The following is a 279,144-nucleotide window of genomic DNA, read 5'->3' on the forward strand; positions in this document are numbered from 1 at the left end:
GGATTTTTTGTGCCTCAGTTTACTTTATTTTAACTGTTGTATATCCAAATCTTGTAAAAATATGGAATGGAGCATGACCAAAGACTGTCCACAGCCAACCACTAAGAAGCCTCCCCCCACGTTGACATGAATCCTTTAATCAATGCTATAATGCTATATAGGTATAGTCATACACCAGTTCTGAATCTGAGAAACTTTGCCAAATAATCTTCTTGAAATCTAGATGTGTGATGTCTTGGCAGACAAGAAAGAAAGGAAGGAAGGAAGGAAGGAAGGAAGGAAGGAAGGAAGGAAGAAAGAAAGAAAGAAAGAAGGAAAGAAAGAAAGAAAGAAAGAAAGAAAGAAAGAAAGAAAGAAAGAAAGAAAAAGAAAGAAGCTATAGGCATGACCTGTCTTTGAGAAATCCATAGTGAATGAATGATGCTAATTTTCCCAAGTGTCTTCAAAGCATAAACAATTATTGGATTTGCCAGTAATTGAAATGAAGCTCACTAATCTGTATATTACAGAATCAACTTTACCTTCCTCCCTTCATTCTTGATTAAAGTTAGAACATTTATATGCCTCTGATGCTATCACGCTTTTCCATTTCCCATACTTTCTCAAATGTCACAAACAAAAAAGCTCAGTAATTATGTCCACAGGGAGCTAGGTGTTAATGTGGATAGATCTTCCTGAGTTCAAATTTGGCCTCAGACACTTACTAGCTGTGTGACTCTGGGCAAATCACTTAACCCTATTTACTTCAATTTCTTCATCTATAAAATGAACTAGAGAAGAAAATGACAAACCATTCCAATATCTTTGCCAAGAAAACTTCAGATGGGGTCATGCAAAGTCAGACATGATGAATGAATAACTAAACAGCTACAATCATGTCCACAAATACTTTCTGGAACTTAGAACATAGTCCATATGGATCAAGTGGTTCAAGTGTATAAAGGCTTATTTTTCTATCTATTCATTTATCTATCACATTACTATATTATTAATTTTATAACTATATAATATTTATTTATATACATAAGTTATACTTAGTTTTGATTTATATTCTCTGATAACTATTTCTGTTCTCTGGGGTTTTTTTAGGTGTTTTTTTTTGCAAGGCAAATGGGGTTAAGTGGCTTGCCCAAGGCCACACAGCTAGGTAATTATTAAGTGTCTGAGACCAGATTTGAACCCAGGTACTCCTGACTCCAAGCCCGGTGCTTTATCCATGCCACCTAGCTGCCCCTGTTCTCTGTTTTTTGCAGTCTGAAAAGCATTCTCTTTGGCAGGGAAAATAGAAGCAAAGTTGTTCAATAAGTCAAACTTCTCTCTAGTATCCATTTTCATCAGTTTGTCCATCCCACATAGGAGACCAACACTCTTCTTGTCTTGGACATAGATATGGAACAAAGTTTTTTTTAATTATCCTTAGATCTAAAACTATAGAATTTCTGATGGCAAGGCTTAAATGACAACAAAAACAAAACTAAACTAAATCTAAACCATTTTAGAGCAATTATAAATGCCTTATCCCTTACCTTTTGTATGCAATCAGTTTACATGTCTTTATGAGTCAGCTTCTGTATTATCGCTCCCATTCTTATGTTCCCCCAACATGGGAGAGGCCCTCATTAACACAACTGGGCTATTTATTACTATCATTTCCTTACATTTGTCTTTGCCTTCACTCTCTCCTTTCCAAATTGTCTTTCATGCCACTATCACACTAATTTTTCATTTGCATACACTTGGTCATATTTCTTTTCTAATAAAAAACTTTCAATGATTTCCTACAGCTTATTTTTCATCTTATACTTTTTTATTTTAAACTTAAACACCACAAAAGTGTTTTGATTCATTGAGCTCACACACAAGAAACCAAACATCTCTATTTCACAATGCTTGCTTTTAATATATTCTATGTTACTTTCAGAGCTATCATGTTTGTCTGTGCTTCCTTGTGTTCTCTTGTGTGCATTTAAAAAATATTTCCAGTAGCTCTCTTTATTTAGACATCATTATGTCTCACCACTCTCCTCCTTTGCCTCATTTTCTTTTCCCCTTTATTAACTGAAAGAAAAGAAACTTTGGGGGGAGGGAAACTCTTACAACAAATAAACATAGTCCAACAAAATGCATCCCAAAATGCATGTCTGCACCTTGTGCTCATCATCTCTTAGTCAAGAGGTGAGTAAAAAGCTCTTGTAGACATGGTTGTTAAATGATCAATTCTTTAGTCTTTCAAAATTGTTTTTCTTTTTTTTTAAGTTGTTGCACTTATAGAAACTGTTCTGGTTTTGTTCAATTCATTCTGTATCAGTCCCCAGGGCCTATAATTAATTCTCTGAAATTGTCTCTCATTTTTCAGATCTTGGTCACCAAAGAGATGGAATTTTTGAGCTAAAAAAAGTAACAGGTAGTTTCTGTTGCAGAGAGGGAAGCTGTTGGAGGTTGTGCTCTAGCTGTAATCCAGAAACTTTTAAAGGGGGCAAACATAGAGCTAAGCTCTCTCTCCCCATCCATTTCATTGTTACATCTACTTCATATTAGGAAGAGATGCAAAGAAAGTGACTTCCGTGCAGGTGCATCTAAGGGCAGTCTGTTGAGATACCAAACAACGAGTTGGCATCAATCCCCCCCCAACAGCAAAGGTTGGAACATGATATGCTGTATGCTTCTTTTCTTTTTAGTGAATGCTAATCAATGAGCTTCTTCACAGTTCAATTGTTCAATTATTCAGTTTTTTACATTCCTCTTTGTCCTGAATCCTCAAAAGATTTTTTAATGGGATTACCATAGCAGCCTACCAGATGAGAATTTATTCTTTAGATTATATTATTCTTTATTTATAAGGAATATATTCTTTAGATTATTTAGAGTAATATTAGCTCTAAACTATTATTAGACCTTTAAATTCTATCAGTCTGTTGAAAAGCTTTATTATATGGCTCTTGTGTTTCACTGCTGGTTGTTCTATATCTTTGTTTATAATCTTGTTCCAAAGGTATTTTTGAACATTTTAGATTTAAAAAAGCATTGACTAGGATTTATAATCATTTAAATGGAAGTATCAATCAGACCTGTGATTTCACTAATATAAAGAACTCAGAGAGGAGACTCCCTTTACCAATGTAGGTCAACATTTTCTCTGAAATTTTTATCCTTAAAGATTTACCTAGAACTGGATTTGTAAAAATTAATAGTGGGATTTTTTTCCTTTTGAGGATTATTTTGGGTTTAAATAGCCCCAGAAAAGTAAGGGACGTGTAGGTAATTCTTAGAATGCACCTATATCTTGAAAGTAGAAAGGCATACATCGTGAGATGGAGAATATTCTTCTTATTGCTTTTAAAAAAGAAACAACCCAGGGAGTCTTTGGGTTTTCCGGGTTTTAAATTTTCAAGATTAGTGAAAATTTCTGACTGCAGAGGGATAAAGGATCCTGATTTTAAAACCGAAGGGCCAAAAGGGGCAAGGTGGGACTTTTTAGTGATAGTCATTTGAGGAGTTCATTCTTGCTTTAGCACAGAATGGCACATAAATCCTACTTACTGACTTTGATTATTGGGACTAGAATTTTGACATACAACTTTAAAACTAAATGAGGACTTTGAGTCATAACTTTATTCTGTAGTAAGCATATTGTCACACATGTTAAGACCTGCTATAAAATCATCCCTTCTTAGCCTACCTCTCCCACAGGACTTTTTGATTAAATGCCATGCATTATAATTTTCCCTTTCTCAGCAGAAATTTTAAAACAGCAAAGGTACTTGTAAAACATTTGAACTCTTAAAATAACTCTTAGAACTCATGGCCAAGGAACCCTTATCAAGTTTTCACTTGCTTTCAGAAGAATGACAAGATTAAATAGAATTCCTCATGCATTTAAAGTTAGCATTTTGAAAAGGCATCATAAACATAGTCCTTTCATTTGGAGTTATTTATTTTGTATCCCCAAAATGATGATTTGCTTTCAAGGTTTAACAATAGGAAGGACTTCATACAAAATTATGTGTTAAAGTTTGATAATATCTCCATTTATAGCAGCCAAATTAGACCCAAAGAAGTCACTGTTGGACTTTCCTACTTATGTGGGATAATTAAATACCTTTAAAGTACTTGAATGTTAGATACAACTTGAATTGAAAAAAAATGAGATGGGAATCTATTGATAGTTACATATACTTTTCTATATGTTTAAAGCATATATTAATTCTCACCACTCTAAGTTGTGAAAGTTAGGACTGTTGGAATTATTCATTTAGATAAAAGATTTTGGCAAGCAAATTAATAGCACATACCTATTTCTACCAGTGGGTTAACCAATTTAGGAAAATATACTGCTTTCAAGGATTTATTACTTCTTTGCATGAAGTTTTTAATAGTTAATTACAAAAGGCCCTCATCTCTTCATTAGTATGAATATAAGGTATAGAAAGATTTTTCTTTTTACCATTACTATCGATATTTAAAAGAAAGAAAAAAATCCATTTATTTAGTATGGTTTATCCAGTCTAACCTCAAATCTATGCTTATTATAGAATTAAATGTATTTGTATATGCTTAATTAAAAGTCATTAAATCTTTTTTAGTAGTGGAAAAGAGAATTTGAAATAATAATTCAAAATATTTTTTGTTCTTTGGAAAAAGTATTCTCTTTTATAATAGAGACAAACTAAAAGAGGAACTTTTAAAAAAAGTTAAAAAAGAAAATATTGACTTCCAGGACTTATTCCTTTCAATGGTTTTTACTAACTAGTGAAAAATTAGGAATGTTCTTCCATCAAAATGTATTTAGATAAGACTTTATTCCCCAAAACTTCCCTTCGAAGCCCAAATAGAATCTTTTCTTCCTGAATGAGTTTCTTAGGACACCTCTTTTTTGAAGTTCTTCATATGTTGACTGTCTAGTCCATTTAGCATTACTATTGTTTTTGTTCAGTTACTTTTGAGCTAATGAATTATTTAAATAGTTAAGAATTCCTTTGGCTTTGCTGAGACCTGATTCTAAGAATTGGGCTTCATTTTACTTGGAAGTAACACCTATATCCCATACTATGGGAATAAATTTTGTACAACTTCATTAACCTTTTTTACTAAGGATGGGCCAAAATGCCAGATTGTATGATCCCTAACAAGAAATATTTGAGAAATATCTCTGGGGTTAACATGTCTACAGTGATAAAAGAAAGCAATATCTGGGGAAATATGAAATCTAGGGCCAAAGCCTCTCAATACCCTATGGACAGAAATTTGTATAACATTGAAGGGAGAGACCATCATTTTCTTTGGCTTATGCTTCCAAGGTTGGTAGGCTTCTCTGTACACATGCTCCAAGATATTCACTCCGGGGTGAATCCTCCATGATGAAATGTTATATTTGGAATTGGAAGCAAAAATGGAAGTTGGAAAAACAAAATTCTCAAACAGGAAGGTCCCAGTAGTTTGGCTTCTTGTTTTTATTTTTCCCATCAAAGTGGTCCAGTTGAGAAAGTCACTGGGTAGCAAGATTTCATCAATGTCATTCAGCAATACAAATTTACTCCTAGGCATGATTTGGTAAAGGCAGTCATTGAGGGCTGTCACCTGTCCATGGTAACCAATGTCTCCATTTTTTTTTAGAGAAATGTGAAGCAGGTGAAACATTGAGGTAGGATGTTATAGGCCAAGGAATTGTTTGTACTGTCCCTTCATCAATGTAATATGCTAGGACTTTTTCCAGAAGTTGACTACAGTTGGTTTTGTAGTTTATGACTGTCTGAACCCCAAGAATTTTATACATCTCAATGCTTTGTATAAATTGTAAAACATTATTATAATTTCCAAACAGAGGGGAAATACATACAGTGAATTCAGAAGATGGATTCCAGGTTTCTCGGTTTCTTATTTCAAACCATGGCATCTGATTGATGTTTCCTTGCTTAGCCCAGTGAATTGACACATACTGAGCATTACAGTTCTGGGGCACCTCACAGAGCAGATTAGCAGCACTATAAGGAAATCCAAACCTATCATCAAGAACATCTATCTCTGCTCTGATAATAGAAATGATGCCAGAAGATTGGCAGCAGAACCAACAATAAAGCTATTTTACATCTTTGTGGTGAATGATGCTGATTACTTGGGTGAGGTTTATAAACCTTCTATCAAAATAAGGTGCAATGATGAAGTTTTTGTATTTTCTAATGGGGTAATTGTACCTCTGGCAACCTGCCCTGTGCACATAGCCAAGGATACCTTTTTATTTCTTGGTTGATTCACCATTGGCTTTAACCAATAGGGTGATAGCAACCACAAGATCAAAGTGAAAACTGTAACCACAAAAAAAAGTGTGTAGAAAATAGATGTTTGGCATTCTGACTTCAAAGACTGGTAAATTTCATTGTATTTGATACCTGAGGGAAACAAAATATAGATGGAAGTATGTTTTTATTAAACAGTATGAATCTTTGATTTAGATGTCACCCCCTTTCTTTCTCTTTCCCATTTGACTTTGTTCATGATAACTTTCTTCTCCACTGACAATATTCCTGAAACTACATGTAAGTAACAGCAAGAGCAACTGGGCCCTTCTACATTGCTAATCAATGATTAAAATAGAGGCTACAAATAGTAACCCTCTCAGTCATTAAAAAAAACTGTCTTCAAGTTTCCTGGATAGGAATCTGGCAAAGTTATCCTGTTCATCTTCTCAAGTGACACATGTTGCTGCTCTGTTTCTTTCCCCATATAATATTTTTTTTTGATAAATCACAAAATTGCAGAATCCCCAAACTGGAAGGCATTGCAAAGATCATTTCATCCAATCTAAATTTAACCCACATGAAGCAGGAATTCCTCCTACCATATCCTTGATATCATCTTTTCTCTTAACCTATGTCCCATTCTTCATCTTGGGTCACATAATATCCCTGTGTATCTGCTGGTGTTGTTTCTTTCAGTCTTGGGTCCCATGGTCCCATAGTCCATGTTTCTGTCTTCCTTCTGGTATTTTTTTACACATTGCATCTCTGAGCAGCCCATGTTACCCCCTTCTATTCTGTGTTTCTACCTATAGCTCATATTTATATCTATGACCTGTGATTCGTGTCCCTAATTAATTCCACACCTGATCTTGTATTCTTTGTTTCCAACTTTATGCCATGTCCCTGACTATCCTAAAAAAAGAAAACTGATTTGTTTTGAGCTCCAGACTGAGAATGGGTCTGGGTCTTTGATCTAGAGTTTAGGATTAGAACTATGACCCTATGTCCAAGGTCTCTACCTGTATTCTTTGTATCTTCTTATATTCCCCTTCCCAGTTTAGTCAGTCTGCTGTGATTCTGTTTCTATATTTGTGTCTATTTCTCTGCTATCCAAATCAAACTCTGTCCTATGTTTCTGCCTGTGTTCTGTGTCTCTGAATATGAGAAGAATTTCTAATTGTGTTCATGTCTCTCTGAGTTTCTTATCTCTCCCACCAGCCCCTCCATCTCCTGCCATAATGGTCCTTTAGTTGTTCAATGTCCTCTCCCTTCCTGCTCTGGGGCCCATCTGTCCAAGCTCATGAGATTAGGTGCCCCTCACCTTTCCATCTTGAAGGTCACAACTTTTCCAGATTTCTCCCTAGATCCAATTCTGGCTATTGCCAGGCAACTACAGGACAGAGGCTCTCTAGGAGCAAGCTGCTTTCAATGCCCTTCAAAGAGGTTCTCTCTAGGACCTAACTGCTTTCAGTATCCTGTGTATGATCTCTATGTTCTGGGACTGGTCTTCTTCAAGAATGAAGGACAAATATCATTATTATTATTATTATTATTATTATTATTATTATTATTATTATTATTATGCCCAGCAATTAGTTCAGTCTGGCACATAGTTGCTAAATAAGTGTTTACTGACTAACTAGTATATAAACAAAATAGCCAACAGAAAACAGAAGCACTACAGTATAGAATATACCAAAAAATAAATAAAAAATATCAAATTTTTTAGATAGGAGCAAGATAAGAACTCAGACCAAACCAAAAGATAATGTCTTTAGAGTTGAATTTAGTAGTTAGGGATTAGAGAACAAAGTTCCAGGTTGGAGTGAGTTTCACTCTAACATATGGAGGTTATGCTGGGATATTTTTTGAAAAAGAGGTAGAGAAAGGAAGCTAGAAAAGTATGAATTATAGGAAATTTTGAAAAAAATTCAGTGCATTATCATCCTTACATCATAAGGAGGTGACTAAATAAGTAGCCAGCTAGCCAAGTGATATAGTGGATAGAGTGTCCAAAGTCAGAAAGACCCTAGTTCAATTCTGGTCTCATATATTTACTAACTGGGTGACTTTGGGCAAGTCATTTCACCCTGTTTATTTCAGTTTCTTCATTTGTAAAATGAGCTAAAATGGTAAATGGTAAACCACTCTAGTATCTTTGCCAAGAAAACTCCAAATGGGGTCAGGAAGAGTCAGGTACAATTGAAACAACTAGGCAAATATATAGACATAGTTTATGGGAGGCATGGAAAGATATGATCTGAGGTTTGGATCACCTGTCATAGAATCAGAAGAGGGCTGTATGTATTTAAGCAGCAACATTACTGTGGTTCTAGGCTTTTCCAAATTCTAGAGGTTTATCTCTGGGAATATGACTTTTAGGTATTCAAAAGAAAAGATTCTTCCCAGATCATTTTTATGGGGAAGGACTTCTCTTAATTTGTAGTCAGTTTTTTTTTTCTCAAAAAATGACTATCCCAAATGAAGAATAGGGAAAAAAACCTATTTATAACCTGACTTTGGACATTTTACTTGGCTTTACTCCTGAAATGCTCTCCCTTCTCATCCCTCTCTCTTGGTTCCTTCAAGTCTTCAGGTACAATTCTACCTTTTACAGGAAGTCTTTCCCTTAACCTCATTAATTCCAGTGTTCTCCCTCTATTCATTATTTCCAATTTATCCTGTAGATTACTATACAAAGTTGTTTGCATGTTATCTCTATTTTCATGTTTTTTCCCATTAAACTCTAAATTCTTGAGAACAGGGATTGTCTTACATTTCTTTGTATCCCCAGCAATTAGATGGCACAATAGATAAAACACTAGCCTTGGAATCAGGAGGAGTTTGAATTCAGCCTCAGACATTTACTAGCTGTGTGACCTTGGGCAAATCACTTAACCCTGACTGCTTTGCATCCAGGGACATCTCCAGTCATGACATCACTCCCTGATATGATGGTCTTCTTCAAGAATGAAGGACAAATATAATTATCCCCAATAATTAGTTCAGTCTGGCACATAGTTGTTAAATAACTGTTTACTGACTGACCAACTAACTTATATAAGCAAAATAGCCAACAGAAAATAGAAGCACTACAGTGTGGAATATACCAAAAAATAAATAAAAGAATATCAAACTCTCTAGATAGAAGCAAGATAAGAACTCACATCAAACCAAAAATCAAAAGAACACTTACCCAGGAGAGGTTTACTCTTAGGGGTCCTTAGAATTATGAACTCCAGAACTCAAGGAACAAGATGGGGCTAATTGCCATATATGCTCATATTTCCAAGGGCTTTAGCCTGCTATTTAAAAGACTACCTGCCTGGAATTCCTCTCTTCATCTTTATCTTCAAAGTCTCTACAACAAATTGAATCAATCAACTTGTGTAGATGGGCAGCATTCTCTCAAACAGAAAACACATTTCCTTCTATAAATGAAGCACCACAAAAAAGCCATCCCTCCATAAAACTGCCCCAGGATTTGGATAGAAACCTTTATATTAATTTCAATAAAGTATAGAATACCACTTGACCTGCTAGTAAAATATTTCCAAGGAGACAGATCTTTGATAATTAAGATCATGGTATTTAGAACTGAGAGGGATGCTATAAATTAGATAGTTCAATAGTCTCTAAATTATTTTTGATTGTTTATTCAATCAAAAAAACTATTGAGCATGTGCCCCTTTTGTGTGGATATTTACATATCATATCATATCATATCATATTATATTATATTATACTGGACTAATATTTACATAAATTATAAATTTAACACAAAACTGGAAAATAAAATAATATTTGCATCTTGAGTCAATGGGGAGCTATTAAAATTTATTGAGTAAAAGAGTAATGGTTAGACTTGATTTAGAAAAATCACCCATTCTGGCATGAAGGAGTCATCAAATTGGCAGGCTCTTTTTAATGATTACAGCTCTTTATTGAGTACAGCTCAGTGGAGAATTGGAGGAAGGAAAACTAAAATGGATGATGGTTGATCAGGGAGTTAACTGAATTAATTTAGATTAAGTACCAAAGGTCCCTCAAAAGAACCTTTATGGTAGGCATGTGGGTGGGGTGAAAGCTTGAACTAAAGGAAACGTTCTAGCTTTGCAGGTGGGAACTTTCTATCTAGTCATGACTCAAGCAGACTTGGAGCAGTTATTTTTTTCATTTAGTTGCTTCTAAGAGAAGCGCCAAATAAATGCTATGAGACTGAGTATATTGTATGTGTATGTGTGTGTGTGTGTGGGTCTCCTGGACCACTCTTTATATATTTCTTAATTCTATGACTTAGGAAAGAATGCTAATTCAATAGCACAGGAGGAAGGCAAAGAGGAATTGCACTAGGATACTGGCTTTTGAGTAGAGAAGCTTATAAGACTTGAGAGATATTAAGGAGGTAGGATGGACAAGATTTTACAATTGATTGAATATATAAAGTAAGAGAGAAAATGCAGAATGGTGCAGGTCTCTAACATAAAAAACAAAAATAAAAACAAAAAACTAGATGAGTGGAAGGATGGGGATGCCCTTGACATTAATAAGGACATTTGGTGGAGGGTTTGGGGAAAAATAAGACCTATGATATATATCCCAACCCATCCACACTTGCTCATCCAGAGTTCAATATTTTCCAAGTCAAGTTAAGGCATTTATTTTGAGGATCATGCTCCCAAAATATTCTCTCAAAGGGAGACAGCAACTCAACTGAGAGATGAGCTTTAAAGGGCAGAGATGAGGAAATCAGGAATACATAAAATGAGATAACCATAGAGCTCAATTCTTTCCAAAACCACAGAAATAGGGGGTTTGTTTTTGGGGGGCAGACAGGAGGCAGGGGGAATTTTGCCTGTATAGCAGCTACGGGTACCTGGGTTTAGGTTTTTTTTTTAATTTCTTTTAGGTTAAGTTTTAATCAAAGCCTATGGGGGCTGGTATTCAGATGTAACCAAGAGAAGCCAGCATAAGATTTAGAGGGTAGGAGTTTTAGGGTGTTGAGCAATAATAGTTAAAGGGGATAGATTGGAATTAGATGAATTAGAACAAAGTTCATGATTGGCTATCACAATAAGGGTGGAATGTGGTCTATCTTTCTATCCTCAGACTGGGATCACATACCCCTTGGGGGTCATGCCAGGAATGCACATAGACCTAGCCAAAAATTTTCATTTTACAGATGAGGAAACTGAGGTTCAGAGAGAGAAAATGATTTCCCCAATATACACATGGAGTAATAAAGGCCTTTCCACTACAGACTCTGTATTCTTTCCTCCTTGAATCAATCACTCAGTCATTAAATATTTTCTAAGCTAGCCTTGGAGTCAGGAGGAAGGGAGTTCCAATCCAGCCTCAGATACTTGACACTTAATAGCTGTGTCACCTTGGCCAAGTCACTTAACCCTGAACACCTCGAATCCAGGGCCATTTCCAGTCATCCTGGTTCATATCTGATCACTGGACTCAGATGACCGGAGGAGAAAGTAAGGCTGGTGTCATATAGCACAGCATTCCCTCACTCAAATCCAAATCATGTATTTGTCTTGGCATCACCTCCCCTGATGTCATGATCCTCTTCAAGGATGAAGGACAAACACCATAATTACCTTTTAATTGGCTGCTCCCTGCCAAGAACTTTTCCCCTCTTTATGTTCTGGTTTCTTGGTTTCCTTCAAATCTCAGCTGAAGTCCTAGTTTCTGCAAAAAGTCTCTCATCTTCCCCAGTTCTATTCCCTTTTTTAGGACAATTGGAGTTAAGGGACATGCTCTGTCACATAACTAGTATGTGGCTGGATTTGAACTCAGGCTCTCCTGACTCCATGGTCTAAACACTATGCCACTTAACTGCCCCACCATTCCTTTTTCTTTTTTTTTATGTTTTTGCAAGGCAAATGGGGTTAAGTGGCTTGCCCAAGGCCACACAGCTAGGTAATTATTAAATGTCTGAGACCAGATTTGAACCCAGGTACTCCTGACTCCAAGGCCGGTGCTTTATCCACTGTGCCACCTAGCCGCCCCACCATTCCTTTTTAATCTAAATGCCTTCACTCAGGGGCAATGAGGGGCAGCAGCTGAGGCAGAACTGAGTCACGCCTCTAATTATGAAGGGTTGAGTATAAACAACTGGTAATTGGAGGTGAGACTCAGCTCTGTCTCATATGCCACAGGCTTCCCTGCCATCCCCTTACTGCACTTCCCCCCATCTAATTTATTCTGTTGTTAGCTTGCCTGTATGGTAGTTGTTTGCATGTGGTCTTCTCTAATAGACTTTGAGTTCCTTGGAAGCAATGATTTTTTTCCTGTTCTGTTCTGTTCTGAATTTAGCTAGAATTGATGCTAAATAAAAACTATTGGTTAAATTGTTGATCCAGTCACAAGCCATGAGCTCATAGCCTCCTAGGCAGTGTTAACCATAATTTCCCTTTGGCTAAAATGAAACAACAAAGTTAGTTTTATAAATCAAGTTTAATTCTCTCTAGGATCTTACCAAAAACCCATGGATGGGTGGAATCCTTACAAAATGTCAACAACAACAGAAAATTTTGGGGACAATTTATACAGAATGAAAACAGAATCATAAAACTTTTGGTGGATAACCAATCAGGTTATACATTTGTTTGTCATTAATTACTTTGATATTTATCTGACAAGATTCTATTTTCTCCAGGATTATAGTCTCTTCTTATCAAGGTATCAACCAGAGCAGTTTTCCTGTCTTCCCAGGATGACTCTCCATCTAATATATAACTTGAAAGCCATTCTTTGAGATGCACATTTGAAAAGGTCTACACAGACAAAACCTTTTCCCTTTAATCTATCAAAAGGACAGACCATGGTGGGGGGCAGAGATTAATATTCTGAACCCTACAGTCCTCAATTAGAGCTAAGAGAAAAATTATTATTTTCTTTAATCAGAACTATAGAGAGATCAAGAAATGTTAATAAACTTTTTTTCTTAGTTTTTGCAAGGCAATGGGGTTAAGTGGCTTGCCCAAGGCCACACAGCTAGGTAATTATTAAGTGTCTGAGGTCGGATTTGAACTCAGGTACTCCTGACTCCAGGGCCAGTGCTCTATTCACTGTGCCACCTAGCTGCCCCCTAGAAATGTTAATAAACTCTTAAAGGACATTAGATTAGACTGCAGACAATGTCTGAAAAAGGGCTACCACCTGTTTGTGTCTTCTTTCCTAGCATCTTCTCAGACCCCAAAGCAACAGGTATCTGGTACAGTTGTGACTCCTGGTACAGGTGTTGGAACAATAGCAGCAAAATCTGGCAGATTTAACAGAAAGACTAGCTTGCAGATAGCAAAGACCCCCAGAAAGAAAAAGTTCACCTGATATTGATCAGACTGTGTAGCAGAAAAGTTTAAAATGCTAATGATAATTAACCTTCACAAAGAAATTCTTTGCAAATGTCTCAAAGATTAAAGTGTTAACCTTGTACTAGGAGTGATTAAGTTACTGAGTTCTGTTCTAATCATTCTATGTTGCTTGATCTTTCCTTTCTGTGTGGGAATGAAATAACCTGCTCCATGCCCAATTCATATAGAATTATCAACAAAAAAAAAATCAAAAACAAAAGGGCACCTGGGTGGCACAGTGGATAAAGCACTGATCCTGGAGTCAGAAGGACCTGAGTTCAAATTTGACCTCAGAAACTTTACCTAGCTGTGTGACCTTGGGTAAATCACATAACCCCATTGCCTTACAAAAAACAAACCAACCCTCCACCCAAAAAAAGACCCCAATAAATAGAATTGTCCCTGGAGTATTTGGGGTAGGGGCCTGAGCCAATAAATATCAGAATGAGGACCCTACTTCACTTTGAAAGGGTCTGACTTCCCAAGTTGAATCTGGCAATCTTCTAGATAAAGGATCCAGGTAGGAACAGATTACCAACCAGTCAGTGTGCTAAAGCCATTTACTTCCCCAGTCACATTGACTTGCTACTAAGAGGCCAAAAATGTATCATGTTTCTTTTTAGCTTTGTATTCCTTCTGTCTATCAGATGTTTTTGCACATTGTATCCACTTAAAAAAGTATTTGATGTTGAATATGGAAACAGAGTTAATGTGTCTCTTGAACTCCTTGACCTTCCAACAAACCAGGCAGGAGACAGCCTGTCCTGGCTCTATCATTTTTTGCTGCCTCTATAATCTTTTACAAGTCTTTAAACATCTCTGGGAGAGCTCAGGATTCCATAACTTCTGTGGTCCTCTTTTATCTCAGCCTAAAATCCTGTGAATCCTAGCTCCAGATTACACTAGGCCTAGCCTCTACTGCCACCTCGTGGAGTTTGGGATACAAGCACTTTGGAAGCAGTTGCTTGGCTGAAGAGGAAGAGGGGGCAAAAGCAATGCCACCCTGGGATCCCCAATACTTCCATGAACCATGATCTCATCAGTGTGGACCAACTCTTCCATACCCACAATCTATTACTTCTGGAGGGAACCCTTAGACAAAAGACAAAAATTAGAATTGTCCCTGGAGTAGTTGGATAGGAGCTTTAGCTCTCCCTACACATGAGAATGAAGACCTTGCTGTAACTAGCAAGATATCAGGCTTCCCAAGTTGAACCTGGGCAGATTTCAAGGATAGATAAAGAACTATATGTCCCGGTGCCATTCTTTTTCTTTTTTCTTATTTATTTATTTATTTTCCGATCATGTGCAAAAATAGTTTTCAACATTCATCCTTTTGCAAGCTTTTAAGTTCCATATTTTTTGATCATTCTCCCTTCCCAACCCACTCTCCATGACAGCAATCTGATAAAGTTATACATGTAAAATCATTTAAAATATATTTCTATATTAGTCAAACTGTGAAAGAAGAACCAGAACTAAGGGGGGAAACATGAGAAAGAAAGAAAAACATAAAAGTAGTTTTTAAAGGTGAACATAGTATGCTTTGCTCTGTGTTTTTAGCATCCATAACTTTTTTCCTCTGGTTGTGGATAGGATTTTCCAAAATATGTCTCTCAGGATTGTCCTTGATCACTAAACTGGAAGAAGAGTTGCTCATCTCACAATGGGATGAGCAGTTGCTGTTGGTATATGCAATGTTCTTCTGGTTCTGCTCACTTCACTTAGTATCAGTTTTTGTATTTCCATGTTTTTTTTTGAAGTCAGGCCACTCATGATTTCTTATAGAACAATAATATTCTATCACATTCATATATCAAAGCTTGTTTAGCCATTGTTCAATTGATGGCCATTCTCTCAATTTCCAATTCTTTCTCACTACAAAAAAAAAGAGCTATAAATATGTTTTTGTATATGTGGTCCTTTCCCCTTTTTAATTTTATTTATTTTTATTTATTTTTAGGTTTTTGCAAGGCAAATGGGGTTAAGTGGCTTGCCCAAGGCCACACAGCTAGGTAATTATTAAGTGTCTGAGACAGGATTTGAGCCCAGGTACTCCTGACTCCAAGGCCGGTGCTTTATCCACTGTGCCACCTAGCCGCCTCCTTTCCCCTTTTTTAAATGATCTTTTTGGGATATACATAGTAGTATATTGCTGTATCAAAGGGTATGCATAGTTTTATTGCCCTTTGGGTATAGTTTCAAATTGTTCTCCAGAATGGTTGGATTACCAACAGTTACGCCATTCCTTTTCATGTCCTTCTATAAATCCCTCACCATGCATCTCTCTGAGGCAGAGCAGATACACAGTATGCAACCAACTAAATACATTCACAAATGAGATCCAAACCAAATTATAATGCAATTGGGAAATATCTAACAAAATAAAAAACTATACAATAAAACATAGATAATGTTAATATGTGGTTCTCTAAGTCAATATGCTGTCCAGTGATACTTATGATTTAGTTGCCCCTGTTTTTATTTGAGTTCTCACTAACACTCTAAAGATCCTCCATTAGTTCTTTTAATATTTGTGTCAGTACTACTTTTAGACCAGTCCTCTCTTATCCCTCATCTTTGTAGACATACCCTGATCTCAACCTCTGGCATCTTCATTAAAATAATTGATGCTTTTTATTGTGTTGTTGTTCAGTAGTTCTTCAGTCAGAATTCTTTGTGATCCCATTTAGTGTTTTCTTGAAAAAGATACTGGAATAGTTTATCTTTTCCTTCTCTAACTCATTTTATAGATGAGGAAACTGAGGCAAAAAAGGTCAAATGACTGGCCCAGAGTCACACAGCTAGTGTCTGAGAACAGATTTGAATTCAGGAAGATGAGTCTTCCTGACTCTAGGCCTGGCACTCTATTTAGGATACCACCTAGCTTAGAAAAAACTGGCTAGAAAGCTACTGTATTAGGTGACTGGGTAGCTGATGAGGCCCTGCACTAGGGAAGTTTCAGGGGAAATACTGAAGAGGGGTTACTTGTCTGAGATGTGACTATGGTAACAAGAATGGCACTTAGTTACTGATGAAATTAATAAGGATGGTGTATTAATTGAGATGATTTTGAGTTTTCCTAATAGGATAACAGACAGACTAGTAGCACCACTCCCAGAAAGCATGACAACAGGAGCAAAGAAAGAATAAATCAGCCTAGTGTGATGAAAAGACCAATGAAGATCAGATAGGGATGAAGTTTTTTTAGGAAGAATTTCCTAGCAATTAGAGCTGGCCAACAATGGAGCAGCTACTTCCTGAAGTGGGGAACTTTTTCCAGCAAGAGGCTAGGTGATTACTGATCAGAGCTATTGGGGAGATGATTCTGACTTTAAAGGTATTAGGACTAGATGACATTTTATGTCCATTCTAACTTTACAATTTTGTGATCAGCAAGTTTGTTCAATGCTCTCCTATTTTCTCTTGTATAGCCTAGTTACTAAGGGTCTGGGATCCTTAGAACCCAACAGAAACTTGTTTTCACAAACATGAAGCTCAGCAAATTAAGCCCTGGGACAAAGGGTGTGTACACAAGTTTCAGGTTGCTTAGGAAGGGCAGACAAATGAACATTTTACAGACACCACCACCCACTTCTGATTCTCTTAAGAAACCAGGGAGCAAACAATGAGCTGTGACAGAGTACTCTAACTGCACAAACAGGATGACAACAGCATTGTATTCATTTTTCCACCTAATGATTCTGCTGCCTAGTTAGTAGCCAATGAAAATATATCTCTGAAAACAAGTTGACACAGAGTTACTTTGGCTGGAGTTAAAGCTTTCAAATTAGGAAATCTATCTGGGAGTCTTTGGCAAGACATCTCCAGAACCAATCCCATCCCTGGGGTTGTAGACACTTGGGAAACTGATGCAGCATCCTACAGTTTATAGGCAACTTGGAGTTCATCCTTTCATTTTACAAGTGAGGAAACAGACACACAGAGGGAAAGTGACTTGTCCAGTATCACACCATGGCTAAATAAAGGGTAATCCACATTTCTATAGTAACTAAAATTTCCAAAGCACCTCCCTCATAACCCTGTGAGATTAGTTGTTCAAGATTATTATCACCATTTCATAGATGAGGAAATCAAATGTTAAGTGGCACTTCAGTGGTTACACAGAAATATAAGAAGCTATAATTCAATGTCAAGTATCCCTATACAATGCATAGAATTATGGGACAAGAGACAGAATAGTATAGTGAAAAGAAATTTGGTTCTGGAGTATGTCAAAGGATTTGATCATGAAAGGACTTCAGATCTCACCTTGTCAGACTCATTCATTTTGTAGGATCACAAAACTGAAGTCTAGAGAAACTGATTTATCCAAGATTACAGTATTAGTAATGTGAAGACCTACTTCTGGGGTGGAGCCAAGATGGTAGCATGAAGCTAATAAGCTCCCAGAGCCTTTCCCTACAAAAGATACATGAAGCCTCTACTCTGACATTCACACTACAGATCCCACCAAGAAAAAGAGAAGATTCAAAGAAGTTTTCAACTGCAGACATGAGGAGGATCTGCATTGAAGGTCTGTCTCTTTGGGGGGAAAGGGGAAGAAAAGTCCAGGAGGTGGGGGAGCAGGGAAAGCCAGCAGGAGGCTTTTAGCCACAGTGCAATCCAGGTCCAGCAGGGAGAATCCCAACCCCAAACAAAGTCTGAACACTGAAAACACTGGTAAAAGACAGGGCTGGGAACAATCCTCTGTAAAGTGAGAATTTGGATATAAAGGAGGGGGGGAAACCATGCAAAGGCAAGGCCTGGACTACATAGGCAACATCTTGGCCAACAACAAGCTAGGGATCAGACCCCAGTCCCAGCAAAATAAAAAGCTTGGATCTATACTCCATATACCCCAGGAGCAGAACTACAACAACAAAGATGAGCAAAAAAGCTAAAAGAGAACTCACTATAGAAAAATACTTCACAGATAAAGATGACAGCAATGCCATGTCTGAAGAAAAAAGCTGTGAAATATCATTCACAGGAGAAATATCAAAACAGTCTATAAATTGTACTCAAATACACAAGCTCATCTTAGAGCTTTAAAAAGAATTTAAAAACCAAAGAAGAGAAAAAGAAGAAAAAATGGAAAAAAGAAATGAAAATCATGCCCGAAAATTATGAAAAGTTCACCAGAGAATTCAACACCTTTAAGAAGGAAACACAAAAGGTAACTGAAGAAAATAAAATCCAAAAAAATCCAAAAATCCAAAAAATTGAACAGTTAGAAACCAACAAATCTACAAGACAACAAAATTCTATCAAATAAAATAAAAGGCTGAAAAAAAATTGAAGAATATGTAAAGTACCTTCTGGGAAAATGAACGACCTGGAAAATAGATCCAGAAGAGACAATCTATGAATCATTGGAAAGCCTGTGCTAGAAAGCCTGGACCAATAGAAGAACCTGGAAAACATCATGCAGGAAATTATAAGGGAAAAGTGCCTCAATCTGCTAGAATAAGAAAACAATACAACAATTGAAAGAATCCATAGAATTCCTCCAGAAAGAGACTCCAGCATAAAAACTCCAAATTCCAGAACCCTCAAATAAAAGAGAGAATATTGCAAACAGAAAAAAGAAAACAATTCAGATACAAAGGGAAAACAATCAGACTAACACAGAATTTATCAGCCTCAACACTGAAGGATCAGAAGAACTGCAATAACATTTTGGAGAGCTAAGGAATCAGTATTACAACCTAGAACATACTACTCTGCAAAATCCAGCATATATTAAAGATGGATGTTTAGTGAAATACAAGATTTTCAGAATTTCCTGACACAAAGAACTGAATAGAGAATTCAATTGCCAAATACACAACTAAAGATTTAAATAAAAAAGATAAATGAAAAAGGGGACTGAAAAAACAAAACTGTTTTTAAACAAATGTTGCTCCCTAAAAGGGAAGATAAAACAATTTAAACTCCTTAGAACTTTACTTCTCTAATGATAATTAGAAGGTAGAATATAATTGAAGAGAATGAACCTAAAGAATATAAGTTTGAGTCATGTCTCTCAATTGAAGAGGTACAAGATCACATCACTCTGTTTGAGATAAAAAGCCCTGAAAAAAAATTAGGAGTGTTAACTTTAACTTCAGTATCTCATTACCCTCTGACTGGCTTTAATCACAAGGTGCTAAGCATCTTGTCTAATGAGGGCATCATAAGCTGCAAGGACCTGAGACAGTGAGACCTCCAGAACCTCCAAGCACTTAGAGATCTTTAATATACTTTCAGTTAATTAGATCAGGATGCTTCACTTAACAAGGGGTTAAGTATCCTGGGTGGGGTAAAGTGGAAAAGACAAAGGGCCTTGGTTCACTTAACAAGGTTTTAAGTACTTTGAGTGAAAGGTGGAGAGGTAAAGTGAGAAAGAAAATAGGCCAGGGGGTGAGGCACAAATAGTTCAAGAAATGACATGGCTTTGGAGGGTACTTTGGCTTGTGAAGAGGATTATGTGTACTTTAAAGATACTTGAAAAGGGGGCGGCTAGGTGGCGCAGTGGATAGAGCACTGGCCTTGGAGTCAGGAGTACCTGAGTTCTAAATCCGGCCTCAGACACTTAATAATTACCTAGCCATGTGGCCTTGGGCAAGCCACTTTAACCCCATTGCCTTGCAAAAACTAAAAAAAAAAAAAAAAAAAAAAAAAAAGATACTTGAAAAGAAAGTAAGGTAAAATTGATTATAATTATAATATGATACAATTTGAGTCAATGCTGCTTATCAAACAATCAAGTAAACAATCTGTGATATCTTGATAACAATAGTTTACCAAGCAATCAAGAACTGTAACGGATGATACCTGACTAATAATATTAGAGCAGAGGCACAAAGATTCATAATTTTAGAAGGAAAGAAGGGAGAATGTGAATGCTATGTAAATTCTATTCAATAGATGTAACCCAGTGAGGGAATAAGATACATTTCCACTTGGGTTTAAAAATCTAACTTAATCTACAAGGAAGTGGGGGACTGGGAAAGGGGAAGATAAGGGAAGAATGGACTGATAAAAGGGAAAGGAAGGTATAAGCGAAAATAAACTGAAATTTAAATTTTAAAAGATAAGTCAAAGGGGAAAAGTAGTGAAATTTTGGTGAGGAGTAATAACAGGAAAGGAAAGCGATAAATATAAATGGAGAAAGATAGTATAGAGGGAAATACAGAATTAGTAATCTTAACTGTAAATGTGAATGGGATGAACTGTCCCATAAAACAGAAATGGATAGCAGAATGGATTAAAAATCAGGATCCTACAATATGAAGCAGAAAAATATACATAGGGTAAAGGTAAAAGGTTGGAGTAAAATATATCATGCCTCAGCTGAAGTTAAAAAATCCTGGGGTAGCAATTCTAATCTGAGACAAAGTAAAAGCAAAAATCAATCTCATTAAAAAGGATAAGGAAGGAAACTATATCTTCTTAAAAGGCACCATTGGAAATGAAACTATATCATTACTAAACATATATGCACCTAGTGGAATAGCTTCCAAATTCCTAGAGGAAAAACTGAGTGAATTACAAGGAGAAATAGACAGCAAAACTTTAATAATGGGAGACCTCAACCTCCCTCTCTCTCAGAACTAGATAAATCCTTAAAATCAAATGCAGAAAGGCAGATCATGATGCAATAAAAATTACATGTAATAACAGGTCAGGGAAAGATAAACCAAGAACTAATTGGAAATTAAATAACCTCATCTTAAATAATGGGTGGAAAACAGCTAACAATAGAAATAATCAATAATTATATCCAAGAAAATGATACTAAGACATCATACCAAAATTTATGAGATGCCATCTTTTGAGGGGAAACTACATCTCTAACTGCCTATATGAATAAAATAGAGAAAGAGGAGATCAACGAATTGGGTATGCAACTAAAAAAAAGCTAGAAAAAAGAACAAATTAAAGATCCACAATTAAATGCCAAACTAGAAATTCTAAAAATCAAGGGAGAGATTAATGAAATAGAAAACAAAAAAAATTGATCTCATAAATAAATCTAAGAGCTTGTTTTATGAAAAAGTCAATAAAATAAACAAACTTCTGGTTAATCTGATTTAAAAAAGAGAGATGATAACCAAATAACTAGTATCAAAAATGAAAAGAGTGAACTAACCACCAATGAGGAGGAAATTAAAGAGATAATTTGGAGCTGCTTTGCCAAACTGAATGCCAATAAAATGGACAACTTGAGTGATATGGATGAATATTTTCAAAAATACAAACTGCCCAGATTAACAGAAGAGGAAATAAATTACTTAAATAACCCATTTCAGAAAAAGAAATTGAAGAAACCATCAATAAACTCCCTAAGAAAAAGTCTCCAGGTCCAGATGGATTTTCAAGTGAATTCTACCAAACATTTAAGAAACAATTAATTCCTATCCTAAAAATAAGTATTTTTAAAAATAGGAGAGAAAGGAGTTCTATCAAACTCCTTTATGACACCAACATGGTGCTAATACCTAAACCAGGAAGAACCAAAACAGACAAATTATAGACCAATCTCCCTAATGAATATTGATGCAGAAATCTTAAATAAAATTTTAGCAGTGAGACTACAGCAAGTTATTACTAGGTTAATACATCATGATCAGGTTGGATTTATACCAGGTAGGCAGGGACAGTTCAACATTAGGAAAACACTCAACATAATTAAACATATCAACAGTAAAAACAACAGAAACCACATGATTATCTCAATAGATACTGCAAAAGTCTTTGATAAAATACAACATACATTCCTATTAAAAACATTAGTAAGTATGTAATAAATTGAGTTTTCCTTAAAAATAAAAAATAGTATCTATCTAAAACCATCAACAAATATTATATTTAATGGTAATAAACTCAGAGAATTTCCAACAAATTCAGGGGTGAAACAGGGATGTCCACTATCACCATTACTATTCAATATAGCATTAGAAATGCTAGCTGTAGCAATAAGGGAAGAAAAAGAAATTGAAGGACTTAGAATTGGCAATGAGGAAGCAAAACTTTCACTCTATGCAGATGATATGATGTTATACCTAGAGAACCCGAGAAAATCATCTAAAAAATTCCTTGAAACAATTAACAAATTCAGCAAAGTAGCAGGATATAAAATAAACCCATATAAATCATTAGTATTTCTGTATATGAACATCAAAGCTCAAGAACAAGAGATAGAAAGAGAAATTCCAGTCAAAATAACTGTAGATAACATTAAATACTTGGGAATCCACCTCCCAAGACAAACCCAGAAATTGTATGCACACAATTATAAAGCTCTCCTCACCCAAATGATGTGAGTTCTAAATAACTGGAAAAATGTCAAATGCTCATGGTGAGATCAAGCTAATATAATAAAAATGACAATTCTACCCAAACTAAATTACTTGTTCAGTACCATATCAGTCAAACTACCAAATAAACACTTTACCAAGCTAGAAAAAGTGGTAACAAAATTCATCTGAAGCATCAAAAGGGCAAGAATAGCAAGGGAATTGATGAAAAAAAATGTAAAGGAAGGTGGCCTAGCTCTACCAGATCTAAAACTATTATAAAGTAGCAGTCATCAAAACTTCCTGGTATTGGTGAAGAAGTAGAGTAATGGATCAGCAAATTAGGATAGGTTCAAAAGAAAATGCAGTAAATAACTAAAGCAATCTACTATTTGACAAACCCAAACACATCAGCCTCTGGGATAAGAACTCACTATTTGACAAAAATTATTGGGAAAACTGGAAAAAAACTAGGCATAGATACACATCTCACACTCTATACCAAAATAAGGTCAAAATTGGTACAGGATTTAAACATAAAGAGTGATACCATAGATAAATTAATAGACCAAAAAATATTCTATCTGAAAAGGGATAAATTTATGACCAAACAAGAATTAAAGCATATCATAAACTGCAAAATGAATGATTTTGACTATATTAATACTAATATGACTATATCAATATTAATAAAATCAATGCTGCCAAAATTAGAAGAAAAGTGGAAAGCTGGGAAACAATCTTCACAACCAGAAGTTCTGCAAAAGGTCTCATTTCTAAAATATATAGAGAATTGCAGCAAATTTATAAGATCACAAGTCATTCCCCAATTTACAAATGATCAAAGGCATATGAACAGACAGTTTTCAAATGAAAAAATTAAAGCTGTATATAGGCACATGAAAAAATGCTCCAAATCACTATAGATTAGAGAAATGCAAATTAAAACAGCAATGTAGTATCATCTCACACCTATTAGATTAGCCCAGATGAGAAAAAGGGAAGATGATCAATGTTGGACAGATTATGGGAAAATTGGGACATTGATGCATTGCTGGTGGAGTTGAGAACGGATCCAGCCATTCTGGAGAGCAATATGGAACTATGCCCAAAGAGCAATAAAACTGTTCATACCCTTTGACCCAGCAATTCCAATTCTAGGACTATAGCCAGAAGAAATTATAAAAAAATGGGAAAAATCCTACATATTCCAAAATATTCGTAGCAGCTCTTTTTGTAGAGGCCAAGAATTGGAAATTGAATGGATGCCCATCAATTGGGGAATGGTTAAACAAGTTATGGTACATGAATACTATGGAATATTATTGTTCTATAAGAAACAATAAATGGTCGGACTCTAGAGAAGCATGGAATAACTTATGGGCTCTGATGCTGAGCAAAGGAAGTACAGCCAACAATTTACACATCAACATTATGAGATGAACAACCTTGATGGAACCATATTTGACTTACAGATAATGGATTATATTATCCCCAAACAGAGGAAGAAAAACAAAACAAAACACACAGAAAAAAAACTCCTATTGAATCTGATGAACACTTTATAAAAATTATCTCTTATGTACCTCGTTCCTTTAATTCTAATTCCTCATGCCAAACAATATTAATTTGCAAATATATTTAACAAAATATATATGTAAAATACTAAGCTGATTGTTCCCAACTGAGGGGAGGGGAATGGGAAGGAAGGGTGGAAGGAAACTTTGTAACTTGGAAATATGCATGTACAAATGAATGAAATAAATAAAAAAAATTTTTTAAAGTAATGTGAAGACTTGAACCCAGGTCCTCTGACACCAAATGCAGAACTTTCCACAAGGTACATTCAAACTCCTTACAAAATGAGATATAATATGATATTGTATATACAAAACTTACCCTGGAGTCAAAAAGACATGGATTCAAGTCCTTTTTCTGTAATATAATGGCTAAGTAACCATGGACAAATGACTTATATTTAGAAAATATAAATTTATTATAATATTGCTGCAAATTAAAGCAATTCTGAGATTCTACCTCATATCCATCAGAGTCAAAAAGGATAAAGAAAAATGATAAATGTTGGAAGCACTATGTAAAAACAGGTAAATCAATGCTTTGTTGGTAATAAACATGTGAATGTATACAACCATTTGGGAAAACAACTTGGAATTACACATGAAAAGTTATGCCACTGTGCTAGGTCTACAACCACAAGAAGTCAATGAAAAAGAAAGAGGTCCTTTATGTATTAAAAAAAATTGATTGAAGCTTTTTTTGTGTGGTGGCCACTCCCCCCCCCCCATCCAAGGGAAAAAAACCCCAAACAACAGCCAAAAACTCCAAAAATGAAGAGTTAAGAATTTGATGTTAGAGGGTCTCAAATTAAATCCCATCTCTGACCTTGGACTGGTCATTTCTCTGATTTGTTTCCTCATCTGTAAAATGCAAATGTTTGTCTAAATAATCTTGGCAGCTGGGTAGTGAGATGAATTGAGTACTGGACTTTGAGGCAGGAAGATCTAGTCTGCTAGGCATATGACCCTACATAAGTCATTTAATGTTTGTTTGCTTCCATTTACTCAACTTTAAAATATGATAATAATATCAACTATCTCACAGGGTTGTTGTGAGGATCAAATAAGATAATATTTTTAAAGTATTTGTATATAGTAGTTTCTATATAAATGTTTATTTCCAATTGCTCTAAATCATTACTGATTAGAAAAATACAAATTAAAGCATCTCTGAGGTACCACCTCACATCTCTCAGATTGGTCAATATGACCAGAAAGGACAATAAACAATGTTGGAAGGGATGTGGGAAATCTGGGACACTAATACATTGTTGGTGGAGCTGTGAACTAATCCAATCTTTCTGGAGAGCAATTTGGAATTATGCCCGAAGAGCAATAAAAATGTGCATACCCTTTGATCCAGCAATACCACTACTAGATCTATAGCCTGAAGAGATCATGAAAAAAGGTAAAAACACCACTTGTACAAAATTATTCATAGCGGCTCTGTGGTGGCAAAAAATTGGAAATTGAGTGAATGTTCATCAATTGGGGAATGGTTGGAAAAGTTGTGGTATATGTATGTTATGGAACACTATTGTTCTATTAGAAACCAGGAGGAATGGGAATTCAAAGAAGCCTGGAAGGATTTGCATGAATTGATGCTGAGTGACATGAGCAAAACCACAAGAACATTGTACATCCTAATAGCAACATAGGGTTGATGATCAATCTTAATGGTCTTGCTCATTCCATCAGTGCAACAATCAGGGACAATTTTAGGATATCTGTGATGAGAGAAAGAATTTGAACAAAGACCAAAGACTATTACCTTTAATTTTTTTATTTTTTTTTATTGTTTTTTGAATTTTACAATTTTCCCCCCAATCTCACTTCCCTCTCCCCACTCCCCACAGAAGGCAGTCTGATAGTCTTTACATTGTTTCCATGCTGTACATTGATCAAAGTTGAATGCGTTGAGAGAGAGAAGAGAATATGATCAATCAGGGCTTGTCCACAAAATGTAAGCCATGAAAGAAACTCACACATGGGCAAAGGGATCCAGCATAGCAGAGGCAGAATAGTTATTAGTTTATGATTCTGGCCAAAACTTGTAAGTATAAGGATTGATAGTGGGTGAGTAAATAAAGGGAAATCCCATGGGATGCTTTAGGAAGTAGTCAGGTGAGGGAACCTGGAGGCAGGAAGTGAGGAAAAAAGAGCAGATTTATTCAACACATTCATATGACCAGAAACAGTTGAGACAGGGAAAGGGATACCACACCAGATGCCTGGAGTTAGTCGTTATCTGTTGGAGAGTGGTGTCAGGGATTTGGCCATCTAGTTGGACTTACTTAGGAAGTAAAATAGTATCAGAGGGGTTTCCTCTTGCTCGATCCTTCATCAGAGAGCTAGGCTTGGCTAGAGCCTGATATCAAATCAGCAACACTATGGCATTTATTGGTTGATGATAAAGGTGTGCTAATTCAGAAGTCCTAAATTATTGGGTCACAAAGAGAGTTGGACATGACTGAACAACATGTAGTGGGTTTGAATCTTAATAGTGAAAGGATAGGGCACTCCATATAAAGGGCAAATGTCTCTACAATCTCTAAGGATAAAGAGTTTATTTTTGTTCTTATATCTTCAATGCCTTGCACAGTACTTTTCAGATATTAGACACTTCATGCTTGCTGAACTGATTTAAATTGATTTGGAAGACCTGACACATTGAAGTTCCAATCAGCCATTACAGTGTAATGGGAAAAGTTAATAGCTATCTGTGTGACCTTGAGTAAGATATCACCTCTTTAGGGCTCAGTATTACAGTATGTAAAATGAAGTTTGGGGATTAGTTGGACTAAGGTTATGAGCCAATGGAAAATGCTGAATTTGGAGTAAGAAGATCTATTTTTAGATTCTGGCTCTCCTACTCACTAGCTGTAGGACTTAAGGAAATGATTTCATCAATTCTCAGTCAAAGATCCTGCATCTGTCAAATGAGTTTTTTTTAAATTAATCTACTGTTCCAACTATATGCAAAAGTGGTTTTTAACATTCATTTTTTCCCTAAGATTTTGAGTTCCACATTTGTCTCTCTCCCTACTTTCCCTCTCCCCTCTCCTTGACAGCAAATAATCTGATATAGGTTTTAAATGTATAACTATGTTAAACACATTTCCATATTAGTTATATTATGAAAGACAATTAGAACAAAAGGGAAGAAAAAACCATGAGAGGGTTAAAAAACATAGCATATAAAACAATTATTTATATCACCATTCTAAAGATAACCATACCATCATAGATTTAAAGCTAAAAGGGATCAGCTAATCCAACTCCCTCATTTGATGAAGAAACTTGGGGAGTAGAATATTGAGTGATTTCCCCAACATGATATGTGTAATGAGGAAGCATTAGAAGTAGAATTTGAATCCAGGACCTGGGACTAAGTTTCTGCTTATTCTGTAATGCAGCAGGAAATGAGATACTATATGTAAAATAATTTATAAACCTTAAGATCCTGTGTATATATAATTCTGAGTTCTATAGTCTAACATTCTATGGCCCAAGATTCTTCCTATATTGTTAAGTCCTTTCTAAATCTGGCATTTAATATTGAATTTTCTTCAGCTCTGACATTTTACATTCTAAGGTCTTTTCCAGCTCTAAAAGCCTTTGTTCTATCATCAGACACTGGAAGGACCTTAAAAAGTTGGGAGTTTTCACAAATGAAAATTTTACTCAGGCACCAAGTAAAATTATTCACCAGCTGCAACGATTTAAACTTGAGGGCAGGTAGAGGCCCTGAAAGGTAATCTCAGAGAAAAGGAGGCTAAAGGCAGTGAATAGACCACTCCCCAATCTCAACTGACAGCTAGCTGGCTGAGATCCCAAGGGAGAGAGGCAGAAAGAGGCCCTGCTTTGAATCAGTCGAAGCAGCTGCAGCATTTACAATCTTGAGCCTGGGTGTGAAGAAATGACCCTAGATGACCCCCTTGCCTGTAACAGGCAGATGCTTAATAGGGAGGCTGCCAATCTGAAAGGCCCTCTGAGATGTAAATTGAATCTGCCAGGGGTTCATTTATATTTTAGTCCCTCTCTTTAAGGAGATAGGCACAAAAAGAAATAAGGAAAGAATTTGGGGATTCTGTTCCCTAAAGTGGGAGAATGACAAGAGCACCCAATTTGGAGCCACTCCAAGGACAATAATGACAAGTCCTATTTCTATAGCATTTTAAGGTTACACAGTGGTGTTTTCTCCCAACAGTACCAGGATCTACTCCTTATTAGTAAGGTAACTTTAGGGAAAATGTACAACCTCTTTGAGTCTCATTTTTCACACATGTAAAATGAGGCAGGGGTGAACCAGGTGACTTCTGAGGTTCCACCTTCATTTAAAAATCTATGATCTTGTAAGGTTGTCTATACAAGTATTACATTTCCCATTTCACAGATAAGGAAAATACATCTTGAAGTGGTGAAGGGACTTTCTCAGTGCCACACAGCTAATAAATGTCAGAGGTGAGATTTAAACAGCAGTCCTCCTGACTGGGAGGAAAATTTACCTTCCTCTTCAGCAGCAGTTCTCAAAGTATGGTCTACAGACTTTTAGAGGTCCCTGAGACCATTTGGGGGATCTATGAGGGCAAAATTATTTTCACAATAATGCTAAGATATTATTAGACTATCCAAATATTCCCTTATCCAATAACATAACTGTGAGGTCAGATTTCCTTCTTATACATCTACCAAACAATATATCACAACAGATTGAATGCAGAAGTGTATATGAGAATCCATCTTGTCCTATTAAACCATATATTAAAACAATTTTCACAATATGGAAAAGAATGCCACCTTTCTCATTGTTTTTGTTTTGGAAAATAATATTCTTCGTTAAAATGTTATGATCATTTAATATTTTACATTTTGATTCTAATAATTTATTTTAGTTTTGATTGATTTAGCAATTTAATATTCATTGGAAGTTAACATTTAATACTTGCTCATTTCAAGTGAATTAATAAATATTTTTAAATATTTAGGTTTTAATTTCTAGTATGTAGATATCAATAGAAGTAACCCTCTTAAAGATAAGTCATTAGTGGGAGGGGTCCTCAATAATTTTTAAGAATTTAAAGGGGTCAAAGATGTTGAAGTAAAGGCAAGGATTCACTTGAGGTCTTCCCCCAAATACCTCCAAATACCTTTAAATAATAACTAAAAAAATTCTAGAATAACAGATCTAATAAAACAATGAAGTGAAACAATTTTCCAGCCCAAGACAACTTAGAAGCAAAAAAGGTCTGTTGCTTAAGGGAGAGGAACACAGTTCAGTGCAGGTCACACCAGTGCAGACTAGGTTCTATAAAAGTAGGAGCATAACTCGAGATGAGTGAATCACTAGCAGTAGTGGCAGTTTCCAGACCTCTCAACCCACAGATAGTAAGGGGATTGTAAAAGGATCAGAAGGAGATTTGCACAGGCCCCTTTGATGCGACCAGGGACAGTACTCTTGCATTGCTTATACTTGGAATTGAGCTCTGCCATAGCACAGCAGAGCTTATGACTATGGGGGAGCCAAGATTCTGATCACAGTTCCAGATTTAAAAGAATGCTTGTGGTTGATTACAAATCAATGCACAGTACAGGAGATAGTCAACACACCTCTCCCTAGATCATATCACCTTGGAAGAGGCAAAAATTTACAGGTGCCTAGAATTATCTTGAAAATGGTTACATCAAAAACCTGAAGCTTGGGACATCATACCCTCCCCGGGAAGGATAGCCCCACTTTAGAATAGAGGTAAAAATCAAGAAATAGACTGGAAAATAATCAACAATAGAAAAAATCTCACTATAGAAAGTTACTTTGGTGATAAGGACCATCAAAACACACACTCAGAAGAAGACAACAAAATCAAAATTACTGCTTCCAAAACTTCAAATAACAAAAACAAAAAAAAGTAGATATTCAAAACCTCAAATAAAAATAAGAATTGATGGAAGATCCCTAAAAAAGGATTTTAAAAGTCAACTAAGAAAGGTAGAGGAAAAATTGGGAAGGGAAATGAGAGTGGTCCAAGAAAATCATGAAAAAAAAGTTGATAATTTGGTAAAGAGGACACATCAAAAAAAAACTGAAGAAAATATCACCTTAAAAAACAGAATAGGTCAAATGGTAAAAAGAGACACACAAATCCATTGAAAAGAAGAATGCCTTGAAAAGCAGAATTGACTAAATGAAAAAATATATACAAAAATTCACCAAAGAGAAAAACTCCTTGAAAAGTAGAACTGGTAAATGCAAAAGGAGGTACAAAAGCTCACTGAAGAAAAAAAATCCTTAAAGGTTATAATTGGGCAAGGGGAAGCTAATGACTTTATGAAACATCAAGAAACAATCAAATTAGGGGACAGCTAGGTGGCGCAGTGGATAGAGCACCGGCCCTGGAATCAGGAGTACCTGAGTTCAAATCCGGCCTCAGACATTTAATAATTACCTAGCTGTGTGGCCTTGGGCAAGCCCCTTAACCCCATTGCCTTGCAAAAACCTTTCCTTGGAAAACAACTGACCTACAAAATTTGATTCAGGAGAGGTAATTTAAGAAATATCAGACTCTGAAAATTATGATAAAAAATTCTAGACATCATCTTTTTAAAAAAAAGAATTTTGGTATTTGCAAGGCAATGGGGTTAAGTGACTTACTCAAGTTGCTAGGCAATTATTAAGTTTCTGCTCTCAAATTTGAACTCAGATCCTCCTGCCTCCAGGTCAGTGTACTATCCATTGTACCACCTAGCTACCCCAACATTATCTTTCAAGAAATTATCAAGGAAAACTGTCCTGATATTCTAATACCAGAAGGTAAAACAGAAATGGTAAGAATAACCTCCTAAAAGAGATCCTAAACTGAAAATTCCCAGAAATATATCCAAATTTAAGGCCTCCCAGATCAAGGAGAAAAATACTATAAGCAGCCAAAAAGAAACAATCAAATACTATGGAGCCACAGTCAGAATAACACAAAAATTTAGTAGTTCCTACAGTAAAGGATCAAAGAATTTAGAATATGATATTCTGGAGGGCAAAAGACTTAAGGTCATGGGGCACCTAGATGGCGCAGTGGATAGAGCACCAGCCCTGGAGTCAGGAGTACCTGAGTTCAAATCCGGCCTCAGACACTTAAATGGTTACCTGGCCATGTGACCTTGGGCAAGCCACTTGGCCCCATTTGCCTTGCAGAAACCTTAATAAAAAGATTTAGGGTCACAACTAAGATTCACCTGCCCAGTAAAACTGAGTATAATACTTCAGGAGGAAAAATGGACATTCAGTGAAATAAAGAATTTTCAATGGGGCAGCTAGGTGTTGCAGTGGATAGAGCACTGGCCTTGGAGTCAAATCTTGCCTCAGACACTTAATAATTACCTAGCCGTGTGGCCTTGGGCAAGCCACTTAACCCCGTTGCCTTGCAAAAACTAAAAGAGAGAGAGAGAGAGAGAGAGAGAGAGAGAGAGAGAGAGAGAGAGAGAGATTTTTTAACCATTTCTGATGAAAAAAATCGGAGCTGATTAGAACATTTGAGTATTAAGTATAAGATGCCAAAAAAAACCCCTCATAAAAATATAAACAGTTGTCACAATTTTAGAAGACAACTTGTTTTCCAGAACCAAGACCCAGTAAACAAGCTGTGCCCTGAGTTTGGCATAGCAAAAATTCTTTATGACCACCTTCAGGATGATCTCATCCACAGCAAAATCCCAGAATTGTTTCAAATACTTAGTTTTGCTTTGATTAGTACTAGGTATTCTCTGAGCTTGGATAAGCACCTATTGCATTCATATTTTGGCCATGAAGCTCTGCTATGAATCAAACCTATCACACTGTCATTGTCAGGGCTACAGCTCACCGTGCAGCCATTGGTATAAGTGTTAAGATTTGGCGGGGGGTGGGGGGGAATGGAGCCAAGATGGTGGAGTAAAGGTGAAAATTCCCACAATCTCTCCCTCAGACCTCTCCAAATACTTTAAAATAATGACTCTAACCAAATTCTTAGACTGGCAGAACCCACAAAAAGGCTGAGTGAAACAATTTTCAGCCCAAGACAACTTGGAAGATCCATGGGAAGGGTCTGTTAAATCAGGCTTAGAAAGAGCCCACAGTGCATCCCAGGCCCATGCCAGAGCAAACTGGCTCCAGCCATCTAGGAAAAGACCATGGAACACCTGAGTCCCTGAGTGTACCTCGGCTCTTGGCAGCAGTGGCAGTTTCCAGACCTTTTAGCCCAGGGATTTCCAAGGACAATTGGGAAGTGCAGCAGGAAACTGCTGTACCAGAGTGAGAGTGGAGCCCAACCCAGTGCAGGCCTCAATTCAGACCTGGCCCCAAGAGATCAGGAGCAGACCTGGAAACCCTTGGCAGGGAGCCACCTGGTAACTGCTTCCAAAGTGCTCAGCCCATAGATGTTAAGGAAATTGGGGTAGATTGCAGAGGTCTCTTTGCTTTCTATCCCTGAGGAAGGACTCTGCTGCTTTACCCACACTCAGATTAAGATCACAGTTTGAGGTCCAGTCTCAGGAAAAGGAGTTTTACTGCTGTAGCAGAGCAGGTACTCTCCTCATAGTTCAGAACTGAGGAGAGTGCTTGTGGTCATCCACAGAAAAGATTACAGGCCAGGAGAGCAGTTAAAACTTCTCATAAGACCTTGAAAGAATTGAGGTCTCTGGAGGGTGGGTCTAAAAACAGCTGCAAAAACCTTCAAAAGTTTTGGACAGTATGGCTTCCACCCTGGAAGCAGAGTCCCACCTTAGCAAAGAGTTAAAATCAAGTCATAGGCTGGGGAAATGAACAAAAAAAAAAAAAGAAGAAAAAAATCCAACCAAAGATAATTATTTTTTTCCTATGGAGGATCAAATTACACACTCAGAAGATAACAAGGTCTTCTGTATCCAAAGCCTCCATGAAAAATATGAATTGGTCTCAGGTTATGGAAGAGCTTAAAAAAGATATTTTGAAAATCAAGTAAGAGAAGTAGAGGAAAAAGTGAGGAGAGAAATGAGAGAGATGCAGGAAAAATCATGAAAACCAAATCAGCAGCTTGGTGAAGGAATTACAAAAAAATACTGGGGAAAATAGTATCTTAAAAACCAGTTTGGATCAAATGGAAAAAGCAGTCCACAAGGTCAATGAGGAGGAGAATGCCTTAAAAAGTAGAATTGGAAAGATTGAAAAGGAGATACAAAAACTCTCTGAAATAAATAATTCCTTTAAATGTAGAATGGAGCTAAGGGAAACTGATCATTGTGAGAGAACAAAAACAATAAAATAAAAGAATGAAAAGTTAGAAGAAAATATGAAATATCTCACTGGAAAAACAACCAACCTAGAAAACAGATCCAGTACAGATAATTTAAAAATTATTGGATTATCTGAAAGTCATGAACAAAAAAAAAGACCCTAGATTTCATTTTTCAAGAAATTTTCCAGGAAAATTGCCCTGGTATCCTAGAAGCAGAGATCCCTCCTACAAGAGATACCAAAATGAAAAGTGCCAGGAATATTATAGCCAAATTTCAGAACTCCCAAGTCAAAGAGAAAATACTACAAGCTGTCAGAAAGAAACAATTCAGGGGCAGCTAGGTGGCATAGTGGATAAAGCACCAGCCTTGGAGTCAGGAGTACCTGGGTTCAAATCTGGTCTCAGACACTTAATAATTGCCTAGCTGTGTGGCCTTGGGCAAGCCACTTAACCCCATTTGCCTTGCAAAAAAAAAACCTAAAAAAAAAAGGAAACAATTCAAATATTGTGGAGCTACAGACAGGGTAACATAAGATTTAGCAGCTTCTACATTAAGGGCCCTTAGGGCTTTGAATACAATATTTTGGAAGGCAAAAGAGAAAGGATTACAACCAGGAATCAACTACCCAGAGAAACTAGACATACTCTTTCAGGGTAAAAGATGGACTCAACTAGCCAGAAAAACTAGACATACTCCTTCAGGGGAAAAGATGGACATTTCAATGAAACACGGGACTCTCAAACTTTCCTGATGAAATGACCAGAGCTGAACAGAAAGTCTGATCTTCAAGCACAGGACTCAGGTGAAGCTTAAAGATATTAGACAGGAAGGGTAAATTATGAGGGATTTAATGATGTTGAACTGCTTGTTTTCCTGCATGGGAAGATCATACCAATAACTCAAATGAACTATCCTATTTATTACTGAAGTTAAAAGGAGTATATATAGACAAGGCAGAGGAAGGACTTGAATTTGAAGGTATAATACATTAAAAAGATGGAGTTAATAGGCATGAAAGAAATGTACTGGGAGATAAGAAAAGGAGAGGTAGAATGTGATAAGTTATTTCACATAAAAGAGGCAAGGAAAAGTTTTTGCAATGGAGTGGAAGAGAGGGAAGATGAGGGGCAGTGAGTGAACCTCTACTCTCATTGGGAGTGACTCAGAGATGAAATAACATACACATTCAATTGGGTATAGAGATCTATCTTACCTGGAAGAAAATAGGAGAGGAAAGGAATGGGAGAAAAGAGATAGAGGGAGAGAAGAGGGGAGTAGGAGATAGAAGAGAGGTAAGATGGTGGGAGAGTGTAGTCAGATACAATACAATTTGGGGGAGAGATAAGGTGAATGAAGAAAGAGAATAGAGTAAATAGAGGTGAGGGGGAATAGGATGGAGGAAAATACAGCTAGCAACAGCAACTGTGGGAAAAAATATTGAAGTAATTTCATGGTTGGACTTATGATAAAGAATGCTATCTATCCCAAAGAAAAAGTTGTTGGTATCTGAATACAGACTGAAATACACTTTTCTCCTCACTTTATTTTTCTTGAGGTTTCTCTTTCTTGGGAGGGGGGTTGTGTTTATTGTTACAACAGGACTATTATAGTAATGTGTTTCATGGCTGCACATTTTTAACCTACATCAAGTAACTTCCTTTCTCAATGAGGAGGGTTGGGTGGAAGGAAGAGAAAGAATTTGAAACTCAAGGGTTTGGAAGTAAATGTTGAAACTTGCTTTTGCATGTAGCTGGGGTAAAAAAATTTGAATGAAAAAAAATAAAAAATAAGATAAACTGAGGGGACAAAAGATTTGGCCACACTAAAGTGGGCTCCCAATAATGTCCTAACATATGTCATGTCTAGATGCCCTCCTTGCTTCTAAACTCTCTCACTTTCAAATTAAATTTCTATTTCATTCCTGACTCTCCTGTCTCTAGCCTCTTCTGTTACATTTCAACCATTCACAGGTTAGAGGCTTATTTGGTCTGGTTGACAATTACTTGTTATCAGAAGTGGTATTGAGCATGAAACCAGTCCTTTGGACTCTGGTACCATTGGAAATGGATTCAGTATCACTGAAGATTTATTTCTCTGGAGTTCAAATCCCTCTCATCCTCACCCCCCATCTGGTGAGTCCTCTGCTCCTATTCCTGCTCCAATGCTCTGGGTTCCCACCTTGGCTAAATTCACTAGTGTTTGTAAGGAAAACTCCAGACCAATCTGGCCCCAGTGACCTGTTCATCTCAGGTAAATCTGGTAAGGATATTCTTTCTTAAATAGCATACTTCTGTTATCTGACCTACATGCCCCTGCATAACTGTATACCTCTTGTTCCTCTGAGTGCCCCCATTGTTTTTTAAGCTGCACACCTCTGTAAAGTTGAAACTGCACACCTCAATAATCATGTGCCTCTGTATGGACTGTAGCTTCATGCTTTGTTAAAACATCAGTGTTTGTTTCTATCTGATTTGTAATTTTGTCTGTGTTGTCTTTATAAATTGTAAAATATCTATGCCATGCTTGTGTTGTGAGCTAGATTCTGTTACCTTGAAAAATTTAGAATATAGTCAGTCAGAAAAACTTCTAAGGGCTATATTCAGAAAGTTTAGAACACTGGGAACCATTAATGTACATTTATACTTGAAGCAATTGTCCTAGTAAGTAGGACAAACTTCCACTTTAGGCTTTCTGTGGGAGATTAGGTTATAAGAAAAGAAAAAAAGAAAAAAATCTGCAAGACACTTTTTCTGCATTTTAACTTTGGCTATATTGGAATAATAGAAATAAAGTCAGATAACCCAAGTTTGTGGAACTACTAAAAACATCTTAATAGATTAAGGAGTTCTGAGAGTAATCATTTTTAGATTGCCTTGGGGTAATTCCTGGAACTTTCTTCTGAAATATATTAGTAAGTTTTGAGGTACCACTGTAGAATTTGTTTTAAGGGAAAATAAGAATTAAATTTTATGAAAATTAAAAGTAAATGGCAAAATTAATAGCTTCCTTGCTCTAGGGCAATGAAGGAAAGCAGCTAGTTTAGAAGTAACCCTAAAGTGAAAAAAAGAAAAAAAATTGGCAAATCGTTTGCATTTTAATAGCAGTCTTTTGTTAACCCTTCCTTGAATGATTGTTTTTAAACCAAAGATAATGTGTGATTCCTCTCTGTGTTAACACCTCTCATCTCCGTTCAGATTCCTAAGCACAAATATTAAAAAATGTTGGAATAATGTAGGGAAGTTTAAATTATGTTCCACTTGAGAAATTTTTTAACTGTATAATCTTAAGCAAGCTATATTATCTCTTGAGTACAAGCAGAATCCCCCAGAGACCTTAAGGTCTGTCTTGTAGAGACACAGACACCCAGATGAGACAGTTATCCCAAGATTCCAGATGAGGGCTGAGAATACTCATACCTTTTGTTATGTGCTCCGATTCAAGTGTGTGTAGGCTTTTTCTTCTACTACATTCTTATTTCCCTCTTTATTCTTACTCACAAATAATGGCTAGCAATAATACCTTGGGATGCACTTCCTGATAGGTCCCCTTAAGAAACTAACTCCTTGGACAACATCTCATCCTGGCCTATATTGGGTCTTTTTATTGACCAGAATGTTAGGAGTTCTTTCAGAACCTTTTCCTTTGGCCTAAAGGGGGAAATGTCAAAATATTAGGAGATACCCTGTTTAACAGAGCTAAGGTCCAGCAAGCAATCTGTGTCCTGAACTTAGCATAACAACAATCCTTTGCACTCACTCTCTGGATGATCTCAGACACAACAACATTTCAGAATTGTTTGTATTGTTTATTGTATTGTTTTGATCAGAGTCAGGTATTCTCTGAACTCAGACAAGAGCCTACTATAACCATGTTCTAATCATGAAGCCCTGCTGTGGTTCAAATTTGTCACACCGTTACCTCTTATTATCAGGTCACATGCAGTCATTGATATAAGTACTAAAGGGGTGAGGTCCCACTACAGGTGTCTAGACCACTTCCTTGCTTGCAAGTCATTTCCCTCACCTTGAAATTAAACCTATTTTATTCCTTACTCTCCTGTCTCTAGCCTGATCTGTTCTGCTCTAGCCATTAACAATTTAGAGGTCAGTTTAATCCAGTTGACACAGGAAAGAGAAATCATAAGAGATTTGATAAGGTTAGACTGGGGAAATGGTATTTTTAACTCCTAAAACCTTTTCCAGATTTAGAGCAATTAGAAGTATACATAAACAGAAAGCAGAGGTGTGAATTGAATGTAATTGGATGATTATCTAAGAAAAAAAGAAAAATTAAGAGATGAGATAGAAGAATGCACTAGGAGAAGGGGAAGGGATGGAATGGGGTGAATTATCTGACATAAAAGAGGCCTGAAATAGAATTTACTATGATGGGGAAAATGGAAAAGGGATCACATTAAACTTACTCTTATTGGAATTAATTCAAAGAGGGATGATAGATACATACACACTCAGGTAGAAATCTATCTTACCATTCAGGAAAGTGGGAAGAAAAGGTGGGGGGGGGGTGGAGCTGATAAAAGGGAGGGCAGTTTGGAGGAGGTAAAAGTTAGGAGCAAAATATTTTTGAGAATAGACTGGGTAAAAGGAGAAAGAATGTAGGATAAACAAAAAGAAAATAGGATAGAGAGAAATAAATAGTTCATAATCATTACTGTGAAAAAATTTTTTACAGTGACTATCTCATAAATTTCATTTCTTAAATATATAAAATCAAATTTATAGAAATAAGAGCCATTATTTAATTAATAAATGATCAAAGTATGAACAGGCAGTTTTTAGACAAAGTAATCAAAACTATAGTCATATTTTAAAAATGCTCTAAATCACTATTAATGTGAGAAATGCAAACTAAAATGACTCTGAGGTTCCACGTAATATCTGTCAGATTAACTAATATGATAGAAAAGATAATGACAAATGTTAGGGTGGATGTGGGAAAATTAAAACACTAATATATAACTGTATACTGATTTAGTAATTCTGGAGGGCAATTTGTAACTATGCCCAAAGGTCTATAAAACCATATATACCCTTTGATCAAGCAATACCAGGTCTACTTGGTCTGTATGCCAAAGAGATAAAACAAAAAAGGAAAAAAAGAGTTGTGTACAAAAATTTTCATTGCAGCTCTTTTAGGGTGACAAAGAATTGGAAATTGAGAGAATGTCTATCATTTGGGGAATGACTGAACAAGTTGTGATATATGATTGTGATGGAATATTATTGTGCTTTAAGAAATGATGAAGGGGGAGCTAGGTGGTATAGTGGATAGAGCTCGGACTGTTGAGTCAGGAGGACCTGAGTTCAAATCCAGCCTCAGACACTTAATTATCTAGCCATATGTCCTTGGGCAAGTTACTCAACCCCATTGCCTTGCAAAAAGAATAAAGGAAATGATGAGCAGGAGCTTTAGAAAAACATGGAAAAACAAATTGAGTCAAAGTGAAATGAGCAGAACCAAGAGAATATTGTACACAGTAAAAGCAAAATTATATATATACTATGAATAACTTGGCCATTCTCAGCAATACAATGATTCAAGACAATTCCGTAGAGTTTAAGAGGAAAGGTGCTATCTACAGAGAAAGAACTATTAGAGTCTAAATGCAGATCAAAGATACTTTTTAAAAATTTTTCTCATGTTTTTTTCTGTCTATTTTTTTTTTACAGAATGACTTGCATGGAAATGTTTTGCATGACAACACATGTATAACCTATGTCAAATTGCTTGCCTTATCAATGGGGGGCAATGAGAGAGGGAGAGAATTTGGAAGTCAAAACTTGAAAAAAATTGTTAAAATTGTTTTTACATGTAATTGGGAAAAATAAAATATTAAATAAAATTTTAAAAAGCTAAAAAAATAAAATATTTAAAAAAGTAGGAAAAAAGTATAAAAACGGATCCTAAGACCAAAATGTTTGAGAACTTCTTCCTTATATCACTATGGTGATATAATTTAGAATTTAAAATTAAAGATTTGAATCCCATCTCTTTACAATTTGGGTAAGTCCCTTCCCTGGTCTTAGTCTATTTCCTCCTGTAGAAAATGAAATGGTTGAATTAGAAGGTCCATTCTAGGTTTAAAACCTTATGAAACACAATACTTTAAAAAAAAGTGGGGAGGAATGAACTAAGAATAGTTCTCATTCTATTTGCACATAGGACTAGTACTGTATTAGGTCTCTGTATATCTGTAAAATTTCCCTTTAGTTGTTATTTTAACCCTGTATGTTTCCCTTGTGTGGCTTAGTAGTAAAACTCTTTTTAAAAAAAAATTAAAGAGAAGTGCATTCTGTTGCTAGGAAGAAAAGAAAAAGTCCTGTAAGTTAAGAGTTAAAAGTCAATAAATTTGATTTATAGAACTTTTTATGCTGGTAACTCATTGTGTGATGGTGGGAAACTCACACTCCTTCCCTGAATCTCAATTTCCTTACTTTTAAAAGGTGAAAGTTGGACTAGAGGGTCCTTAGTATAATATGGTACAGTCTAAGAGTCAATCAATCCATTAACAAGCATATACTAGAAGCCTCCGTGTCAGGCACTGTGCTAAACATTGGGGCTACAGATAGGAAAATGAAATAATAATAATATATATATATATATATATATGGAATAGATTTAAAATGGACAAAACATAGCTTAGGGAGGGATTGGATGGAGTTTGGTGTGAGGGATAAGGAATGACTTGATAGAGAAGATGACACTTGAACTGATTTTTGAAACAAACCAGATTCCAAGAGGCAGCATTTCAGTTATGGGGAAACAGTCAGTACAAAGGTAGGGAGGTGGGAGAAAAGAGAGAATGAAAATATGCCATGATGTGGCTATGAATTGTGTGAATGGAAGGAATGTAGAAGACTGAACACTGAAAAAGGAACCAAGTTGCAAATAATGACCAGAAAAATAATTTGTACTTCTATAGTGATTTAAGGTTTGCAATATGCTTTGATTATATTATCTCATTTGATTAGAGCTTTAAATGTGAGCAAAAATAATTTATAATTAATTTTTAGAATTAATAGGGAGTCAGTTACTGTTGTTTGAGTAAAGAGTAACTAATTTTAGAGTCAGAAGAACTGATATTTGGAAAATGAGCTTGAACCTGACAATTACTAATAGCAAATAACTTAATTTCCCTGTGCCTCATTTCCTCATCTTTATTTTTTTTTTAGATTTTTCAAGGCAATGGGGTTAAGTGGCTTGCCCAAGGCCACACAGCTAGATAATTATTAAGTGTCTGAGGTCACATTTGAACTCAGGTGCTCCTGACTCCAAGGCCAGTGCTTTATCCACTGTGCCACCTAGCTGACCCTCATTTCCTCATCTTTAAAAAAAAAAAAAGGTATAATAGTACTTTTGTTACTGAGTGTTATACTAGGCAAAGTATTTTGGAAATCTTAAAATGCTTCATCAGTGTAAGTTAATGTAAGGTATTGTGTATCTTTTCCCTCAAACCTAGAAACCAAAACCTCAAAGAAATTTAGAACAGGAAGAAAATTGTAGAGCTCTCCTCAATTCTGTTCTCACCAGTTCCAGCCCATCCCTCAAACAAGCACAGGGCATTGATCTACACCAATAAAGAGAGTATGCTGGGTTTAAGAACTAGGTTATTTTCCTATTATTATATTGGATACCGAATGATGAATTCTGCCATCCCCCCCCCCCCTTCCAGCAGGTCTTAAGGATTGTCTATCGGGTAACAGAGTCGTTTACAAATTGCCTTAGAGGAGGAAATATTTATAACACTGAAATCACAGCTTACCAAACTATTATGATTAAGATTGTATGCCTCTCTAGCAAACCAAGCTAAGTAACAAGAGTCTAGCTCAGAGAGCAAAGTTCAGCTGTTTTCCAGTGAAAAAGAGGGCTGCAGTAGACCCAAAGCACCACAAGGAGGAAGAACTAACTTCGGTCCATTTTTTCCCCTTTAAAAAAAACAAAAGAGATTTTTTTCTATTTTACTTGTAGATATAAAAAGTGAATTTATCATGGTCCCTGCTTTCCTCCTGTCTCTCTGCAACCCCCTTCTATGTGTTACTGCATCTTTTTTTGCCATTGGGAATATGAATAAGAACAACCCATATGGGGGTAAAGAGATTTAGGAGTCAGAAAGACCTGGATTTAAATCCCACTGTGGTCACATATTGGTTTTCTGGTTTTGTAGAAATCACTCACCTTCTCAGCATCCTTAACAACTCTCTAAGACTACAAGTTGGAGAACAGATACAGAACTGCATTGGTAGAAAGTTTCCTCACCAACTGTTCCCTATGCTGATGAAATAACAGATCTTGGGTGTGTTTCAAATTTCAAATTTCTTGCAACTCAATATGAGGTAATAGTGACATTTAGTTTTGAGATAATGCAATTATCTTGGGTTGTATTAATGCAGTCTTCTAGGCCTTGTTGTGTCTAGAATGAAAGAGGGGCTATTTCTACTCTTTTGCCTTTGTCAAAGTCATCTAGAACATTATCTCCAGTTCTTGGGATATGTAGATCAATTGGAGCATAAGCAGAGGAAGGTGATCAGGGCAGTGATGAAGATTCAGAATGAAATCATGTGATAATCAGTTAAAGTAACTGAGAATGTTTAGTCTGGAGGACTTTGGTAGGTCTTGAGAACTGTCTTTAAATATTTGATTGATAATTACCTAGCTGTGTGGCCTTGGGCAAGCAAGCCACTTAACCCCGTTTGCCTTGCAAAAACCTAAAAAAAATATTTGATTGATTGCCATGTGGAAGAGGAATTTAATTTATTCTGCTGAATAACAGAGGCAACACAGGGATTAATTGGCATAAGGTCCAGAGAGGCAGATTTCAGCTCAATATAAGGAAGACTACCTAACAATCAGTTTCCCAAAAGAAGATCTGGAATCATAATTCTAGAATGGGAAAGGATATCAGAGATATCTAGTTTAATCCTCTCATTTTACCAAGGAGTAAATGGAGAACAAAAGAGATTAAGAATTTTGCCCCAAGTCATACAGATAGTAAATATCAGAAGTAAGATTTGAACCCAGATACAATGAGTTTTCTGCTATAGACTGGATGACCACTTTGGGGGGTTTAGAGGAATAGTGTTTTTTAGTACCTCTATCTCCTCTTTTGTGAATGAAAAATTTGTAGGAAATGATCACATAGTTCCCCTCTCTGACCATTAAGAAGTAAGGACGACTTGAGAATTTGACCATTGATACATAGATGAGCTTACTGGTAGTAACTTTAATGTTATCATTTCTTAAAATTTTACTTCTCACAAAGATGAGGCTGCTTTGTTTTTTCCTATTTGGGTCAGAGTTGTCCCTCCTTGATTTAAGTAGGCATCGTCAAAGGGAAATAGCCAATGAAGAACTAAGATTTTTAGTAGGGTGGAAAGACCACCTCAAAGTTCACTAACCATATTCTCTTAATGCCAGGATAATGGGCTGAATATCTAGGGGTGGGGTGGCTAGGTGGCCTAGTGGATAAAGCACCGGCCTTGGGAGTCAGGAGTTCAAATTCGGTTCAAATCCTGGGTTCAGGCCTTAGACAAGCCACTTAACCCCATTTGCCTTGCAAAAGCCTAAAACAAAAACAAACAAAAAAAAAATCCCAATTCTCAAAAACATAGAGAACTGAATATCTAGGAGTGAGGGCCAGCTCCAGGCCAATTGTAAAGTAGGGGACAGTTTGAATTTGGAATCTTTAGCCTTTCTCATTCTATTTTTTCCCTCATCCCATTGATTCCTCATAGAATTGAAATTTTATTGATATTTTTGATATTTTGATATTATTGATATTTTATTGATATTTTTTCCTCACAATTCCATCCCAATATACCTTTCCTTTTTCTGCCCCCAGGGAATCATCCCTTATAACAAAGATTAACAGAAAAAGAATTGGGGAAAATTCAGTTCAACAAAACTAAACTAAACGTCATCTAAATTCATTATCATATATAGAGTTCCAAGGTAGTCTCTACCTCTGTTAATGTGAAGGAAGGTTGCCTAGCTATACAAGATCTTAAACTGTATTGCAAAGTAGTAACCATAAAAATAATCTGATACTGGCTAGGAAATAGATGGTGTAATAGATTAGGTACATACTTCACAATAGTAAATGAACATAGAAGCATAGTGTTTAACAAATCCAAAGAATTCACTATTTGACAAAACTTACTAGGAAAGGTATTGGCAGAAACTAGGCATAGACTAAACAAAAAAATTAAATTAATAAGTTTTTGTACAAACAAAACCAATGCAACTAAGATTAGAAAAAAATCTGAAAACTGGGGGAAAATTTACAGCTTCTCTGTAAAGGCTTCATCTCTCAAATAAATGAGTCAAATTTAAAATGATGATGATGATGTTTTTCCTTCATTCTTAAAGACCATGACATCAGGGGAAGGTTGCTAAGACAAGCACATGAATTGAATTTGAGTGAGGGGATGTTATTCTAAGTCACTAGCCTCACTTTCTCCTCCAGAGTCATCTGGGTTCAATAGTCAAATATGAATCAGGACAGAGATGGCCTATGATGCAAGTTTATCAGGGGTAAGTGAATTGCCCAAGTATGTGAGGCTGAATTTGAACTTCTTTCCTCTTGACACCAAGACCAGTGTGCTCTGTCCACTGCAGTCAAGGGATATGAATAGGCAGTTTTCAGATGAAGAAACCAATATTGATTAGAGAAACACAAATTAAAACAACTCACACCTCTCAGGCTGACTAATATTGCAGTAAAGGAAAATGACAAATATTGAAGGAGATGTGGGAAAATTGGGACACTAAACACTGGAGAAAAAGCAAGACAATACCTATTCTCAAAAATTTCACATTATAATAGGGGAAGACAACACATATAAGGTAGTGGTGGCTCACGAGGGATGAACTTGGAAGCCACAGGGTTTGTGAATGGCATCATAGGACAATTGATTGCTATTTCTTGGAATGGGAGCAGTTTTGCTTATTACTCCCATAGCAATGGAGTACAGGACCTCAGGGTAACTGCTAGAGGACTGGATCAGAAGTGTAGGGAGAAGCACAACACCATTGACCTAAATATGACCATAAGACAATGAATTTATATATCAAAGAAGCACACAGTACTAGAGTAAGAAAGGAACTTAGAACATAAAAGTTGATTTTGAAAGAATAACCTTATAACTTGTGGTTAGTTGCTGTTTGCATTGAGTCTCTGACAGGAAGCTTCTGATTGCCATTGAAACTCAGTTGGGTAACTCACATCCTCTGGGAGGAGAAAAGTGTTGTAAATGAATACAGGTTTGATCAGGATTTCCCATCCATGTAAATAGGTGTCAACAACAGTTAGTCAAGAATGGAAGCCACAAATAAGACCAAGAGAGCACAGGATCTCCTTTCCAGCAAGTATGTAGGTCAAAAACATTTTGCAATAATCAAAGAGATTGGGTGATGTTTGTCTTTCTGCTATGGCTGAACAGATGCCATCCATGCTTAGAGTACAGTAGTATCCTTTGAGAAGAGAGAGATAAGGGTTCAAGGATCTGTTCTTTGATCAGCTAATTGGGGAGAAGTTTGCCTTGAAGAAAAAGAAAGTAGAAGTCAAATTATGAACAAGCCAGGGTCATAAAAAACTAAGAGTCTTAGTACTAGATAGAACACAGATGTTTTGACTTTGGGCTAGTTATAAAGAGTGTGATGAACTCTCCTGTCCCTATCACCTAGGGAAGAGACTTTGGACTTTGGAGAGAAGCTGTATACTAAGCTGGTTAGGCACTGAAGTGACATAGGAATGAGGTGGTATGAATGAGGCTAGTTCCAATTGGGTGGAGTAATGGATGTCTCTACCCTCCACAGAAAATCCCCACTCTGTTTACTTGTTTGTTCAACTACTTCCTTTTTATTTTTTATTCTTTGGGAGAAAAGGAGGGGGTAAGTTTGTCCCCTTGAAAAGGCTCAGACTTAGAATTTTGAGGTCATGGTTCTTAAATTCATAGTTGAAAGTGACAGCAGGAGATTCATCTAAAGGGTTAGAATAGCGTTTCTCCTTCCTAATATAACCTAAAAGGGGGGGGGGGAATGGTTTTACATGCCCTTTAAGACCTTTTTCCAGTGAAAATGGATAGGAATTAGGAGTAAAACATTGAGAGGGACAAAAATAATTCTCAGGGGAAATATTCCTGCTAAATAGTTCGTAGCCATAGTGGTGGGTTAAGTCGGTGAAGTAGTAGTTATCTTTTAATGTTGGATTTGAAAATAAAGTCTTTGCCAATACAAAGGAAGAAGAGAATAGAAAGGAATAGAAAGTCATGCTTTTATGTAGTGTGTTCATAGCAATATTGCCATGGGATTATACTACAGACAGCCAGTACAAAAGGATGAAGTTGATTTGGCATTTAGCAATGTTGTCTTCATGTGAAGATGGGCCCCTCAGATTAAGAAGTTGAATAATAGTTCTGTCTGATTTTTTGCAGTAGCCTTCTAGTTGGTCTCCATGCCTTAAGTTTCTCCTTATTCCCATTCATTCTCCACTCATCTGCCAAAGTGATGTTCCTAAAGCACAAGTCTGACCATATCACTGTTCCACTTTCACTCAATTAACCCTAGTGACTCCCTTCAGGGTCAAATATAAATTTGGATTTTAAAGCACTTCACAACCTGGTGCATTTTTATATTTACAGCCTTTTTTAAATATACTTCATACTTTAATCTGCTCAATATTCTCTGCAATCCAGGGATCTACTTGTTTTTCCTCAAATGTCCTCTCTCTACTCTATGTCTACTAGCCATACCTTCTGTCTGGAATGCTTCTCTCCTCCTCTCTGCCTCCTGGCTTCCTTCAAAATTCATCTTCCACAGAAGGTTCCCCCTTCTCCCCAGTGCTAATGCCTCCCCTATAGGATTGCCTTCTGTACATCTTCAAAATTTCCCTGTGCTCCATCATCCTTTTAGTCACTCTGATTTGAAACCTAAACATCATCCTAGATTGTAGTTTCTACCTCTCTAATACTTTCACATTTGTCCCTTTTAGTCCTTCAAGCACAACCCTACTTCAAGCTCTCATTACCTCTCACTGGAATTTTTATGTTGGCTTCCAAATTAGTCTATTTCTTTTCTAATCCAGTTCCTCCACATCTGCCAAAATGCCAAATCAACCTAAATCTCAGTCATTTTCTTCCTCAAGAAATGCACAGTGGAGTTCAGACTGCTCAAGTTGACTTTATGAAACTATATAATCTAGTTTCAACCTAATTTTTTAAGCTTATTTCATATTGATGAAATTTGATAATGAAGTATAAAAATATTTTGAGGAGTAGTCTAGTTTCTGGTTCAAATGCATGATGATTTCACAAAATGACCAGCTCTCACCTAAAAGTATTTAGAAACAAAAAAGAAATTTATTTACTTATTTCTATGGTTAGCAGCAGCTATACTAAAGGGGATTAGCAGCAACAGCAGCAATAGTAGTTCCCAAGAGGGGATAAGCATTAAGGAAAGATAAGAGAGTTTATTTGGGGGGATCATGATTACCAAGAGCAGGCTGGCTTCTCAAAGGAAAACTTCACAATTAGGGGATAAGCAGTAAAGAAGTGTATATGAGCATGAGAGGTTTTTCTGGGAGATCTCACACCCCAAGAGTAGACTGGTCTCTAAAAGGAAGACTGAGTTCTCAACCAAGTAGAGAGTGAACCTTTAAAGAGGCAGGAAGATGGGGTAATTTGGTTTATGTTGATGAGGACAGTAATCCAGAGAGCAGAAATGTGGTCATTAGGATTTGTAGATGAAGGGTGTAGCTTAAAAGTATCTCAGAGATGAGATATTTAAGGGCATGTAGATGAGACAGGCAGCTCAAAGACTTAAAAAAAATCCTTTCAGACTAGGGCAGAGATCCATTGTTTTGTTGATAGGGGGTCTGTCTGTGCTTGAGAATAGGGATTTACTAAGTCCTTGAGAGGGAGGGGGCAAGTTAACTTTACTAAAAAGTTCATTGACCTCACCTTGGTAGCTTGGACAATGGTATGAGGGTTAGTTAGATTTAATGTAAAGTCAGCTCAGAGGTTAACTATTTGAAATGGTCAGTGCAGAGGGAACAGATTAAAACATATTTCTCTGTCTAATATTTCCTTTACAACATATAATAATGACTTCTTAACACTTTCTACACTGTAATCGAACTGATCTTATTTGTTGTTTCCAAGTTCAACATTCCATCTCTTTCCTCTTATATAAGTTGTCCCTGGTTCCCAAAATATGTTTCATCCTATCTCTTCTTTTCAAAATCTTTATCTTCCTACAAGGTTAAATGTCAGCTACCTAAAGCCTTACCTAATCTTCTCCATCCAGTTATAAATGTTGTATCCATCCTCAAATTACCTTGAATTTATGTGTTTGTTTATATGTTATAGTTCACCATTTCCATGTCCCTCTTCCCCACAGAGAGCTGATCTTGAAGTTGGAATGTTGAGTTCAATATTGTCTCTGTAAAAATGTAAATTGATTGTAATTCTAATAAGACTTAAATTGACATAGGTTTAATACTCTCTCCACACCTTGTGTGTCTAAATTCCTTACTATTGTAACTTCACTCTTTATCTATGTTCTAGAGAAACATGCCTAAAGTCAAGTTATTGTCTTTTAACTACCATCACCCAATATTCAGGTAGAGCAACAAGGTGGTGCAAAGGATAAAGTTCAAGATCTGTAGTCAAGAAGACTCATCTACCTGAGTTCAAATTCAAATCCAGCCTCAGACACTTTCTAAGATGTGTGACCCTCTGTAAATTACTTAATTCTGATTGCCTCAGTTACTCATCTATAAATGAGCTAGAAAAGGAAATGGCAAAACACTCCAGGATCTTTGCTAAGAAAATCCCAAATTGGGTTAAGACAAGACTGAACAACAAATTACTAGATAGGTTATAGAGGTTTGAATATTAATCCTATAATTTTAATTTGATCTACACACTTCGGTGCTGTCCATCTTTGTAAATAACTACACCTTTCACCCAAATAATTCAAAGTTCCTTTGTAACCTCATCTACTACCCACTTAAATCAAACTTCTAGAATGGAACCAAGATGGCAGTGTGAAGCTAACATGCTCCCAGAGCTTTTCCCTACCAAAGATAAATGAAGCCTCTATTTAGACATTCAAGCTACAGATTCTACCAAGAAAAAGAAAAGATTCAAAGAAGTTTTCAATGGTAGACATCATAGAGGATCTTCAGTGAAGGTCTGTTCTCTTTGGGGGAAAAGGGGAAGTAAAGTCTAGAAGGTGGGAGAGTGGGAAAGCCAGCAGGAGTTTTTTTTAACCACAATACCATCCAGGTCAGGACAGCTTGACAACAGCAGAAGTCCTGGCAGCTAGACAGCAAGCCAACAGGGAGAATCCCAACCCCAAACAAAATCTGGACCCTGGGAACACTGGGGCAAAAGACAGGATTGGGTCAGGAACAACCACTGCTAAATTGAAACCTGGGCATAAATGAGGAAACAAACCTATGCAAAGGCAAAACCTGGACTGCATAGGTAACATCTTGGCCAAGGACAAGCCAGGGATAGTAAAAAAAGCTAAAAAAGCACTCACTATAGAAAACTAGATGATAACAATGCCATATCTGAAGAAGAAACTAGTGAAAAATCACTCACAGGGGATATGAGAGGAAGAAGAAAAATGGAAAAAAAGAAATGAGAGTCATGCAGGAAAATTATGAAAAATTGACCAAAGAATTCAACACTTTTAAAAAGAAAACATAAAAGGTAATTGAAGAAAATAAAACCCTAAAAAATAGAATTGAACAAATAGAAACCAATGAATCTATGAGATTATAAGATTCCATCAAACAAGACAAAAATGCCAAAAAAAAATAGAAGAAAATGTTAAGTATAATTTAGGGAAACAAGTGATCTGGAAAAAAAAATCCAGGAGAGACAATCTGCAAATAATCAGACTACTAGAAAGCCTAGATCAAAAAAAGAATCTGGAAAACATCATGCAGGAAATTATAAGGGAAAACTTTCCAAATATGCTAGAACAAGGAAACAATATAACCATTGAAAGAGTCTACAGAGGGGCAGCTAGGTGGGGCAGTGGATAGAACATGAGCCCTGGAGTCAGGAGGACCTGAGTTCAAATCCAGCCTTAGATACTTAACAATTACCCAGCCGTGTGACCTTGGTCAAGTCACTTAACCCCATTTTCTTACAAAACCCTAAAAAAACCACTACAGAACACCTCCAGAAAAAGACTACAGGATAAAAACTCCAAGGGCTTTTATAACCAAATCCCAGAACTCTCAAATAAAGGAGAGGATATTGCAAGCAGCAAAAAGAAAACAATTCAAATACAAAGGAAACACAATCAGACTCACACAGAACTTATCAGCCTCAAAACTGAAGGACTGGAAGACCTGGAATTCTATATATTGGAGAGCAAAGGACCTGGGATTATAACCCAGAATGTACCATCTCTGCAAAATTCAGCATGTATTGTCAGGGGAAATAAAAAGAGAGAGAACTTCCAGTATTTCCTGACTCAAGGATCAGAACTGAACAGAGAATTAAATCACCAAATACATGACTCAAGAGTTACATAAAAAAGTAAATGAAAGGGAGAAGGAAAAAACAAAATAAAACAAATGTTGGTTAAGACCATCAAATTGTATACAACCCTAAAAGGGAAGATATAGCATTTCTAATTCTTTAGAACTTTACTTCTCTTAGTATAATTAAAAGGTCAAATATTATTGAAAAGAGTGGACTTAAAGGATACAGGTATAATTGGGAAGTCCAAGATGACATCACTATGTTTGAGACAAAAAGCCCTGATGAAAAGATGACAAAAGCTTAGTACTTTGTCTAATGAGGGCATCATAAGCTGAGTGGTCCTGAGTCAGTGTCTCTGTAATTTACAATCATTTATAAAGTTCTCAGGTGAGACCTCCAGAGTCTCAAAATATTTAAAGATCTTTAAGCTTTATAAACTGGGAGGTCCTGAATCAGTGTCTCTATGTAAGGTTCTTGGGTGAGATCTTCAGAGCCTCCCAGTATTTAGAGCCCTTTAAGATACTGTAAATTACTTATATCAGGGTTTGACTTAATCCATGCTTCACTTAACAAGGGGTTAAGTATACCTGGGGTGGGGAGGAGAGGGGTAAAGTGTAAGAGAAAATAGGCCTGGGGGGAGGGGCACAAATTGTTCAAGAATTGCTATTTGGATACTTTGTGTGTATTTGGAGATGCTTGAAAAGGGGGTAAGATAAAAAATGATTATAATTATAATTTGATGTAGTTTGAGACATTGCTGCCAATCAAGCAAGCAAGTAAACAATCTGTGATGATACCTTGATAACAATATGAGTTTATCAAGAAATGAAATAATCAAACTATGATTGATGATACCTGATCAAGAAAAAGGCAAAAAGATTTATAATTTTAGAGGGAGAAAAGGGAGAATGTGAATTCTGAGTAAATTCTATTCAATAGATTTAGCCCAGAGAGGGGAATAAGATATATTCTCACTTGGGTTTAAAAAATCTTTCCTAATCTACAGGGAAGGGGGGATGGGGAAAGGGAAAAGGAAAGGGAAGGGAAGAAGGGGCTGAAAAAAGGGAAAGTGAAGGTATAAGTCAAAATAAACTGAAAGTTAAATTTTTAAAAGAAAAGTCAAAGGGAGAAGATAGTAAAATTTTGGTGAGGAGGAATAAAAAAGGAAAGAGAAAAATATAAATGGAGAAAGATAGCATGGAGGGAACTACAGAATTAATAATCTTAACTGCAAATGTGAATGGGATGAACTATTCCATAAAACAGAAGCAGATAGCAGAAAGGAATAAAAAACAGAATCCTACAATACGTTGTTTACAAGAAACATTTGAAACAGAGAGATACACACAGAGTAAAGATAAAAGGTTGGAGCAAAATATATCATGCCTCAGCTGAAGTAAAAAAAATAGTGATAGTGATCTTGATCTCAGATAAAGTAAAAGCAAAAATCAATCTCATTAAAAGAGATAAGGAATAAACTATATCTTCTTTTTTTTTTTAGATTTTTTTTTTCAAGGCAATGGGGTTAAGTGGCTTGCCCAAGGCCACACGGCTAGGTAATTATTAAGTGTCTGAGGTTGGATTTGAACCCAGGTCCACCTAGCTGCCCCATAAACTATATCTTCTTAAAAGGCACCATTGATAATGGAGCTATATCATTACTAAACAGATATGCACCTAGTGGTATAGCATTGAAACTCCTAGAGGAAAAACTGAGTGAATTACAAGAAGACATAGACAGAAAAACTTTAATAGTGGTAGACCTCAATTTCGCTCTCTCAGAACTAGATAAATTTAACCACAAAATAAACAAGAAGGAAGTTAAAATCTTAGAAAACTTAGATATGATAGCTCTCTGGAGAAAACTTAATAGGGATAAAAAAAATATACCTTTTTCTCAATAGTACATGGCACCTATACCAAAATTGACCATGTACTAGGGCACAAAAAACCTTATAATCAAATGCAAAAAGGAAGAAATGATAAATACACACTTCTCAGACCATGATGCAATAAAAATTACATGTAATTAAAAGATCAGAGAAAGATAAACCAAAAACTAATTGAAATTAAATAACTTAAATAATGGGTGGATCAAATAACAAATAATAGAAATAATCAATAATTATATCCAAGAAAATGATATTAATGAGACATCATACCAAAATTTATGGGATGCAGCCAAGGCAGTTTTGAGGGGAAATTTTATATCTCTAAATGACTATATGAATAAAATATAGAAAGAGGAGATCAATGAATTGAGTATGCAACTAAAAAAAACTAGAAAAAGAATAAATTAAAGATCCCCAATTAAATACAAATTAGAAAATCTGAATATCAAGGGAGAGATTAATAAAACTGAAAACAAGAAAACCATTGCTCTTATAAATAAAAACTAAGAGTTGGTTTTATGAAAAAGCCAATAAAATAGACAAACCTTTGGTTAATCTGATTTTAAAAAGATTACTAAATTACCAGTATCAAAAATGAAAAGGGTGAACCAACTAGACAAACTAGGCAAAGAAAATTATAGATCAATCTCCCTAATGAATATTGATGCAAAAATCTTAAATAGAATTTTAGCAATGAGACTACAGCAAGTTATTACTAGGATAATGCACCATGATCAGGTTGGATTTATACCAAGTAGGCAGGGATGATCCATTATTAGGGAAACTCTCAACATAATTCAGCATATCACTAGCAAAACCAACAGAAATCAAATAATTATCTCAATAGATGCTGAAAAAGCCTTTGATGAAATACGATATCCATTCCTATTAAAAACACTATAAAGTTTAGGAATAAATGGAATTTTTCTTTAAAATAATAGAATCTATCTAAAATCAGCAACAAATATGATATGTAATGGGAACAAACTCAGCATTTCCAATAAAATTCGGGGTGAAACAAGGAGGCCCATCATCATCATTACTATTCAGTATAGTAATTAGAAATTCTAGCTGTAGCAGTAAGAGAAGAAAAAAGAAATTGAAGCACTCAGAATTGGCAATGAGGAAGCAAAGTTTTCACTTTTTGTAGATGATATGATGGTATACTTAGAGAACCCCCCAAAAAATCTAAAAACTCCTTTAAACAATCAACAAATTCAGCAAAATAGCAGGATATAAAACAAACCCACATAAATCATTAGCATGTCTGCATATGAATAACAAAACCCAAGAGATAGAAAGAGAAATTCCTGTCAAAATAACTGTAGATAACATTAAATACTTGGGAATCTACCTCCCAAGTCAAACCCAGAAATTATATGAATGCAATTATAAAGCTCTCCTCACCCAAATAAAGTCGGTTCTAAATAATTGGAAAAATGTCAATTGCTCATGGTTATGTCAAGCTAATATAATAAAAATGACAATTCTATCCAAATTAAGTTACTTATTCAGTGCCATACCAAACAAACTAGCAAATAACTACTTTATCAAACTAGAAAAAAAATGGTAACAAAATTCATCTGGCATTATCAATAGCAAGGGAACTGATGAAAAAAAAAATGTAAAGGAAGGTGGTCTAGCTCTACCAGATTAAAACTGTACTATAAAGTGGCAGTCATCAAAACTGCCTGATACTGGTTAGGAAATAGAGTAGTGGATCAGTGGATTAGGATAGGTTCAAAAGAAAATGCAGTAAATGACTATAGCAATCTACTATTTGACATGCCCAAAGACATCAGTCTCTGGGATAAGCTCACTATTTGACAAAAATTGTTGGGAAAACTGGAAAATAGTATTGCAAAAACTTGGCATAGATCTACATCTCACACCCTATACCAAAATAATGTCAAAATTAGTACAGGATTTAGACATAAAGGGTGACACCATAGAAAAATTAATAGACTAAGAAATACTCATCAGATATATGGAAAGGGGATAAATTTATGACCAAGCAAGAATTAGAGTACATTGTAAATGAATGCAAAATGAATGATTTTGAAGGTTTTGCACTAAATCAATGCTGCCAAAATTAGAAGGAAAGCAGAAAGCTGGGAAATAATCTTCACAACTAGGAGTTCTGGTAAAGGTCTCATTTCTAAAATATATAGAGAACTGCATCAAATTTATAAGGTTACAAGTCATTCCCCAATTGATAAATGGTCAAAGGATATGAATAGACAGTATTCAAATGAAAAAATTAAAGTTAGATATAATCATATGAAAAACTGCTCCAAATCATTATTGATTAGAGAAATGCAAATTAAAATAACAATGAGGTATCACCTCACAGCTATCAGAGATTGGCCAAGATGAGAAAAAGGGGAAATGATCAGTGTTGGAGAGATTGTGGGAAGACTGGGACATTGATGCATTGCTGGTGGAGTTGTGTACGGATCCAACCATTCTGGAGAGCAATATGGAACTATTCCCAAAGAGAAATAAAACTGTTTATACCCTTTAGTGTCTTAAGGAAGAATAGATTGGGGTGGGGAGAGACATGAGGCAGGCAGACCCACTAGCAGGCTATTGCAACAGTCCAGGCATGAAGTGATGAGAGCCTGCACCAAAGTGGTGGTAAAGACAGAGGAGAGAAAAAAGTCATGTTCAAGTGATGTTGAAAATGTGAAATGAAGAGTCCCTGGCAACATATTGAATATAGAGGTGACACAGTGAGGAGAAGAGGAGAAATAGAGAAACAGACACCTAGGTGGATTTATATATAAACAATCACATATTTATATATGGATTTACATATATGTATGCACATACATATATACATACACATGCATGTATTTATACATACATATATGTGAATGATAGAGTTTTTAATCCTGGGATGATTGGTAAAATATAACCAAGAACATGAAACTGCAAAGAGAAGGGAAGAAAATAAACTATGTATTTTTATCAAGCTAAATACCATAGACTAAGTATAGCATAAGAATATTAGAAAACTACCTGGTAATTTATGGTAGGCAAAAATCTAAGAATAAGAAATGTCTAGGCACAAATGTAACAAGTAATGATGGGTAAGAAGAAGTCAGATGCTTGTTACCTGATTCAGAACCTTCACTATCCTGGTGACCTTCTCTGGATTTAAATTATGGATTTGAATATGTGTTCTCTGGCAGTTTTCTAGCTTACCAGTGAACCTCCAAAATTGTGAAATCCATATTTGAACACAGTATTTCCATATGTACACTGACCAGAGCAAAGTAGGACTATCACATCTTTTGTTCTATGCAGCTCATAATTTCCAACTGTCATATCATATTGTTGATTGATATCAATTGAGCTTATGGTCCACTATCTCTCCACTCCAAGAAGTTAAGATCATGTCATCTAAGGACTGATTGTTGGAAATGGGAATGATTAGCATAGAAAAAAGAAGACTTGGGGGAGGGGACATGATAACTGTCTTCAAGTATTTGAAGAGGTATAAGGGGATTTGAAAGTGAGAGAGATTAAGTTTATTTTGCTTGATGCTACAATTTTAGGAAAAATCTGTAGGGACAGATTTTGGCTGAGTGAAGGGAAAATTTCCTAACATTTAAACAATGCATAAATTGAGCAGGCTGCCTTAGAAGATGATATTTTCCATTAATGATTAGAGAAATGCAAATTAATACAGCTCTGAGGTATCACCTCACACCTATTAGATTGGCTAAGATGATAAAAAGGGAAAATGATCAATGTTGCAGAGGATGTGGGAGGATTGGGACATTGTGAACTGATCCAAACATTCTGGAGAGCAATAGGGAACTATGCCCAAAGAGAAATAAAACTGATCATACCCTTTGACCCAACAATTCCAATTCTAAGCCTTAGAAGAAATAAAAAAAATGGGAAAAGTCCCATATGTTCCAAAATATTCATAGCAGCTCTTTCTGCAGTGGCAAAGAATTGGAAATTGAGGGGATGCCCATTAATTGGGGAATGACTGAATAAGTTATGGTATATGAATGTTATGGAATACTGTTGTTCTATAAGAAATCAAAAATGGTCGGATTCTAAAGAATCATGGAATGAATTATAGGATCTGATCCTGAGTGAAGGGAGCAGAACCAAGAGAACATTGTACACATTAACAACAACATTGTAAGTTGGTTAGCCTTGATGAATGCAGCTCCTCTCAAGCAGTTCAGAGACCTAAGACAGGTTATGGATAATGCTATTCCCATCCAGAGGAAGAAAAACAAAACAAAACAAAACAAAAAATAATAAAACCCTTCAGAATATACATACATTTTAAAAATAAATTTTCTTTTATGTATTTCTTTCCTATCTCATGGTTTTCTTACTTGACTCTTAATCCCAATTCCTCATATTGAAAATGACTAATCTAGGGGCGGCTAGGTGGCGCAGTGGATAGAGCATTGGCCTTGGTGTCAGAAGTACCTGAGTTCAAATCTGGCCTCAGACTCTTAAGAAATTACCTAGCTGTGTGGCCTTGGGCAAGCCACTTAACCCCACTGCCTTGAAAAAAAAAGGAAAAAAAAAAGAAAATGACTAATCTGTAAACATGAGGAACTGAGGCAAACAAGGTTAAGTGACTTACTTAGGGTCACACAGCTAGTATCTGAGGACATATTTGTACTCAGGTTCTCCTAATACACTCTATCTACTTTGTCTCCTGGCTGCCTTAGAAAATATCTTAATTTAATTTAGCCCTTTCATTTCACATAAAATGAAGAGCCTGAAAGTAACTGTCCAAGGTCAGACAGTCAAGGGTTAGCAGAGTGGAGTCTAGAATTCCTCTCTCCTCACTTGGCCACAGAGACAAATGAGCACATGAAACTGATGGTCATAAACCACTTGTTGAATGAATGAATGAATGAATGAGCATTTATTATTTACTGGAGATAAAGAGGCAAAAGTAAAGACAGTTCCTTACCTCAAGGATCTTACATTCTAATAGGGAGGAAGGGAGGAAGAGACAACATATATATGGTGAAGCACCAGCCATGGAGGAGCTTGGTTTGGATAGTTCTTCTACACAGTAGATCTTAACTACAATTGTTAATATTCTCATGAGGGCTGCTTGTCAGATTGTGGTCTTAGGGCAATTTAAATGCTGGAATATAGTATAAAATGCAAACTCAGTGACTCTACTGGGATCACATTGTTAATACTTTACATTCTGTCAGCTGCTAGGTTCTCCTGGGAGAAATATTTGCAAATCCTATTAAAATATTAATAACATGTCAGGGTTAAAGCTCCCTGACCATCTCTATTCCCTTTATGTTGGAAATAGACTTTTACTCACCATATTCCATTTGTATACTATTTGCTGAGATTTATGAACACTATATTCACAGCATGTTTGTTCACTCAAAACACTCTTTAAATATAAGATTTCATTCAGGAGGGGTACTGGTAAATATTTAACAACCAGCTCTCCAAAAAAACAACTATTTTAAAGTTTGATCTTCATTATTATGAACCACTACACTTTCTTAAATATAGACAATCATTACTTTGATAAATTAAGCCCTGATTTGTAACATTTGGTGATTTCCAAGATGTAAATGGTCACGTTGAAAATTTAATTATCAGCTCCTTGGCCCCTTGAAGGCCTCTGATTTTTCATTTTATCTTTCCAAAGCTTAGGAGGCAGATAAAACAGGGAATGAGAAAGGCAGGGTAGTGAGAAAAGTGTGTTAGAGAGAGGCTCAGGATACCTAGGGATAAGATCTAGCTCTAGCTATATAACCTTAGGCAAATCATTTACAGTCTCCTCTTCTGTAGAATGGTATCTTCCTCATAGTATTATGTGAAAAAAGTACATCTAAAACAGTGCTTTCTATATGTGAACTATCTCTTTTATCCTGTAACTAAATTGGCCTTATAGTTAGTTCCTCACACTGTGTGCATTACAATATTTATGTATTTATAATAACTTATGACTTGCTCCTCTTCTTTATCTTTTAGAATCTCTAACTCTTCAGGACTCAACTCAAATATCACCTTCTGAAATGAATCTTTCCTCATCTCTATACCCTCCCCCTATAGTTGCTTTAAGTGCTTTCCTCTCCTTCCCCACCCCAATAATCTTATTTCAATTTCATATGCATTTTTAATGTCTAGCTAGGTGTATACAAGTTGTTTCTCCTTACCAGATGATGAGTAGGTTAGGGGATGAATTTGGAGAGGAAAAATTAACAAAAATTTAGGAGAAATTGAGGAAAATTTGAAGGATAATACTTTCCCAATTTAAATTTGATTTTGAGGCAAAAGAAGAGCAGGATTAAGGACAATTAAGGAGAATGTAGAAGAAATGAGAAGGATTACAGGGAAGTAATTTGAAGAGGAAAGTAGGACATCAAGAAGGAAAAGGAGAAGACAATTGACAGTTCAAGGCACAATAAAGAAAAAAGTATATGGAACAATTAGTAGGTTAAGGCAAATTGGGAGAGTGAGTTTTTTAATGGGACAGCATTGGTGAAAGATATAGGAGCTTGATATAAAGACAAAAGAAGACTGGGTGGAGTTGAGGAACTGTTGAGATTTAGTTGAATGAAACTGTCAAGTTATTAAGAAGTGTTTAGATATGAGACATAAAAAAACAAGGCTGAAAATATCAATCAAAATGTGAAGTAGGGTAATCATGCAGTGACTTACAATGAATGTGAAATATTTGCCTGTCACAGTTGAATGAGTATATCTGTGTCCCTCCTATAGAAGAAGGTGTAAGGATTAGAAGATTGTATGTCCATATTCCAGATAGGAAAAGATAAAATGTTCCTAAAGTAAATAGAAATGACATTTCAGTGATGGAAAAAGACTGGTAGAGAGCAGAAGGGATGCAGAAAATTACCCAGAGGAGAAAAAGAAGGAAAAATATTCTAGATGATTAAAATTTTAAAAAGAGGTTTAAGTTCTTCCTGAAGAAGAGGAAGCTAGATGCTCTGAGGATGCTGCTTTTCCTCCAAAGAATGACATAGGGAATTCATAGAAATTAACAACTGAGAGATTATACAGAGTGACAAAGGAAGAAAAGAATAATATTAATTGGTGATTCCCTGCTCGGGGTTCAGCAGTTATTTCTCAAATTAATGATAGTAGGGGCTTATCTTCCTGAAGCATGAATCCAATTCATAAAAGAGAAATTTCCAAGACTTGTGAAATAGAATTAATATCTACCAAGGTTTTCCCTCCCTTATAGAATAAGCTAGTTTTTCTCTAAAAGATGAAAAAAAAAATCCCAGGATTTCATTGGCTTAGAGTAGGACAAAAGGCAAGCTTTCTCTCTATGGTGAAGAATTAAGTTGATCGTGCCTTTTTATAGTTGATTATATTCTGTAATTGTTCCTTTTCTGTAATTGCTACCCCATTTCATATGAATATTCAAGCCACATTTGTGTTTTTTGCCTAAGAGATGTTTAAAAGTTCAGTTCTCCTGGTAATCACTAATCTGTTCTGATCTCAAGGAAATTTGTTGTTTTTAAGGGTTGCAGGTGGAGAACTGTCTGGTCTAGGTTCTTTGTATTACCAAACTCTCCTTCAAGGATGTCTGATTTGTTATCCAGAGAAATTTAGTCCATTACCTCTAATCTTTTTTTTTTTAATTTTTAAAATTTATTTTTTAAGGCAATGGGGCTAAGTAATTTGCCCAAGGTGACACAGCTAGGCAATTATTAAGTGTATGAGGTCAGATTTGAACTCAGGTACTACTGACTACAGGGTCAGTGCTCTATCCCCTGCACCACCTAGATGTCCATATTATCTCTAACCTTGCAAGTGGACTCAAACAATAAACATCTCTTAGTTACAGGGAAGAAGGAGGAGGTTGTTGCTATCCCCTTTCCAAATTTCTGACCAATCATGTCATCCTAGGCCCCATGATGCTGTCAGTCTTGTAACCAATTGCATTATTTTCCTCACCTATCTGGTTCTGATTTTTGTTCCATGCTTCTTTAAAGGAGCTGTGCCTCCTACTGGAATCATTGGTCTAACTGAGGTAGCCATGAGATTCATTTAATTAATGGGTTTATATACAGATATTAAATAGAAAAAGCTCAGAATTCTGTACCTTGATTAACTTTTATTCAATTCTATCAAGACACTAGATGCAACTTCCTGGTTACCTTTGGCTATTTTGGCATGATTTTCTGATTAATTAAATGCATAAAAGGCCCACCCCAGTGAGGCTTCAGACTTGGTGTATATTCCAAGATCACTTGAATTACATCATTCTCTTCTTGCTGAGTAGACACATTTCCATAGGGAGGTTAGAGGCACTGCAGGGAGTATATATCCAACTACATTAAGTGCCTTCTTGTTGAAGATTATTTCTTTGTTAGGATTAACATGCTTTTTAAACCATTCAGTGACCTATGAGACTTACCTCATTTCATCCCAGTATCAAACCTGAACTTAAAGGTTATGGACCTGAATCAGTCCTGCTGCTAAAAATTAATCAAAATGGATGACAGCTATCCCCTAGAACATAGAAATGGGGGTCCATAAGTCATACACTAGCATCCCTGCAGGTTGCATGTTGACTTCCAAAACCACAAATTTTTTTTATTAGGGTTTTTTGTTTTTTGTTTTTGCAAGGCAATGGGGTTAAGTGACTTGTCCAATGTTACACAGCTAGGCAATTATTAAGTGTCTGAGGTCCAATTTGAACTCAGGTCCTCCTGATTCCAGGGCCAGTGCTCTATCCACTGCGTCACCTAACCCCTCCCCCAAAACCACAAATTTTTGAAAATTAATATATCAACTCATTAAAATGAGTTGGATCTACATTTTAATATGATTTGGGCCATACGCAGAAACATGGGCCATATGTGGCCTGTAGATTAAGTATCTGACTTCTCTACTCCAGACCACTGATCCTGCTTCTAGGTTACCTTCTACAGCCATGATCCAGAAAAGCAGATCCTGAGGAAAAGGGTTCCCCATTCTTTCAACCACTTATTATTAATGGGACAGGCAAATCAGCCTAACTGAAATAGTAAGGCATTGTAATTTTGATAGTATATACCAAGTGGGTCAAACAACTGCTATCACCTTGTCTAGCACCTTTTCTTAGAATCCCATGGAGAAAGCCCAGGACCCAGAATACAAGAACCTTGGAAATAGAAGTCCTTCCTAAATCACTAGTCTTACTACCAGCATGGCCCTAGCAGCTATTAGAGAATATAACAACTTTTGTTGAGTTGCAGCCTGGAAATTGCCTCTCAAATGCTTCAGCCTCTATCTCCTTAGCAACCCCAACTACTGAAGACCCAGAAAAGACAGTTTTTCTACTTCGAAGATCTTGGCTTTATTAAACAGTTTATCAGTGAAAATGACAATAAAGCATATGTATCACCAATCATTTTGCCATGAACCCTAAAGTCCACTGAGTCTTTAAATTTGTCTTGTGGTGGAAATCTCCTCTGCATAATTTCTCCATTTTAGAATGTAAGAGTCTTGAAAGCAGGACTGTTTTGCTTTTCCACTTCCATCCTTTGTTCTTAGAACAGTTTTTTTTGCATATAATAAGTGTGTAATAAATGCTTTTTCAGTTCATTCATTCTGATTTTTCAAGTCAATGCAGATGGCATTGCCAGAAGAAACCTAAAATGTGTTGCCACTTTACAGTCTTGGATTAGAAACCGAAGAGCATAGCGGGCACAGCTTGTATTTTCTTCATTGATACCCATAGAAGGCAAGGCAAGCAGAAGAGGAAAATTAATTTGAGAAGTGAGAAGCTCACTAAGAAGATAGTGTCTGATAATGAGATTAGATTAGATTAGATTCTAGACAATGGATTAAAATTTAGGAATGACAGATTCCTGGTCAGCGATGAAGTATATCCAACAAATACCTGTGAATTTATTTGCTGGGTATCTTATAAATATAAGTAAGTGAGATTTAAACCAAAAAGATGGAAGTGGGAGAAACCAGCCTATGGATATTCCTCAGATTAGATACCATAGAGTGTGTGTTTATAAAAAAGAGAGAATATCAGTTTAGGCATCAAGAAATTCAATAGCTTATAAAATCTAAGACCTTAGATACCTATACACAGATACCAAAATTGCAGATAAAAAAATCAGAAGAACTAGAATTTCTAATTCAAGGAGACAAATTTGACCATAATTATCACTGAAATTGGTAAGAAGAAACAGGACTAGGCCATAACTCTTGGTGGGTATATCTTATTCATCAAAGGAAGGCTGGAGAAGCATTTATATTAATAAACCATACTCAAATAAGCAAATTGAGGAAACAATGAGAGGGGAAAAAACACAAAAAGGAGTGTTTGGGTGAAGACCAGAGAATCAGAAATTATCTTGTCACTGGAGTTTTTTAACTACAGATCACCTGATCACAAGCCTCACACTGCAACAATCTCTCTCTCTCTCTCTCTCTCTCTCTCTCTCTCTCTCTCTCTCTCTCTGTCTGTCTCTCCTCTGCCCCTTCTCTCCCTCTCTCTTTTCCTTCTCAACTTTCTCCCTCCCCCTCCTCCAACTAACAACATCCACATTTGACTTAGTGATAATTTCATTTTTTAAAAGGTGGAGAAACCAAGATTGAGGAAATTCAATTCTAGATCTGATTCACACCAACAGGGAAGAATTGGTTGCTAAGACAGAAATGATGGAAAGTGTAAGGAGAAGTAATCTCTATCTACTAGAGTTTGTGATGTAGAAGAAAAAATCCAGCTATTGTTTTACGAGTATCTGAGACTTTGGGAAATCAGATATCTAAGGTTTCAGGAAAAAGCTAGATAGAATACCATTCACTAAAGTACTACAGGAGAAGTCAGGCCTGGGAGAATGAAAGATACAAAAGAATGAAATTCTGAAGACATAGAGGGAAACAGCTCCAATGAGGGGGGAAATGGAATTTGTCTGAAGCACCTAATATGAAAAATAGAAGTAGAAGTAAGGATGTGAATAACAGAAGCTGAATACAAGTATAGTCTGGTCCTGTAAAAATTGTGTCAGTAGTGATAAAAGTTCAGAAAGAACTGACGCTGGTGATGGATGCTAAGGACAGCAAAAGGAGTGGGTTTTTTAAAGCTAAATTGGGAGAAAAGGGGAGGATCAAAAAAGAGATAGAATAGTAGATTGGACAATTATATCTGTGAGAAAGCCGAATAGCTCAATTCTGATTTTGCTTTTGTTTTCTCTGCTAGGGGAACTGACCTTTATGTTGGAAATCACTACAAGGGAGTTAATACCCTAGATAAGTAAAGAGAGAATAGGAAAGTGCATAATTGCCCTTGAAGCATGTAACTCACCTGGCTCATTGGTTATATTCTCAGATACTGAAAGAACTAGTTTGTGTGATTAATAAACCACTATGAGTGACTTATGAAATCATGGAAAATAGGACAGGTATCCCTGCCAAGATGGCTGCTGGAATGGACGGTCTGCTAGCTCTCACATATTTACTCCAGCAAAATTTTGATATTTAGACCAGTCCAAATAATGATCAAGAAATTTAATGAGAAGCTATAATGACCTATTCTACCTCAGAATTGCATGGAAAGTCAGCCAGGAATCCCAAAATCAATTGGAAAGGGAGCATTTCTAACAAAGGGCACACTAGTTGGACTGGAAACATGACATTCTTCAAGGTTCTGTGCCTAGAGGAAGCAAGAATTGGAGGGCTCCAGTTATAAATTTCATCACAGAAGACTGAAGATGAATCATGTCACCCACCTCCTGGAACAGACATGCATTTTTGGACATGACCAATGTGGATTTATCTTGCTGGATTATGCTCATTTGTTGTGAGACTAAAAAAAATTTGTTCAATGTTGGGAGATGGGAATTGAGAGAGGAGAGGGATAATTTTTTAATAGTGGTGGACTCACCTGAGAACGTGCCAGTGTGGTTAAAATACCTCCACATGAGGACCTTGGAAGAGTTCGGTAGCAGGAGCAACCAATTCAGTGACAAGCATCAAAGAGTCATGGCGTTTAAATGAGGACAATTTGATTCAGAGGTTCTGAGGTCCCTAAAATTCTCTCCTGAAGTGTGAGAAGCAACCCTGAAGATCTAGTGCTCTGAATCTCAAAGACTGAGGTGAGATGAAAGTTGAAGGAGAGATAATAAATCAATGGAAAAACACTAATCAATATTTTAAAATTATCCAATATCTTAAGAAAACAGATTCAAAATTAATTTTTTTTGCTCAAGGAATAACAACATTTTATATAGTGTCTATTACATAACATTATATAATAGTTTACAAATATTTCATCTTATCCTCACAAGTCTGGGAAATAGATACTATTATCATTCTTATTTTATAACTGAGGAAACTGAAGTAAACAAAGGTTAAATGATTTGCCCAGGGTTGTATAGCCAGTATCTGAGGCTGAATTTGAATGCAGGTCTTTCTGATTCTATGGCCTACTGTTCTATCACCCAGATTCTGGAATATATTAATACCTAGAAGAAATAAAGCAAAGCATACAATATAAAATAAAAACTCTTGAAGAAAGAAGTAATTAGATTGCCTTAGATTGGTGAATGGCTGAACAAGCTGTATTGCATGAATGCAATGGAGTATTATTAATGTGGCAGAAAATGATGAAAGAGAGAATTCCAGTTTATCTTGGGCAGAATGAATGGATAAAATGTGATGTACAGAAGCAGGAGAACAATTCGTATAAGGGCAACAACATCATAAAGAAAACATAGCTTTAAAGGACTTAAGAATTCTAATCAAAGCAATGACCAATATGCAGAACTAAAATGAAACATTAACCATCTCCTAACAGAGAGGTGATGGATACAAGGTATGTATATTTTTGGACCTGGCCAGTGTATGGGTTTGTTTTGCTTAACTAAAGCTTATTTATTACAAAGTTATTCCCCCATTTCTTTCTCCAGATATATGGGAAAGAAGATGTTTGAGGGAGAGCAGGTTAGCAATAGTGATGGCAAAAAAGAGCTATTATAACAGGGCGTAGCAGGAACAAATAGGATGGTTTTGAAAGTATCTTGTAGGGCTTATATGTACTTCTCTTTAAAAAGGAAGTGGTATAAAAAGAGAGGTAGTGGTTTCTTATGGAATCCCCTGTGTTCCACTTTGTGAATGGAAATGATTTTTCTTCATTTTTAAGTTGAGAAATTTTTAAAAAGAAACTTGAAAGGAATTGGAGAAAATCAAATGATATCTAGATTAACAAAAAGAGAAGAAAACAAAAAATGACCATCCATGTGACCAGGGAAATTGACCTGGATTCATGGAAAATTTCTAGAATAAATCTTTAAAGAGATGGTTGGTGAATATCTAGAAAAGGAAGTGGCTTTCTCAAGAATAGGTCATACCAGACTAACCTTACTTCCTTTTTTTGGCAGGTTTACTAAACTAGGAGATGAAGTAAATGCTGTGTTTATATTTTACATAGACTTTGGAGAAAGTTTTGACAAAGTACCTCATACTGTTCTTGCAGAGAAGATAAAGAGATAGGGGTTAAAAGATGATACAACTTGATGGTTTCAGAACCAGTTGGATGGCTGTACTCAAAGAGTAGTTGTAAATGACTAGATGTCTCCATGGATCTGGCTTAAACACTATGTTATATAAGATTTTTATCAATGACTTGAATAAAAGCATAGATTTAACATAGTCTCCAAATTTTCTGATGATATAAATATGAGAAAGATAGCTAACACACTGGATAATAGTCAGAATCTAGAAGCCTCTTGACAAGAAAGTACATTGAACTGAATCTAATAAAATGAAATTCAATTGGAATAATTATACATTTTTACACTTTAGGTACAAAAAAAATCAATTTTATCAAAGTAAAATGGAAGCAGTATTAGATAGTACTTGTTCTAAAAAAGACCTGGGGTTTTAATGGACTAAAAGCTCAATATGAGTCAGCAGTGTGTTATGGCTGCCAAAAAAGCTAATGCAATCTTGGACTGAATTAAAAGAAGTACAGCTTTCTGGAATAAGAAGGTAATTGTCCCACTGTACTGAACCTTAATCAGACTTCATCTGGAGTATTGTGTTCAGTTCTGGCCATCACAGTTTAAATAGAATATTTTTTTTTGCAAGGCAATGGGGCTAAGTGGCTTGCCCAAGGCCACACAGCTAGGTAATTATTAAGTGTCTGAGGCTGGATTTGAACTCAGGTACTACTGACTCCAGGGCTGGTGCTCTATCCACTGTGCTACCTAGCTGCTCCATAAATAGAATATTGATGGACTGAAGTGTGTCTAGAGAAGAAGCTCTTTTAAAGGAAGTCAGCATGGGTGTCCTGGAAAAAAAAGCCTTAGAAGGGACATGTTCATTGCATCCATGCATTTTAAGGGATCTCACATGGAGGAGAGATTAAACTTGTTTGATCTAATCCCAAAGGATAGAAGCTGGAGCAATAGAAGGGAATGTCCAAGAAGCAGATTGAGGCTCAATGTCCAGGAAAAACTAAACTATGAGAACTATCCAAAAGTAGAATAGGATCTCTTGGAAATTAATGAATTTACCCCTGTTTGGAGGGCTCTAGGCAGAGGATGGACAAATATTTGTCATGTATGTTGTAGAGGTATTTTCTATGTGTGGGTTGGGCTATGGCCACCATGGGCCCTTCTAATTGTCCTATTAGATATGTGAGGAAATTAAAATCCAGACTATAAATGGACTTTACACTGTGGCTCTACAACTTATTAACTGTGTGAATTTGGGAACATCCTCCTGGTCATCAATTTTCTCATCTGTAAAATCAGGACTAATGAAAGAGCCAAGATCAAAACCAAGGTCTCAAGTGAAATCTTCTGATTCTAAGTTCAGTGGTCTTTCTACTGCAGCACAATGATTCCAACACACTTGAGAAGATCTATGTGTAAAATTAAGTCAGCAACAGATTGGATCAATTATTTTTATTAAGTGACAGACCAAAAAATATGAAGAAAGATCCTTAGTTACATTCTCAGGAAGTTTTATGTTTTTGTTTATTAACAACAAATTACATTAGTACATAATTCATCAGCACAAAGAAACTGGAATATCCGTTAAAGAATCAACTTATTGATTATAATTCCTTAAAAGAGATATTGAATTTAGAGTCCCCAAATATTCATGAAGGCTATGATTGCATGTACAATATATGCTGCAGCTATAATAATAATGTTTAGAACAAATTGTCCTAGGGTAGCTAGGTGGTACAATGAATGAAGTTCTAAGCCTGGAACCAAGAGAAACTGAGTTCAAAATCAGCCTCAAACACTTTCTAGTCATGTGATCCTAGACAAGTCACTTAGCCACCATTTGCCTCAGTTTCCTCAACTGTAAGATAGAACTAATAATACAATTACCTTAGCAGGGTTGTCATGAGATAATATTTATAAAAGTGATTAGTATAGTACTGGCTACACAGAAGGTGTTATATTGTTATTGTTCAGTTGTGTCTGACTCTTCATGACCTCATTTAAGTTAAAGATACTGGAATGGTTTGCCATTTCCTTTTTCAGCTAATTTTACAGGTAAGGAACTAAGGCAAAAAAGGATTAAGTGACTTGCCCAGGGTCATATAGCCAGTATGGGTCTGAGATTAGATTTGAACTCAGAAAGGTGAGTCTTCCTATCTTCAGGCCTGGTATTCTATTCACTATACTACCTACCTTCCCTAGTAGTTGCTATATAGATGCTCATCCCCTTTACTCCTACCTCCACTTCCAATTAATGTCTAAAAATTAGGTTCTAGTCCAAACTCCACCTCTTACTAGATATGGAACCCTTGGCAAAAATCTCCTATGCTCTCTTCATTTTGGTTTCCTAATCTGTAAAATGGGAATAACAGTATTGTACCATATATCCCCAGATTATTGTGGGGATCATGCGAGACTAATCAGTCCATCAATAAGCATTTATTAAATGCCACTTAATCAAGCATTGTGCTGGATGCTAGGAATACAAAAACAAACATGAACCACTCCTAGACTGCAAAAAGTTTACATTCTATCATTTAAAGGATAGAGTAATGGAAGTAAAGTAACCTGTTACCTACAGTGATAGCTAATGTGAGTTCTTATTATTTTTGGATAACCTACTTTTCTACCCTTCAGAAAAGAGCTCTCTGGTTTCCTCCCAGAAAATATTTCTGATATATAACAACACAATCTATTTCTATAGCATTTTATAGTTTACAATATGCTTTCCTCATAGAGTTCTGGTGATATAAATTGATAAATTTACATTTATTCATCACATTATGTGCTAGGAATATTATCTTGACTTTTCTTGTTTGTAGATGAAGAAATGAGCTCAAAGCAGATTCAGAATTGTAGGTTCATGGGACTACAAATTTAGAGCTGGGGGATCTTAGTGACCATTTCATCTAGTCCCCTTCTTTTTATAAAGTCATGAAGTTAATAAGTGCCATAGCTAAGATTTAAGGATAGACAGACTCTGGATCCCAGAATCCAAAAATGTTGGTGCTAGCTAGAGACACTAGGGAATTTCTAGTTCAAGTTCTTCCTTTTCTCCATTTAAGACAGAGGTCCCAGGGGAATAAGGTTGCCCAAGATCTCAAGGTGAATTTTAGTAGCAGAATCAAGATTAGAACTCAGATCTCATTCTACCTGGTTCAGTATTTTCTTCTATAATGAAAATATATATCAGAAGAACCAGACACATGGCCCACAACAGTCTGGTGTGTGACCTGAACATGATTATAATGTATTTAAGAAAATATTTAATAAAATAAAAATATAATAAAGCATAGATACTATTAATTTGTGGATTTCTAAATCAATGTGACTCACAAAGATGCTTATGTAAGATCTGGTGGCCCCTGCTTCTATTAGAGTTTGACAGCAAATGCACACATTTGTGAAGTGGCAAAGATATTCCAGGCATTTTGCTAGGTACTGAGGTACAAAGACAAAAATGAAGAGGTCCCTTCCTTCAATGAGCTTACATTCCACATAGGGTATGCACAGATAAGTAAATACATGATTATTTGAGGGGAAGGGAACAAAGTATTCATAGCAATGGGGATAGGAGGGGAGGATCAGGGCAGCTGTCCTAAGAGATAACTAAAGGGAAAGAGAAGGACTACACTTTGAATATCATTAATATTTTCAGGGAATGCACAGAGGCAGGAAGGAGCATGCTGAATATGGGGAACAATTTATAATCTAGTTTGACGAGAGAACATCGAATGTATGCAAGGCAGCAATGTGAAAGAAGGCTGTAAAAGTAGGTTGGAACCAGAATTCCAAGGGCCTAAAATGTCAGGTGGAGATGTTTAGATTTTATCTTCTGTGTAATAAGGGAACACAGAAGTTTTTGAGCAAGAGAGTGGTATAATCAGACCTTTGCCTTAGGAATATTATTTTGGCAGCTGGGTGGAGTGACTGGAGAAGGAGACTGGAGGACTTTTTTATAATCATCCTGAGAAGTGATGAGGGCTTGAACTAGGTTAGTGTGAATGTGAATAGACAGTAAGGAGACAAATATGAAAGATATTAGGAGACAGATTTGACTCTTGAGCAAACGTGGTTGATAAGAGGATGTATCAAAGATGACTCCAGAGTTACAATCTTGGATGACTGGGGATGTTAATGCTCTAGACAAAAACAAAGTAAGTTTGTAGAAATGGCAGGTTTAGGAAGAATGATGATGAATTCCATTTTGGATATTTTGAGATTGAGATACTGATGGGACATTCAGGTGGAGACGTTTATCAGGTCGTTGGCAGTGCTTCTCCAGGGGACTTCAGAGGAGGGCTTCTATCCTGTTTACTCAAATTTGGGAGCTATCTTCATAGACATGATAATTGAACCTCAAAGGTTATATAAAGAAAGAATAGAGAGAGGGAGGGAACAGGAGAAGATGGGGAGAGATATCAGATGATCCCTTGAGAGTATGCCAGCATCAACAAAAGCTTTTTAAGCATTGAGAAAATCTGAATATGTTCACAGGCAGTAAGAAGCCTGCAGAGCGATTGCAATTAAGAGAGAGGGAGGAAATGGTTTCTTTGATAAGCTCCCAGAGAAAAGAGTGGGAAATAGGATCAAGGGCACCAGAAAAGGACTTGAGAGAATAACTATCCTCAGAAACTAGAGTAGAGAAGAGTGGGGGGATGACAGAGGTCACAGTAGATCATTTCAGTTTTCATAGAAATGGGTGAGTCTTCTGCCTAGAGTGAGTAGATGGGGCACTGCAGACTAGAAACAAAAGGTTTGCAGAAGTGACTTTAGAGAGAGAGAGATAGAGAAGAAATCATTCATATAAAAAATGATAATACTTTCTACTCCCTTTCTACTCTCTTGTCAGTCCAGTGTATTTTCATGGGTTGACTTCCATATTTAAAGACCTGAATGACTTTACCATACACCCAAGGGGTCATCTTGTACCTCTTCCTCTTTCTTCTTTTTATTGTCAAGCTTCTAAAAAGGTGTCCATTTCCTCAACACCTACTCAGTCAATCAACTGTATTCTAAGCACTGTACTAGGTGTTCATAATCAACTGGATATCTGGAAAGGAGAGGAAAGAAGAAGGAGAAGTAGCATTAGCTCTAGTAAGGAGTTTAGGCTTGGTTTGTATAAGTACTAAACCTGCCTCTCAGTGCCTGGGCCCTTTCCAAGGAGCAATAAATGGACATTCAGCAGCTGAATGTAGCCCTCCCAGTTGCTTCTGCCTCTGGAAGCCATTTTTCTTTGTGTAACTCCCTTGGGAAATGGAGCTGGGAGAGGATGCTGAGGGCAATGAATTTCAAACCATAGATTTTCAATGCAGTGTGTATTTACCTTAAGAGTCCTAGGTCTCTCCCTTTCACTGTGGCTCATTCTTCCTTGATGAGTAGGCACATGACTGCAAAATGAACTGGACCTGCCAAAGGCTGTCATTCTAATATAGCAAATATTTCAATTCACAGAATGTTAGAGCAGGAAAAAGATTAATTAGGTCAGCTGTTCTTTCAGAAAGTTTGAGAACTTGAATGGATTTTTTAAAAAAATTTTATCTTTTGGGGGCAGCTGGGTGGCACAGTGGATAGAGAGTCGGCTCTAGAGTCAGGAGGACCTGAGTTCAAATCCGACCTCAGGCACTTAATAATTACTTAGCTGTGGGGCCTTGAGCAAGCCACTTAACCCCATTGCCTTGCAAAAAAAAAAACAAAACCAAACAAACCTAAGAAAAATGTTATCTTTGGGGGGAGATAGGGTGGGGTATCTAAATGACACAGTGGATATAGCACCAGCCCAAGAGTCAAGAACACCTGAGTTCAAATTCTCTCTCTGACACTTGATACTTACCAGCTGTGTGACTTGGGTAAATCATTTAACTTCATTGCCCCACAAAAACAAGCAAAAAAAAAATACATCTTTGTTTTCATTAACTTCTAACTGAAATTTTTGCATCTCCTTAAGTTATCTAAAAACCATTATTCTAAAGAGGAATCCATAGTTTTCACCAGATTGCCAAAGAGGTCCGTGGCACACACACAAAAGATTAAAAACCCCATCATTTTAAAATAAGGATATTGAGGCCTGATCATAAATTTTCTAATAGCAAAAATAAAGGGTATTGGCCCACTGTGAAGAATGAGTTTTGGTGCAGATTCAGGGAAGAACTGTAGGGAGGTGGTTTGCTTTCAAGATGGAGGAAGCAGGAGGGTAGAGACTTTGTATATGCTTATGTAGGTACATATGCCACATATGATATTTCTCTTTAGAATGGAAGCTCCTTGAGGGTAAGGCCTGTGTTATCCCAAGTCATTGTTTCCAACCTTTGTTTTGATTTTTAAAATTGGAAAGAATCATGGAGTTACTATCTCATGTGACCTTACTCTTCAGGGTGAATCAGTTGCTAACTGCAAAGTCAATTAACTTCTATGGCTGGTCCAGAAGGAAGTAAAAAAAACCACCTGATGGTAACCTTTCTAGGCCCTTAAGACACCAATTTAAATTGTGATAAGAGGAAGTAGAAAATAATCATTTCTAGAGCATATACTATGTGGCAGGCCCTGTGTTAAATAGTTAACTAACATTATCTCATTTGATCCTTACTATAACCCTCTAATGTAAGCACTGTTATTATCCTTATTTAAATGTTATGGAAATTGAGACAAACAGAGGTTAAGTGGGTTGCCTAGGGTCACACATCTAGTGTTTGAGGTTAGATTTGAACTAATGTCTTCCTGATTCCAGGCCCAAAACTCTATCCTTTGCACCACCTCAATACCTCTAATAATATTCACCTAGCTTTCTAGTTTTCAGGGGCAACTATACTGGTACAATGGATAAAGTGCTGGGTTTGGAGTTGGAAAGGAGACTATGTTCCTGACTTCAAAACTGGCCTTAGACTCTTAACTGTATAAGTCGCTTACCCTATTTGCCTCAGTTTCCCCATTATTAAAATGATCTGGAGGACATGGCAAATCACTCCAATATCTCTGCCCAAATGGGATCACAGAGAGGTGGACATAATTGAAAAGTGACTTAAAAATAATACATAGTTTGCACAGCAATTTTACCTATATTATGTCATTTGATCATCACAATAGCCCAATGAGGTAGTAAGTAGGGCAGAAATAATTGCACTCATTTTTACAGAAGAGATTGGTACAAAGAGATGAGGAGACTGGTCCAAGGTCATTTACTAGAGTGGCAGAGGGAAGCTTCCCCCACAGGACTTATGCCAAATCCAGAGCCCTTTCTAATACATGACTCATCCACAAAAAAGTTGCTTGTTAGGCTGATCCATATAGTGGTAAGTATCTTTCTGGTTGTGGAGTTTTTTGGAATCTGAAATACCTCTGCTATCTTAGTCTTGAGAAAAGATGAAAGCAATTACGCAAAGTCATTGAAAAGTCATCACCCATGCGATCTTTTGGAAGTTCTGTGAGGTAGCAGTCATTTTTCCTTTGCTAGCAGCATTCTAGGATTTGATTTCTGCTGAAAGCACCTGGACCATCGATGTTCATCTCAGATTCACTATTATCCTACATGAAGAGGGAGGAGGAGGAAGAGGAAAGTGAGGAGGGAACTAATAGGACCACAGTAATGCCATGGGGAGGAGTAGGCAAGGAGAAGGAAATGGATGCTTCTGCTAACACAGGTTAAGGAGGGGGAAGGATTAAGGGACTTGGAAATTCAACTCTGGATCATAGGATTTAGGGTTAGAATTTGATATCCATGTTGTCCAGCCCCCTCATTTTACAGATGAGGAAATTGAAATTCAAAGGGGTTAAGTAAAAAAAGAAAAAAGTAACACAGATTAGATTTGAACTCAGATCCTCTGACTTCAAATCCAGTACCTTTCTACCATATCACACTTTTTACGTTGTTTGACTTCTTTGGCAAATTCTTGTTCATATTTTTGACTATAAATATGATAATAACATCTAAAATGATATAGTACTCTGTACACTGTGCTAAGTTAATTAGAAAAATTTCATTTATGGGGTGGCTAGGTGGTATAGTAGATAAAGCACTGGCCTTGGAGTCAGGAGTACCTCAGTTCAAATCCGGTTTCAGACACTTAATAGTTGCCTAGCTGTGTGGCCTTGGGCAAGCCACTTAACCCCATTTGCCTTGCAAAAAAAAAAAAACCTTAAAAAAAAAGAAATATTTCATTTGATCCTCACCAAGGTAGGTACTGTTGTTATTATCATCATTTTACAGAAAAGGAAATTGAGGCAAATAGATTGACTTACCCAAGTTCATACAACTAACTAGTAAGTAGGTGAGGCCTAATTTGAAACTAGATTTTTTTGACTCCGGGTCCAACACACTATACTTTGTGCCATTTAGCTGCCAATGAAGCATGCTACTCATTTCCCCACAAAGTAGTATGGCCTTAAAAAAACCCCATCAAATTGCTGAAACACAAATATCTTCCCCATCCCTTTTCCCAGGAAATGCGCAGAGGAAAGTTAAGGAACTATGCCCTGACTTGGAGTGCTGATTATGGGGTAGTACAAAAAGCAAAGCTTAGACTGGAGACCTGGGTTAGATAACTAGTATAACTACTAACTTTCTCTGTGGCCTAGAATGAATCACTTCCCTATTGTCAACGTCCAAACCTCAATTTTATAAAAGGTACTGATTAGCATAGGATGTTAGTAGTCATCTGGCATTAAGGGAACTTGATAGAGGTAGAGAGCAAGATTCTCTCTTACTCAGAGCATCATACAGGGACTGGGCAGACCAGTTAGGTAACACTTATTAGTGATTCAGAGGGAAGCAGAATGGATACATCTCTAGTTTTTCTTCTAATTACCTCCAACTCCTTCTCCAAAGGAAATTTTAATTTCTGCTAGAAGGGAAAGCAGATGGGGTGAAATGTTGACCCCACTGCTCTTCTCAGAGATAGGCTGTATTACGTTAGAATCATATCTATTCCCTTAGATATTGTTAATGTAAGGGAACACAGTGGGACAGCTAGGTGGTGCCATGGTTAGAGGGCTGGATCTGGAGTCAGGAAGACCACCTCTTCATGAATTCAAATCTGACCTCATTCACTACCACTGTGACCTTGGTTAAATTACTTAACCCTGTTTGTCTCAGAGCTGAAGGAAATGGTAAACCATTCCAGTATCTTTGCCAAGAAATCCCCCCTAAAGGGTCAATAGGAATCAGACATGACTGTAAATGATTAAATAATGGATAATTTGAAGAAATTCAGCCTAGTAATAAAGGGTATGAGAAGAGTTGGAAGAACTTTGGACAATTAGGTGGCACAGAGGATAAAATGCCAGGCTTGGATCAGGAAAATCTTCATGAGTTTAAATCTGACTTCAAACATTTACTGTCTATGTAACCCTGGACAAGTCACTTAACCTAGGTTGTCTCAGTTTCCAGTAAAATGAGTTAGAGAAGGAAATGGCAAACTACTCAAGTATCTTTGCCAAGAAAACCCCAAATGGGGTCATGAAGAATTGGACATGACTGGGCAACAAAGGGGTTTTCAGGTTCAAAATAAACTTCTGAAAGCTATTCATTAATGGGGACAAGAAGAACCCAAGCTCTATATCCAAGACTATCAGACACATAATGGATACACACACACAGCAAATAACAAAGAAATCTATTCAAATATATAGCAAAACAAAAGTTAGAAAAAGTATATATGAAAATAATATAGCAGACAATGAAGAATGAAAGAGCTCTCCCGCTAGGATTAAAATAATTCATTCAAAAGGGAGAGCCCCAGATTTTACCCAAGGGAAATAAATTCCCTAAAGTTTTTAGAGTAGCAAACTGTGGAGAGGGACATAATAGAGAAAGCCAGTTTATCTCATGTCAGCTTCTTCCCAGAGTCCTTTTCTTCCTTTAGCAACTCAAAGGTAAAAATGACACTGTTCATCTTTTCTTTCAAAATTGGAAAGAAGTAAAATGGAAGAGACAGTAGAAATTAAATCTCTCTTTTCTCTTATCAACAACCCTAATCTGTCCTTCACACAGGTGCTGATATTCATCTCCACAAGGAGGAGAGAGACCCATACCAATGGGCTTTGGAGTTGGATCTATTTCACCTCAAGTCTATCAAACTGGCTTATGATAAAAGATAGGAATAATTCATGTTGGAGGCCTTGTGGGAAAATTAGCATTTAATGCATGATTGGTAGAATTTTGAATTTATTCAACCATTCTGAAAAGAAATCTGAAACTATTTGAGGACAGTGAGGACAATGAAAATGCCCTTTGAACAAGAAATTCCATTACAAAGGAAATCTGTAACAAAAAGAAAGTTATATTATAAACAGTAAAATGTTTCTAGCAGCACCATTTATAGTAGCAAAGAACTGGAAAAAAGTCAGTACACATTGTGATACACAAATGTAATAATTTTGTTCTGTAAGAAATACAGTGAATATATAGAAGTATGGGAAGACTTGGATGAACTGATGTGATATGAAGAAAACAGAATTAGGAAAACATTAGTATAATAATGTAAAAATATATATAATAAAATATAAACTGAACAGTGAGAAATTATAATGACTAAAACTGATCTCAAAGAAGACATATGAGAAGGAACTTAAACCCCAATTTTTTGCAGAGGTGGGCGACTATGGATGTGACATACTACATGTAACATTAATCTCTTGATATATTGGTTTATTTTGCTGAATTTCTTCCCTTTCTTATTATAAAAGGTGGTTCTCTGGGACAAAGTCATTACAGTGGAAAGTATGTGATATAAAAGCAAAGAATAGCAATAATACTGTTAGGGACTGTTTTGTATGGGAATACTGTAAATCTTTATCACCTGGTGCCCTTGAGCACAAGAATGTTGTTTTACTAAGTGCCACGGGAGTGGGAGTGGTTTAGGGACTGGGAAGGATATTTAAGCACTTGTATTTTGATAAATAAATGGAGACCTTGGTGTACAAAAGGAGAACAGGTCTTCCTTGTCTCCCACCCCTCCAATGCTCATCTGAGGAAAGGATAAGGGAGTCTGGAAGGGAGGCAGCATAATACTTTGTTATTTTTTTAAGTTTTAAAATATAAGGTAATATAGAAGCAAGTCACATTGGATTCAGGGAACATGATTTTAAGCTTCAACTAGTTATATGACATATAAATGTTTTTACCTTGTTTTCTTATATGCAAAATGAGAGTAAAATATTTGTGCTTCTTTCCTTAGAATTGCCATGGAAAGATAAGGTGTTTCTAGGCTTTAAAGCTATATTTCTTTATTAAATACAAGCTATTGCATTTCTTAGTTGCAGTCCTTAGTTTTCTGTCAGGAAGGCAGGCTGTCTTGTTTGTTCTGCATACAGTTGTATACATGTTATCTCCCTAATTAGATTGTGAATTTGTCAAAAGATTGTCTTTTGCACTCTTATCTTTAGTATTTAGCAGAGTATTGGCTCACAGTATATGATTCACAAAAATTGAATGATTGAGAGGTGACAAGTGGAAGGACATGGAAAGGAGAGCTAGAGAAGGTGAAAGAGCCCTGAATTCAAGGAATATGCAATTTTCTACTGTTCATGGTTTCCCCTATCACAATGAAGATTTTCTGCTCCTAATACTGCTCCTTTTCTGACATGCTCCCTTTTCAGATTTGCCAGAAACAGCAACTGCTTAAAAGAAACATCAATCTAGGACATTTAACAAAAGCTCAAATGTTGCCTTTTTGAAAGTAGCCTGCTGAGCAGAGCCATTCATGAAGGGGTCAGCAGACATGTGGATACAAGGACAAATCAGGTTGATTTTCTCCCAGATGCCCTTATACTGTAGAAGAGAACTTACTAGATCATATTGGTTTTTTAAAATTTATTTATTCTCATTTTGTACAAATAATGTTTTTATGCATTAATAAAATATTGTTGTTTGAGTAAACAAAATACCCCCTCCCCCCAAAAATATAGGCTCGCTTGAGCGATAAAGTAAAGGGGAGAGAAAAAAATTAAAATTAAAAAAATAATTTACTAGATCATCTTGCCTCCTTTCTACTAGTTTTTTCCTTCCTCTCTTAGCTTTAGAGACACTACATTTCCATGGTTTTCTTCTGCCTTTATAATTTGCTCCTCTATTTTCTTCATTGACTTCTGGTTTTTTTTTTGTTTTTTTTTTTAGGTTTTTTGTAAGGCAAATGGGGTTAAGTGGCTTGCCCAAGGCCACACGGCTAGGTAATTATTAAGTGTCTGAGGTCGGATTTGAACCCAGGTACTCCTGACTCCAATGCCAGTGCTTTATCCAATACACCACCTAGCCACCCCTTCTGGTTTTGTTTTGTTTTGCAAGGCAGTGGGGTTAAATGACTTGCCCAGGGTCACACAGGTAATTATTGTATCTGAGTCCAGATTTAAACGAAGGTCCTCCTGACTTCAGGGCCAGTGCTCCATCCACTGTACCAACTAGCTGCCCTTTCATTGGCTTTCTAATATTCTTTCTGACTTGGGGGTATAGATGTTCTCTAGAGTCTGTCCTTGACCTCTTTTTTATCTTTCTGCTCTCTTCCTTGATATTTTCATTCACTCCCAGGCTTGCAAATACTACCACAATGCAAATTTATCCCTCTTTTAAACTTCCATAATTGTTGACTTGTCTAGTTACCTATATTTTTAAATAGTATTTTATTTTCTCAATTATATATTGTGAAAAATTTTGCATTAATTTTTACAAGATATTGAGTTGTTATTATGTATGACATAATTCCATATTAGGCTCACTTGTGAAGCTCAGAAGGAAAAGAAAAAAATCACCCACATTTACAACTCAAGAGTTACCCTCCTCCCTCATTTTCTCATCTTACAAAGCAAATTAGTTGTCATTTCCATCTCCATGACATTTCTCACATTGTCCACCTTCTCACACAGTCACCATTTTCCTCTTCAGTCTCTCGTTACCTGAACTACTGCAACAGCATTTTGGTTGTTCTTCCTGTCTCACATATCTCTCTTCTCCAATACATCCTCCTTTCATTTGCCGAAGTGTTATTTCCAAAGTAGTGTTCTGACCACTCTCCTGTTCAATAACTTCTAGAGGCTCTCCATGACCTCTAGACTAAAATATACCTCTTTGGCATTTAACTTGCTTCATAACCTGACTCTAATCTACCTGTCCAACTTTATTTCCTTTTCAAATACTCTTTGGTCCAACAAAGTTAGCCTTGCTATTCCTCACATATGATGCCTATCCTACATTCATATGCCATGCTTGGAATGACTTCCATCTTTACTTCTGTCTCTTGGAATATCTGTTTTCCTTGAATAATTGACTTAAATATCACATTCATAACTCCTTTCCTGATCTCCCAAGTGGCTAGAGCTTCTCCTAAATGATCTTGTCTTTATATATATATATATATATATATATATATATATATATATATATATATATATATATATACATATATATATAATATGTATATATATATATATATATATATTTACGTGTGTTTATGTTGTATGTTGACTCTATATAAAAATATAAGCTCCTTGAGGGGAAAGATTTCATTTTTCATTTTTGTTTTTGTATTTTGTATGCCTACCACAGTGCCTGGCACATTGCAGGTGCTTAATAAATGTAGATTGATTGATAATTCAAATTAAGTCATAGAATTTAGAGCTGAGAAAAAAGATATATCACTTACCCCAATCCTCATTTTACATATGGAATATCTGAGGTCCAGAGAGGGTCATGGCCTATCTTATATGATTCCCAGGATCAAACAAGATAGCATGCAGTAAGCTCAGGATTGGAGTCAGTTTCTCTTTCACTATATCTATACTGCATCTTTATCTTCAGTCCTTAATTCTTCTCTGATCTCCAGACCCATATAACACAGTGATTGTAAATACATGTCCAAAGATGAGTTTTCTTATCTTAACCTTCTTTCAGTGACTGTTTCTATTCATGGCTTACTCATTCATCCAGTCTTCCATGTTTACAAAAGTAGGACTATCTTTAACTCTTCTTTCCTTCTCACTAAATAACCAATCAGTTACTAAGTCCTGGCATGTCTTCCACTGTGACATATTTCAAATCCTCTTCCTCCTGCCATGGGCTTTCATTATAACTCAGGGATTAGAATTATCTCCTGCAGGGTCTGTTCTTGGTATTCTCCTTTCTAATTTGTCTTAATATTGTTAGCAGGATAAACCTCCTCTTGGAAAGATTTTGGGCATGTCATTCTCTGCTCAAAGATCTTCAAGAACTCCATTCTAGGTGGTGCATGGATAGGTCTAGAATCAGAAAAGCCTGAGTTCAAATCCTGCCTCAATCACCAACTAGTTGTATGGTTCCAGGCAAGTCACTTAACTGCCATTTGTCTATTACCTTGGCTGTAAAATGGGAATGATGATAACACCTACTTTCCAGAGCTGTTGTGAGAATAAAATGAAATATTTGCAAAGAACTTTGCAAAACATAGAGTAACTATATCAATATTATTTATTATGGTATTCTTGAAGTCTATACTTTTTGGCCTTTAATTTATTGCCCAATATAACACCCCCTACCTTTCCAGGGTAATCTTATATAACATTTGTTTTGTTCTTTGGGCCTTCCCTTTTGTGACAAATGGCAGAGCTTTGGATGCTTGCCAAGGGAGTAAGAAAAGGGCTTGAAAGTGAATGTGATAAGACAGTGGAAGTCAAAAAGAGAAGTACCATGGAAAAGGTCAATGACCAAGAGATATAGAGGAAGTCAGCATGGTAAATGGGGACAAAATAATTCATTTTTAAATCTGTCCTGGGTTCTGAGTTCATTCTCCATGCTTCAGAATCTGAAACTTCACCTAGAGATTGACTTCACTGGATAATATGAGTCAAACATTTTCTTCCTACAATTAATCAAACATTTATTAGGCACCTACCTTATACCATGCATTTTGTTAACTATTAGGGATACAGAGAAAGGAAAAAGGTAGCCCCTCTCCCAAGGAGTTTATAATCTAATGGAGGATTATGACATATGTCATAATAAAAGAGATCTGAAAATCAGCAAAGGGGATGACCCATGATGGAGAAGTCCAGGGGAGTACAGCTCAGTAGGAAATGAAGAAATTATCTGGACCTCCCTAAATGGAGATTCTTGAAGGACTGCTCTCCTCTCCATCCTCTAGTTAGAGGAAAGAAGAGAGGGAGCCCCAAGATAGAAGGTACTGAGATTAGGTGCCAGTTTCAACACTGAAGAGATCTTGCCAAATGAAGAGGTTACAGAGTATTCCAGAGAGTACTAAACAAACCAAACTTTATTATCCCTAGAGTTCTGGATTTGGAGCCTATGTACCATCAGGTTTAGCAGTTGCAAGTATATAACCATGCAAGTAGATACTCTTATTATGTATTATTTTATTATAGCTATGCAAAAAGTTTTTTAAAACTATGTACATTTAGATATATTTATGAGTTATGCCAAGATAACACTTAACTAGGGGAACTAGAGAAGAAATTGATTTTTTTCCCCTCAAAACTAATGCTTAATGTCTGGGAAACATGGGGCTTCTAGTTCCTTTTTCTTCCTGTGGAATAGTATCACGACCAATAATACCACTTGGTGGTTAAATTTATATTACTACCCTCAAAATAGTCAAAACTCTGACCCTCAAATAAGCCATTTACCCATTTACCTCTATGCCTTGGTTCAAGCTATACCCTGTGTTTGTGTTAACCTTCCCCTTTCTTCTTTAACTATTGAAATTCTCTTTTTAAATTTTTTTAAAAAATTAATTTTACTTTATTTTCAAATTAGTACCCTCTTTTCCACCTTCTCTCCCCCTCTATAAAGAAAGCAAGAAAAACAAAACAACACAAACATAATCAAACCATTTTTATATTGACCATGGTTTTTTTTTTTTCAAAAAAATGTTTCAATATACACTCTTGAGTCTATCACTTTTCTATCTAGAGGTGGGTAATATATGTCATAAGTTCTTTAGAACTGGTGATTGGTTTAACTATTGAATTTCAACTCATTCTTTAAAGTTCAATTCAAATGACACTGTTCCAAAAAGTCTTTCCTGATCCCCATGATTAGTGATAACTTTTTTCCTAACATCATTCTCTCACAGGACACACTTTATCTCCATTGCATTTCTAAACTGAAAGTATATATTTCAGACATCTCTAAATTTCTGAATCTCTCTTAGCAGGGATTTTCCTAAATTCTAAAATGAGAGTTTAGGGTTAGCTGATCCTTTTGGTGTCTTCCAGCTCTAAAGTCTATGAAACACTTCGTATAAAAGCATTGTCTTGATTTGGGGTAGGAAGTTGTCCTGGTTGTTGAGAGAATATTTTTTTCATTTTTCAGAAATTCTGAGTTATAGTTACATGAAAAACACTTTAAATTACTAATAAAGAAATGCAAATTAAAACAACTTTGAGGCATCACCTAATTAGATTGGCTAATATGATAGAAAAGGCAAATGACAGAGATGAGGAAAAATATAGGTATACTGTTTCACTATTGGTAGAATTAACTGGCCCAGTTATTCTGGAGAATAATTTGGAACTATGCACATATGTTTTTAAAACTCTGCATAACCTTTGATACTCAATATTACCACTACTTGGTTTGTGTCTCAAAGAGATCAAAGAAAAAGGAAAAGAATTTAATTATTTAAAAATATTTTTCAGAGGTCTTTTTGTGGTGGCAAAGTATTGGAAATTAATGAGGATGCTTATCACTTGGGGAACAAATTGTGAAATGATTGTGATGAGATACTATTGTGCTATAAGAAATGAGGAAGACAGATTCAGAAAAATCTGAGAAGACTTATATGAAGTGATACAAAGTAAACAGAACCAGTAGAACATTGTATATATTTTTTTCCAAACTCTGGTTCTTAAAGATAGAAGAGGCTTTGAAAAGTATAAATGTATCCTCTCTACCTAGTAAAATATAAGATTATCAACTTAATGTCTTCTGATTCCTCAAATATACTTACCTTTGTACATTTCTCTTAGCTCCCGTGCTTGCATTTCGAAATTTCTATTCCGATTGCCTTCTTTTTTAAAGCAGGTATTCTTGAAAAATTTTTTTTAAAGATACTTTTATTTATAGGTCCATACTCAACACCATACTTAAGCCTTTGTCTTTTGCCTTTAGACAAGATTGATGTATTCTATTATCACTGTGTCCTTTTGTTCTAATATAGTTGAGTCAGTTATCTTTTTATGATTTTTAAAAAGATATTTAAACTTTTCTTTTTGCTTCATCATGGTTTTCAGGGAATTAAAAGATTAAATTCTTTCCTGAAGAATTTTGTTTGAAATCAGATATTTTGCTTTCAATCTTTGCCTTTGTTCTTATAGTTCTTGTTTTCTCCTAAAGTCATTGAGTTCTGTTTGCTCCATTCTATTTGTCCAAGCATTTGCTACCTGAGTAAAGTTTTCTATCTTCTATTCTGAGCTTATTTTTTCTCCTTCAAATTTTTCTTCTAGTGTACTTATTTTACATTTAATTTCTTGCTTCATTTCTTCTAGTCACTCTCTTACTTCTTCAGCAGTCATTTTTCTTGTTATTTTTTTCTTTTCCTCTGAAGCTCTGCTTGTGGTTATAGAATTGATCTTTTCTTCTGGATTTGTCTCTTAGGTGTCATTTCTTTATTATATTGGATGTTTTCTTCTGTTTAGTCATATTTCCAACCTCAGTTTTTATTTTAAATCTTTGTTACAAGGCCAGGCTCCACTCCTTACCACAATGTTGGATTGGATTTTTAGGTCCTGTTTGGTCCTGCCCCTACTTTTGGTTTCCTCTCAAGGTGTGTCTGGATATAGTATTGCTGGCAGGTTTCAGACCTCCTTTTAGCATTCCAGGTCAGGTCCTGCAAAATTTTAGGCATGCTTTTTAGATCTTTGTTGCAGTATGTGTAGGCGAGTTGTTGGAGCCAGAAAAACAAATTTCATATACATATATATATATATATATATATATATATATCACAGTCCCTACCCTCAAATTTAGTTCAAGGATAAAACTCAAAATTAGAAAGCAATAATATTCAATAAAATAGAGGTGAGCCATGTGAACTCTTAAGGAGGAGGGTTGTTTGACTGAGGGAATCAAGGAATGATGCAAGGAGGAGATAGAAGCATTTGAGTTGGTCTTTTAAGAATGGGAATGGTTTCAACAAGGAAAAGGTTAGAAAATAAGGCCTTCTATTCACTGGAAAAATCAAGTGCAAAGACATGGAGCTGGTCAAGGACAGTGAATCTTTGTGGGGAGGGAGGGTGAAAGGGATATATATATATATATATATATTATATATAATATATATATATAATATATATATATGTATATACATACACACTGGAAAGAAGTTGTCTAATTTGTTTAAATGGTAGAGTCCAGAAGTAAAATCAACTATTAGCTGGAGTTTTGGTAACTTAAGGTATAGAAGCTGGAATGGTTATTGATTAAAAAATACCTTTCTATTCTTCCTGAGATTTTTGACTCAGGGCATAGGGATAAATTCCCTAAAACCTACCCAAGCATCCAGGCTTGTATAATTACAGGTATTGGTAACTTGGTTGGGGGTGGGAGTCTATGCCACATTAGCAATTCTTTTGGAAGGAATAAACACATGAATTTGGCCATTAACAAGGTGTGGTAGCTTTTTCTGGGAAAAGTAGATGTCAGAATCTTTTACCTGAGTATTAAGCAGTCTGTTTGGGGAGTCTCAATACTTTATTTTTTTTGATTCATGTAACTATTGTAGACTGAATTTATAATGTAAGTGCATTTCCTTGTCAGTCACTAGAAATAGAGGACAGAAATTTTAATGGGAAAGGAATCATAAGCCATAACTACTCTATATTTGGAGATTTCTCCTTAAGCAATTGCTGGTTGTGACAAAATACCAGCCAAAGCTGTGATAAAATTCATGAAATATTACATAAAAAATGGCTTACATTAAAAATATTACACTGAGTCTAAAGTCATGTGAGCCAAAATGATCTTAACAGATCAGAGTTTGAGACCTGGAACTGAAGCCACCCCTGAGAGACCATAGCACCCTTCATTTTATACCTGAAAGAACCAAGGCTCCAAGAGTTAAGTCACTTGGTTTACTAATAGTAAGAGATAGGGGTAGGATTTGAACCTTAGTTGTCTGCTCCAAAGCCAGTGTCTTTCCACTATATTAAAAGGCATTAGTATTTTTCCTATGGCATATATCCTAAAATTCCTCTTTCTAGCTAGAGAACTCTTTACTATAGACATTATATTTTACCTATAGACATTGATACAAGGGATCAAAAACCTTAAGAGTTTCTCTTTTATCTGTATTTAAAGTACATTCATTGTACCTCTCATGAATTCATCATATTCCACTTTCTCTGACTTCAAGTCCTAACTAAAACCTCAACTTCTACAGGAACCTTTTCCCAACCTCTCTTAATTCTAGTGCCATCCCTCTCTTAATTATTTTTTTGTTTATCTTTATAACTTGTTTTGTGTATTTGTCTCCTCTATTAGACTGCAGACTCCTTGAGGGCAGGAATTGTCTTTTATCTCCTTTGTATACCCAACACTTAGCATATTGTAGGCACTTAATAAATATCAATTGATTAATGTTTGTGAACATTATCTATCTATCTTCTTTCTTTGACTGTACCCTGTTTAGGACTGGGACTGATTTTTTAAATCTAGTTGACTTAGCTGACCTGGCTTAAGATCTTGTACATAGTAGGCACCAAATAGAAGTTTATTGGATGGAAGTGAACTGCTAAATAATCCCCCATAGAAGCTAGCAAAAGTGTTTTATTTAGCAAAAGTTCAGCAATTGTGAAATTGAACAAACTATCCCCTGACACTCCCTCTTCCCCACAATCATCTTACATGCATCAGTTAGATAAGACTTGAAGTGGTGCAGTATGGATAGAGCATTGGTCTTGGAGTCAGGAGGATAGGAGTTTGAATTCAGCCTCAGACATTTGACATTTACTAACTGTGACCTTGGGCAAGTCACCTAACCCAGATTGCCTCACATCTGGAGCCATCTCCAGTCATCATGATTCATATCTGGCCACTGAACTCAGATGGCTCTGGAGGAATGAGGCTAATGACTTAACAGAGTAGCCCTTCAAGCAAATCCAATTCATGTACTTGTCATGGCATCTCCTCCCTAAGTCATGGTTTTCTTCAAGAATGAAGGACAAACATCAACAGATCAAGGCCTTGTTAAAATTGGGGGCCTAATAAATAATTGTCTATTGAATTAAGCTGAGAGAATTTTAGCTTTAAACCTTAGTCTTGGTCACAGTGAAAAGAATTAAAAAAAAATAAATGTTTTCACCCCAAACTACTGCCTGATGTAAAAGAAGCCTCCATGTTTCTAAATGCTCCACATTTAAGATACAATCTCTTTGGGCTGATCATAAACAAACTTAAGTGGGTGGATGATGGGGTGGGGGGGAATAGCAGAAAAGCACTCCAGAGATCAGATAGCAAAACAAGAGGGGTAATGGTGTTTATTTAGAAATGACAAGTTCCCTTCCCCACCGCTGGCTTTGCTTCAGTTTTTTGTTTATCCCTAAAGTCTGGATGGAGCTACTGTGTGCTCTGCTATTTTTAGCTCTGGCTAGCTGGCAGGCGGAGGTGGTCCTCCTGCTGACTGTGAGGGGGAGATGGGAATTTGCTGAATTAGGCTCCTTGTTCTGCTGGAGGAGGCTGGCAAACTTCTCTTCAACTACAGGCTTTGGAGGCAGAAAGTGCAGACCTGATAGTGATAACTTGCTGATCTCTTTGTTAGACCTATACTTAAACTTGACTACATCCACTAAAAAGGATTGCTTTACTGTGAGTCAGATTTGTATTTTCTGCTCTCCCACAGAGAGAAGAAACATTATGCAAATGACTTAAAGTTGTTTATGAATCATCCATTCATTTAACAATTATTCATTAAATGCCTGGTTTGAACATAATCCTATCCTAGAGGTTTGGGAAGGATAAAACTTAAAAATGGATCTTGACCCTAGTCATCAATGGACATATCTTTTCTAGAATCAGTTGAAATCAAAGTTAATTTGGAAAACAGGCAATATAGCTTAGTAAGAATCACACCAGACTTCTGAGACCTTAGGGGTTGGGGTTTTGGCTTTGTTACTTGTTAGCCATGTGGTCCAAGACAAGTTACTTTACCTGTTGGAGCCTTCACATTCTCAACTGAAAAATAAGTATGGAGATTCTAGTTTCAAGAGGAAGAGTGGAACAGTGGATAGAGAAGTGGTCTCCAAGTTGGGAAATCCTGGGTCAAAGTCCAGCTTTGCTGATTAGCACTGGCTGTATGGCCATGGGCAAGTCACTTCAAGCCCAGACAAATCTAAGAATGTGAATCATAGTCAAGATAGTTGCTTTGATAGAGGAATGATCTGGAGAGTTCTATACTGACAAAATCACAAGTTCAATAATAATAAAAAACAGTTGCACTGTCTACCTCACAGAATTGTTGCAAGAAGAGTGCTTTCTAAACAGTAAAGAATTTTAGAAATGGAGATTATTTATATTCTTATGACTATCTCTGACTTCATCTTTGTTTCCAATTCAGTATCTGTCTTTAGAAGCCAAGAATCCCCTGGAGGGGTTGCTAGGAAGGCCTCGTGTTTGTTAAAGAGAAAGGTTCCAAAGTGTTTCCTGGGATGAATTCTTAGAGCAACTTCCCCTGGTCAGAAAATCTATAATCCAATAGTCAAGATCTGAAGTAGTTTTAAGGGAATTTTAGAACCCTGAATTCTTTTTAAAGCAACCAAACTGCAAGTTAGGAATTTAGAGTATATATTCCTGTTCCAAGGTGTCCCTACATTGCTGTTGGCCTCAAGCTATACTAAATAATAAGAAATATATACTTATTTTTATTCATATATATATATATATATATATTCAAAAATTTCATAGCAAGAGGAAAAGAAATAATGATATAGCCTAATCTTTTAGAGTCCTTAAAGTTTTTTTCCTAAATTGATTTTGGTGAGACTCAGGACATATTGCTGTTTTTCAGTCCCTGGATTTTTAGTCTTAATTTAGGACATACTGCAATTAGATAGGCCCTCAAAACTGTTGCTCATATTCTCTTTTACAAGCATCTGTGAGATAGAAGAATAATAGACTGGGGTCAGGAATTTACAAAATTTGTTTGCATGATAAGTCATTTCACCTCTATGGGTCTGATTATCTCCTCTAAAATGATGGGATTGTACTCTAGTTTTTTACACTGTGTTCTAATATTCAATGTCTCTTCTGGTTCTAATACTTTGTCAGGGGACCCTGGGCAAGTCATTTAACCTTTTTTAGCCTCTGTTTCCTCCTACGTAAAATGGGAATACTAAATAGCATCTAACTCAAAGGTTGTGGGGTATCCAGTGATTTAACATCTCTAAAACCTTTCACAAACCTGAAAGATTTGCTCACAGAAATGTGAACATTTTATTTTTCTATTAAAATGCTCATTTTATACCCCTTTCAAGTTTAATTATATTACTGGGGGGCAATGATGCAGTGGATAGAATGTTGTGTCTAGAGTAAGAACCTTTCCTAAGTTCAAATCTGGTGTGTAACCCTAGGTAAATTACTTAGCCCTATTTGCCTCACTTTCTTCATCTGTAAAATGAGTCTGAGAAGGAAATGGCAAACTACAGTATTTCTGCCAAAAAAAAATCCAACTGGGATCACAAAGAGTAGATTTAAAAAATTATTATTTATATCATTATAATCATTATATATGACTTAATTATTTGTTCCTAGTATTTTAAGACTCTGGGTGTCTAGTGTAGGTTCTAATGGTTGCTATTTTTAAATTCTGAATTATACACTAAAAAGAATTGGGGAAGGTGCTATTTGTAAAATTATTCCTCTGGTCACAGTGTTTTGGGAAGGAAAAGGTCCTGTAGTCCCTTGACATTATTGAGGAAACACACCTGGGGGCTGATTGTCTTCATCATTCTGGCCTCAGGTTCCTGTGAAATCAATACTTCTGCCACAAGTTCAACCAACAAAAGGCAGCAGCATCACCAAAGCCTGAAGCCTCCTCAAGGGGCACCTGGGGCAAAAAAAAAAAATAGGAAGCACAAGACTGGAGACATGGCTACTTCCACTGCATTTTCCACACTGGCTTACCCTATTCTCACCTTCAGGGAGGATGGTTTATGCATAGTATTGGACAGTAGACATTGACAGGTGCAGGCCCACCAATGAAGAAGGTTCTTTATGAGAACTGAAGTCACAGAGACTAGACCTGTAAACATTATACAAGTAAGACTCCCATGGGAAGCTAGGATTTCACTGTCTTTGAGCTCAGAATAGATTATGCCTGCCATTGCTCAGCATGTGGGAAGACAATGTTTATGCTAATAAAATGTGTGTCAGATAACAATAACAATAAAAGAAAAAAGTGAACTATGAGTCTTTGATATAATATCTTACAATACTTTGATTATAACCATGATCTCATTTGATAAAACCAACAAGATATATATAATATATATTAATATAATATAATATATAATATACACATATACATCTTTACACACATATACATACATACATTCTATGCATATGTGTATGAATGCATGTATATATATGTATATATATATATACACACACACACACACACACACACACACATGCACACATATACATAATGAACACATTATTAGCATCTCAACTTTTCAGATAAGGAGCCTGAGACCCAGGATAGGGAAGTCATTTACCCAAAGGTTCTTTCCTTGTAAGTACAAGAACCTTTGAACTTCAGAACCAGTGCTTTTTCTTTATACCAACCTTTGCTTCTTTGTTACACACACACACACACACACACACACACACACACACACACACACACACACTCTTATCTACCTGTGGAGATATGACACAGTGGATTGAATGCAGGTGAGGAATCAATAAGATCTGAGGTAAAATCCAGCCTCAGAATTTAGTAGCTGTGTAACCCTGGGCAAGCCACTTAACCTCTGATAGCCTGTTTCCTTCACTGCAAAATGGAGATAATTGTACCTACCTGACAGGGTCGGGGTCAGATGAGATATATATGAGAAGTACATAGCACAGTACCTAACACATGTATAAGTAGGCACTTAAATGATTATTCTTTTCCCCCAACTCTTTACTCTCTACATAACACCTTATACAATTTTGTTGGTCTAGAAATGTTAGATACTATTCCCACTACTAGCTATATTCCACTTAGGAGAATCTTAACCCTAAAAGAAATAATTCAATCAATTAGGTATTCATTAAGCACATACCTTGTTAAGCACATACCTTGTGTGTGTTACCCCTCTAGGCACTAGAGATATAAACACAATTTATTATGTTTCTTTTAATAGCAGAAACATTTAGAAATATATCTTTAACATTTGACATTGTTATTTATAAATGTCACTTTGCAATAGGCTAAGATTCCCACATTGTATCCTACTTCCTGTCATGTTACAAAGATGCCAGAGAGCAGGTGTGTTGCCTGTAAACACACCCACAGTACCAAACAAATTGGGCAGACATTTTAATAGCAGCTCACTGTACCTCTGAAGTCAAGTACACTGTGGCTGCTAGTGCATATATATATGAAGACAAGGCTTTGAATAGATCTAGAAATTTCTCACTCCGATTGTTTCCATAAACAAGAAAGACAAATACTTAGAATGTTAACACAGGAAATGCTAGCCATGGAAGGACCTTTATAATAGAAAGTTTGAATGTGACTTCTATAAAAATAGAACTAGAAAGAACCCTAGAACTTAAATTTGGGTGCCTTAGAAAATAGAATATTGAAAGATAGGATATTAAATACTAAAGGGACTTCAGAACAAAGAAGAAAGAAGACATTGTCCCTCCTGTCAAGCCAGGTTCATTCCAGTTGAGGATGATAGGTCATATACATTTAAATACAACCAGTAATGTTAGTAAAAGACATGAGTCCTGAAGACAATAAGTACTAAAGGAGGTCTGAAGAGAGAGCATCAAGTATTGTTGGAGGAAGAAAGACTTGAGCTGACCTTTAAGGGTAAGGAGGATTTTGCTAGAGGTGTGTGTGGACCTTTAAGACAGGAAGAACTATGGGAACAAATGTGAGTAGAATTCTGAAGCCAAGGATCTCCTGCCCCAGAGACTAAAGGATGACCCCTTTATCCAGGATACCAATCAGAGATACCTATTTAATTTTTGATATGCTAGAGACCAATGTTTCTATTCTAATCCCTCTTATAGGTCACATCTATTTTTAAAATCAATGAGGTGTTGGAAGCATTGTTCCTAATTATTCAGAAATTATTTGTAGTTTAAAGATCTTGGGAACAATGAAAGAGGTTATATGGTATAGTGGAAAATGTACCTGAAGAGGAATCAGAAAATGAGCTTCAGGTCATGGTCCTGCCCCTTATTCCCTATTACTTTGGGGATATGAAGTTAGAGGAGGTGAGTCTTGGACCCTGGCTGTGCTTTTACTTCTCTAGACCAGAGATATTAAACATATGATTCACAAGTTCAGGCAGAATCAGATTAAAAGGTAATTGAGAAATAGTAAATAAAACAGATAATATTAATATGTGACTTTTTTAAGTTAACATGTGGTCTGAAGAGATCCTTGTGTAAAGTATAATGGTCCCCTATTCTATAAGTTTAACCACATTGAGGTGCCTGTGGCCAACTCAATTGAATTCTCTGAACCCTGGTTTTCTCAGTGAGTCAACATAAGTAATGAACTAGATAATCCTTTGGATACTTTGATCCTAAATAATTTCTCTTCTCTGGACCTAATCTGTAAAACTAAGGGTTCAAATTAAATGGTTGTTAAGGTTCCTCACAACTAACTGTTCAAGGCAGTTAGATGGTTCAATGAATGGATGGACCCCTGGCTTGAGTTCAAATCTGATCTCAGATGTTTACTAGCTATGTGACTCTAGGCAAATCATTTATTCTGTTTGCTTGGAAGTAGCTAGGTGGTTGAGTGGATAAAGTGCTAAGCTTGGAGTCAGGAATACCTGAGTTCATATTTAACCTCAGACACTCATTATCTGTATTACCCTGGGAAAGACATTTAATCTGTTTACCTTAATTCACTGGAGAAGAAAATAGCAAACCTCACTCCAGTATTTCTGCCAAGAAAACCTCATATGGGATCACAAAGAGTTAGACACAACTGAACAACAACTCTATCATTCTGTGATTATACTATCTAAATCCCTTCAAGTTCTCATAGTCTATGTTCTATGATCTAGTAGCTGTCGAAAATATCCACCTTATCTATTTTTAAAGGAATTTCAACATATAAAAGCACATCTATGGACTTTATGGGTTAGTTACTTGGTATTATATGTCAGGGAACCTAGGAACAGAGAATACCTTCTTGGAGGTATGACTCTGACCTCTCTGACTTTCAGCAGGCCATTTAGCACTCTGCTCTATGATTTCAGAATTGAGACCAAGTGCCATCCCAGATTTTTCCCTACAGCCTACTCTTCAGTTATCACTGGGAATAAGGGATACTTACTGTACACCCTGTACCAGAGCTACATCAGCTTTTCTTGCTCAGCAGAGAATCACTGATGAAGCAATGGTCATAGCTGATCCATCATTTTACAAATATCAGGAAGATAAAAAGGTAAATATTAACCAGGGAAGCATGTGGATAGTGAGAATAGCCGAGGACCACATCACTTGATGAAACCTGATAATATAAAAGGATTGTCCTTTGTAGGGCAAAATCAGGAAGGTTCCAGGCTAGGATTGGCTAGAAGATAAATGGCTTTTCATTTGGATAGTTTTATATAAATATAAGGCACAAACCTCATATACATACATGGGTGTGATATCACATGCCTGATCCTTGCTCCTGGGGAAGTGGAGGCTTGTGGATCACTTAAGTTCTGGAGTTCTGAGCTGCATTGGGCTAATAGGGTGATAGGGTATCATCATGAAGCCTGACACCAATGTGATAAGCAACAGAGAACAGGGACTATCAGGTTGCTTAAGGGAGGGGTAAAGAAGTCTAGGTTGGAACCAAAATAGCTCAAAGCTTCCATGTTCTTTAGCTATGGGATTGGGCCTTTAAGTGGCTACTGTACTTTCAGCCTGGGTGGGCTGGGGAGACCCAATCTCAAAAAAAAAAACCCAACCAAAAACTGAATTAGGAAAATCTAGTTCTAGCTCTGAACTCTTAACACTCATTGTGACACTGGTTTCTCTGGCTTCCTTCAAGTCTCAATTAGAATATTTTTGTACAAAAAGACTTCACTAATCCTTTAATTCTAGTACCTTATTTCAGCTGATCACTTCCAATTTTTCCTGTTTTTATAGTTGTTTATACTTAATTGTTTATATATTGTCTTCCTTATTAGACTTTTGAGTTCCTCAAAGGCAGGACTTATAGTTTACTTTTGTTTGTATCCTCAACTCTTAGAGGACAATACCCGGAACAGTTCGTTGATTTCCTGATTTTCCTGTGCCTCGGTTTCCACACCTATAAGATGAGAAAATTGAATTGGATTATCTCTAAATTCCCTTCCAGGTTTAAAAGTAATTGATAAACTAGTGCCATACAATCTTTTAACAGTGTCCCAAGATTCTCTACAGGGTATATTTCATTCTAGCCAAACTAAATTATTACTATCTACCTCTAGAACATGTCCTACATACTCCCACATTTGCATCTTTGCTTATAGTGTTCTTTTGAACAGAAATATCCTCTCCTCCTTTGCTAATTTTCAACCCACCTATTAAAGCCCATTTCAAATGACCTCTCTTGGAAGTCATAAAATCATAGATTCAGAGCAGAAAGGTACCTTTGAATTCCTTATTTCACAGATGAAGAAACTGAGGCTAAGAGAAAGAAAAATGGAAGAAGCCTTTCTGAAGTGCATACTATGTGCTAGCATTGTGGTAAATGCTTTTACAGATATCTTATTTGATCTTCTCGGAAACCTTTTCTTGTCCCAAATTTACAGTTGAGGAAACTGAGGGTAGACAAAGGTTAAATGACTTTCCCCAGAGTCACACAACTACTTAATCTGAGGCCAAATTTTAACTGTCGTCCTGACTCCTGACCCAGTGTTACATCTACTGTACCACCTAGTTGGCCAAATGACTTCTTTAGGATGACAAAACTATTAAGTCTCTGAAACAGGATTTGAATTTAAGTCTTCCTGAGTTCCAATTTAGCATTCTAGTGGCACTCACTGTGCCACTTAGCTGTATCCAAAAATACTTTTCACAGTGGAAGTTGAATGTAAACTACCTGGATAAAAATCAGAAATCTTACCTTACAGGTCTATATTTGAAATCTTCCATGATTTTTCCTCCTCAACTAGACTAGCTCTTTCCTACTTTCCAGTAACCTTAACATAGAACATTCTATATTATGATCATTTATATTTTTGCATTATCTCCCAACTGGAAGAAAAGTCTCATGAGGACAGGGGCCATGACTTATCAAAATTTGTATCTCAACACCTAGCCTAATATTTTTCTCATATCAGGGTCTTACTACATACATGTCCAATGGAGAAATCAAAGGATCTTAGAATTGGAGACTTAAGACATTATTTATATAACCCATATCTAAATATTAATACCTTCTGTGGTCACTTTCCACTTGAAAACTAATGTTGGGCAACTCACTGATTCCCTTTGTGATTTCAATTTGGGATAGCTTGTCCTAAATTTTGCTAGCTCATAGTAGATACATATAAATCATTTATTGAATTGAATTGGGTTGACATACATTATATTTAGCATCAAAGCTCCCAAGTATTATCAAATTTTCTTTCTCCAGCTTTAAGCTCCTTGCACTACTAGGTGGTTCATTGGATTGAACTCTAGTCCTAGAATCAGAAAGACCTGAGTTCAAATGTGATGTGAGACAAGTATTAGCTGAATGACCACAAGCAAGTCACTTAACCTCTGCCTGCCTCACTTTCCTCAATTGTACAATGGAGATATAACATCTACCTCCCAGAATTGACATGAAAATCAATAAGATAATATTTGTAGAGCACTTAACACAAGACATAGCACATAGTAGGTGCTTAATAAATCCATATTCTCTTTACCTTCCCTTGTGGGTAGGAATTATGTCTCATACTTACATATTTTTTCTAGAAGTACCTACCACTGCACTGGGTCATATCTTTTGAAAAAAAAAGTGAAGTAGAAAATATGACATATATGTAAACTTGATAAGGATGATAATGATGATGACCACCACTGATTCTACTTGAAAACTATTGAAATGAAGAATAAGTCTATTGAATTGTGGCTTTGTACACTTAATTTTATTGATGTTAATAATTTAAAAATAGAACTCAATGTGCCAGAGTTCATTAAAGTCCTTAGCACTCTTTAGTATACCAAATTTATTTTTATTTTCAAAATATAGCAAAGTATAGCAAGACCCCCTTTTTGCTATAATCTGTTGCTGGATGATATGATAAATACCTGCCTTGCTAACCTACTACATAAGAGGCTACTCATCTATAAAATGGAAACGATAACACTTATGCAGCCTGTCTCAAATTGGTTGTTATGAGGAAAACACTTTGCAAACCATGAATCACTGTACAAACAGGAGTAGTATCACAATAGCCAAATATATGGAAGATAGAATTGGGTTATTATTTGGTCCCATTTAACATGAATTATAAATTGACTTCATAATTATTATTGAATTTAACATGGCTTATAATTTCAGTAGGGAATACAGGTTCAGCAGAAACTTTCCTGTGCTGACATGTATCTCTAGAGCCCATGGTCTGTCTCATACTACAATTAGCTTATTTCCATTCCTACTTCCACTCACTTCCCAGGCTAGTTTCTCATTACCTCTTAGCTTGACCACTAAAATAGTCTCTTCTTGATTCAAAGAATCTTATATACCATTATCAGAATAATAGTTCTAATACATGACTTTTCCTGTAACTTCTTTGCTGAAAATCCTTTAATGGTACTCCATTACCTATCAAATGAATGAATCAGTAAAAAGGTATTAAGGACCTATTATGTACGAAGCACTATTCTGAGTGCTAGAATGAAAATGGAAAATGGAAAAAAGTCCACCTTATAATTAGGGGAGAAGTCATATAAAGGAGGTTTCTATTAAAAATAGTTAGAAAGACATTGTGGTCTTTAAGATAAAGTAGCAAAACAGATAACAAGTTGACACCTTCTTAATGTCACTTCCAATAATAAAACCATATCTGTTTCTGATATTGAATAGTTTGATAGTGCCAAAGTCTTTGGTAGTACTTAGTATCTTTGGTTGCTGAGGAGGCAGGAACTGCAGCACTAGAGAGTCAGTTGCTAGGTTGAATCTCCATGAAGATTACTCCCCTGGATAATGAATGCTGGGAGCATCCTAGAGGCAGAGTGAGATGTCTGGGGAATTGAGATGCTGCTATTCCCAGGAATTTGGTTGCACAACAGGAAGACATAGTCAAGTTGGTGTGTGTGTGTGTGTGTGTGTGTGTGTGTGTGTGTGTGTGTGTGTGAGTCTTTTCCATAAGAGGGGTTTGATTGAATAATGGCTTTGGAGGGCCAGGTTAGAAACAGGGCAGATAATCAATCTGGGGGTCACCATTATTCTTAGTGGTTTCATGTATGCATCTTATGCTCTAGACAATGCTATTCACTGTTTCTTAAACAGGAACAGAACAGAGGTCAAACTAGGGAGGATTTAAAACTAGAGAGGCCTTCAGAGGTTAATTTTTTCCTCACCCCTCAATTTACAAATGAGAAATTTGAGCCTCTCCCCACTCTTCATGAAGTTATTAGGCCAAAGTCATAGAATAGTAAATAACAGAAACAGGAATGGAATCTGGGTCTTTTCACTCGAAATACAGTTCTCTTTCTGTTTTACCCTACTGCTTCTCACTCTTTCTCACTTCTATTCAATATGTATTTTTTTATGTTCTTGCTGTGCCTTGCATTTGGAATGTCTTTCTCCTTCATCTCACATGTTTAAGATTATGGAAGCTAGCTTTCAGCCATATGTGAACCAAGAATACCAGAAGTATAGATTGGTTTTCAAAGAGGCAGAGGAACTTGAGACCAAATTGCCAACATTTGATGAATTATGGAGAAAGCAAGGTAGTTCCAGAAAAAAAAAACATTTATTGCTGTTTCATTGACTATACTAAAACCTTTGATTATGTAGAGCACAAAATATGGCAAATCCTCAAAGAGTTGAGTACTAGATAATTTTGTCTCTTGAGGTATCTGTATGTGAGTCAAGAAGTTACAGTTAAAACTGAACATGGAATGTTGAGAAAGGAACATAAGACTATATATTACCACTTTATTTAATTTATATGTAGAATATGTCATGTTAAATGCCAGGCTGGATGAATTAAAAGCCAAAATTAAGGTGGCTAGGAGAAATATAAAAATCTCAGATATGCAAGTATTACCACCTTGATTATAGAAAGTGAAGAAATAAGAAGCCTCCTGATGAGGGTGAAAGAAGAGATTGAAAAAAATTGACTTGAAGCTTAATGTTAAAAAAAACCCCCATAAAACTAGCATCATGGCATTTGGTCCCATCACTTCCTGGGAAATAGAGAAGAAACAGAAACAATATCAGAAATTTTATTCTTGAGTTCAAAGATCACCACATGCTAACAATTGTAGTTATGAAATTATGCTGGTTCTCTGGAAGGAAAACTTTGGCAAATTTGGACAACATGTCAAAAACAAGAGACTATCACCTTGTCAACAAAGTCCTATAGTTAGTCATGTTTTTTCCAGTAGTAATATATGGTTGTGAAGTTGGACCATGAGGAAAGCCTTGCATACAGAATCAATGCTTCTGAATTGTGGTATTGAGAGTACCTTGGACAGCAAGGAGATCAAATCAGTCAACACTTAAAACTAATTCAGGCTATTTTTTTTTTTGCCAGGCAAATGGAGTTAAGTGGCTGGCCCAAGGCCACACAGCTAGGTAATTATTAAGTGTCTGAGTCCGGATTTGAACCCAGGTACTCCTGACTCCAAGGCCAGTGCTTTATCCACTCCGCCACCTAGCCACCCCTTTCAGGCTATTTTTTAGAAGGACAAATAATGAAGCTGAAATACTATGACCACAAAATGAGAAGTTAGTACTCATTAGAAAAAAAAATCTTAATTTTAGGAAAGACTGAAGACAAAAGGAAAAGCAGATGGCAAAGCATAAGATGTATGGTGTCATAGAAACAATGAACATGAACTTATACAGATTTGGGAAATTAGTACATAATAGAAGGACCTGGAATACTGTGGTCCATAAGGTCATAGAGTTCTGGACATGACTAAACAGCTACCTGAATCTCTGGGGGTGAAATCTTACCTTTTTTCTTTAAGGTCTAGTTCAAATGATACCACATTCCAACCTTCTTTCATTGATCCTACCAAAGAGAGGTCGTATCTTCCTTCTCTAAACTCTCACAGAACTTTTACTTTACTACCAATCCCTTACCTGTCTTCCAGCACCAGAAGTTCTCTTCTGCCCTGTGGTTTTCTCAATGGAGTATCTCTCCTCACCAGTGACCACTCATATTTGAGTTCCCCCCAGAAACCCTATTTTGAGAAGGGGCCTAGGTTAGCTAGACTTTAGTTGTCTCCTACTCCATTTCTGATTTTACACACTTTTGAAGCACCATGCCCCACCTGCTTCATTATGTGTTGTCTTTCCCCATTACAATGGGGAAGTAGGACAGGTAAGACCTGTCTTTCTTTTTTTCTTTTTTCTTTTATTCCTTAGGGGTTTTTTTTGCAAGGCAAATGGGGTTAAGTGACTTGCCCAAGGCCACACAGCTAGGCAATTATCAAGTGTCTGAGGTCGGATTTGAACTCAAGTACTCCTGACTCCAGGGCCAGTGCTCTATCTACTATGCCACTTAGCCACCCTGACTTGTCTTTCTTTTAGCCTGTATTTGTACCTTTTGGCTCTTTGAACTGAGTGCTTGATACATGTACTAGTTTAAGAAACGCTTCTTAACTTGACCCCCCTCCATCCTTTTACTTATTATAGTACTTTGTTATTTGAATATGTTAAATTCATTTTACTGAACTTAAAGATTCATGAAAGTAGAAGCCATATCTTTTTCAGGTCTATATATTCCATAATACCTAGTTTGACTGATGATGTACTGCATAGTAAGTAGGCAGCCAATGTCAAATGAATGAAAGTATTATACCTGAAAAATAGAAGTATAAGCAACACATTATGATAAAATTTTAGTTATTTTTTCTTCTGAAGACAAGGTTTAGTTTTGAATGGAAACATGCAAAAATGGTTCTGCCCTTCTTGTAGAAGCTCAGCACCTGCCACAATTATGATCTAATTTATCCATACAATAGCTCTGTAAAGAAGATAAGGGAGATAATGGTTCCATTTTACTAATTGGAAAACATTTCACAAAGAGATGAATTGATGTGCCCAAGGTCACAGAGCTGAGTTGGTAGTAGAACCAGGAAGAGAGCCCAGATCTCGAGTTTTTTCAATTGGCACATACCTTCACTTATATCTTTATATATTATACACATTCAATGCTTAATATTAAGTGAAGCAGTAGAATCTTAAGTGATTTTTAGATGGTTAGGAGCTATAAAAGGTCTTAGAGATCATCTCATTCAACTCAGTTTACAGAGGAGGGAACTGAAGACCAAAGGAGGGAGTGATGTATATCACAGTTCCTGGAAGAGCCAAGATTAGAACTTGGGTCTTCTAATTTATGGTATATTATTCATAGTTTCCACCATATGAAGAAAAATAGACATGGGATCTGTCCTGGACACATATCCTATACTCTCAAAGGAGAGATTTCTTTATTAAAATGAATTTCTTACTGGAATATGGTCAGGTTTTAAAGGGGGGGGAGTAACCCTTTTCGTCCTTTTTTTCCCTTTTGTGTTGTGAGTGGGGAGCAGAGGTTTTTAAGCAATGGAAGCAAGGAAATCACCAGCTCCCAACATAATTAGGAATGGGAGAACGGGTGGGGAGAAGTTTAACTCCTTTGGATAGAGAAGATGCTTTATAGTCTGAATGCCTCTTCCAACCCACAGAACAGTCTACATCCACTTCATAGGGTAATGGGATTTAGACTTGGAAGGCACCTTAGAAATCGTTTAGGTCAGCTTATTTTACAGATGAAGAAACTGAGCCCAATAGAAGTATCTCACAGATACTAAGCAGTAGAGGCTGGAATCCAAGTCCTCTGACTCCAAACACAGCGCTCTTTCTATTGTGAGTTCTTCGGATTTGAGCAGTCCCGCAGAACCCGGCGATTTTGCAAGGTCTTGTAGAATACACAATTTGGGGGTTCAAATCCCGTTGTGATTCTAGCTATGTGACCTTGGACACATTACGCCTCTCTGAGCCTCAGTTTCCTCAGGTCTCACACTTGCACCATCTCCCGGGTGTTGTGAGAACACGGCTGTGGGAGTTTGGGGGGTGAGCGATCGCATTATCGTGGGATGCTAATTCTCTGGGTAATGTAAGTGTGCTTGGGGCTTGGCGCTCCCGTCCACGCAGGACTGGGGCATCCTTTGCCCCCACCCCCCAGAAGCGGCTGCATCTCCGTTCCGTGCCCGGGTAGAGTCTCTGCATCCCGGAGCTCGCGGGAGGGTTCGGGGACGCTGCAGGGACCCGACGCCCGCCCCGTGGCAGGCCCCCGGCAGCGGCGGCTGCTGACCCAGCGCTCCCCGCCCCCCACCCCATTGTTCGGCGTGGAAGGACCCAAGGGGGCGTGCGTGCGAGGAGCCGCAAGCACTTGACAGCCGCTGCCCGGGGCCGCCGGCCGCGCTGCTCGCAAGGCGCAGGGGCCCGCGGCCGGGGTCGGGGGGCGACGCGCTCGGGGCGCCTCCTTTGTTCGCAGCCCGGGCGCCGGCAGGAGGGGAGCGCGCCGGCGCCCCGCGAGCTCCTCCGCGGCTCGGCGAACAATGCAGCCGCGACCAGCGCCGGCCGCGGAGCTGGAGCTCGGGCTCGCGCCTCCCCCCCGCCCCGACGCCCCGCCTCCTGCCGCTCCTCGCTCTCGGCCCGCTCCGATTGGTCGTCGGGGCACAAAGAGGTCGGGAAGCGTCGGCGTCACGTGGGCGGGCCCGGCCCAGGATTGGTGGGCAGGGCCGGTCGGTTCCGGAGAGGGGGCGGAGCCGCCGTGACGTCGCGCTGCTCCCGGGCCCGCCCGCCCGCCGGCCCTGCCGGCCGCCTGTCAGAGGGAGGCGGAGGGCGGGAGGCAGGGATGGTGCGGCCGCGGGCGGCGGCGTCTCCGTCTCCGTCTCCGCTCCGGTCTCTCGGCTCGACGCGCCTCGGCCGGCTCGGGGCCGGACGCCGCGCCCACCTCCAGCGCGGGGGCGCGAGGGGCGGCCTGCCTGAATGAATGACCGGCCGGGGCCGCCGCTGCCGCGCGCGCCATGAGGAGCCCGCCCGGCCTGGGGGGCATCGCCCTGCTCTGCTGCTGCGTGGCCGCCGCCGCCGCCGCCGCCTCGCTGCCCGCCTCGGCCTCCGCCTCCCCCGCGGCCGGCCGGGACCGCGCCCCCTCGCCCCTGCCCCCCGGGGCCGCCGACGCGGGCGCCGCCGAGCAGGTGGAGGAGCCGCGCGGGCACGCCCCCGTCACGGCCGCCGCGGCGCGCGGAACCCCCGGGCTCCGGCCCGAGCCCACGCCCCGCGGGACCGCGGCCCCCCTCCCGGGCCCCAGCGGCGCCCCGACCGCAGCCCCCCGGGGCCTGACCCCGACCCCGACTTTGATGCCGACCACGGCGACCCCGACAGCGACCCTGACCTTGACCCCGCCTCTGCCGTGGAGCAGCCCCTCGGCCGCCCCACCTGCGGACCCGCCCGGCCAGCCGGCCAGCCCCGCGCCCGGAGGTGAGTGCCGCCCCGCCCCGCCCTCTGCTCCCCTCCCCCCGGGAGGAAGCGCCCGGCCTCCTCCCGGGCACCGAAGCCAAGCCCGAGCTGCCCCCCTCCCAACAAGCTCAGGGACAGCGGGGGGAAGAGGAGGCGCCCCGACTCCCCCATGTGTCTCCGACCCCCGAAAGAAAGAGGCCGCCGGGGAAGGACCCCCAGAAGTAGCATCTTCTGCACCTTTCTCGTCTCTCTCGGCTCTCGGCGCTGGTCTTGATTTATTTTCTCGCCAAGGGTTATTTGTTATCTCTCGTCCCAAAGCACGCAAGGTGGTTATGGTTAGAAAACCCAAGGGCGCTAAGGTTTTCCCCAGCCTGGACAATAGTTTCACCTCTTCTGGGCCACTTAGCAAGCGAAGCTGTAGGACGTTTATTTCCATCAAGAGTTCATAAGGCTTTTTGTCTCAGACGCTGAATCCGGGCAAACTTTTGGGTCTTGGATTTTGGCTTAAATGCTGGTTTTGTCTCTTTTCCGCAAAGGGGAAAAAGATGACAAATGACCTCCTTGCTCCACTGGTGAAAAATTGTGAATCTAGGACCTCCAAGACCCTCAATTATTTTATTCGATTTTTGTTTATCTAAACTTTGTATCTGCATATGACAGGTGGAGACAACACTGAGAGAATCTTATTTAGAAACAGTGGTAGAGACTACTCAGAATAAAAAACCTTCAGGTTGTCCAATGACATGGGAGGATTTTGTAGGACATGTGTGCTGATTATAGGGAAATTACAGTACAGTTATCTAGGTTGAACACACACTTTAAAAATAGGTTAAAAATCTTTTATGTTCTTACACCCCCCTCTAACCCCTTCCTTCTTGCCTCTCCAACCACAAGTTTAATGAATTTGCTCTTTGGATGATTAGAAATTTTAGCAAGAAAACAATTTTTCTGAAAAATTGTTTAGATTTTACTGTTCATGATAGTAGCTTATATTTTATATGTTTATATTTTTAGTTTTTCATTTGTAAAGCACTTTACATATATCATAAATGACATTTTCTCCAATTTTTTTATAGTCAAAAAAGATATTCTAGAAAGCTGTCATTTAAAATATATTTTAAGAAAATACATCAGAAATCATTTGCTACAGCACCCTCCTGTTATAGTCAGAAAACTGAGGCACAGGAAGGTTAAGTGACTTGACCCCAAATCCTGCAAATAATGAACTTCAGAAGTTTGATATGGATCCAGAAATTGAACTTCTCTTAGTACCTTAGTGGAAATAAGTGGGACTAAAATTGAACTAGTGAGCTATAACTTAAAAGTTATAGTCCAAGACTACTTTAAACAAGACCTTTTTTTATTTTTTTAGGTTTTTGCAAGGCAAACAGGGTTAAGTGGCTTGCCCAAGGCCACACAGCTAGGTAATTATTAAGTGTCTGAGACCGGATTTGAACCCAGGTACTCCTGACTCCAGGGCCGGTGCTTTATCCACTGCGCCACCTAGCTGCCCCTTGTTACTACTTTTTAGATGTTTATGTCTTGTGAAATTGAAAATTCCAACCTCAATTACATACTTAATACTAAATACTTTCCAACTGAAGAGCACTATGTATATGTCTGTGTATGTGAATGTATACATAAATATAAAATAAACATAAACTATTACTGAATAAATGAAGAGCCAAGAGTTGAAAATCTAAAAACGAATCCAGTTTAATTTAAAATCATTTAAAAATTTTTTTTCTTTCTTTTGGTAAGTGAAATAGAATCAAGCAAAAATGATTCAACATTATAGCACATCAATGCCCAATGGACCCATGCTATGATTTCCACAGATTGTGAAGTAACCCAAATCACATATAATAAATTTCTAATAGTCCTCCCCTGCTGTAGAGTCTATGCATTTCTGTATAATTCATGCTGGAATATGTACATATGATTAACTCTTAATGCTGAAAACATTTGGGCCAGGTTAATAAACTTAGTTTCAAATAGTAAGTAATATAATCCAGTATTGACTTTTTTTAGGGAGAGAATACCAGAGATTACTCTGTAGTCTGCTTCTAATAGGATGACAGTTGTCTGTCCTTGCTTGAAGAGAAATCTTTGGTTCAAGTCAAGGAAGCTGGTTTGACTTGCAATGTTTGTTTTAGGGAAGATAGATAAGTCTGACATTTATTCCTGTTAGGGCTCAATGCCATTGGTTATTTTCTTACAAAACTGTCCTTAGGTAAGGTCTTAAGGTTGTACTTTGAAGCAATGAGAGTTTCTTTCCTTTAAACTTAAAGCTAAGAGCTCCTCAGTTGGGCCTCCTTTTATTTTCTGGGGCATTGCTTTGCAAACTGAAACTAATTGCTCATCCAGCAGACACCATTCTCTTCCTACCAGAGCAAAATATCAGACTAGTTTGTACATTTGAGAAGGTGCAGTAGAAGGCTTTGATACTAGAAGACAATAATAATTACCAGGTCAGAGCAAAAAGATACTGATGCAATTACGAATGCTTGAATTCTGTGAACATGGAAGATCTTTCTTTAGACAAATCTGAAGGCAAGTCGGGACTGGTTATTTTGTCCTCATAGGGCATCGGGACTGCAGAGATTAAAAACAATATGAATTCAGGTAGTATAGAAATGAAGGTTAGAAAGTGGGAGGTTGTCAGTGTCCCTTAGAGTGCTGTAGTTCTTAGAATTATTTGCAGGCTATTATTTAGGCCAAAGTCATTAAAACTGTTTATCTGTTACTTGAGTTACAAGAAAGGAATCAGTGTCTAAGCAGGGATTAGAGTTCCAGGGTTTGGAAACCTAAATGTCATATGAGCATAGTATGGCAAAAACACTCAGATAATGAAAGAAAAAGTTTAAAAATACAGGTCCTTTTTACCTGTGCTGGAAATGTTAATTCTATCCTAAAATTCCCCACAACTTCACTTTTGAATCTAACTTTGACTGAGCTTTAGAAGAAGTCATTAACTTTTGATAATTGAAAAATATTTTAAGGTCCTAGGAAACGAGATAAAGAGGCATTCTTTATCCTAAACCAGCTTTCATATAAACAAATTGTCATATGTAAAAAAGGAGAAAATTTGTATTGAAAACAATAGAGACTTGGAGTTTAATCTCTGAAATCTGTTGTGTTTTTCAGCTTTCGACTTATATAAAATAATTGACCCTACCAAAAATTTAATTATTTCTGTCTGAGAATGTTTTTAAGACCATAATGCCCCCCACCCCCCAAATGCAGAATATTTTTGGTTATCCTTTTAAGAGGTTCTATTGTGATCTGTGATGAAATGAAAATGTCATTTGTAGTCATCCTACTCTGGATCTGGTTCAGTGTCCTTGCATATCATATCAGTGGCACAGGTGTACACAACACTTAAAATGCTTCAATCTTCTGATCAGTTGTCAGAGTAGTATAACCAGCCTGAGGAAGCTAGTCTTAAATTTGATGTTTTGTGGGTAGCCCACAATCTTCTACAAATATATATATATATATATATATATATATATATATATATATGTATATGTATATGTATATATGTATGTATGTATATGAAGACCATGACTGGGCCTTTAGAGTAAGAGAAATAAACTACTCATTACTTTAATCTCAGAATCTGTCACAGATATTAAGTCATCTCCTGGCACCCTAGGGAAAAAGTAAAGAAAAAATATGTTACAGAACTTACTATTAGTAAATTCTGTACTGATCAGGAGAGAGAGAGAGAGAGAATTAAAAGTACAACATCTTAAATACCTGAAAGACAGGAATATTAATTGAGATGACTTTTTTATTTTAACATATTACAAACTTTTATTTAAGTATATATCATTCTCCTTGGTCTCAGTTTCTTCTTTATCAAATGATAGGATTGGACTAACTTCAGTTTCAATAGTTCATCACACATTAATGTGCACAATTCTATGCTAGGAGCTGAGTATGAAAAGAAAAAAAGCAAAATGTAGTCCCTGCCATCGTGGAACTTTCTGTCTGCTTAGTAAACCTCACTCCTTTAATAGCTCTCTCTCCTTTGTGTGTTCAAGCATTTTTCTATTCTAAGTTATCTTCGGGCTATTTCATTGCCATTGATTTTCTACTTAAATATGAGATTAAAAAAAAATCTTTTGTTGATCCTTAGATATAACTATAGCTTCCTCTACTGTAGTGACTTGATCTTTTCAAACACAGCTTTTTTGGGGTTTTTTTTGGGTGAGGCAATGGGGTTAAGTGATTTACCCAAGGTCACACAGCTAGTGAGTCTCAAGTATCTGAGGCTGAATTTGAACTCAGGTCCTCCTGACACAAGTCTTTTGTTCATTGTACTAACTAGTTGCCCAACAACCACAATTTTTTATTTTATTTTCTTACTTGAGCTAACTACTTCTGTTGTTCTGACCATTTTAGACAAAGGTTTTTAAAACTGGAAAGGATAAAGATCATAAGTTTTAGTATTACTTGCATGTAATCTATTAGAATCAAAATGAAAAAGATTTTCCTATAAATGAACCATTTTTCTTAGCACTATACATATAGTATGGTATTCTATATTGTATATGGTTAATTTGTATCAGCAAAATATCAATATTCCTTTCAATGCCACCAAACTACAAACCAAAATGATTTGAGAAATAAAATCTTTGTATACTCCTTGTGCTTCTGTCTAATATCTCATTTTCTTCCCTTTTCTTTTCTTCCCTTCATTTCTAGTTAAAATCTGTTTGTTCTTTTTTTTTAAATTCTTATCTTTTGTCTAATTCAAAAAAAATTTCCCCATTCTCTCTCTCTTTTTTTCTTTTTCTTTTTCTTTTCTTAAGTTTTTGCAAGACAATGAGGTTAAGTGACTTGCCCAAGAACACACAGCTAGATAATTATTAAGTGTCTGAGGCCGGATTTGAACTCAGGTACTCCAGACTCCAGGGCTGGTGCTCTATCCACTGTGCCACCTAGCCGCCCCTCCCTATTCTCTTTCTGGAAGTGAATTATTCTTTCTACTTGATTTTTCTAGAAAATTGAAAGTTTTTTTTTTGAAGTATCCTAATACAGGCTATGTTCAACAGTATTGAGCATAGTGGAACTATATTGTCATTTGGTCTTGAACATGTTCAGTCTGTGGGTAATCAATATTTTTTATTATATAAATATTACCTACCCTTTATTGGATTATGAGGTCATACATGTCATTGAGAGATAGCTTGATATGGTAGAAAGACAACTTAACTAGGCATCCAGAATACCAAGCTTCTAGTCCTAACTTAGCCACTACCTAGCTGGATGACCTTGGATCCATTCAATATTTCCAAGTTTTGTCTTCCTTTTCTGTTGGTGGTTGAACTGGATGATTTCTGAGTCCTTCTGGTTCTATTAATGCCATGTTATTTTTCTCTCCTAAACCTGTTTCTTCTCATGACTTTATTATTTCTATAATACTACATTTACTCTGTCTTCTATGTTTATAACCTTGGTAATACTTCTTCCCTATCCCTTACTTCTCATATCCAATTAATTATCTAGAATTGTCGAATTTTAGACATCTCTTGACTCCCTTTCCTTTCTCTCTGTTTTTACTCTAGTCACTCTTGCAACTATCCAGTCATTTTCTTTACCTTCTGCTTTAACTTTAAATCTTTAATCCCTGATCTACTCTTCTCTTCCCTAACCGCCCCCTCCACCTCTACTCTGCTATCCTACATACTGTTGCCAGAGTAATTTTTCTTTTTGTAATTTAATTTTGTAATTTAATTTTAATTTATTTTTTCATTATTTAGTAAAAAAATGATGATACATGAAATTGCTAATCTCTTTTGTACAACTTTTTATTCCTTTTTTTCCCCAGAGGTCATCAGCCCTTTTATTTTTTAATTTTATTTTTTAATTAATTAAATTGTATTTTTGCTCTCTCTCAAATATTACAATAATCTTGTTATAAGAGTATAAACATAAACTTCCATCCCTCAAGAAGATGAGAAACCTCAAGAATAGTGAGAGAGAAAAGAATGTACTTTAGTCTGTGTTCAGATTCCAAAGGCTTTGTGTCTGGAGTGAGTTGCCTTCTTTATCATAAGTTCACCAGAGAAGTTGCTTCAATATTTCTCCCACAGTTGTTATTACTAGCTGTATTTCCTTCCACTCTATTCCTCCCCACTCTCATTTATTCTATTCTCTCTCTCTCTCCTTTTATCCTGTCCCTGTCCAAAAGTATGTTGTATCTGAGTACCCTCTCCCACAATCTTCTCTCTCTTCTATCACCTAGTCCTCCCTTCTTTCCCTCCATTCCCCCTTAACCCATCCCTTTCTTCTCATTTTTCTCTAGAGTAAGATAGATTTCTATACCCTATTAAGTGGGTATGTTATTTCCTCTCTGAACCATTTCTGATGAGAATGAAAGCTCACTCATTCCCCCTCACCTTCCCGCATTCCACTCCATTGAAAAAAGCTTTTTGACTCTTAACTTAGCCCTTTCTTCTTCTCCCTTCTCTTCCTCCCAGTACTTTCCTTTGTCACCCATTGACTCCACCTTTTTACTATATTATACCATTATATTCCATTCCTTCCTGTGCCCTGTCTATATATACTCCTTCTAATAGCTCTTATAAATGAGAAGGTTCATATGAATTATCAGTATCTTCTTCACATGCAGGAATACAAACATTTCAACATCATTAAGTTCCTCATAGTTAGTCCTTCTTGTCTATCTCCTCTATGGTTCACCAGAATCCTGTATTTGAAGATCAAACTTTGTTAAGCTCTTGTTGATTCAGTAGGAAAGTTTGAAAGTCCCATTTTCTTGAAAGTCCATTTTTTTTAATTAAAGATTTTATTTATTTTGAGTTTTACCATTTTGAAAGTCCATCCTTTCCCCCTGAAAGAGGATGTTCAATTTTGCTGGATAATTGATTCTTGGTTGTAAACCAAGATCTTTTGCCTCCAGAATATCATATTCTAATCCATATAATCCCTTAATGTAGATACTGCCAGATCCTGTGTAATTCTGACTATGGAGCCTCTGTAGTTGAATTCTTTGTTTCTGGCAGCTTTTAGAATTTTCTCTTTGATTTGTGAGTTTTGGAATTTGGCTATAATATTCCTGGAAGTTTTTCTTTTGGGATCTCTTTCAGGAGGTGATTGGGGAATTCCCTCAATTTCTATTTTACCCTCTACTTCTAGGATCTCAGGGCAATTTTGCTGTGTTATTTCTTGAAAAATGAAGTCTAGGCTCTTTTCCTGGTTGTAACTTTCAGGTAGCCCAGTAATTTTTAAATTATTTCTTCTGGATCTGCTTTTGAGGTTGGATGTTTTTCCAATGAGATATTTCACATTTTCTTCTAATTTTTGGCTTTTTTGGAAGAGTTTTATTTCTTCCTGATTTCTTGCAAAGTCATCAGCTTCCTTTGGTTCCATGCTACATTTCAAGGAGTTATTTTCTTCAGAGAGCTTTTTTATCTCCTTTTCCAGCTGGCCAGTTCTGCTTTTTAAGGCATTCTTCTTCTCATTTGCCTTTTGTTTTTGCTTTTTTCCATTTGGCTTAAAATGGTTTTTAATATATCTTCTTCAACTTTTTTTTGTATTTCTTTCACCAAACTGCTGATTTAGTTTGCCTGATTTTTCTACATTGCTCTCATTTCTCCTCCCAATTTTTCCTCCACCTTCCTTAATTGCTTTTCAAAGTCTTTTTGAAGCTCATCCATAGCCTGAACCTACTTTCTATTTCTCTTAGAAACTTTGGATACAGAAGCTTCAAGTTTGTCATCTTCTGAATCTTCTATGGGACCAGAGTAATTTTCTATGGTCATATTCATCTTTTTCTTTTCTTTGCTCATTTCCTCAGCCTAAGACTAATTTACTGCACTTCCAAGACTTTGGGGGGTTTTGGGGGCACCCCACTGGGATCTTTATCCCTTTAAGGTCTTATGCTGTCTTGCCTGTGCTTTGATAAGTAGATGACCACAGGCCTTCTTTCTGCCCTGGAGCTATGAGAAGGGTTCCTGCTTGGCTACTTAGTATGGAAGCCCAAACAGCAACCTGGATCTGAGTGTGGGCAAACAGCAGAGTCCTGCCCCAGGGAGAGTAGAGAGACCTTACTGTCTGCAGACTGACTTCCTGCTGTAGGTTCTCACCACAGGGCTGGTCTGAGGCTGGTGCTCCTGCCCTCTGGTGCAGCAGAGTTCTCTTACCACCCCTTCAAGCTGGCGATCCCTGGGCAGCACTGTGGCCCAGCTTTTTTCCAACCCCAGGTCCCAGTGAAACACACCTTTCCAACATAACTTCTAAGTTGTCTTAGACTGGGAAATTGTATCACTCAGTCTTTCTGTGGGTTCTGTCCCTCTAAATTTTGTCTAGAGTCATAATTTGGTGACTTTTGGAATTTTTGCGGGAACAAGTTTCAGGAAAATCCTGCCTTCACACCGCCATCTTGACTCTGCCCCCCCCCCCCCCAAGAATAATTTTTCTTAAGCATAGATCTAGTTATGTGACTCTTCAACTCAAAAAATTTCAATAGCTCATAATCACTTCCTAAATAAAGTTCAAACTTCTAACTCTGAGCTTTGCTCTTGCTGTTTTCCTATGCCTAAAATGTCTTCTTTCTTTCCTTTGACTTCTCCATGTAGTCTTCCCTGATTGCTCAGTGATGAGTTTCTCTTTCATGCCTCACATTTTAGACATCTCTAATGTACTTATCATGCCCATTGTCTTGCACATTCATATTATAAACCCTGCTGCTGAGGGAAGGAAGCTGAAGTGAATGGATTGATTGAATTAAGAAATTCTGAGTTCCCAGAAATTTAAAACTGATCTAGTATTTGAAAAGGCTTGTTCTAGTGTTGAACCCTCAGGAAGCAGTGGACCCCAGGCTTGTAAGAGTGGTGCGCTGGTTGTAAAGGCAGTAAATAGTTGGTAAACTTCCAACTTGGGCAAGATAGAGATAAAGTCTCAAATAAATAGTTATTTATTGGGTAATATATTATGGCTATTTGTTTGTGCCTTTCCTCCCTCTTGGAAAATAAGCTCCATGAGAACAAGAATCATGTTTATCTAAACTTTTTTTTTCTCCCTTAGAGCCTAGCACAGAGAACACACCATGCACGCTTTGGGTCTGAAGTCTTATTAAATTTTATTAAATATTTGTAGAATGAATCATAAGATCTTAGAGTTGGAAGGGACCTCAGAAGTCTAACAAATATCTGAGTACAAATCTCCTCAATGGTCACCTAGTTTTTACTTGAAAACTCCAGAGACTGGAAACTCACTATCTCTCTTTTCTTCTCAGCTTCTATTTAGTATGTTTCAGCAGAAATTCTAATAGAAACAAAAAAAAAATCTTAACTGTAAGTAGACTTGTTATTAAAGATAAGCAGAAATTCTCTTAGATACATGACAGAGGATATTCTTAAGTGAATATGAAATTATATATGAAAAATACTTGAGGGAAAAATACTCTTATTTAAATTACAAGATTTCCTTTTTAAAAATAAGCTAAACAATTTGGAAATTAGTTTACCTGGACATCCATGTAATATTGATTGAGCTACATGTATTACTTGATACCATGTGGCATCCTGCTTTTTGTGCTTTCTAAAGACAGAAAGGCCATCACAGTTTGTGGTATTTTTTTAAAATTTTTCTATTAAAATCTTATACTTTACGGGGTGGCTAGGTGGTGCAGTAGATAGAGCACCGACCCTGGAGTCAGGAGTACCTGAGTTCAGATCTAGCCTCAGACACTTAATAATTACCTAGCAGTGTGGACTTGGGCGAGCCACCTAACCCCATTTGCCTTGCAAAATCTTAAAAAAAAAATCTTACACTTTTGAAGCATTATAAGAAATTAAATTTTAACTTTTCCAGGTTTAGTTTTTGAAGAGAATATTAAAGCCCCAGTATCTTACTATATGAAGTTTGTTTTGTTTTTTTTAATGTTGAGGCAGAGATTAGCCCAGAAAAGTTACATGATTTGGCTAAAGTCACACAGATAGCAAAGCTGGGATTTGAACCCTGACTTCCTTAATCTCAATCCCCAGAATACTTCCTACTAATGTTAATACCTACAATATGGATGGTTTCATGCAAAGTCTTATTATTTCTTAGAAGTAAGTAACTTTATTGCTTCCCTAGTTCAGAAATATATTTGTTCTTAACTTAACCATTGTACTTTTATTGCACTGCCTCAGTTTGGTAACAGCATGAAGACTTTTGTCTTTTCCATACCTCAAGTCCCTTTTTTCCTAACAGTCATATTAAACAGTGACCTTTTCACCAGAACTCAGAGATCGATGTAGGTATTTTTTTTTCTTTTTAGGCCTTATTGTTATCTAAAAAAACCCCAAAACTTTTATCACTGGAAACTAAGGGGATGCCCATTATTTGAAGAATAGCTGAACAAGTTGTGGTATATGAGTATAATGGAATAGTATTGTACTACAGGAAATGATGAGCAAGGAGATTTCAGAAAAAATTTGGAAAAACTCACATGAAATGATGCAAAGTGAAGGGAGCAGAATCAGAAAAAAGTTGTACACAGTATTAGCAACTTTATGCTTTGATCAACTATGATTGACTTAGCTCTTCTCACCAATACAGTGATAAAAACCAGTTCCAAAAGACTCAAGTTAGAAAATACTATCCACATCCAAAGAAATAACTGATGGAGTCTGAATGGAAATCAAAGCATACTATTTTTACTTTACTTTTGATAGTTTTTTCTTTTTTTCTCTTCTTTCATAACATGACTAATATGAAAATATGTTTTACATAGTTTTGCACATATATAGCCTATATCAAATTGCTTATTGTCTTATTAAAAGAGGAAGGAGAAAATTTGGAATTCAAAATTTCATTTAAAACTGTTAAAAATTGTCTTTATGTATAATTGGAAAAAATAAAATACTATTTAAAAGAAAAAATAATCAGGAGCAACTCCTACTTTAGCAAAACATAACAGATTAAAACAAGTAAATCATTTGGTAAGAATGTGGACTTCCTCTCCAAAGAAACAAATATTTTAATTAATATATGTTTGCTCTTAAAAATAACAAAAGCCTCTTTTCTTTGCCTGTTGTACCTTGTCTCAATATTCTAATAAAAGAAAAAATAGCTAAGAAAATACACACTATGATTATATCTGACTATATATATATAAACTTTTTTTTTAGGTTTTTCAAGGCAAATGGGGTTAGGTGGCTCGCCCAAGGCCACACAGCTAGGTAATTATTAAGTGTCTGAGACTGGATCTGAACTCAGGTACTCCTGACTCCAGGGCCAGTGCTCTATCTGCTGCGCCACCTAGCTGGCCCTATATAAAAACATTCTGCATTATATCTGATTTTATATATAAAATTGATGTTGAATGTTATATACATATATTTCATATAAATGTTTATATTATATATATATATATATATATATATACATTTATATATTAGATAAAAAAACATTCTATACTTGTGGTTACCTACTTTTCTGTGGAGAAGAGGGAAGTGTGTTCTTTAGGAGCAAGAACTGGATATTGCATTTGAACCGAGTTCAGCTTTCTTTTAGTTCTCATATTTATTTACTTTCTCAGAGTTGTGGATATTGTTTCTTGGTTCTGCTTGAATTCATGTGGGTCTTATCCATGTTTCTCTAGATTCATCTTTGTTCGACCATTTCTTTATCTTTATGCACTTAATTTGTTTACAATTTTTTTTGATTCCACAAAAAGAGCTGCCATGAATATTTTGGTATATATAAAATGTTCATTCATCTTTGACTTCCTTGAGCTATATAGCTAGTAGTAGAATCATTAGGTTAAAGGGAATGAACAAATTCATGACTCTTCCAGTATAATTCCAAATAATTTTCCAGAATGTCTGGATCAATTTACAGTTTTATCAAAGGAAAATTAATGTACTAGCTTTTCTTCAGCCTCTTCACTATTGACTATTTTCATTTTTAATGCCTGTCAATTTAAGAGATATAAGGTGAGGGCTTCAGATTATCTTAATTACATTTTTCTTATTGGTGGTCAGGAATTTTTTTTATAAGTATTGATAATTTGCATTTCTTCTTTTGACCACTTACCTATCCAGAATTGGTTTTTAATCTTATATGTATGTATGTATTTGTGATTTCTGTTCTTAAGTGATTTTGAATTCTTATCTTAATCCATAGAATTTATAAGTGCTTTCATCTAGTTTCCTTTTTTAAAAATTTGACTTTTTTACATTTAGTTTTCTTTCTGTAGATGAATAGACTATATCATACTCCAGCAGATACAATCTATAAGTGAGAGAAACTGCTGTCATTGGCCCTTTGCCCATCTTTGATCAGTCTCACTCAAATGGTACCCTTGATTCTACTGTTAAAGTTTCTGGGTACTTTTTCCTGTCTTAAAAGTAAGATAGATTTTCTACTGAAAAATGTTGGAGACCATTGGTCTATATACCTTTCCAGTTGTCTCTCATCCCTTCCCCCCTTATCTGTTTCTTTCTTACCATCCCTTGTCTAATAATACAGGGTTATCAGTACCTAATTTACTATCTAGTCCTAGAAGAAAATGTGAATTCTACAGAAGTCATCTGATTCTTCCCCGACCCTTCATCCCCCACCAATGTTTAAATTGTAAAATGGAAAGGAAATACTCTATCAAGTACATATTGCAAGCCATCCCCCATCCAGCTTAACTGCTTTAAGATGAGTTGCTGAAAGAAAGAAATCCTAGGAGATATCAGTTTCATTTTGCAATGGATTGTGAGGTGTTTGAGTGAAAGCTTTGGTAAACAGAAATGAGAATTTCAGAAATTAACATCATTATTTTCTGATACAACAACCAATGCTTCCTTTTGGCATACATATATGCATTATTTCATATATATATATATATATATATATATATATATATATATAAAACATTTAACAATTTTGCAAATATAATGTGGGGAGGCAGGGAGTTAGGATGATTAGAGAGTCAGTCTTGGAAGCGGCAATATCTGTGTTCAAGTTCTACTTCTCACACACACTTGTATAGTAATCTTGATCAAGTCACTTAGCTTCCTAGTGCCCCAGGCAACAATGAGACTATAACTTGTTGGGAAGTTGCAGATCTACAGTGGTTGTAACTTCCTCCCTGGAAGTTAGGCACTCAGCCAAACAAGCATTTATTAACAAGCACTCACCAGGTCCTGTACACAAATAAAAGTAAAAGGAAAGTGCTTGCCCTCCCAGAGTTTACTTTCTAATGGAGAAGACAACCCAGAAAAGGCAGACAAAAAAGCAAGAATGGGTGGGGAGGGTCTGTGCTGGAGAAGACCAGAGGAATGCAGTCTGATGGAAAATGAAAAGCTGACTGAGTTGGAGACCCTTCTTTAGTGGTGGTTCTGGGAGGAGGTTTCTAGTCTGAGGGAAGGGCCCCAAAGCCAGGGGTGCTTCCTGAGTTCCAGTACTGGCAGGATCTTTCAGAATGGAGAGGTTTCTTAGTCATGGTGGAGAAGGCCAGAGGAGTGCGTCCTAGTGGGAAATGAAATTCCCTGGATCAGTGAAATCATAGATCTGATTTAAAAATATAATTTGCAGGCTACCTTGCTAGGGAAGATTAGGCAAGTAAGTACTAGTTGAGATTTGTTGCTTTTTTTCTCTCACAGCCTTCTGTGAGTACTTATGAAAACATATTGCTATTGATAAAAAGGAACTACTTGTACAGCTCTTGTATTTGAGCTGTGGCTTGCTGATTACTCTGGGGCGCAGGGACTTAATCTGACAGTGCACTAATTTCCTATTTAAATCTGGAATAATCTAATCCTTGAATTTTCTTTTAGTTTCAGTTCATGGACATGATTGTGTTTACAAGACTTTGAGAGAGTTTGTAGAGCTCCTTGGAATCTGGTGTGTTGTAATGAAAAGACAATTTTGTTTTTGTATAATCTCTCATAATACTAATGTCACTTGTCTCTGTTAAATTAAAAAAAAAACAGCAATCATGGCTATAACCTTTCAAAGAATAAGATATCTGAGTTTTAATAAGAAGAGCCCTGGAGTTTTAAGAATCAGGAAACTGAAATTCTCACTCAGGCTCTATCATTCCCTGGGTGACCTTGGGTAAACCTCTTGACCTCAGTCTTATGAGCTATTGAAAAAGCATCAGATTTGGAATTGGAGAATCTGGGTTCAACTCTTGGAGCTGCCGCTTGATACTGGAATCACTTTGGACAAATCACAACCTTTCTGGTCTCATTTTTCTTTTTTGACATGATTTCCAAGGTCTCTATGATACTATTGTCCTCAAATGGCTTAAGCTTCCTTATCAAATAGAGACTTTATTGTTCCCAGGAGTCTTCAAGCAGAAGCTAGTTGATTATCTGCCCAGGGTACTATAGAAAGGATGCCTAAAAATCTTCTCCTCTTTGTAGGGAAGATAATCTCAAGAACCCCAGCCTGGTCCCACAGCAATTGCTCAGGAGCACAATTCTTGTGAACATATTTCCTGGCAATTGCTTCAACATGTGCTACAACCCCTGCTGTTTCAGCAGACAAAGATAATGGAGATCCAAAAAAGAAAGTTGTCAACTTTGCATTGTCACACGATTCAACATAAGAAACTGATATGGTTTACTAATGAAAATGACATTGAAGAAGATACATTGCCATCTGATGTGTGCAAAAACCTTTATCTTTTGGCTTTCCCTCATTTAGTGTGAGCTCATTGAGAGTAGGTGTCATCTTTTCTCATTATATCCCCAGTGCTCTGCACATGGTGAATGCTTGATAAATTTTCTTTTCATTAATTTATACTCAAACTTCAGAGATTCTGTGGGATCACTCTTTCCCCTTCAAAGTGATTATATAATTTCATGAGTATATTATTCAAGGCTTCTCTAGTTCTAACATTCTATAAAAAGATATTAAATCTTTCTGAGGTTAATTCAATTCACTTGGCCTTCCTTCAGGTTACTGCTTCCTTCTCCTTTACCCTTAAACTTCAACTGTAATTTCTGTCAGTGATTCAGCAACTATTCATTCTCCTCAGAGTTGTTTGCTTGCTCTCTATAAGAGGTACATGTACAAAATATTTTATTTTAATTATCTGAGCCAAAGATGTCATGTCCAAGATTACTACCTTTAAAAAAATTGAGGGGTAACTAGGTGGCACAGTGAATAGAACACCAGCCCTGGAGTCAGGAGGACTTGAGTTCAAATGCAGCCTCAGACACTTAATGATTACCTAGCTCTGTGACTTTGTCACTTAACCCCACTGCCTTACAAAAAACAAACAAAATTTGAGCAAACAGTAAATCTTATCTATGAATTTCTGAAAGTGATTCCAAAGGGGAGTGAATTTTCTATTTCATATAATTTTAATTGAAAAATTCTGTAGAATCTCAGCCTGAAGTGATCTTTAAACAGAGAATGTTAGAACATATAAATGGAAGTGACCTTTGAAATAATCTTGCCCAACTTCTTCATTTTATAGAGGAAGAAACTGATACCCAAAGAGAGTAGGCTTGCCCATAGCGGGTCACCAGAAGAGCTTGGGCATGAATGAAGGTCTCTTGATTCTTGAGTGATTAGATTTGTTGGGAGACCTTTATTAAAATATTCTTTCAAGTTTATCATGCTACCTTTCATATCTTTTAAAAATTAATGAATAGAATAGTTTGGTGAATATTTATTAAGTAAAATGCACTGTTTGGCTCTGAGAATGCAAAGGTAAGCAGTGACTTAGTTATTTTCCATAAGAAATCTTGCTTTCTTCTGTGGAAGAAGATGAAACATGTATACAGATAAATATAAATATTAGGTGGGCAAAGGAAATGTATGAATAAGATATCCTATGAAAATTCTGGAAGAACATTTTTTAAGTTCTATGATAGATGAGGATCAGGAAAATCCTCCAGGAAGGTTAACCTGAGCTTTGAAGGAAGGTGAAGATTTTGAAAGAGAGTAATGAGGTATGAGAGTAGTTTTCTGTGTGGGGAACACACACAATGGGGAACACAGCAGTGTAAAATAAGGTTTCAAAAGTAGGTTGGAGACTGATTTTGGTAGCCTTGTGTGCCAGGCTAAGGAGTTTTCATTTTTGAGTAGGGCAGCAATGTGGTCTGTCCTGTGCCTTAGATTATTCTAGTAGTTATGTCAAAGATAGATTGGAAAGAGAAGTGAATGATTGGAGGCAGCAGAACCAGTTTGGAGGCCTTTACAATCTTGTCCAGGTTAGAGGTTATTAAGAACCTGAACTAGGGTGGTGGCAATTGAATGGAACTTATGAAATGAATGTGAGCTATTTTGTGGGTGTAGCATTAATTTGTATTGTGGATAATGAGAGAGAGAGAGAGAGAGAGAGAATCAAAGATGATTCTAAGACTTCGAACCTGGGTGACTTGTAGGATGGTAGTGCCACAGTTGAAATAGAATCAGATAAATAAAATATAATTTCTAGCTTGGGAAAATGTATTATTTTACTTAAAGTCATTTGAGAAAATTGGAAGTTTGGGCCTCAGACACCATTCGTTTATTTATTGCCAGCTGATAGAGAAACATTCTTCCTTTTGTCCTATCTTTGGTTTCCTTCCACTTATTTGTTTTGCTGTTAGTCCTGCTTCATGAAATGCAGACTTCTTAACATGTCATTTGAAGCCTCAATAGTAGATTCTACCTCTACCTTTACCTTACCTCTGCAATTTTATCTCATTTACTCTACCCATCACTCAAATTGAACTATTTTGCTAGCCTTTATGTATATCATATGTTTTCATTCTTTAACACTGTTTCTTTGATCATGTAATTCCCCACATCAAAATTGTTCTCCTTTCCAGACACTTCTTATTGGAATCCTTTTCATTCTTTAAGGTCCAGCTCAAATGTCACCTTACTTCCCTTAACCCAAGTTTCCTCATCTGTAAAATGTGAACTGGGCCATATGATTCTTAAGAGTCCTTTTAGATCTAAATTTGTGACCTTTCAAAAGACATTCCTTGATTTTTTTTCTCCCTATTCTTTTTCTTGTACTGCTCAATATTTTTATTAGTGTCCTGGATGAAGTCATTCCTGCAGGTCCTGACTAGGAGGATTAACTAACATGTGGACTGATAAAATTAGGATTTAAAAAAAAATTGACAGCCTAGAATTGTAGATAAGTTTGAATAAAGTGAAATTAATAAAGAAAAATGTGAAGTGCTACTCTATGTTTTAATAAAAATCATCTTAAAATTTCAATAAAGGGGAGGCATGCCTAGATAAAAGTTCATGTAACAAAGTCCTGGAAATTTTAAAAGATTTAAGCTTATTACAAGGTAATAGTACATTTTAATCAAGAAAGTTAAGGTAATCTTATGCTACATTAAAAGAGATAAAAGATCCTGAAAAAAAGATGTGATAATTTAGACTACTTCCATGTATCATGTTAAGTTTTAGATCTCACATTTCAGGCAGGATATTCTGGAAAGTGTCCAGGTGAAGGTGAACAAGATTGTGAAAGACCTTGAGATCATTTCTTTCAGAATTAGTTAAAGGAATTGGGGTTGTTTAGTCTGGAGAAGAGAAGACTTGGGATAGGAGAGGGGCAAAGCTGACTTCAGGTATTTGAAAGGTTGTGATGTGGAAAAGTTTGACTTGTTTTGCTTGGCCCCAGAGGGCAGAACTATGTGAACAGTGGGTGGAAGTAGCAAAGAGGCAAGTTTAGGCTCGATTTAAGGATAACCTTTTAATAGAGATATGTGAAAGTAGAATGGTACTGTCTCCAAATGTTTAAGGTTTTTTCCAGTGAAGGCTAGAGGTTTTCAAGGTTCACTGGTCATTTTTAGGGATTGCTACAAAGGAGATTCTTGGTTAGGGATGTGTTAGTAGGTGGCCTCCTTTGGACCCTTCTAATTCTTAGGTTCTATGAACATTTTAAATTGTTATTTGTATTTATTCCATATTCTCAGTATTTTATGATAAAATCCATCAGAGCAGAGACTAACTGATTTATATGTGTTCTTAGCACTACAATAGTATTCTGCACATAGTAGGTACATCACATTTGTTAAATTGAAACAGAGCTCTGTGTGTGTGTGTGTGTGTGTGTGTGTGTGTGTGTGTGATGTGTGTTTAAGATAATATAGCAGTTGTTCCAGTTAAACTGTGAATGAAGAAAGAATTTACACAATTGGGAAATGAAGTGAGCCCTGCCTAGCCACAAGGGAAAGAATGTGAATAGGACTGTTTTCAACCTGGCTGAAGAGTATTAACAAATAACCCCATTTGGAACATTTTAGACCCTTTAGCTAACTGAAGTTGGAAAATGTCAGAATTTTCTTTTGTTTTAGTCATACATGCTTCTTAGAAATCAACAAATCACCAGGGATCTCTTTGGATCTGGTTTCCTTTTATTTTTTCATATCTGGTGCTTTTTTTCTTGATTTTTATGAGGAAAATAATCCTGGAATCTTATACCTAAAAGGGACCCTAGACCATAGAACATTGACTCTTTAGAAATTATCTAACACAATCTTGACCTGAGCATGAAACTATCCTTTATAGCATCTCAGACATAAAAGTATCATAGAAAATCTTCTGACCTCTGCATGTTTTCCTTCTAGTAACAGGAAATGAACTTGAATCAGGTACTTTAATTTTCAGACAGTTCTAATTATTAGGAAACTTTTTACATTGAGCTAGCATGCTAAAATCTGAGCTTTGTAACTTTCACCTTGGAGACTCTGATCAATAAGATGACTAATCATGACGAAGGACAACTGATGACACATGGTAGAGATGTTATGGACTGTAGGCATAGAATGAGATATTTATTTTCAGATGTGAATGATACAATACAAAGTTATTTTTTCTTGATTTATTTGTTAGAAGGAAAGGCTTTTTGGGGGGTGGAGATTTTGTCAAAGAGGGGAGTGATGGTGATGGAAAAAAGAAGGAAAGAGAAAATAAAATCAGTGAAACAGAAGCATATAGAAGAAAACAAAGGACATTCAGAAGAAGACACAGATAAGAACTACCATGTTAAAACTGGTTCCAGTCTATCCATGGTAAATTCAGTTTCACTGGAAATCCTATTTTTCCTATCCTTTTTGGCTTACTTTCTTTCATTTCCATTTGGAAATTACAATGTTTATTGATGAATAAGTTCAAAATCCAAAAAAAAATTGAAAAAACCAACCTTTTAATAAAGGGTGAGGGTTCTATGTACATGAAAATAAGATGACCAACTAGAAAGAAAGCAATTAATTTCACATTCCAGTTATTGCTGTGGATGCTTTGTTAAGATAAGATACTTCTGTACTCTTCTCTGTGATATTTATTGGTATAGATTTTTCCTTCCACTGGTGTAGATTAAAATCCCTGAATGACTTCTTGCTTTGATAGATCTTTAATATATTATTGGGAGGGGAAAGGAATAAGTATTTATTAAAAGACAGGCAGTGTGCTGAAACTTTGCAAATGTTATCTCATTTGATCTTGCAACAACTCTGTGAGATAGACACTATTATAATTTCCATTTTACGATTGAGGTGAGACTGTGATTTCCTCAAGGTCACACAGCTAGTGTCTGAGGTAAAATTTGAACTTAGATCTTTGTGAGGTCCAGCATTCTAGTCACTGAACTATATAGTCACCTATGATTGGTATGATTAGTATATTCCCTGGTATATTCCCTCTTTGATGTTTCCTTCTATATGCTACTTGTCTTTATTCTTTATTATCGTCTATGTATACTACTTGTTCTTTCTGTTTCTTAATACTTATTATTTATATTTTTGCATCCAACTTGCTAAAAACAAGCATTCTTGTTATTTTAACACTTTCTGGTTAAAAGTACAGCACTCAGAATATATTAGTTCTGCCATGCTTTTGCTATATGATTTGCCCACTTTCATTCATCACTCTATATACATAAATATTCAAGGTCAAAATTGAAAAAGGTTCATGTAACAGTGGTTGAACATAGGTTAGTGGGTCCTGAGAGGTCAACACCTTTCCAAAGGGAGGGGCAATGGCCTTTGTTACCTTCAGTTGAAGGCAAGGGAGTCAGGCTCAGATCCCCATATCCAGAGTGGAGATTGACTCCAAGTAAGTTGATTGATCCTGGAGAAGTCTGTAGGAGCCCTGGGGAGAATTCTCTTTTCTCTGTGAAGGACTGCCTTGGGTTTATCCAGAAAGAAAGTGTTGTGGTTCCAGCAGTGTCTGGTGAGTTTGAGCTCTAGAGAGGGTACACACTGAACAGAGCAGGATAGGCTTTGATTGGCAAGCTGACATTGTTCTAATGCTAAAACTGTTGCCAATCATATTATACTGTTATGTAACTTAAGGGTGGAAGGTCTGAAAGGAAGGATCATACTGATGATTAGTTCATCGAAAAACAGATTTAGATTTACTGGGTTGTCACATTCTGTCACAAGAAATTGCATGCTAGTGAGACCCAGACGTTAATGGTGAGCCAATTTGCCTTGCTGATGTAAGAGGAAGAGAAAACAATTCAAAGATCAAGAATCTCCCACAGCATCCAGACCATGACCAGTAGTCCTCTTTCCTACCAATCAGGCTATGGGGTGGAATGGTTCTGGAAAAGGTAAGTTGAAGGATATCTTTGCACAATCACTCCTCACTATAATAAAAATTATCATGCAAGTCAAGTCATCATGTATATGTAGACATGGTTATCTTCAAATGCAAGTATAGACATCACATAAATAATCCTAATCTGTAACATGGAAGTAGGGAGAGTTGAATTAGATTATCACTAAAATCCTTTTCGACTTTCGAATTTTATGCTCCTATGTATTTTGTGTCACTTTTGTATATCATGAGACAGGAATATTTAAGCTCTCAAAGATGATTTCTGTAACCAAAATTTTCAGTTGCATGACATAAATATAGAAAATATAAAATCTTCCTGCCCTTTCTCTCTTCACTTTTTTTTATTTTTGGTAGCTTTTAAAAAAGAATATTAAGCTAGGCAGAATAAAATGAAGTTTTAAAGACTCCTCAGTGTCTCCTATATATGACTTAAAAGTCATGCAAGACTCTAGAATAACTGTGACCACAGAAATAGCTTTTCAGTGATATGAGTATCAATAAAAAGAGGCTAAAATTAGAAGATGTAGACTCATTTGAGGTGTGCCACTAAGTGGAGTTAGAGTAAATGTAATACTAGAGATCTTTTAGCAAAGGCTAGACAGTCATTTGCTGGGATGTTGCAAAGGGGATTTCTCTTCAGAAACAGAAACTAGATGACAATTCTAAAATTCTGCATTTCTGTCTCTTAGAAGGAGATAAGCATTTGAAACTTCTGTTATAGACTTGCTTAGCATTTTATAAGTCACCCAATGCTTTGACTTACTCCCTCTAAAACAGAGTTTAACATATAACTTCACCTTCCTGTTATGTTGGGCAGGTTAATGAATACCTATAAAATGTTCCAAAAACACAAAGCCCACTAACTGTTGGGTGTTATTATACTGAATTGTTGATGTACTAACTACAAAACTATCCTGTTTAACTGGTTTTGGTTTTTAAATTAGGCTGTTGCTTATAGTTTTCCCAAAATATAAGACAATGTGGTTCAGTTAACCAGTGTAATGGAATCAGAAGATCTGAATTATATGTGATTTGGGGTGAGTCTTATAACCTCTCTGTGACTACTAGTTTCCCTCTCTGTAAAATGGAGAGACTATTATTTGCTCCTTAGCTTCTCAGGATGTTAGTTATAAATGAGAAAGGCTGCTATAGAGTAATGTAAAAAAAATTCAAAACAAAACAACATTGCCTAGGAATTAAGAGACCAGGGTTTTGATTCTGGCACTGTCACATTGACCAACTTACTTGATCTCTGATAGATCAATTTAGATGAATTTCTTCTTCTGTAAAGTGATCTCCAAGGTTCCTCTCAGTTTCAAAATTTATACTACCTCTTTTTACCTTCAGTGACTTTTTTTAGGAACTGCTTAATATTTGTTTTACTGAATCCTACCATTCAGTGTTCCATGACCCCTTCCATCTCCAACATTCTATTTCCTATAGTATCTTTTACTTTGATTCCATGAATCAATCAACAATTATTTATCGAGTGCCTACCTTTTGCCAGGCACTGTGCTTGTGGATACAAGGTTAGAGTGAATCAGTCCCCTTTCACAATGTTTTTATATTCTAATACTTAGTATGAAGTATTTAAAATATGTAAGTTTCTTAGTTTTTCCAAACAAGGTTCTAAGAATTTGTTTTTTTCCTTTATTTGTTGCTTGTACATAACAAAACAATATATATATGTAACTAAATAGTTTTGATCTTTAAAAAATGTAAATGAATATGCATAATTTCCTCAGCTGTCTTAAATGTAGCATGTATTTTTTTGTAATAATAACTACTGTGATGATGATGATTATTATTATTATTACAAAACATTTTAACATGCATTATCTAATTTTACCTTCACAGCTCTGTGAGTTAGGAACTACAGGCATTATTTTCTACAATTGGTACTTGGGTCCATTGAATCTCACTCAGATGGGTTTAAGGGACTTGTCTATGGTCACACACAGACAACAAGAATAAGAGAATTTTACATAGAGACATTTCTGACTCCCAGTTCAGGACACTCTCCACTTCACCACCCTGCCTCTCTTGTACCCACTTCACTTTTCTCAGAAGAAAAAACAGTAAAGAAAACTGTTATAATAGTGTGTTGTGAAATACAATTCCCTGAATCATGGGCCCCAAGAGTTTTCTTTTTCTGAGGGAGAGTGCCTGGGGATAATGGGCAAATTAACACTTAAACCTCTTTTACCTATCCAGCAAGGTTTGGGTCTGTTCTGCTCTGGGCTTCTTCCAACTTTTGTCTCAAGACTTAATGTGAAAGGAGGCCATTGTGGGAGCCCCATTCCAGCAAAACCTCCATGAACCTCAAGGTAACTTGACATTTTTTGAGATGTGGACATGGCTCTGACCTGGCTTGGACTTATCCATACAAGGGCTAAAGGGGAGACCAGTTCTCTCCCTAGGCTAGATGAGATGTATCATGTATTCTTTTAATGCTATAGAATAACTAAGATTGTTTCCAGAATTGTAGTGCTACTTTTCATTGGATTTCTCTTTCTTTGGGGGGGGTTGCAAGGCAATGGAGTTAAGTGATGTGCCCAAGGTCACAAAGCTAGGTAATTAATAAGTGTCTGAGGTCACATTTGAACTCAGGTCCTCCTGATTCCAGGACTGGTACTCTGTTCTTTTTTATTTCTTAAGATAATATATGCCTTTCATTCTATCTTTCCTCTTTTTGAAAAAAAAAACCAGCAATATTTCTCTCCTAATGTATATTAATGGACCTATCTCCTGACATTAGTGAATGTTTTTCTGTCTTTAAAATGACTTTCAACTTCAAGTAATAGTTTACCCATTTTACAGATGAGGGAATGAAGGACTTTTAGGACTCTTAGAAAATATGTACTCCAATCCCCCTCATTTTTCAGTGGAAGGAACTGATCACCCAGAGAGGCTGTGGTTTGTCCAAAGTCAAAGAGCTAGTATGTGTAAGATTCAGGGTCCAAGCCCCAAATCCTCTCCAAATCTAGTCTTCTGTTCTACTTCCAATAGGTCAGCACTAATAGGGACCAAAGTTCACTGTGATAAAAATGGACCCTTGAAATATGCTCTGAGATTCCTGAATTATCTAGTATTTGGTACTGCAAAGTAACCTTATAAAATAGAATCATAGAGTTGAAGAGACCTTAGAAATTATCTAGCTGAACCAGTACCTGACTAGGAGTCCCCTTATTATATTACTGACAATTAAGTGCTCATCGAGCAAGCCTCTATTTAGGGAGAAACTGATTACAGACAACTGATATTGCTCTAGATTCCCTTTTCTTTTGTTTTCTTCCCCACCCTCTATAATATGTATGCTGGTTAGTGAACTTGGAATTAGGAGACCTGTATTTTTTGTACAGACAAAATAACTTTCATCTTGAACATCTTTTTTCTTGTTGGACTGACTTCCTGGAAATTTGCTTCCGATTTCAGTCCCACCTTGGTTAAATGAAAAAAATTACCCAATCTGCCCTTCCCTTATAGAAGATAGATATTGTGGTGCAATGAAAATAGCATTATTTTGGAGTTAAGAACTTCATTTCAAATCCCAGTTCTCCTAGTTACTACTCCTCCTCTGACATTTGATAAATTCTTAATTTTTCTGGGCCCAATTTAAGTGAGGGTATTGAACTGGATGATTAATAAGGTCACTCAGTCAAACTCTGTGATTTATAAGACTTTGCTGGTCCTAAAGGGTCTGTTTTGGTTTTTTTAGGTTTTTGCAAGGCAAATGGGGTTAAGTGGCTTCAGGTAATTATTAAGTGACTGAGGCTAGATTTGAACTCAGGTACTCCTGACTCCAGGGCTGGTGCTCTATCCACTGAGCCACCTAGCTGCCCCTAAATGGTCTTTTTTAAAACTAGTTGCTGTGGTTTTTCATTTTAATTGTTCATCAAAATCGGTCTCTAATTTGGATGGGCAGATCACAAGAGGTTTCAAACAGAAGCAAAACTGTAGTACTTGCCTTTAAAATGAGGAAGAACACAATTGTGTTTTTATGATCTTTAAATTTAATTTTTCTTCTTTTTCTTTTTTTAGAAAGATTTTATTTGAGTTTAACAATTTTTCCCTTAATCTTGCTTCCCTCCCCCTACCCCCCCCCCCCACAAAAGGCAGTCTGTTAGTCTGTTAGTCTGTTAGTTTCCATGGTATGCATTGATCTAAATTGAATGTTATGAGAGAGAAATCATATCCTTAAGGAAGAAAAATAAAGTATAAGAGATAGCAAAATTACATAATAAGATAATGGTTTTTTCCCCTAAATTAAAGGTAATAGTCTTTGGTCTTTGTTCAAACTCCACAATTCTTTCTCTGTTTACAGATGGTATTCTCCGTTGCAGATAGCCTCAAATTGTCCCTGATTGTTGCACTGATGGAATGAGCAAGTCCATCAAGGTTGATCTTCACCCCCATTAAACTTAGTTTTTCAGTGAATAAAAATCTGTCTTTTCTCCTTTCTCCTTTCTCCCTCCCTCTTCTGCTCCTACCTCTCCAATTGACAAAAAAAGAGAAAAACCAACCCCTTTAAAAGCAAAACAAAACAAAACAAATATGCATCATCAAGGAAAACATGCTCCTACATTGATCATGGCCAAAAAAGTTTGTCTCAGTTTGTATCATTTCTTCTGAGTTTAAGGTCAACATTCATTCTATTCCACCATAATAATGTTTGATAATTTTTATTCTTTTATTCTTTCCAACTCTGACATTCCCTTATTATGAATTTAATAACATATATGCTCCTAAACATGAGCTTCTGTGGTTGCTTCTTTTTACAGTACTACTTTTTACCATTTTAATAGGGTATTTGTAACCAAGTACTGGTACCCATAAGAAAATCACAAGGGACTATGTGGCTGCCAAATATGGACAATAGCTATTTGAGAAGATTCCCTGGAGCCTTTCTTTAACATTCTGAAAATAAATCTCCTTTTAACCCCAGTCAGGGCAATACCATTATTGTTGTGTTTTACAACTGGATTGAGATAATCCTCATTTGATTTAGGTCATTCAGAAAGGATAGAAGATTTCCAGCATACTAGGTCCACTGAAGAGATTTAGACCAGCTGTTGGAAAGGGTTGTAATTTTAGCATCTCTAACATTATAGAACTCCTCATTTAAACTATTATGGCACCATAGTCTATAGATTATGTCAGAGTCTAGTTGACTTCCACTACCCTTGAAATGACCAATACAGTTCTTTGTTTTACTTTCAAAGCCCATTAGTGACAAATATTTTATAGTCCATTGAAACCTGTAAAAAAGAGCTTTTTTATTTTTTCTCTTTGAAAAACTCACAAGGTGGAGATAGTTGCCTTAATATGATTCATATAACTTGAGATAGAGGTAGAAGCTGTGTTATTAAAATCACTCACATATACATGTTTGTTATATGAGGTTTTTTCAGTGGTGGTTGTTGCATCTTCATCCATGGGTCTCTCTTTGGGCATTGCAAAAAGTAGAGGATCCTTTTCATTTTATATAGGAACCAAATAGACTCATAGACTCATAGAATGTTAAAAGTCAAAAGTGACCTAGAAATTTATTTGGGGAATCTTCCATTTTATAGATGGGGAAACTGAGGCCTAGAGTGAGTTAATTGTTCTAACTTGCATAGCAAGTTAGTGATTAAAGCCAGTACTGGGATCTGGGTCTTCTGAGCACATGTGATGCTCTTTCCATTGTACCTCTCTTTGGTATATTCTGTAGAAGAGTCTATAGGACACAGTTGGCAGTTCTAATAAATATACAGATGGAACAATGACATCTGCCACCACATTATTGTTGCTAACAAATACCTGGATTGTCTCCAGGACTGCCTTGGCCTCCCAGGGGCCATCTGGACTGAGGAAAAAACAAGATTACTCTGAACCTAGTCCAGAAAATGATGATTTTAAAATTTCATTGGTATAGAGTTAAGAGCACTAATCTATAAATCTGCAAAGTCTAATCCTAATTCTGCCTCTGTCATTGCCTTACTTAGTGATTTTTGAAAAATTCACTTTGCCTCAATTTACAAACCTCTAAAATGGGTTGGTTGGATTTAGATGTTTTCTAATGTCCCTTCTTATTCCAATATGATAAAGTTCTACTTTCTGATATCTCTTATTATAAGGTCCTTTTTAGCTCTGACAATGTGTTTTTTTGTCCCTTCCAGCTGTGCTATTATATGTTCTAAATTCTCTTTCTACTCTGATTTGGTTTTCCACCTTCCTGGACAAACAAATGCTTCAGTTGAATAATATTAGTTCATGTTTTTGTTGTATGTAATTTTTATAGCATGATCTTAGAAGTAGAAGTAGTGTTGTTCCCATTTTACAGATGAGAAAACAAAGGCTCTGCAAGATTAAGTTAAATGTCTATAGTCACATAGCTAATAAAGTGATAGTCCTAGGACTTGAACCCAATTCTTCTGACTTTAGGGTCAGCATTCAACCCATTCCATATTGTTTTGACAGTTAATGCTCTTTTATCCTCTCTAAATCTGACATTTCCATATCTATGAATTGATTTGGTTCTACCTGAGAGTATCCATTCCTAAGTTAAGCAATAATAAGACTGACTTTGTGGTCTAATTTTTCCATCTAAAAATATTGCCAATGATTAATAGTCATCTTGACAATATAAACATTCTTCTCACTCTAAATAAACTACAAAAATGACAAGACTGAACATGGTTGGCTTCTTTTTACCCATTTGGCTATAGAAATGTGCTCTTTTCCACACTTTTGTTTTCATAGTAAATTAGTGATCTCTTTTATTGCTGTGAGGAAATGGTGCAAGAGATGTTTTGTTGTAACAGTGATCTCCTCCCCCTCTGTAAAATGTTTAATTAGGTATTTGGCTTTCTTTTTTCAAAGCTAGCTCCATGGAGAGTATCAGGAAAAATAGTTTGGAATCCTGTCTCAGAGCTACCCAGGCCAATATTCTATTGCTCTTTTCCTCTCTCAACCTGGAGAAAGGATTGGAAAGAATATTGCTGTTCTAGGGCTCACAAGTTCTAGCTTCTAGTCTTTATCCTATCTGACTTTCCTCCTGAGAGCTGCTATTCAAAATGAATAATAAAAAGAAAAGGCAGTTGAACAAAACTAACAAATATGTCAAAGTCTGATATTTCATGTTCAGCTTTACTTCTGGTTATTTTGGGGCAAGTCTTTTCTGCACTTTAGTTCACAGATGTGGAAAATAGTGACCTGTAAACTAGATTATCTCTATTTCTAATTTTAATATTGTGTTATTTTGTCAAACTTTTGAAGCCTTTGTCAAGTATATAATGACTTTGTATCTATGCTTGGAATAAAGTAATTATTCAGGCAAATCTTCTTCCATCCCTTCCCCAGGGTGGTAGCACTATTTCCTTTAAACAGATGAAGAAATTGAGGTCCTTTGAACAGATGACAAAATCAAGGTTCAAATTTGTGAAATAACGAGGGGAAAAAAAGAAACACATACACACACACACACATACACACACACATACTCCTACTCAAAAGCACTATCTAAATATGTGTTTGAAACCCTGAAACATTGTATCAACATAGGTTAGGACTTAATCATTGTTATTATATTATCAGATTAATTTTTTTATTCTGAGCTTATCAAATAATTAAATCAACATTTCCATATACAAAATAGAACACAGAAAGAAAGTTGTACTTAAAAACTATAAAATGGTTATTTTATAGTTTGCCTTTTCTTTCTTTTTTTTTTTTTTTGCAAGGCAAATGGGGTTAAGTAGCTTTCCCAAGGCCACATAGCTAGGTAATTATTAAGTGTCTGAGGCTGGATTTGAACCCATGTACTCCTGACTCCATGGCTGGTGCTTTGTCCACTGAGCCACCTAACCGCCCCGTCTTTTCTTTTACATATATAATTGTAATGTGGTTTTTTTGTTTTTGTTTTTTGGATTTTTGCAAGAAATGGAATTAAGTGACTTGCCCAGAGTCCCACAGTTAAATATCAAGTGTCTGAGGTTAGATTTGAATTCAGGTCCTCCTGACTCCAAGACCAATGCTCTATCCACTGTATCACATAACTGCCCCTGTAATGTGTAATTTTTAAAGTTGAACTGTGTATCTATGTTTCTTTTTGGTCTTCTGTTCTTTTCTGTGCATTTGAAGAAGGGTTTCAATGATCATCTTTTCTTTTTCGGCCATCCTTTGAGGAGCTTTCCTTCCCCCATAATTAGGCATAATGAGCACTAGACTTGGATTCAGTAAGATCTGAGGTCAAATTTAGCCTCACTTAACAACTCTGTCTGCCTCAGTTCTCTCAGATATAAAATGGGAATAATATCTCCCAGAATTGTGAATAAAATGAGATATTTGTAAAGTACTTGCATATTGCTTATAATATATTAGGAACTAAATAAATACTTGTTTCCTTCTATCACCCCCCCATTTAAAAAAAAACAAACCTAAAACAGAATCCTTAAGACAGCTATGTATAGTCAAGAAAAAACTATTCTTGTATTGATGCTTGTCTGAAGACATGTGTCATTTTTGTAAATTGAGGCCATCACCTCTATTTCAGGAGTTAGGTGCCATCTTTGGAATCATGACTGGTCATTGCATTGAACAAGTTTTTCAAAGTTGTCTTTAGAAAGTTGTTATTTCCAGGTTTCTCAGAAACAATCTCCTTGTCATTTCTCAATTTCTCATTATGTACTATACTATTCTATAATACTATAATAATCATTATGTACTATACTATACATGTACTATAATATGTTGAATCTTCTCCCAATTAATGAGTATTTTCTTAGTTTATAGTTCTTTGCTATAATAAAAAGAGCTGCTATAAATATTTTTGTACATGTGGGGTTTGGGTAGAAGTAGGCCTTAATAACCCTAGTAATAGTCAAATGGGGTATAAATAAACAATAATGATTTTTTAGTATTGTTCTAAATTACCTTTCAGAATGGTGTAGCTCCACCAAGAATACATTCAGGTACCTGTTTTCCCAAAGTTCCTTGAATAATTGTCATTTTCTCTTTTGCTCATCATTGGAATCTGATGGGTGTCAAGTGAAATCTCACCTGTCTCCTGTTATTTTAATTTTATTTTTTTTCCTCTCTCCACTTGGATTGTTTTTTTAGTAGTTATTCTAGCATGCTATTTGGTGTGTGCATTAAGTATAAATATTGATTCATTCTACAAGATTGAATTTTCAAGCTTTACTTAATTGCATATGGGGGTTTTGGATTCCCCTGAGTTCTAACATGCAAGAGATCAGTCCACAAAGGTGTATTCTTATACAAAGTGATACACTGTTATAGCTCTTCTCTAGCATTAAACTTGCTCATTGTAATTATATAGCATTCAGTTTCCATTTGTTGTGGTTCTATTCTCATTTTTTAAATCATTGTTCATGTTGTTTGCCTGTTTCTGCTTAACTGTATTTCAGTCCTTATAAGACTTCTTATACTTCTTTGAATTCCTTCATATTCACCATTTTCTGTGGCGTGTTAACTTTCCATTATATTTATATACCACAGTTTTTTAAAACCATGATGGACACCAATGCCATTTCCAGGTTTTTTCACTACAAAAAGTGCTGCTCAAATTATTGCGATGTATATAGGAGGTTGTGATTAAACCACTTCAGTGAAGAATATAGATGTTTTAGACACTTTTTTTTAGCATAATCTTAAATCAACATCCAGGTTTGTTGGATCAAAATACAACTTCCATTAATGCTTTATCAATGTACCTGTCTTTCCACAATCCTCCCAATTTTTACTATTTCCATTTTTTATCATCTTTACTACTTTGTTGAGTATGGGGTAAAACCTCAAGTGTTATTTTCATTTTTCTGGTTATTAGTGATTTGGAACCATTTTTACATTAGTCATGCAATTTTATTTGCAGCTTAATCAGTCTATTTGGGAGCAGGTAGTAATTCAGTTCAAAAGATTTAGACCAGGGGTTCCTAATCATTTTTGTGTCATAAAATCCTTTTCCCTTTGGCAATAAAGTGAAGTCTATGGATGATTTCTCAGAATAAAATGTTTAAATGCATAATATAAAGTTTAAAGAATTACAAATGAAATGAATTATATTGACATACAATGATTAAAGTATTTTTAAAAAATTATGGTTCCTAATTAAAAAAAAACCATAATTTTAAAAAAGGCAGCATTCCTTTCTGCATTCCTTCTATTCTTGGCTACATTGGTTTTATTTGCAGTGAATAGAGCACCAACCCTGGAGTCAGGAGGACCTGAGTTCATATGCAATTTCATACACTTAATAATTGTCTAGCTGTGTGATCTTGGGTAAGTCACTAAACCCCATTGCCTTAAATAAATAAAATTTCAAAAAAAAGAACGCAACAAAATTCTGGTCCCCAAGTTAAGGATTAATTCTAGGTAACTGTGACAAAAAAAGTTAGCTTGGTTGTTTTTTTACCTGAATTTGATGTTTCAGAGAAGTATATTCCTTTTGCAAAAAGTAGAGAGGGTTTTTGCCTATTTATATTCAAATTTGGCCAACTATAAAGTCACACTTTGGAAGGACTAATTTTAGAGGAATTGTAGTGGTGGACAGGGAGGGCAGGAAATTTGGGTTGGAATTTTCACTTTGCTATAATGAACTGTAGAACATAAGACAAATCATTTTTCTTTGAGCATCATTTTCTCATCTGTAAATTTGTCTAGCTGATCTCTTAAGATTCCTTCCAATTTTAACATTCTATTATCTAAATCAGTTTTTTCCTTAGGGAAAAGGGTTTTTGTTTTGCCAATATTTTATCCAGGCTACTTACTCTCTCTTTGTATCTTTAGAAATTCAGATGGTAAAGTCAATAAGTGAGTGTACTCCAGCTCTGAATCCTCTAGTGTCCTGGGATATAACTTTTTTTTAAATTTTCTTTTTGCTAAACAAATTTAATATGGTAGTTTCCCAATTTTCTCTTTTTTTTTGTCTTGAAATCACTTGAACTTTTAATTTCTTTGATCTTATAAATTAGTCTCCATCACTGTATTTTAGACCTAATCTAGAATTTTTTTTTTGTTCCTTTGCATATATTCATTAAGATAACATTAAGTATTTGTTTGTGGAAAGCACTGGGCTAGAAGTAGAAATGAAAAGATAAAATGCATGTATATTCAAGGAGTTTTTATCTTTTTTTTTTTTTTTTAGGTTTTTAGGTTTTTGCAAGGCAAATGGGGTTAAGTGGCTTGCCCAAGGCCACACAGCTAGGTAATTATTAAGTGTCTGAGTCCAGATTTGAACTCCTGACTCCAAGGCCAGTGCTTTATCCACTACGCCACCTAGCCTCCCCGAGTTTTTATCTTGTAGATAAAATAAAACATGTAAGTGCATTCAGGAAGTATAAATTATTTAGAGATCATATGAGGGATCAGACTTTGTTCCTTATATCTGAATTCTATTTAGACAAAAATAACTAGAAAACCAGATTCAGAAATACTAACTATACCTTTCACAGTTCAACCTGAAGTACACTTATCATGAAACTAAGAAAAATAATTCAGATAATAGTATCCCCTTTTTGGTAAGTTTTAAAATTAATTTTAAATTTAAGTCCAGAATGAGGAAAAAAATAATCCATGTTCACAGCAGAACTTGAGGACTCAATATGAAACAAATTTTCATGTCAAGAAAACCTATGTAATAAATACTACTCCTTTCTTTCAAAACTGCTTCCTTGTAAGTTTTCTTTCATTCTTTGCTGTGCACTATTACTTTGTTTTTTTCACCCTCCTCCCTACCTCCCTGCCCTAAGGAAGACTATAATTAAATGAGGACTTCCTATATCACAGCAATATTCTAACAGAATCACATACTTTCTGAGAGATTGTCCATGAATTTTTTGCATTCCTTCTATTCTTAGCTACATTGGTTTTATTTGCACAAATAACTTAACATTTAAAATAATTGAAATTATATATGTGATACACATATGAATTTTTATTTGTAGATAAATAATTATTTAAATTATATATATATTATATTTCAACAATTCTATAATATACTTTAAGCTCTGATACTGCTAAATCTCCTTCCTTTACATATTTTTTTTTAATCTGGTTTCTTTGTTCTTCCAAATGGATAATTTTTCTAATTCAATAAGAGAATTTTTTTAGTAATTTAATTGGGATTTCATGGAATAAATAGAGTTAATTAGGTAACATTGTCACTTTTTATTATTTTGACTTTACCTACTCATGCACAAAAAATATAAGGTAATGGTATCTTAAGTAGTTTCTTAAAACCAAGAATAACTTTAGTATGATTGGACAGAGGTAAGTATGAGAGCATTCTACACATAAAATTATGGAGGGAGGAGATGGCATGTTATTTACATGGCCTTCAAATAGATTTTTCTGTTTAACTAGTTTTGGGAGTTAAGGAAAGTGGCAGTTTGAAATCAATTTGGAAAAATAAGTTAGAGCAAATTTGTAAAGAGCATTTTAAAAATTCATCATTTATCTTCTCATTGTTTTTCTTTATGTATATATTTTATATTGCTATATATAAATCTCAAAGAGATCAAAGAAAAGGAAAAGGACTTATATGTGCAAAAATATTTATAGCAGCTCTTTTTAGGGTGTCAAAGAATTGTAAACTTGGGGGTATCCATCATTTGGCGAGTGGCTCAACATATATGTTTTATTTGTGTTTGATGCAATGCTCTTTCATCAAACAATAAGTTTGAAGCAATGAAAGGAATGGTTTTAGATAAACCTTGGAAGCCTTGTATATAAAACAATTCAAAGTAAAGTGAGCAAAACTTATAATTTATATGGTATCAATAATTCATATTGTACCAGTAATTTTGTAGAGACAAACAATTTTGAAATACTTGGGAACTCTGATCAATGTAATGGAACCAGCCTCTGTTCCAGAGGATTCATGATTAAATATGTTTGAGATAGATAGATAGAGAGAGAGAAGAAGAAGGAGGAGGAGAAGGAGGAGGAGGAGGAGGAGGATTGACTCTGAGTATAGATTTTTTTCTTTTGGGATATGGCTAAATCAGAAGTTTACTTACATATTTTTCCCCATTACAAACATATAGTCATAATACATTTTCACATAGTCTGTATGCTAAAAATCTCTGCATTGAGTCTTTCACCTATTGGGACATAAGAATGTTTTTTATCATTAGTCCTCTGGAATCTTAGTTAATATACTGATAGAAGTTCAGCATATGAACATTTCATCACTATTTATATACCACAACTGATTTATTTATCCATCCCCCAATTTATGAGCACTTTTCATATTCTTTCAGATTCCTATCTTTGTCACTTCGAAAAGAACTGTGAACATTTTTATAGTGTTTGAAATTGTTTTGCTTAGCACTAATTCTTCTCTTAGTCTATCCTTCCTCTAATTCTCCCTCCCTCTTCTCCCCTTTCCCTCTTACTTCCCTGTTATATAAAATGTGTATATATTCCTTCTTTTTACCAGTTCGGATGATAGTGATATTCAGGAGTTAGTCACTTTACCAATCTAGCCCATACTCTTCCCTTGTCTGGGTGTCTACTTGTATACTCTGATTACATGAGAAAATTTTCTCTAACCTTCCTTTCCCTCCTTCCCTTGCAGAGTATTTCTCTTCTCTTTCTATTCTTTTCTTCAGATCAAGACATAAAAATACCACTCCCAGGCCTTGTCCTGGATTCCCTCTATAAACTCTGATAATAATGGGAATTAGAGGAGACACAGTATCAACTCCTCTTATTTGAATGTAATTTATCTTTGTTTAGTCCTTTATTATTATTTATCCATATTTGCCTCTTTATGTTTCTCTTTAATCTTGTGTTTGAACTCAGAGTTTCTCTCCAGCTCTGATCTTTTCATCAGGAATTTCATTAAAGGTCCAATAATCCCCCCCTTCCCCCTCAATCATATACTTAGTTTTTACAAGGTAAATTATATTTGGTTATAAATCTATATCCTTTGACTTCTGGAGTACCCAGTTCTGCATATTCTTGATTATCCAGAATATTCCACATTCTCTCCATTATAGTTGTGGATGTTAAAATGTGTATCATCTTGACTATGGTTCCTTAGTATATGAGTTATTTGCATTTTTTTTTTACTTTGACCTGGAAACTCTGGACTTTTGGTTATGATATTCCTGGAAATTCTCATTTGGGGGTTTCTTTAATGAGGTAACTGGTGGATCCTTTCTATTTCCACTTTGTCCTCTATTCCACCTAAGAGATCTGGGTAGTTTGCTTTCAAGATTTCTTGAAATAGGATGTCTAGTCATACAATTCAGGTCCTTTGTATTTGCTGTAAGATATCTTATATTTTTTTTCTATATTTTCACCCTCTTAACTTTGTTTTAATTTTTTGTTGTTGCTTCATGGAATAATTGGTTTCTATTTTTGTTCATCCAGGTTTTCAGGGAGTTTGATACTTGGGCAAGGTTGTGTACCTTTTGTGCCAAGCTATTAATTCCTTTTCCTATCCTTTCTTCCATAGCTTTCATTTCTTTTTCCAATCCCCCCCCCCTTAATCCCATGCATTCCATTTATAAAAACATTTTAAACTTTAAAAAAAAACCCTATTGTTTCTTCTATTTTAGGAATAATAGTTTATTACCAATCTGTATTTTCCTTCTAAGGCATTTGCTTGTAGATATCATGGAATTATTCTCTTTACATTTGTGTCTTGAATGTCCCTTCCATCATAATGATTAATTTTGGTGAGTTTTTGTTGTTTGCCCATTCTTCTAGCATACTTCCTAACTTTGGGTTTGATGTTATAATAGCTTCTGCCAGGATTTTGGATGGAAGTGTAGGCTGGTCCTCTTGCTACTTTTTGGGGGATATTATTGAATGTTTTTATTCCAGGATATCAGAAGCAAGCTGGGGATCAACACATTTTCAGTGTTCCCAAAGTGGTCTGATCCAGGGCAGAGTCTTCTGTTCCCTATTTTAAGTTCTGCAAGTTATTGACATGGGTTTGGGTTATTCTTGAACTAGACTGGGACAACAAAAAACAATAAGACAGGATAGATACTAGAAGTGAGAACCCTGTTTTGTGACTGAGTTCTGAACCACACTATACTGCTACCAACTTCTGAACTTCCTCTTTTCTCCATACAAAGCCCAGGACCTCTTTCTGGGGAGAGGCCATTTCCTTGCTTAAGTCCAGCCTGGATTTGTGACACGAACTGAGTAGTAGTGACAAAACTTCAGTTGAAGGGGTGACTAGGTGCCACAGTGGATAGAGCACTGGCCCTGCCTCAGACACTTAATAATTACCTAGCTGTGTGGCCTTGGGCAAGCCACTTAACCCCATTGCCTTGCAAAAATCTAAAAAAAAAAAAAACCCTTCAGTTGACAGCACCTTGTATGGGGCTGAGGATGCCTGGTCTTGGTCTTGGTCTGGGTATGCCTTTTACCTTGGTACCTTCTCTCTGTGAAGTAGAGTGTTCAGTGAGGTACATATCCATTGCTTGATGACCTTAAGGTTCATTATCTTTCTATCTTTCTTGGTTGAGATGGGCTAGAAAAATAACTAATTGTAACTTTTAATGGATTTTATCATTTGGATTCAGTCTAGTCCATTTTTTGGAGAAGTTTGTGGAGGGAAGTTTGACTTGGACAGACTAACACATATTTGTAATAGGTTTTGTTTTTCTTGTTTTTTTCAATAAGTATGGGAAGTGGAGGTGGGAGGGAGAATCAGAATTGAAAATAAAATAAAATTGAATTAAAAAAACAGGACTATATTAATATACATATGAGTAGCAATATTGTAATAGAAACTAATACTTATTTGACTATAAAGCATATTATATTCATTATATTTTTATTTTTGTTTGATCCTTATAACATCATTATATAGAAGAGAAAAAAAGAAACAGAAGTGAAGTGACTTGTTCAAAGTCACTCAATTAAATAGTAAAGCCAATACTTTTAAATTTAGAGTCCTTTACAAAGTGCCATCTGGAGAAGATTCTGAGAATAGAGTTAGCAGACAGAGAAATAGCACAATATACATGTATAGTCCTACGCTTCTATATATATTATAGTAAAATGTTATAGCACATAATGATGGAACTGGAAAGGACTTTAGAACATGGGATGTAGAAACTGGAAGAGGTCCTTAGAGATGATTTACTGCAACTCTATGTATTTTAACAATCATAAAATATGATCATTTCTAATAAAGATAAAAACCATTTTCTGTCCCTTTAAATTTCTCAACATTGATTTACTTAAAAGTCATGTAGACTTAAGATTATACAACAAAGAAAGGTATGCTTTTTTTCCTCTTCTGTTATTAAATAAACACATGAAACCTGCTTGGTTTGTTGGTGGCACACACAGATTTCTATTGCTAAAATCAGTGACAGGACAAATTCTGTGAACGATGATATATCAAATCACATATAACAACAAACATTTTTATAGCAGATTGTTAAGCATTTGAAAAGATACACCTCTTCTCCATAATCAAGAACAGCATATTAAAATAGTTTTGAGATACCCCCCCTCATATGCTTTAAAATTGGCCCAAAATATTTAAAATCAAACTCATTGTTGGTGGGATCGCAGAGGAGGAGGAGGCAGGCGTTTTCTTTTGCAGGTACACCTGAAAATTAGAAAAGGAACTTTTCCGCAAGCAGCATAAGGTACAAAATCATATCTTTTGACCTAATAATTCTATGTTTTACCCAATTTATTAAAAAGCAAAAGCAGTAATCCAAAGATATTTATAACAACCGTATGATGTCTATTGATAAGTTAAATTTTAACTAAGATTGATAAGTAAGAGAAAGAAATATGGAAACAAAAACAAATAAACCCGAATAGTATATACATTAACCAAGGTATGACATATAAGAAAAAATGAATAGGGATGAATAGACAAAGAAACTTAGTGAAGAGTTAGCATATGTGACTGATAAGTTATGATGTTTTGTGTAATGAGATTCAGCTATTTTAATGAAAATAATGTTTAGAATTACGTTTATAACATTTACTAAAATAAAACAAGGAAGTTAGATTAGATGTACTGTAAGGTAATTTCCATTAGAAATGCATTTAGTATATAATGTTTGCTGATATTATTATTTTTCTTACACTACTGACATTTTTCCATTTTACTATCTGATCATTATGCTTCTACTTTTCTGGAACATAACAATATTTTTCTTATCTTATCAGTGCCACAACAAGTGATACTTCACTTAATTTGAGGGGAATTTTGTTCTCCAGCATATGGAAAATATGTCAATTATTGCTTCATTCAAGGAAATGACCTACTTAATATTGGAGTACCTCAGTACCAAAAAAGAATAGATGGGTGATCAATCACCAAAGAGGTAGTATTGCCAGTCAAAAATGTCATAGTACCTAAGAATGTTTATCCTGAAGGAGGAAGGGGCCAGGGAAAATTCACCTAATTAAATGATTATCAGTATATCTAATGGGTCCTAATTATTTGATAGATCTAATATTAGCCTTTCAATCGATATTCTCAAAAAATATCACCTTCATTAGTACTATTTTATACTATTGACTTAATATATATCACAGTCATAGATTCTATGTCATGAAATCATAGAATCTCATAGTTATAAGAAGTATAGGAATCTCCCTTCATTCTACATCTCAGAGAGACTGCATACATAACTTTCCTAAGGTTACCTAAAAAGTAATTGCTAGAGTCAAGACTATAAAGTTAGGTCTTCTGATATTCTAGGCTAGTATTCTTTCTGGAAAACCAGGCTATTTATACATCTACCCATATTACAGGATAATACTTATTGATGAGTACCAGTTCTTCTCCAGGTTACTTGTGGATGGGGAAATTACTTTGAGTTAGCAGCTCCATTTATACAACAGCAGCAACAAAAAGCCTCAGCAGTTCAACCTACTATCTAAGTACTTATAATGGGAATTAATTGATGTAAGATAAGATTAGAAAAATAGGGTGGTACTTTAGAGAACCTTGAATGCCAATTCCATTATTACTTCAGTGTTTTAAGGCCTTTGCTCTCTTAACTTCTCCAGTGTTTTAACAGCAGCCATTGCAACAAATGCTAGGAATGATGCTGTTGATGATAAAATATGCCTCTCATAATACAGTTGCAAAAAATGAAGCATTTTTTCCCCTTTGGTCTCCCTAACAGGGTGCCTTGGATAGACTCCTACTTTGGAAAACATCTGAGTGGGCAGACTCTTTTGCCATACTGCCCTCATTGTCTGCCATCATTTACTTGGTCATCTCATCTCTTTCACAAAGAAACATACAAGTATCTCAGAGCTCTAACAGTTGTTAAAAAGAATGGGAAAAAATGGTTTAGGGAGTGAGAAAGATGTATATTGTTCTCAGACATTTATTTGGACATCAAATTCAAATGAAGGTCACCCTCTTAAAGAAGACCATAATGATTCCTAGTCAAGCTTAGTCTTATCTTAATATGGTCATAAAATTCAAGTATGATAACATTTTATGAAACTGATTCAGGAGGTCCATTTGATTTTATGTAATTTTTCTATCTTCTAGAGAATAAATATACTGTCATATTTGAAACCTTAGATTCATCTCACCCTCTCTCAGATCTCTCTTATCTAGTCAGCCATCATTTCCTTTGGATTTCACTTCCATAGCATCTCTCATATTTGTCCCTTCTTCTCCATTTCCATTAATATAACCGTAGATTTTTTCAATTTTATTTTATTTTTATATTCATATTCTCTTCTAATCAAGCAAAATTCATTGCAAATATGTGCAAACAAAAAAAAATCCCATATTCTACCCTGTTTTGTAGTGTCCATTCATCAATGACAGAAATGATGTTGATGATGGACACCTTTGAAGTTCTCCTTTGTGTAGATGAAATATTTTTTTCTTTGTCTGAACTGAGTAAATGCTCAACAGACTTCTACCTTTTTACCATCTGTCTGGACTGTATGAATAGCCTTGATAGTTTTTTTCCCTCTCTCTTTTATGCTCTCCCATTCTGATCTCTTTTCCTGTTAGAATAATCTTTCTTCTGCATAAAACTGATCATATCATCGCTTTGCTGAAAAATCTTCAGTGGCCCCCTGTTGTGTACTGAATAAAGTTCAGACTCCTTTGCCTGGCATTTTCAAGGCCTTCCAAACCTGATGACATCCAATCTTTTCAGCTTCATTTTGTGGCTTTCTGTTTTCTCTAAGCTTTGGCTAAATGAATCTCTTTTTCCTTCAAACTTATTCTCTACTTTTCCATCTCTAAGCATCTGCTCCTGCTATTCCTGATGACTGTGGTTTCTTTCTCCCCACTCTTCTTTTTGAATTCCTGACCATCTTTATAAGCCTAATTTTATAAGCAACTCAAAAGACTTTTAACTGAGGCATGAAGGGACTGAGACTGGTATCAGTGGAGTTGTGTACTCATAACAAATAAATTTTGAAGTAAAATTTTGTTATAAACTATAAAGTGCTTTTCTCACAACTCTGTGAGATAAGTATAGAGCAATTATCATCCCTATTTTATGGATGAGGAAGCTGAGTCTCAGATGATGTCACTTCAGAATTATAGAGATAGAGATATAAGTTTAAGTGGTACCATTCACTATCTCTATAATTCTGATTCTGTGGGTTGGAACTCGGCTCATGTAGTATTCTAGTACAAATGTTTACTGTTTAGCTTATTCTAAAATGTTTAAGCATGAGATCCCAACATAAGACCCCAGTTTTCCTTTAGTAACATATTTTAATATCACTGTAACCTTCAGAAATAGGAGGGATTTTTTTCATTATTACTAGTAGTAGGTTCATGCCAGAAGATGACTTCAAAATCCATCTAGGTCTAAACTCTCTCATTTTTCAGATGACTAAATCCAAGTCTGGGTAACTTATATAATTTGCCCAACATCATATAGTTGAATGAGATTCAGAGGGGATTTGATCTCAGGGCTTCTCACTCCAGAGCCTTTTTATGTTCCATACTCCATCCCTTTGCCAGTTTTTTCTCTCCCTAGAAACCCTAGAAATAATGCTCATTAATTATATGTTTGGTGGATTTTTTTTTGTTTTTTTTTGTTTTTTATTCTCATTTTGTACAAATTTTTTTTTTACATTAATAAAATATACTTGTTTACAAGTAAACAAAATACCCCTCCCCCCATGAATATAGATAGACTTGCTTGGGCGAAAAAGTAAAGGGGAGAGAAAAAATTAAAATTATAGTAATAATTGTAGGTATGGCCAGGTGGCGCAATGGACGAAGCACCAGCCCTGGAGCCACAAGTACCCGAGTCCATATCCAGCCTCGTAAACCCAACAATCACCCATATGACATGTAAGCCACCCGATCCCCACTGCCCTGCAAAAACCAAAAAGAAAGATGAAAAAAAAAGACCCAAAATAAAATAAAATAGTAATAATAGTAGGGGTGGCTGGGTGGCAGACAGAGCATTGGCCCTTGAGCCAGGAGCACCTGGGTCTGAATCCGGCCTCAGACACCCAAAGATCATTCTGCTATGTGACTCCAGGCAGGCCACCCAGCCCTACTTGCCCTGCACCCTCCCCCAAATAATAATAACAAAAAATGTGCTTCAGTCTTTGTTCCAACACCATCAACTATGTCGTGAGTGGATCACAATCTTTATGGTAAGTCCATCACAAAAGTTACTTCCATATTTTTCCAGCATTGCCATTACTGATCGCAACTCCCTCCTTTCTTATTTCTCCACTACCGTGTACTATATTTTCTCTCTCCTTTCACTCTGACTCTGCTGTAGGGTCACTGAGTGGCGCAGCAGACAGATCCCTGGTCCTGGGGCCAAGAAGCCCTGAGCCCCCATACCACCCCTTAAGGCCCAGAATCCACCTGGCCCTATGGTCCTGGGCAGGCCATCCAATCCCAGCCCCTTGCAAGAAGTAAAAAAGAAAATGTGTTATATCTGACCACTGTCCCCACCATGGTCCATCCTCTCCTCCTTTATTCACATCCCCACCCCTTCCCCCTGCTTCCCCCTCCTTCTTACTCCAGATGTCTATACCCCATTGAGTATATTTGCTGTTTCCTCTCCTAGCCATCTCTGATGAGAGTAAAGGTTCCCTCATTCCCCCTTGCCTCCCCCCTTCCATATCATTGCAATAGCTCATTGTAATAAAAAAGATCTTATTATGTGAAATATCTTGGACTATTCCCCCTCTCCTTTTTCTTTCTCCCTTTCCATTTCCCTTTTTTTCCTATTGACTCCATTTTTACACCATATTTTATCTTCAAATTCAGCTTTCTCCTGTGCTTCAACTATAAAAGCTCCCTCTACCTGCTCTATTAACTGAGATGGTTCATATGAATATTATCAGTATCATTTTTCTATACATGCAGTTCATCCTCATTAAGTCCCTCATATTTCCCCCCTCTCCTCCAATCTCCATGCTTCACCTGAGTCCTGTATCTGAAGATCAAACCTTCTGTTCAGCTCTGGCCATTCCAAAAGGAACATTTGAAATTCCCCTGGTTCATTGAAAGTCCATCTTTTTCCCTGGAAGAGGACATTAAGCCTTGCTGGGTAGTTCATTCTTGGCTGCATTCTAAGCTATCTTGCCTTCCAGTATATTGTATTACAAGCCCTACGAGCTTCCAATATACTTGCTGCTAAGTCCTGTGTGATCCTGACTACAGCTCCATGATATTTGAACTGTGTCCTTCTGGCTGCTTGTAATATTTTCTCTTTGACTTGGGAGTTCTGGAACTTGGCTATAATATTCCTAGGGGTTGGTTTTTTGGGATCTCTTTCTCCGGGGGATCGGTGGATTCTCTCCATTTCTATTTTGCCCTCTGCTTCTAGAATATCAGGGCAATTTTCCTGTAGTAATTCTTTGAAAATGATGTCAAGGCTCTTTTCCTGATCATGACTTTCAGGTATTCCAATAATTTTCAAATTATCTTTCCTAAGTCTGTTTTCCATATCAGTTGTTTTTTCAATGAGATATTTCACATTTTCTTCTAATTTTTCATTTTTTTGGTTTTGAAGTATTGATTCCTGATTTCTGGTAAATTCATCAATCTCCCTGAATTCTATTCTTTGTCTGAAGGATTTATTCTCCTCAGAGAGTTTTCTTATCTCTTTTTCCATCTGACCAATTTTGCTTTTTAAAGCATTCTTCTCAATAACTTTTTGCACTGTTTTATCCATTTGACCTAAGCTGTTTTTTAGCATGCTATTTTCTTCAGCATTTTTTTTTTGGATTTCCTTGACTAAGCTGCTGACTTCATTTTCATGTTTTTCCTGCATCTCTCTCCTTTCTTTTCCCACTTTTTCTTCCAGCTCCCTCATTTGATTTTCAAAGTCTTTTTTGAGCTCTATCATAGCCTGAGCCCAATTTCTGTTTTTCTTGGAGTCTTTAGATGCAGGAGCTTGTGCTTCCTCATCTTCAGACTGAGTATTTTGATCTTTCTTGGGCTCATTTGCAAAATATTTCTCAATGGTCTTCCTCTTATTTCTTTGCTTGTTCATTTTCCCAGCCTAAGCCTGTTTTTTTTTGGGGTGTTTCCTGAGCTTTTGGGACACTCCCACAAGGGTCTCAGTGTGTGAGGCTCTGTCCTCCTTCCTGGTTTGTGAATGACCATAAGCACCTCCCTCTGCCATGGGGCTGAGGTGGGGGGGGGCCCTGCTGTTCTATGGGGGGGCCTAGACTGAGATCAGGATCTGAATGTGGTCAGAACCCTAGAGTCCTGTTCCAGGGGCAGAGGACAGAGCTCTGCAGTGTCTCTCTCTTCACTCCCCTCCCTCAGCATAATGGGCTCATGCCCTGGGGGCTCCTGCTTACCGGCTCTGCCTGCTTCTGTTTCCAGATCTCGGCTGTGGAAAGACCAAGCTGCTGGCTGTGTGCCCTGAGGGCTGGGCTCCACGTGCTCGCTCTGGCAGAGGTCCCCTGCTGTTCCCCCACTTTGTGCCAGTGCTCCCTGGGGTGCAGCTCAAGAGACTCCCCCACTGCTGTGAGCCTCGCCTCCCAGCACCCTGGGTCTGCCTCCCGGAGGCTGAAGTTCTTTGGCTCTGGTGGGCCACCCCTTGACCCCGGGGGAGCAGAGCCTTTCTGCTCTTTTCCAGGTTACCTTGAGTAGGAGAACTGCCTCACTGGGTCCCTTTGTGGGTTCTGTCTCTCGAAAGTTTAGTTAGAGTCCTTAGTTTATGAGTTTTTATCAGAGAGCTCCTAAGACTCGATCCCTTCATGTCGCCATCCTGTTTGGTGGTTTTTAAAAAGTATTTTTGGGGTGGCTAGGTGGCGTAGTGGATAAAGCACTGGCCCTGGAGTCAGGAGTACCTGGGTTCAAATCTGGTCTCAGACACTTAATAATTACCTAGCTGTGTGGCCTTGGGCAAGCCACTAAACCCCGTTGGCCTTGCAAAAACCTAAAAAAAATATTTCCACCTTTGTGTATCATCAGGACATAACTAACATTACATTATTAAATTGAGTGTGTTTATTGTATTGCTGCTGGAATTGTAAACTGATCCAACCGTTCTGGAGGGCAATTTGGATCTATGCCCAAAGGGCAATAAAACTGTGCATACCCTTTTTTGAATGACAAAAACTATCTTTATATTTAATTGGAAATGCAAATTACCTTTTGATCCAGCAATACCACTATTAGGTCAATATTTCAAATTGATCATAAAAAAGGGGGAAAAGACCCACATGTACAAAAATATTTAAAGCAGTTCTTTTTTATAGTGGCAAAGAATTGACAATCAAGGGAAAGTTCATCAGTGGGGAATAACTGAACAAATAGAATACTAAAGTTCTGTAAGAAATCACATATGGATGTACTTTAGAAAAGCCTGGAAAGAACTGGTGCTGGGTGAAGTAAGCAGAACCAGGAGAACATTGTACTGGTTAACAGCAGCACTGTGTGATGATTGACTATGATGGACTTAGCAGCTCTCAGCAATTCAGTGATTAAGGACAATTCTTAAAAGACTTGTGATGGAAAATGTCATCCACATCCAGAGGGAAAAACTATGAACTTTTAATTCAGACCAAAGTATACTAATTTCGCTTTTTGAAACTTCTTTTGTTGTTTTTCTTTCTCATGGTTTCTCCCCACCCCCTTTAGTTCTGATCCTTCTTTCACAACATGATTAATATGGAAATATCTTAAATATGATTGTTCAAGTATATCCTATATCAGATTACTCACTGTCATAAGGAGAAAGAGGAGGGTGGTAGAAAAATGTGGAATGCAAACGTTTACAAAGAGATGAATGTTTAAAAACTATCATTAAATGTAATTGGAAAAAATGAAATGACATTATTTTAAAAAGAAATCCTAGTAGAAGGTAGCCAGAACAAATCTTGCTTCAAGGAAAATTTTTTATGATTAGATTGTATAATACCTTCCTTCCTTCCTTCCTTCCTTCCTTCCTTCCTTCCTTCCTTCCTTCCTTCCTTCCTTCCTTTCTGAGAAATCAGTTCTTAACTGACATCCTCTGTTTCCTTTTTTGTCTTTGTCTTTTGTCTTTGTTTCCCCCTTCTGTATGATGGACCCTTAATGAGTGACTATTGGACTGAATTAACAGAAAACATCAAAACAAAAAGTATGTAGGCCAGCAGTGTTATAATAAAGTTGGAATGATACAGAAACATGACCCGTTAATATGAATGACATGTAAATTCATGTAATGACATGTAAATTCATTTTGGTAGTAGGGTGATAGAAAAACTAAGGTTCTTATCTGGGCTTGGGAGCACAGTAGGTGTGATACTTTAGATAAATTCCTTGATTACACATGATCTTTCTTGTACCTCATCTATACTAGAGGGAGATAAGCTAAAACTCATATTCTGTTTTATGACGAGTAAGTCACCAAGATTAGTGAAAAACAACATTCAAAAGTCAGAGGTTTGAATCTCACCTCTGCTACTTGACTACATATATGACTGGTCAAGTCATTTAATGTTTTTAGTCCTCAGGTTTTCTCATATGTAAAATTAGGACACCAGACTATGTGGTTGCCAAGACCCTTCTGGTTCTAAATTTAGGAACCTATAAATTGCATAGGAAATCACATATTTGACCATTAATTACATCTAACTTTATCTGTAACAGTGCCTCAAGGGAATATGGGAGAATATAGAAAGTTGAAATTATTTGAAAGACCCTTGAGAGATTCAGTGGACCACTTTTGTCTTGAGAGGTGCTGAGTTCAAGCCCTGGTATCCATATTTTCATCATGGAACCATAAATGATTATAACTAATAGGATTTTAGAAATCATTTAGTCAAATGAAGAGTTAATGACTTGCCTAACAACACACAACTTAGGGTGAGAGGAAGGAACTATAACCCAGATCTTTTGACTTGTCACCCAATATCCTTTCCACTCTTGCATGTGCCCAACCAGGTGTTTGGTTACTGGACAGGTCATTTCCTTTCATTGGACCTTTGTTTTGTCATTTGTAGAATAGTGCTATTTATCTTATAATGATGTTGTAAGAAAAGCACTTTGTAAACTGTAAAGCTTTATAAATGTGAGCTTTTTTTTGCTTTATGTCAAATAATGGTCATATAGAGACTAAATTAGCCCCTTTTTTGAGTATATTATAGAAGAAATTCATCCACCAGATATGTTGTTGTATTCAATCCCTCTCCATTATTCTATGAAATATTTATGTTTTCAGTGCCTGGGGGGGGCAGAGGAAGCAGGGAAGAAACAGATGATGTGAACAATGGAATGATGTGACTTCTGCTGTTACAAAGCTCTTTTTTGGCTATATGAAGGGTTGAAGGTTTATCTAAATGCTTAGTCATGCTGATAAAAACTTTCAGAATGTGTACCAGGAGGAATGTTTACGCTGGGTAAAAGTTGGATGATGGCAAAGTATGACAAGGAAGTCAGGAAATTTGTCAATATTTTGATTATTAACTAGATTAAGATGTTGGACATAATGCAAAAATATCATTTTTTTCTCAAAAAAACTAGTCCTTAGTTCTTTGAAAATTATTGTCCCATTTTCTCTCCTCCCACTTCATGAAAGTAGTGTGAATAATGTATAGACATGCCACATTTCTGAGCATTCAAGCTACTGTAGAATCTGATGAAGTTCATTTATAATCATATAATCACAGAAATGTTAGAACTTGGGATCCAGAATTATACTAATAATACCTTAAATTTCTCATGAAGATAGTGGATGAGTTTCACAATCCTATCTACCTATACCTTGGACAAATCACTTAACTTCTCAGTATCATCACACATTTCCTAAAGAATAAAAATAGTTGGGAGCGGCTAGGTGGTGTAGTGGATAAAGCACCGGCCTTGGAGTCAGGAGTACCTGGGTTCAAATCCGGCCTCAGACACTTAATAATTACCTAGCTGTGTGGCCTTGGGCAAGCCACTAAAAAAGAATAGAAATAGTTGCAGAAGTTCCCTATTTCCACTTTTGAAGAGAGTTTCTTCATTTGGACTCTTCTGTGTGAATGAAATCCCAGATCTGGGGTTTCATCCCCCCCCCAAAATTTGCAAAGTCACAACACTAAGAAGTTGCTTTTGGAGAAATTAAAACTCTAAGAGGTAGCTTGACTAGTAACAACATTTTTACTTTGATAGTAAGTAGCAAATTGGAGCCAAAATTTGAATTTTTCAACTTCAAAGATTTTTTACATTAGTGTACTACAGGTAAAAACCTCATCTAATTTAAACTCTTCATCAGGTAAAAAATGAAACTGAGGCCTAGGGAAGGTGTAGTGACCTGGGCACAAGCTAGTTAGTGTAAGAGATATTGTTAAAGATATAGGAAAGACCCTGAATTGCTTGAATGCATTTCTCCTGAGATTTTAGTCTACTGCTCTCTCTTCATCCTGGAAAATCAGTATTCTTAAATGTTAATTAAATCCATAAACATATCTTAGACTTTATATCCAAACCCTCTTGATCACAGATTCTTAACTTTATTTGTATCATAGATCCCTTTGTCAGTCTGGTGAAATCCATGGATCTCTTCTCAGAATAATAATTTGGGGGCAGCTAGGTGGTGTAGTGGATAAAGCACTGGCCTTGGAGTCAGGAGTACCTGGGTTCAAATCTGGTCTCAGACACTTAAATTACCTAGCTGTGTGGCCTTGGGCAAGCCACTTAACCCCATTTGCCTTGCAAAAACCTAAAATAATAATAATAATAATAATTTGAAATGCATAAAATACACAGGAATATAAAGTAAAACAATTACATTGAAATATAGTTATAAAAATTTTTTTATAAAAAAGTTCACATGTGGGATGATCAGCTTTGATGGACTTGTACACTTCAGCAGTATAATAAAGACAGTTCTAAGACTTGTGATAGAAAATATTATACATATCTAGAGAAGGAACTGTGGAGTTTAAATGTAGACCAAAGTTTACTATTTTCAGTTTTTAAAATTTGTCTTATGTATTTTTTTTTCTGTTTGATTTTGACCCTTTTTTCACAACATGATTAATATGAATCTGTCTTTGGCATGGTTATGCATATATAGCCTATACTGGATTTCTTTCTGACAGTGGGAGGTGGAAGGGAAAGAGGGAGGGACAAAAATGGAAAAACTCAAAACCTTGCAATAAAATGATAGTAGAAAAATTATCATTGCATACAGTTGGAAAAATAAATATATAGTAAAAAATGTAAAAAGCAAAAAATAAGTTTACAGATCCCAAGTTAAAAGCAGAAGTAAGTTTTTATATATACTAAATGTTATTTTATTATTTAGAAGGCACTGTCATCTAAGTGGGTGCTCCTTTCAATTAAACTGATCATGATTAACCTGCTTATCATCTTCTATGACTCTTGCCCATGTTCTCTCAGAAGTTTCCTCTGGGGGTTAAGAGTCAGTTGATTCACTTACCATTCCAGGGGCCTTTCTATAGACAGTCCTGACAATGTATGTGTTTTAGCAGAGCTCTCAGTATGTTTGTCAATTATTCCTCTATTATGCTATCTGACCTACTTTTTATAATCATAAGTTTTGTTTGTCTTTTGTTTTTTGGGGGGGTGGGGGGCACATGAGGTTAAGTGACTTGCTTAAGGTCATACAGTTAGTATCAAGTATCTGAGGCCAGACTTGATCTTAGGTCCTCTGGACTCCAGGGCCAGTGCTCTCTATCCACTGTATACCTCTCTGCCCCAATCATGATTTTCTTTGAAATCTTGTAAGTATACAATTCTTCACTGATACCATACTGTATTCTATTCTCCCCCACTCCATTGACCTTGGGTAGCTTGATACTGTAATTCTTTGGATTCTTGAATGTTGCATACTTTGTAGCTATATAGCATTAACAGAAGTATAGCTATATTTAAAAGATTCTTTACGTTTTAAAGAGAAACTTAAGGAGCAGCTAGATGGTGCAGTGGATCAAGCACTGGCCCTGAAGTTAGGAGGAACTGAATTCAAATTGCCTAGGTGTGTGACCATGGGCAAGTTATTTAGCCCCATAGCCTAAAGTTAAAAAAAAAAGAGAGAGAAGCTTGAACTCATTAAAAGCACTGTGCATTTTCTCAAATGCAAACCAATCTATTTTCTTTCTCTTTTGCAATTCTGGGCCTATTTTACTGTCCACACGTGTTGTTTTATCTAAGTTACATATACTAGTGGAATATGGATCATCCATTTAACTATCATAGTCTGGACAATTGACAGTTTCTATCCACTTAGTTTTTCTTATGTGAATAGTTGGGCCAAATTCTTTGAGTCATAGGTCTTATTCATGAAGTTTTGCATTTTTCTAAGGCTTAATACAATTAGTACAGTGTCCCATGTCTATCATCTTGTCTAGTTTATGGCATGCATACATGCCTGCCTAGAGACATAGAAATGTAGTCAAAATAAAATAAAAAAGAAATATATTCATTGAACTTTAAAAGTCCTGTCCAGGGGGCAGCTAGGTGGCACAGTGAATAGAGCATGGGCCTTGGAGTCAGGAGTACCTGGGTTCAAATCTGACCTGAGACACTTAATAATTACCTAGCCATGTGGCCTTGGGCAAGCCACTTAACCCCATTGCCTTGAAAAATCTAAAAAAAAAAGTCCTGTCTAGTACCACAATTATTTGAATTTGTAAGTAGTACCAAAAATTGCTTCTTTGCAAATGAAAATCCTAAAGAAAAGAGATAAAATATTTTTAGCTGGAGAATTTAGTGTAACAATTAATAGATGACAAATATTAAATCATGTGGGTGTGCCTTTAATTTTATTGTGATTATAAGAAGGATTCACTTGCCAGAATCAAATACAGAGTTCACCAACCTATCTATAATTTTAGAGACCTTTTAGCAACCAGCCACAACTGTTGTTTTGTAATAATTTGACTGTCCATTTTTGCTTGCAAATCAGATGACTATAAGAAAGAAAACTGCATTTAACCAGAATTAGATTGGCTTTTATAATGTTTTGTTTTTAAAATAAAGAATGAAAACCTGCTTTGGAGTTGGAATCACTTTATTAGGCAGTTTGCCTTTTTATATGCTATTGTGGTGGAGGGAAGATAAAATCGATTTTTGAAAGAAAAGATTATTTAAAGATTATTTTAAAGAATAATTATTTATTTAAAGAATTCAGTTAATGAATACTATAATATTGATTCATTAATTATTCAACATGGCTTAAGCACATGCTAGAATCCTAGAACTGGAGGATCCTAAGATATCAGAACTTAGTCTCTAGTATCTAATTTTATGAATGAAGAACTTTTGAGTAAGGGGAAGTATTCTGATACAGTGGACACTAGAACCCAGTACCTGGGTTTCTCTGACTTCTAGTCTAGAACTTATTCAACTGTACCATGTTGCCTCTTTGCCATGTGCTATACAGTGGAAAAGATTTAAAAACAACTAAGATAATGGCTTCTTCCTTAAGTCTGGTAGTGCAAATTCATTCAATCATAACCACTTCAATTATGCTTTCTTACGTTTCTGCACTGGAAATTAAGTAAAGTCTGAGAGACTCACATGCTAATTCTTTGTCCTGAATAGCAGTTATTCCTTGCTTCACTGGAAGGTCATGGATTACTTTAGGTCCTTATCTTAGGATCTTAGGTATAAATATTCCAAATAAAAAATCCTTTATTTGAGATATCTTTTCATTTCAAAGTTAGTTTCCCATGTAAGCCACTGAATCAAGATATATCAGAAAGCTGACATATTAATTATCATTATTCTAAAGTCTATGTTTCAAGATAATTATATAGATCAGATTTCTGTTTAAAGGACAACTTATAATCTATAAATGACTTAAACTTTGTTTTAGATTCTGCTTCTATCCTAACCTGTCTTCTAGCCATTCAGCACTAGGATGTAGGACTGGAAGGGGCTGTAGCATAGTGGAAAGAGCACTGAACTTTGCAACTTAACAATTATATGACCATTAAAAAGCCCCTTAAACCTTTTGACCCTCAGTCTATTTCAGTTGTAAAACGGAACTAACACTACTTGTTCTATTTGTTTCACAGGGTTGAAGTATCACATGTGACAGTAGTATGAAAGCTTTCTGAAACTACAAGTTTTTATATGTATATAGTATATAATGTGATATGAATGTGAACTGTATTTATTGCTACTTCTTTAATCTTCTCCATAAGTTAATATAAGGAAAGGGTCAAAACTATTCCTCTCCATTTTATCTCTGAGACCTTAACTAGATGAGACTAAGGGTCAATTAAAAGATCTTAGACTAAATACAAAAATGCCTGTGAACTAGCATGACATTGTACAAAAATGCTATTCAGATAGGTCAGGAAATTTGATCAAGTTCTGGGTATCATCTATAAAAATAAACTGAGCTAAGAAGGAGTTCCAGAAATTGGAGCTCTATTGAGTCTCTAGAACCACCTGGGAAAAGGATAAGTCCCAGCATTGAACTCAGTTAAGTCTCCTTCCTCCTCTCTCTTTCTTTGGACTCTGCCAGCTTCCAAAGATGTTGGACCTTCTCATCTTTTCATCAGAGTCCTTAATTGCATCTCTGGATCATCTTGTAGCAGTGTTTGCATCATTGAAAGCTAAGGACAGACCAGATCTCTTCAAGGAGGTCAGCAAAGAGACTTCACTATGTTTAAAGGGAACTTCTTAAGAACCCAATAGATAGGAAAATGAATTTCTAGCAATCAGAAATTGAATTACTTTTTGGCCATATGGGCTCTAGTTTGACCTCATTTTCGTGACAGCAATTTTTGGAAGCGTGTTTTCTACCAACTGTTCTTATTGTACTACCTTGGTAATATACTTTTCTAAAAGCTACTTAAGGCTAACTGACTAAATAATTATTCTCAACTGATAATCAACTTGAATGATCTTAGTAGAGGCTTGAACTAATGACAGTTAAAAATGCCCTGACCACTGAGAACCCTTGGAGGAGAGAGAGGTCAAACTTGACTGGGAAACCTGAGTGGAAGTTAGGATGAGGATACCTCAGAGCATTTTTGGCTTCACTAAGCTCACAGGTTGAGACCTCATTTCTTACTTCCCTCTCCCTACAAATAAAAAATTATAAAGAACTATAGATAAAGTATTAAGAGATAGAAGGGACTCTAGAACACAAATTGCAATTGGAAGGATCCTTGAAAAATAGCTCTACTGAATATTTTTTTAATCTATCTTATTTATATTATTGCCTTTTGTTTTGTAAATATTTCATTTCAGAATATATCTTCCCCATTCTCACAAAGCAAAAACTATCCTCTGTAACAATGATTAAGAAAAGAAAGAGTTCCCCCAGTTCAGTAAAATCGGCCAATGCATCAAACCATGCCTGCTAGTATATGCAACATTCTATAGCCTGAACCACTACAATGAAGTAGTGGTAATACATTTTCTCAATTCTTCTCTGTAGAATGATTATTGTTGATAATTCAGCTGAGCATTGATCTTGAAAATCTCATAACTTGCTTTATTCTCTTACCAAATAAGACTCAATTCAATTCAACATACATTAAGAGCATACTGTGTGCTAGACACTGTGTTAAGTACTAGGGATACAAAAAGAGGCCCTCAAGGAGTTTATTGTCTAATGAGGGAGACAACATTCAAACAAGTATATGAAGTAAAAGATAAATGGGAAATTATTTCTTTGAAAATTATTTGGAGAGCACCTTCAAAACCAAAGGAATAGTTTTTATTTGAGGGAAATTAAGAGAAAGCTAATTCAAGCCTTTATCTTCCTTCACATTTGCTAAAATGTAATTTGTTAGAACCATTTTCTTGCATATATGTTTTGATTATTCTGTTTTTTGGAATGGAAAATTAATGTTTTCCTTAGGAAGGAAGAGAATCATGAGATGTTACATTGCACTTCCATATAACCTGATCTTCAAGACTAGATGATTTTTCATCCTATTTTGCTTTTTTAAAAAACACTTTATAAAATAATAAAATTATAGGATTTATAGCTAGAAAGGAATCTTAGAGTCATCTAGTTTAACCCCCTCATTTTACCAGTGGAGAAACTGAGGGTAGAGAGGTCAAGTGACTTATCTGAGGTCAAACAGATATTAAGTAGGACAGAGAGTTAAAACCAGGTCTTCTGATTCCAAATTTAGGTCTCTTTCCACTTTAACATTCTGCTATTATTATAAGAAATCAAATTTAAAGCTACATTGGAAATTTCAGTAAAAATCAGCAAAAGTTCATTTGGAAGGGAACAAAAGGATTAGAATCTCAAGGAAGTAGGAACAAAGGAGACCTTAGATTATGCTAGGGAACAATAATTATAATAACTATTTAGTACTGGTAGATCTAAATTTAATGGAAATGGAAATTAAAATATTAATTTGAAACTATTTTGCTCAATTTAATGCCAACAAATTTTGCAATCTAATTGAAATGAAGGGGGTGGCTAGGTGGCATAGTGGATAAAGCACTGGCCTTGGAGTCAGGAGTACCTGAGTTCAAATCCGACCTCAGACACTTAATAATTACCTAGCTGTGTGGCCTTGGGCAAGCCACTTAACCCCATTTGCCTTGCAAAAAAAAAACAACCTAATTGAAATGAAGCAATATATACAAAAATATAAATTGCCTGACTTAAAAGAAGAAACTAGGGGTGGCTAGGTGGCACAGTGGATAGAGCACCAGTCCTGGAGTCAGGAGTACCTGAGTTCAAATCCGACCTCAGACATTTAATAATTACCTAGCTGTGTGGCCTTGGGCAAGCCACTTGACCCCATTTGCTTTGCAAAAAAAAAAAAAAACTAAACTAAAAAGAAAAGATCTAAATACTTAAATAATGCCATCTCAGAAAAAGAAATTGTACAAAGCCATCAATGAACTCCCTAAGAAAAAAATCTCGTACCAGATGGATTCACAAATGAATTCTACCAAACATTCAAGGAATAATTAGTTCCAATTCTATATCATCAACTTGAAATAGTAGATGAAAAAGGACTTCTGCTGCATTCCTTCTATAACACCATTATGCATATCTGTTGCTGATAAACCTAAACTAGAAAGAGTCAAAACAGAAAAAGAATTATAGACCAATATCCCTAATGAATATGAATAGACAATTTTTAAATAAAATATTAGTCAAGTATAAGTATATCAAGTTATCTCTAGGATAATATACTATGATCAAGCAAGATTTATATCAAGACTTCAGGGTTGGTTCAATATCAGCACAATTGACCATATCAATAACAAAGCTAATAGAAATCATATGATAATTTCAGTAGATACTGAAAAAGCTTTTGACAAAAAAACAGCACTCATTCCTAATAAAAACTAAAAAGCATAGGAATAAATGGACTGTTCCTTAAAATGATAAGCAGTATGTATCTAAAACCATCAGCAAGCATATGCAATGGGGATAAGCTAAAAACATTTCCAGTAACATCAGGAGTGAAGCAAGGATGCCCGTTATCACCATTAACCAATATTGTATCAAAAATGTTAATTTTAGCAATAAGAAAAGAAAAAGAAATTGAAGTAATTAGGATAGGTAATGAAGAACCAAAACTATTACTCTTTGAAGATGATATGATGGGGGGCGACTAGGTGATGCAGTGGATAAAGCACTGGCCCTGGAGTCAGGAGTACCTTGGTTCAAATCTGGTCTCAGACACTTAGTAATTACCTAGTTGTGTGGCCTTGGGCAAGCCACTTAACCCTATTGCCTTGAAAAACCTAAAAAAAAAAAGATGATATGATGGTATACCTAGTAGAGAACCCTAGAAAATCATCTACTTGAAACATTTAGCAACTTTAGCAAAGTTGCAAGATATAAAATAAAATAAATAAATAAATATATAAATATATATATACATAAATATAAATACAATAATATAAAATAAAACAATATAAAATAATCCCACATAAATCACCAGCATTTCTATATATTACTAGCAGGACGACACAGCAGCATGACAAAGAGAAATTCTATTTAAAGTAACTTCAGACAACATAAAATACTTGGGAGTCTATCTGCCAAGGCAGACTTAGAAACTATAGGAAAACAACTATAAAACACATTTCACACCAGATCTAAATAACTGGACAAACATCAGTTGCTCATAGGGAGGTTGAATTGATATAATAAAAATAATAATTCTAACTAAATTAAATTACTTATTCATTGCCATATCAACCTTCCAAAAATTATTTTGCCAACTTAGAAAAAAAAATCTAAATTCATAGGGAGGAACAAAAGGTAAAAAATGTCAAGGGAATTAATGAAAAAGAATTCAAAGGAGGGAGACCTAGGGATAACAGATCTAAAATTATAAAACATCAGTTATCAAACTGGTACTGGCTAAGGGGAATAGATTAGGTACAAAAGAAACATTAGTAAATGACTATAGTAATCTGCTGTTAAACCCAATGATTCTAGCTTCTGGAGAAAAAGAATTCACTCTTTGATAAAACCTTCTGGGAAAACTGAATGATAGTATGGCAGAAATTAGGCACAGACCATCATCTCACATCCTAAAAGATAAGCTCAAAATGAGTGCAGGATTTAGACATAAAAGGCCATATAAATCAATTGTAAGTTAATTAGGAAAACAAGAAATAGTTTATCTCTCAGATCTATGGAAAAAGGAGCAGTTTATGACTAAAGAAGAGATAAAGTACATTATAAAAGACAAAATGATAATTTCTATTACATTAAATTAAAATGTTTTTCCACAAATAAAACCAATTCAGCCAAGATCAAACTAATGCAGTAAACTAGGGAATAATTTTTACAACTAATGTTTGACAAAGGACTCATTTCTAAAATATATAGAGAATTGAGTCAAATTTTAAGATACAAGTCATTCTCCAATTGTTAAATGGTCAAATGATAGGAAAAGGCAATTCTCAGGTGAAGAAATTAAAGGTATCTATAGTCATATGAAAAAATGCTCTAAATCGTTATTTGAGAAATTCAACAACTCTGAGGTACCACCTCACATCTATCTGATAGGCCAATATGACTGAAAAGGAAAATATTCAAAGTTGGAGGGGCTGTGGGAAAACTGATACACTAATGCATTTTGGTGGAGTTGTGAACTGATCCACTCTTTCTGAAGAACAATTTGAAATTATGCCCAAAGGACAATAAAACTGCCTACCTTTTGATCTAACAATACCACTTTCAGACCTTTATCCCAAAGCGATCACAAAAAAAAGGTAAAAAAAAAAAAAGCCCAAATGTACAAAAATATTTATAGCAGCTCTTTTTATAATGGCAAAGAATTGGAAATTGAAGGTATATCCATCAATTGGGAATGACTGAACAAATTGTGATATGTGGATGTGATGGAATAGTGTTGTTCTATAAGAAATCATTAGGGTTGAGACTTCAAAGTAGCATGAAAAGCCTTGAATGAACTTATGCTGAGTGAATTGAACAGAAGCAGAAGAACATTAAACACACTAACAGCATCATGGAGTGATTATCAACTATGATGGACTTGATCATTTTTGTAGGACAATAATCGAAGATAATACTAAAAGACTTGTGATGGAGAATAACATCCATATAATGAACTGTAGATTTTAAATGTAGACCAAGTTTATTATCTTCAGTTTTTTAAAAGTTTTCTTATTAATTATGTCATTTTCTCTTTTTTCCCCATCATAATTAATCATGGATTAATATGGATCTATGTTTATCTTAGTTATAGATGCAGAGTCTATATTGTATTGCTTTCTGTCAGGGGGAGGGAGGGAGAAAAACATAAGAAAATGATTGTGGAAAAACTACCATTGCATGTAGTTGATAAAATAAAGAAATGAGGGAGGAAAAAAAGAAAAAATGTAATTTGGATATATTTAAATAAATAAATAAACAATAAAATAAATAATAAAAATAGATATTTTTTAACAACTTTTTCCAAGGTAATAGAAGATTCACAGCATCTTATATATATGGTTTAGTGAAACCCCTATTCCTTCTCCCCCCTCCAGCTCCATTTCTATTTGAGTTTGACTACTGGTCTTTGATAGTCATTTAAATTTTTACTGGAGTTGAAATATTTTCTTACCTATGGAAATGGGTATATAACTGGCATGTTTAACATTTTTGTCTCCCAGTTACTGGTTAGACAAGTAGATCAGACTAGTGTTAGAGGTCCCATTATCAGATGATCAAATTGACAGGATGAAATACTTAGTAATACTTAGGTAAGATCTAAACAGTGACCCTACAGACACAGGGAAGAGTTAGTGGGAACTTAACCAGGACAACCATTCTTGGCTGGGAATCTCTCCTTATGAAGTTATCTTGCTTGCAAAATTTTCATAGTGGGATAGGTGCCCACATAACTATGGATGAGACACTCTAGGCCTGAGGCAGTTGTGGGAACCTGTAATTCATTAATGGGATCTTGGTCTTTAATTTTTTTCAATGATTTCTCAATAAAAATAAAGTTCATTTTCATTTATTATCATAGTGATCTTTTTCTACCTCTGCCTAAAGATTTATCAGAGGAGAAACCTCCATGTTTCTTGGGCAAGTCATTTCCCACCCTGAGCCTTAAAATATCCTACCTAATACTTATCTGACAGGCTTGACACTTAAGCACTTTGAGTTTTAGTTTCCCATCAGTAAAATAATAATAATAATAATAATAATAATAATAATAATAATAATAATTGTTATAGCTATGCCCCAAATTTATTGTAGGGAAAATGCTTTGTAAATCTAAAAGTCTTTTATAAATGGGAATAGATCATGATGATATTATAACATTCTGTATTGTAAGGTTCCATCCAGCTTTTAGGTGTTATTACTTCATGAAAATGAATGCTTTCCCCCAATTTGTTTTAAATTGATAAATAAGACACAATTCTTTTAATAACTCCTATTTCATAAAGACTAAAGGAAGTTTGTATTATTATTTTGTAAGGAATACAAACCTCTACTACTGTGTCACTTTATTTAGTACAAAAACTTATTTCACATGTGTGTATAAAAACTACTTGAATCTGGCCAAAGTAATTTTGTTTAAAAAAAATTTATGAAGGATGTCAAACAATGTGTAATGTTAGTAGGCACAATTTGAACTTTGCCTTCTGTGGCTTATTGTGGGACTGTGTGTCCCTGAGTGCTACATTTGAATTTGTTGTGAAAGTTTAACAGCAAAGGACAAAGGCAAACTTCTGTATGCTAAGTTGTAGCTGCAGTGGATACTTTTCAAAGCTATATAGTTTTTATTATTACAATTCATTTGTAAGTTGATTGATTGTAAATATGGTATTGTAATGGTTTGTAGGAAGGTAAAAGACTTAGATGAATTTATGTCCTGAAAAAATATGAGTGTGTCTTACCTCTTCAAATCCTACTTAGCATTTAAAGCTCAACTCATGTTCCACTTTTTCCATGATGTCCATGAAGCATTTCATCACTGTAGACCACATTATTACTAAGATTTTCCTAGAACCCTTGACTGTTAGGGTTGGAATGGAACTTATTTATAATCAGTTCTGTCTTTCTATCTTGTATCAGGGTTCCTAATCTTTTGTGTGTCATGAACCCCTTTGAAGTCTCTGGACCTTTTCTCAGAATTTTTTATACTCACAAAGTTAATATGAAAAGAATTACAAAGGAAAGCAATTATATTAAAATAATTCACAGATCGCAGGTTCTTTCTTTGTAGATAAATTTAAACCCTGTTAGATCTCTAAGATCCATTCTAGCTCTTTTCATTTTGAACTTGGTGCCAAACCCAAGGGTCATTTCCTTTGGATAGTCCCCCAAAAGTAGAATTACTGTTTCAAAATGTGATCATGGCCAATACCATCATGACTTCAATAAGAACAGCCACATCAAATTCATTTCATTTTAGGGCATGATTATTAGATTAATAGATCACAGGAATGCTATATTAGAGTATACTTACATTTTGGAAAATAATTTGACAAAAGTCTCTCATGCTATTGTTATGAGTAAGTTGAAGAGATGAGGACTAGAGAGAATAGAAGTTAGGTGGTTTAGGAACTGATTGAATGCCTGGACCCACATAATAGTCCCAAATGGTTTGTTGTGAACCTAGTAGTTGTGAAACAGTGTGCTATACCAGATAGCTGTATATGGTACATACAGCTGTATGTGGTAAAGTATCTGTATTATTTTTTTTTGTGATGGATTGAGATATAAATTGTATACTTACCTAATTTGCAAATGAAACAAAACTGGGCATAGTTAACATATTAGATAACAGCCTTTGGATCAGAAGGGCATTGGCTACCCAAACTGTGGGTGATATCAAATAAGAATGAATTTGTTTGTTTGTTTTTTGTCTAGACCTATGATTTCATTGATAAAAGAAATTCCCAGTGTAAAAACTCCCTTCACCAATGCAGAGAGACACCTTTTTAAGTTATAGAGAGTTTCCTGAGGCACTGAAAGAATGTGACTTGCCTGTGGACAAAGGCAAATATGTATGAAAGACAAGAATTGAATTCAGATATTTTTCGCTTGAAGACAAGTTCTCTATCCTCTATACTCTGTAGCTAAGTGGCACATTGGATAGAATGTTGGAGCACATTGGATAGAATGTTGGAGCTGGAGTCAGGAAGATCTGAGTTCAAATCCAACCTCTAACTGTGTGAACCTGGACAAGTAATTTGACCTCTATTTGACTCATTTTCCTCAACTGCAAATTGAGGGTAATAACAGCATATCTACCTTGTAAAACTAATGTGAGAATCAAATGAATAATTTTTGTAATGCACTTAGCACAATGCCTAACAAAAGCAGTACTGTCTCCACAAATGCTTTTCCCTTTCCCTTCTCTCTCAAAATAAAATACAGTAGGGATAAGTGTAAATTCTTATATCTGGTTTCCAAAAATCAGCTTCCCAAGTACAAGATGGGGCAGTGCGGTAGAATAGAATTACATATGTAAAGGATGCAGGGATTTTAGTGAACTGCAAGGTAAACAGGAGTCAGTGGTATCATATATAACCCCAAAAGGTAATGTAATCTTAGACCACATTGAGAGATTTGTAGTATCTAGAACAACGAAGGTGTGATAGGCACACCGCATTCTGCTTGGTGCAGACTTTCAGTTTCGTTCTAGGTACCACATTTAGGAAGGACATTGATAAGATGGAGAACACTCAGGTTAATTAGATGGTAAAAGGTCTTACAACAGTACTATTTAAGGATTAGTTAAAGGGATTCAAAATGCTTATCTTGAGAAGATTTTAGAGTGGGGGGGGGAGGGACCAGAGACCAAGTTTTTGAAGGGACATCAATTGGAAGAATAATTAGAATATTTCTTTCTAGCTCCAAAAAGACTCCTCTAACAATCAGAACTAGCCATAAGTGAAATATAGTGCCTCAGGAGGCAATGAATTCCTTTTCACTAAAAGTCTTCAGTTGAAGGCTAGATTGATGATATGTCAGGTATTTTAGGGGGACTTCCTATTCAAGTTCATATTAGACTTGTAAATCCTGTTTTTGGAAACTATATAAATATATACGTGTGTATATGTATATATACATATATATATATATATATATATATATATATATATATATGAAATGATCAGGATATGGTCAATTTAAAGTCTAAATAGTGCTTATTAGACTTATTTCATTATAACCTTGCTGATATGAGAAGTTTGGATAAGTATGAGGAGGTCATCAGAAGAAGACTGACAATTGGGTGATGATTATTTTCACCATGAAGAATCACGAAACAGAATTTCAAAGCATTCCATTAATTTTCATTGCATCCTTATTAGACTTTTTGAAAAGAAAGGAAACTGGAAAACTTTAGATGCATTCTTTTCCAGGACAAAAAGAAACCATTAGTTAAATTATTCTAAGACAGTACAGAAGTGTAAATATGGAAGGTAAATGTGAGAGAAATAATAATTTATCTACCAGTTGTTGGGCTTCTTAATTTCATTAAGTAGATGATTTTCCAAAATTGTGGTAAAAGATTCTGTCCTTGATAGAAAGGCCCTAAACTGAGATTCAGAAGACCTGGCTTTATCATTCACTTAGTTATGTTAACTTATTTGTTGTTGCTTCTCTGGACCTGAGTTTTTTGCTTATATTATAAGGAAATTGAACTAGATTCCCTCGAAAGTTTCTTTCAGCTCTAAGATTCTATGTCTTTATACCCTATGTTCTAAAACCTCCTCCAGATCTAATATTTTACTATCTTATTATTCATTGATTCTCTGTTTCTTCTGATTTACTATGACTAAATAACTTGAGTCCTCTTGGTCATTTTTGATATTACTTCATAGAAGATAGGCATAAATTATCTTTTGATTATTTTATGTAAATCCTGGTACCAGTCAACATTTGTTTAAAAACAAGACAATAATCCAAAATTAAATTTGATAGATATCAGAGGAAACTATTTAGTTGCTACAACAATAATAATTATTCTCTTTAAAAAGTCCTTTAATTTTATCCTTAGATGACATGACAATGTGCAAGTCTCTCAGTAATATTTTTATTTCATTTCTATTGAATAGCTAAAGAGATTCTGTGATTGCTCTTTCTTGCTAAGGAGCAGCATTTAGGAACATCCATCTTTATATCTGAGGAAAATATAGATGAAGAGACTTATAGCAATGGGAAACATAGGAAGTTTACTAAAAAGATCAAGGGAAAAACATTGCTCCATAGCAGATGTTACTAAGATATAATTAAAAATATTTTAGTATGCATGGTAACAGAATTCAAAGCTAAAGAGCAGCTATGAACCATGTGGCTAAAGTAATACCCTATTTAGTACTTGACTTTACCTTCAGGATTTTCTTTCTGCAGATTGATTCTCTTTGAAACTGTCAACTCTAGAATAGGCTGCCTGTGTACTACAGTCTTCCATGGAGGTTATTGTCTGAAAAAGAGTTCTGGAGATAGATCAACCACACAGTCTTAGCATGTTAGAATTGAAAGGACTCTTAAAATATATTGGAGCTGGAAGAAGTTTTTAGAATGAGAATAGGAATATAGAATATGGTAGTTTAGAGCTAAATAAGACATGGAATGCAGAATATTGGAGCCAGAAAGGCTCTTCGTAATTATCTTTTCAAAGTCCCATATTTTACTGATGGTGAAATTCAGGCCCAGAGAGTAGAAGTTGTTTCCACAGCCACACTGAAATTTGTGGCAAATTCATAAGTTTCATTTCTGTATCCTAAGTAAAATTTCCTCTAGTTAAGTTCTCCTTTTTGAATAAATATCCTTGAATGAAGATCAACAAATAAGCTCTAATGATATTATGACCTTAGATAATTTTCCCTTTATAGCCTTAGTTTCCTCATTTATAAATTGAGGGACTTAGATTGGGGGATCTCTTCTGACCCTTGTTACTTTCTGATATTTTTTGTTTCAATGAAGCCTATTCCTAGAAAAAGGCAAGAACTGGTAGGCAGGAAAGCTATTTTATCACAGTAAACAGGATTGGCATACATACTCTATTCTTTTAGGTCTAAACTATGCCACTGACGAGCTTTGTGACTTTGGATGTAGAACTCATTTAACGTTGTGCTTTAGTTTCTTCATCTGTAAAATGAGTCTATTAGACTAGTAATACAAGAGTTACCTGACCTAAAATTTTATGACTTTGTTTTTCTCTTTCAGGTTACAGAAGTATGTTGCTTTGGATGTTTCCTCAATGTTACTGTTGACATACTCTATCTTCTTGTTAAGGCTTCTGTAAATGTTGCAGAGAAGGTGTCATTTGAATTATTCATTTACCTGAATTATTCATGTAAATAGCCTAGCCTTTTAAAGGAGGTAGGAGAAGAGTTAGAGGCAGTGTTCTTTGCTGACTGAAGAGTGAGGGAAGGGAGTAGAAAAAAGTGGAAAGAAGACAATCAGGAGAGCTGAATTCTACACTTAACTTCTTGTTCTTTAATTTCCTCACCTGTGAAATAAAAAGATTGGACTATATTTAGTATTTTAGTATAGTACTTAGCTTGTAGTAAGCACTTAAAAAATAAATGCTTGTCTTGGCTTTAAGGCCCCATTCTAGCTTTTGACAACCTGTTCTAGTATAAACAGCAGTGGTTTGAAAGTCTAAAGAGAGCAGCATTCAAATTCTGCATGCACTATTTATTCTTATTATCATCTTAGAAAAGTTATTCTTCCTTTCTAGTCCTTAGTTTTCTATCTTTCTTATCTCTTGGACTAGAGGATATCAATTCAAAATTCTAAAAACTTTTATAAACCTTCTAATATTCTATTATTATTATTATTATTATTATTATATGAGAGTAATAGAAGTAATGAAAATGAGGGACAGTGTTGTTTAATGGATGGAAAGCTGGTCTTAGAATCAGGAAGATCTGGATTCAGATCCTATCTCTTGATTCTTGCTGGCTGTTGAACATGGAAAAGTCAGCTAACCCTCTTCATCCTGGGCAGCTCCAATGAAATCACAGGTCAGACCTCAATAAAAGAGTAGCTCACATTTCTGTAACACTTTAGCATTTATAAAACCCTTTCAACCCAATAACCTTAGGAATTAAGTAGTCCTATATTCTTATTCTCATTTAATAAATGAAAAAACAGACTTAGAAAGAGGAATGACTTACTTAAAGTCATACAATGAGTGTTAAAGTTGGTATACAAGTCTTGTTCTATTGACTTGAAGTCTAGTGTTCTTTCCAATCATTCTCCTGGCACATTCTACAGTTGGCCATCCTCTATTCTAAGGTCCTTTCTGTTTGTTTGTTTTTGTTTGTTTGTTTTTTTTAGGTTTTTGCAAGGCAAACGGGGTTAAGTGGCTTGCCCAAGGCCACACAGCTAGGTAATTATTAAGTGTCTAGGACCAGATTTGACCCCAGGTACTCCTGACTCCAAGGCCAGTGCTTTATCCACTACGCCACCTAGCCGCCCCTCTAAGATCCTTTCTAGCTATAACAGTCTGTGTTCTAATATTTGAACTTTTGGGCAAATGGCCTAGTGCTTCAAATGTGATCAAAACTTTTTACAGAGAAATTTGGACTAGATCCCTTTGTTTTCATGGCAAGGATGTAAAGTGAACAAAAGGCATTTCATGAATGTGCATTTGGAATTTTTTTATGTGGATGAGTTTTTATTTTCACATATCAAGCTTTTCTTTGACAGTTCAATTTGTAAATTTCCACATCCCTAGACAAGCCTGGTTTCCCTCCAGAAATTCATCAACTTTACTCCTAAATTTCCTAACTATGGCAAGATTTGTGAGAGGCAGTCCTGGCATTTAATAAATGTGAAATGTAATTTGAGCTTCACTTTTATGCTAGAGCAAGAGCCTTATAAAAATATAAAATTCTCCATTGATAATTCCTTTTCCCCAAAATCAGGACTTTTTAAAGATCCCTCCATTGTAAATATACAAAGATGAATTATGGGCCTAATAAAATGTATATTTGGAAATAAATGTTCCATACACACAGGAAATCAGGCTAGCAGCCAGGCCTAGTGTCCTGTGGGCTTTTTCATCTTTTGACATATAGGCAGAAATAAGTTGTTAGGTAATGCTTAGGTCTCTTTTCACTCTGCTAATCAGTTTGCCTTTTTCACATCATTTTAAAAGCATATTATTTTTCTAGCTTCTTTATTGGGTTTGTGAAGAAAGCCTGCTTTGTTGGACTCTGGACTATCTAGGTTCAAAGATAGCTGGGGCTTCTATAGGAAAAACAGTGGACTTGGATGAAGTTAGACAATGTAGTTTTGAGTCATTCTTCCTCTACTTACTAACTTGGAGGCAAGTCACTTCACCTGTCAGTTTCCTTAGCTATTGTGCAGTTTGGTATTTTGCTTCTTTTCCTTTTGCATATTGGCAAGTATTTGTATTGTATTTGTAGTAAATGGAAGGATCTGGGTCAGTAGTTTTGACCTCTGTCCCCTCAATCCAGGTACTACCGTGGCTGTGGCCCTACAACCATGATGCCATTGTTCAATTGGTTTAGGGCCCATAGGGCATGGGAGCTAGCTTTCTAAAACTAATTTGGGATTTTGGGAGAGATCCATTGATTCTGAATGTCAAGATTTAATATTAGATGGTGACTGCTCTTGTGGGATAGATGATAGTAGAGTAGTTTAAAACTTTGCATCATGAGATTCATTTGCGAAATCTTTATGAAATGTTACAGTTGGCCTTTCCAGATTTATAATATTCCCTTTCTAAATTTAAATAGAACTGCTCACACATTTATAGTGTCATCAGATTTAAAGTTTGAAGATATATTAAGAGTTTGTCTATTTTAATTCTGCTTATGCCCATCCTCCTAAACCCTCCACTTTTATCACTTTATAGGAAATTGAGACCCAGAAATTGAGACCCTACTTTCTCAGTAGAAAATGGAACTAGAATTGAAACCCAGTTCCCAATAATACCAAATCCTTTGCTCTTTCTACTATAGTCTATTGTAGACTCTACCAAACTTCTTTCCTTCCCTCATGTCATCCTTCCAACATGCCTTTTTTAATGCTGTTGACTATCCCTGAAATAATCTCTTACATCTCTACCTGTTATAATCTTTCTTTTCCTTCAGGGATTAGCTTAAGTGCCAGCCTTTTAATGAGGCCTTACCTGTTTCTTTTCCCTCCTTTAAACCTCCAGCTAAAAGATAAGTAGCTTCTTCCTGGAATATCTCACATCACTCTTTATACCTATCCTATGAACTTATATCTTGACTTTTATGGTCATTATATGAATATTTGTCTTATCCCATTAGATTATACATTTCTTCCAATCAGGGAATTGTTTTATCTCATCTTACCTCTACCAATGTCTAGTAATGTGTGTAAACACACATACATACAGTCAGTCTTCAACTTTTCTGGGAGAGAGTTCCTAAAAAATAGTACAAAAGTCAAAAATACAAATGTTACTGCAGTGAACCTATGGAAAATAGGAATTTAGGTTGTCCAGATTTCCAAAAACTGAAATCTTTTTTGTCGAAAAATATACTTTTTTTTGTTTTTTCTTTTAGGTTTTTGCAAGGCAAATGGGGTTAAGTGGCTTGCCCAAGGCCTCACAGCTAGGTAATTATTAAGTATCTGAGACCAGATTTGAACCCAGGTACTCCTAGCTCCAAGGCCAGTGCTTTATCCACTATGCCACCTAGCCGCCCCAAAAATATACTTTTATGCATAGAATTCTTTATTTAAGAAAAAAACATTAATTCTGATAATGCGCACTTTTCCTAACCTAGTAACCATGAAATAACTCATTAAATGCAGTACACAAAATAAAATTGGTAACATTTTTCTCACTAGTAATTTTTTAAAACTCTATGACTTTTGTACCAACATCTGAATAAGAAAAATTGATTTCAGAAAATATTTACTTTTTATACCACATGAAATCTACAGTACCATAAATACTGTACAGCAAATAAAATTCTTAACACTAAAAATGTTTTTAACCTGAATCTTACTTTCCAGTGTGTCAAATGGCTATGTGAGGGTTTTGTTCCCTTAATGTGCACTTGAGGAATTATTTTAGCACTTTCTGGAGCAGTTTCATGAACACTTTTGTGAACACTTATCTCCTTTTTGCAGAGAGTGCAAATCATTGATTCATTAATACCTAACTCAAGTCTGATAGCAGTTGTAGACATTCTAGCATGGAGTTTATATAGTATCTTTATTTTCTCACCAATCTGCTTTACTAACTTTGCACACTTGGACTTAGAACCCAAAAGACTTGCACTACAATTGGGGAACATCAAAACTTTCATTTTAAGACAGACAATGAACATATGCAACCAAATGCACAGGACCCTTTATAATTAGGATGAATAAAACCAGGCAAGCTTTAATTCTGCTTATGCCCATCAAGCACCTAGTAGGATACCAGCCTACTCCACAAACTTGTGCACATTGTACCTTCTCATTTACTGTGCGTAGCTGTGAATATGTGTGATTGCCAATGTGAAAATGAAAGTGAGGTTACTGATAAGATCACGTGATTGTTTGAAGTTGCAAAAATTAAAAAGTAAAATGTTGAAGATTGACTATATATAAACCCCAACCTGTGATTTCACTTAGATAGGAGAGCTACTAGTAAAGAACTAACTCCCTCTACCAATTTAGACCTGCAACTATTCTTTAATTTAAAGTCTCAGAGAGTGGTTAGAAAAAGGTTAAATGATATAGATAATTAAAGTCACGCATTCAGTGGGCAATATAGGTAGAACTTGAATTCAGTTCTTCAAACCAGTTTAACCAGCTTTCTATGCCATGATGCCCTTCAAATTATATGTAATTGGTGGCTAATAAATCTTGGAATAAATTCATAGTAAGGACCAAGAACTATTATAAAATTCTTTAATTTAAATATTTTATTCATAATAAAATTCATAATGCAAGATAACTCTTTTTCCAAAGAAGAAAACCACCAAAATGTCCTAGAGGGGGAAAAATAGCTTTTGAATTTGCTCCTCAGTGTTTCCTTTTTGCTCTTTTTTTTTACTTTCACATGCATATTTCTCTGTTCAATTACTGACACAATTTAGTAAGAACTTATAATTATCCTTCATCTCCTGGATTCAGACCAGAATCCCACACTACCTTACATAGGTTAAGTGAATAAGTTGCTAGGGATTCTTTTTCTATATATTTGAAGATGATCATCTGTTAGTCTTTGTGTTTACTCTTTGCTTTCTTCATAGCTCTGTATTATTGGACCTTGGAAGGAAAAGTATGTCTTGAGTGATGGAAGAGTATGCTGTTTATTCTTCCAGTCAAACAAATGAGACTTTTAGTGTTTCATTGTAGATACTGATTAGCTTTCAAGTATTCTTTCTTTCCTTTCTTCTTCTTAGTTGTATATTGGTGACTATACTTCCCTGCCAATAAGTTTCTATGATATCATACTGTTTGTATTCCTGCATGGGAAGAAGTTACTGATAACTCATATGAACTTTCTCATTTATAAGAGCAGTTAGAAGGAGCATATATAGACAATACATGAGAAGGAGCTGAATATAATGGTAAAGTATAGTAAAAAAAAATTGAGTCAATGAGTGATAAAGGAAAGTACTGGGAGGAAGAAAAAGGAGAGGAAGAAGGGGCTAAGATATTTCACATAAGAGCCAAGAAAAAGCTTTTTCAATGGAGTGGAATGGGGGGAAGGTGTGGGGGTAATGAGTGAGTCTTCATTCTCATCAGAAATGGCTCAGAAAGGAAATAACATACCCATTTAATAGGATATAGAAATCTATCTTACCTAGAGAAAAATGAGAAGGGATGGGATAAGGGGAAATGGGGGAAGGGAAGGGGAGAATAGGTGATAGAAGAGAGGAAAGATCATGGGAGAGAGGGTACTAAGATACATCACACTTTTGAACAGGGACAGACAGGGTGAAAGGAGAGTGAGAATAGAATAAATGAGAGTGGGAAGGATTAGAGTGAAGGGAAATACAGCTAGTAATAGCAACTGTGGGAAAAATATTGAAGCAACTTCTTTGGTGGACTTAGAATAAAGGCAACTCATCCCAGAGACAAGAGTCATTGGAATCTGAACACAGACTGAAGTACATTTTTTTCTCTCTCAATATTCTTGAGGTTTCTCAGCTTTTTGGGGGGAAAGGGGGGAGTTTATGTTTACTCTCACAACAAGATTATTATAATAAGATAAATAAACCAAAAAAGGAAAAATATGCTATATAAATGATATAAAATAGTTACAGAAATCAAACAAAATAGCATATGTAAAATATATTGTAAATTTTTAAGTGTACTGTAGAATTATTATAGGCATTCCCTTCACAATTTATCTCACTCCTTCCATGTATACTCGTCTTATTCATCTCTTGCCCAGATTTTCTCATATAGAATATATTCAATGCAAAAATGATATCTAAGGAGTTCCAGTAATATTGAGTTCTCTATCTATTGCCTTTCATGCATATTACTTGATTACTTTCTCACAAATGAATGGATAACTGAATTTAAAAGAATTTAATAAGCACTTAATTTGGTATTAGGGGTACAAATACAAATATGAGACTATCTCTTCTTTCAAGGGACTTACAAGTCTTAAAGGGGAAAACAACATCTAATAGGGAGTGTTGACCAGGAAATGTTTTGTTCTGGACAGTCACAATGGTGGGTTAAGCCATAGGGTGTTCTATTAAACATACCCTTTCAAGAAAACATAATTGTAATGATTTTTTTTTTTGCTGTTACTAGTACAAAAGGTGGAGGAAGGCAAACATGAATAGTAAGATGACTGAAGTGAAAAATAATTGAATTTTGGTTCTTCTAGTTATAGTAGACTCTCAACAGTCAAGACAATGTGACTACAAAGAAAGAGTTCCAAAGTAGAATGATTTAACTTCTCCAATGATGATTCTCTGATATTCTGGCTATTTTGCTATTATTATGAGAGTGTAGTGGGCTTAAGAATCAGGAAAACCTGGGTTTAAGTTTTGTCTCTGACATACATTAACTATATCAACCCATTCTAGTCACTTAAACACGTTGTATCCAGGCAAATCTCTGCAGTTACTGATCTGCCTCAATAGAAGGATTTTTCTCATAGGGAATTAGTCATATTGAATGACATCTTAAAGTCAGTATATCCAAAACTGAACTCATCTTTCCTTCTAAACCCTTTCTTCCTTCTTTCCAGTTTCCTATTACTTCCAAGAATGCCACCATTCTTTCTTGTCCCCCAGGCTTGTAACCTAGGTTTCATCCTTAATCCTCACTCTCCACAACTAACCAGTTGCCTAAGTGATGTCAATTTTTTTTTCATAATATATCTTGAATAACCTTCCTTCTCTTCTCTAGCATTATTGCCACTATTGTGCTAGTCCCTCATCCCTTCATGCCCGGGCAATCACAATACATTTCTGTTTGTCTCTTTGACTCATATATCTCCTCATTCAGCCCATTCTTCATCCACTTATCAAAGTGATCTTCCTAAAATGAAGGTCTGACCATATCTTCTCCCTAGTCAACAGATTCCACTAGCTCTCTCTTACCTCTTAGATCAAATATAAAATCCTGGGGGCAGCTAGGTGGCACAGTGGATAAAGCACCGGCCCTGGAGTCAGGAGTACCTGGGTTCAAATCCAGCCTCAGACACTTGATAATTATTTAGCTGTGTGGCCTTGGGCAAGCCACTTAACCCCATTTACCTTGCAAAAATCTAAAAATATATATATATATGTAAAACCTGTTTGTCTTTTAAGATATTTCATAACTTAACCCCTTCCTATCTTCCCAGTCTGCTTACTCCTTTCATTGTTCCAGTGACAAGGAAGCAAGGCTTCCTTGCTAGTTCTGGCACATGTTAAAAGCTTAGTATATATGCTTATTTTCTGACTAACAATCAGAGCAATCATTTTTTCCTTAAATTTTTAATGTTTTTTTAAATTCATGTAAAAACAATTTTAACTTTCATTTTTTTTATAATTTTAAGTTCCAAATTCTCTTCCATTCTCATTAAGAAAGCAAGCCATTTGATAAAAAGTATACATGTGCAGTCATGTAAAACACATGTCCATATTAGTCTTGGTATGAAAGAAAACATACCAAAAAGAAGTAAGAAAAATAAAATTAAAAAAGTATTATGTTTTGATCTGTATCAGATTCTATCACTTCTTTCTCTGGAGGTAGATAGTATTTTTCATCATAGTTCTTTCAGAATTGTCTTGGATCTTTGTTATGCTGAGAATATTTAAGCTCTTCACCGTTGATCATTGTACAATATTGCTGTTACTGAATACTGTGCTTACTCTACTCTGCATTAGTTCGTGTAAATCATTCCAGGTTTTTCCTGAAAGCATTCTGCTCATCATTTTTATAACACAATAGTATTTCACCACAATAATATATCACACCATCTTTAATCCCTTTCCAAATGATGAGTATCATCTCAATTTCCAATATTTTCCCACCACAAAAAGAGCTCTTTTAAATGTTTGTGTATACATGGGTCCTTTTTCTCTTTTTTTTTAAAAATCTTTTTGGGATACAGATCTAGTTAGTTATGTTGCTGAGTATGCACAGTTTTACAGACCTTTGGATATAGTTCAGAATTACTCTCCTGATGGTTGGATCAATTTCACCAACAGTGCATTAGTGTCCCAATTTTCCCACATCCCCTCCAACATCTGTCATTTTTCTATTCTGTTATATTAGCTAATCTGATAAGTGTGAAGTGATACCTCAGAGTTGTTTTCATTTACATTGCTCTAATCATTAGTGTTTTAGAACATTTTTAATGATTATAGATTACTTTGGTTTTTTCCCATCTACAAACTGCTTGTTCACATCATTTGACCATTTTCCAATTGGAGAATGATTCATATTATTATAAATTTGACTCAGTTCTCTGTATATTTGACAGATAAAACCTTTATCAGAAAAGCATGCTATACACTTCATCCCAGTTTTCTGCTTTTCTTCTAATATTGGATATGTTGTTTTATTTATGCAAATTTAAAAATATTTAATATAATCAAAAAATCCTTTTTTTATCCCATAATGTTTTCTGTATCTTCTTTGGTCATAAATTCTTTCCTTATTCATAGATATGACAAGTAAACTATTCCATGATTCCCTAATTTGTTCCTGATATCACCCTTCATATTTGACCTTGGTATATGGTATGAGGAGTTGTTCAATACTTTGTTTCTGCCAAACTACTTTCCAGTTTTCCCAGGACTTTGTGAAATAGAAAATTGTTGTCTAGATCTTTACATTTATCAAAGCCAAGATTACTATGATCATTTACTACTGTGTATTATGTACTTGATTTATTTCACTGATCCACTACTCTATTTCTTAGACAGAACCAGATTGTTTTGATGATTACTGCTTTGTAATAGTTTGAGATCTGATATGGTTAGACCACCTTCCTTCACACTTTTTTTCATTAATTCCCTTGATAGTCTTGACTTTTTGTTCTTCAGATAAATTTTATTATTTTTTCTAGCTCTGAACAATAATTTTTGGTAGTTTGACTGGCATGGTCCAGAATAACCTAGATTAATTTAAGTAGGAGTGTCACTTTTTTATATTGACTCAGCACGCCCATGAGCAATTAATATTTTTTCTAATTGTTTGGATTTTATTTTATTGGCAGGTAGACTCCCAACTATTTTATATTGTCTACAGTTATTTTAAATGGAATTTCCCTTTCTACCTTTTGCTCCTGGGTCCACACAGCTGGGTGATTGTTGGTTGTCTGAGGCCGGATTTGGACCTGGGTGCTTCTGGCTTAAGTGCCAGTGCTCTGTATGCCACCCAGTCGCCTCTACTATTATTATTATTACTATTTTATTTTATTTTGGGTCTTTTTTTTTTTTTGCAGGGCAATGGGGTTGGGGTGACTTGCGCGGTGTCACACAGCTGGGTGATTGTTGGGTGTCTGGGGCCGAATCTGGGCTTGGGTGCTCCTGGCTCCAGGGCCAGTGCTCTGTCCACTGCGCCACCTGGCAATACCTACAATTATTATTTTTTTATTTTAATTTCAATTTTTTCCTCTCCCCTTTATCACTCATGCGGTTCTGTATTTTTTGGGGGGAGGGGGTATTATGTTTACTCTTAAAATGAATATTTTAGTAATATATAAAAACATTATTTGTACAAAATAAGAATAAATAAATAAATAAATGATAAAAATAATCTAACAAAAAAATAAAATTGTTCTCTTTTCATTCTGCTGTCTCTTAATTTGTAGAACAGGTTCTACATGTATGAATATGGAGCTTGGTTTGATAGAAATTCCTTTACTTCTCCCTTAAATTGATGCCTCTTTTGAATTTCTAGGAAATTCAAACTAACAGACTATAAGTACTAATTGTTTGCAAGGACTGTCCAAAACTGTCATAGTAATGGGTAGAATGAACTTATCCCTAAAATTAAATCACTCAGTGTTTGGTACAGTGTTACTGCAATTTCTTAATCCTCTACTGAAATTACCTTTGCATTGGTCTCTCTGAAGTTCGTGACTTTTCATACTAAGCTAGATTTTAGATTTAATTCCATTCTCTTGCCCCCAACATAGCCCAGAACAAGTGAAGTAATTTATCTATCTCATTAACAGTAATTTTTCAGCTATTCTTTTCTCTTGCACACACATCATATTAGAACTTTTCTAGCTGCTGAAAGCTGTTGTAGGAAACTTGGCTTTGAGTAAATACTCGCCTACGAGGAAAACAGGAAAATGATTTATGATGTTATGCTTCTGTTGCAATGATTCTTTGAATATAAAGCACTGTACTTCATCACCTCTTTTTCCTCACAGTCCTCTAAGTGATGATTCTTGTACTGAAAGAAGCACAGAAAAATTTGATATATCAAACTTTTTATTTTTTGCCACTATAACTCTCATTTTTCAAGCTCTGTCAAAGTTATAAGGAAAAGGTCTTGCTTGATGGTCTATCTTGACCTCTATACACTATTAAAAGGCAAAATGTATTGCTTGGTTTTAGTCTTGAATTTTACTATCTTTAAACAGTTGCCAATTATAGTTGAAGAAAAATGCTTATCTGTAAGAAACAAAAACTCTAATCAGTTCAAGTAAATCTTGACATTTGTAAATTATGAATGACTTAAAATAATTAATTACTATCTTTGTCACTGTGAACAAAATGATATAGCATCATATAATGAATGAGCTAAAAAGGACATGAGAACATAGAGGACAGAATTTTAAAATATTAAATATTATTTGAAGAGTATCTGAGAGGATACCTAATTCAATTTCTCAATACTCTCTATAAAGTTATTTACAAAATTGTTGAAATATTTAGAGGGTAATAAAAAGACTGCTCTGACTCCATAGATCATTAAATAACTACAATGTTTGATGGCCACTGAAAGTTTATCTCTTGGTTAACTTTGGATAATTGAATGTTTTGTTATTGTTCTTATCATTATTGGGTAATTGTTGTTTTTGCACCTAGGATCACTTAATTTTATTTTATTTATGGTGGGGTGGGTGGTGGAGAGCAGTCACTAATCTTATCTTTACCCACTAGGGAACAATGATTCAGTTTCCTGGATGGAAGTGCATCATTGATGGAATAATGGAATAAAATACTAAATAAAACACTGATTATAGGATCTGTGGGTCTTGGTCATTTGAGATAGACTTACCCATAGCCAATCCAGTTTGGTTAGTTTACTATGTGGTAAAATTGATCAAAGGAAAGGAACCTGAATGTATGGTGTCCTTCTGCCAAATTTCCAGAAGAACTGAAAAGTCCTCAGAGCTGTTTTCATTCTTTGGAGTGAAAGTTTTACCACAGAACTACCTTTGACAGATTTTCATGCCAGTAAATGTTTTTGTTTGTAAAGTCACATATTCAAAAAGAGTAAAGTGAAAAACCTGAAAAAGGGAGCCCTGTAAAAAAAAAATGTCTCATGTAGATATTATAAACACAACCATAATGATCCTCATTGTGGAAGGAAGTTGGTGGTATAGCTTAGATACAGCCTTGAAATAACCTACATTCTATATCACCTAGAATCTTAAAACTGTAGATAGTATAAATATTATTTTTCAGATGAGGAAAACTAAGGTTCATGGAGGTTAAAAGACCTATTCATAACTACTCAGTAACAGTACATAGACTCAAATCCAAAAATGTTCAACTCCTAACTATTTAATGACTCTTGAACTTCACAGTGTTTCTGTTTGACTGATCCCATCTACCCCTGATTTAACAAAAAGCCTTTAAAAATACTCATGTATGCCTGATGGTACTAATGACCTTTGGGAAGGCTCTTGGAGAAAAGTCCCAAAGTATCCAACTATCAATCTTCCTTGTCCTTCCCTCCTCCTCCATGTTTTTTTACTACAAAAAATTAGTATTTTCAAATTGGAAATGTTTTAAACTCCATGGATGTTTGAGTAAGATGCTTCCAAATTAAAAAGTTTTGTTTTATATGGAAAATAACATAGTTTAGATTAGTATTGATAATTTTAAAATATTATTCAAAAAGAACCTGTACATTTTACTGGATATTTATTACTTGTGATATATATAAGGATCTCTCCTTTTATTTCATTGGAAAATTCATTTGTGTATATAAAAAATGATGTGGCAAAAAAAAAAATCATCCCCTTGTGACCAAACTGGCAATGAACTTGCATTCTACTGCCTAGTCTTTGAGAACTGGTATCCCTTTCATTCTAGGGATGATACAATAGAGAATGTTAGTGAAGAGCCCATGAAACCTTAAATGCTTAATTTTCTTTTGCCTTTCTTGTTGTGTACTGAAAATGATAAACCATTTACTAGAAATTTAATAGCTATGTCTTTTGACTTTAACTGTGGAAATATTTTGTAAGAGTTGATGTGGTATGCCATAAAAATAGCAATGAACTGGGAGTCAGAAGATTTGAGTTGGAGTACTGGATCTATCATTTATCAGCTAGGTGGAAAGTCTTTAGGTCAATTCAGTTCTTCTCTCTGAACATCATTTTCCTAATCTATAAATTAAGATGAGACTGTTTTACTTCCTACAACACAGAGTAGATGTGGGCAAAGTACTCAGTAAACCATAGAACACTATGTAAATATGATCATACTGTTATCTTCTATGTCCTACTATAGTTTACTATAATTATCCATCTGTAGTTGTTAGTTATTGATCAACTTGTGTTCTTCAAGGAACTGTCTTTGAAAGAAAGAAATGGAGCCTCTGTCTATTTCTATCCAAAGAAACAAAAAAAATGCAGATACATACAGAGGGACAAAAGATGAGAGTTAGAAGTTATTTCTTGAAGAGGAAAGAGATATTAAATTAATTTCCTCTCTTCTTATAAGCCTGTTATGAAGCAGTGTATTTTTTAAAAAAAAGCTTGAGACCCTATGAAGAGCTAATTATTAGAAGCTTAGTTGATGAAAACTCTTTCCTTTTTTATTGCAGAACATATGTGTAACTGCAGTACAGTTGGAAGCCTGGATGGGAATCATTGCAACCAAACTACAGGGCAGTGTGAGTGTCTTCCAGGCTACAAAGGACTTCAGTGTGATGCCTGCAAGGAGGGCTTTTATCCAAACAGTACGGATGTCCAAGGACTCTGTGCCTTTTGTGACTGCAACTTCCATGGAGCAATTGGTCCAACTTGTAACAGGTAAGCAAATGAAGGAGAAGGTGATACTGCTTCCCAGAGAAGTGAGGTCACTTGGAATGTGCTTTAGCTGATTTCCCACATGGAATCTTAATGTTCACAGGGAGAAGGAAGTCTGCTTTACATCCAACATGGGACAAAGTTGTGAAGGTCTACCATTTAATCAGCATTTATCTTACTTTGGTCAAAGTTTCCCCTGATATTACAGTTTTCCACTCTGTTCACTATAAATGTAAAATGATGACTGATATTTGACATTACTAAAATGCTATTGCATCTGTTATATTATATGATTCTCACACCACACCTATGACATAGGTAAAGAAAATATTATTATCTCCAGTTTATGGATTAGAGAATTAAAGTTCAGAAATAGTAAATAAGTAACAGACTAGTACAAGAACCTGGCTCCTTTTATTTCCAGTTACAGATAACCCAGAAAATAATTATATTGCAATTCTTAGTTAAAATACAGTATGAATGAATTCAAGATACAGATTTTGGAAGACAAAATGATTTGATAGAAGGAGCACTCTATTTGAAGGCAGAAAAAGACCTGGGTTTAGGTTTTAACTTAACTTATGCTGGCCAAGGCACTTAATCTCTCTGAACAGTTACCTCATCTGTAAAATGGTAATAATAGTACTTAACATTAGTTTATCTATAGTATTATTATGAAGAAAAAAACTTTATTAAAGTGCTATGTAAAGGGCAGCTATATGGTGTAGTGGGTGGAACACTGGCCCTGGAATCAGGAGAACCTGAGTTCAAATCCAGACTCAGATACTTCATAATTTCCTAGCTGTATGACCTTGGGCAAGTCACTTAACCTCATTGCCTTGCAAAAACAAAAAAAAATTGCTATGTGAATGTAGACTTATTGTTAATTTTGGCCTTTATTTCCTCTATTCCCCAGACAGAGACTATACCTCTATCTCTGACCAGCCACTTAACAAAAGATCAGGTGACCTAAGTTCTAATTTCAGTTTTACCAACAACTAGATGTGTAACCTGGGGCAAGGGTCATTTTATTTTTCTGAATCTAGATCTTCTCTGTTAAAATGAAGGAGTTGAAGTCCTGATGGTCCATGAGACTGTTACTTGAAAGAAATATGAAGACAAAATCCTTTCTTGCTAAGACAATAATATAGTCTTTGTATATTGAATTGGTGGTCTGTTCATCATTTTCTGACTCATTTGTCATAAAATGCAAATGTCAGTGACTAGAGTTAAAGCAAGTTGTAAGCCAAAAGATAGTCAAACCCTGTGGACATGAGGCAACCTTGCAATTACTACTTCTTTTACCTGAATTCTAGTTCACAAAATCAGAGTATAGTGGATCAGGAAAGGAAATGCTTCATTAGGCTTGCCACTACTAGGGCTCTCCAAATGTTTAACTTGTAATGCATTGATGATATATGGGACATTGCTTTCAAAGAATTTGCATCCTGTTGGATTGTTCATTTTAACATAGAAATCATGCTATACAACAAACACTGGAAAAGAGGAGATGCAGGGAAAAAAGAAGGGGTAATGATCTTTTTTTCAAGTTATGTGAAGGGCTGACATATGGAAGACAGTATTTTTCTCCTGCTTAGCTCTAGAGAATATAAGTAGGAGCAAAGGGTGGAAGTTTTAAAGAGGCAAGTTTTGGCTAAGTATGAAGAAAAATTTTCCTAATAGGTTTTGAAAAATGAAAAGCAGGAGTCTGGAGGACTCCTTGTTGGGAATATTATAAAAAAGAAACCTGCTTAGATTTGAATATCTTGGATGAAATGAGGCCTCAGAGTCTATTCCATCTTTGATATTTGAAGATGGTCTGTGAGTATCTGTCTATCTACATATATATGTAATAAAGTATATTACAGTTTATAAAGCATTTTATGTGTTCAAATCTCATTTGATCTTTATAATGGCACCTTGAGATAACTATTATAAACCCCTTTTTTATTTTTTTAATTTTTACTTTTTTTTAGGTTTTTGCAAGGCAACTGGGGTTAAGTGGCTTGCCCAAGGCCACACAGCTAGGTAATTATTAAGTGTCTAAGGCCGGATTTGAACTCAGGTACTCAGGGCCGGTGCTCTATCCACTGCACCACCTAGCTGCCCCTAAACCCCCTTTTTTTATAGATCATGAAAATGAAGCTCAGAGAGCTCAAGTTCCCTGTCACACAGCAAGTGGCAAATTGAAGCATGAGTCTTCTCTTTCTTTGTCTGTAGGCTCTTTCTACTACACAATGCAATCATAAACCAAACTGATTGAACATGAAAAGAATAAAACTGGTAACAAGCTACATCCTTTTCTCAGTCTTTTTTTACTGCTGTCCTTCCCCATCATGGTTAAAAAAAGCTGACTACTCTGGATAAGACAACTTAAGCCACTGATTCCTAACTTCAAAAATTGCTTTGTCATATCTGACTTTGTGATGACTTCTATGAAATTCTCTAAAGAATAACTGAAAAGAAATCTGTAGTCTTGAAAGCTAAAGCTTTTTGTAAGACTTTGATTATATGTTGTTAATACACAGTTGGAGTTTCAGAAAACTCATTCTTGGATAGTTTAGTCTTTTCCTAATTTAAATGGTAAACTAGCTTTCCCATAAAGTCTGAAGCTCAATTTATGCTAAGCTATAGTCCTAAAAGGAGCAGCTAGGTGGTACAGTGGAGAGAGAGTCCATGGCCTAGAGTCAGAAAGACTTCTCTTCCTAGGTTCAAATGCAGCCTCAGATACTTACTAGTTGTGTGGTCATGGGCAAGTTGCTTAACCCTGTTTACCTTAGTTTCCTCATCTATAAAATGAGCTAGAGAAGGAGATGGTATGGGGGGGAAATTACAGCACTAATACTTGGTTGGTGAAGTTGTATACTGATTCAGTTGTTCTGGAGAGCAATTTCTCCCTATGCTTCACTTTTCCTAAATCTATTCTTTGCTCTCATCAAGACCTAAAACCCTCTACTACTCAGTAGAGTACTTTTTCAGGTTACTGCCCCCCCAACTTTCCTTCTTCAATATTAACTCTAAAGGTTAGGTATCACCTACAACTCAACTTTTGCTAAACTTTTAATTGTGTGAGTTTATTCCTGACTATATGTAGTTTTGACTCTTAAATAAACTGATGCTCACTAGGAGAAAGAAGTAATAATACCAAATACATGTACCACTTTTATATTGTATCTTGCTGTGAAATCCAGGAATGATTTGCATCTAGGATTCTTAATCACATTTTACTCAACACTATGAATAATAGTAATTTGTTGTAATCTGATTTGATAATCTTTGAAGATTTTATTAAAAATCTAGGAAAGGACTGGATTGAAGAAACTGAGACTTCAAAATATCCAAAAGGCTGTTATATGGAAGTGGCATCAGACATGTTCTTTGTGCCTTCAAAAGGCCAAAATCCTATGGGAAGAAGTTAAAAGGAAACAGATTTCTGTTTAATATAAGGGTAAATTTCATGACAATTAGAGCTATCCAAAAGTGAAGTGCACTGCTTGATCAAATAATGAATATCTTATTACTTGAAGTATTCGAGCTGAGGCTGACTGAATTTTCCAGAAATTATAAAATTGTTTCATGTAGTCAGGAAAAGACTTTGACTAGATCACATCTCAAGTCTAGTTCAATTCCAGCATTCACCAAAAATTACTTGATCACTAAAAACACAATTTCCATTTGAGTAAACTTTCTATAGGATGTTGTTCACCAATCATAACAAATCCCATTCTATCTTTTATTCTAGGAAAATAATGCAATTCTTTTTCTTTTTTTCTTTTTTTGAATTACAAAGATTTTATTTATTTTGAGTTTTACAATTTTTCTCCTAATCTTACTGCCCTCCCCCCCACCCCCCACAAAAGGCAATTTGCCAGTCTTTACATTGTTTCCATGGTATACATTGATCAAAATTGAATGTGATGAGAGAGAAATCATATCCTTAAGGAAGAAACATAAAGTGTAAGAGATAGCAAGATCAGACAATAAGATATCAGTTTTTTTCCTAAATTAAAGGTAATAATCCTTGAACTTTGTTCAAATTCCACAGTTCTTTCTCTAGATACCGATGGTATTCTCCATTGCAGACAGCCCCAAATTGTCCCTGATTGTTGCACTGATGGAATGAGTGAGTCCATCAAGGTTGAACATCACCCCCATGTTGCTGTTAGGGTGTACAGTTTTTTTCTGGGTCTTCTCATCTCACTCAGCATCAGTTCATGCAAATCCCTCCAGGCTTCCCTGAATCCCTGTCCCTCCTGGTTTCTAATAGAACAATAGTGTTCCATGACATACATATACCACAGTTTGCTGAGCCATTCCTCAATTGAAGGACATTTATTTATTTCCAGTTCTTTGCCACCACAAACAGGGCTGCTATGAATATTTTTGTATGAGTGATGTTTTTACCCTTCATCATCTCTTCAGGGTATAGACCCAGTAGTGATATTGCTGGATCAAAGGGTATACATTTTTGTTGTCCCTTGGGTGTAGTTCCAAATTTCTCTCCAGAAAGGTTGGATGAATTCACAGCTCCACCAGCAATGTAATAGTGTCCCAGATTTCCCACAATCCTTCCAACAATGATCATTATCCTTTCTGGTCATATTGGCCAGTCTGAGAGGTGTGAGGTGGTACCTCAGAGAAGCTTTAATTTGCATTTCTCTAATAAGTAATGATTTAGAGCAATTTTTCATATGACTATGAATTGCTTTGATTTTCCTCATCTGTAAATTGCCTTTGCATATCCTTTGACTATTTGTCAGTTGGGGAATGGCTTTTTTTTAAAATTTGACTCAGTATTCTGTATATTTTAGAAATGAGTCCTTTGTCAAAAACATTAGTTGTAGAGATTGTTTCCCAGTTTATTACATTTCTTTTGATCTTAGTTACAGTGGTTTTAATTTAATGTAAACAAAATCATCTAGTTTGCTTTTAGTGATGTTCTCCATCTCTTCCTTAGTCATAAACTGCTTTCCCTTTCATAGGTCTGACAGGTAAACTAGTCCTTGATCTTTTAGTTTGCTTATAATGTTGTTTTTTATGTCTTAATCCTGAAATGATTTTGATCTTATCCTGGTATAGGGTGTTGGTCTAATCTAAGTTTCTTCCATACTAACTTCTAATTTTCCCAGCAGTTTTTATCGAAGAGTGAATTTTTATCCCAATAGCTGGACTCTTTGGGTTTATCAAACAGCAGATTACTGTAATCATTTCCTGCTATTGCACCTAGTCTATTCCACTCTATTTCTTAGCCAATACCAGACAGTTTTGATGATTGATGCTTTATAATATAATTTTAGACCAAGTAGGGCTAAGCCACTTTTTTATTACAACTTTTTCTAACTCATAAATTATTAAAGTAATTTTTTGGAATTTTGATTAGTAGGGCACTAAACAGGTAGCTTAGTTTTGGTAGAATTGTCATTTTTATTATATTAACTTGACCTATCCATGAACAGTTGATGTTTTCCCAGTTATTTAAATCTGATTTAATTTGTGTGAGAAGTGTTTTGTAATTGTTTTCAAAAAGTCTGATTATGCCTTGGCAAATAGACTCCCAGGTATTTTATATTGTCTGAGGTTACTTTGAATGAGATTTCTCTTTCTAGCTCTTCCTGCTGTATCTTGCTAGTCATATAATAGAAAAGTTGAGGATTTATTTTATATCCTTCAACTTTGCTAAAATTGTTAATTGTTTCCAGTAGTTTTTTGGATGATTTCTTGGGATTCTCTAGGAATACCATCATGTCATCATGCAATTCTTTTTATTTATTTTATTTATTTATTTATTTTAGGTTTTTGAAGGCAAATGGGGTTAAGTGGTTTGTTGAAAGCCACACAGCTAGGTAATTATTAAGTGTCTGAGACCAGATTTGAACCCAGGTACTCCTGACTCCAAGGCCAGTGCTTTATCTATTACGCCACCTAGTCGCCCCCCATGTAATTCTTTTTAAAAAGAACTTTTCAGATCTATAATATACCTAATTTTCCTTTTAGATAATAAAATAATGTTTCAATATAACGACTTAATTTTTTAAAATCACTGAAAACTATAGACAAAAATGGTCTCCTTATTCCATTTGAGTTAAAGAAAATATTTCCAACACATAGTGTCAAGAACTATGCCAAACCAAGCATAGTGTATGGAATACTGGACTGTGCTGGGTTAGAGTTCTGATTCTAGCTGCAATTTGGGACAAATAAATTGTTTCACTTCTCTGTCACTTCTGTAAGATTAGTAGTTTGGAGTAGAAGTTCCTTCTAAGTGTTAAAATTCTGTCTTCTAATGTCTCTTCCAACTTGAGATCATACTATGAATTGAAGGCAAAACTAGACTAAATTTGTAACTTAAGACTCCACTTAAAGAAAATAAAGAGCCTAATTGAGTTTTGTTAGAAAAAAGCAGTGGATTTCATGATTAAACTCAAGTGATGCAAGGCTAAGAGTCTAGAAAGCTTGTATATTCTTTTAATATATTCATTCTTAAAGCACCTATTCCTTTATAATTCATGACATTTCTACTCAATCTACTAATTATTAACTAGACATCTGCTATAGTCATCTGAAAAAATTATCTGACATACTATCACTGTGATTGCAATCATCACTCTTATTCTTTTGTGGCATTTTTAGTACATTTTCTATAGTTTTATATTGCAGATTCCTATTCTGTAATTCAGATTATTAAAACTTTTCCTGGTGCAGTAAAGAATGTTTAAAGGCAATTTTTGGAAGTTAAAATTTTATTACTGGAAAATTTTAGCAGATGCCTTGTCTATTCCAAAAGATTGGTTTTTTAGAACCAGAAAGTTTATCTATCATCCTTTCTGTAACCAGCCAAATTAGTAAAAATATAGTATTAACTATCACATTGTTGATTCATCCAACTTCATTGAAATGAATCAAGGAAAATGTCTTTAAGAGTTTTTTGCCAAGGACTCTGCTGGCCACTAGGAATGCAAGTTCAAAGAACAAAGACAGTCTCAAAGAACTTGAGTTCTAGTTGGGGAGATAACACACCAAGGGTCACAGGGAAAGGGCTCTTTGGTCTAGAGAGTTACAAAGATGATGAGGAGAGCTTTGGAGAAGTAGATTGATACACTTCATCTATAATGCCACAGTTAGAGGAGATATAAAGGCAATTGGTGATTGGAGAGTAAGGAGTGAAGTGAAGCATAGTTGAGGTTTTTCCTCAAATAATGATCTAGGTAGACCTAGTTACTACTCAGCAGAATGAGGTCCCAGGACAAAAGTTCCTCCCAGATGGCAAGGCTGGCCAGAATGACTTTGGAGGAGATATTTGGAATGAAGTGCGCTCAACCCATTTCCCCATAAAGGGAAAGTGAATATAGCACTTCTCTTGAGCCTAAAAGTACAGAAAGTTAGTATTTTCCTCTTGATATAAAAGGGCTTCTGTAGAGTAGTCTCCACTGCTCTGTTAAGCCTCTGCTTTATTTTCTGTACAGTGTGTAATTTCTTTTTCTAAAAGGAGAGGTAGTGTGATATAGATTAGTGAAACTGGAAGTTGACCTAAATCTGAGTTTCAGTTCTACTTCCCATTAATTTTATGACCTTGGGAAAATTTCTTTGTGATTTAATATTTTTTGTCTATTACAGATTTATGTCCATGTGCCTTGCCTACTTCAAAAGGATATTGTTAACAAATGATCTTAAATGACAGGGAGAAACAAAGCTCTCTCTATATCTGGGTATTTACTATTACTATATAGCTATGCCATTATTATTGTGTAACCTGAAATCTACATCCAAATTTTTTATAGTTCCTTTGGTTAAAAGTTCTCCTTGACATATTGTTGGATTCAGTTATTTCCATCTAGCTCCATTTAAAATCTTCAAATGTGTGAGTTGGAAGGAACCTTAGAGTAAAATGTTAAAGGTGACAGTGACTTTATAAACTTTCTCATTTTAAATGATGAAGCTGAAGCCCTAAGAACCTAATCTAATTCAGGTAATGAATTAGTGAGAAAAAGTTCAAGTCTCCTGGATCTCTTAACTGCAAGACTTTTCCATTTTATCATGTTTCTTTATATAAAACTTGCCATGAAAGGTGTCTGATTAAAAATTTTTACCAAATCACGTAAGTGTTCATTGAAAGAAAGCTATATGGGGATTCTGAGAAGATAGAGTAAAAGATTTCTTAGGGTAGCTCTTCCTCTTCCACATAGACTAGTTATGAAATTAACTAATTAACAAATTAAGAGCCCCAAAATATATAAATCAGAGCAATTGTAAAGAAGAAAAGTAAAAGAACCTATTTATAATTGTTAAAGAAAGTCACTGAAACCCAGTTTATGAGCCTATCACTTTTTTTTTTAGGTTTTTTGCAAGGCAAATGGGGTTAAGTGGCTTGCCCAAGGCCACACAGCTAGGTAATTATTAAGTGTCTGAGACCGGATTTGAACCCAGGTACTCCTGACTCCAGGGCCACTGCGCCACCTAGCCGCCCCTTTAGCTCATCACTTTTTTACCTTTCCCTGTGCATACACTTCCAAAATCACAAAGCATAAACAAATATAAAAGGATATTATAAATACTTTGTTTATAGATCATAATGCAATGATATTATTAATAAAGAAAAGAAATATGAGCAAAAGGTACAGATGTAAATTAGAGGATGATTAATGATATTCAGAATAATTTAATGAGTTAAGGAATAGATAATTATATTGAAAATATTATCAATGTAAAAACATACCAGAATGTAGAAGACATAGCTTAATCAATCCTCAGATGAAATGTTAATCTCTGAGAATTTCTATTGACCAAATAGAAAAAAAAGGATAAAAATCCACTGAGCCTGCAATTTAAAAGACTAATTCTAGGGGGGAAAAATCACTTAGCCCTAAACAAATACAAAAGAAATCTTTTAAATTAGAGAATTTTATAAACTAAAAAGACCTAGAAAATTGATCAACTAAGAACTGTATTAGTTCAACAATGAACAAAATAAACTTAACAATACTGATTTTTAAATTGATTTTTTTAAAAAGAGTGAAAAATCAAATTGCCAAACTATAAGGGACAAGGGAAATTTACAATGAAGGAAATAGAATTATCAAATAATAAATACAATGTATATAACAAAACTTAAAACTGATAGTGTTTAGAAAATTATAAAACACACATAGTAACAAAAGACAGAAATGTTAACTCAGACTCAAAAAAGAAAGAAAACTACAAATTATTGAAAAAAAAGGATTTACAGTGAGAACTTAAATATAGAAAAAGTAATATCTGTTACAAAATTATTCTCAATAATAGAGAAAACAAGCACTCTACTAAGCTTCTTTTATGAGACAATTTGGGTTCAAAACAGAAAAATGCAGTGTAAACCAGAGAAAGAGAATTATATATTTGCATTGGCATATTGATAAAGAAGTTTAAAATAAAATCCTATCAGCATAACTATAACATATATACAGAAAATACTTCTCTAAAATAGTGATCAAATTAGATTCATTTCCATAGATGTAAGAATGTTTACCATTAGAAAAAGTCACTATAATAAACAAAAGTAAGAAAACCAATTAGTTATTTAAATATATGTAGGAAAATTTTTTGACAAAATGCAGCATATATTTGTGTTTAAAAAATTCTTGAAGTTCAGGTGTGTAAATTCAATATAATGAAAGGCATATGTTTAAAATTAAGAACTTATTATTAGTAGTGGAAAAACACATATGCCTTTCATTATATTAAAAAATGACCTTTGCACACCTGCACTTCCCCTGTACAAATGGATTAAAATAAGGGATGACCCCTCCCACTCCTGATTTGACATAATTCCAGAAAGCTAACTGTAACATTAAAAGAACAAAATTAAAATTATAAACACAGGAAAAGTTGAGATGAAATTCACTATATTCGCAGATGACATGATGGTATACTTGGAAAACTGCAGAGAATAAATGATTTTTTGGTTCTTCATTCTCAAAGAAGATCATGACATCAAGGAAGTGATGCCATGACAAGTACATGGATTTGAGTGAGAGGGCTGCTGTGCTAAGTTACCAGCCTCACTTTCTCCTCCAGAACCATCTGGATCCAGGGTCCTGCTATGTATGGATCAGAACCACTGTAGATGGTCCTGGATGCCATATAATTAGCGTTAAGTGACTTGCCCAAGGTCACACAGCTAATAAGTATCAAGTATCTAACACCAGATTTAAACTCATGTCTTCCTGCCTACAAGGCCAGTGCCCTATTCACTGTGACACCTAGCTGCCCTAGAGAATATTGTCAATTAAAAAAAATAATCTTAAGAAAATAAATAATAAATTAAGATACGTAATAACTCCAATATTATAAAATCCACAAAATCATTAACCTCTCTATATAGTCCTGGTATAAAATCAAGAACACTACAAAATAATCAATTAAAAGTAACTTCATGCAAAGAATTGGAAATTGAGGGATACCCATCAATTAGGGAATGGCTAAACAAGTTGATGGTATATGATTATTATGGAGTACTATTGTTCTCTAAGAAACTGTGAATTGTTGGACTCTAGAGAAACCTGGAAAGAATTTCAGGAATTGATGCTGAGTGAAGGAAGTAGAACCAGAAAAACATTGTACATATTAACAACAGCTAAACAACTAAACAAACCAAAAAAAAAAATAAATTGCAGAATTTGAATGAATACTATGTTCACTTTTTAAAAATTTCTCTTGTTTTTCCTTCCTATCTCATGGTTTTCTTTCTTTTCCCTTAGACTTAATTTCTCAAACAGAAAATGACTAATCTGTAGACATGTTAAACACAAGTGTGTGTGTGTGTGTGTGTGTGTGTGTGTGTGTGTGTGTGTGTACAATGTTCACTATACTGTTTGCTGCAGGGGGAAGGGGGGTGGGAGGGGACAGTGAAAGGAAATTATGTAACATAAATATGCATATACATATGGATGAATGTTGAATACCTTTCATAAAATATAACTGGAAAAAACACTAGAGAGAATAGGAATAAATGGAATGTTCATTAAAAAAAATAATAACTACAAAATGCATAAATCATTTGAGTTAACCTACCCAATCATCAAAGTTTAGATAAACTATACAATAAAATATAGCTATAATAAACTACCAAATCCTTTTATTATATAAATATTTTACTTGTTTTCCAGTTATATACAATAGCCTATCATTATATACAATTACCTACCATTTTTTGGTAACATTTTGAATTTTATACATTTTCTCCCTAACTTCCTTCCCTCCCCTCCCCCCTGCACCATAGAAGGCAGTCTGATAATCTTTACATTGTTTCTATGCTATGCATTGATCAAAATTGAATGTGTTGACAGAAAAATCGTGTCTTTGAGGAAAAAAATAAGATATTAGAAATAACAAAATTATGTAATACATAATGCAACTTTCTTTTTAAATTGAAGATAATAATCTTTGGTCTTTGTTTAAACCCCCACAATTCTTTCTCTGAATACAGATGGTATTCTCTGTCACAGATACCCTTAGATTGTTCCTGATTTTTGCACTTTTGGAATGAGCAAATCCATTCAGTTGATCATCACCCCCAGGTTGCTATTATGGTATACAATGTTCTTCTGATTCTGTTCATCTCACTCAGCATCAGTTCATGCAAGTCTTTCTGGGCTTCTCTGAAATCCCAACCCTCCTGATTTCTAATAGGACAATAGTGTTCCATAAGGTACATATTCCACAATTTGTTCAGCCATTCACCAATTGATGGGCATTTGTTTGATTTCTAATTCTTTGCTACCACAAATAGCTGCTATGAATATTTACCAAATCCTTTTTACAGAAACAAAGGAGACAAGTAATTGGCAAATAATTTGCCTTTCATGATTGATCCACACCAATACAATAATAACATTAGACAAGAGGCAACTTGGTATGGTGGGGAAAGTATCAGATTTGGTGTCAGAGAACTAGGATTTAAATCCCAACTGTGCCACTTTGGGCAAATCACTTAACCTTTCTGGGCCTCCATTTTCCTTATGAGTAAAATCAGGGAGTTTTAGGATTAGATATTCATTCTAGAAGATTCTTTCCAACTCTGAATCTATAATCCTATCATCCTCAAATGTGTCTATACATTTAGAACTGTACTATCAGATTTTAAATACTGCTTAGAAGTAGACAAAATAAAATTCATTTGGAAAAACAAAACATTGAAATGTCTAGAATCTCAATGGAATTAAGGAGGCAAAAAGTATTGGGGCACGGCATTATAAATAGTTAACTATATGGGGCAGCTAGGTGGCACAGTGGATAGGGCACTGGCCTTGGAGTCAGGAGTACCTGAGTTCAAATCCGGCTTCAGACACTTAGTAATTGCCTAGCTGTGAGGCCTTGGGCAAGTCACTTGACCCCACTGCCTTGCAAAAACTAAAAAAATGAAATAAAAATAGTTAGCTATCTATTCCAAAATAAGCTCAAAATGGATATGTTAACTAAAAAATTGATGAAATTAAAATCAGGTAGAGAATTCTTAGCCAAATAAAGAATAAACCAGATCATAAAGGATAAAATAAACATGTTTTACTATGTAAAATTAAAAAACCCCTTTCCATGAATAATATCAATGAAAGCTAAATAAAAACCAAATGGCAGAGTATAGAAAATATTTGTGTTGAATTTCGCCAATAAAAATTTGACTTCTAAAATACTTAGGGAAATGATGCAAATTATAGCAAGCACCTAGAGCCATTTTGCATTATGTAAGTGGTCAGAAGATGTGAACAAACAAATAAATGATAATGTAAAAATGTATTTTAAATCACAATAATAGTAAAACAAACTACAGCAATTAAGTTTACCCATATGTCATTGCCACTTGTCACAGATAGAGACAGTAAATGTTGAAGGAGTTGTAGGAAAAACATACACACCCATGTACTGTTGGTGAGACTGTAAAATAGTCTAACCATTCTAGACTTCAGTTTTTAACCAAGCAAGAATAATAGTTAAATAGTAGTTATCTTTTGACCAGCCATCCAATGACCAGGCATTTTTCCTAAGAAAGTTAAAGAAAAAAAAATAGATCCAATATATATCAAAATATCCATAGCAGGGGCGGCTAGGTGGCACAGTGGATAAAGCACTGGCCTTGGAGTCAGGAGTACCTGGGTTCAAATCCGGTCTCAGACACTTAATAATTACCTAGCTGTGTGGCCTTGGGCAAGCCACTTAACCCCATTTGTCTTGCAAAAAAAAAAAACAACCCAAAAATATCCATAGCAACATTCTTCTTGATAGCAAAGAACTGGAAATAAAGTATGGGTGCCCATTTTATCGAAGCATAGCTGAAAAAATTATAGTATGGGTATAAAATAGAATATTAGTTTACAGAAATAAATGACAAATATTAGGAACTTGGAAAATGTGGAAAGATTTAGCTTAGCAGCAGAGCATAAAATAAACAAGAACCAAGAAAATAGTATACACAATGGCTATAACAATGAATATGAAAAAAGATCTCTAAAAAAGAAAGTGAAGCCTAAACAATAGGGAAAAGCAATGAGCATCTTGAATGAGATACCTCCTCCACCATGGCAGAGAGAGTTAAGAACTTAATTTAGAATATTGTAGTCATTGTCAGATTATGTCTGACATCCATGTCAGATGTTTTTGCTTAAATATTTTTCTCTGTTATAAAGGAAGATTTACTTATGCAGATGTATGAAATAATTGCAGTTTAGCTAAATGGCATTAATAAATAAGTTTTTAAAAGAAAGAAATCAGATGCCTCATTCAGTATGGGGGTTTTAGTTATTATTTGTTAAAACTAATGTCCTCAGTTTTTACTTACTGCTAATTTTGTTGTCATATTCTATGAAAAATCCCATATAACTAGCTGTGGTTTTGCAACAATATCAGCCATTGAGATATTTGCATTTTCTAAGTTAAGACTGCTGAGTATTTTTTTCATGTTGTAAATCCATGTGTTCTTTGTGGATTTTTTTTTACAACTTTTCAAATAGTAGTAATTGATAATCAAACTTAGAGTGAGACCTAAGTTCAAATCCTGCCTTAAAAACTTATTTGCTGGGCAGTTAAGCGGTGTAGTGGATAGAGCACCAGCCCTGGATTTAGGAGGATCTGAGTTCAAATCCAGCCTTAATAATTATCTAGCTATATGACAGTGGGCAAGTCATTTAACCCCATTGTCTTGCAAAAAAACCCAAAACAACTTGCTATGTGATCCTGGACAAATAAAACAAACTGTCATCTCTTCATCTGTAAAATGAATATCAAATTAGTAACCATCTCATAGGATTATTGTAGGAATCAAATGAGTTAATGTATGTAAAATATTTTGCAAATTATAAAGTGCTATAGAAATATTAGTTACTATTAACTTCTTATCATTCACAAACCTAACAGATAACAAATCCATACACTACAAATACGACTTGAGAATTTAACAAATTGAAACAGGACAACATCCCAGACAAAATTGGTGCCCACAATTGTCTGAAAATAGTCAAATAAAACAAATAGATTTACAAGTCAAAAGTTTATGGCTCATATTCTGTACCTTGAGTCCATCATCCTCTCCTTCAGGAGGTGGGTAGCATGTTTCATTTAGTCCTGTTCCATAAAAATTTATGAATAACTTTTTAAAATGGATATACTATAAGCAAATGTTTATTATAGTATCTTCAAGCTATGTTAAATGAAACTTTCAAAATGTAGAAAGCTTGTGAAAAAAAATCAAAACCCTGTGAGAATAGGATAAAGTATAGATCATTCTCACCATTCTATCTGCTAGTTTACTTGAGTTCTACAATAAACCTGAGGCAGAAAGAGAAGATGGTATTTTCCTTGCTTTGCTAACTAGAAACTAGTTTCAGAGAGTTTAAAGGTCTTAATCATAGCTTGTTAAATTGGAAAGAACACGAATGAATAAATGAAGCATTTGTTAATCATATTTTCTGTGCAAAGCACTGTACTAAGTGCTGGAAATACAGAAAAATATGACAATCCTTACTCTCATGTAGCGCACATTCTGATGGAGATTAATACATTTGGAAAGTTTCTGCTGCAACAGATGGAAAAATCCCATGGTTTTTAGGATACAGTGACAAAGCAGATGGTAAAAACCTCTTTAATTGTCATTCACAGTAATAAAGTATTCATATATATTTTATCTATTTGACAGCATCAAAGACTTTAATGGCAAGAATGTTCTTTTCTAGGTCTATAGTAGCTGTGTCTTTAACACCTTCAGGAGCAATTGACAGGTTAGATGACAAAGTTGCTTCCCAAAATAGTGATTCCAAGTATTATGTTGGAAGACTATTTCCAAGGTTTTGGAGTTCAACATCCTGGGCTGCCTCCATCAGTAGAATTTGGTTGAAATGATGGTGATAGTTTGCCTGACCTGACATAGGCTACTTTTTGACTCTCCCTCAAGATACCTTGATGCTTCAAATATCAAATATAGTTTCACACTTCTCTCTCTCTCTCTCTCTCTCTCTCTCTCTCTCTCTCTCTCTCTCTGCAACATGAGTCTTTTTTTAATAATGTCCTAACAGGTGAACTTCTAGCCTTCTTTTGAAGATCTTTTAGTGAGGTGGAGCTTAGGGTCTACTTTGAGGCTATTTATTTAATTTTTGGATGGTTATAATTGTTAAGAAAATTTTCCTTTTATGGGCCCAAATCATCCTCCCTATATTTCTTTTATTTATTTATTTGCTTTTTAATATTGGTCCTAATTCTACCCTAGAAAGCTCAACTAAACAATTTCATCTAAAGTCCTTAAGTCATTTGGAAATAGTTTCATATCCTAATCCCAAAAGTTGTTTTAAACTTTAGGATACTAGATAGCAAAGGTAAGCCCTGAATTCCAAGACTCCTGGCTCAAAATCCAAAATGTTTCACTTGAGAAGCTAATTTATTTTTCAAATATTAAGACATTGTGAAGCATTCTAGAGACCCATTGGTTTTATAAATACAGTATTACATTGGAGAAATTTTTAGTATATCAGAAAAGGAGTTCCTTCCATACTTGGTGGTCATAATGGAATACATAGTAATTTAAACAAATTCTATAAGCTTCATGTTTGAGGCTTATAGGACCAAAGCAGTTATACTTTTATGGGAAACTAGGGGAAAACTCAAGGCCAAATGCTTCAATATTACAATTCAAATGCTGAATTAAGTAGAAGGGCTCAACAGTATTTTGATCTGCTTGACCCTCTAGGTAACATATTTCATGTCCTGAAAAACACAGCTGCCTTGGAAAAAGGAGCACTGATTAGATTTTCTAATGGAAGTAGGAGAACCAGGGCTTTCTTGGTAGAACAAGGGTCCTTCTGTTCTAGCCTGAGCCTACCAATGTCAGCTTTTAGAAGCTTCCTTCATTACTTCAGATAAAAAAGATACCAAAAGCAGGCAAGGAGTTTGCACTTCTTTATTCTGAGCATGAAGAACTTCATTAGAACTATTGCAAGGAAAATAGACTACTTCATTAAGTAGAGAATGTGGGATAGCCTCTCTCCTCATTTGTGCTTCCCAGTTCCTGCAGGAGACCTTTCCAGATGTTTGCTTTCCTTACATCCTAACTTCTCCCTTTGCTTTAAAATTACTTTTCATATATAATACATATTTCATTCATTTATACATATACATATACACATACACACACACACACACACACACACACACACACACATATATATGTGTACACACACACATAGTAATTTCCATCTTAACTCCAATGGAATATGAGCCCCTTGAAAGCAGGGATCACACTCTTGCTTTTCTATGTTTCCCTAGCTCTCAGCATAGTACCAAACATACAGTAAAAATAATGCTTGTTGAATGAAGTAATAAATGAACTTGCCCTTTCTAGAAGCTATAAAGAATATTGATTTGATTACTATTCACAGGTAAGAGATAAATAATTTTGTGTGGGGGGGGTGTTAAATGGATGACTTGGGACAGGAGTTCTAGTGCTGAGTGGATTAATTTACTTCTCCAGGGATTAGTGACACTGATCCTGGATGTCCATTGTAGATGCCAATCTAGGTAGAGAGAAGTTTGCCATCAGTGACAAGGTAGATGGCAAGATGATCGGGATATAGGGCTAGATGAAAGATGATCTGTAAATTCCCTTGCAGCTCTGATATTCTGTGATTCTAAGTGTCACATTTTTAAAATAGCAGTCTCTTAGACCATCAAAACAAGCTTATAGAGGTTTAGATGACTTAGAGTTTAGATGACTTAGGGTTTGAGCTAGAAAGGACTTTAGCTAAAGGACTTTAGTTCTTTATTCTATGAATCAAAAAGAAGTGAAAAACCGAAGGGGAATGGTTAAAGAAAATTAATGATTGTATTTTAGGGAATGATTACAGTACTGTATTTATAAAATATTTTACATTTCTTATCTTGTTCAAGATATTTTGATAGCTTGTCTCAATGGTGAGTTTTTCATATTTCTTCCAACTTTTTAATACCAAATGACCTCATGTCTTACATTTCATATGAATTATATATATAAAGTCCTTTCTTTTGTCACCTCTCCCCCTCTTCTCTCTTTCCTCTGTCCCTTTCTTCTCTATCGCCTCCTTTTTTTCCCTCTAATCATTTTCTTGAATTTTTGCTCCACAGCTTATTCAACAAACTGTATTTTCAGATACTAGAAGAGGACTTGCTTTTGGCAGGTTCTTCTACCATATACTGAAGATGTCCTGAAATTGGCTTCAAAATAATAAATTGGAAAGAAAATCTATAGATGTCTGTCCTTCATTTTTGAATGAATCAGGGGAGGTGATGCCATGACAAGCACATGAATTGGATTTTTGTGAGGGGATGCTGTACTAAGCCACCCAGAGTTATCCGGGTCCAGTGGTCAGATAACAATTAGAATGCCTGGAGATGGCCCTGGATATGGTCAGGGTTAAATGACTTGCTCAAGGTCACACAGATAGTGAAGTGCTAGAGGCTATATTTTTGCCTCCTGACTCCAAGGTCTATGCCTTGGATAGATCCACTGTGCCACTTAGCTGTCTCTTTTTTATTCCTATCCCTAGTACTTTCACAGAATAACTGCTTAATAAATGCCTTTTCATATTCTTAACAGCTTTATAAAACAATTGAGTAAAACTTGTAGTATTTCATCATAATTGAGCTAGTAAACTGCCAGCTATCTCTACAGATATATTTATCTTTTATGGACCAATGTTGACAAGCAAACTGTAGTCTATGAGCAACATTTGAAGAATAAAGTGCTGATATAAGGCATATAATAATGACATTTCTAAGTTCACCTGATTTTATTCTATGATTTGTTTATTTTAATTGTATAATAAGTTTACATCAAAGGTAAATGTTGAGCCTAGGTCTTAATGTGCTGAGTTATATAAGTAATTCAAGACTTTTCCCCCTCCCATTACAATTTCATTATTATTATTATTATTATTATTATTATTATTTCAATAATAAAGTCAGCATAGTTAAATAGAATATTGAATTGGGAGATGAGATTTTTCATTCTAGTCTCAGCTCTATCATTTATTCTGTGAGACCTTATATTAGTCACTTCCTTTCCTCTGAGCTCAGTTTTCCAAATTTGTAAGTAAATTTTACCAGCAAAACATTATCACATTAGTATTCATTTAATGAACTTAGGTATTTCAAAAATAATATTAATTTCTGACCTTCAGTGTATACTAAAAATTCTATTTCTTATTACCAGATGTCTTTTGGAAAGAAAGAATGGGCAGCTAGGTAATACTGTGGATAGATGTGTAAGTAAAGTATTATGTTGGGGAATTTTTAAGTATCATAAAGTTCTAGGCCTCAAGTCAGAAAGACCTAAATTTGGGTTTTCAGACACTTATTAACTGTGTGTCCCTGGGCAAGTCACTTAATCTTTGTCTACCTCACTTTTACCAACTACAAAATGAGGATAATAAGATCTACTTCACAGAGTTCTTGTGAGACTAAAATATTTGTAAAGCATTTAGCATAATGTCTGACATATAGAGAGGACTTAATCAGTACTCCACTCCCCCTTCTAGATTGTTTATTCTAAGGTTGGTAATTCTGCTTTCAATGATGATGTTCTCTATACACCTAGGACAAACCCATGGTTTCTTGCTAAGAATATTTCACTTCTTCACTCACTGAAATTTGGAACTCCTGCCTTTAGGAGCAAAGAGCAGTCTAATGAAGTCCCTTGAGAAGAATTGAAAAGGATAACTAAAATAATCTCATGTTCAGTTGATGCTTCAATAAAACTGCTTCTAGTTATTTCGTAAGTATGGATTATTTGGAAATAGAATCACAGAAGAGAAGCTTATATGATCAAAAATCCAGGAAATGTTCCCAGGTATATCTTTGCCTAAAGATCCATACAACAAGAATATTGTATTCAATAAAGATAATAACCATAATTTAATCACATGTTATTTAATAAAGATAATAAAATAAAGAATATTATATTTAGCTAACTTAACATTTTAGCTTTGCTTAATGGTAGCATAATAAGAAGGAATCAGCTATCTCATGTCCTTAGAAACTAATATAATGAAAATTAGAGTGCTTAGTAGTGCCACCACAGAATGTATTGTCTGGGATGAACCTTAGAACAGAGGATGTTATAGTTGGATGGGACTTTTGAGGGCAGCCAGCCCAGTTTTCTCATTCATAGATGAAGAAAGTAGCTCAAAGATTGACCCAGGATCAGATACTGAGTGATTGACAGAAATGGAACTAGTAACTAGATATATTGAGTGACAATTTCATATTCTTTCCATCTTCCTAAAACTTATCATTTCTGAGGAAGATTTTAGAAAACCCAGTGCCAAGGAGAATAAACTGAAACAAGTTCATTTGTATTGATGTTCAATATAAAAAATAATAGAAACTACTTATCCTAGTTGGTAGTCAGTTCTTAATCATAATACATTCAGAATTCCATTCCTACAGATGGGTATTGGTATTCCCTTTGTAATTCTGCCCTAAGCAATCCATTGACTTATTTGAGTGGGCATCCCTCTCCCTTGAGAGCCTGCCCTTTCCAACAGCTGCCTAGAGAAGGAAAAACACACAGAGACTGATAAACTAGTTGAACAGTCTGGATACCACCCTTCACTTTTTTTCCTGGGTAGATTTAAAATAACAGGAAAAGGACTTTTTTTCTTTTCTTTTTTTAAGGAGCCTGGGCAGTAGAAGGGATGGGGAGGGAGTGGGGACTGTTCGTTGTAAAGCTGCCCTGGTAGTGCTTTCTCAACATGTTACTCATGGCCCAGGGCCAAGTTCTGCATGTGTAAGAATTAAATCACTCAGCAAATAGAAAGCTTTGCCTGTGGTCACTTCTTTTATAGAATAAAGCCTTTACAACACCCCCTTTCATTCTCTGCCTCTATTAGAGACTGTTGAACACTCTTCGAAGCAAAGGTCAGTGATATAAATGCAATGAAGCCACAAAAAAAGTCCTGTTAACAGACCAATTGTGCTCATAAAAATCTACAAGCTTGAAATAAAAGACCTTCAGTTTCATACTTAGAGAGGGAGGATTTAACTGAATCTTGATGAGGAGCCAGAAATTTAGAAAATTGAGAGCAAGAAACAAAAGATTTGAGATAGAATCTGTTCTTTGGATATTGGTCATTGAAGACTCTGGCTGTGAGTTAATGACTAGCTTTTATGACTTTGGCTACTTATTACATGTTTTTAAATTTTAAGAAATCTTTGATCACTACATCATTGAAAAATCAGAGAATGAGTTCAATTTATATAGCCTCAGTTATTTAGGAACTAATTATTCCATTTTAAGATAATTCAGATTCTTTGTCTGACCTTCCATAGTCATAGGGAGTCTTAGATGTTATGGAATATCAGAATTTAAAGAAACTTTACAACATAGATCTTAGAGTAAGAAAGAAACTCAGAGATTATCCACCATAAATATATATCCCAGAAAGCTGTAGCCAGAAAATCTAAATTCAATCCATAGCTTTGTAACTTATTTGTTGTGTAATCCAAGTCCTTAGGTTGCCTTGTTTGTAAAATTATGAAATGAGGTAAAATACATTTTTAAACTTTAACTCTGTTTTTTTGTGATTTCTAAAACCTCTTTGAGTTTTAAAATCTAGAATGCTATGTTTCTGTTGAGTCTCTAAGATGATTTGGGGATCCTTGTTAGTATACTAAGAAGACAAAATATTTTTAATAGCATAATACTTGTACTTTTATTAGAACAATCATTTGAATTGTTTCCATAAGATAGTTTCAGGGTTTTTTTTTATTAAAATGACTATTAAAGAGAGCTTAGCCTTATTTTCATGAAATATCTGGTAGGGATACTATTTGCAGTATTATCAACTTCATACAGTTATTGTAGAAAAAAAGTGCATTGTAAAGTATGAAGTATACTTTGTAAAGCTCTGCCATTACCTAGCTCTATTAATGTGAGCACATCATTTGTTTCTAGGTTTCAGATTTTGAGTAAATAATCTCTTGAGTGTCTTTCTCACTCTTCTATGTTGTAAAGTTTAAGTTCTGATATTCAATAATTTTTAAAACATTGAAACTCTCTATAATTTTAAACTCTATAATTATTCCTTATTTTAAACATAATCAAGTTAACATATTTGTGCATGGGACACAAATTCTAAGCAACTTTGATATTTAGGGAAGTACACAAGATCAAAGATTATTAGCAAGTATTTAATTTCATATCCTTGTCCCTGTGATTTTATACAAAATATTTTTCTTTTTGAGCATTACTCTCCCCTTAAAAGGGAATTTAATTCTATGATTTGACATTTTGGTGTCAGATCTGCTTTTAATATTGCCCTCTCCATTAGCACAACACATACTTTAGAAATCATTATGTAATTGGCAAAGCTTCTTTGGTTGAAAAAAAAGGGTAGCTTTTATCATTGAAAACATTGGGCCTTTGTGCTAAACATTCTTTGCTCTTTTGAGAGTGAGCAGTCTAAAACATATTGAGAGGGAATCCATCTATTGATTGAAATTCTTCATATTCTGAAAGAACATTCCATAATCTCAAAGTTGGCTTCTAATAACTGATCTTGAAGGCAAATATTTTTTAAAAGATTTACTTAAACTCTTAAAAGGTAACTTGGATAAAACTTTTAATGGAAAAAGAAAAAATAATAACATCATATTTCTAGAATTATGAAATAGGCATGCTAAAGGAATTAACCATAGTATAATAGAATATTCAAGTTGAAAAGGACCTCACTACATAGAATGTTGGGAACTTTCTGAAAGGAACCCTACAGATCTTTTAGTCTCATTTACTTAGGAGGAAACTGAGACCAGGAGAAGTGGAGTGAATATGCAGTGCCCAGACTAGCAAAAATAACTCATATTTATATAGAACTGTATTAACATAGGCATGGTGTCCAGAACAAGGAAGGTTATAGTCCCTTTTTTGTCTACCACAACTAACATGATATGGTTTTTGGTATCATATTTTAGAAAGGAAATTGCAACACAACCAGAACCGGGTGAACATGATGCTAAAGTGTACCAGACATTATATCACATTAGGATCAGTTGACAGAGTAGGAGATTTTAGGCAATAGAATATGTGACTTAGTTGTGGCATGATAATTAACTTCAGGTATTTGAAGAGTTGTCTTGTGGTAGAGGGATTAGACTTGTCAGCCTGGCCCCAGAGGCCAAAGTAGGAGCTGTGGTTATTGAAAGGCATTATTATACTCAAAGTAAGTGAAACATCCTATTAGAGCTATTTGAAAGTAAAACTAGCAGTCTTTGAAGATGGTGAACTCTTCTTCATCATTACGGGTCTTGAAAGATTAAATGGCCTCTTTAAAGATGCAGTATAGGTTAGTTCTATCTGGGTTGTGACTAGAGAGAATGACTTAAGGTCCTGAGAAAACTTTGACTCTTTAATAGCTTAATTCCCTCATTTTATAGAGAAGGAAGCCTATCCAGGGAGGAAGCTGTTTTACTTAATTCACTTTCAGGAGAATGACACCCACAGTAGATAAGGGTGGAGACTAGACCTGGGATACATTGATACTGAGATCTTCTGGGTTAGGAAACACCATCTACTAAAGCAGCTTGACACTTTCTTTGTACTTTAGTCTTAGAGTTCCCTAAAGGGCTGAATTTAGGATCACATATAGCTAATGTTTGAGGTGATTCTTAAGCCCAGATCTTCCTAGCTTCAAGCATAGTTTTCTATCCACTATAACACTTCCTCTTGACACCCATAATACATACATCAAAGTTGCACATTTACTGTGTCCTCTGACTGAATATACTATATTGTGTCTGAAGCTATTTTGAGAGAGGGGGCATAAATAGATAAAAGACAAATCCCAGGCATTGATCCCTACAATAGATCTTAATCTGTCATATTCACGTTTTTCTACCAATTGATCAGTGACAAGATGTGAAAGATTTCCTTAGTTGAAAGCACAGTTTCAATGCAGGTTGCTTTCAACTTTTGAAAGTCTGTTCCAACATACTACAGCCAGCATGTATCAGAAACAGAAGTTGAAACCATAGAGTCTGAACCTCAGAGCCAGTTCTTCCAAGCTGCAAGGCTGTCTCTCTATTTTCCCTGTGTTGCTGCCTCACTTTTTAAGATAAGTATTAGTAATTATTTTTGTTTCCATTATTTTTCTCTTTTGAGTCAAAATCCCATATCTCTTTGAACTGTGACCCTGAACTTTAGAATCCTTCTAAAGCCCTTATAAGTCCTGAGCTCTTTGAGCTCCAAACCCAAATATTTAACTTCTCTATATCCTAGGGGAAGCAAAAAAAGTTGTTTTGAGGATTAGGCAGGTCTCCTGACAGTCTAGTGGATTAATTCTCTCCACATTTGTGGTTGAAGTAATACCTGAAATTTTAAAGATGGGAATAGAGACTGGACAGAGAACCAAGCCCATTTTTTTTCAGTAGCAATTGAGGAGGGTTATTGGCTGTAGAGGCAGGGTAGCAATGACCATTTATATCGATGGAGCATTGGGAGTGTCTGTACATAATGGGACAAAGTAAGAGTGAGCAGTTTCAATGCACTCAAAAAACTACTGGGGGCAGCTAGGTGGCACAATGGAAAGAGCACTGGCCCTGGAGTCAGGAGTACCTGAGTTCAAATCCAGTCTCAGACACTTAATAATTATCTAGCTGTGTGGCCTTGGGACAGCCACTTAACCCCACTGCCTTGCAAAAAAAAAGAAAAAGAAAAGAAAGAAAAAAAAACTACTGACATGATCAGTTTACTTCTTTTTAATAGATCTGACACAGCTCCAAGAAAGTAATGTTTTATATTTGTCTTCTGTCAGATTTTTGTCAGTCAAAAAGCATTTCTCCAACAGTCTTTTAATGATCCTCTAGGCTCCTCTGATAAAATGTTTTGGATGTTTGTAAAAAAGAGATGTACCTTCAGCATTTTTTCTGATCTGTATAAAGAGATGATTTTTTTTTTCTGTATTTGAGATCCAGAATTTTCTAGCTGTTCTGACACTAATTGCATGTTTTCCTATTTCAGAAGGCCTCCTTCAAGGGTCTTAATATCTGCTCCACAAAGCAGACTGATATGCATAACTGTTGTGTTGGTAGTTTTGTGGAATACTTTGTGTCTAAAGCTGTCAGGGATTTTTGAACCAACAAAGTTGGATTGCTTTTTATATTCTACTTTCAAATGCTACATCCTTTACGAAGGCCTTCCCTAATATCTTTGTCCTACATCTTGGTAATGACCTTTTCCCTCAGACCTCACAAAGCACTTTAATGCCCCTGTAATGTACTTATCACATTGCTTTACTTATTATAATTATCTGTGCTTAGATCTTATCCCCCAGATATATTACCCGATTACCTGAGGGGAAGACATATATTTTATGTAAACTTTCTATCTCTCCCAAAGTCTAGCACAGTTCTCTGTACATGGTAGGTTTTAAATACATATTTGTTGAATGAATGAATCATGAAACCATTTTGAATACAAATAAAATGTTAAAACATAATCTAATATTTCAGAATAAATATTTTGCTTATCTGTGCAACAATGATAATCAGTACATTTTGAGGAAAAATATTTGTAAACTGTGAAACTCAGTAGATGTGAGTGATTATTCTCATATATCATAATAATAATAATAATAGAAAATTCATATTTATAGTGTTTTCCCTTATAAAATCATACTTATATATAAAATATCATTTATCTTTACCATAACCCTGTAAGATAGGCAAGGCAGTCATTATTTTACAGATGAGGGGTAAAGAGAATTGGTCAAGGTCATACAGTTTCTAACTGAACTAAAATCTATTCCTTCTCAGTCTAAATCCTGTGTTCTTTTCTCAATACCACAATATAATTTTATATTATTTCTAATTCTCATTAAATTATTGATGTGTCATCAGAAACACATCCTTTTCATTAATAAATACAATGGATAATGATGAACTTCTCTATGACTACTGATAGCAGAACAAAATAAGATGAATTTTAGATATAAAGGATTCTATTTTAATAACCTGACAGTGAAGATTATGTTCCACTGGATGAACTGCAAAGGAAATATTAGATTTTTTTCTCAGTAGAATCAGTCTATCTAGGGTGGTTTAAATTGTTCTCCCTGAAGGCAAGATATTGGGCTAAATCCCTTTTAGCCAGCCTTATGATTTATAGAATCACACTGATTGATTATAATAGAATCAAATACTTCATCTTCTTGTGTATATATAAGAGATAGCTCATTCCTTTTGTTCATGCATCTCCAACTTCTGAAGTACTTAAGTTTTACTTTCTATTTAATTTGAAACTTGTTAACTTTTTTTAAAAATGACTTATTTAATTATATTCAATCCAGATTTCAAAATTTTCTAACTCTAGCATTAAATGTTCTAATGATCTTTTACCTCTCCCCCCGCCCCTTATATATGGTGTATTTTTGAGATTTATAACCAGATATTAATAGACATGATATTTTGTCTTTATTCTTTCTTGTCAGATGTAAAATAGAAAAATTAACAAATGATGTATCTTTAATTTCTTTATCATTGATGATAACTTATAAAGAATATAGTGCACAATAAACAAGAATGTTTCCAGAGAGTGCAGACATTGTGTTCCATGAACATTCGTTTTAAGCTATCCCAGAATGCAGAGGATGGAGGTGTCAGAAATGATTGGGATCAATCTCATAATAACTGAATGTGTTTAGTCACAGGTCTTTTACACTCCCAATTCATAAAAATTACTCCAAATGATCTTAAATTTATTTCCAAAAGTGGTGTTATTTGGAATGGTCTGTTTAGCACTAAAAAATATTTGAGATATTCAGTGTTCAATTTCCCTGTTTTTCTTTGCAGTTCTGGGAAATGCCAGTGTAAAATCGGTGTTGGAGGTTCCAAATGTGACCGCTGCCAAGATGGGTATTATGGCTTCACTGAGAAAGGCTGTCTGCCCTGCCAATGCAATAATCAATCTGTCACTTGTGATGCCTTTTCAGGTAAAGCATGTCTTCACTCCCAGGTGTGATCTTAGTAGTTAGCCTTTTGCTTTTTGCTTTATGTACAACTAGATTATAAGTTCCTTGAGGTCAAGAACTGTAGCATTGTTCATATTTATATTCAGAGCACTTATAGGCTTTTGTACTTAATAAGTGCTTAATAACTGAACCAATGAATCCACTTACAATATTTCTTCTCAACTAAATTATTTTGTTTTGTTTTAGGTTTTTGCAAGGCAAATGGGGTTAAGTGGCTTGCCCAAGGCCACACAGCTAGGTAATTATTAAGTGTCTGAGACCGGATTTGAACCCAGGTACTCCTGACTCCAAGGCCGGTGCTTTATCCACTGCACCACCTAGCTGCCCCTTCTCAGCTAGATTGTAATGGAAAGATAGGGTGAGGAGCAAGTGAGAAAGGACTATGTCTTTTTTTAGGTATTTTTAAAATTTTTATTTATTTAAAACAATGGGGTTAAATGACTTGCCCAAGGTCACACAGGTAAGCAATTATTAAGTGTCTGAGTCTGGATTAGAACTCAGGTCCTCCTGACTCTAGGGCCAGTGCTCTATCCGCTGCACCACCTAGCTTACCCCCAGGACTATGTCTTATAATATCTCTACTGGAACTTAAATAAAATTGGCTGTTACTAGCTTTGACCTACATGATTCCTAGACTAACTTTACCCTAAGAGTAGAAGCAGTTATTTGATCTATTATTGTTTCATTGTTATGATTTTTAGTACCCTCTAAATATTGGAGGAGAATGGGGGTATAGATCTGATTTAATTAGTTTAGGTAACTACAAATACAAATCTGCAACTATTCTACAATTTATAATTTTATAGCATTGTCTAGGGACAGCTAAGTGGTGCAGTGGATAGAGTACCTGCCCTAGAGTCAGGAGGACCTGAGTTCAAATTTGCCTTGCAAAAACAAACAAAACAAAACAAAAAAAGAGAGAGTTGTCTAGAAGCACTGAGAGAAGAAGTGACTTGCCCTGAGTCACACTAAAAGGAACTTGCCCTGGGTCACATTGAGAGATTAAGTGACTTGGCCAGGGTCACACAGCCAGTGTGTGTCAAGAAGTGGAACTTGATCCCAGAGCTTCCTTACTCAGAGCTAGCACTCTATCTGCTGTGTACATTAACAAACGCTGGAATTTGATTCTGTTCTCTATTGACTTTTTTCATGTTATCTAGTTAAAATAACAATTGCAATTCATATAGTTACTCTAGAATATTATGAAGATTAATAGTAGTATTTCTAAAAACAATTGAAAATTCCTTAATCAAAACTATCTGTCAAAAATAAAAAAGAATTACAAATTATATAATTAAAACCATATACTTATCTAGTGTCTTCTGGGTGGTTAACATGGGCTATACATACTTTGAGTCAGGGCTGAGTCTGCATTTTTTAGGTTAAAGCAATACTTCTGAGGACCCTTTTCCCTTAACTAAATCCCTACCTACTGCCCTGTATCCCATTATTGTAAGTCAAATTGTGGAATAGGCTTAGTGAATATACATAAAACTATTATGGAAAGAAAATATATAGCTTTTATTTTAAAAGCAGTTTACAAATAGAAGTACATATACATGATCCTTTCCTTTTTCTTGTCAGACTCCACCTTATTAAGATTGATTAAAGGGGGAAAAAAGATTGATTAAAGGGACAGCTAGATGGCACAGGGTGGGGGGGTGGCTAGGTGGCTAGGTGGCGCAGTGGATAGAGCACTGGACCTGGAGTCAGGAGTACTTGAGTTCAAATCCAGCCAGAAACACTTAATAATTACCTAGCTGTGTGGCCTTGGGCAAGCCGCTTAACCCCACTGCCTTGCAAAAACTTAAAAAAAAAAAAGATTGATTAAAATAGTTCATAGTTCTAAAAATGCACTTACCATTTATTTTTCTTACAGAGGATATAGTCTATTAGGAAGTATATTTTTAAAGCAACTATCTGAATCAATTAATGCATAATACTTCTCAGCTAGATTAAAGCTGATTATATATGTGTATATTATATATTTTTATTGTGTATATCATATGTACATTTTATAGGCTAATACTAACATTCCCTGTTCAAAGCTTATTCTCTCTCTCTCTCTCTCTCTCTCTCTCCCTCCCTGTGTGTGTGTGTGTGTGTGTGTGTGTGTGTGTGTGTGTGTGTGTTCTAAATCTCTCCAAGCTCTAACATTCTATGATTTTGTAATCAGGGGTAAAGTAAGGAATGATGTATTATTGAGTTAATTTAATTTTGGAACATTTTAAGTTAAGTTAATTTTAGGAACATTTTTAGGGACTAGAATATAGAAGTTGTTTTTTTTTCTTTTAATAACATTTACAGATTATTAAAAGGTTATATAATTACTTAATATAAAAAAGATAATGAGCAAAAGAGATCATAATGTGAAATTATTTGCAAAATTCCCTCCTTTTTACTGTCAGACATACATACATAGAGAAATAGGAATTTGTTTATCCTACAAATAATCAGGTGAAGACTGTGCATATGGGGTCCTATCAGAGAAATTTTGAGAGGTAAAGATGAAGGAACACTTGTGCTTTTCTCAACTTCGCTAGCTTTGCTTAAAATTAATCTATTTTCCTATCATCTTCAATGTAGTTTTCAAATACTGCTGTACTGTGGCTGCCCCCTTGTGGTCAATAGATAGATTAGTAAATATTGTTTATTTCAGAATTTACCTATACCTTCAATTTTAGACTAAAAAGGAGAGGGGAAAGAAAGTGGCACCCTTGGTCCTACCTTTTTACTGTCTTCCTCTTAAGAACTCATAGCAATTTCATATATTCCATTTTTATCTTACCTATCTTGTTATATTGGAGTCATAATTATAGATTATATATAAAATCCATTTAAAAATTCGCATTTAGAAGAATAAGAAAAGGAGTTATAAAAGCTCTCCAGATTTTGAAAAAAATGGCATATGCAATTAAGAAATTCTTGTGAATCATCTCTGAAATGTTATGGTGTATGTGAGAAGTCTTAAAAAGGAAATAATGTCCCAATTTTTTTTAAGGGGGGAAAATTGACTCTACAACTAGAGGCCAATAAGTTTGATTTTGATCCCTGAAAAAGAATTAAGGCCATATTTTTTAAAGGACTAATTATTTAACTTTTAGAGGGGGGAAAAGAAGTATACACATGCTTATCAAATTCTCATAAGAATCAAACCTAGGAAGGAAAGACAGCACATTGAATGACAGAGTATAAATTAATTAGCTAAAATGTTAGACCAAATCTGATAAAGAATAATTTTTTTAATTATACCTTAAAAAATGGTGTCACAAGACAAGATGGAGAATTTAGGTTAAATAGAATATCTGAGATATTATGATTCTTTGAAACATCATAAATTATTTTGTTATCTGCCAACATATATTTCCCATTTTATCTTTGCAAGTAATAACCTGGAACAGACTCATCATTCTGAACACTTATACTCAGAATTCTAATATTCAACATATTTGATGATAAAATAATAATACTATACTGTACAAGACCAGCATCTTCAGTAAATAAGAATATGAAGAAGATAAAGATGAATACCATATGTTAAGATAGCATCTAATGGTATATAAACACAAAAAAATTGTTGTTTATAGTAATAACAGTAACTCCAATTTATAGAATTATTCAAAGTTTGTCCTTAGTGTTATTCTCTGTTGGAATGAAAAGTATTATTTCATTTTACAGGTAAGGAATCTATAGATTATAGAAAGCTTCTGAGGTCCCCCATAGGTTCAGATCTATGATCTTAAACTTGCAATGGATTATGTTTTATAGCATCCAATGGAAGTCATCCAAATTTTGCTATTAAACCTACTTTCACCTAAAGGCTCTGCTTTTAGACCACTTTAATTATTAGGATATTTCTCTTTGTGTTGAGCTAAAATCTTATGTCCAGTTTTTCTTAATTTATTAGATTCTGTCTCTAGAATCAGTAAAAACTAATTTTATTCAATTCCCATATGAAAATCAACATGTGCTCCCTGAATTTGTTTTTCTCCAGGCCAAATATTTCCAGCTTCTTCATCTGTTGTTCCATGCTTGATATGTTTTCTAGTAAATTATCTTACTCCATCCTGGTTGCCTTCCTCTGGATATGCTTCAATTTGACATAGTCATTCATAAAATGTAGTACCTAAGATCAAATAAGATATTTTTAGTGATATGTAAGTTCACTTTACTTTGTTTGACTGCCATGTTATCCTATTGACTTGCTGAGGTTTACATCCACTAAAAATCCCATATATTTTCCAAAATCTTGTCTAGTTAGGCATTTCTCATCTTGAAATTATATAGTGGGGCAGAGCCAAGATGGCGGGGTGAAGGCAAGCATTCCCCCGAGAACTCCGACCCCCCCAAACCCCCCAAAAACAAAGGATGGCTCTAGCCAAAATTTAGAGGGGCAGAACTCACAAAAACACTGAATGATACATTTTCCCAGTCCAAGATAACTTAGAAGTTCCACAGGGAAAGGTGTGCTTCACCAGGACAGGGGTTTGGGAAAAAAGCCTCAGAGCAGTCCAGCCCTGTGCAGCCCAGAGATCACCTGCAACAGCTTGAAGAGGCGGTGAGAGAACTCTGCTGCACCTGGGTGAGTATGGAGTTGAGGAGCACGGCTGCAGAACCTGCAGCTAGAATCGGGAGAAAGCAGCCTGCACCCTCAGAGATGGTAAGGGAAATCTGCAGAGATTTCTCTGCTCTCCCAGGGGTAGGACTCTGCTGTTTGGCTACACTTAGACCCAGGTTGCAGTTTGGGCTTCCATACTAAGATAGCTGGATCCCACCTTATAGCCCTAGGGCAGAGGGCTGTGCTGTAGTCATCTACATATCAAAGCACAGGCTAGAGAGCATAAGACCTTGGAGGAAAAAAGGCCCCCGAGGGGTGTCCCAGAAAACAAAAACAAAACCCCAAAGCCTTTGAAAAGCAATTAAGGGAGGTGGAGGAAAAATTGGGCAGAGAAATGAAAGTGAAAAATCATGAAAACCAAATTAAAAGCTTGACGAAAGATACACAAAAAAATACTGAAGAAAATAATATGTTAAAACCAGTTTAGGCCTAATGGAAAAAAGCAAAACAAAAAGGCAAATGAGGAGAAGAATGCCTTAAAAAGCAGAATTAGCCAGCTGGAAAAGAGATAAAAAAAACTCTCTGAAGAAAATAACTCCTTCAAATGCAAATTGGAACTAAAGGAAGCTGATGACTTTGCAAGAAAGCAGGAAGAAATAAAACTCTTCCATAAAGCCAAAAATTAGAAGAAAATGTAAAATATCTCATTGGAAAAACAACTGACCTTGAAAACAGATCCAGAAGAAATAATTTGAAAATTATTGAACTACCTGAAAGTCACTACCAAGAGAACAGCCTAGACTTCATTTTTCAAGAAATAATACAGCAAAATTGCCCTGAGATCCTAGAAACTGAGGGTAAAAATAGAAAGCAAAAGAATTCACCAGTCACCCCCTGAAAGGGATCCCAAAAGAAAAACTTCCAGGAATATTATAGCCAAATTTCAAAACTCCCAAATCAAAGAGAAAATTCTAAAAGCTACCAGAAACAGACAATTCAACTACCAACAGTTCAACATAGTAAGGATTTCACAGGATCTGGCAGCATCTACATTAAGGGCTCATAGGGATTGGAATAAGATATTCTGGAAGGCAAAAGATCTTGGTTTACAACTGAGAATCAACTTCCCAGCAAAACTGAGCATCCTCTTTCAGAGGAAAAGATGGATTTTCAATGAAACAGGGGACTTTCAAACTTTCCTAACAAGATGACCAGAGCTGAACAGAAAGTTTGATCTCCAAGTACAGGACTCTGGTGAACCATAGAGGGCATGGAAGAGAGGAACTAACTACGAGGAACTTGATGATGTTGAACTGTTTGTATTCCTGCATGGGAAGAAAATATTGATAACTCATATGAACTTTCTCATTTATGAGAGCTGTTAGAAGGAGCATATTTAGACAGGACATAGGAAGGAGTGGAATATAATGGTATAATGTGGTAAAGGGATGGAGTCAGTGGGCAATGGGGGAAAGTACTGGGAGGAAGGAAAAGGAGATGAAGAAGAATCTAAGAGATTTCACATAAAAGTCAAAAAAAAGTTTTTTCAGTGGAGTAGAGGCGGGGAAGGCAAGGGGGAATGAGTGAGCCTTCATTCTCATTGGAAATGGCTCAGGGAGGAAATGACATACACACTTAATAGGGTGAAGAAATCTGTCTTGCCCTGGAGAAGGATGGGAGGAGAGGGACTGGATGAGGGGGAATGGGGGGGGGAAGGGAAGGGGGGGAGATAAGGGGGGAATAGGTGATAGAAGAGAGAGAAGATCAAGGGAGAGAGTACTCAGATGCAACACTTTTGGACAGGGCCAGGATGAAAGGAGAGAGAGAGAGAAAAGAATAAATGAGAGTGGGAAGAAATAGGGTAGAGGTACAGCTAGTAATAGCAACTGAGGGAAAAATATTGAAGCAACTTCTCTAGTGGACTTATGATAAAGAAAGCAACTCACCCCAGAGACAGAGCCATTGAAATCTGAACACAGACTAAAGTACATTCATTCTCTCTCTCTCTCTCTCTCTCTCTCTCTCTCTCTCTCTCTCTCTCTCTCTCTCTCTCTCTCTCTCTTCTTGAGGTTTCCTATCTTCTGGGGCGGGTATGTTTACTCTAATGTTTACTCTTATAACATTCAATTTACATCAATGTATGGCATGGAAACAATGTAGAGACTGTCAGACAGCCTTTGGGGAGGGAGGGAAGGGGGGGGAATTATAGAATTCAGAGTCTTGCAAAAAATTATGGATACATATTACTATCGTATATAATTGGAAAACAAATAAAATGTTAAGAACCAGAAAAAAAAGGTGATAGGTAGAAAAAAAAGAAGGAAAAAAATGTGGCGGAAGAATAAGCACTAGGTAACCAGAGTTAACCTGGTAATTGATAGAACATTATCAGAAAAATAAACCTACAAGAATATTTCTTTTAAGAAGAAATTTTTTTGTGGGAGGGGAAAAATTCTCCAGCACAAATTTACTCCTCTAAAAGATGTATCTTGCAGACTCAGTAGGCATTCAGAAAGATTCTTGGTTACTAAGAAACTGTTAATTCATTGTGGGAATTATTTTAGCTTATTTGCTTCTTCTCCTCCTTGAATTCATTGTTCATCATTTTATTGTTATTTATTGAGTTTCAGGGTGAAAGAGTAGATAAAATAAATACCAGGCAATATTACTTAGTGGGTCTAGCTCTGGAAATTAAATTTATCTATAGTATAGATACAAGGTATTGCTGAAGGAAGTTGGGAAACTGGTTTCATTCATGCCAGTGTGAAGGTATTACCACATATAACCTGAACCTTTGATCCTATGACAATTTTTAACTACTAACATTTTAACTAAACTCTGACCTCAAATATTTAGAACATTGATTTAGCAATCTCAAATAAAATCAACAAGCATTAAAAAAAAAACTCTATCATGCTTTTAACAAAAAGTTTCAAAAATGTTTGAATGTCTTTTTTGGAAAATTGGTTGTAATATAGCCAGAAAAATTTTATTCTAAGTATGAATAAAAAATCAGTGTTTTAAACATTCAGGAATCTACTGGGGGTGCCATCAGAAATAATGAGATGAAGCAGCTTTGCCTGCCTTTAGTTGGTCCTTGAACAACATCAAGTAATGTCAAGAAATATGCTAAATGTCTTTTGATAGCCATCTCTTATACTTGGAATTCAGTTTTGATTATAGAGTGATTCAGTATTGGAAGTTGCTATGGACTTGATTGAAGGCAAAAGGAAAAGGGGACACCAGAGGCTAAAATGGATAGATTGTGTCATAGAAGCAATGAAAATGAGTTTAGGCAGACTTCAGGAGATAGTGGATCCTAGAAGGGTCAGAAGTGTTATGGTTCATAGAGTCACAAAGAGTCAGATACTATTAACCAGTAACAACAAAAAGGACTTCCCTAAATACACCTTTGTCATTGCTGATAAGGAAGGTCTTGGAATTTAGCAACAGTGGTGAAAATATCAACATAGATAACCTAACTGAGGGACCAAAAAGTATGCCATAGAACCAGAGGAATTTGAATCTGATATGCTCAAAGACTTTGTTTTGACATTCAAAAAAGGAAAACTAAAGGCAACTATCAAATCTCAGCCTGTGCCCTCAAAACAATCCTAGAATGTTTGTGGTGGATAAGACTTTTCACTCCTTAGTGATGGACCTCATTCTCATTGAGTTCTGTTGAACTTCCTGAACTCAGGAAGAAATACAAGCATCAGAAAAACCTGATTGTGATGAAGATGAATGTCTCTGTCAGTGATGTGACCAAACTACTACAAGGTGGAAATTTTTAAAAATAATCCTATAAATTTGAAAAATGAGAGATTTGGAGCATTTGTAGAATATCAGAGCACAAAATTCAGCAGAACCAAAGACAAGTTTTAAAGGCCAAGCGGATGAAAAGAAGGGTTATGTATACACTATTATTTTCCAATGCCTTGTGGGCAAAGGGGGTTTGGGTGTTAAAGTAGTTGCAGTATTTGAATTTTTTTTGTATGACACATTTATTATAGACAGACCAACAGACAGACAGACATGAGTGTCACAATAGCATGGCTCAGCTATTTAAGGAAAATACATCTATTTTTGCCATGAAATTTTTTTCTATTATAAAGTTATGATTATTTAACAATTAACTATCCTAACTTTTAATATCTTCTAATTTAGTATGCTAAAGAATATTCTCTTCTCATGAATGGTCTTATAGTACATTTTTTGCAGATAGAATATAAAACTTATTCATAGTGCACAATTTAAAAAAAATATACCACTACAAAAAGAAATAGCTGGGTAATGTAGATAGTTCTGCTGCTGGTACATACTGGTTATATACCCCTGAAAAATCACTGAATCTCTCAGTGCCTCTGAAAACTCTGTATGAGTATAGGATGCAAAATATCATGCACTGATGGAAAGAGTTCCCCACATCCATGAATTGTGAGCCTGGACCAAAAAACAACTAAAAAAGCAAAGCCTTTACAAATGTACACCCTTTAATAGACATCATTTCCCTATATATCTTGGGTTTTAAGTTCTGACTATCACATTTCACTGCATTTCATTTCTAAGTTTCCAGGACATATTTTTTATGGATTTCTGATTGTAAAGCATTAGGGATAGTGAAAATAGAACAGCAGTATGATATTGTTTGTTCTAGGAAACTCTTCATAACATTTTGAAATGAATGAATTTATTAAATAAAATTGTAATATTTGCAAAGACTCTGGGGTCCACATACAAATTATTAGCAAGTCAGCACATAAACAAAGCAACTTTTGTAACTTTAAACCTGATTAATTTCCATATGCCATTCAAGTCAGACATCTATTATGGGGCAATATATGTTTTTAATATAAAATATGATTCTGCTGCCAATTGACTCTTGAAGGACTAGACTGTTAATGAATACTTGAATTACTTGGATACTTCTTCCCTCCCCACCAAGGAAATTTTATTACAAGTACTAGGTAGTTTAAATAGAAAGAACTCTGGACTTGGAATCAGAAGGTTTAAGTCTAAACTCTGATATTTCTTACCTGAGTGACTCAGAATTTTCTCAACTGTAATATACAGAAAATAAATTCATGTATCAACACTCAGATTATTGTGAATATTGCAAAAGTAGTTTTATAAGCCTTACAAAACTAGAGAAATTGTCAGTCCTGATATACTAGTTGCTGCGTTGGATTAGGAATTGGGAAATCTGCATTTTAATTGTGAACTTTCACAACTAATTGTGTAAATTTGAGTGGATTCCCTCCCTCCTCCTATTCTCAGTTTCCCCCCTCCATCTAAATAAAGATGAGGATGGGATTGAATACTATATAATTTCTAAAGTCCTTTTGGGCTTAATATTCTGTGGATTGTTTTTTTAAGGGCTTGACTAATTCTAGACAGGGCTGAGAAAAGTATGATAAAATTACTGGGATGTCATAGAAACCTCTCCCAGTAGCTCATTGAGTCCCAGTAGCCTTTGGGTTTTTGCCAGATAAGGATTTATAGCCCAGCAGCTTCTCATAATGGATGCATTTTTTTTAGGTTTTTGCAAGACAATGGGGTTAAGTGACTTGCCCAAGGCCACACAGCTAGTTCATTATTAAGTGTCTGAGGTCATATTTGAACTCAGGTACTCCTAACTCCAGGGCTGGTGCTCTGTTCACTGCATCACCTAGCCTCCCCTGGATGCATTTTCTTATAACTATTTCACTGCATTTTTTTTAATGGGGAAAGGGGAATTCAAAAATGGGGAGAAGATAGTACAATCATTCTTCAGGGGAAAAGAAGCTTCTCCCCTCTTCCTTCCTCAAAAAGGACCTCTTCAGAATTTATACCTATGGCTTTAATCACCTGTCTCTCCTAACTCATCTTGCCCCTCCTCCACCCCAACCATAGGCAGTAAATAAATCTATATAAGGTAATGTGCACTCCTTATTCAAAGAACAGAAAAATTTGAAAGTTAAGATTAAGTGCTATTTAGAATTAAAATCTAACACTAATCAGCAGGCATTTCTAGCTATTTTTCAAAAACTTTAGAACAGAGTAAGTAAACATCATTTTTATAGATAAGCAACCCTATATTCAAGTTCTTTCCCTAAAACATATTGACCAGTTCTATCTCTTTTCTCCAAGCTATTGCCTAGGCTGTCAATCATACCTATCCATTCTCCCTTGTCACTGCCTGAAACTTCCTCCAAAAGCCCTTAACTGATCCCTTTTGTCAGCTTTTTCCAACCCAGAATTATTCTGTATACATTTATCACCTATAATTACATGATCCTTTCATCTGTGTACATGCTCTTTCACTTTAGATCCCCATCACAGTAGAACTAAGTTGCTTAAGGCTAAGGATTATTTAGCTTTCCTTTGGTACAATGAATGGGTCTAGAATCAGAATGACCTGAATTCAGATCTGGTCTTATACATTTACTAATTATGTAATCCAAGTACTATATAAATAGTATTTGTCCCATCCTCATGACATAACACATTATTGGCAAGTAGCAGGCATTTAATAAATATTTGTTCAGTTGAATTGCTAAGTTTTACCTTGAGTAAAATAAATAAGAGATCCCTACACCTCTAAACATGTTTAAATAATTTCTTTCAGGTACCTGTTTGAACTGCCAAGGAAACAGCAAAGGGGACCACTGTGAAGATTGCAAAGATGGTTTCTATAAAAGTCCCACTGCCTTTCACAAATGTCTTCGATGCCCTTGCTCAGCAGTGACATCTACTGGCAGCTGTTTTTTACGTGAGATTTTCCCATAAAACCTACATTCTAGACAGGTTTAACGTTTATGATATTCAGTTAACATTTACAGTAGAAACCATTAACTGAATTATTGTGTGCTAGGTATTGCTGGTGGGAATGAGAAATTAGTCAGTGTCCTTGATGTTAAGGAATTTGCCCCAACAATACTTTTACAAGGTAATTGTGAATATCAAGTAAGATGGAATGTGTATGTGTGTACATATTTATATATATAGTATTTTCAAAGCTCTTTACAGTTACAAGATCATTTCATAAGAAAGTAAGTGGGGGCGGGGCTAGGTGGCATAGTGGATAAAGCACCGGCCCTGGAGTCAGGAGTACCTGGGTTCAAATCCAGCCTCAGACACTTAATAATTACCTAGCTCTGTAGCCTTGGGCAAGCTACTTAACCCCATTGCCTTGCAAAAACTTTAAAGAAAAAGAAAAAGAAAAAACGTAAATAGTTTCCTTTGTTGGTTCTGCATCTTCCTAGTTGCAACCCTGGACAAGTTAGGGGGATAAACTGAATAATCTGGGAAGCACCTTCCAGCTCCAGCCTTCTGTTTTTTAATATCACATGGAAAAGGAAGAGGTCTTTGATGACAATCCTCTTAGGGTACAATTAAGAAAATCAAGTCAGATATTGTAATATACCCAACTTACAAAACCAACTAATTTAACTATTAGGTGATAAATTAAACTCCTTTATCAGTCCATATCGAAACTGGCCCAAGACAGGAGAAAAAGTGCTGAGTTTTGGATCCAAAGTTCTTGTATTGGGTCTGGTTTTACCTCTTCTGCCTGTATAGCCAATCACTTTACCACTGTAATTTCTTTAACTTCCAAATAAAAGGAATAGAATAAATAGCCTCTTAAGGTGTGTACTATTCTGTTTCTAAAATACTATGAAAAAATTCAGAAATCAAAATTAGCGTAGATGTTATAATTATTAATTTCTATTATAATTATATATAATATAATTAGAATAATTAATACAAATTTCATATAATCTTTAACTTGCTTTAACAGGATGGTTTTATCTAGACATGTATTTATTTGGTTGTTATTTTCACACTGCTATGGATATTATATCATTAATCTTACAAGATGGCTAATGATTCCTGGGTCAGAGCTGTACCTTGGAAGCATTTCTCTGACTTGTTCTAGCCTTCCTAATTTCTTTATTATGTCAAAGTAAACTACAGAATTCTATCTCAGTCATTTTACATGAATTCATCTACACATTGTCAGTTACCTTTAAGTTTTGAAACCTTTATCATATTACCAAGTAGGAACAGGCAGTTTGCCAAATATAATTCAATATAAGCTGTCTCCAGATGGTTTGTGGAGTCAATCATAATTCTGTTGACTATTGTTATAAGTCCTTCTTTATCATATCTATGAGGTCTAAAAATTAATTAGGTACCTCTGATATGTAGCTATTATTCAGACTCCCTTTCTGAGCATATTTCATTCCTTTCCTACTGAAATAGATTACCTAGTTTTCTTCCTCATACTCCCTGGAAGCCAGATAGCTAGTAGAATAATTGAATCCTAAAAATGTTTGATTTGGAAGGAAACTTACAGCAAAGAAAGTTTGAAATTGAAGGAGCTTCAGAACCTAGAATGTTGTAAAGTGCCAATGTCTTTGTGTCATTGCTTAATTAAATGTTTTTTGGCTGAATGGATAGGTCCTATATAAACCAATTAGTCTAATTCATCATTTGTGAATAATATCATATGGTAGTCAAAAAAGCTAATGGCAGGGGGCAGCTAGGTGGCACAGTAGATAGAACACCAGCCCTGGAGTCAGGAGGACCAAGTCCAAATCCAGCCTCAGACACTTAATAATTATCTAGCTGTGTGACCACGGGCAAGTCACTTATCCCCACTGCCTTGCAAAAACTTAAAAAAAAAACTATTATGCAATATTAGACAACACTGCATTACAAGGTTGCAAAGCTAGGATGTAGCAGAACCAAGGTGGCATGACTTCTAAGAAGTAGATGATAATCTCTCAGTACTCCTGGTCATATCACATCTGGAGTACTGGTTTCATAGTTTAAGAACAACATTGATAAGTTAGAAAGAGTGCAGTTATCCAATCTAGATAGTGAAGGGCCTTAAGTCTGTGTCATAAGATCAATTGAAGGAACTGGTCATACTTAGCCAGGTTCAGGGATAGGGTGGGACTAAAGCTTTCTTCAAAGATGTGAAGGAATCTGGAAGAAGAGAGATTACCATTGTTTTATTTGCCTTCAGAGGGAATAACCAAAAACAGTGGGTAGAAGTTGCTAAGAGGTAAATTTAGATTGATGTCAATAAGAACTCCCTAAACAATTGGTCCAGAAGTGTAACCGGCTTGACCTTTGGAGGAGGTTCTGTTAACCTCCTTAGTACCACACAGAGGATTGATGACTACATGAGAGTGGGACTCCTTTTATGACAGCTTAGGTGCTGAGATTCTTTCAAACTTCAAACCGTGATTCTGAAAATTTGCAACCAAAAAAGGGGATCAATTGTCTAATCACATAACCATTTATTGACAAAACTGTTTTAGAATTCATGTGTATTATAATTAATACTGATATTATTAATTTTGCACTATATTATATATTTTGTTATTAGAATAAGAAGTACAAGGAATTGGTTAAAAAAAACTTTTTCAGTATTAACAATATTTTTGTTATTTTTAGGTCTACATTAAGCAGGTTGATATTTTGTCTCTTTCAGATTCAGGGGAGTTGGTGCCTAAATGTGATCAATGCAAAGAGGGTTATACAGGTCCAAACTGCAATGCCTGTGAAAATGGCTATTACAACTCAGACAGCATCTGTTTAAAATGTGAGTGTGGTGGTCACGTGGACTCTATTAAAACTCCGAAGATCTGCAAGCCAGAGAGTGGTGAATGCATTGACTGTCTCCACAATACAACTGGTTTTCACTGTGAAAACTGCTGGGAAGGCTATGTCAGAGACTTCAAAGGAAACTGTATCAAGAAAGGTAAACCCTCCCCTAAAAATATACATTTAAAGCCCCCTAGCATCACCTTTAGGAAGAACCCACTTAGCTTTGTTCATTGAAAAATCAACCATAGATCCTCTCTAACCCCAAGAACACTCTTCCTCATTTCTACCATCAGTGTCCCTTCCTACTCCTTTGCCTCAATTTGAGCAGTGCTTCTACAAAATTTTATTCTATAGTTTTGACGTCTGAATATCACACACACACACACACACACACACACACACACACACACACACGCACAATTATTTGAAGAGTAGTATGGGAAATAAAAATTAAAGAATTAGACCTCAGAAAGTCTCTAAAAAATTTCAATGACTATGACTTTCTTTTAAAGCAAGAGGAGATCCTAAAAATAGGTGCATCATTGATTGCTATTTCCAAGGTGGAAAAATTTTGTTTCCATTTACTAAATACTTGTCTAAGCATTGGCAGCAGCAAAATGATCTGTTCATATTTCTATGTTCATGCATTCCAAAAGTGGATTTTGTCAGATTATTGCTCAGGGAAATCTCCCTCCTTTCTAATTTGCTTGCACCACTCCTAAATCTCTATTGTAAAATTTGAGTCCTGTCTTGGGACCCAGGTAGTCATGTGTGGTTTTCACTCTCCCATTTGGTTTGTATTGTTTCCATATTAATAATTGGGATATCCTCTATATGCGTCTTTTGTTCTCTATAGTTTCATACTACATCCAGCAATCATCAGATCTTTCCAAGTTGAACTATAGTTTGATAGAACACTAAACTAATAGCTTAGAGATCTTTTAGGATCTGTCTTATAGTTCTTGTCATTATCACCAATGATTTTTATTATAATTAAAATAATAGCCTTCCATATTTAAGTAACAGTTTAGCAAGTTCCTGCTTACTCACTTATGCAGATGTGGAGATTGAGAATCATAGAATGAAAGTTATCTAGTGCCAGTAATTATTATCCCCATTTTATGGAAAAAGAAACTGAGATTTAAATTAATTTAGATGATTTGACCTAAGCAACATGGTTAGTAAGTGGAACTGCTATAACCCAAACCTAGTTGTTCTAGTTTTAAGTCCAGTTTTGTCTCTACACTGTACTGTTTTCTTAACTGTAGAGATGGGAGAGCATGATGCATTTTGCTGTTCAAAATAAATTATCACATAATAAGATTTTTTTGCATATAAAAAATAAAAATAAAGTCACAAAGGATTTAGATAAATTGATGGATGGCATAATGTCTTGAGAAAGACACTGTCAGGATGCTCAATGCATTATATGATTACTAGCCCATATTTACATAATTTGATTATAAAATACTTTCATTTCTAATATATCATTTTATTAGTGTCTCTGAGGTAAATAGTACAAATATCATCTCCATCTCATATATGATGATACAGAGGCTCAAAACTGAAATGATATTATGCAGTTAATAAGTGGCAGGTCTGAGACTTAAATCCAGTCCTACTATGCTGTATTGCCTTTGTAAAAAACTCTGGGTATGTTAGCATACCATAGAATTCTATATAAATGCATTCCCATTTTCCTACCTTAATGTAGGCTTTAGGTCTCCATGATGACATATTATTTGACTTGGAAGAATTTATATTAATCCACCAAAGGGGAACTTGAAAGATACTTATTATGGAATTCTCCTGAAGATTTTAAGATGACTATATTTATACACTAGATACTAGCTTCTCATATAATAGCACTCATTATCCTAGGTTTCTAGGCCTTCATTCTTATCAAGATATTTATTTTTTTCCCTTTTTAATGGTAGTACATTAATAAGAACACTTTTATAGAGTGTTTTGAAAGAGCAGTAGCCTGTAGTCATGATACCCTAGGTTCAAATTCTAGTAGTGTAATATCAGTCAAGTGATTTAACCTTGCTGATTCTGTTTCTTCATTTACTAAACAAGAGTTGACCTGTATGCCCCCTAAGATCTCAAGATCTGCTCATCTATAGCTTGACATTCTTTATTTTAAAATCTTTTGTAGAGGTCTTTTATGGTTTTCTCAAAAACTTGATGATGCTGTGTTATTGTTCATTTTCTATCTTTATTTTCAGAAATTATTGCTACTACAACTGAGGGGTCTACCACTTTGGTTTCTAATGCCACTTTGTCTACATCACCACCCACTACGGTTGCAAATAGTACATTTATCCTCACCACTCTGCAGCCTATCTTTTCAATAGGATCTTCTGAAAACAGCACCTCAGCATTAGCTGATGTATCTTGGACTCAATTCAACATCATTATTTTGACAGTCATCATCATTGTGGTAGTCCTGCTCATGGGATTTGTAGGGGCTGTGTACACATACAGGGAATATCAAAACCGAAAACTCAATGCCCCCTTTTGGACCATTGAACTGAAAGAGGATAATATCAGCTTCAGCAGTTACCATGACAGCATTCCCAATGCTGACGTGTCAGGTTTATTGGAAGATGATGGCAATGAGGTGGCTCCTAATGGACAACTAACACTCACAACTCCCATGCATAACTACAAAGCTTAAGACCTAAATAGAGTGAACCAAATTCCTCTAAAGCTACAATGCTTATTGAAGGGAGCAGCAGCAGCAGCAGCAGCAACAGTAGCAGCAGTGGTGCCAGGGTGCAGAACCTGGCCTTGCTTGCTGTAAAAACAAAGATAAAGATGTTAGTGCATCCCAAAATTTCAGGTAAAAATTTATAATGCCTTCAACCTGTCATCCTTCATTTCCCCAAGAAGATCCATAGAATTCATTGTTGTTGAGGACTTGAAGCAAAATATATTTTTGTACCAGCCATGCAGGAGTGTGTAGCAAGACCAAACTCTGTAGTGAATCTCATATCCAACTTCCTGAGAAGCTCCTGGGGAAGCTAGTATCCACCATACAGTCTGCCACAAGATGATGATATTTGTTTAGGAGGAAAAGGACTGTTGGAAGTCTTCATATACATTCCTAATACACATTTCTTTTCAAGGTGGGGCAGGGATTGATCTCCATTTTATTCTTCTGAGAGATTTCAATGATAAAACTGATGAGCCACAAGCATTGCAATAAGCAGTTCTCTATTGTTTCTGGAATTGGGGACAAATGAATTCTAAGGAGATTCTTGGAAAGCTTCTCCTTACTGAATTATCACCTAGTGATATAAGTGCAGGGTGAGATTCTTGGGCTGGAAGAGAGAAAGAAGCAGTATCCACTATGAGGAAGCTGATGGTCCCCTCAGGGTCTCAGTTTGTTGTCAATGTCCCAGCCTTCCTAGAAACAATGTGTATATAGATAATGTAGCATATCTTATCAACATTGCATTTGTAACTATTTGTAAAAAAAAAAAAATCATGTCATATTTTATCATCTAGAATTTATTTGTACAGCAGAAGTTAGTGGCATTGTAAAAAAAGAAAATACAAGAATCAGTTAAAATACTGTAAAATAGATGGCAATATTGCTGGAGCTGGGACTCTAGTGAATATCGATCATTTTAAGTTCCTCTATGAATGTCATGGGCAATTTTTTAGAGGTTGAGCATTTCTTTTCTATTATCTTCTCACCCTTCAGTCCCTCCTTCCTGCAATGCAGCCTTAGAATTACTGATTTTTTGACTTTAAAAGGATGTGAATAGTTAAATATAGTCAAGAAATAAGGTTCAGTAGATTCTGAAGTCAAGGGCTACTTTGGATTGCAAAATCTTGTCATTTCTCATTAAGGAGATATTATCTTACTCTTTGTAAACATCTAATTTTACATCATGTGGATGAATGTAAAATGGTAGTTAATATATAAATTTCATTTTGCTAGTGGTCTCCTGGATGGAAATGGCAGTCTTTTGAAGGAAAAGGGAATTCCTCACTTCAAAAGAAATGAAAGGTTCTTGTCATATTACCAGGGACAGCCCCTACGCTTCCTTTCTGTAAAATATCTATATTTTGATCCCCTCTTCTCAAAAAAATAGTTCTTACTCAAATGTTGGGCCATTTTGATCTGCTTATAATGACATGTAACAAGTTGTCCAATTTTCTTAGACTTTCTCCTCATGCTGCATAGTAAGGGATTCGGGGGTTTGAGCCTGGAGGGATATAAAGTGCTCACTAATTAGAGCATATGTTGGTCCATCCCTTCTTCACACACAACTACATGTATGAAGTAGCTATGTAGCAAGGTGTCTAAGCACTGTCTCCACTCAAAAATGTAATGCATCTTTGAAAACCAGGTTTCAAAGCATATTACAAAAAAGCAAAATCTTGATGTCGCCATTTGGACAAGGTTAAAACCATTAATCAAGCTGATTTTTTTAAAAGAAATATTGAAAGGTCAAGGAAGCGGCAACAGGGTACATTAGAAAAAGTCTTGAACTAAGAGTCGGAAGATCTGCATCCTAGTTCCTGCTCTGTTGTTAGCTGTATGATATAGCTAAATCACTAAACATCTGTGAATCTGAATTTCCTTATCTAGAAAATAAGACGATTCAGCTATCCCTAATAATCTCTAAGGTCCCTTCTAGGCCTTGAATTCTATAATTCTGAGTACTGATATCAAAAAGCAATATGGAATGAACAGTATGGCAAAAGAAGGAATTCAAGTGGAGTTATTTCTCTGAGATGAGAGTTAAAGATTAGTTCAAATCTAGCACTAAAATACCACTCTGTAGATGATCTCCCAGGTCATTCCCTTGACTTTGCTGGTGTTTTATTTGGTATCTAGTCTGGTTACTGCTTGGGGCCTAATATCCTTGACTTGGGAGAGCACAGATGGTCAATTTCTACATTCAGTCATGACCAAAAGAAATAGGAGGAAATTGCAAAGACAGGTGAAGCCATCTGTAAGGATTTTGCATTATTTTAAAGGAATATGCCATTGATGAGCTCCAGTCTGTGGTTGAACTCCATTGAAACTAATGTTGATTCTATTTACATTATTAATAAGATTTCCACCTTGCCAGCTTATGTTTTATTAAAACAAAATAGCCATGGGAGGAATTCATTGTGTTTGCAAACAGTTTGGAAACAAGGTGAACTTTAGACTTGTAAAAGTTTGATCCTGGCAGTAATGACATTTATTCACTTGTGGATACCAGAATAAAGCCCTTAGAAAGACTGGTAAACAATTGAATGTACTTATCAACTATTTCTCCTATTTCCCCTTATACTCACACCAACTTGTGTATAACTCCAGTCAATGAAATATTTTTCAATGTTTTAGTATCCCCTAGCCTTGGTCTTAGAAATTATTTTTTGTTGTAATAATCAATTAAAATACCTGCAATAGTGTGCAAGCAACAATTTTTTAAAAGTCATAGAATTTATAATTTGATAAACTAACAAATGAATATGACTTCTCTGAACATCATCAAACTCTTAAAAGGGAAAAGATCTTTAAACTATAGGATAGTGAACATGATTTGGAAAACCCTATGATTAGAAGAATCCAAATAATAGAAATCTTTAGAAATTACTGTATCAATAAATAAAACAAAGCTCCCTTATGTGAATTTGATTGGGGAAAAAAGCAGATGCTGACTGCTACTGGGTGATGACTTCATCCCTGCCACCTCTGTCATCATTTCAGGAAGTAATTCCCTTATGGGGTCAGGTGTATTCAAAATTGGTAAATAAATCAATTTTACTATATGCAGATATAAACTAAATATCATTTATCCTTTCTTTGTTCTCTAATTTAAATATTTTGATTCCCAAATATCTAGTAATCTCCAACCACTGGCTTTTTCTACTCCCAAAGAATTCATTCATTGATGAAATTCATTCCATTGTCTTAGGGACTCAATATGTTACTCACAAACATGTTTGTATTTTAAATGAGCATAGTGGATATAGAAGGGAAAGGTTTTTGGATTGGGGACTTTAAATCATACCACATAAAGTCTACTGTGCCCACTATTTCTGGCCTCAAAAATCTTAGGAAATTCCAATTCTGTCTAGGATTCTTTTTCTTAGTCAGGGACCTAAAGCAGTGGCCCTTGCTTTGCATCTTGAATTGAAATTAACCCTATAGGACAGTTAATTTGGGTCTGTAGAGGTAGAGGTAGAAGTGTGGGTACTTCTAGGATATATGTTGATTTATATTCCAATCCCTTAAGGAAGATAGTTCTTTATTATGGAACATATATCATAATTTGAATTATTTGCCACTGTACAACAAGCATCATCTGGTTCGTGTGCATTAAGAAAATAAAACTGACCAATCATGGAAAAATTCTAAAAGACATTTTAGATGGGCAGAAAGGTGAAAATAGTCCAGAGGCAGAAAAGAAAGCCTGATAAGCCTCCCAAAAATCCTTTGTAAATGGAGAGATGGTTGATCTTTGGAGTTGGAAGGAGGTGGAGGTAGATTGATAGGACGGTTACTTGCAGGGTTGAAAGTCCACCCTGGATATTAGCTGGTGTCTGCCCAGGGGAAAAGCAAGAGCCATTTTAATTAATAGGAACTTGTCTGAAAGAACCAAATGATATCCTAGGGACCAAAAGTCTTTGATCAATAAGGTATCAGTGGTTGAATGAAGTGTTTTCTAAAGCTGTTATAATGTATCATCTTTATTCCATCAGCTACAAGTCAAACTTATACATATTAAATAACATAGCAATGAAAAGACATGAAGCCAGGTCCCAGATCTAAGTCAAACTTAATGATTTAAAACTAAATTTGATTTTAAGGCACAAGAACTCTGCTAGTCATCCAATCAACCTATTGTGATATATGTCTCTCTGAAGTGACGAACAAAGTTCTCTTTATCTCACTAAAATCCTAATGCAGATTTACAAAGATGTCTCACACATTTACTGTACTAGCTTCAAAATAAATTTCTAAAAATGTGTATGATTTGAATATATGAAAGAATTTATACGAGAGTGTTATTTAAAATGATTAAAAATAAATGTATATAATTTGTACCTATTGTATATTGGCTCTTTGCCTTTTCTTTTTTAGCTCTAGACAAAAAAATGTACTTTAATATATTAAGTCCCCCTGTCAGGGAGTCAATTGGTTTTCATGTAACATGAATGTTTTGGGCTTTCACATATGTGTGTATAATTTAAATAAAACTGGATTTCACATAAATCATTTAGAGAATATTAGCATACTTAGTATTCAATCTCTCAAACCATAAAAACAAGTTTTTTGTTTTTGTAAAATTTATTATAAAATTGAATTTTATATTATAAATTTATGATTATAAATTTAATAACAACAAAATGAAGTGAAGTTCCAAATAAAAACCTAAAAATGAGCTGTTAACATTTTAATATAAACATAAGAATACTTATGGGGCAACTAGGTGATGCAGTGGATAGAGCACCGGCCCTGGAGTCAGGAGAATCAAATCCAGCCTCAGACACTTAATAATTACCCAGCTGTGTGACCCTACTGCCTTGCCCCCAAAAAAAGAATACGTAAAGAATATTTGTGATTTTATCAGTGATCCTTTCTTGATACAACTCAAGCCTTCTATTGTATGGTTTCTTAGATGGTCTTAAAGAGTTTCTGTGGCCAAAACATTACTCTAGTGGTAACTAATCAGATGATGATTCTCTGACTTAGGTTGGGACTTAGAAAACAGAAATAATAGTTTTTCACTGGGCCTACACATGAAACCTTTCCAGTTTTAAGTAGGATCTGGCAAAGTTGATACAGCATCCAAAAATGCAGGATCAGCTCTACCCACATATAATGAGCCTATAGAAGAGAATTTGATTGAGTAAAGGATTAAAATAATTTACATTTTTAACAAAACAAAAATAAGTTCAGGCATACCTAGTTCAGGTGTTATTTGAGCTGCAATAGGGCTAAAGCTAATGTCCATCTTCATTGAGTCTAGTAGGATATGGTAATCCTCCAAGAACAAATGACCACCAGGCTTCCTAAGGAAGAGCAAAGATACCCAGGAAAAAACAAAACAAAACAGAAGTTGTGACAGTCTATCTTGGGATCAGGTGAGTGACCACTGCACTTCTGACAAGAACAAAACAACGTCTTTACTCATCTATATGCCTTCTGTATCATTCTGGGACTGACTCAATGCAACAATATTGAGTGCTTGATATATACAAGATATACTCTGGGGGTGGCTAGGTGGCACAGTAGATAGAGCACTGGCCCTGGAATCAGTAGTACCTGAGTTCAAATCTGGCCTCAGACACCTAATAAATACCTAGCCATGTGGCCTTGGGCAAACCACTTAACCCCATTTGCCTTGCAAAAAAAAAAATAGATATACTCTGCACTGGACATACAAAAACAAAGCAAAATTCAAAAATCCTTTTGATCAAGAACTTTCCACTGGAATAAGTTTATCCTGATAAGTAAAAGCAGGAAACTGAAGAGCAATCACTAACAGCTAGGGAGTTGGGAATGACTTCCCATAGGATTGTGAATCAAACATTTTTCAAGGGCCTACCATATATCAGGCACTGCATTAGGTGCTATGAATATAAAGATAATGAATAAATTAAATCCTCAAGCTAAAAATTCTAACAGTGAAAGTGGGGAGAGAATGCAATGGGGGTCAGCCCTACACAAAGGCAAGGGACAGAAGGTCATGGTTGTGCTGGCAAGTGAACTGGTTTGGTTGGACATCATTTGTGAAATTCAGTAATGCAAAAATAAGTCAGGAGAGGTAGATGAGCTAGTTGGCAAATGACTTTAAATGGAAAGGGGGAGGGTTTAGAGGGAAAGATAAATTCTGTTTTGAACATGTTGAATCTGAAATTTGATCTGGTAGTACTCTGCTTCCTACTTATAACTGAACACATGGGAATTGAAGTCACTGAATGAATAAAGAGAGAGAAGTGAAGACCCAGGATTAATTGGGACTTATTCCCATAGGTGGGACACTTGAGGGGACATAGATGATCTAGGAAAGGAGACTGAGAAAGAGAAGCTTAAGAGGTAGGAGAACCAAGAGTGGGAAGTATCATAAACTCACGAAAACCCAGGGAGGCATAGTAATCAGGAGGAAAAAGGTGGTCAAATGCTGCAGACATCAAGAAGGGTGAGGGTTGAGAATAGGTCAAATGGATTTAACATTTAAGAAAGAGATTATTGGGAACCCTGGAAATGGTTTTCACTTGAATGATGAAGTCAAAAGCCAGATTGCAAAAGAGTTAAAAAAAGTGAGTGAGACCATAGAATACCTGTCTAGGGAACAGGTAGGCTAGTATGGCTGGAATATAAATGAGGGTGGAAAGTAATATAAAATCAATATGGAAAAAGAGGAAGAGTTTGGCAGAAAGTAGTGTATAATGAGCATTTATATCATATATCAACATAAACTACAAGTTAAGTGACCTTAACATAAAAGTAATATTTCACATAATACACAAAAATTAGAAAGAAGAGGGAGGCACGTTTATGGAGAAAATTCATTAAAAATAGGTAACAAAATATTAAAGATTTGATTATATAAAATTAAAAAGCTTTTGCATCAACAAAATGCAATAAGAAAAAACTCAATGGGAAAAGATCATTACAATTTAACTCTGATAAAGATCTGATATTTAATATTTAAAAAGTGATTCAAATATATGACCAAGATATATATACATATATATTTATATACATATATAATTAGCAAAAATCTATGAATAGGCAGTTTCAAAAGAGAAAGTATAAGAAACTATGAATTGTCATATGAAAGAAGACTCCAAATCAAAACAAATCAAGTTTTACCTTATACCAATCAAATATGTAAATATGGTAAATGATGAAATTGGTAAATATTTGAGGGACAGCAGTCAGGAACCCTGGCACTATCAGAGGAATGAATAGTTCCAACCATCCTGGAAAGTAGCTTGGTATGATACTGAAAAAGTATATATGTACATATGTTTATGTGCAAAAGTTATGTATATATCATTCAACTCAATGTTACATACACATACATGTATACATAGGTATGTATACCTATATACATATGTGTAATATGAATCTTTATGTGTATACATATATATATATATAGAGAGAGAGAGAGAGAGAGAGAGAGAGAGAGAGGTATGTACAGATCCTTTGGTCTATTATTACCATTATAACATTTACCATTTTAATCTTTTGTCAAATTTTCCTATTTGATGATTGTATACTTAAGAATATCAGTTTGTTAGATGAATCAAGATATTGAAGTCCAGAGAAAGTCAGGAACCAATTCATAAGGTCAAGTAAAATTTCGATATGTTTTGTTTTGCCATTAAGAATATGAGATTGTTTTGGCATTTTCTTGGTATCCAGGGAATCAATTCAAACATGGGGCTTCTTTGGAAACAGTGGTAGTGTTGTAACCTTTTCAGGTACATGTAGAATCCATTTTATTGTAGAGTCTTTCTTTTAAAAATTAGAACATCTTGAACTAATTATATATTCCTTGGCTACAGGAACTCTTAAAAATTTAAACCTGCTCAATCAGATAAAATATAGTCTTTGCATTATTTTAAATAAATTAAACCAAAAACCTTACTGAGAGGAAGCATGACTTAGTGGAGAGAGTTGTCCTCAATCAGAGGACCTGAATTCAAATACCATTTCTAATTCAATGACTGGATCACCTCAAATTACTTGGCTTCTCACTATCTCCATCAGTTATCCATGACAGCAAGTTCTAGAAACATTGCAAATTCCCATTAGTAGAGGGAGTTTCCTTGACCCATGAAATCACAAGTTCAGAATCACCTAAACATGTACTGACACTTACACTTGACCTGCATGATCAAAATGTTGGGAGACTAATACTTTAGTCTTCGTTTTAGTCTTCATTTTCATTTTTAAGAATAATAAACTAAGATAGGATTTGCCTAAGGTCTCAGGAATAGTTAGTAACAACCCATAGGACCCAAACATAGCTTGCCTATATACTAATTGGTAAATTTCCACTTTTTCATCTGATCTTACCAATATTACTGATCATTTGCCAAGTAAAATCTGTCCATTATTATTGCTCAAAAAAAAAGAATATTGATTTGGCAGTTGTGTGAAGGATGGATTGGAATAAGATTTGTAAAAGAGAAGCCAATTTTAGTTCTGGGGAAAAGATGAAATATAAATTTGGTTTAGCTATGTGCATGTACAAAAGGGATTAGACATGAGAGATTTTTTCCCAAAAGTTCATCTATTTTATTTTTTTAACATTCATCCATATGCATATGTATATTTTTAAGTTAGAAAATTTCCTTCCACCCTCCCTTCCCACCCCCTCCTCTCAGCAGTGAATAGTCAGGTTAACATTGTGCATACAGGAATGGCTAGGTGGCACAGTGGATAGAGCACTGGCCCTGGAGTCAGGAGTGCCTGAGTTCAAATCCAGCCTCAAACACTTAATAATTACCTAGCTGTGTGGCCTTGGGCAGGCCATTAACCCCATTGCCTTGTAAAAACCCTAAAATAAAAATTGTGCATACATATTTTTGATAAACAAGTTTATAGATTAGTCATTTTCAGTGTGAGGAATTAGGATTAAGGGAAAGCAATACATTAGAGATAATTTTTATAAAGTGTTCATCAGATTCTGAAGGACTGTTTTTTTTATTTGTATTTTTTTTGTTGTGTTTTGTTTTTCTTCCTCTGGATGGAGATAACATTGTCCATAGCTGGTCTAATGAAGTTATCCTAGCTCTCTGAACTTCTGAGAGGAGCTGCTTCCATCAAAGTTGATCATCTCACAATGTTGTTGTTAATGTGTACATTGTTCTCTTGGTTCAGTTCCCTTCACTTATATCAGATCCTGTAATTCATTCCGTGCTTCTCTAGAGTCCAATCATTTATAGTTTCTTATAAAACTGTAATATTCCATAGTATTCATGTACCATAACTTGTTTAGCCATTCCTCATTGATAGATATCCCCTCAATTTCCAATTCTTTGCCACTCCAAAAAAAAAACTGCTATGAATATTTTGGAAGACATGAGAGATATTGGAAAAGAATTGATGTGATCTGAAAACTGATTAGGTATGTGGAATGAAGAGAGTGAAGATTTGAAGATAATTCCAAGCTTGGGAAATTGGGTGAGTGGGGCATGTGATCAACAGAAATAGAAGGAATTATTATTAAGTTCAAGTTTGTACATGTTCAATTTGAGAGGCTTATGAAATAAAGGAGATTTAAAGAGGGAGGTGGTGGTGTAGGACCCAAGCTAAGGCTGTTCATTCACCTTTGATAGCCACCCAGTTCTCATCTGTGGTTCCAAGAAATGCTCAGCAGCCACAACTTGGTAAAAATCAACTCCAAAGATAAGATAAATCAGGTTGAGGGTAATCAACAGGTCTCAGACCCTTTGATGAGTTAGGAGGTCATTTACCCCAAGAATGTGAAGACTGCCTTTGGCAGAATGGGTAGATGAGAACAATTATTTGTTCTAACATCCCTGAAGGTGACTGAAGCAGATTTTGTGGAGTGATTAGAGCTTGGTCAGATATCAAAGATGCCAGTGTCATCCACTACATCCTGGACCAAAGGTAATCATCCTGATTTTTGTCTTGCCACTTTACTTCAATGATTCAGGAAGAGTAAGATTGATTTTATATGATTCTACCTCACTTAAATCCAGTTCACACACAAGTCAAGTCATTGATCCTCTTTAAAAATGAAGGATGAGAGATAGAGACAGACAGAGAGACAGAGAGAGAGAGAGAGAAGTTGAATATGTAAATTTAAGTTTCATCTTTATAAAGTTGATAATTGAACCCAGGGAAACTGATGAAATTAATAAGAAAATATGTAAAGAGAAAAAAAGGAACAAAGACAGAGTCCTGGAGTACACCCACATAAAAAGAATGGGATATGGATATTGATCCAACCAATTATCAGAAAAGTAGAAGAATAAGGAGAGAATAATATCTCAAACCTAAGAGGGAAGAGACTATCCAAGAGAAGAGGTAGTTCACAATGACAAATATTGGAAAGGTCAAGAAAAATAAGGACTGACCAAGGGTCATTTGATTGGACAATTATTAGATTTTTTTATTAACTTGAAGAGAGCTATTTCAATTAAGTAATACAGAGAGAAGCATTTAAGAAGTGAGGAGTAAGAAATAGTAACATATGCACATAGATGAACTTTCTAGAAGTTCGGTTTTAAAAAAGGGAATATAATATGACAGATTCTATCAGGTCATATGAAAAGTTGATTATGTTAGTTTTTAGGATGTGGGAGCTTAGACATGTGTGCAGGCAGTAAGAAAAGAAGCACTGGACAGAAAGAATAAAGATTAAAGAAGGGATGATCAAAGATGCAAGTTCCTGAAAGTCAGGAAAGAGTGAGGACAAAGGTGTAATTCTTCATTTTCATCATATAAGCATTTTCATAGTTCCTTGTGTTCTTCATATATATATATATATATATATATATATATATATATATATATATATATATATATCTTATTTTGTCTTGTTATATTCCATTATATAACAAGCTAGAGTGAGGCAGCAGGGCATCAGTAGATAGAGAGCTGAGCTCCAAGTTAAGAGGACCTGAACTGAAGTTCTGCCTCTAACATATACTGACAGTGAGATTGGATAAGCCACCTCTTGATACTCTAGACAGCTTTCTAAAATTTTAAGTTGCAGTGAGAGTATCCTTTTATTGGTAGAACCTGGAAGTTCCCTGTACCAATGAAATCACAGGTTCATTCTCTTTCTCCATTAAAACACCATATTTCATTCAACCATTGCTTAACTGTTGGACATATAATTTTTTTTCAATTTTGATCTTTTACAAATGAACAGCTATGGATATTGTTGACAACTCCCTTTTTTTCTCTTTAATGTTCTCTTTCAGATTTAGTCAGATCAGTATAATGTCAGGACAAAGGGTATGATCTGTTTTATTACTCTTGTAAATTGTATGGTTGCTCTCCAAAAAGTGTGATCTAGTGAGCTATTTCACTAACAGTATAATAGAGTACCTGTTTCTCAGAGTCTCACCCTGTGGTAGCAGTTACAAAATAAAATTGTTGTGTTATGTACTTTGAAATCTCGTCTGGATAATAGTTGGGCATGTATTTCCCTTTTCCAATAAGAATCTGTAAGAATACATTTTATTAACTCAAATTATATTTTATGTAAATACAGTTTATTTTGCCTAGCATAGTTATTGGTGCAGAAAAAAGTAGTGAAATTATTGAAAAGAAATCTATGCTCATTTAGATTGAGCATAACTAATTCCATCAGAAAAATGCTATAAATGAATAAAAAGTACATGTAGCACGTGGGCTTCATAAATGAGTTTGGAAATGTTTGTTAGCATCATTCTTAAATTACATAGTTTTGTTATATACATTCAAAGCCCCCCCCCCAAATATCTAAGAAGGTTAGTGACAAAAGAAAATGCTGAACTTTGGGCCATAATAAAGAATTGGAAACAAAGAAGAGTGATTAGAGAATGGCTAAACAAATTGTGGTACATGAAAATAATTCTATCACTATGCTGTTAATCTACCATCACATTTTTTTCCTTCCCTTTGCAGTATAAAGTTGGCTGTGCTTATCTGATGCCTTTGCTTCCTTCCTACTGACACTCTCCTTAAACCCATGCAATCTGGCTTCCAACTCCTCCAATCTTCAAAAACTGCTTCATCAAAGGTCATCACTAATCTAATCAGTAGATCCAAAGCCCTGTTTTCAGTCTTCCTCCCTTTATGACCTCCCTATAGCATCTCCTCATTCTAAATAATCTCTCTTCCTAAGATTTCAAGGTTACTACAATCTTCAGATTTTCCTACCTCACTAACCACTCCAGTCTCCACTGGTTTCTTATCAATTTCCTAAAAGTTTTGTCTTCTGCTTTCTCTTCTTTGTCTCCTTTAGCACTTTTATTCACTCTCCCATGGCTCAACTATCACTTCCACACAGAGGAGTATAAAATGATTTTCTATAGGACCAGCTTTACTCCTGAACTCTATACTCACTAATATGCTGTTCTCATCAATTATGTTGTTCAGTTAGTACAGACTTAACATTGAATAGAAAATCTCTCAAATTATTCACCATGTAGATATAAAATAGTTTTATTATTGGTTTTGCTGCCAGCCTACTGGTAACATGTCCATAATCATAGCACAAATAAATTATTTTCCATGCTGATAATTTTGGATTTCCTCACAGCATAATGTGCTCTTATCTGTAACCTCAGTTTCTGTCAATTCAAGCGGATCCTAAAATGGAGATATCAACAAGAAACAATGTCTAAGATTAAAAACTAAAAAGTCCATGATCCTCTTTCAGAATCCACAGTGTAAATGTCTCTTCTATTTGGAAGCTATATACCACTTCAGCAACAGCCTCAAATTCACATGGACTCAAATAATGCTCAAGAAATCCAATGAGAAACTAGAATGATTTTTTTTCCACCTCAGAACAGAACACAAAGCCAGACAAAAGCCATAAGCATTTGGAAAGGGGTCAGCATCAAAGATGGCATAAGCATCAAAGCTAACCTAAGATACTAGCTATATGATCTCAGGCAAGTCTACTTAGCCTCTATCAGCCTCAGGAACTACAACTGTAAAATAATAATAATAATAATACCCAAGGTTACTGTGATGATCAAATAAGTACTTAGTATGATGCATGGTATATGTAGGAGTTTAATGAATGGGGTTTTTTTTCCTTTCTCTACAAAAAGTAAGATTTCTTAGGGCAAAAGATTCCAAAAGGCAAAGAAGATAGTCTTATACCAGGAATAACTCGACTTCTAAAATCAAGTATAATCCTCCTGGGAGAAAAATGGATCCTTAATGGAATAGAGTAAGAACTTCAAAACCGCAAAGCAAGATTCCAGAGAAATCTAGGAAGCTGATTTTATTTAAGCAACTGAAAGGGACTGTCTGATGATTCTAATAGCAAGAGCAGACATAAAAACTCCCTGAACATAATATATCCATAGGATACTGAAGGAATTAAATAAGAAAAAAGGGGTCCTGGGTAGATTGGTTCTTTCTGAATATTTGAAGAAGAAAAAGAGAAGGTTGGGCAAAAGGAATATTTTTGTTCAGTTATGTCTGACTCTTTGTGTCCCCATGTTTTCTTGGCAAAGAAATGGTTTGCTATTTCCTTCCCTGGATTAAGGCAAACTGACTTGCCTGGAATCACACAACTAGGAAGTGTCTGAGCTAGATTTGAATTCAGCTCTTATGACTCCAGACCCAGCACTCCATCTACTGAGTCACTAATGCAGTTGTTTCTAACAGGATTACACTAGTATAGAAAGAAGAGGATATGGGAAGAAGAGCAAACTGACTGGAGAAAGGGGTTAATAGAACAGGTATTAAATGACCCACATTCTTATCTGAAAAGGAGTTTTTAATACATGCACAGTTGGTACAGAAATACACCGCCCTCAAGCTAGGATAGAGAAGAGAGGGGCTACGAAGGGAAATATAACACTGAGGGGGGAAAATAGTTGCAAGCACAATAATCATCCCAAGCCTGATGGAGGAATTTAAAAGGAGTAAAAAAGAAAATCAAAGAATGTGAATGAAAGATGCTTCCCATCAGTTGGGAAAAAAACAAATTGTGGTGTATAAACATAACAGATATTGCATTAAAAAAAGGTGATGGAAGAGGTAATTTCAAAGAATCTCTGACAATAAAAATTTATGTAAAGTGAGTAGGAACAGGAGAACAATTTATAAAAAGACAACCACATGGTAAAGAAAAACAACTTTGAAAGATTAAGAACTTTACTCCATGTAATGTGTCTGTGTCTCCAGAGGATGTATAAAGGATCATGTTATCTACCTCATGACAGACTACTGATGAACAAGGTACACATTGTTGGACATGCTCAATACAGGTTTGTTTTGCTTTGCTATGCATATTTATTACAAAAGGTTCTTTTTTTTATTTACTTATTAAGGGATGGAGAAGAAGGGAAAGAGGAAGGGGCATCTAGGTAGCTTAGTGGATAGAGCACCGACCCTAGAATCAGGAAGTCCTGAGTTCAAATGTGACCTCAGTCACTGAATAATAACCTAGCTGGGTGACCTTGGGCAAATTACTTAACCCCATTGCCTTGCAAAAACCAAGAAATGAAAAAAAAGAAGAGAAAGAGGATTCTTTAAAAAAATTCACAAAAAGTACATGACCTAGAAATACCTCTACTTGGCCTATATCACCAAAGAAAGAGAAAAAAGAAAAAAAAAGACTCCTATGCATGAAAATATTTATAGTTCTCTTAGGTGGTGGAAAGGAGTCACCCATCAATTGGAGAATGGTTGAATCAGTTATAAATAAGGTAATTAGATACTATTTTTTTTCTATTAGAAATGAAAGACAAACAACAAAAAGAGAAACTGAGAAGACTTGTATGAATTGATGCAGAGTGAAATGAGCAGAATCAGGAAAACAATTTATGCATCAATAATAGCATTGTTAAGACAAAAAATTTTGAATAACTTTAGATGTCTGATCAATGCAATATGAACCACTAATAATAATATTATTTGTCTTTCATTTTTGAAGAACACAACATCAGGGAGGTGATGCCATGACAAGCACATGAATTAGATGCAAGTAAGTGGTACGCTGTGCTGAATCACCAGCCTCACTTTCTCCTCCAGAACCATCTGGGTCCAGTGGCCAGATATGAATCAGGATGACCAGATGGCAATCAGGGTGAAGTGACTTGCCCAAGGTCACACAGCTAGTAAGAGTCAAATGTCTGAGACTGAATTCAAACTCCTTTTCTCCTGATACCAAGGCCAGTGCTCTATCCACTGTGCCAATGGTCAAACATGCTGTAATACCTGCTGACAGAGAGGTGGTAAATTCAGGATGCATAATGAGGAATGTATTCTTTAGACACAGCTAATTATGGGACTTTATTTTGTTCACAAAACGTATTTGTTAACAAGGGTTTTTTTTTCCCTTTCCTCCTCCCTCCCTCCACTGCTCTCTCTCCCCTTCTCCCTCCACCTTGAGGAAGTAGGATGGAATAAAAGAAAACAGATTTGTGTTGATTGACGGGGGAAGGGAACTAAAATAAAATCAGTAGGAGCCAGATCGAAAATAAAATACACAGAAGGAACCACCCAGGTGAACAGGTCAAATTTGAAAGATCTTTTTTTTTCCCTAAGCTAGCAGTATGAAATCGAAAATTATAGTTTCTTGATTTTTGGTTTTTTGTTGTCAGTATGGTTAAGTGACTTGCCCAATGTCACACAGCTAGTATGAAGCTAGTATCTGAGGCTGAATTTGATCTCAGTGTCTGAGGCTGTATTTGAACTCAGTTCCATCTGATTTCAGGGTCTTGGTTCTATCCACGGTGCACCACCTGGCTGCCCCTATAGTTTCTTATGCAATCCTCTTTTTGTGTTCTGTTGTATTTATGGCTAAGCTCTTTTTTTGATGTTTAAATTCAGGAAAACAAATTTTTAAGATAAGTCCTGGCATTTTACACTGAAGAAAAAAACAATCAAGTCATTCCTTTGGTCCATCATATTCCTTCTTCCAAGCACTTTGTGTATCTCAATGACATTGATAAAATCCTGATGCCCTTTAATGTCCCTGACTGGAAAGGAATAATGAAACAATTAACAGTTTTTACTGAAACATGAAATTTTCAGATGTGAAAACCATAACTTCCCAGATTCTGGATTCTTGTTTTTATGTCTAATCCCCAATATTAACATATCATCAAGAACAATACTTCCTAAGAGTAATAATCTTCAGCATTTTTACAAAAATTCTCAACCTGGGGATAATTCATTTTTAAAAAATTAAATATGCAACTTCTATCTACTTGGTGATAAAGGTCTTCAAATTGTGCCTTATAGGAAGAGAACATGGATTTTAGTTTAACCGCAACAAACTCATAAATATCTGTGAATGTTCTTCTAAAATTCCTCATTAAAAAGAATGTACTCTGTAATTATGATGCATATTTGATAAAGTTAAACTAGTTTTATGAGAATTATCAAGTTGGAAATACTATGATAACTAAATTAATTTGATGTTTAGTTTTTTCATTCTTGTGTGACTCTTTGTTACTATATTTGGGTTTTTCTTGGCAAAGATACTGGAGTAGTTTCCTTCCCGTGTTCATTTTATAGACGAGAAAACAGAGGAAAACAGAGGTTAAGTGACTTGTCCAGTATCACACAATTAGTATGTAAGGGCAGATTTGAACTCAGATCTTCCTGTCTCCAGGTCCAGTACTCTTAAAACCTACACTACTGGGGCGGCTAGGTGGTGCAGTGGATAAAGCACCGGCCCTGGAGTCAGGAGTACCTGGGTTCAAATGCAGTCTCAGACACTTAATAATTACCTAGCTGTGTGGCCTTGGGCAAGTCACTTAACCCCATTTGCCTTGCAAAAAACAAACAAACAAACAAAACCTACACTACCTAGTTGCCCTAAGTTAGCTCTAGCCAGAGAATTTCCCGGAAAATCCATCCTATGGAAGCTAATTTGGAACTCTGAGTTTAGAATCAGATTTCAGAGGAATGAATTCTTTTCTACCATTTGATACAAATTGCTATATTTTTCATTCATTCATAAGAACATGAACATTAGGACAAATAATACTGCAGTACTTACATTTAATTGCTTTCTTTTAAAATTAATTCATATATATACATATATATGTATATATGTATATGTATATGTGTATATATATATATATATATATATATATATATATATATATAATCACAGAATCTTTTAAAATGTTACCCCAGGGAATTTTTATTCTTTAAATGTAGCATAATTAATTTTATAAAACTAAGCATTTGATTTATTGAGAATAAAGCCAGAAATTTTAATTTCAAACAATTCAACTTCTTAGTTCACATTGAATTTGCCTGGTAGAAAAATGTTTATCCTGCTAATTTGTTTAGCCAAAGTGAACTTTTCATCTGCTTTATTTCCCAAAATCACAATCTCCAATTTAGTGGTTTTAGTTAATGCATTTTTCTATACACATGACAAATATATATATAATATATATAATATATATATAATATATATAATATATATATTTGACATATAGATATCTGTGGTTTCGTCAGTATGACTATTTTATCTACCAAAGCAGTTTTCAAACTCTCCAAATCTTGTTTTGCCTTACCAAAAAATTGACCACATAGAGACTTACATTCTGGTGCTTATCTTTCCATATTTAACTAGGTTGGTCCTGAAGCAAGAGACAAAATTCACCCACAGTTGCAACTCCTACAACGTGATAGGACATACCAGAACTTATATTAATCTGGCCTACCCTGTCAAAATCCTATGTCAAATAAGCCAAGATAAAATTTGGAACAAGAAATGGCATGTACACAGACTGCCTTTGGAGTAAATCCCCACTTGGAAGAGTCTGGGGAGCCTGCTTCCTAGGGAGTTGTGATGATATATTAACCACTGATGGACAGCAGCCTCTTTGGTCAAAGTACCTGAACTGGAGAACTTCCAGAAGTCCATAGACAGCCTTGACCTCTTTCTCTTTCGGTGGATCTTTGTACTTCTTTGACTCCTTCACTAATAACTTCTAGTAAGAGGCAGTGCTATAAGGGGCAAGCTTTTGACTCTCACTCTCTGAGCCTGATATATGGCCTTATGAAAAACAGAACTCAGTGCTTTGCCTAGACACTTATTCTTTTGTTTTCAGTAAAGGGATTAGAGATTACAACTTTGGGAGTTTTAAAATTCAAGGTAAATGAGTTTTTCTGGAGTCCAGATGTCCAAGGCAGATTTTTGCAATCATCTTAGCATTAATACCCTCAGAAGCTATCCTTGGGACCCTGCCCACTGATGATGACAAGACTCATCTGGAGTGAATGTGTTAGAACCAACATAACATTGAAACTGTGGTAAATTTGCGCCTACATTTCCCATATACCAATGTAATATAGGAAAGATTTTCTGCAGGGTGTGGGCAAGGTAATATTCATACTTCTATTCTTATTATATCTTCATAATCACTATCTTTTCTATAAAAGCTAAATGTCAACTGATTAAATGGAATGGGATTGCTAGTCACTCATTGATGGCCAAGAGTAAGGGAAATAAAATTGGTGGGGGCTCTGGTCAGTGGCATTAATTGGCATTAGAGAAGAAACATTTTAATTTGTCAAAGTGACTAGAGCCCTGTGAGACATTGTAGTTTGCCAGACCTTGGGAGAGTGAGCTAGCTCAGCAGTGTCAAACTCTAAAAGAAAGGAGAGCCACTAAGTCATATTGGGGCATATAGTGACTTGGAAAACCATGTATTATGTTTTATTGTATATTTTTATATCATTTTTGTTAAATAATTTCTAATTATATTTTAATCTGGTTTTGATCATACTCAGGAATATTGCTGAAGCAAGGCCATGTTTCATACCTCTGAGCTAGAGAATACTGTCTACAGTTGTGCTAAATAAATAGACATCTCAATTTCAGATACATACAAACAACACCAAAAAGGAAAACTGATGCTACTCCATATCAACCAGAGCTTTACAGTACGAAGATATGGGTCTTATCTTTGTAACTTAAAAAAAAATTACTTGAAACCAGCTTAATATGATTATTCCATAGGTATAGATATTACATTGTGGTCTGGTATTATAAGGACTAAAAGACTAAAATCTAAATATCTGTGGATATATTTAAATAATCTAAATGATTCCTGATTTCACTGATATGGGAATTCCTTGGCCACAAATTATCTTTTTTTTTTTTTAGGTTTTTGCAAGGCAGATGGGGTTAAGTGGCTTGCCCAAGGCCACACAGCTAGGTAATTATTAAGTGTCTGATACCGGATTTGAACCCAGATACTCCTGACTCCAAGGCCGGTGTTTTATCCACTAGGCCACCTAGCCACCCCCACAAATTATCTTAATCAAACAAGTCCTGGATTTACTCCTGATTTGAGTACATAACTGAAGAAGAAAAGAGATGGATTTTTTTAAAGTTTGTTTTTGTTCTGAAATCTGGATGAAAATAGAACTGGTTCATATTTTAAATTTCTATCATATTCATCTCTTTAAAATCTTTTCATATAGAATAGTTAAATCTGACAGTTGGAAAAACCCAAAATAGCTGAAATGATTATAAAATGTCACATTTTAAGGAGTATGCCAGTTCTTCATGAACTATTTGTGGTTAAAAAAAAAAGTATAGTGAATAGAAATTATACAGATTTCCCAATATTTGCAGCTATCAAACAAATGTTACCAGATGCCTCTTTAATTTAAAGTGTGTTACTTGGTTTAACATTTAGAAAAGTGTTGGAAGAAAACTATTTGGAGGAAAATGCTTTTATTATCTGACAACTTCCTTTGATTGATTTGGGCCAAGGCCCTTTTGCATTGCCATGCATGGAAATTATTTTGGAGCTGGGAAATCATACAAAATTCATATATCTCCTATTATCAGCCAGAAACAGCCCTTCAGATAATTATACCCAAGATAAGATGGTCCATGATCTTGAAAAAAACTTATTTTCAAGCCTCTAGGAGGTTGGAACCCAAGAGGAGGTGGGTATGAGCTTACTATTGATTCATTTAATATTGGAAGTTCTAGGTATCACTGCTATTTGTCTCCCTTGATGAAGTCATTGGCTTGAAGTTGCAGCTATTTGAATTAAATCTGTGCCTGTTATAATGCTTATGCAATTTTCATATTTTTCAGACAGAGCTTGGAATCGAACCAACTCTACACCTTCAAAATTCTGCCTGGTTGATAGTAATCACAGAAACCACAGAGAAAAATCAATTTTCTTTCAGCAATGATGGCTGTTATTTCAGTATTTTCATAGGACCTTGATCTCATCATAGTGCATACTCCCATTATACTCATTAAATGACTAGTCCATCTCCTTTTCTAGTCATATATCTCTGATTATCTTTAACACAGTTTTTATAGGTACAATTTCTTGTAATGTATTTTAATCTCTATGAGCTATCATACCCTTTGAGAGATCCATAATTTTGAATCTCTGGAGAGTATAGTATTTGTAACTACACACATAGACAAATAAAATACATAGTATATGGTATGTATATATTATACAAGTTTATATTTACATATAAATTTATGAGTGTAAATACAAACTTATATAATAAACACAGATATAGTTACATATTGTATATAATATACACAAATATATGAATATTATATACTATTATGTCATATATGTTTTTATATGTATGCAAAGCACCATAGGAATAATATCATGGGATGTGTTGACATCGGAGGGGGGTCCTACAGCCAGCCAAGCCGCTGCCATGGACCAGACCAGACCTGGCCCCAGAGTGCTGCCACTGCCTGCTGGGCTCTTACATTTTTTCCAATGATATGAATCTGTGGTCAATGATTTTATTGTTACTTTGCCATCCCCGAAATTCAGCAATTACCACCCTGATCTATCAGCAGTGGTCATCAACATTGAGGCAAGAAGCTCCACGAGCAAGGTGATTTTAACTTGATGAAAGTTTGGAACTGAATCTATGACTTCAGAAATATTAGAAGCTCCCAAAGAGGAACTTTCTACACCACTTCTTTACAAATTACAATCTTCAAGAGTTTCCTGAGCCACTGTGACCTGCCTAGGGTGAAAGAACCAGCATGTGAAAGAGGCATAATTGGTCTTTCTGCTACAATTGTTCAATCCAATAATGTTGTTTTTCATGTTGGATTAATAATTAAACAATCACTTACATAAAAGATAAAAGTATCAGAGATAGGTCAAGTATTAAAATGTAGGCAATTAACTAGTAATAGTTAACTTAGCAATTTTTTTTTTTTCCCAAATCTGTGTCTATTCATCTCTGGTTATGTAGGTATATTTAATGCCCCTTCAAAGGGAAGAAAATAAAGGCAATCAGATTGTTTTCTTCATCAGTAGTATGGGTGTCAAGTAACTTTTAGAGTTGATTTCCCTCTCTAAATTAATGAATTTACCAATATTTTTGATAAAGTGTACACAAAGCCATTATGAAGTTAACCTTCCTAAAACTCTATCATGCAACTGAATTAAAAGATAGAGAACTCATTACATAGTGATAATTTCAGTTGAAGATATGTGGTCTGCTTTTCTGAGACAGATCCTGGAATCGAAACAACTCTACACCTTCAAAGTTCTGTATGATTGATAGTAGGGGCACATTTGAGGGTAAGGGAAAGCTCTAATCCATTCCAAGTAATTCTTTTTCAAGAAGATAATCTGATCTCTGTCACTGACTAAGCAACATAGTACACTCAAAATTTGCATTCCGATCAGTCACAAAGAAGGACATTTCTAATTGTCTCTGCAGTCACTGGAAAAATGGGGGAAATGGCACTACTTTTAGCAATTTTACTTTATTGTGATCAATATACACAATTTGGATAAATTAATGAGTGGTATAGATTAGCATCTAATTTTCTTGCCAATTTACAGTAAAGCCACTGTTTCACATCAAATAGGAAAGTTCTGGTCTAAATATATTGACTTCATCTCATATTTACTATACCTTCAAGGATATAAATAGAATTTCATTACTGTTTTATTGTAATTGTTAATATTATGTGTTCTCATATTTTTTCTGCAAATGAGGAAATTTAAATAAATGAGTAAAAATTGAAAAAATAGGATTTTGTTTTCATTACATTATGTGGGAATAATAAAGACTTTAAGGGAATTTGGGAGGATAGCATTTCTCTGATTTTTTTCCCCCTTCAGGCCTAATTTGCCAAACTACCTGATTAATTCCTTATACTCTCTCCACTAAATGGAGAACAAAATTCCTCAGATTATAATGTGGATATTCAGATTGGCTATACCAAATGAAATACAGGGTTTCTGGTATATATTTGAAAGAATATTTATCTCCCTTAACTTATGGATTTCAACTTGGTATGTTATTAGTATAAAATTATTAAAGTAGCTACTCTTTTGTACAATATTTCCATTATTATTATATTTATATTAATATTAATAGCCAAGTCCATCAGAATATGTTGACTGGATCAAGAAGGAATCATGGAGATCACTTTGTATAATACCCCAATTTTATTTTTAATGTATTTGAAAATATTCTTTATATATTTCATTCTTTATCCCTTTATACTACAGTTATTTTATAATCTGCTAGCTTCCCCCTACTGACAAATAAAAATAACTAATCAAAATCAATTCACACCTCTACTGGATCCAATAGCATAAATAACATATTGGAATCCATAATCCCCCACTATTCTACTGAGAGGGATAAGGTATCTTTTTTTTTTTTTGGTTTTTGCAAGGCAAACGGGGTTAAGGACTTGCCCAAGGCCACACAGCTAGGTAATTATTAAGTGTCTGAGGCTAGATTTGAATTCAGGTACTCCTGACTCCAGGGCTGGTGTTCTATCCACTGCACTACCTAGCTGCCCTGATAAGGTATCTTTCAACCATCTTCCATGATTTTTTTTCTTGATTCTGCCTACTTTACTTAGTATCAATTTATTCAAGTCTTTCCAGGTTTCTCCATGGAAACCACATGGTTGATATTTATTACTGTGCAATATTCCATTACATACATTTAATATTATATAGTCATTCCCCAACTGATGAGTCCCTACTTTTTTGCTAATCCAAAAAATGCAAATTGAAGTGTTTGTGTATATAATATGTCTTTGTTTTGTCTTTTCTCTCCTTATAACCATTTCATTTTAGAGAGAAGAAAGCTAAGGTCTACTGGCACAAGAGCTACCACACTATTTCTCAAATACTAAGACCTAAGGTTTTTTTAATAATGTGCTTTTTTCTGGACCTGCAAATGACTTACATTGTTACCTTAGACAACATAATTTGAATGCTCTGGGCCTAACTTCTCTCAAAAATAATAAAAATAACTTTTCCCCCCATAATAATCAGCTACAATAATCAGTCTGGGGCCTGCCCTTTAAAGGTATGGATATTCTTTTACCTGTATTAATAAGCATATTTTCTATAGTATCTAGTCTTAGGTAGTTGTCTGAAGTACAGCAAAATAAAGAGATTTACCTTGTATCCAACAGTCAAATATAAATGTCAAATATGGAACTTAACCCCAGGTCTTCCTGATTCTGAGGATAGCTCTGTAACTATGCCAAGCTACCTCTCATGTATGTATGTATTTGTGTATGCATATATGTATATGAAAAGTGTGTGTGTGCATGTATATGTATATATGAGTGTTGGATGTGTGAGCAAGCTTATGTAGAAATTAAGTACAGACAGTTTTACCTATATTATCTCATTCAAAGTTCATAAGAAACTGAGATATGGAGAGATTTAGTGATTTGCTTATTTGCCTTGCTGGTAAGTGTCAGAAGTAGGTTTTGAACCCAGATTGTTTTGAATTCAAATCCAGAACTGAATCAGTAATACTGCTCAACTATATACTTATCACAGGATCATAAGTTCATAGAGCTAGAGTTGGAAGTGAATTTAGAGGCTAATCTCTCTCAAATTGCAGATAAGGAAACTGAGGCTCAGAGAGTTTAAGTGAGTTGCCTAAGGTCCCCTATGTAGCAAGCATCAAAGATGGATTTTAACTAAGACCTCTAATTCTGATATTAATATTCATCCTCCAAGTCTTTTCCTATGTTGTCTTCTAAGATTCCTTGAAGTTCTTTTTTTAATTATATAAATATTTTATTTATTTTCCAATTACATACAATGGTAGTTTCTACCAATCATTTTTTTGCAAGGTTTTGAGTTTTACAATTTTTTTCTCCCTCCCTCCCTTTCCTCCTCCCCAACAGAAGGCAATCTGATATAGTCTTTACATTTGTTGAAGTTCTAAAATTATATGGTACTTCAGACAAGTGCTCCCCAATACCTATAAAATATTTTAATCAACCAATCAATAAGCACTTATTAAGTGCCTGTTTTGTGACAGACACTGTGCTGAGCATTGGGAATATAAAAAAGAGGCCTAAGACAGTCCCTGTCTTCAAGGAGCTTGCAATCTAATGTGGGAGTTGACATACAAATAAATATAAACAAAGCAAGTTATGCATAGGATTAATAGGAAACAATTCAGAAAGGCACTGGAAGTAAGAGGGGGTGGGGAAGACTTCCTATAAAAAATGGAATTTTGGTTGGGACTTAAAGGAAGCCAGGGAGGTCAGTTTGAGAGGAAGAGGGAGACTGTTTTAAGCAGTTTAAGCCAGGGAAAATGCTTGAATTCAAGGCTTTCTACAATCTGGTCCATTGCCTATGTCTATCTGAACTTACCTCTCTGTTCCTCTATACATATGTTCCTTTGCAATCAAACTCATCTATTTTCTTAGATTTACCATGGAAATTCTTAACTTCTGTAAACTGTGTGTGTATGTGTGTGTGTGTGTGTGTGTGTGTGTGTGTGTGTGTGTATGTTGCCTTCACCTACAATTGATTTCAGTGCTTTAAAGTTTCACTATTTCATCAGTGTGCGTCCTTCACCCACAAAAGTCAGGTAGTTTTTATGAGTTGTCATATCCAAAAATGTTAAGAACCTAGTAGTCAATATTCTGTTGATTAGCCTTTCTAAATTTAGCTGTACTGATCCTTGGATAACAGATCTACAGGCTATTACTAAATATGGGTTCAAATTATTTTCAACTTAGTAGGACTTGCTAGAGCTTTTTAGTATGGCTATTGAGGATCCAGGCTTATCTCCACTTTGATGAGGTATTCCAAGAAGTATATTATTAGGTGGAATATTAAATATCCTCTTACATGTATGTCTGAATTCCCTGAGAGTTGACACATTTATTATTCCTTTTTTGTATCCTTAGGGCTTAGCACTATGACCAGCATATATTGCCTTCATGAAATTTCCATCTAATGGAGCATGAGACACAAAGATAATCAGAATATAACAACCCTATTTTGGTAAGTGCATTAGAGAGTTGCAAAACAATGGATAAATTGGAATTCAAGAGGTCTAGAGAAGCAGGGAGATATTCCAGGAACAGGGATTAGCATAAATAAAAGCATAGACTTGTATATTTGATGAGAGAGAAGGGTAAGTAGAGGACCAGTTTAGCAGGATGAGGTGGGATGGATAGATGTAGAATGTGGGAAAATATAGTGTTACAAGAGAATGGAAAAATTAGAGGTAAGAAGATTGAAGAAAGCCTGGTAAACCCTGAATTCTCTTCAATTATTTATATTGCCAATATGGTACTAATTAATATGGGCAAGACTGGTGGAAACTTTGCAAAATGAAAAGAAATAGACATATTCTGTCAAGCAGAACGTGTATTTGATTTGGGAATAGTAGCAAGTCTCTTGTTTGGTGGATGTTTTAGAATGTGCAAGACAACATTCCCCAGCTAAAACTATGCTGACATAATGCATTCCTTCAACGGGCAGCTCAATGGACAAACCATATTGCATACCCCCAAAATAGGACCTCGTGCTGACAGGGTAGTAACCAAATTGATGCTGTTCTCTGGATGTACATTGCCCTACTGTCCCTTCTTGCCATTACCTTTGGAAGCTTATCGAACAAGCAAGCTGCATTCCCCCACTCTCATTTCCCTGATACATTTTCTAAATGAGCTGTTATCCTTAATCACCACAGCTAGATCGCTCAGCTTTCTCTGAAATAAATAAAACTGTTTTTTCTAAGCAGTTATAAGAGATGAGATTTCTACCAGACAAGGATAAAGGCATTAAGGGTGGTCTATTAAGATCCTCCTTCACTAGAACTAATAACTTTGGGGTAATTTAAGCAAAGTAGATGGTAGTATGAATGCCTAAAAGGATTATCTGAAATTGGAGAGACCTTTAAATTCCAAGAGGGGACCAGACTGTTTCTAACTGTATCAGACAGCAAAAATAACATTTGAATTTCTTTTATTATTAGACTGTGAGTTCCTTGACAGCAGGGAATAGTTTTTTGCCTTTCTCTATATTCCCAGAGCTTAGTCCAGAGTTTGACACTTATAGTAGGTGCTTGAAAAATGCTAGTTGGTTGATTGATGCAATAAAGGAGAAAAGAAAAGATTTTTATCTTTATGTCCAAAGAAGATCAATCTTTATTGCTGAGGTGAAAAGAGAAGGCAGTCCTATATCCTCATTGAAGAGAACAAAGTCTTGAGTTTCAATATGAGAGGTAAAAACACACTTCATGCATATTTGGGATAAAATAAACTATTCTTCATGGAAATAGTATTGACTAAATTGATAGAATATTTAAACTAGAGGTAAACTTATGATTTATCAAATCATATAGTATGTATATTATCAGCTTTAAAGTATTAATTAAATACTAGGTATTATGTAATATTAGAGCTAAAAGAGACTTTGGAACATAACATATTAAGGATAGGTAAAAAAGCAAGGAACAAATAGCAAAAAACAGATATTCATTCCCTCTCCCCCTAATCACACACTCTTTATAGATGAGGGTAGTTGTCCTTCATATAAACAAGAACATTGAGTTTGTGAAAGAGGAAGCAATAAGATTATAAGGTTTAGAGCTGAAAAGGATCTTAGAAATAATTTAGTCCAATCTCTTTATTTGACAAATGAAAAATCTAAAGATCAGAGAAGTGTAATGTGCTACCAAAAGTCACACAGGTAATGTATATAGCAAAGTCAAAATTCAAAATTAGGTTCTCTGCCTTCAAATCCAGACCTTTTCCCACTAAACCACAGAAACAGAACTAGTTAATAATAGAGACCGAGTTGTCAAAGAATTAGGTTCTTGTTCCTCATGCCAGTGCCTGACTGTACTATGGGGAGAAGAAAAGAGAGCTCCTGTTTATTAACTGTGTGTGACTTTAGGCAAGTGACATTCTTTGCTTCTCTGTAAAATGGTGGATGCTTGGCTAGGTTACCTATAATGTCTCTTTCAACTTTACCAGATGTTGCAAGTCCAGTTGCTAGTCATCCAGGACTTAATGGCTTAGCAACCATTTAATTACAGAAATCAGATGGGCATTTACTCATACCATGTGCTGTTCAGTTTTTAAGGTTGTTGACCCTGGGTGCAAACTGCTTTAGGTTGAATTCACACATAGAATGAGGAATAACTGGGGGTGGGGTGGAGGGGTTAAATGTGTGGAGATAGAGGAGGAGTTCTTAATCTTTTGTGTGGATCTTCAATTCATGATTTCTTTCCTCTGATCTGTAAGGTAAACATTTCCAGGGGCCCTCTAGCTTGCTACTAAGATATGTTTATTAGTGGTGTGCTGATATGTGCTCATATCAAAGCCAGGAAGTTAAATTTTCAGTGTGAGTGTTTAACACCTTGGAAATCAAAGAATATTACATATCCAGGCCCAATTTATTATTTTGATGATTGTTTAAACTTAAGAAAATGTTAATAATAGATTAAATTTAAAAGTATCCTAAATGTTTTTCCCCTCCAGAGAGCTGATTGCTAAGTTTACCATCACTCCTCTCTTTGTCCCATAAACCATGACCAAAACATTTCATGACTACTTTTAAGATACTAGAAGTCCATAGAATAAACTAATTCAATCAGGTCTTGCCTAGAGCTGCTATTGATGTGCAGATTCAAATGTCTGTAGTTGAAAATGCTACTTTTAATTTAAAAAATTCTCCCTGGCAATTCAGGCTGCTTAGGACAGCATCTTTCTTCCCCTGGACTTCCTGAGCTGGTAAGGAGCTCTTTGCTGTGTCTGGGTCCCTGCATGGCTGAAATAGGGGAACTCTGAGCACAGAGAAATATTGTAATTTCCTTTTTGAATTGAAAGCAAATCTTGAAATTTTTGTACTGTTCAAGTGTCCTTGATGCTGTATTGGCTTTTAGAAATTCCATTTGACAGTGGGTCCAGTGGCAGATACCCCTCCGGTATCCTTGTGTCTGACTAGGTGGATGGTTACATGTCTGATCTTGATTATACCCTTGGGGCAGTGACATATGCAGTGGATACTACTTTATGTTCCTTCTACCACAGTGGTATATTTAAAAGAGGGCTCGACCTTCTGGTCTTCCTTTGCTTCCTAGGTCTTGGTTCCCCATTCCCTTTTCCCTTCCTTTCTCCATACTGGACCATGTGATCCCAACTAGATTCTTGTTGATCTAAGCCTAGTCACTATCTCATAGCTGCTTCCTCTCCCCTTCCTTTTTCCCTTTCTTAACTGTCTGTACTATTCTCCCCCAGCCTAACTTGTAACTACCTCTTTTGATTTAACTTTACTATCTTCTTAGAAACTCACCTTCTTTACATTGTTAAAGAGCCAAAATATGATACCCCTCATGACTACTCTCTCTCCCACTAGGGATTGATGATTTCCTGCCTTCACTTTAGCCTCTCTTTCCCTCACAGCACTACTGAAACTTACTATCTTGCTGCTTCTCCTAAGAACCTAACTTGTGAACTTTTGGTAATAGCTTGTGAGCTTTTTGTAGTAACATAATCCTTTTGTGCAACCTGTAAATTTAAGTCTAAAGCTTTTTTACCTCCCTGAGACAGAGAGTTTGATGATTTCATCACCCAAAAAGACCACAGCTGTCCTCAGATTTCCTCACCCCAGCTGCTCTGACAGACTAGATTATATGCTCAGGGGGAGTGAGGTTAAGGGGAATGTACTGGATTCTTAATCGGCAAGTCTCTGCTCTAGTCTTAGCTTTATTAATTTCCTGTCTATTGGGGTGACCTTATATGCATACCAAAACTCCTTTTTTTCCTATAAAATAGGTGGGTTGGATTAAGTGATCTCTAAATTCTCTTAGGGAAATGTTGTGATGGCAGTACAGTGGATAGAGCATTGAACCTGGAATCAAGAAGACTCATTTTTCCCAAGTTCAAATCCAGCCTCAGATATTTAGTAGTTGTGGGGCGGCTAGGTGGTGTAGTGGATAAAGCACCAGCCTTGGAGTCAGGAGTCAGGGTTCAAATCTGGTCTCAGACACTTAATAATTACCTAGTTGTGTGGCCTTGGGCAAGCCACTTAACCCCATCTGCCTTGCAAAAACCTAAAAAAAACCAAAAACAAAAAAACAGATATTTAGTAGTTGTGTGACATCAGACAAGTCACTCTTAACACTATCTATTTTTGCTGCTGCTTTGTCTGAGATAAGGATTGCTACCCCTGCTTTTTTTTACTTCAGCTGAAGCAAAATATATTTTGCTCCAACCTTTTACCTTTACTCGATATGTATCTCTCTGCTTCAGATGAGTTTCTTGTAAGCACCATATTGTAGGATTCTGGTTTTTAATCCACTCTGCTATTCGCTTACGTTTTAAGGAAGAGTTCATCCCATTCACATTCAAGGTTATGATTACTAATTCTTTATTGCCCTCCATGCTATCTTCCCTCTGTTTGTATTTTTCCCCCTTTCTCCCCCCTTATCCATATTCTCCAGTCTTTTGTTTCTGAATACCACCCCCTTCAGTGTGTTTACCCTCCTATATCACACCCTCCCCTTTCTTTCCCCTTTCCCTTTTTCCCTTTTCCCTTCCTTTTATTATTTCCGCTTATTTCCCCCACTCCCCTTCCCTTTCCCCGTCCCCCCTCCCCTTTTCCCCTTTCAATACTTGAAAGGTTAGATGTTTTATAAGTTAACTGAGTATGTGTAGGTTGACTTTAAGCCAAGTCTGATGAGAAGATTCAGGTGCTTCTCCTCTGCTCCCTTCTTCCCCTCTATTACCATAGGTTTTTTTGTACCTCTCAATGTAATGAGATTTACCCCATTCACTCCCCTCCCTCCTCCAGTCTCTTTCCTGTCCCCATTTTTAAGGAGGTAGTGTTTTTTAGATCATTCTATCTAAGTCATAGAAAATTCTGAGTGTCTGTTCCTTCTAATTCAGTATATTCTATCAAATAGAGTCAAAATTCCTGAGAGTTATTAGGGTCTTTCTCTCAAGTGGGGTTAAAGCCAGTTACATCTCTTTAGATAGCAGTCTCATGGATAGGTCATGAATGTCCATCATTTCTGGCTAGGTATCTTCTCTCTGTTAGAGTTACAATTCTCAAGATTTATGAGAATCTTTTTTCCCCCCATGCTAGGATTATAGCCAGTTTCAATTTACTGGATTGCATTTTCTTTTTCCTTTTACTGACACCATTTTTTTTTAACCTTTTCATGTGTCTCTTGAACCTCCTGTTTGATGTCCAAATTTTCTGTTTAGCTCTGGTCTTTTCATCAGAAATTTTTGGAATTCTTCCATTTCGTTAAATGTCCATCTTTTTCCCTGGAAGAGAAGGCTCAGCTTTGCAGGAAAGTAGATTCTTGGCTGCATTCCAAGCTCCCTTGCTCTTCGAAATATCTCATTCCAGGCCCTTTGATCCCTTAATGTTGATGCAGCCAAGTCCTGCATGATCCTTACTGTGGCTCCTTGATATTTAAATTGTTCCTTTCTGGCTGCTTGCAGGATTTTCTCTTTTATCTGATAGTTCTGGAGTTTGGCCACAACATTCCTTGGTGTTTTCATTTTAGGATCTTTTTCTGGTGGGGATCGATGTACTCTTTCAATAACTACTTTGCCCTCTGATTCCATGATATCAGGGCAGTTTTCCATCACTAGATCCTGTAATATTAAGTCCAGGCTTTTTTTTTCTCTTCAGTGTTTTCAGGAAGTTCTATAATTTTCAGGTTTCACCTCTATTCTCAAGGTCAGTGGTTTTGTTGATGAGGTATTTTACATTTGCTTCTATTTTTTCTATTTTTTTATTTTTTTTAACTGACTCTTGCTGTCTCATGGAGTCATTAGTTTCTGTAGACTCCATTCTTCTTTGGGGGGAGGAATTTTCTTCATTAACCTTTTGCAACTCCTTTTCCAATTGGTCAATTCTACTTTTGAAAGAGCTTTCCATTTGACCCATTGAGGTTTTGAGAGAATTAATTTCTTTTTGCATTTGCCCATTTGAAGATCTGAGAGATTTATTCTCATTTTGTATTTGTCCAATTGTACTTTCTAAGATTTTGTTTTCTTGTTGCAAGGTATTAATTGTCTCCCCCAAATTTTCCAGTTGATTTTTAAACTCCTTCTTTATTTCTTCAAGGAAGTCTTTCTGTGCTGAAGACCAGATTGTATTCTCCTCAGAGGTTCCAGGTCTCTCTGAGTTAGGGTCTTTCCCTTCCAAGAATTTTTCTATGGATCCACCTTTCCGCTGACCCTTCTTCATTTTGCTAAGACCTGAGTTGGGGAGGGGCTGGTTTACTGTGGCTTGGGATCTCTAAAGGCTTTACTGAGTGCAGTTTCTCTGGCTGGCCAGTAGGAGGTGCTGGTTGTTTTCTCTGGAGTGTCTGTGACCTTGGCTGAGGCCTTCTCCCTTTCCTTGAAGGGAGGGGTTGGAGCTATTGAATTCTTTTGCCTTCAATCAATGGTGGGCTTTACCCTGGCCTGAGGTCATTTCTCAGCTGGGCTGGTTCTTCTGCTCACACACCTGGGCCTGAGGCAGAAGTAGTTTGCATTTGTTTGTTAGGGGAGAAGTCTGAGTTGTAATGGGACTCAGACCAGAGGAGCCCAGGGATGGTGTCCGAAGCTCTCCTGATCCAGAACTCTCCCTCCAGCCCTGTCCAGGATCTCCCGGAGACAGCTCCAACACCAGCACCTCTGCTCCCCTGCAGACTCATGCCCCTGAGGTCCAGCCCCATCGCTGATCCAGCAGGTCAGGCCCTCAGACTCCCAGTTCCAATTCAGCTGTTGATCTGGCTGATCCAGGGCTGATCCTCCCTCTGAGCCCAGACTCACCCCGCCCCCCACCATTTGAGCCAAAGCGGCTGCTGGAGACAAATCCCGAGGTAGATGTTCTTTCTCCTGGCTTTTCTTTGTGGGTTTTATGGGTCAGATTTCTTTTAAGAGGTTTGTTTCATGTGATAGATGGGGAAGAGATCAGGAGACTTTAGAACTGTGCCTGTCTTCTCTCTGCCATATTGGCCGGAAGTCCAGACAAGTCACTTAACTCTATTTGCCTCAGTATCCTCATCTGTAAAAGGAGCCAGAGAAAGAAATGGTAAACCACTTAACAACTTTGCCCAGAAAAGCCTAAATGGAGTTGCACAGAGTCAGAACTGACAAACAAAAAACAACAACAGAATTCCCTTAGGCTTTAATTTTTTTGTATTTATCTAATATCTAGTACAGTGCTAAAGATAGATAGATAGATAGATAGATAGATAGATAGATAGACAGATAGATATGGATATAGGCATAGGTAAAGTTAGATAGATACATATAGGTATATACTCATATATATTTAGTGTATAATAGGCATTTTAAAATGCTTATGGATTGATTTTATAAATTGAATTATTTCTCTGCATAATCCAAGAAGTTGAAGTCTTTTGTGCCTCCTACTTTCAGTTTCAAAGAATCATAGATCATTTCTTCAATGATATGCCCTTCCACAATTTGCTGCTTTTTTGCTGTTATTTTGAAGTGCTATGTTGTCTTTATCTGACAGGATTAGAACTCAAAGAGACCTTAGATGTCCTGTAGTCTAATCCCTTCATGTTGCAGATGAGAAAACTGAGGTCCAGAGATGTTACATGATCTGTCCAAAGTCTTTTAGCTAGGATAGTAGCAGAAGTGAGATTTGAACTCAGGGACTCTAGTTCTAAATCCTATGCTTTTTCAATTATACCACCCTGGAATGCAGCATTCTTATGGAATTTTGGAAACTCAGAGTTCTATGGGACTCTTTAGAGTATAGTTGGTCAAAATAGGCCATTCTCACCTAATCTAAAGCAGTTTAATAAAGTTAGTTTGTTTCCAATAGAAAAAAAAATCTCTACACACACACACACACACACACACACACACACACACACACACACACAGACACCCCTAGTACTTTTCAGGAATTTTAGTATTTTTTTTTTTTTTTGGTATTAGTAGAAGTAAGCCAAGTATCTTTATTGAGCAGTAAGCAAATTTTAGTATGATATGGCTGGTATGATTTTTCCTTTCATGTATGGGACTGTCAGCATTCTTGTTGCATCTGAAAATTGTTCACTGAATTTCAGTGGATTAGGGCATGCAACAGAGAACATGTTGAAAGCTTTTGGTGCCCTCAATTTTCCTCTGAATGTTAATTTCCTTTTTCTAGAAAAAGGTTGCACAAGGGATAATTCTGCTTTGTGTTCTTCCAGTTTTATCCCAATCATCAGTCCAATTTGGTATTAGCTTCACAAATAGTTGACCTGGTAGATTGTTTTCACAGACAAATAGCCCTAGGGTTAAAGATGTGGTTTGTCCCAAATTGACCCCCATGGGTACTGAGGTCCTGGATCATCTAATGCTTCCATGGAACATATGTATTCATTTCACCATCTTGTCTGACCAATATCCACTTGGTCTAGTATCACCCACAGTTACCAGCCTCTAGCTATTTCTAAATTCAAGGACTTGATTTTGCATCCATTCATACTGTGTTGGTCATAGCCCCATGTTGATAATCAAAGATTATTCTCTGTTCATTGTTTGTGTCTATGTGTGATTCTGGTACTGGGTCCTGGTGTGATTCAGGACCCACCCCTTCCTGTTTTAAATGTCCATTCTGGTTATAATATGCCAACATTAAATGTTCTGTGTCTTATTACCTCTAAGTATTTTGTTGGTCCTGATTTACCCAGTCTCCAGGAATTTTCTTGGTTCATTTGAGCATCTTAGTTATTGTCAAAGCTTAGTGTTATTTGAATTGCTCTGCCCATTTTTCTCTGGTCCTGAAAATTCAGTGTCATTCTGATAGTTTGGTTTTGAAGTAGCATGTTCCTGTTGGAAAAGTGATCACCTTATTCATTGCATTTCAACTGGCATGGCATTTTCAATTATTAGGAAAAGGGTTTTTTGGTTGCTATTGTTGATGCTTGATTTGGTGTTGATTGATGGAGTTGTGGTATCTGAAACTTCATTAAATATATTGTAGTAGTTTGTTTCTCTTAGGATGTAACCACGTGGGGCACCTAGATAGCATAGTGGATCAAGCACTGGTCCTGGAGTCAGGATGACCTGAATTCAAATTTGGCCTCAGACATTTAATAATTACCTGTGTGGCCTTGGGCAAGTCACTTAACTCTATTGCCCTGCAAAAACCAAAACAGAAAAAAAGAAAAAAGGAGAAAAAAAAAGAATGTAACCAAATATTGTTAGAGTTCCCCATCACAGGACCAGGGTATGATATTGTTAGTGTCCTCAGCAACTTGCAATGTGGGCTAAAAGATTACAATGATAATAATATTTGCCCCTTCTAGTCCCTGTTCACTGACAGTTTTAATTGCAATATTGAACAGTTCTTGTTCTAGTGAGACTAAGTTAAGTTTATTTACTATATTTGTGCTAAGAGTCTGCAGGTATCATCCATACACCTCAAGTATTTGCTCCCTGGTGTGAGTCAGACTTGCATATAGGAGCTTGTCATCTACTCTAGTGGAGTAATCTCCTGTGAAGATAATGTCAACTTTTTTGTAAGGTGTATCTTTCATTTTCAGGCATTGTTAGATGAATATTCTTTGATGCAAGGCAAATGAAAGTAATGTGCCCATTTTCCTAGTCCCAAGTGGTAGTATTAGTGAAGTCTCCTGTTATTAGTCCCACTTCTAGTCCTCTACCTGTCTGACCCTGTTCAGATGCAGCTTCTTGCTTTTGTTGCTGTTCTGCCATGTCTGGTTGTGATGGAATTTGTTAGTTTAGTTCTCTGCTTTATCTTTTTCTTGCTTGGTTTATGAATATGTGTCTGAGATTTTGATTTTTGACTTTGCTGAATTGTGTGATGCATGACTATGCTCTGGCTTTTTCAGTTGGAGCTGCCAGCTTAGGTGCTATGAGTTCCTTAGTTCTGAAAACTTTGTTTCCCAGTCAACCTCCCCAGTCACTTGCCTGTTTAGTTGCTTCTATGAAGGGATGCAATGTGGAGGAGCACAGAACTGGACCTCAGAACTACTGGGATTGAATCCTTTCTCTGATACAGATAAGCTGGTTAAACTTGATCAGGTTCCCTCACTTTTCTAGACTTTGGTTTCTTTATCTGTAAAATGAAGGAGAAAGGAGATTGAATAATAGACTATCTTGAAAGTGCCTTCTAGGAGAGAAGGGGTACAGGGGGAAGGAGGAGGATGTGAGTGATGGAGGAGAGGATGGACCATGGTGGGAGAGTGGTCAGATATAACACATTTTCTTTTTTACTTCTTGCAAGGGTCTGGGATTGGATGGCCTGTCAGAGACCACAGGGTTGGGTAGATGCTGGGCCTAAGGGGTGGTATGTGGGCTCTGGGCTTCTTGGCCCCAGGGCCGGGGATCTGTCTGCTGTGCCACTCAGCTACCCTACAGCAGAGACAGAGTGAAAGGAGAGAGAAAATATAGTACATGGTAGTGGAGAAGTACAAATGGAGGGAGTTGTGATCAGCAATGGAAGTAACTTTTGTAATGGACTTATCAAGAATGTAATCCACCTGTGACAGAGCTGGTGGTGTTGGAACACAGACTGAAGCACATTTTTTTTATTGTTATTATTTTGGGGGGAGGTTGCAGGGCTGGGTAGCCTGCCTGGGGCTGCACAGCTGGGTGATTGTGGGATCTCTGGGACTGGATTTGGGTTTGGGTGCTCCTGGCTCAAGGGTTGGTGCTGTCTGCCACCCAGTTGCCCCTACTATTATTATTATTATTATCATTATTACTATTTTATTTTATTTTGGGTCTTTTTTTGTTTTGGGGGGTTTTACAGGACAATGGTGTTGGGTTGGCTTGCATGGGGTCACACAGCTGGGTGATTGTGGGGCATCTGGGGCTGGATTTGGGCTCGGGTGCTCCTGGCTCCAGGGCCGGTGCTCCATCCACTATGCCATCTGGCCATACCTACAATTATTATTATTATTATTAATTTTTTAATTTTAATTTTATTTTTTTCTCTCCCCTTTACTTTATCGCTCATGTGGATCTATATTTTTTGAGGGGAGGGATTATTATGTTTACTCTTCAACAAGAATATTTTAGTAATGTATAAAAAACATTATTTGTACAAAATAAGAATAAATAAATAAATGGGAAAAAAAGAAAAAAAAGAAAGTGCCTTCTAGATAAACTCTAACCTTTTCTAGCTCTTTGTTCTAAGACCTCTTTCAGTTTTGACATTTAATTTTTTGTTTTAACTTTTAATTAATTTAGTTTTTAAAATTCATTTTTAAAAAATTTGAGTTCAAAATTATCTCCCTTCCCATCTATTCAGAAAGCAAGCAATATATCAAGTACATGAAGTCTTATAAAATACAATTCCACATTAACCATGATAAAGAAATAAGCAAATAAACAAAGACAAGAAAAATAAGTTGAAAAAAAGAATGCTTCAATCTGCACTCAGAATTTTTCAGTTCCCTCTCTGAAGGTAATTATCATGTTTCAACATGGGTCTTTTGGAATTATCTTGAGTCATTGTATTGTTCAAAATAGCTAATAATCATCATACAATGTAGCTGTTACTGTGGACAGTGTTTATCTGATTCTGCTCATGTCAATATTGCATCAGTTCATGTAAGTCTTCCCAGGTTTTTCTAAAACCATCATGCTCATCCTGTCTAAGTATTCCATCACAATCATATAACAAAGCTGGTTCTTTCATTCCCCAATTGATGGACATCTCCCTCAATTTCCAGTTCTTTGCCTTTTGCCTTTTTGTTTAACTATGGATGTGTTTACATCCCATTCAATTCTAGCATTCTATGCCTTCTTTGATATGAGTTGTGAGTACTTATTTTGGTCTGTATGATCTTAAATAAATCAAGATCCTCATCTTCAGAATGAAGATGGCAGAGTCTAAGAAAGCCTTCAAAGATGACCTAAATAAAACTTAGATTGTGTAGCAAATAAAAAACTAAACAGTCTTTATTTTTAAGGAAATCTTTTTGCTTGGTTGAAATGTGAAGTTCAATAAAAAAATTTAATCAAAAACTTTCCTGAATGAAACTCAGAAAGACTTGTATAAGCTGATGCAGAGTAAAGTAAGCAGAACAAGGATAATATTATAAACAACACTAGTACTGTAAAAAAAAACACAACCAAAAATAGAAATAAATATCTTTAAAAGACTTAAGATTATTGATCATGCAATCATTCTGGAGAGCAATTGGGAACTATGCCCAAAGAGTAATAAAGCTGTGCATTCCCTTTGATCTAGCAATAGCACTATCAGAGATCACATTAAAAAGGGAAAAGACCCACATGTACAAGAATATTCATAGTAATTCTTTTTTGTGGTGGCAATGAACTGGAAATTGAAGAGATGTCTGTCAACTGTGGAATAGCTAAACAAGTTGTGATATATGAATGTGATGGAATATTATTGTTCTGTAAGAAATGATGAGATTTCATAAAAACCTGGAAAATTTTACATGAACTGATGCTGAGTGAAGTGAGCAGAACTAGGAAAATATTATGTACTTCAATATCAACACTGTATGATGATCAGCTATGATAGACCTTATCTCTTCTCATCAATACAGAGATCAAAGACAATTCTAAAAGACCTGAAATGAGAAAATGTCAATGGGAAATAACTATGGAATCTTATTGTGGATCAACGTATACTATTTTTGCTTTTTTAAATGTCCTTTTTGTTTTATCCTTCATGTTATTTTCCCTTATGTTTTGATTCTTCTTTCACAGCTTGACTAATATAGAAATATGTGTAATATGATTGTATCTGTATCTATATCAGATTACTTGTTTTCCTAGGTTAGAGGGAAGAAAGGTGAAAGGGAGAAAACTTTACAAAAATCAATGTTGAAAATTACCTTTTCAAATAATTGGGAATTTTAATTAATTAATTTTTTAAAAGAATGTTTATCATGCAATGACTATTCATAATTCTAGAGGACCAACAAAGCATGCAACCTATTTCCTTACAGAGTTGATGGTAAAGAATGAGACATAATAGTTTTTTGACATTGTCAACAGAAAAATATTTTTATTTGCCTATTTATATGTGTTACATTTTCTTCCTTTTTCTCTCAGAGTGGAGGTAGGAGGGAGAGAAAAACAATTTTGTTGACAAAAAAATTAAAATTTAATTATGAAAAAATGTAAACTAATGTTTATAAGGTATCATAAATTTTAGTTAGAAATCCAGAGACCTAAAAACAATAAAGAAAAAGAAATAAAAAGAAATCCACAGACCTTCCCCTTCTTTTGAATGCATTAGTGTTTTGTCATTTGGACTGGGTAAACTTTCCTGAAAGAAAAAAAAGCAACAAAAAACCTGATTACATGTTGACAGTTCCAAGACTAGGAGACTGCTTCAGAGGAAAACACAGCTTGAGCACATATTTAGCTAGAATTTCAGGAAGAGATGAAGCAATAATTTTTTATTTTATTTTAAGAGTTAAACTTTTAAAAAATTTTTAAAAATTAGAACCCTTGAGGAAAAATTAGAAATGAGAGCCTTTAGCTTAAAGAATACAAAATCTTGAGCAAACATTGTATTCTTGAAAATTAAAGTGGAAAATTAGAATGACTCCTTGAGACTAGAAATATTAAAGCAAAGTTAAAAGATTGAAAAGATAAGAGAAAGTATGAATATTTTCATAGCAAAAGCAAACAAACTAGAAAACAGATCAAAGTGGGGAAATGTAAGTGTCATTCTGAATGTCATGACCACAACAAGAACTTAGACACCATATTTTAAGAAATTTTGGAAGAAAATTACCTAGATAGATAGGACATAAAGGCAAAGTGAAAATAGAAAGAATCTATTGGTTACCTTATAAAAGAAATCCCAAAATGAAAACTCCTAGCAATAGCAACAACATAATCTAATTCTAGAAATTCAAGGTCAAAGAAAAATACTGCAAGGAACCAGAAAGAAAGACAGCAAGTCATCAAGATTTAGGAGCCACCATCAAAAAGGAGCAGAGAGTTGGGAATCTGATATTCTTGAAGGCAAAGGATTTAGGCTTATACTAGACAAGGAGATTTAAAGTCTACCTTGCATGGCATGATGGAAAAAACAGAAGTTGTAGAGTCAGAAGATGTTGGTTGAATCCCAAGTGTGCTATTTATTAATGTATGTGCTTAAGCACATCACTTTATCCTTTATGAATTTCTTTTCTATAAAATCAAGGGACTTGGGCTAGGTTATATGGAATTATAACCTGTGTCCATGTATTGCCTTTTTATCTAATTTGAATCATGAGTATTTTCCTCTGGGCTCAGAGTGATGATGCTGATTGGAGGTAAAAGAAAAAGTCTAAAGATTTATGTTTCTTCTTTTTCGACCTGTTTCCTAGTCCAGGGAGCCTCAGTGAGTGTCTAAGCTTCTAACAAACAGGAACTATTTGATTTGACAGAGGGGCTGAGATCTGGATGCTGGCATCTAGTTTTGGCTTTCTTTCTCTTACATCTGCTGCTCTTAGGATTTAAGTTTTCTAATTGCTATTTGACTACAGTGAGCAAGAAACTGCTGCCACTGGACACTGATGGTCATGCTTCCATAAATATGATGGAGTAGCAGGAGTTACTGCTATTTCTGCTGGCAAAGTCTCATGCAGTCAACCTAGACTATCCCAAACTCATGTCATGAGATGATTCAGATCCATTCCAAGTCCTAAGTCTGGAAGCTGCTATGATGCCTTTGGATTAGTAACTTGAACAAGACAATTACTTCTTTCACCATTATTACCCTATTTCCCCAAAGTTGAGATCCTTAATATACTCCTGCATCTTCCAATTCTTTTGTGGGCATGTGTGTTTCAGGACGTTCCCTGGATAACACCTGAAGAAATGGGAGAGAAAGTGGGAAAAGGCTTTGGGAGATGGTTGTAGAGAGATGGCTGCACCTAGGAACACAATGATTTTCACTGTACTTTAACCTTGTTCAATTAATTATATAGCCATAGTATGTTGGGTATTTGCATCCTGTGATAATGGGGGATTAAGACCAGAGAGAAGAAAACCAAGACATGAGGAAGGGGCTCTATATTTTCTATTTTTGATATTTTGATATCCCATTTTATTTCTCAATTTGTTTTATATACAGTCCCCATGAGTTTGAACCACTTAGCATTTGTACTCAGAGCACCCTAATAACGGACAGTTTAGATATTGCAGTCTTTATGAAGGCTGCATCATGCATATATCAAAAAAAGAGATTGAGATAACTCTTAGACTGGTTTCTCAAAGAGAGTGCATCTTAGTGGGAAGAGATTTCATTTCCTCATAGATTAGTTAATATAAGGATATGATTCTGCCCTATAGGCTTAAGAAAGGAAATATATAAGCCTCTTTGAACTGCTTACAGTAGTGGTATCAAACCCAAAGTAAAATGGGGGCTACTAAGTTGTACACAAAGATCTCTTCAGGCTGAACATAGACTTAGAAAATTTTATATTCATATTATATATATTCTATTGTATTTTTATTTTTTGTTAAATATTTCCCAATTTTATTTTAATTTTGTTGGAGCTTCACTTCAGAGTGTAGCAAGTCACTAGTCATGTATTTGACACCTCTAATTTACAACACCAAAGCTGCCATACTGGCTTCACAGTTTCTTCCAGGCTTAAATCATATGTTGTTTTTTTTAGGAGAATCTAAACTTGCATATAATTTAATAATATTAAGGCCTAACCTTGGAGTGAAACCAAATGCTGTTGGGAATATGCAAAGCACCTAACCACATACTGCTCTTAAGAAACAGTGTGGTATAATTGAGAGAATCTCGAATGCTAGAGTTGGAAGCCAGAATCTAAGAGTTGGAAGAGATTTTTGAGGCCATCAATTCCAGTCAGTACAAAAATGGCAAGGGATTTAAAGCCTAAAATTAGCAAAGAGCCAATAAGAGAACATTTAGGTGACATTGATGGATTCAAGTCACCAGACCCAAATGAACTTTATCCTTGAACTTGAAAATAAGTGGATGGAATTTGTGAACAATCATTATCAGTAATAATTGAAATAACACCAACAATGAAAACAATACCATAGATATGGAGAACAATTGTCTCTAATTTAAAAAAAATAAAAAACACTAATATCTGGAACCTGCAGGTTATGATTTTGGGAGGGGAGGGGAATTTTATATCAGCATTAAAGAGATTGTTAGTGAATATCTAAGAAAAAAAATGGTGGTGCCATGTGAGACTAACCTTAATTCCTCATTTTGACAGGAATAATAAATTGATAAATCAAGAGAATAGCATAGATATGCTTGGCAAAAATTTAACGAACATCTAGTAAATTAATCTTTGCAGCTTTGTGGGGGAAAAGTGAGAAAAGTGAGCTAGATAATAGTACAATTAGTTAGATTCAGAATAAGAACTTTGATCAATCCATTTACCTTTTGTGATTCCAGAGGACAAATGATGAAAAATGATACCTATCTCCTGGCCAAGAGATGATGGACTAAATATGTAAAAGGAGACACATATTTTTGAACATAGCCAATGTGGGAACTTGTTTGCTTCACTATGAATATTTGTTACATATTTTGCATTTTTTCCCATTGGGGTGGAAGTGGGAGGGTAAAAATAAAGATTTGTTAACTAAAAAAAAAGAAAGTTTAATTTAAAAAAGGAAATGACTAAATGACTAGACTCAGAAAAAAATGTTAATGGTAGTATGGCTTCTTAGTAAGAGTTATCCAATGATATTCTTTCAGGATCTGAACTTGGTCCCATACCTTCTAATACTTTTGTCAATAATTTAAATAAAGGCATAAGTAGTATACTTATTGTATTAGTAGATGGCACAAAGTTAGATGGTTAGTGAACACAAATGATTGACAGAGTCAGAGTCCAAGAGGAATTTGACAGGATAGAAAATTGAGGTAATACTAAGAAGAGAGAATTTAATAAATAGGTAAAGTCTTAAACTTGTTCTAGAAATTTACTTCACATGAAGAACAGAAGAGAGCCATGATTAGAAAATTTGTCTGAAAAAGATCTGGGGGTTTTAGTGGACAACAAGCTCAATACAAGTCAACTTATCTTTGGATTATAGCGATCAAGAATGTAATGCCATTTTGGGCTACATTGGGAAATCAGGGATAGAGCAATGTAAGAAGCAATCTTACCCCTCAAAGAATCACAGTAGCTATCCAGTCTCAGAACTTAAGATTCTTTCCTGAATTACCTCCATAAAATGGATCTTTGGAAGAAATTGGTTGGTTGCATGAGTCTCAGGCAACAGAAATAGCAATCTCCCCTCTCACCTTATCGCCGAATGCCTCTCTATGTCTAGTAGCATCAGCTTCTTGCTTCCTGTGTCCATGAGGTGACCAGGAAATCTGAATTTGAAGAGCAGCAAAAGAAAAAGAGAGGAAGCCACTATTTTCTAATCCTTTGTCTCCAGTTTGTCCAACAGGAGAGCACAAAAAAAATTTTTTTAAATACTAGGCTCCTAAATTTCAATTGATTCCCTAAATATTTTAGAAATGAGACTTTTATCAGAGAAGAACTTTGCTACAAAGTTCTCTCTCTCCCTCTCCCCCCATGGTCCCCCCCCACCTATTTGCTGCCTAGAGTTTGACTTTAACAAAAGACAAACTGAGTTAGGGGAACATTCACGATTATTGTTCATCTAATCATACATGTCAATCATACATGAAAGGGAACTCAGTAGAACTGAGCTCAAAAAAAGACTTTTTAGAACAGCATATTTATACATTGGCACAATCAAGAGACAAGGGTCTTCAGTAGGTGGGATTCTTGGTACTTGTTCTTCAAAGGAGTTCCCTCATGTATTTTCATTCATGTCCATCAAGGGCAGAAGAATCATTATCAATAATTTCATTAAATTCAGAAAAGGCCCTTCCTTAAGCAGATCTTTTGGTTTATCAGTAATGCTGAAAGACCTTCACAAAGCATAGGGATAGGTCTTATCTTGTTAGGATCTAGGGAGACAGGAAGAGTTTTCTGAGACAAGTTTTGCCTTTACAATTGGAAAGGCTTACTTTAAAGATGAGTTTCACCCTATACAATGGCTAATTTGTTCTGATTACTAAGCTCTCTTTAGTATCTACATGAAAGAAGACCTCCCAAACATTTCTATTCATAGAAAAATAAATACGAAGGGGTATGTGTGTGTGTGTGTGTGTGTGTGTGTGTGTTGTGTGTATGTGTGTGACAAAATTCATTGTTCATAAATTTTAACTGCTTTGGTTTTGTATATACAAAAAGTATTGATTTTATATAATAAAATTATTTACTTCCCATGAACCTGTATATCTCATTTGGTCAGGAACTCTCTATAGATATGACAGGTCATTTCTTCCATGTTCCACTATGCCTTTATCTTCTAATCATTTTGACTTTTGTTGATTGACCAATAATAAGTCCTTTCATTATTAGGTTTTGATGGCTTAGAATGACTATAAATAGCAATTGTCTTCTGTTCTGACCCCAAAATTCTGAGGATCTTTCCTTCTCAGATTAATAATTCCCAGATGGACCAACTTTTGTCTCAATTCCTATCTAGTCCTTTGTCATTGAATAGGCATAGCCTCAGACAAACTGAGGTATGAAAAAGACCTTAATTAAGAAAATCAGTCACTGCATCTTGGTCCGTCAGTAATAGTGATGACTTTAGTCTTGCCACTGGGCTCTGATAACTCTGGAGGAGAGATCAAGACTGATGACTCTGCACAGCTCTGTTTCACCAATTCACATTCAAGTCAAAATATCATGCTCTTGGCGTCATTGGTCCTCCTTCAATGAAGGATGGAAAAGCAACAGGCTAAAAATCTAAGTATACCAAATTGACAACACTTCACTAATTATCTTGACTAGATATTCAAACATGTTTAAGCATCTGTCTTGAAGGCATTGTGCTAGCTATTGGGGATACAATAAAACAAAAAACCTTAAGAGACCTTGAAGTTTTCAGTAGGTACTGATCATCTCTTCTCATCTCCTGACCATTAATGTATGACCTTGCATCGAGTAGCCCCTGAGGATTCACAATATCATTGTTATCATTCATAATGTCACCTAAGACAGTCCAGTTTCCATTCTAAAATAAAAAAGATCAACATACAATATTATTCTAGTTCTTCCACTGTGTTTCATATTTCTTTCATTCCCTCTGTGCCATTTAGTATTATTCTGTCCCACTTTGCATTCTTTTTCTGAATTTTCTCCTTGAATGAATAAAAAGCATCATTATGTTTTATTTAAAATCATATCTATATAAGATAAGTAAAAATATTCTTAATCTTATATTAAGCATTGGGGATGCAAATAAAAGAAAACAAATGTTTCTGCCTTCAAGGAATTTACATTCTAATGCAAGAATTCTTTCCAGAAACAGCTTAATTCTTCCATAATCTGAGTCTCTTTAGCCTCTGTAAACCCAGAATAAACCTCATGACTAGGTTTAAGTTTATAAGGATAGGAAAAATAGACCCTAGGTTTTTGAATTCCCTAAGGCTTGACTTGACATGCTCAGGGGCTTTTGCCTTCAGAGATAACCTTGCTCAATTCACTGGAATGCTAGTGCTTTCCCTTAGAGATGACCTCTCCTTTAGTAAAAATCATGTTTGTATAGAGTTATTTGTCCATTACCTTCTTCATTAGACTTTGAGGGCAGAAACTTTCTTTTGTCTTTTTTTGCATCCTCAGGTCTTAGCACAAAGCCAGGAAGATAGTAGATACACAATAAGTTTGTCTTTTTTTTTTTAGATCTTCAGTTTCTCCAGGGACAAACCTGCACTATGAGTATAGTTAGCATGTATGAACACAGTATCCTTTTCACGAGTCACTGAGACATTTAAAGACAGAATCTTCTCATTACTATCTTCTTTTGTTCATATCTTGGCTAATCCTGGTGGCTAATTCGTATGGCAAACTATCTGTTTTGAGTAATGCACATTGGGAGAGCTCAGTCACCAAGAGCATTTGAATAAATTTTCATTTATTTAAGCAGACTTCCTACTTTTACTCCCTATCAGCCTACATGATCTGCTTAGCTACTTTTAATTGGCAGTTCGTACATTCTTACCATGCTCCACTACAGAAACAAACAAATGCATGGGTAGAAAAAGAAACTATCTAATTAAATTTATCCACCTGGTGTTTCCTTGTTGGTGATCTTCAGATATCTGCTTATTAACACTTCCTTGATCACTCAACTGCATTGTTCTGACTTTAGAGTTAGGTCCTAGTTTTATTTAACTCCTCCACACTTAGATGTGTCATTTTGAATAAGTTAGTGAACTCCTCCAGCCTTAGTTTCATCATCTAAAAATTGGAATGTTGATACTACTTATAAGGGTTTTGTGAGGATCAAACAAGAAAAAGGATGTGAAAGTGCTTTGGAACAGTAAGTACTATATAAATAATAGTTTCTTACCATAGTGCTTACAAAGTACTTTCCTCAGAATATTGTTGGGGTAGAAAAGTATTATTGGCCCCATTTTACACATGAGGTAACTGAGCCTCAGTAAGATGAAAATGCTCAGTGTCATGTTGCTATAATTGTGAGAACCAAGACTCAAACCTAGGTTTTTGATTCCAAGTTCATTATTGCTTCCAATAATACTGCTGAATAAACTGTTACTGTTATTAGTGGCAATTATTTTCCATTCTTGTCATCAAACTTAGGAAAAAGGGACTCTGTGGCAAAAGTCAATAGCATACAAAAGGACAAAATGTTTTTTTAAAGGATGGGGAACTTCTGCTCAGCCTACATCTTAAGGAAAAAAACATTCTGTACCCACAGGGAACTGGCATCCTAACAAAGACTGCTGATTGTATGAATTAGCTGAGGAGGATCTTGGGATCAAGAGAGTCAGTGTATTCCCATCCAGGAAGTAGCAAGGGTTTTCTGATCAGAGCAGCAAAGATGAGAGTGTGAATTTTAGGAAGGACTCCTGAAATGGTAGCTTATGTCCCAAAATTCTGAAAATCTGGGGAGCATCCTATCCCAGACAAGTCAGACACCAGTGAAACATCTGGCTCTAGACCACTTCCTCCCAGGCCATCAGCAATTCCACTTGACCTTGGCAATGATATCAGAATGCCAACCTCATAGTTTAACTCCTGTTGCCATAGTAATGACCTAAAGTCTAATCAACAGCTGGTAGCTGGCATTTTAACCCCAGAAAGGAAGGCCAGAATATCAGGGATTGCAATTCTTCCTTGGCCATAAAATTTCCATAGCAGCATGACAAACATAAGAATAACTTACCCTTGGTAAATTCTATTTTGAGTTTCCCTCAGCAGGCAAGTTTATCAGGAACCCAGAATGACTTCTAGTTACACATTTGGTCAAATGTGTAATGAGATGCTTATTTATTGACCAAGTGAAAGAGATTTGTGGAAGGATATCTTTGTTTTGTTTCAAAGTAAAAGTTTTTGGAATGCATGAAAAGATGCCTTAAGTAGAGTTGCCAGGATTTAGGGATCAGTGGGGGAGGTGGACCCTATACACAGAAGCACTACTTTGCATTGGTACAATGGTAAAGTAAAGGTAGACAAACATATGTGCACATAGAAAGCAGCTATTATTTCACTTCATTCCTAAATGGTGGAATTGAAAGATACTTAGGGTGCAATAGCAGAATCTGAATCTCTGGGCTAAGCTGCCAGATGGACTCAGACCTGTTTTATTTCTTTCCCTTTGGATATTGGAATTAGGAGTGGGGTGACAAAGTTCCCAAGCTCCAGTTTTCCTTTTAGTGCCCTCACCATCTAGTTTGATCTAGTCTAGGTTTGGTTGGAAATTTCCAACAATGGTTTAAAATTTGAGTTATGTTCACTGGTATCTTATTTGAAATTTTCATCTTCTCAACTTTGTGTGAAAGAAGTTAAAAGACGACCTACTCAAATCTAAAATAGAGCATGCTCATTACAAGAAATTGAAAGTAAAAGTTTAAACCTTAAAATTCCCAAAAGGGGTCAACTTCCACAGTCCCTAATGAGGTCTGAAATTTCAACTTCCCAGCAGCTACAGTCTCTCCTGTTAAGATTGGCATTTTCAACATTCCCACTGTCTTCTATGTCAAGCGTCCTTGTTCTCACAGGGAAGAGAAAGAGAATGACATCCCCAAAGATTGTTATATTAAGTATGCTTTGGGAATAAAAAGAGTCTTATTTCAATACCATTCTCTTTATACCTTGTAACATGGCAGGTCATGATTAAAAGTGATTATAGCTAAAATGTTTATCACTTTAAGGTTTATAAAGAGTATTACCTATATTATTTCATTTCATCCTCACAGAAACCCAGGAGTTGGGGCTATTATTATTCTTATACAGACAAAGAGACTGAGATCTAGAGAAATTAGCTGTTTTTCTCAGGGCCACACAACTAATTAGTTTGAACTCAGGTCTTCCTTACTGGAAGCTTAACATTTTAGGCACTATGCCACTCCAACTCTTATAGGGGACTTCAATGACTTCTAGATCCCAGGTAAAATCTGTGGTTGCATATAACAGAAGATTCTCCCCAGAGTTCTGAGGTCAAATATAATCTTCTCCTTGAGGATCCAGTTCTACCTCCCCTTTATCCCTTGATTCATGGGATTCTTCTCTGTCAAGTTTAGAGAAAAGGAAACACTGATAACTGGGGAAATTATGAACTCCTCTAGAAGTTGTCACCTGAGCTAGATTTGTTGGAAACTGGAGTCTCTATGAGGGAAAGGTGATGGAAAGACAGCAAACAGATCAATTTGGTAGTTATGTAAAGTATATGAGGTCAAACTGGAAAGGTAGATTGGAGCCTGATTGTGTATAAGTGCATAACACATGTTTGTCTTTATATATATATATATATATATATATATATATATATATATATATATATGTATGTATATATGTATATATACATGCACACTATCCCTCTGTCTGCCTATTTATGCCAACTAAATGAATTTGAGCCTTTTCTTAGAAGCACTTGGAACCACTGAATCTTTTTGAGAAGAGAAGTTTATGTGACTAGAGCTTAACTATAGGAATATCAATTTGTCTGCTAGATGGAGAATGAATTGGAAACGGGAGTGATTGGAAGAAAGCAAACCAATTAAATTACTGCAGGTATGCATGAGAGGTAATGACGGATCTGAACTTCTTGAGAGGACTTAGCAACTGACTGACTATAGGGGAAAGAGGGACTATGAAAAGTAGAAGAGACTATCACAGTTGCAAACCTAAGTGACTGGAAGGATATTAATGGTCATTAAATCTCCCAAAGCCTTTCTATTATGTTGATCTCAGAAGCCAGCACCCCCATTTTAACTTCTGGCAATTTAATTACTGCAATCCTTGAAGGGACTAGGGAAGACTTTTAGGGGTTAAGGTGGGGGACAGCTAGGCAACCAATGGATAGAATGCTGAGTCTGGATTCAAAAAGGCCTGAATTCAAATTTAGCCTCAGATACTTATAAACTGTGTGAACCTGAGTAAATTAATTTCTGTTTGTCTCAGTTTTTTCACCTGTAAAATCAGGATACTAATAGCAACTATCTCCTAGGATTGTTGTGAGAATCAAATGAGATAATCATAAAGTCCTTAGCATACTGAATGACACATGGTAGATACTTGATCATTAACTAATATCATCATCACCATCAAGGTCTTGAAGTAAACCTATAGTAAATGAATAAACATGTATCATTGCATCAAGGAGAATTAACCTGATGAAAGCAGGGACTCTACAAATAAGGTTAACATACTGGTTAGAATTGTTCCCTGACACTGACTATCAAAGTCTTGACACTACAAAAACCAGACCAGTGAGAATTAAGTGGGTGTCCAATAAGGGCTTTGATCAACAGAACAGATCAGACACTTTGTTCTTTCTAGTTTAAGGTCTGGACAGAATGTTAAGATCTCTTGACAATTTAAAATATGTACAAAAGTTCCATGACAGTTCTGGGCTATTGAGGGGTAGGGAAATAGAAGAATGGAGCATAACAAGTCCTCAAATCAAATTTAGAATGCATCTGTGCCTGAAGGAGAAGCTTCATTCAGGAAGTTCTGATTCAATTCTATTTAGCAAGACAGAAAGGGATAAAGTGATAAAAAAAAGAAAATTTCTGCCTTCTTTCCAAAAGAAGCCAATGAGAAGCCCTTCTAAGCAACAAGGTGTTTTTTTTCCCAATAAATATACAAGACATGAAAGGAACAGAATCAAATTTATGAGACTAAGATCCATTTTCCAAAAGATAATAGTCAAAGGATTTGAATAGACATTTTCTTCTTCTTTTTTAGGTTTTTTTTTTTTTTGCAAGGCAAATGGGGTTAAGTGGCTTGCCCAAGGCCACACAGCTAGGTAATTATTAAGTGTCTGAGAGGAGATTTGAACCCAGGTACTCCTGACTCCAGGGTTGGTGCTTTATCCACTGTGCCACCTAGCCATCCCTGAATAGACATTTTCAAAGAAAGAAAACCATGGGAAAATGCTCTCAATGACTAATAACTGGAGAAATGCAAATTATTGAAGCAACATTGAGGCTGTATCTCACACCAATCAGATAGGCAAAAATGACAAAAGAAGAAAATGATAATGTTGTAGGGTCTGTGGGAAAACAAGTAAAATAATGCATTGTTTGCAGATCACTGAAATAGTCCAGATATTCTGGAAAGCAGTTTGGCACCTAACCCAATAATTAATATCATCATCATCATCATCATCATTATCATCATCATCATCATAAAGGTCTGGAAGCAAATCTGTAGTAAAAGGATTTATATGTATCATTTCAATAGGGAGAACTAAAAGATTTCCAGAAGTCAAAGGAAAAAAGGATCTTTATGTACAAAAATATTTATAGCAACTCTCTTTATGGTAGCCAAAAATTGTAAACTACAAAAAATGCTTTATTGGAGAATGATTATATGGTATGGTATTTTGGTATATGAATATGATGGAATATTATTGTGATGAGAAATTATGAAAAGTTTCAGAGTAAATTGGGAAAACTATGACTTGATGCAGAGAGAAGGGAATAGCACTGGGACAAATACTACAACATTATAAAGAAAAACTACTCTGAAAGTCCTTAGAATTTAAGATGATAAATCATGAGTCCAAAAGAATGAAGATATAACTGTCATTCATCTTCTGAGAGAAGTAATGAACTTAAAACATACATTTCCAGAAATAGCCAGTGTGGAAATTTATTTTATCTGAATAATGTAGCTATGAATTGAGGACTTAATGGTTTCAGATTTTTATACATTTACCTAATGAGAAGAGGGTCTTGTTAATTTTTAATGTGCTTATTAATTGAAAAAATAAAAATAATAAAATATTAAAAAGCAAACAAGAAAAGCTTTTGGTACTGTTAATCGCCCTCTATATACTAATATATTCTAATGGAAGATAATATGCAAACAACTACATATAAACAAGATTTTACATGTATATATATATATATATATATATATATATATATATATATATATATACACATATTAGAATGTGATATCCTTGAGAACAGGGGTTGTCTTTTTCCTTTTATTTTTACTCAGGCCTTAACATATTACCTAGGATATATTAGATGCTTAAAAAATTCATTGACTGACTATATTGGAGTTAGGGATACAAAGGCAAATGAAAAGAAAAAGAAAAGTTAAGCTAAATGAACTTTACTTAGGTAACATTTCTAACCTAAAGAATCAATGAATACCAGTATCCTATGAAACTATAGAAACTTTCTCCAAAAGAGTAAAAATCTTTTCATCTCTTTCAAGAATCCATGATTTCATAGGTGTAGGTACCTTCATTCCACAGAAATCAAATCTCTATAACTTGATGGGTGATGTACAATAGTTGCTGTGACCAAAAAAATAAAACTCTTCCTGCAGCCAACATAATGGTATTCTGGACTTGGTTTAGGTTTTGGTCAATAGATGAAAAATTCTGTTATCAGGTCTGTACAGTACTTGTACTTTGCAGTACAGTATATTACAATTGTAAAGTACTTAGCAGAGCCTGACTCCACTGAGCCTTCAAGAATCCAGTATTACCTCCATGCCACCATGAAACATGGGGAGGAGAACCTGAGTGGATTTTTCTTGCAGCAAAAAAATTGGAAACAAAGTAGATATTCACTGATTGGGAAATGGCTGAGCAAATTGTGGTAAATGAGTGTGATGGACTATTATTGAATAAGAAATAATGTATGTTATGATATCAGAAAAACATGGAAAGACTTGAAAAGCCAAGTGAAACAAGAAGAAACAGGAAAAAACTTTTATTTCTCTTTTGGGCTCCCCACTTCTAGTTAAACTCATAATTTGATTAATGTTTATGACTAATCCAGCTTCAAGTGTACTATGAGTCAGTGCACCTAAAACTATAGTTCACAAGTTGCCACTGGTTCAATAGTCAGCCAAAGGAAATAACCAACTTAATTCAAATTCATTAACTGAAATGGCATAGTAAGAAAAATAACAATAAAATATCCCCCCCCCCCCCATGAACTGGTATATTCTCCAACAAATATACCTAGCATCAGCAAAGAGAATGGACACAAAAATGGATCGTAAGACGAAAAGCTCACATTTAGGGAACACATGTGAACAAGATATTTTGTTTAAAGACAGACAACTCCCTTCTGAGGGTTGTAGAATAATTGATGCCTTTGTGTTTCATTTGCTTGTTTTTGGTTTCATATTCTCTACCAATCCCTTTTCTGCAGGATGCTGCTCTTCTGGTTGCTGTTCAACTTCAGTCTCCACTTTCAGCTTCTAGCGCCCCTAAAATTCTGGGCTAAATTTTTGCTAATCTCTTTTGGAATATCCTTAGATATTCCTTATTCTAAGCCCAGCAGAAGCCTCCTCAACTCTGCTCCCTCTCTAAGGTTTGCCATCTCCAGAGCAGAGAAAAGAGCAGGGTTGTCCCAGTAAATTAAAACCTTAGACTAAGTCTTTTTTTTCCCCTTGACTGCTTTTCCTGATCTGAGCCATTGCCAGAAACTTCACTCTAGTTTATGGTTATCTTTCTATAAACTTCACAACTGTTCATCTCTATAGGCTAGACTGTAAAAAAGATAATGATAATTTGCCTAATTATTATTAAACAGGGCTCTGAGGTTCAGGGTACCCCTGGTTTTAAAATTGTAAGTCTTTCCTATTGGTGCATGCAATACAATTATTGGAGAAAAGGGTCCAGTGACTAGATATGGATCACGACGACTGGAGATAGCCCTGGATGCAGTGGGAAACCTTGGCCTTTTTAAAACTAGTGTGTTTAACAGCTGTCAGTTTGACTGAGGTGATGCCCATTCAGTGACTAAGGCTAGGTAAGAAGCAGAAGGGGTGGGCCTCTTTAACCTAGTCCTTCCCCACAGAAGGGGGAGGGGATCAATTTGGGAGGGGAAGACCCTCAGGGTTAATGCCCTAGACAGAAACAATTGCTTTTTACATATCTGGCCAATGGACCCAGATGGTTCTGGAAGAGAAACTTAGGCAATTGACTTTGCACAGTACTCCCTCACTTAAATCCAGTTCACTTATATGTCATAGTATCACATCCCTGATATCATGGTCTTCTTCAAGAATGAAAGACAAACAAAAACCAATGTGAATAATAATTGCCCCAATGCTGGCCAGTTGGCAACATATCTAAAAGGATTCTTCCCTTCCATCCCCTTTTCTCTCCTCTCTCCCCACAAAGGGTATCACACTTTTACCTTTGCCCAAAGGAATGCAAAATTTTGTTCACTGAAACCAAACCCCACTTGGTCACTATTTGGGTCCTAATTGACTAAAAGTGAATGTAAATAGCAATTATTTCAGTTCCTTGATTAATTGCATGAATATCTTCTATACTATCCCCCATAAGTGATCATTTTGCTTCTAGATGAAGATTTTTCACTGGAAGAGAATTCACCACCTATGGACACAATTTTTGTGAAAGCTTTAAGTTCTAGGAACTCCTTCCTTCCTAAAGCAAATTTTCACTGTTTATTCACCAAGCCTGGAATTCAACCCTTCCTTGTCTTTGTCTCCTGAATTCCTTGACTTTAAGTCTCAGCTAAAATCTCACCTTCTATGAGAAATGTTTCTAATGGCTTAATTAATACTAAGTGGCTTCCCTGAGATCATCTTCTATTTTTTTTTAGGTTTTTGCAAGGCAAATGGGGTTAAGTGGCTTGCCCAAGGCCACACAGCTAGGTAATTATTAAGTGTCTGAGATTGGATTTGAACCCAGGTACTCCTGACTCCAGGGCCAGTGCTTTATCCACTGCGCCGCCTAGCTACCCCTGAGATCATCTTCTATTGATCCCATATGTGTGTGTGTGTGTGTGTGTGTGTATATGTATATATATATATATATATATATATACATATATATATATATATATATATATATATATATATATCTTGTTTGTACTTAGTTGTTAACTTGTTGTCTATCCTAATAGATTATATACTCTTTGAGAGCAGGAATTGGTTTTGTTTTTTAATAAGTGCTTTTTGAGTTAACTCCCTTATAGCAAGCTGAAATCTGACTCCTAGGAACGCCATCCCCCTACTCCTAAATCTCTCTAAGGAAGAGAAGAAAAGATCTAATCCCTCTTCTATGCAACAACCTTTCAAATTCTTGATCATATAGTAAACCATGTCCTACCTAAATTTTCTCCTCTCCAGGCTAAACATTTCTACTTCTTAACTTATCCTAGGAAAGAGAGACGGCCTGATTTCTGGCTTCATCATTGTGATTACTTTCCTCTGCTCCTATTTGTCAAATCATTCCTAAAACTGAGTGCCTAGGGCTGAATATCACGTTCAAGATCTGATCTTGCCAGAGCAAAAGAGACAAGTTATCATCATCTTCATCTGGATAAATGATTTCTATTGATGCAGCCCAAAACTTCAACTACATCTGAGGAGTCTTATTGAGCTTGAAATTCATCAAGTTCCCTGGACTTTTTTACATGAACTGTTGTCTGGCTTTGTATCCCCAATTTCTTTCTGAAGCAATTTATTCTTTTAAAATGTAGAACTTAAAAGTTTCATGTTCTTAGATTCTTCTCATTGTTTTAACTTGTCTAAACTTTTCTGAATAGCTAGCTCTTCCAGATTAGGATCACAAACAAATTTAGTTTATCATTTATGCTTTCAAGGATTCAGCTCTACTTATGGCTCTAGATCAGAAATGACACTGCAACTAGAGGCATAATGGGGATAGTTAGAAAGCAATTAGCCAGCAAAAATTTGTCTTGAAGCAGAGGTAAGGTTTAGTTGGAAGAAAATTAGACAGGAGTTCTCACCCTCTAAAGAATTCTGTTAACTATCTTTACAACTAATGGTTCTGACAAAGGACTCATTTCTAAAATATACAGAGAACTGAGCCATATTTTAAAAAAATAGCCATTCCCCAATTGACAAATGATCAAAGGATATGCAAAGGCAATTTACAGATAGATCAAAGCAATCCATAGCTATATGAAAAATTGCTCTAAATTATTAATTATTAGAGAAATGCAAATTAAAGCTTTTCTGAGGTACCACCTCACACCTCTCAGACTGGCCAATATGACCAGAAAGGATAATGATCATTGTTGGAAGGGTTGTGGGAAATCTGGGACACTATTACACTGTTGGTGGAGCTGTAAACTCATCCAACCCTTCTGGAGAGAAATTTAGAACTTTGCCCAAAGGGCAACTAAAATGAGCATACCCTTTGACCCAGCAATACCACTACTGGATCTATACCCTGAAGAGATGAGGGAAAAGGGTAAAGACATCACTTGTACAAAAATATTTATAGCAGCCCTGTTTGTGGTGGCAAAGAATTGAAAATCAAGTAAATGTCCTTCAAATGGGGAATGATTTAGCAAACTGTGGTATATGTATGTCATGGAACACTATTGTTCTATTAGAAACCAGGAGGGACGGGATTTCAGGGAAGCCTGGAGGGATTTGCATGAACTGATGCTGAGTGAGATGAGCAGAACCAGAAAGACACTGTACAGGCTAACAGCAACATGGGGGTGATGATCAACCTTGATGGACTCGCACATTACATCAGTGCAACAACCAGGGACAATTTTGGACTGTCTGCAATGAAGAATTCATCTGTATCCAGATAAAGAGCGGTGTAGTTTGAACAAAGTTCAAGGACTATTCCTTTTAATTTAGAAAAAAAAAACAGATATCTTATTGTCTGATCTTGCTGTTTCTTATACTTTATGTTTCTTCCTTAAGGATATGATTTCTCTCTCATCACATTCAATTTGGATCAATGTACAACATGGAAACAAATTAAAGACTGACAGATTGCTTTCTGTGGGGGTGGGGGTGGGGGAAGGGAGTAAGATTGGAGGAAAAAATTGTAAAACTCAAATAATATCTTTGGTAAAAGAAAAAATAAAAAAAAAAGGAATTACCTTAACCCTCTCTGAACTTACTTTGTAGGACTTCATTTCTAAAGTCCCTTCCAGCTCTAACATTCTTTGGTAAGACCTGTGTGTTTTAAATGTGCAGATAAGACAATACTCCTCTGATTCCAGGAGAGGGCAGTGAAACCCTTGCAATGCAAACTTCATGACATCAGTGGTCAATTTTCCTAGAATAAAAAAGACACAGTGTGCCGCCAGGGATGATGTGAGCTACACACGTGATTTGAAAAACAAACGTCTTCCCCTCCTGGCTACAAAAGACAAGTCAACAAAGCAACAGACAATTAAGTAAATTATTCTGGCAAAATACCAGATCCTCTTACCCTTTGGCTATTCTCTGCACAAGTTAACTCAATTGGGAAGCTTATGTATACCTCCTTTTTTTTTTAAACCCACTCCTCACAGTTTTCACTATTCTAAATTTGGTATGATCACAGGAGCAGAAAACTGGAATTAGTGTGCCAAAGAAATGTCAGTACCCCATTCTATAGGTATTCTAGAATACTCTGGAATGGAATTGAAAAGCAAGTTGTGTGGGGAAGCAGAGGGGAAATTGAAACCATCCCTGCTCTCAAGGAGTTTACATTTTGATTGGGAAAGATGCTACATAAAGGAGGGTCATACTTATGTTTACTTTATACAGAAAGAACTTAGGTAGGGAAAGTAAGAGGGGAATGAGAAGGCCCTAGGAATCTTGTGGAGTACTGATTGGAACTGATGATTTCCTATAAAGATTCCAGTAGACCTAGGGCAGCTGTACAGAAGTAGACATATGGGGAAGTCAATGTCCAGCTGACAATGGGCATACTATGCCTGTTGGTAGCTGGGTGATGGGAAAATGAGGTATTGTTTGGGGAAGGAAAGGTCTGAAGCTCCCCTTGTAGCAGCAGATGCTGCTGTTCTGCCTCCATGCAAACTATGGAGGGCTGGGATGAAGGAGGAGAAAGTCTCTAATTCCTATGATAGTAGGGGTGCCTTGGATTAAGGCTGAGTCAATCATGAGACCCGAGTTCTAGTTCTTCCTTTACTACTGACTTGGTATGTAATCCTGGTATGGATTCTTGATCCCTATTTCTTATCTGTGTGATATAAAAAAAAACACTGAACTTGAAGTCAGAAGATCTGTGTTCAAATCCTGGGTCCTACACTTACCAACTCTCTGACACTAGGCAAATAAGGCTCTTTGACTTCAATTTCATCATCTGTAAAAAAAGCTACAGTAATCCTTGAGCAACACAGAGTTAGAGTAAGGAAAGTTCTTTATAAAACTTAGGGTACTCTATAAAAGCTGTTAAAATAAGGTAATAATTATGTAATTGAGGCTGCTTGATGAAAGGCTCACAAAGAAGAAACACAGACATTCTTTAAGAAGTACCAGTCTTCTTAACTATGGGATGAAGAAAAAGGCCATTGATTGGTAGCTACTGAAATAAGGGATGCATTCAAAAGATACTAACCAGTTAAATCAAATCTCTTAGTCTGGCTCTTTCCTGCTCAGCTTGTCCTTAGTTTTCAAAGAAGTCTATGATATCAGGGAGGTAATGCCATGACAAGCACATGAATTGTATTTGAATGAGGGGGATGCAGTGCTAAATCACCAGTCTCACTTTCTCCTCCAGAACCATCTGTGTCCAGTGGCCAGATATGAATCAGGATGCCTGGAGATGGCTGTGGATATGAAGTAATGAGGGTTATGTGACTTGCTCAAGGTCATACAACTAATTAGTGTCAAGTGTTTGAGACTGGATTCCAAGACCAGTGTTCCATCCACTGTTCTACCTAGCTGTCTTTCCTGCTCAGCTAGAGTTCAAGAAAGAGAAAACATCTGGATAGAGAAAAACTCAAAGGTCCTCTCTCAACCAAACTCAGTGTAATGTCAAGGGGGCATGACCCTGCTGTTGCTTTTGTCTCTTTTAGGTCTAGTCTTCCCTGATTTTAGATGAAAGAATATTGGAGATGGCTATGACCTTGTGAGTTTTGAAAGTTAGGAAAGTGAGCCACCAAGCCAAGAAACTGGAATCCAAAACAGGAGTTTCCAAAGGTCAATCAGTGAGGAATATAATACCTGGAGCCCCACTTGACCAAACTCAGTAGTATCAGCTATGGCATATTTATAGGTGAAGTAGATGGAACTAACTCTATATACAAACTTTATGTTTGGGCCTATTCTTCCTAAGGATAAAGATAGTATAGAGGAGAGTGTGCCCCTAGGTGTTGGGATACTTTTAAGCTTTGTTTTTGTTATATCTTCCCAATATGTTTACTTTTATAAAAGCTAACAAATTAATTAAATTGATTAAACAATTAAATTGATAAATATAATTGATATTAAATGGATAATTGAAACTGTATGTTAATCACTGAATGTTAACATCAGGGAGAACACACTAGAATGGGGACTCAGTTAATAGACTTAGAGAATAATCACTTCCATAGTTCACTCAAAGTTACCCCTAGAGCCTTGGGGGAAGAGAGTGTCACTTATTATTGTTTATTAGCTACAAATTTCCTATGGAAACAAAAGTCCATTTTTTATTGGCTGTGCTAGATGTCAGTGAGACATGGAACATTTCCATGAAGAACTAAAGATAAGTAGACCTAGAGAGTAATGGAAAAATACATCATGTGTTACGGACCAACACTTGACCAAAAAGGGACTGCGAAGAATAGAAAGTATATGGAAAGAGAAGGTCAACTGCTCACATAAAAGGAACAAGAGAGATGGTGTGTCAGAGGAATGTCCAGAGAAAGTGAGAAAGGATTCT

General features: G+C 35.7%; 1 protein-coding gene and 1 long non-coding RNA gene across 2 annotated transcripts; one reads left to right on the top strand and one right to left on the bottom strand.

Annotated features, from left to right (window-relative positions):
• Positions 1-70,438: 70,438 nt before the first annotated feature.
• On the bottom strand, positions 70,439-72,571 carry LOC141517518 (uncharacterized). Its single transcript, XR_012476889.1, has 3 exons — positions 72,486-72,571; positions 70,906-71,005; positions 70,439-70,632 (listed from the first exon to the last, which is right to left on the bottom strand). It is a non-coding gene; the product is annotated as an uncharacterized LOC141517518 (long non-coding RNA).
• A 28,172-nt stretch (positions 72,572-100,743) lies between these two features.
• MEGF9 (multiple EGF like domains 9) lies at positions 100,744-225,267 on the top strand. The gene is made up of 6 exons (XM_074211714.1): positions 100,744-101,401; positions 177,181-177,388; positions 203,717-203,856; positions 215,061-215,204; positions 217,938-218,207; positions 220,282-225,267. Exons 1-6 carry the CDS (start codon positions 100,948-100,950, stop codon positions 220,731-220,733), a joined length of 1,668 nt encoding a protein of 555 aa, XP_074067815.1. The 5' UTR covers positions 100,744-100,947; the 3' UTR covers positions 220,734-225,267.
• The last annotated feature ends 53,877 nt before the right edge of the window (positions 225,268-279,144 follow it).

Source organism: Macrotis lagotis, chromosome 1 (assembly GCF_037893015.1).
Source record: "Macrotis lagotis isolate mMagLag1 chromosome 1, bilby.v1.9.chrom.fasta, whole genome shotgun sequence".
NCBI lineage: Eukaryota > Metazoa > Chordata > Mammalia > Peramelemorphia > Peramelidae > Macrotis > Macrotis lagotis.

What these genes read in the sequence shown, in the direction of transcription:
- MEGF9 (XM_074211714.1), top strand. Translation starts at nt 100,948, where the DNA reads ATGAGGAGCCCGCCCGGCCTGGGGGGCATCGCCCTGCTCTGCTGCTGC. An exon ending in GGCCAGCCCCGCGCCCGGAG is followed by an intron (nt 101,402 to 177,180) that starts GTGAGTGCCGCC and finishes TTTTTATTGCAG; the next exon opens with AACATATGTGTAACTGCAGT. An exon ending in TACTGGCAGCTGTTTTTTAC is followed by an intron (nt 215,205 to 217,937) that starts GTGAGATTTTCC and finishes TGTCTCTTTCAG; the next exon opens with ATTCAGGGGAGTTGGTGCCT.